Source organism: Lingula anatina, chromosome 4, assembly GCF_051362555.1.
Source record: "Lingula anatina isolate TDL-2025a chromosome 4, LinAna3.0, whole genome shotgun sequence".
Lineage (NCBI taxonomy): Eukaryota > Metazoa > Brachiopoda > Lingulata > Lingulida > Lingulidae > Lingula > Lingula anatina.
The window spans coordinates 684,432-960,058 of record NC_141770.1 but is presented as its reverse complement, the minus strand read 5'-3'; the positions used below and the strand labels follow the sequence as shown (position 1 = coordinate 960,058).

The 275,627-nt window shown below is 36.0% G+C and overlaps 16 protein-coding genes and 3 long non-coding RNA genes across 39 annotated transcripts in view; 10 read left to right on the top strand and 9 right to left on the bottom strand.

The window, feature by feature from the left end:
- Window positions 1-13,122: 13,122 nt before the first annotated feature.
- LOC147762011 (uncharacterized) lies at window positions 13,123-14,217 on the bottom strand. Its single transcript, XR_015333726.1, has 2 exons — window positions 14,057-14,217; window positions 13,123-13,705 (listed from the first exon to the last, which is right to left on the bottom strand). It is a non-coding gene; the product is annotated as an uncharacterized LOC147762011 (long non-coding RNA).
- Window positions 14,218-18,666: 4,449 nt separating this feature from the next.
- Window positions 18,667-23,472, top strand: LOC147762010 (uncharacterized). Its single transcript, XM_087010277.1, has 3 exons — window positions 18,667-18,743; window positions 20,005-20,593; window positions 22,196-23,472. Exons 2-3 carry the CDS (start codon window positions 20,005-20,007, stop codon window positions 22,771-22,773), a joined length of 1,167 nt encoding a protein of 388 aa, XP_086866403.1. The 5' UTR covers window positions 18,667-18,743; the 3' UTR covers window positions 22,774-23,472.
- A 6,072-nt stretch (window positions 23,473-29,544) lies between these two features.
- On the top strand, window positions 29,545-37,267 carry LOC106176796 (N-terminal EF-hand calcium-binding protein 1-like). Its single transcript, XM_087011755.1, has 12 exons — window positions 29,545-29,643; window positions 30,634-30,658; window positions 30,938-31,046; window positions 31,365-31,488; window positions 31,792-31,928; window positions 32,338-32,465; window positions 32,948-33,012; window positions 33,392-33,445; window positions 33,711-33,820; window positions 34,036-34,113; window positions 35,350-35,441; window positions 35,747-37,267. The coding sequence occupies exons 1-12, from the start codon at window positions 29,605-29,607 to the stop codon at window positions 35,767-35,769; spliced, it is 984 nt and encodes a 327-aa protein (XP_086867881.1). The 5' UTR covers window positions 29,545-29,604; the 3' UTR covers window positions 35,770-37,267.
- A 3,877-nt stretch (window positions 37,268-41,144) lies between these two features.
- Window positions 41,145-62,266, top strand: LOC106175055 (alpha-tocopherol transfer protein-like). Of its 3 annotated transcripts, none has more exons than XM_087010638.1 (8): window positions 41,145-41,439; window positions 56,584-56,759; window positions 58,104-58,275; window positions 58,558-58,619; window positions 58,936-59,129; window positions 60,140-60,250; window positions 60,474-60,579; window positions 60,848-62,266. In XM_087010638.1, exons 2-8 carry the CDS (start codon window positions 56,606-56,608, stop codon window positions 61,000-61,002), a joined length of 954 nt encoding a protein of 317 aa, XP_086866764.1. In that variant the 5' UTR covers window positions 41,145-41,439; window positions 56,584-56,605; the 3' UTR covers window positions 61,003-62,266. The 3 variants fall into 3 exon arrangements, with proteins under 3 accessions (XP_086866764.1, XP_013412324.2, XP_013412325.2); XM_013556870.3 differs by lacking the exon at window positions 41,145-41,439 and adding an exon at window positions 47,871-48,073; XM_013556871.3 differs by lacking the exon at window positions 41,145-41,439 and adding an exon at window positions 47,871-48,172.
- On the top strand, window positions 48,882-50,379 carry LOC106176819 (uncharacterized). The gene is made up of 2 exons (XM_013559352.2): window positions 48,882-49,149; window positions 50,003-50,379. Exons 1-2 carry the CDS (start codon window positions 48,962-48,964, stop codon window positions 50,226-50,228), a joined length of 414 nt encoding a protein of 137 aa, XP_013414806.1. The 5' UTR covers window positions 48,882-48,961; the 3' UTR covers window positions 50,229-50,379.
- LOC106176820 (uncharacterized) lies at window positions 54,433-55,665 on the top strand. The gene is made up of 2 exons (XM_013556873.2): window positions 54,433-54,700; window positions 55,145-55,665. Exons 1-2 carry the CDS (start codon window positions 54,540-54,542, stop codon window positions 55,296-55,298), a joined length of 315 nt encoding a protein of 104 aa, XP_013412327.2. The 5' UTR covers window positions 54,433-54,539; the 3' UTR covers window positions 55,299-55,665.
- Window positions 62,267-63,027: 761 nt separating the features above from the next.
- On the bottom strand, window positions 63,028-67,132 carry LOC106175068 (mitochondrial calcium uniporter regulator 1). The gene is made up of 7 exons (XM_013556883.3): window positions 66,968-67,132; window positions 66,108-66,269; window positions 65,708-65,811; window positions 65,160-65,261; window positions 64,692-64,805; window positions 63,997-64,111; window positions 63,028-63,559 (listed from the first exon to the last, which is right to left on the bottom strand). The coding sequence occupies exons 1-7, from the start codon at window positions 67,095-67,097 to the stop codon at window positions 63,462-63,464; spliced, it is 825 nt and encodes a 274-aa protein (XP_013412337.1). The 5' UTR covers window positions 67,098-67,132; the 3' UTR covers window positions 63,028-63,461.
- A 3,658-nt stretch (window positions 67,133-70,790) lies between these two features.
- On the top strand, window positions 70,791-166,002 carry LOC106168948 (plasmolipin-like). 7 transcript variants are annotated; one of them, XM_087010640.1, is made up of 13 exons: window positions 70,799-70,837; window positions 86,160-86,214; window positions 87,829-87,919; window positions 88,392-88,466; window positions 124,455-125,258; window positions 141,568-141,696; window positions 142,362-142,477; window positions 142,908-142,990; window positions 153,825-154,029; window positions 160,744-160,884; window positions 161,998-162,162; window positions 162,493-162,594; window positions 162,885-166,002. In XM_087010640.1, exons 10-13 carry the CDS (start codon window positions 160,789-160,791, stop codon window positions 162,987-162,989), a joined length of 468 nt encoding a protein of 155 aa, XP_086866766.1. In that variant the 5' UTR covers window positions 70,799-70,837; window positions 86,160-86,214; window positions 87,829-87,919; window positions 88,392-88,466; window positions 124,455-125,258; window positions 141,568-141,696; window positions 142,362-142,477; window positions 142,908-142,990; window positions 153,825-154,029; window positions 160,744-160,788; the 3' UTR covers window positions 162,990-166,002. The 7 variants fall into 7 exon arrangements, with proteins under 7 accessions (XP_086866767.1, XP_086866766.1, XP_086866768.1 ...); XM_087010641.1 differs by lacking the exons at window positions 87,829-87,919; window positions 141,568-141,696; window positions 142,362-142,477; window positions 142,908-142,990 and having other exon boundaries at window positions 70,791-70,837; XM_087010642.1 differs by lacking the exons at window positions 70,799-70,837; window positions 86,160-86,214; window positions 87,829-87,919; ... (1 more) ...; window positions 124,455-125,258; window positions 141,568-141,696 and having other exon boundaries at window positions 142,335-142,477.
- On the bottom strand, window positions 73,941-141,576 carry LOC106175067 (FMRFamide receptor-like). 3 transcript variants are annotated; one of them, XM_087010636.1, is made up of 3 exons: window positions 139,951-141,413; window positions 111,677-111,734; window positions 73,941-78,235 (listed from the first exon to the last, which is right to left on the bottom strand). In XM_087010636.1, the coding sequence occupies exon 3, from the start codon at window positions 78,232-78,234 to the stop codon at window positions 76,960-76,962; it is 1,275 nt and encodes a 424-aa protein (XP_086866762.1). In that variant the 5' UTR covers window position 78,235; window positions 111,677-111,734; window positions 139,951-141,413; the 3' UTR covers window positions 73,941-76,959. The 3 variants fall into 3 exon arrangements, 2 of the variants coding, with proteins under 2 accessions (XP_086866762.1, XP_086866763.1); XM_087010637.1 differs by lacking the exon at window positions 139,951-141,413 and adding an exon at window positions 123,740-123,982; XR_015333801.1 differs by lacking the exons at window positions 73,941-78,235; window positions 111,677-111,734 and adding an exon at window positions 131,646-132,508 and having other exon boundaries at window positions 139,951-141,576.
- Window positions 166,003-168,186: 2,184 nt separating the features above from the next.
- LOC106168949 (uncharacterized) lies at window positions 168,187-173,543 on the top strand. The gene is made up of 3 exons (XR_001239062.2): window positions 168,187-168,361; window positions 171,806-171,939; window positions 172,974-173,543. It is a non-coding gene; the product is annotated as an uncharacterized LOC106168949 (long non-coding RNA).
- A 1,586-nt stretch (window positions 173,544-175,129) lies between these two features.
- On the bottom strand, window positions 175,130-178,718 carry LOC106168968 (uncharacterized). The gene is made up of 4 exons (XR_001239065.2): window positions 178,445-178,718; window positions 176,365-176,519; window positions 175,883-175,936; window positions 175,130-175,252 (listed from the first exon to the last, which is right to left on the bottom strand). It is a non-coding gene; the product is annotated as an uncharacterized LOC106168968 (long non-coding RNA).
- A 1,343-nt stretch (window positions 178,719-180,061) lies between these two features.
- Window positions 180,062-192,450, bottom strand: LOC106168969 (plasmolipin). Of its 4 annotated transcripts, none has more exons than XM_087010475.1 (5): window positions 192,272-192,450; window positions 191,598-191,767; window positions 183,465-183,635; window positions 182,917-183,015; window positions 180,062-182,500 (listed from the first exon to the last, which is right to left on the bottom strand). In XM_087010475.1, exons 2-5 carry the CDS (start codon window positions 191,733-191,735, stop codon window positions 182,348-182,350), a joined length of 561 nt encoding a protein of 186 aa, XP_086866601.1. In that variant the 5' UTR covers window positions 191,736-191,767; window positions 192,272-192,450; the 3' UTR covers window positions 180,062-182,347. The 4 variants fall into 4 exon arrangements, with proteins under 4 accessions (XP_086866601.1, XP_086866600.1, XP_086866602.1 ...); XM_087010474.1 differs by having other exon boundaries at window positions 191,598-191,794; window positions 192,272-192,447; XM_087010476.1 differs by lacking the exon at window positions 192,272-192,450 and adding an exon at window positions 192,040-192,198 and having other exon boundaries at window positions 191,598-191,794.
- A 516-nt stretch (window positions 192,451-192,966) lies between these two features.
- On the bottom strand, window positions 192,967-199,539 carry LOC106172885 (uncharacterized). Its single transcript, XM_013553814.2, has 2 exons — window positions 199,461-199,539; window positions 192,967-196,406 (listed from the first exon to the last, which is right to left on the bottom strand). Exon 2 carries the CDS (start codon window positions 196,387-196,389, stop codon window positions 194,974-194,976), a length of 1,416 nt encoding a protein of 471 aa, XP_013409268.2. The 5' UTR covers window positions 196,390-196,406; window positions 199,461-199,539; the 3' UTR covers window positions 192,967-194,973.
- Window positions 199,540-205,828: 6,289 nt separating this feature from the next.
- On the top strand, window positions 205,829-210,410 carry LOC106180799 (uncharacterized). Its single transcript, XM_013564932.2, has 3 exons — window positions 205,829-207,448; window positions 207,905-208,102; window positions 208,277-210,410. The coding sequence occupies exons 1-3, from the start codon at window positions 207,351-207,353 to the stop codon at window positions 209,436-209,438; spliced, it is 1,458 nt and encodes a 485-aa protein (XP_013420386.2). The 5' UTR covers window positions 205,829-207,350; the 3' UTR covers window positions 209,439-210,410.
- Window positions 210,411-234,546: 24,136 nt separating this feature from the next.
- LOC106172894 (protein BANP) lies at window positions 234,547-242,245 on the bottom strand. Of its 3 annotated transcripts, none has more exons than XM_087010297.1 (10): window positions 242,092-242,245; window positions 240,858-240,947; window positions 240,332-240,408; window positions 239,373-239,533; window positions 238,834-239,040; window positions 238,235-238,398; window positions 237,336-237,568; window positions 236,778-236,939; window positions 235,836-236,066; window positions 234,547-235,572 (listed from the first exon to the last, which is right to left on the bottom strand). In XM_087010297.1, the coding sequence occupies exons 2-10, from the start codon at window positions 240,943-240,945 to the stop codon at window positions 235,498-235,500; spliced, it is 1,398 nt and encodes a 465-aa protein (XP_086866423.1). In that variant the 5' UTR covers window positions 240,946-240,947; window positions 242,092-242,245; the 3' UTR covers window positions 234,547-235,497. The 3 variants fall into 3 exon arrangements, with proteins under 3 accessions (XP_086866423.1, XP_086866425.1, XP_086866424.1); XM_087010299.1 differs by having other exon boundaries at window positions 234,547-235,569; XM_087010298.1 differs by lacking the exon at window positions 242,092-242,245 and adding an exon at window positions 241,897-242,085.
- A 6,420-nt stretch (window positions 242,246-248,665) lies between these two features.
- Window positions 248,666-262,741, top strand: LOC106172926 (protein O-glucosyltransferase 2). 2 transcript variants are annotated; one of them, XM_013553860.2, is made up of 11 exons: window positions 248,666-248,942; window positions 253,132-253,334; window positions 255,464-255,675; window positions 256,672-256,749; window positions 257,102-257,274; window positions 257,794-257,868; window positions 259,109-259,346; window positions 259,604-259,813; window positions 260,455-260,544; window positions 261,208-261,333; window positions 261,633-262,741. In XM_013553860.2, exons 1-11 carry the CDS (start codon window positions 248,752-248,754, stop codon window positions 261,651-261,653), a joined length of 1,617 nt encoding a protein of 538 aa, XP_013409314.2. In that variant the 5' UTR covers window positions 248,666-248,751; the 3' UTR covers window positions 261,654-262,741. The 2 variants fall into 2 exon arrangements, with proteins under 2 accessions (XP_013409314.2, XP_086866422.1); XM_087010296.1 differs by lacking the exon at window positions 257,794-257,868 and having other exon boundaries at window positions 248,668-248,942.
- LOC106172918 (uncharacterized) lies at window positions 262,543-264,791 on the bottom strand. The gene is made up of 4 exons (XM_013553848.2): window positions 264,524-264,791; window positions 263,910-264,045; window positions 263,560-263,710; window positions 262,543-263,187 (listed from the first exon to the last, which is right to left on the bottom strand). Exons 1-4 carry the CDS (start codon window positions 264,677-264,679, stop codon window positions 262,818-262,820), a joined length of 813 nt encoding a protein of 270 aa, XP_013409302.1. The 5' UTR covers window positions 264,680-264,791; the 3' UTR covers window positions 262,543-262,817.
- On the top strand, window positions 264,757-267,834 carry LOC147762009 (uncharacterized). The gene is made up of 5 exons (XM_087010301.1): window positions 264,757-265,969; window positions 266,158-266,276; window positions 266,756-266,893; window positions 267,083-267,193; window positions 267,482-267,834. The coding sequence occupies exons 2-5, from the start codon at window positions 266,181-266,183 to the stop codon at window positions 267,635-267,637; spliced, it is 501 nt and encodes a 166-aa protein (XP_086866427.1). The 5' UTR covers window positions 264,757-265,969; window positions 266,158-266,180; the 3' UTR covers window positions 267,638-267,834.
- An 81-nt stretch (window positions 267,835-267,915) lies between these two features.
- LOC106172933 (uncharacterized) overlaps window positions 267,916-275,627 on the bottom strand; it is a 9,912-nt gene continuing 2,200 nt past the window's right edge. For all 5 annotated transcript variants that reach the window (XM_013553873.2, XM_013553892.2, XM_087010292.1 and 2 more), the window contains exons 3-13: window positions 274,860-274,978; window positions 274,320-274,466; window positions 273,817-273,961; window positions 273,318-273,382; window positions 272,942-273,047; window positions 272,481-272,614; window positions 271,958-272,071; window positions 271,606-271,686; window positions 271,001-271,141; window positions 270,518-270,627; window positions 267,916-270,102 (exon numbers count right to left, since the gene is read on the bottom strand). In XM_013553873.2, coding sequence (XP_013409327.1) covers window positions 270,009-270,102; window positions 270,518-270,627; window positions 271,001-271,141; window positions 271,606-271,686; window positions 271,958-272,071; window positions 272,481-272,614; window positions 272,942-273,047; window positions 273,318-273,382; window positions 273,817-273,961; window positions 274,320-274,466; window positions 274,860-274,978 — 1,256 coding nt within the window. In that variant the 3' untranslated portion in view covers window positions 267,916-270,008. The remainder of the gene's footprint in view (window positions 270,103-270,517; window positions 270,628-271,000; window positions 271,142-271,605; window positions 271,687-271,957; window positions 272,072-272,480; window positions 272,615-272,941; window positions 273,048-273,317; window positions 273,383-273,816; window positions 273,962-274,319; window positions 274,467-274,859; window positions 274,979-275,627) is intronic.

Below are 275,627 nucleotides of genomic sequence, written 5' to 3'. Positions count from 1 at the left end.
TATTGTGGCAAAAACTACCTGTAAAATAATTACTTTAAAACACTTTATTTTTTAAATATTTTGATAAAGTTAGTTACAGTATTGATAAACAAAGCATCACGTTTTCAATAATTAATATTTTAAATTACAATCCATGTCTTGCATCACGACGACCAAACAACAACGTTGAGTCAATGACCAAAATACAACGTTCATCCAACTTCACTATGCCTGCTGGGTTGTCCGCTGTTAAAAATGATCTGTGTGAACCGGCACTCACCGTGCACCCTAAAATTGTTCCTAAGGTGCCTCCTATCAAATGAAAGTCAAATGGTCCCCAGATTATTCCGTTATTTGATCTGTTTCAGGATTTCTTCGATGACTACCACTCCAAATACTGACGCTGTCAATGACCCTTAGTCACTTCAAACGCGGCACACGCTTCGTCGTAGGCCTCTTCTGGATGTCTGTAAACTCTGTTTTGACAAGTTGAGCGGTACAGGCGAAATCTGACCTCAACGAAGAAGGCCGCGCGGTTTCAGTGTTTTACCCAGATACGGTCATGTTCCCTAATTCATTAGACAAACAGATGACGCTGTTTTGCTGTTTACAGTGGGTTCCTCGGAGGTCGTTTGGTATTCTAACCTGCTAAAACCAGTTTAGTGTTCGGCAGTTTTACCCTCATTCTGAACGGACCGGGTGTTTTTTGTTTAGTTGCAGCAGCATATCCCGAAAGACAGGATCCACTGTCATTCTGAACGGACTTGGTGGTTTTTATTTAACTGCAGCAGCATATCCAGAAAGACAGTGGGTCTAGTACCCTGACGGTAAGATTTCGATACATTGGGTGTGGTAGGTACATCAGTCTGGGCATAACTGTATAAAACTGTGCGGACCGCTCCATGTGACACGATAATCTGTCTGGCAATGTCTTTTCTCGCCATTCTTCCATAGATTAGCAAAGGATGAGCACTGATAAGAGGGTTAAAGTGTTATCCTTTGTACATAAAAATAAATTTTGAATGAATGAAAAAATGATACCAAATTAAAGTTAAGGTCTTACAATTTTATGATCCACTGTATTTTTTTTTTTTTAATTTTGAAATATCAAAAAAATTAATTTCAAAATGACCTTGTCAAATATTCATGAAAATGTGTGTTTTGGGGGAGATCTGAAATACATTACATTGCTTCATTTCCATAGCTGTAGTAAGGTGACAACTGTGGTATTTTGTAATTTGGAACATATGGTGCCAATTAAAAAAAAGGGAAATAAGTGGCCAATCATTGCCATTCATGCAAGCAAAATTCAAGACATGCGAGGGCATGCCCTATGCATGCTTTACGAAATTATACGATGCACTCATATATATATATATATATATATATATATATATATATGTGTGTGTGTGTGTGTGTGTGTGTGTGTGTGTGTGTGTGTCAACAACGATATGTTGATAACCTAAAAGTTAAAGATAAGATGAAATTAGTTTTTAGTCTCATAGTTCTCAAGTAACTCAAGATGGCCGACATGAAGCAGTAGCATGAAGACTGGTGATGTGAGAGTTAGAGAGCTTTAAAACTTAATAATACATCTATGAAGGCATAAAGACAAAAATGGTAAGCCTTAGAACTTAAACTCAAATTGTTTGAAAGGGAAACAACTAGAAAAGTATAGTTCTGAAGTTGAGGTTCAAATATTTAGCAACTTGTACTCAGTAGTCAACATGCCTTGGGGTTCACAGAAGAAAACTTTCAGCCACTAATTACCCAAACAGTATACAGGAGAAGGCAGCCAAGCGTGAAAAAAGGAAACATTCAGATGTGGCTAATGAGAGCCTGGAGGGGGCAGTAATACAATCAGATATAAAAGAAATAAAAGATGCTCTTAAAACCTCTCTCACAAAACAGGACTTGGAAAAGGTAGTAGAAAAGCTGGTAAAGAAAAATGAACTGCAAGAGATAGTAGAAAACATGATGGAAGATCTCATGGAGAAAATAAAAGACAGTGTTATCAAGCAGTGTACGATGATGATGGTTTTTTCTTTGTAGTTTAAGGCCTCTGGCCAACAATACATTACAATCTGTATAGACACACAAGACATATACAATCAAGGCTTTACATACAGAAATAAATTATGAATACACCATACATATACAGGTATCTCATTTACATATCTGGAAGGTTAACTGTTATCTACAATTTCACTTCTTAGAGTAAAGGCGTTTAATAAAAATCTAGCCAGTGAGAAAATACTCTCTTCGTTCTCGTCAGACATTATATAGTTGTAGATAATTCATCAGTATTTTTCCTATTTTGCTGACTGATAAATGGAAATAATGATTAAAATCGTGTTTTAATAACTTTTGATAATCTATTCGATGTCATTGTGACATCAGTTCATTTATTGAATTCGCCAGTGAAGCATACAAAAATACATTGCCTATTTTAAGTCATACAACAACCATTGAAAGCGATATTTTGGATCTCTATATTCTCTAATTATTTTCTTTAAAAGAGTTACATGTACACGTCCCACAAAGGCTCCCCACGTCAGTGTCTAGTCACAGCAACTGTCGCTGTTACGCTTGACCTCATCTTGCTGTTACCAGAGGTTTCAAGCCGCAAGGTATTACTTATGATAGGTTTTTAAAGTTTAATCTGAAATAAAATTCCAGGCAACGGTTAAAGCCTGTCCAGTTTGGCTCAGTTGATTCCGCGTGGCCGTTGATTCGGCGAGTAATGACCTACCAACGTATTGTCTATGTGGTTCAATTATGGCGATTTTGATGACCAAGGTAGCTGCTCATTCTCTTGGTTCAGTAAGTTATCTGCTATTAGAAGTGCTCTGTGTGAACCGACAATCTCATCGTGCAACCTAAAATTGTGCTTATCAAATGATAGTCAAGTGGTTCCAAGATTATTCCTTTATTTGATCTGGTTCAGGTTTTCATCGATGACTACCATTGGTGTTTTGGCACCAATGTGGTATCAACTCAAAATACTGACACTCTCAATGACCTAGTCACTTAAAGCCTCTCTTACAACCCGTCGTGCGTGCTTAGAGATCGTGCGTCCTCGGAGTTCTTGTCAGACGTAGCGTTGTCGTAGGATGAAAATTAAATCGCAGCGGACGAAGTAGTAACTACTTTATGAGTAGGTGTGTCGTGCTCTAAACGTGGGGCCCGCAAGTGGTCTGTACGCCTTTTTTTTGGAAGTAGGAAGAAGTAAGGAGCACGTACGGTCTGTACTTGTGTCGCACACAGTGAGTGAGATAATCGTACGTGTATTTCAAGTGAAGCGTACGTTTTCAGAAATCGTACTTACGAAGTAAGAGAAACGTAATAAGCACGGAAGTGGAACGCACGGATAATCAAAATAATATAAAAGGGAGCACCGAGTCTCTTCATCATTCACTGCTTTGGCTTCCAAAATGGCACTTCCAAGAAGGATGCGCCATCGACTTCTACAGCTGCTAATGCTAAAGGAGGCCGAAGATCGTGAATGCTTGCATTGGTTGCTCGGGATCGCCTGCACTTTTATCGTGCTGGGCAGGTGCGTCGTCTTAGTGTGACGCACTTCACAAGTATGGTAGTAGTACTCGCCACGCACTTTGGAAGTAAGATAAACGCACGGAGGAAATGCGCTCACCCCCCTTTTTGTTAACACGTACATTGAAAGCAAGCTGAACGTACGAGTCTCTTGCGTGGTAAGTACGTCTTAGTGGTAAAATACCCCGGAATTTCTGCATGCTTTTCCTGCGTTACACGCACGCCTAGCGTACTTACTCAGTACTTTGGTCTTGCGTGCTACGAGCGTGCTCCAGGCGTTATAATTGTCGCAGACAGGTCGTAGCGAAAAACTGGCCGGCCAGTTTTCGGGCTGCGTGCTTTGCGTCGTGTTTGCGTCCACCAAAAAAGTACGTTCCATGTGCGTGTATCTTACTACTTGGCCAATTTTTTGCACGCAAACCGCTCGTAGAAGCACGCACGACCGGTTGTAAGAGTAGCTTAAGAAGTGGCACACTCTTCGTCGTAGGCCTCTTCAGGCTGCCTGTAAACTCTTAAAAGGTTTTGACCAGTTTAGCGGAACAGTGAAGTCTGACCCCAATAAAGAAAGACACGCGGTATCAGTGTTCAACCCAGAAACGGTAATGGTCCCCAATTCATTAGAGAAACAGACTACGCTGCTTTGCTGTTTACAGTGGGTTCCTCAGAGGTCACCTGGTATCTTAAGCTACTGAAACCAGTTTGGTGTTCGCTAAGAGCCTTGAAAAATGCGTTTTGGTGACAATTTGCCCCTCATTCAAAATGGACTGGGTGGCTTTGGTTTAATTGCAGTAGCACATCCTGAAAGACAGTGAGTCCTGTACCCTGGTGGTAAGACGTCGATGCACTGGGCGTGGTCTCTGTGTAGGTACATCAGTCTGGGCATTACTCTATAAAACTGTGTAGACCATTCCATTTGACACAATAATCTTCTGGCAATTTGTCTGTGCTTTTCGCGCTATTCTGGCACAGCTTAACAATTTTGTAAAAGACTGCTTAATTCATTTTACGCACTGCAAAACTGACTGCTTGCATGCAACATTTCAAATTATTCTATGCGGTACTTGCTGACATATGTATACTTTTTTGACAGAACCATGCTTCGCCAAAGCCAGGCTTTGACCAGCCCAAAGGAGAACTGCCCTATTAAATCACTGCATATTACACAAGGCAACAGTGCAACAGAATTGGCAGTCAGTTAATTGGCAGCGACACACCTGACTACACATTTCTCCGGTCACATGTCTTATATGAGATCTGAATTTTTTAACTAGAACGCATTTTTACCTAGGTATACCTTTAAAACTGAAATATTCAAAATTAAATGTCAAGTCTGTATATGGAGTTGGAATATAGCAGCCTGAAAGCTAAAATCACACAACTAGAAAACAAATTGGACTACATAGAAGGCCGTTCGATGAGGAACAATGTTATTATTCATGGTATCCAGGACCCAGGGCAAGGAGCAGAAGAAACGTGGGAGGCAGTCGAAGAAAAAGCAAAAACCATTTCTAGTAGAGTCGTTAGGAATAACCCCCGAAACAATTAGCAAGATGCCAATTGAAAGGGCACATCGACTGAATAGACCAAGGGGAATCCAGCGGCCAGTAATTGTGAATTTCCTCAATTTCAAAGATCGTGAATCTGTCCTGAGAAAGGCAAAGTAAAAACTCAAAGGAAACAAACAACTCAGAGTGAAACAGGACTTCACAAAACAGGTAAAAGAGATGATATGGAAACTAGGACCATATATGGTAAAAGCTAGAGAAGGAGGGAAGAATGCCTACATCGTGCATGATAAACTAATCATAAATGGCAATAAATTTACATATGACTTTGACTCACAGAATATCTTGGAATGGAGGGGATACCAGGCCTAGGAATTCGGCCGAAGCCCAAGACCCACAAATATAGAAAAAAAATCAGGCTGAAACGATTGGACATGCAGTAAAAAAACGAAATACAGTAAACTTGCTGTCATGGAATATATCCCACATGATTTTAATCCTTATTTTCATTTATCAGTCAGCAAAATAGGAAAAAACCGATGAAAAATGATTTGGAAAAAAACAAATTCCATATTAAATGTCAAGTCTGTATACCCCTCCTGAAAACTAATTACCTGAACCAAATGATGTTTAGAATCTTGAGCAGTGTAAGATTGAGATTGAGAAGTATGACCACCCTTATCTTATCTGTGCTGGAGATTTTAACGCTAGACTACGAAATAAACAGGATTTTATAATTGATAATAGCAGTAAACATATGCCGCTAGGCGAAAACTATGACGGAGACACTGATCTGTTCCCACAGGTAACCGACTTTATAGTGTTGGAATGCGACCTATCTGATCATTTCCCCAGCATCATTTAGAGGTTCACGACCTACAGGGGTATAAATATGCATGATACCCAATAAACAAATAATTAAATATAAAGGGAAAACAAAATTTACGGAGGTTTCCCAGGAAAAGCTATTAGATGCAACTACACAAACTATGATAGAAAAGTTCCATGATATTGTAAAAGTAAACGTAAACACAGCTGTTGACATTCTGTGTGATATACTGTATGTCTTGCAAGCAGAAAATAATTTTGAAAAGGCAACCAAACTGATGGAATGGACATTGTGAAAAAAGCCAAAGTAGAAAAATATAAGCTATTGAATGTACAACATTGGTCTAAAAAAAAAAAAAAAAAAAAAAAAAAAAAAACGTGGACCATCTCCCCCAAGTTGTTAAAGAAGAATGGGACAATATCCCACAAAACAGAACGGTTACCCGTGTTGAAGGCTTGTCGCGCCATCTACAGGGGACAATTGCAGTACGCGGTAGCCGCACTCGCTATTAGGCACGTGACCTTTAACGAGCACACCCTAATGCTAATTGTGTATTTGGTGACAATTGGTGGCGTCTTTTCAATTTAATAGACATTTCTTAACATCTGTAAAAATCACAGTGAAACATTGGGTTTGAGGGGTACCTGTTATAAATTTGACTAAATGGCATAAAATTTACATATTTTCACCACTATTTTGTATTTTCTGAACCATTAATCATGTTAGAAATGGTATCTGGAATAAAAGGCACCGTTTATAACAATTTACACCTGTGATGTGATCATTTGTAAATATAAGTACATGGAAATGAGGGTGGGACAACCTTTTTTGACCAATGTTGTATTCAGGCATACAAATTTAAATGCAGATCTCCAAGCATATAAAATAAGTATAAATAAATTCAAGAAAATTTGTGAGCATGCTCAAATGCAATTTAAAATCAAGACAACGGAGGACCTGTTTAAAGACCCTAGTTCCCCAAATGAAATTTGGGATCGGCTCAAAGAGTATACTTTTTCAAAAGCAGGGGGAAATAGCATATCAGCAGACACTGTCTTTATTAGAAATAGCTAAGCACCCTATTGATCCCTAGTTCAAAAATGAAGCTAAACGGCTCATTGATAATCTGGAAACGTTTTAAAATGAAGAAATTGATAATTTAGAAGGCGAAATAAAAAATGAAGAAACAATTGCTGCAATGAAGAAAATGAAAAATAACAAATCGGGAGGACCTAATGGCTTAGTGGTCGAAATGTTAAAAAATAGTGACATCCTAGTCCCCTGTTTATGTTCATTATATAACCAAGTTATGCAAACTGGGGTATTCCCGGTAAAATGGGGACAAGCTATTAGATGCCCAGTCTATAAAAAAGGTGACAAAAATGATCCAAATAATTACAGAGGTATTTCTCGAAGTAAACGTAGTGGGGAAAATATTATCAAAAGTCCTCATTGAAGGGTAATAAAATGGGCAGAAGGTACAAGTAAGTTTTGTGAAGAACAAAGTGGGTTTAGGGAAGGCTATAGTACAACAGATAATTGCTTCACATTGCAAGCCCTAATACAGAAATATCTTACAAAACAGAGGGAAAGATGCTATTATATTTTCATCAACTTCGCTAAAGCCTTTGATTGCATTGACCATACATTATTAATATATGTCTTACTAAAAACAAGGTTAATACAAAGATAGTCAAAATAATTCAATCTATGTATAAACAATTGAAGTCAAGTATACAGATGAAAGATTGCACCATAGGCACTAAACAAGGCTGCATGTTAAGTCCATTTATGTTTTCTGTATTTCTAAATTAATTTGTATATATGTTAAGAGATGATGAAAGCTGTAAAGGCATTTTCGTAAATGAAGATGCACCAAACATCTCACATTTGCTCTTTGCAAACGATGCAGTAGAAATAAGTAACACGGTTGGTAGCTTGCAAAAACTTGTAGTACCTGTAAATGTATTTATTGTCGTTTAACGGGTCAACGATGACGTGTCTTAGGAGAAAGGTCATTAGGAGGTACAGGGGGCGCTGTATTCAAAAAGTGAACAGATCACGTGAGGAAGGGAAACGATCATTCGAAGTCGAGCTACGCTACTGTACAGACATTCCAGTTTTCCTAAGCTTGAATTTCATATTTCAAACGTCTAGTATGCCAAAGGGTAGGAAATCACAAAGGATAGAGAAAGTGTTTGAGTCAGATTCTGAACATACTGAGAAAGAAATTGAGAGGCCTGAGGTGAGCGAACCTGAGTTGATACAGTCGGAGGGTGTGGCATCAAACAAAGAGGCTAAAAACTACTCGACCGAGGAGAGCGGAGAGTTTGAAAATGAAGGGAGTGGCCAAGAAATGGCCACCAGGTGAAGTTGGCTCAAATCTTGCTGATACTTTCAATTTGTTTAAATCCTATATGGATCAAAAGTTTAAAGGATTAAAAAGAGAACTGTCCGAGAAAAATATAGCAGAAAACAAAAAATTGAGGTCATCCCATTGAATTCAAGTTCAAAGGAAACAGAAAGCAATTTGAATTTAACACTGAAGTACTTGAAAACCTTGAGATTGCAGAGAGTTACTTTAAGAAAGGGGAAGTGAAGTCTGGAAGACAGTTACTGAAAAGGTCCGTAGATCAAATTAAGAAACGTAACAAGCTTATAAGATTGGCGGACAAATCGGATGCTGGTTGGGAAGCTGTGGAAGAATATCAATCCGATGATCTTGCAGATGATAGTGAAGACGAAAAGAAAATTCGTTCAGCCCAGATAAGAGCAAATAGAAAATTGCGCCAGAAAAAACAGAAACGCAACAATGTCGGTCAACGTAGGTCTGGTGTTTATAATAGCTATTCCAATATGCCTGCTCAATATACAGCCTCAGCCAATTTTTCAGGTTCAGGGCCATTCAAAAGGCTTTTTCGAGCCAAAAGAAGTCAACCGTCCAAGTATGACCAGTGTTTTGGATGTGGGCAATACGGTCACTGGCGAGCAGAATGCTCCAAATTTAACCAGCAAAAGCAGTCATACTTTCAAAACAGCACGGAACCGAACCCAAGCTACTACAGCTACGCACAGGTCGGCAGTCAATAAGACAGATACAACTCTAAAAGATAAGTATAATAGCGACAATGTGAAAGGTAGATTGAAGAAATCGGGTTTCGTAGTGAACAATGAAAAGAGTATATGGAGACCAGTTCAAGAGATTGATTGGTTAGGTATTCATTGGAATTTGATACAGGGTACGATATCAATCACAGAAAAAAGGGTTTCAGAATTGAAAAATGATATTAGAAAACTGATGCAAAATATTAATATGACATTGGCACGTGAATTGGCTCGAATTACAGGAAAAATTATATTAATGTCAACAGTTATTGGAGATATTAGTAGATTAATGACAAGAAATATGTATCACGCAATCAATGATAGAAACAGTTGGGACGAATGCAAAAATTTTCGTTCAAATACAGAAATTCTGAATGAGTTACATTTTTGGTTGTCAAACATTCATTGTCTAAATAAAAGACATTTATTCTTAAATGAAATACCCAAAATCTTGGGATTTTCAGATGCTAGTGATTATGCATGTGGTGCCTATTTGGTACGTTGTCAATCTGACATTTGTCACAAAATGTGGTCAGATGAAGAAAAGGAGAAAAGTTCCACATGGAGGGAGTTGAAGGCAATTGCAATTGCATTACAAGCTTTTATTAAAGTTATAAAAAGAAGTAAAATAGGTTGGTACACAGATAATCAAAATGTCGTGAGGATTGTACAGGCAGGATCTATGAAACGTGATCTACAAAATTTAGCTTTACAAATATATCATTTATGTACATGTCATGAAATCAGCTTGACAGTAAACTGGATACCTAGATCAAAAAATGAAAAAGCAGATTATATCAGCAAATTGGTAGACATAGACGACTGGGAGGTAGAATCTTCTTTTTTCGAATTTTTGGATAAAAAATGGGGACCTCACACTGTAGATAGATTTGCGAATTTTGAAAATACAAAGACAAACCGTTTTAATTCAAGATTTTGGAATCCAAATACAGAGGCAACAGACGCATTTTTACAAAATTGGCAGCATGAGAATAATTGGATAGTTCCACCTGTAGGTTTGGTACAAAAGGCGATAAACCATTTATTAAATTGTAAAGCAAAAGGCACTTTAGTCGTTCCAAGTTGGAAGTCGGCTGCATTTTGGCCAATGATATTTGACAGAGATATGAAGTGGAAAATTTACATAAAAGATGTTCTTATTTTCGATAACAAGGGTATTTTTAAGAAGGGGAAAAATAAGCAATCTTACATAGGGTCGCAGAAATTTAAGGATAAAGTTTTGGCAGTCAGGATTGATGGGGAGACAGGATTTTAATACAAGAATATTTTCTAAAAAGGAAGGTTATATTTCAAAGGCGTGATGGGATGGTGTATTTTTATGAAGGTTGCCAGTCAGGATTGACACTGCAACAAACATTATACAGAATTAAAATTTATATGTAGAAGGTGTGATGGAATGACGGTGTATTTTTATGAAGGTTGCAAGTCAGGATTGACACTGCAACAAATATTACACAGAAATAAAATATATATATTTGAAAGTTTTATGGCATGTTGGTGTATTTTTATGAAGGTTGCCAGTCAGGATTGACAATGCAACAAATGTTAAAAAGAATTGAAATATATATTTGAAAGTTGTTACGGCATGAAGATGTATTTTATATAAATTGACTGTCAGGATTGACACTGCGACAAATGGTATACAAAACTGAAATTTATATTGGGAAAAAACATGATGGAATGAAGGTATAATTTAGGAAGGTTACTAGTCAGGATTGACACTGCAACAAAAGTTATACAGAGTTGAAATTTATAATTGAAAAGCGTTATGGGATGAAGGTATATTTTATAAAGGTTTATAGTCCGGATTAAAGGCCCATACGTGCTCAGATTTTAACGAAAAGTTCGCTGATTTTCCTCATTAAAATAGTTTGGTGGTGTTCAAATATACCTAACTTACATGTCTGCTCACAACAAACTCATAAATTTCTTCCCTATGATGTTTTTGAGCGCTTTTTTATACCGCTATTTGAGACTTCCTCACTTGTCAGTCAAAGATAATTTAAATATTGCGCGCGCTTTGCATCTATATCCGGAACCTGGATGTAAACACTGAGCCGTAAATACGCACGTGTTTCAATATGGCATCGACGAGATCGACATTGCTGTGTACTTAACGGTCGTTTCCTTCAAATGTACGTGGACTGCAACATTTTAACCGATATTCTTTAATGAAAAAGGTAACAGGCATTTGTGAGAGTAATTTTTGAAGCACAAAATCGCACACAATCAGTTTACGTGGTCGAGGTGACATGTGCAACTTTGAAGTAAGACTGGGGTGCGAGTGAGGTTCTTACTTCGATAGTCACGAGGCTTACTTTGCTGAATCTTCATATTGTTTACGTAGACACATCTAAGTGATAGGTTTGACTTTGTGGTTCAAAATCTGATCTTTATAAATAAAGTTGTATGTAAGCACTAAACTCAGCGATTGAAGAATACGTAAACACAACTGACCGTGTGCGGTACCTATCTCAGTTTTTACAGAACAGAGAGCCGAAGTGGCAGTGGAGAATTTGAGGAGAAGAAAGGAAACCTTCAGAGTAAGTTCGTGCTTTATCAATTCTATTTGAGTAGTTCTATTCTGTACATGATGACAGGGCCGTAGCCTGAGCAAAATGCCGGGGGGGGGGGGGGGGGGCAGTAAGCGGACACGAGGGGGCGAACCCCCCGAGGGAGAAGGGTGGGGGTGTCCCCCTCCCACGATGTGGCCAATTTTTTAAAATCTGTATGTATAATACTGCATTCTGGTGAATTTTAACTGTTATTTATTGCTCAATCAGAAGTCAGAAATTGCAATTATTTTTTTGCACCTCAAACAAAGCACAGACAAAGCTGCCCCCCTGCCCCCCCCCCCCCCCCCCCCCCCCCGGAGCCTACGGCCCTGGATGATGCAGTGTTAGCTGGCACGCTTTATAAAAAAACGAAGCTCAGTAAATAACTTTTTCTTATATCTAAATGATGAGATCAAAGACTTATCAAATGAGTAGCCCTTGTTTTATAATAAAGTGAAAGAAAGTAACTAACTATTCTCATGATTTGCTATACTTCATGATATATGTACAGGGGCGGATCCAGGATTATGTGAAAGGGGGGGGCATGGATGGAAAGCCCCCCCCCCCCCCCCCCCCGAAACCCCCTTCAATTCTGCCTCTGATGTATTTGCTTTTTCTCCAGATGGCAAAGCAAAGGGAGTGTAGGTGAGCTGTCATGAAAACCATCTAGCCAATGTGTTGAACACCAGGCTGCTAGCCAGGGGGATAACATCCTGAACCAAGCAGCAACACCCCAAACTGTTTATCTACAGGAGTCAGAGAAAATATGCTATGGTATTCAACAGTGCACAACACTCCTACCTCCTAGTTTTATGAACCTCTTACCTCAATACCTGAAATGACAAAAAGTATTTATGCTCAACAACTTTATAGCATGAAGGGGTTTGGGTTACTGGCCATTTTCTGGCTAACCTTTAACATTTTGGTGTGCTGATTTTGAATGAAGGCATCCTCAGTCTGGTCCACTTATACTGCTGAAACCTGCTGCATTTTATGATGGACCCTGTGAAGGTAAATGGACATACTGCCTATAGACAGGGGCAGGGAACAGAAAAGTATTCCTCTTTTCGGGCAGTATGTGGAGTTTTTCCAGAAACACTTGGGTGATCAGAAGTGACTCGGTTGTTAGTAATTGTTGTAAGATATACAAATGATAGTGTTTTATTCATCTTCTTTTCCTTGATAGCAACCATTTTGCAGTAAAACCTTTCAAATGGTCAATTGAAATTGAAGAAAACTAATTTGTTTCAGCAGCTGAGAATTTTGAGGAACTTCTAAGAGATGCATTTTCCTTTATTTTTAATTGTATTTTATGTATATTAGCTGAAAAAATATCATCATCATCTTTATTATTATTATAAAGAGGTATTGAAATTAAAATACTATTTTCGTGGATAAATTGCTGCTCTTGGTCTTTATTCTTATAACGAAAATTATATTACAATTGTTACGGAATGAAACTTGTGGGCCACATACCCACAGTACGTAATTTTCCATCCATGCCAAGCATGCAAAGACAAGGCTATTGAATGTTAACACAACATATTACACATTAGCAATGTTGATTAGGCAGCAATCTTTTCAACAGAGCTTCCCATTTTCGGTCAGATATTCTCCCCTACCATTACAATACCACATAACTAGCAGGTCTGCTTCTTATATTTAAATAATGTGTAATAGAGTAAACATGTAAAGAAACTGTCCTAGCAGACCACATTCTGCGCCACGACATGCACCAAAAATTGCCAGTAAGTGCAACATTTCAAATGGTACTATAAATCACACTACACTCGGTAGTATGTGAGAGAAACTAGTCTTATAAAACAATTTTTGAAACTCGTGTCCTAGTGTGCAGTGCCCAACAGCCTGTCCATTTTCAGGTCAGAACAATAGCAGTCTGACAGTACACAATGTATGTGGGAAAATAATTCTTTAAAATCTTGAAACTTTCTTGTACCAACTGCTCTGTTGCAGGTGGGGGAACAGGTGCTATGTGGTTTGAAATCCTTTCTCCAACATAGTTCGTCTCATCGCCACCCTGTCATTTATTATCTTCTTCAGTGCATTGTTTAGAATAGCTTGAACATTGGTATAAGTCTTGTGCTCTTTCTCAGGGTAAACTGACCAGCACCCACTTTTAACTATAAGCTCTGTGGTATCTGGAAATGCAATACAATATACAATGCAATTTATATTTCATAACATCATGTCACTGTGCACACAAGTAAGTTTTATGCTAGTACAATAATTAGTGCAGGTGATCAAAATTATATAAAAAGTTTATTTTACCACAGTACGTCAAAGGCTGGGGTTTTAGCTGTAAAATTTTCAAAAAAAATCCAAGCTATAATATATTTTTCTGATAACAATAAAACATTGATAAAACAATATTACAGTTATTATTCCATGATACACCATCTTAACTACCTTTCTGATTCCTTTTTGTCCTTTTTTCCTTTTTTTAGAAAAAAAATGCCTTTATTCAAATAAAATAGAAATTGTATCACCACCTTGTTGTGCCATCTATATTAGTCTGAACAGCTCCCTCCTTGTTTACATCATGGTCCAGAGCGGCTAGTCTGTTCCTTACTCTATTAATTGGAGGTGTGTTTAACTGCACCGCTTGGCACAATACATCGGGTGTTGATGGGATGACTCAAGTTCCACTATTATACTTCTGTGGAATAGAATTAAAAGAATCATGCAACATAACCCTGATAATAAAAACATTTTGACCAATGAGGAATAAAGAATAATATATATATTTTTTTAATTAATTTATTTATGTAACCACTGTTGAAATAAAAATGAAAAAATATGAATAAAATAAATAATTCAAAATGAGATGTCCAGAATAAAAAGAAATACATAAAATTTACACAGCGTATAAAGAAGACAGTTATAAATTTATTATAATTTTATTAAAAGGAAAAAAACTTACAATTCTGAATCACTGGTGTATTTGGATGTTGATGGAAAAACTGCGGTTGATGCTTCTGCCTCACTTGTGCCATATCTAATTAAAAGTAATATATATATAAATATATGCTATTCATTATAGAAAGCCTACAGACAAAAGATCTGACTATCACAGTCACACTGGCTGAGATATCAACAATGCTGTGTCCCTTTCAGGAAAAAGGGAAAGCATTTAACAGTGACTCTCACTATAATTAAGCATTATTTCATATAACACGGACTAATCAGTTGGTTTTCAAATGGTTGACTTTCACTGAGTCGTAGCACAGAGACTCACTAACACTGAAACAAAGCTGACAATGAAGCAGCTCGGGAGCAAAAGTACAGGGCATACGTATTCAGCTGGGACACTCGCAGTCTCTGAGACGGCATTTGATCTCACTCGAATTTTCCCTAAGGCTATTTGCACAAGGATCATCTGTAGAGAAAATCCATGTGTTTTTCAATCGTATTAAAACCTAAAACCTCTCAAAAAGCTAAGTTTCAACTTCCATGCACCCATTTCATGTCCCACATGATCAATATTAACTTACCGATTCAATGAGGAACAGGGCCACTGCCTCGACTGTTTTTGCATTTATCCGCTGTTTGACCTCTCTCCGCCTCCAAAATTCTTTTCCGACTGTCACCCTCTCGCTGCATCTTCTCTTATCCAACTTTTCTTCTCCTTTTCTTCGCTGAATCGGCTAACAAGTTCTTGTTTACAAACCAGTTTACGCTCCCCCTTGTCCGCCATGATAACTTTGCGGTCATGTGACACATATTTAAATGAGAGATACGTAACACTTCGAGGCGGATCCTAGCTGATTTGCATATTGGATATTCGTACGAATTTTAGAAAAAAGCACTTTTCATACCTATTTATTTACAGATCCATCGGCTTTTAGGCTTTATTTTCCATTGTCGTGGGCATTATTTGTTACGATTAATATGCTGAGGCCGTTAGTTTGAACACTTTATTGTGAAAACACTGATATTTCGGCTGAGGACGTATGTGCCTTTAACACTGCAACAATTGTTATACAGAATTGAAAAGTTCAATTGAAAAGTATGATGAGATAAAGGTGAATTATGATATAGTTTTGCTAGTCAGGATTGACGATGCAACAAATGTTATACAACATTAAATGAAATTCATATATTTGAAAGGTCTGGTGGCATGAAGGTGTGTTATTGTGAAAGTTGATAATCAGGATGGACAGTGCACAAAATGTTTATACATAATCGTATTGATTTATTTTGTTTCATGATTGTCAAATACAATATTAGCTGGTAAAAGTACAAACAAAGCTATGGTACAGGTATATAGAATTTGCCAAGTTGGCACAGCAATTAAAAAAAAAGGCAATGAAAGCATTTTTAATTGTTTACTCTTAACGATGTTTAAGAGTTAATGGATAATTCAGTCTTTTTTGTTAAAAGAGATTGTCTGGATTGGCTTTTGAAAACAGTATAATGCATGAAAAGAACATTTGAAATGTTTTTAAAATGGGCTTTTATATTAGTAAACATAAACTGGTGTGTTTTCATCAAAATACTTTATTTGTATTTACAGGTATTCCAATCTGGAGTTTGGATGGAATTAAAGGATTTCAATAATGCAACTTTACGAAGATTGGGTAAAGAGTTACCAAGTGAAAAAGTATACTTATATATTTCAAAAGTGGAAGAATTGGGCAGGGAAATTTACAGAGGTTAACATATTCCCGGCATCCACAAGTCACATTGCACTATATATGTTAAGTTTAATTCAACAAGAGAGTAAACCAGGAGCAATACAGGATGTGAAATATGCCTTAAAATGGGTTCATGATATTGCTGGAATAACACGAAATCCTTGCGATAACGCTTTGATCAGTAATATTGTGGAAGCAGCAAAAAGACTGTCATGTAACAGAACAATAAAAAAGGAAATAGTAACCAGTGACATGCTTAATAAACGTGTTAATAGATTTGCAAAACCTAACGCCAGTTTGCCCGATTTGAGAGATGTCTGTATATGTTTATTATCATTTTCAAGATTTTTAAGATATAGCGAGGTATCCTCAATTAGAAGAACAGATATTATATTCAAAAATTCATATTTTGAAGTTTTTATAGAAAAAAGCAAAACTGATATATACAGAGATGGCTCTAATGTTTTAATAGCCAGAACAGGTAAGACTTCATGCCCATATGTTTTCTTACAAAGATATCTAAGAGCCGCAGACAAAGAAGAAGATTCAGAGAAGTATATTTTCAGATCGGTCAAGTATTTAAAGAAATCAGGAAAACATGTTTTAAGGGATACTGGAAAAATTGTCGTATACACGTATGAGAGAAACGGTTTTACAAAAATTTGAAGAATTGGGTTTTGATAAAAGTAAATTTGGACTACGTAGTCTACGAGCAGGTGGCGCATCAGCTGCAGCAAATTGCGGGATAAAAGAACGATTATTCAAAAAACATGGTCGCTGGAAATCGGATAAAGCGAAAGACGGTTATATTAAAGACAATATATTGCAAAGAATGAGTGTATCTTTAAACTTGGGTATTTGATATGCATTTACATTTTGTTTGTCGATATTGTAGGACAATGTGAATCCAGAGTGGATGTGGATTAATAAATTATGTACGTATATAAGTAGATGGAATTGTATTTGTTTTTTCTTTTTTAGGATAAAGTAATGATACACAGAGGAGGCCCGTTCTTTGTGGTCGAAGCAGGCAGAGGCACATCGACTCATTCCTATTTATAAATAAATGATTTGGTGTTTGAAGATGAAGTGGTTTTATTCGTTGAGAGTTATTAGACGATAAATAATTTATATACGTTTAAGCGTAAGCGAATTAGAATATAAATGTATTTATTGTCGTTTAACGGGTCAACAATGACGTGTCTTAGGAGAAAGGTCATTAGGAGGTACAGGGGGCGCTGTATTCAAAAGGTGAACAGATCACGTGAGGAAGGGAAACGATCATTCGAAGTCGAGCTACGCTACTGTACAGACATTCCAGTTTATTCCAAATAAAAGTTTTTGTATAAAAACATTTGTATAAAGATGGGCTTTGATTATGCGTTATAAAATTATCAGATTCATGTAAGTACGAACTGTACCGGAATTGGAATTAGGCTATGCGGGAAATGTAACTGGTGACGGAGCAAAAGTTTGTATGTAATATTGTATCGTCTGCACACAGGCAGAGGCACATCGACTCAATGATTTGGTGTTTGAAGATGAAGTGGTTTTATTCGTTGAGAGTTATTAGACGATAAATAATTTATATACGTTTAAGCGTAAGCGAATTAAAATATAAAACTAGAAAACTTCTGTAAAAAATATGGCATGATGATCAACATAGATAAAACAAAAACCATCGTATTCAGACGAGGTGGTAATTTAAATAAACATGAAAAATGGTTCCTAAATAATAAGGAGGTAGAAATTGCTAGCCATTATAAGTACCTAGGGCTGATATTCTCAGCTTTTTTGTCCTGGAGCAAAGGTAAGAGTACCCTAGCACAGCAAGGAGAAAAAGCCATGAATATTCTGATATACTTTATTAGAAAATTTGACGTGCCTTTGACTCAGTCGCTATAATTCTTTGATCATGTTGTTGTACCAACTCTGTGCTGAAATTTGGGGCTTCGAGAAATGTGAACAAATAGAAATAGTTCAACATAAATTCTGTAAAAAATTATTAGGGCTGAGTTCAAGGACTTCAAATGTCGTGGTTCTCGGAGAAACTGGTAGATTACCAATGTATCCAGTTTACACTATACGATGCATTAAGTATTGGATGGAATTGATTAGGATGGAACGAGAGAGGTACCCCAGAGCTTGCAATAATATGTTGCATACCCTAGATGAACATGGAAGGATTAACTGGGTGACTAAAGTGAAACAAATAATTTACATGTATATGTATGGTTTTGGTTATGCACAGATAGCACAAAATGTGGGTGATATAAATACCTTTGTAAGCCAGTTTTTACTTAGGCTGAAGGACTTTGCTAGACAAAATTGGGTTGAAAGCATACAAAATAGCCCAAAACTTTGTGAAAACTATGCATTGTTTAAGAGTTTATCGCGAGACTCACGTCCAATGTGGTTATTTTTAACTTAGCGTTTTTTCCGGAGCTGTTTCGATAAATTTCGCAGTTAACTAGCAACACCAAGTTACCTGAGGTTTTAGATGTCGAAGCTGTAACGACAGATTTTACAAGGAGACATTTCGGTAAGTTCATCAAGGGCGGCTAAACATTAATTTGTTCATCAACTAAATTACATGCGTGATTCTTTTAGCACCGTGCGATGCCCAAACGTTTAAGAAGATCATGTAACCCTTAACTAGGGCCACATATTGCTTTCCCCTAGATATCCACAGGTATGCCCTAGCAGGGCTGATTCTAGTATAGCTAGATATCATAGTATATTTGTGAATACGTATACCTAGCGGATACCAACCATTAATCCCGTGGAAGATACACTGTGGAAGGCGATGGGTGGATGATGACCCTCTTCTAGAAATACATGGAGTGTACAGGACAAAATGAAAAGAAGAAAAATAACCTCAAGCCAGTGAAAGAGCAGTTACATATATCATCCATATTCAGTTTAAATGATATGATATTCACCTGTGTATTACACGTATGCAGTAAAAATGAAGCGTTCTGGTATGTATCTTGTCGCTAATTTTGTTCCTAGATTACATGACTGTGCAAAATATAACTAGCATCCTGGTTAAAATAGAAAATCATAGTACAAAAAATGGACACCCGGAAATCTTCATAATGAGTGCAGTAAAAGTTAATGACTAGTAAAGGAATTGTGGGTCCCTTATAATTAGTAGAGGTTAAATTTAGCCGGTGTGACAGAAATGGTAGTCCTAGGAATGGAGTTCCCATGTGATGACTGCATATTGGGGGTAGCGGTCACAAAATGGATGTTAGTCCCGTTATTGTTAACACTGGCTCTATTCAGGGTAGGCAAACCTGATATTTGCTACTTCAATTTGGATTTTATGGTTCACTTCATGTGGTTAAATGGTTGAAAGTCAGGTTTTGTCACTGCGAGTTGGTATAGTATTTGCAATTTACCTGATGCGATCGTTTTTCTTGCATTCCATACTGTAAGATAAGTGATTCCTGCTTAGTTCCCTTTCTACTGTATTTTAATGCAAAGGGAACTGGGCCTGTTCTATGAAAAATTGGAAATGCTTCCTCCATGGTATTTAACTTCCATTTAACCTCAGTCACACACCCTTTATTTTTAACCATTTTAATGAAAATCAATTCTTTCCTACATGTAGGTCCAACGACCATTTCATAACCTGATGTATAAGACAGTATACATTGAGGTGCATTTTGAAACGACGTCTTTGGTACATAAAAAGCTCAATCTTTTTTCTTTATTGTTTACCGTTAATGTATAAATTGAGTAAACAACTAGAATAACAAACATATCATTTGCTTTTTTTTTATTATTTGGATCGGTAGATGACCATGGCAACGGCAGTGGGAATGCTCTCTGAAATCCCAAGAAATGAAAAAGAAAATTATTTCCGCATGCGGCTGCTCTTAGAACGTGCAACTGACGTGCTTAGAGATGTTCTCAGGACTCAGCTACAAGCAGCTTATCCAGGACTGTTTGATCCCAGTAAAACTGACAAACTGTTTGATGTACTTGACAATCAACAAGTCAAACATTCTGTGCTTCTGTTGAAAAAGAGAAATGTAATGAACTCGAGTCAAATGAAACTCCTGTACCCCTCTGGCGACCCTTCAACAACTGTGACAACGCAGGACTTAGATATTACACTTGCAGCTGTTTTACTAAGAAACATCACCAATCTGAACCTTCATGCTAAATGGGAAAATCCACCAGTTACCGACACCTCCATAGAGGCCAACATTGGTAGAGTGAAGACCTACCGCAATCAGCTCTCGCATGGACATCGTCTTGGCATCACAAACACAGCATTTCAGGCAGAGTTTAATGATCTCAAGCACATCCTGCTGTCACTGTCACCAATATATACCAGCGATGACTACGACAAGCTTCTTATTGTGCCACTGGAGGCTAAAGGTATGTTAAAACAGCATTTGCAAAAAAAAAAAATGTTGTTCTTAATTTTAAGAAACGTATTTTACGGAGTTGAACTGTACAACATTTTAATTAGTGTTGAATGCGCTTGTACCTACTGGTCTACGGTAAGGCATTCAGGCTAACTATACTCCCCTACCAAAACGTCACCCCTAATAAAATGGGTAAAGCGCTACAGAAATCATGTTATCAACCAGTGTTATTTATTAAACTTCTAAAAATGATTTACCACAACACTTTACTACCTGTACAACAAATAAATAAGCCAGCCATACATGTAGTTAAAAAAACGCATCGTGTTTAATATTTTGCAGTTTCCTCTGGGTTGTAGGACGCACCTGACGCGTCTGTGCATGGGATTAAATACATGTAGAATAATAACGTTTGATGGCGTTCCTCATACGTTGTAAAGATATTTTATCCATCAGCTTTTCATTTCGTAGGATATCCGACAAATTCTCAACGGGGGATTGATCTAGATTGGTTGATTTCATTTTTTTTTAATTTGCTTTCTGGTGTCGTTTTGAGACATTATATTGGAAATGTTTTGATGATTGCATGTATTAAAAGGTAAATTGCTTGGAATGTATAACGTTTATTTTGCCTTTAGTGAGTTTGTATTTATAGTGTTACATGTGGTCCCAAGGGAAATTTCACCCCTTCGCCCAAAAATACTACTTCGTGCCTAGTGTGAATGTTTTACAAAATGCTTTAGGGAGGTGTTGTTTAGGTAATTTATATCAGAAAACCCACGTAGTATTGCGAAATTATAGAATGTTTAACTGTCACTTCTGCAATACGACAGACATATATAATTTCTCGAAAATGGGGAAACGGCACTCCTCTGTAGGAGACGATTTATAGCCTCGCGAAAATTACCAAAAGGTTGCAAGCGCAGTGTAGCCCGGGCTTTCTGGCGGCTTTACCCAGGTAATCTTGCCCATGTGTCTGTTTGGTTATGATGTTGCCTTATCCACCAAATGGCTCTCATGGAACAACCAAAACTTCTGGTACATGTAGTTCCTTCTGGTACCTCCCTCCTGTGTCGCCCGCTTGGTAAAGAAAGTATCCCACTAATTCATGAAATCTAGTTGCTGTTGTGGTCACGCTAGGTAGGTTAATGTTCTACTACTCACACCCCCAATTTACACGATGGTCGTTATTTAATAGTGCAATTCAATCTGCGGGTACTCTTGTAGTCATGTACAAAAATGAGGTAGGGGTGACACTTTTTGGTAAGGGAGTATATTATGCAATGCTTCCATTATTAGTATATGCATTGACAAATTAACTCAATCAGGCATACATATATTTGAATACAGTCAGGATCGAGCAATATATACCTTGATATTGAAATAAATCTTGATATTATCTGTGAACCAATTATTTTGAAATAATGACACTGATAATGTGTGGTATAAGTACAATATGATTTGGCTTTTGAATAAACGTTTATTTAAACCGTTTGATTATGTAATATTACATAAATCATTAAAAAATCTAAGTAGATGATAGGCTACCAAGGTCATTATTGCAAAAAGTTATAATCCTGTTTATTATCATATTTTAATATTTTATTTTCAGTTGCCCCGTGTCAGCTCCTCTCAGTACAGCTACCAGGAAAATTTGCTGACCTTAAAGGCCGTGAAGACTTGGTTCAACAAATACAGCGGCACATTGCAGGTGAAACCAGGCTTGTTCTTCTAACTGGGATGGGGGGCATTGGGAAGACCTCGGTGGCTATCGAGGTCGGGCATCGCGAGCAAAATGTGTTGTTCATTGATATGAGACAAGTCACCAACCTTGAATCTGTGAAGTTATCTCTAGTCCAGCACTACCACCCAACAAGTTCCCTGAAAGATTTATACAGTGACTATCAAAATGTATTCATACAATCTCTGTCTAGTTTAACTTCAGACACTGTTATAATATTTGATAACAATGATGAGGTATTGAAGTCAAATTTGCAAGAATTTCACAAATTGATCCAAGATATTTTGAATTCAACAAAGCATATCAATTTACTGTGCACCAGTCGTGAAGCATTCAGTCAAATGTCGCATCACATGGCTGTCATGACTTACCTCCCCTTGATGAGGCCCCTTCCATTGATATTCTTTGGGAAGGAAAAACCTCTAGACCCACTGATAGTGAATCAGTAGTGTTAAGTGAAATAGCAGAAAAATGTGGGGGGAATCCACTTGCACTGAAATTATTAGCAGTTCAACTCAAGAAAAAAACTGTGCAGAGAGTATTAGACAGGATAAAAAACAAAAATGTTATTGAAAGTCTTAAGGTAGCAAATCTTCCAGCTTCTCAAGAAATGATGGCATGCCTGGATATGTCTTATGAAACACTAAATACTGAAGAAAAAAGAGTATTTAGGGCTTTGCATATGTTTCCAGTCTCATTTTCTCTGGAAGAAGTTTCAGAAATGTTTGAAATAGATGAGGATGAATGTGAATCTATCCTTGACAGTCTTTCCAACAAATCCCTTCTCAGTTCAGACCTAAGTTCCTTTGATCTCCATCCCTTGTTAAGAGCTTATGCGGAGTTTCAAACAAGGAAAGATCAAAATGAAATAGCTCACATACAAGATGCATACTGCAAATATTACATGAAACAAACTCCTCTTCTGTTATCCGAATTTGATACCCTTCCGTCTAAAGAAACGCACGCAAAAGCACAAAAGATACTGCCACATCTTAGGCTTATTGCTGGTTTGCTGTCAGATCAGCTGAGCAACAACAAACCAAGCGACAAAGAAATTATATTCAAAGATTTGCTGCACATTGCCTCTGTATTTCAAAACCTTTTTTTATTCCCTGAAGCCTTTTCAATACTGAACTCATTGAAAATGTTGGTACAAGAAGGTACGTTGAGGTCTTTTGGTGGAATTGTCTATATGTACATTGGAAATGTGCTGTGTGGAATGGGAAAATACAAAGATGCCTACGACTTTTATCAAAAAAGTGTAAAAATCTTGACAAACTCACTGGATTCTAGCCACCCCGTGATGGCTTCAGTTTACGGCAAAATGGGCTATGTCCTAAAGGAAATCGGTGAGTACATTAAGGCAATATCATATTTGCAAATATGTCTTGAAGTCCAGCAAGAAAACCTTGGGTCTAACGATCCTGACATTGCCGACACATACAGTAGTATTGCTGATACACTTAGGTCCATAGGCAAGTATACAGAAGCCCTTTCAAATCAAGAAAAATGTATTGATATCTTAGAGAAAGTATTTGGTCCCAAACATCCTAATACAGCCATGAAATATGACGCACATGGCACAATCCTGAAGGAAATGGGTAGGTTTAGAGAAGCATTTACATTCCACCAGAAAAGTATTGACGTCTTAGAGTCATCATTTGGTTCTAAAAACTTTTATACTGCTTCGGCTTACAGCAATATTGGTGAGGTGTATAGAGGAATGGGGAAGTATAGAGAAGCCCTCACGTATAACAAGAAATCACTTTCAGTATTTGAAGAAATATTTGGCCCCAAACATCCTCTAACTGCCAAAACATATAACAATATTGGTAACACATTGACCGAAATGGGTAATAATCCAGAAGCATTAGCATATTATAAGAAATCACATGCAATCTTGAAAGATGTACTCGGGTCACAGCACATTGAGACTGTCAAAGCAATTACAAATATTTGTAAAATACTAACGGAAACTGGTAAGCCAGAAGATGCACTTAAATATTATTCTGAAAACCTTGACACCATGACAGAGCTCATGGGTCCAAAACACCCTGAAACATCCGCCATATACCACAGCATGGGCAACTTGTACTGTGATATGGGCAGGTATGAAGACGCAATTGCATGTTATCATAAATGTCTTGAAGGCAGGGAGGAAGTCCTTGGACCCAATCACCCGGATACTGCTAATACTTATAGCAATATGGGTCTGGCGCTTGCTCACATGGGTAAGAATAGAGAAGCACTCACGTACCATAATAAATGTCTTGGAGTTAGAGAAATAGTTCTTGGATTCAAACATCCTGACACTGTCAGTGAATACAGCAATAAAGGACATGCACTTAGTGAGTTAGGTGAACATGCAGAGGCACTTAAATACTACGAAAAAGCTCTTGACGTAAGAAGAGAGATACTTGGTGACAAACACCCTGATACTGCCCTGCTATATCGCAACATTGGCTGTGTCCTGCATGATATGGGCAAATATTCAGAGGCCCTGACATATTATGAAAAATGTCTTGAAGTCTATCATGAACATTTCGGGCCAGATCACGAAATGACGGTGACTCTTAATATTAAAGTGCACTTCATAAAATTGATAATATTAAGTAAGGTGCTTGTGAATATGAGCAAATATCTTGCCACTGAACTGATAGTTAAAGGCAAATTTAATCAAGCAAGTCGATTCTTAAATTTTATTGATTGGAAATTCAAGCTTTACAAATTTTGATAAGATTTTTCAATTTATATTGACACATAAATGGTCAGTGGGCCATTTTTTATGTGTTTATTTCCTTTTTATGTGAACAATACAAAGAGTGGGATAGGTCATATATTATAATTTTTAATCAGTGTGTGCCGTACGTCGAACTGTAATTTGACGCCGTTTCTCTATCAAAATTATGAATTAACACATGAATTTTACCTAGAAATATCCCCATTATAATAAATATATAATGAGGTAGGAAACGAACTAGCCGAACAGTACAGGTGAATAACAACGGATCATTCACGGAACGGCTCATACACGCGTCTGCTGCGTGTACAATCGGTCAGGACGGATGGTTCACCCAGAACGGGCCGTACACGGGACACCTGTATTTATTAATTTGTACCAGTACATTCCGTCTTGGGTTTAAGGATTTGCACTACCTTATTCTGTACATGTATGGATCTCATACATGAACACTCTGTTTTGCCATTCCGAGAAATAGGAAGTCATTCAATGATTTTTTTTCAATCTTCCTACCAAACAAAAGTACCAGAACAAACCCGTAGTGCGTCCACATGTCTATATCATATCTCCCAAAGACTTGTATTAACTTTCCTGTTCAAACCTGTAGTGAAGATTCTACTTATCTATATCATATGACATCACCCCGAGATTTGTCAGGACTTTCCAGTCGGTATACAGGTTTGTTATTTTTTCCTGACCTACTGCCCAATCTTCACATGAGGCCTATAGCTGTGACTTCTTAAGAATCGATTCACTTACTAAGTCAAAATTGCAATCTCATATTCATCCTCAACTATGTGGTGAAGATTTTCTTCACTTAATTACACTTCACTTAATTTAAACGGCTCAAGAACAATATTAGATTTTGTTATTCAAAATGTTATAAAGTGTATTGAAAATAGTTAACGTACTAGTAGGAATAGCTTAATTTTCGTGTGTCAGACAAAACAGATAAGTACTTATTTTCAAATGTCGGGTCGGTAATTAAAAATAAATATTTGTGTTAAACAATTAGCAAATCTCCAATCACCAAAATATAATGTCAGTATATCTATGACACACTTATGTAGAATTATTTAAATATAGATATTATGCTGGACCCCCCTCAACCCTGCACATTACTGAACCAAACAAATAACTGACCCCAGTCCCAGAGCACGCTGTAAAATGCCTAAAAAATTTCAAAACTGTATACTTGGTCAGCTGGCTGGTAGATTTTGGTTTTTATTTTATAGCTACTGACAAATGAAACTCTATTTATTTATCAAGTTGTAAGTTTTCTGCAATACTCATTTACAAATATTCTATATTCAAGATACCAGGCATAATTCAACAGCTTATTTCATTTGTTCAATTGTGTTATTGTATTGTCAAATGTGTGTTAAACATTAATCCATAATAATACATAAGAATATGTAGTTTTAGAAGACATGTTGAGATACGGCCCCAGATGGTCAGATATTCTGGTATGTTGTCTACCCTGAACTTAGAAATGTCGAGATGATACCTTATATATCTAGTGACATTGTAACTGGGTGAAACTAGTATTAAATGACATGTATATAATTATGTGAATTTATATTAAATGTATATTTATGAAACATATATGTGTACAAAATGGAAGTTAAAGGGATAATAACTCTGCGTTTCGGCCAAAAAATGAATTTTCCTGGAATAAACAACAATTTTCCCATAATAACCAATGGTTAATGAATCCATTTTCCATTCAAAGTTAGTCCCTGTTTTTTTTTTTCTAAAAAGTTTGTTTTTTTTTTGTCAAAATCTCTTAAGAGATTATATCAGAGTATAGCCATCAATGGAGGTCACGTGGTCTGAAGACAAGCTCAGATATCTGAATAATAGCTATAACTGCTGTTTTTGCTGTAAAAAGAATATCTTATTTTTCTGTGAGTTATTCAAAATGTTTTTGTTGTGAAATATAGACCTCATACGAAGAGTTATTATCCCTTTAAGATGCTGTGGTCGACAGCATCGATATATCATGAGGTAACCAATGCAGCTAATATTTATACATGTGCATCCATATACTGTAACTTGGCGAAACACATCTAAATTAAAATACAGGTACATGTACTTTATATCAGTATATGAATATATGTGTAATACATGTTTGTAAAGTTATACTAGTTAAGAGGCTGTGGTCGACATCACGAGGAAACTACATGTGATCAACGTGTTTAATATCTGCACTTGTTGAATTTGAACTGGTCAATATCTATGTATTTATTTTTAGTTTAATATCGTAACGTATTATATATATATATATATATATATATATATATATATATATATATATATATATATATATATATACTAAAGATTCATGTTGCATGGAAGTTCCAGGATTAAAAAATAAATTGGTTCAATAAAACCACACTATTTTTATTAGGTATATTTATTTATATTACACATATTTATTTACCAAAATTTTTCATATTCTTTGAAAAATCTTACGACACTTGTCAACGGTCAACAATAATAAAATAGATATTGAAGTGAGTAAATGAAAAAACCTGCATGAATTTCATAAAACTTAGTTTTTGGTTTCATTTAGTGATTTTTAAATCAAAATTGGCATTTTTTTTAACCCACATAGGCCTATGCCTTGATGTACTGATTATTGGATATAATATGGTATGACTCGCTTAAAGTGATAATAACTCTTCGTTTTGGCCAAAAAATGAATTTTCCTGGAGTAAACAACAATTTTCCCATACTTACCAATGGTTATTGTATCCATTTTTACATTCAAAGTTAGTCCCTGTTTTTTCTCAAAAAACTTTGTTTTTTTGTTATAATCTCTTAAGAGATTATAACAGAGTATAGCCATCAATGGAGGTCATGTGGTCTAAAGACAAGCTCAGATATCAGAATAATAGCTATCACTGCTGTTTTTGTGGTAAAACAGAATATATTATTTTTCTATGAGTTGTTCACAATGTTTTTATTGTGAAATATAGATTTCATACGAAGAGTTATTATCCCTTTAAGTGTTTGATGGGTCCTGATCACTTGACGGTGACCAAGCACTCCGCAACCAGGTCACTGACGTGATTTTCATCAAAGAAATTTCAAACACATTCTTTAGATACCTGTCCCATCCTTCGACAAACAATTTGCTACAAGCAAATAGTTTTCTGAAATGATCATGTTAAAATCAATAAAAAGTTTTTTTTATAAAACTTGGTTTTAAAAAGGAGTTCTTTACGTTAACGCGCTGATTGATGATACTGCATGGTTCAGTGAAAGTCTGGACGTTTTCTGTGATGAATGAAATACCTTATAATTTTCTTGACTATGAAGGCGTCATCAGTGCTTTAACCTCTGCCTGGAAAACTGGCGTAATAGGGTACCACAAGGACCTTACAGTAATAACGAATAAAATTTTGTATTTTTAAGACCGAAAAACAAATTAACGAAACTTTTTATCTGAAATTTATTTTAGGTAAAGATGCAATACCGTAATACCATTTAGCACTCATGACAATGGGAGGGAGAAGCATATAACATTGATTTTCCAATTTAGAAATGGAAATTGGTCCATGCTTTGCCCTTTCGAGAAACAAATTATCATAAACTATACACATTGCCATTCAGAAGTTTACATAGAATTTATTTCACGAATTCGATGCTCTTTAAATATAATATAAAACATGAACAATTTAATGCACTTTTTGTAATGCCCCCCCCCCCCCCCCCCCCCCCCCAAATCTAAATATTACATATTTTCTGGGATTGTCCACATGTCCAAGCTATTTGGACTTGTTTCATTCAGAACCTATGCACACAGTACTGCAGTATATCCTAACCAAAACTAAAGATGCATTTCACCTAAAAAAATTGATAACACACACACACACACACATACAGTAGGCCTGTATGAAATTTAAAATCAGAATTCACAAAGCTGTGGTGCTGACACAATCTTTCTTTATGTGACTTTAGGGCTGGAGGGTCCATACATTTTTGTAGGCCTAATAATAATAATAATAATAATAATAATAATAGGCCTAATAATCAGGGCCCAGTTTTATAAAGGACGTTTAGCACTAACCTAGCTGTGTTTAACTCTAACCAGACCTAAACAGCCTGTTAGTTAACTGACCTTTAAATAATTATTTAATCCAGTTAAACAAGGCCAGTTAACTAATTGGCTGTTTTCCGTCAGAAGACTGTATATAAAACACAATTTAACCATCTTTTAGTTAATGGGTGTTAGGAGAATTTATCTACTGGTTAGGCTTATCCACTGGTTAGTGCTAAACGTCCTTTACAAAACTGGACCCAGGTGTTTTAACATAAAATAATAAATTTATATTGAGTCCTATTGGCAGGATGTAAAGATGGAATAATACGCGTTGACATGAAATTATTTTTAAAAAGCCGCAAAAATTGCTTCAGTGTAACGCCTTCTAGCGTTAAACACACACACACACACACACACACACACACACACACTAACACTTCCGCATCCCTTTGACCCAGATACAAACCTCGCATTTTCTCGCGTGATTTCAAGATGGCGGAGAAAGAGAAGGGGATGTCGATTTTCCTCGATGTAAGTGCATTTATTTTGTTAACAGTCCATGCTGCCAGTGCAGATAAAGTTTTTATACACGCTCCTTAGATATCTGTTTGTATAGTATAGAGTCGTGTTTTCAATGCTAGTTAAATAAAAGATATTTAAGATTTTATTGGACCAATTAAGGACGATATTTTGTCAATAATGCTGTAAAGCAAGATTATGAAGAGAGGGTCCAATAAACAGCTTATAAATGCTGTGATTATATATTTTTTGTTTTTGCATAAGCTTTTCTTTAAACCATTATGCCGATTTAATGTAATTCTATTTACAGTGAGCGTATTGTTATTATTATTATTATTATTATTTTTTTATTTATTAAATTATTTTATTTAATATTAATTAAAATTCTGTGTTCACGATGTACTTGGCCAACACTTGATTTAGTTTAATCAGGAAATTTAACAATGAAAGAATAACAAATCCTACAGTTCTGGACAATATTGCAAAATATCTCCAAGCATCAAACTCCCCATTCATGCCCTGACACTGCTGAACTTCTGATTAGTTTATCATCATGGAAAGTCGTAATGAAAGCATGCTGTCAGCTGCCAGGATTCACTGTGTGTATGCAGTATAGAAACATTGATTTCCATTGAGCCACTGGTCCATTAGCGTATTATAGAAATATGACAAATGCCAAATGTGAATTGTGTGCAGGGGCCAATCACAGAGTATTTGAAGGGGGTCCACAGGGTTTTAAGGGCCCAGAAAAATGTTAGTATTTTAGAGGGCAAAGGGTGCCATTTGGTATGGTTTAGAACTATGATTCAACTAGTCAAAATTCTCATTTTAAGAGGGGGCCCTTGGTGTGATTTTTTTTCAGAAATCAAAGGGGGGGGTCAGGACTCAAAGACCTCCCCCCCCCAAAAAAAAAAAACTGTGTGTGGTAATTGCGTGTGTTCTTGAACAATCAGTTGTCGTAGCATAAAATTGAGTTTTAATCAATGATATGGTACTTTTCAGGTGTTTAGAAGAGCTGATAAAAATGGTGAGTAAAGAAATATCAGAGAGGAAGCAGCCCTTCAGCCAAGAAAAGTGATTTTGAAATTGCTTCTTTTGAACAACTTTATTTTTCATCTTGCAATGTATTGTAATTATAACAACAAGGCAGGGTTTTCATAATATTTTGAATTCAAGAATATTTGAGAGTCAGTATCAAAATATTATATATCCTCCCCTCTTTTCCCCTAATACTGCCAGTGGAAACCCTGCTTGATATGTTTTTCTAGACTCAAAATACTAATGAAAGTATGTGTAAAATTTTTAGATGATGGGGCACTGTCACTGGAGGAATTCAGGGCTTTTTTTGCTGATGGAGTGATTACAGATGAAGAGTTGGGAAACTTGTTCAGAGACATTGACACACATAAAACAAAGTAGGTTTATTTGTTAGCTCATAGAAGACCAAATCTATTTAGATTTAACATTTCAGACAAATCCCAAATCAAGGATAGAGCAGCAGATGTTTAAAACAATGCTTCTCTTTTTCCAAACATAAACCAACATCATTTACTAACTGTTTGAATGTTAATGTCTTATTTCCTATAATAAAAACAGATTGACAAGAAAAAAGAAGTGAGGTGATATACATTGATGGTATATACTGAAATATGCTAGCACAAAATAAGGAGGTGGAGTAGGAAATGAGAATAAAACAAATGAAATTCAGTAAAAGGTGTATTCTTTCCCCCCAGTAACCTGGACACTGGAGAGCTGTGTACATATTTCTCCCAACACCTGGGACCCTTCAAGGAGATGTTTGGGGCTCTGGAGGACCTCAATCACTCCATGACCAAGGCACTTAACCAGTCAGCCCAGGTAAGAGGGGGCTCCAAACTTCTTTACTTGTGTATAACTGAAATGAGACACCTTGTCAAGATGAAGAATTTTGTCAGGCTTTTGAAATTTGTCAGTATACTGTATATGTAGTGTTATGCATAGAATATACAGGACAGATGAGATTTTCTCTTTTCATGAAAAGAAAAGTGTAAAGTTATTTGGTGTGTATCTTGAAAAGGTTGGTCAGAATTCTACCTGATGTCTCTGTCCCTCTCTCTCTCCCTCTCTCTCTCTCTCTAATACAACATATACAAGCACAGTCATTTTGCTTCTCTACTGCAGCAATACCCCACGGCAAGCTTTATAGAGCAGTTTGTCAGTCGTTTCCTGATGCGAGAAATGCTGAACCAGCTAGTGGCTGTCCAGAAACCAGTGGAGACTGCCAGCGATTTCATTGACGAGAAGGCAATCAAAGAGAGGTAAGATACAACCGTGAGTTAGATTGTAAGAAAGCTGTTGTTCATAGAACTGCCAGCGATTTTATTGACGAATAGGCCATTAAAGAGATTTGAGATTAAGAACTAAGATTTTTCTAATGCATGTGTTTGTAAAACTTGCAAAAGAGGATTACAATCTGTTGAATTATTTGCAGGTAGGAAAGTGTTACTGTTCTCTGTGTGATTTAAACATAGCTTGTTGGGGGATTTATATTTTATTTAAATAATTTGGAATTTAAGGAAATATGCACTGCAGAAGTCAAACCTCTCGTGCTCATTCTAGTTCATAATGTTTTCTATATTCTGCATATTTGTGCTTAGTGTTTGGTAAATATTTTGGTATATTTTTATCCAGTGTTTGGTGAATACTCTGTATATTTTCACCCTGCAGGAGTGGCATCAGCCAAGCATCTGTCTCTGTAGATGTCCAAGGAGAAACTCCTGGTGCTGTACCTGGCTGGTTAGGCAGGAGAGCTAGAAGACAGTATAGTTCTCAGTACAGTACAGGCTCAGAGGGAGGTAAGTATTATATATAACATGTGATCATAGACAGTTAACTAGACAGGAGAGCTAGAAGACAGTATAGTTCTCAGTACAGTACAGGCTCAGAGGGAGGTAAGTATTATATATAACATGTGATCAGTAGGTTTTGAATACTTAACTGAACAGTGCCAGCTGTGGATCTGTGGTGATTATAAATTAAGTAGAGGTGAGATATCTCTTTTTTGATATCAGGCAATTTACAGGCAATTCATCATTTTTTTCTTTTTCCTTTTGAAAGCCTTGCTCTTATTTGGTTCCAGAGCTATGCCTTTTACCAGGGTTGTGATTCAAGTTTTCACTAGATATCGACAGGCATTATTATGTCTTATACTGTGTGTATATTTTATGGAAGAAGATTTTCACAGAATTGAAATCGTTATAATGTTGATCTATGGCAGAGAGTATTCCAAGGCTATGATATAGGTTTTAACTGAAAATGTCTCATTTCATTTTTTCAGGCAGTGCTCCTCTGAACATGCAGATAGAGAGACTGAGAGGATTGGTAGATCGCTTGGAGAATAGGGTATGCACTGAAAACTTATCAGAAAAAACATCAAATTATCAATAAAAGAACGGTTTTCTTTTAAATGATTAAATTTTGTGAAAGCATGAAAGAAAAAAGGTTCTTCTGTTAACAAAATGAAAGCTTTGAATTGTGTTACATTAGCCTGAGAAATATTGCTACCTCTGGTTTGTGATTCTTATTTATTCCTCTGACACATGGCCTTGTATATATTGTCAGCTGTAATATCTTTACTCTCTATCATGGTGACAGATTGATTTTTCACAGATATGTCTCTAGATAAATAGACAGTCATTTTCCTCTGTGGCTTTTCCCATTCTTCCCTATATAATCTGGTAGAGGGTAGAATATCTTCATGAGCAGAGATTCTTAACTTCAGGTGAATTTTGAAGGAATAAAGGAAGAACAGAAGGATGTCCCAGAAGAACAAATGGTAACATGGAGTGTAAAACTCAGCTAGTGGATTAATTGAAAAGCAAATAATATTTTCGTTTGCATTTGGTTAAAAGATAAGATTCAAATATGTTAATTAACATCTGATGAATTTTTTTTTCTTTTGTACCAAAAAATGTGTTTGTCATACACTAATATTACACATTTCATGCTATTCCATGAAAATTTTCCTCTCATTTTGCATGTTTTGGATGAGAACAAAAATGTTCAGAATCTTACCGAGACTGTTGAAATGATTATTTCAGATGCTGCTGGTTCACAGAAGGTTCCCTGTGTCTCCAGATCGTATGAAAGCTTTCCGAGGGAGTCTTAGGATGTACATAGAGGGCACCAACGAGGATGAGCGATGTCTAAAGTTAGTCTAAAGTGTCTAAAGTCAGTTTAAAGTGTTCTGTTTTATCTGTAAAAGGATGAGAGATGTCTAAAGTAAGTCTGAAGTGTCCATAGTCAGTTTATTAAAGAATGGTAACTTAAACTAAAAAGCTCATGTTCAAACATCTTGCATATTGTTGATGAAAGAATAGTGATTTGGGCAGAAGCTAGTTATAAAAAAATTATTTTTTATTCCAGTGTCAGTGTGCTTACCTACAGTGGCTCAGACATGTTTATTCTCTATGAGATGTGGGAGAGCAAGGAGGCATGGAAGAGGTGAGGGGGGGGTTCTATGAGATGTGGGAGAGCAAGGAGGTATGGAAGAGGTGAGGGGGGGGGGGGGGGGTAGGGGTATGGGTTTTCTATGAGATGTGGGAGAGCAAGGAGGCATGGAAAAGGTGAGGGGGGGGTTCTATGAGATGTGGGAGAGCAAGGAGGCCTGGAAGAGGTGAGGGGGGTAGAGGTATGGGTTTTCTATGAGATGTGGAAGAGCAAGGAGGCCTGGAAGAGGTGAGGGGGGGGTAGAGGTATGGGTTTTCTATGAGATGTGGAAGAGCAAGGAGGCCTGGAAGAGGTGAGGGGGGTAGAGGTATGGGTTTTCTATGAGATGTGGGAGAGCAAGGAGGCATGGAAGAGGTGAGGGGGGGTAGGGGTGTGGGTTTTCTATGAGATGTGGGAGAGCAAGGAGGCATGGAAGAGGTGAGGGGGGGTAGGGGTGTGGGTTTTCTATGAGATGTGGGATAGCAAGGAGGTATGGAAGAGGTGAGGGGGGTAGGGGTGTGGGTTTTCTATGAGATGTGGGAGAGCAAGGAGGCATGGAAGAGGTGAGGGGGGTAGGGGTGTGGGTTTTCTATGAGATGTGGGAGAGCAAGGAGGCCTGGAAGAGGTGAGGGGGGGTAGGGGTGTGGGTTTTCTATGAGATGTGGGAGAGCAAGGAGGCATGGAAGAGGTGAGGGGGGGTAGGGGTGTGGGTGGGGGTTTTCTATGAGATGCGGAAAAGGTGAGGGGGAGAGGGAAAAGAACTGTACTCGGAATTAAAGCAATTGGGGTGTGGGTGTGGGCTATGTATGAGATGTGTGAGGCCTTGAAAAGGTGATTGACAATTTGTTAGTGTTGAGACAATATGCAAGAGCAATGGTGAGACTTGAATACATACATTTGTACTAGTTTTAGAGGAAAGGATTTTGGTTTTATGATTGATTATTATAGTGAAAATATAAAACATGAATACTATTATAGTGTTGAATATAATTATAGAGAAAATATTAAACATAAATTTAGTAGTGTTTGGCAGTAGTATCCCGAGAGCAGTGGCGAAACCTGAATACATTAGTATTAAAGAAAATGATATAGGTTTTTTTATTGAAATTGTGAAGATATTAAACATGAACGCAAATTGTATTGCTGATCTTGAAGGAAAAATTGGGTTCAAGTGGTATGAAGACTTTTAACTAATATTGTTAATATGTAATATTGTTCTTATCTCAACTTTATTTCCTCCTTACATGGCAGTCACCTGACGTCATCCCTGGCCAAGAACTTCCAGCACAGCAACATTGACAACCTGCAACAACCAGAATCTTGTAACAGTATGCCTATACCTAGTGAGTGAACACCACTACCGCTCCCTCCCCCCCCTCTCTCTCTCTCTCTCTCTCTCTCTCTCTCTCTCTCATTCAGTGTGACAGCATCTTTTTAAAGCATTTTAGTTGTAATTTAACTTGTGTAGATTGTTTAACTTGTTTTTATGGGAAATTTCTTATGGAGGAGGCAGAAGGAAGGGATTATTATGGGATAAAAAATAAAGAAATATAAAGATAGCATGGTTTTAAACATAATCCTGATTTAAAGATTATGATGGTGGCTTGCAATGACCAACGTATCATGTTGATATCTCTTGATATTTTAGGTGCATGGTGGAAAAGAGACTGAAGATGTGGAGGGAAGCTAGTTCTGGGAACAGAAATAAAGAAGAACACCTTAGTACAATTGACAAAAAAAAATTGTCAGACCCCCACCCACCTTTAGTGAAGCGTGTTAAAAGTGTCTGTTCTGTCTCCCCAGCTGTGATATCTGTATGCTGTTCACTCGTCTCTTTACTGAATAGATAGACATATTTCCTTGTAGGGACCAGCTTAGTTCCCACAGATACAGAGAGAGAGATGATCTTAGAACTTAGATCTCTCAGTGTTACATGTGCTGTAAATGATGAACTATAAAATAACATTGAGAACAGTACAAAGAGCAGGCTAGTAGCTGTAGGCTAGGGGTTTGGGGGGTTCAAACAAACTGCTCTTTTTGCTGGAAAAAGGTCCCACTTGGGTAAAATTTGACCAAAGTACACAAAAGTTTCAAGGTAAAAGGTCCACTTTTTAGAAAAGAACCCCCTGGTAGATTTTGAAATTGCTGACTATGGGCCTGAAGGGTTTCTACAGTCAAAATGAAGAGGCAAAATGAATTCAGTTGATGGATCTATTTCAGTGAGTATTTCTGAGTAAGTGCATTTGGCAGAAGTGAATTAATTGGTTTACTGCCAGCTGTATACTGCCAGTGTTTTAAAAGTATTTAAAACTTCTGCCTTCCATCTCAACATGAGGCAGGTACCTTAAAGTATGCGGTCACTCTCCACTTTACAGCAGCGCCCTCTAGGAGGACTCCATGAAACAACATATAGGTGGAGCATTGTAGCCAAAAATTTGAAATCAACAAATGTTCAATTTGAATAATGTTCAGTACAAACAGATACAGTCTGCATTGTCTAGATCATAAGAGGAGGAAAGCCTGCTCTAGATAGTCTGGGAAATATTTTCCAGTGTCTTGGTGAAAGAGATTAATTTTCTGTTGGCAAATAGTATTAAAGTTATGAATTCTGGGACAGGAACTTTAAGTAATGGCAGTTGCTCAGGACACTTTTCACAGATCAAGGATGAATTTATAAAGAGTTGACTTTTCTGTAAGCAAAAGTATTAAAGTTATGAATTCTGGGGCAGGAAATTCCTCAGGAGACTATTCAAAGATCAAAGATGAATTACTGGTAGAATTTTTTTTTTAATTTTGTGTATATACAGGTCACATTTTTGTATATGTTTAGCGTATGTTGGCGTAATACAACATATTCTATCCCTTCAGAGTACAAGTACTTAAATTGTGTATTTTCTAGTTAGGAGTATATTTTTTAGAACCCGTATTATGTTTACCTAAGGAATCTGTATAGCAGCATTTCATCAGTGTCCTCTTGTGTTTGATGTTTTTTGGGGTATATAAAACTTGTCTTCCATGTCTTCACTGAACAGCTGACTACAGTGTAGTGATTGTTAAAACATCCAACAGGGAATTACAGCAATAGCTAAGAGTACGTATCTTTATAACAATATTTTTTCGTTTTTATCTGTACTAGTTATCGTATAAAAATAAACTTAAACACCCTCCAGCATTTCGTTTACTTCCTTACTTTTACCCCAATGTGACAGGAATGGTAGTCCTAGGAATGGAAGTCCAGGCTCCCATATGATAAGTATAGGTTAAGATTAGTTGGAGTATATGGGACGAATGTACGGACTACGGTTCCTAGCAGTCTACTACTACCATTCCTGTCACACCGACATGGACTAAATTCTTAATGTTGTCCATGGCCTCGGCGATGAAGAAAAAGACCTCTTCACTGTGATAACGTGTTACCAGGGTATACACTACCATAGGCCAGCTTAAGGATGGTATCTTTTTAATCATTTTTTGTTCATTTTATTGTGTACTTTTTGAAAAAATTCTGACAGTAAAGAAATGGTGAACATTGTCGTAGAAATATCCGCTGAAAGCAGTTCCTCTGTGGCCCTAACAGAGCTGGGGTCGTTGTGCGCCAGGCTCGAGAATCGAAGTACTGCATAAAGAAGAGGTCAAAATGTGCCTGTTTAAACAGTGTAATAATGCACGTCTGTGGCAGTCTCAATTAGGTATTTATTATTTCGCTCGGCCACTGTAAGGAACCTTTCTTAAAGGTCGCCAGCGCGTGAAGACAGAAAATCATTTATATCAGGTAAAATGGGGATTACTTTGACCACTTAAAAACAAAACATAAATATCAGACCACTTACATCTTGTTGTTGTTGTCAGTTTATTGCTGATAACCTGCAGTAAGTACTACTTTCATCTATTTAATGCTATGTTGTAAGGGCCTATAGTATTTTAATCCGAATGGAATACATAATACCCCAAAATGATAGATTTTAGACGCCAATAATGATTTATTTTTCAGTACATGTATATTTTGACATACAGTAATTTTAGTTTAAGTGTATAAAAACAATTTACCTGTCCACACAATGACTGTATTTAATAATATTATTGAGCGTTAATAATTAATCATGAAAGAGAAGAAATTAGCGGAGAATAGTGTCAGCATTTGGTTTTTAAAAAATAAACCTGTAAACCATGAAAAATGTGAAACTTAACAGATTGAAAAAATTGCCACTTGATTCTTGACTGGGAACATGTGACATGGACTGAGTCACGTAAGGAATAATACAAGGAATAAATAAATAAATAAATAAATAAATAAATAAATAAAGCTTGAGAGTTTGGAAAGACGAGTTGATGACGTGCAGTATGTACGTGAGGGCTGGGCAGGCCAGTAATCAATAATGTTCTTTATCTTAAGAAAAAAAATTTGCCTCGTGACGTGCGTGTGCTGCAGTACTGACATGGAAATTTGATCGAATTTTTATTCAGAGAGACCTAAAGGGCGATTTGCTGGAACGCATCCCCCTCCCAAAATCCCAACCTCCCCCTTCCCTCACCCCCCCCCCCCCTCCGCCCCCCTGCCGCCAGCCTACGTGGTGGATGTGTGTGCTTTGGCTTGGTATTTACCATGGGTTCTTTTAAGAATTCCTTCAGCATCACCTTTAAACTTTAGGCTCCCTTTTAAAGGCTTCCATGCGTGGAAAGAATATTGTCTTATGTCAGGAAAACAAACGCTTACCCTGACCACATAAAAACTATAAAACATCAATATCTCACCACTTAGATCTAGTTGCACCAGAAGATTTATAGTTGTCGTTGTCAAAGATTTATGTTTTCTTTGCCAGCAGTATATCATCAGTAACCTACAGTAAGTATGGTAAACATCAGGGTTATTTTGTAGTTTAACTTATATTTTATTGATGTCCTGTCGTTTTGATTTCAATTAATGAGAAAGAAACTGAAGTAAATATAGACTTTTGTTATTTTCCTCGACTATATTCTGTATTTAGAATTAAACTGCTCGCGAAATCATGGTAATTTTTCATATAGCAAATAACATAAGGAAAGTGAAAAAAAGATTATTAAGGCGAGTGTTAGAAAGACGAAATTCAACGAATAAACAGTAATTTAACAGAAATGACCAGAGAGTTTTAAGAGGCAGAAAATAACATGTAAGGCTGATCCTAGGATAGTCGTAAATGTGTAAACTACGCGGGCAACTGGTAATCAAATCTTCTCCGCGTCGCATTACGAATAAAAATGAGTCGTCGTTCTTTTGAGGGGTTTTAAAAGACTTTTTCCGAAATAATTTTGATCACGTTTTCATATTATATTTATTCTTTTATCCAAACCACCACCCAAGGGCGGAGAATAAATTTTTGTCAGTAGTGTAATGCTATAAGAATAAAGTGATTTTCTTTGATCAACAGCTAATATTGAAAGTGTTTCCCTACAATATTTGGATGCCTGTGTAGACCATATTAACCAGGGAATGAGGCTATGCAGGTGGATATCCTCTACGCTGTCGAATCTGATTTTTATTTCAGATTTTATATGCACCGGATGAATGTTTTAACCATCACCTCTTTCCGTTAAGCTACTGCAAATTTAAAATGCCGCAAGTCCACAAAAATTGTTTTAATTTGACAGAGAGGAATCACCGCCTCCGAAACTCATTCAGTGAAAAGTGACGCTCGCTGAAGATGTACCGGTATGACAGGAATGGTAGTCTGCTAGGAACCGTAGTTCGTTCCCCATTACTTTGTACAGGTGACTTTCGCCTCATATGCTAACCCCAATACTCCAACTAACCCTAACCTGTACTAATCATATTGGGCCGCGGGATTCGATTCCTAGGACTATCACTACTCTTTGACTACAGGGTCGCTAGTTGTCTGGTATTTGACCCTGCTAGATTGGGCGCGATCACCGAGAACGTGTTCCACGTGAGACATATTCTTTGCCAAGTTAAGTAGCAGTAGACGAGTTGACTGGGTGTCTTCCCACAGTGGGTTTTACCTTAATTTTATAAATTTTTAGAGTCTCCTGATATCAGGGGGGAAACTGCTACTTTTTTTACAAGACAAATGACATCTCGCCCTAAGCGCGTTTTACTCCACGTGTTCCATTAAAGATTCAATGAAAGCTGGTCACAGCAGTATAATACCGTCTCTATGTGAGCTGTATGCGACGAGCAGCCGAGCATGTTAGATGACGGTCACGAAGTATTTTCTCATAAGACTTTTTTCTACAGTCGCAGTACACAGGGCTAGTGTAGCTTATCAGACCGTAGCCATTGAGCTTTCAACTTATCACCCGTTTTGAGGATAAAACCTTAGACATCAAATAATATCAAAAAAGGGTGCAGGCATTGTAATTTTCAGATATTTCCATAAATAGGATGCACAAGAGGGCCACTGAATTTATTTGGTTGAGAAGACAAACTTAGAAAAAAAATCGTAACTTCAGAAGAAATGCTTGTCTGCATGCTTGGGTGATAAAATGCAGATTTTCTTCACACATATCTACAATTTATTGTTCGGAAAGAACAGCTGAAAGGCAGAATAAGGGTACATATGATACAGCGGAGCAAAAACTTGACACAGTTCCCTTTTTATAACATTACGTACACGATTAAGTGAAGGTAATAATCAAATCGAAATAGTTCTTGATTTGACATTAAATAGCTGTCAACTGTAGCAGTATAGTTATCAAATAAAGCGTGATTGATGCTCATTCTGATGTATAAAAACCCGTGCTTTGATAACGTCCCCAATGGCGTTCATCGATTCTATCGGGGGGACCCCTTTGGAGAAAAACGAACATGTTGTCAGATTAGGTCACAAGACTAATGTGAAATTACGATTAGCAGGGACAAATTAAAGAAAAACTTTTTAGATAAATAATTATGATTTACGCACAAAAATAAAAAATGCTAAAATGATTTCAGAAGACTTATACAAGTCGCTGCGGTGTATTTGATAATTATAATGTAATGTCGTTGTTAAAATAGCGCGATCCATGAGTGTTTTTCATATGTCCCTCCCTTAAATGATGGCGTACACCCGACTCAGGTAAAATCATGCTTTGTCGCCGTGCCGGGGTCAACCTGGTTTCGTAACTTTCCAATTATCAAAAAGAGTTGACAATTCTTCACCAGGAATAAGCAGATCTTTCCGTGACACTCGGTCCCGTAATTAAGACAGAGGAAGCCAACAAAGACACCAGATTCCTGATAATTGATTGTCTGGAAGATTTATTGGATATAAAGAGAAGGTTCTACACTCAGCGTGCACCTGCAGCGTCCAGCGAGTAACCAGGTCTCAGTAAACCAGGAGATAATCCCTTATCACCAGTATTGAACAGGTATGTTGTTTAGATTTATTCCGTATTGAGGATTGGTCCATGTGCATGTTTTGGCTTGGATTTCTGTGTGTGTAGTGATATAGAAACCGCTGTGGGCATCATTTGTCGTTCAAGATATTACACCAGTATATCATGTCAATCAAGCATGTACGATGTCTATATGGATAATAACTAACAATATGTGATTCGAAGTGGTCAAACGTGTAAAGTGAAACCCACACTGCAATATGGGCTCACATACCCCCACCCCCCACCCCCCAACACACACACACACACATACCACCACCACCACAGCGACGCCTCTGTCATCCCCTTCCATTATTATACATTATTAATAGCAGTATCTACTTAATCTACAGCGTCATTAGATCCTTGGAAACTCACGTGTCCAAGTGTAACGACGTACAGATATTCAAAGTTGGTTCTAGGATGCAGCTCACAGGCCCTTTATTCTCGAGTGCTATAGGCCTACTTAACTAGAACGGTCCAGTTCAGAGACAGACCAACCACTTAGTAGCCAGGGGCCGGTTGCACCAACAGGGCGTAAATTTACTCGGCTACGACTGTCGTAAACCGCAACGCCTGGCGTCCGTGCGCCAGGTTTACTCTCCCTGCTTACGCCCGTTGCACCAAGACAAAAACTGATCGTCGCAACTACGCCTGAGTAACGCTCCGTTGCGTCACTGGCCAACAATACGTGGATGGTATAATTGGGCAAATGAGGAGTTCTCAGCTGCAGTCATAATGGAATGATGACATAAATAAACACAAAAGGAGCATTTCAGTGACGGAGAAATTCATGAGCTAAATTATTCCATTTTGATTTAGAAATAAGATCGTTAAAATACGTTAACTTTGCTGTTGCCTTGGATATATAGCAATAAAATCGTAAATATATTTCGAATCAAAATATTATTATAGTGTGCTATGTATGTTAATATAGTATGCTGTTGTAAATGAGAAAAACGCGTTGGAGGCAGTACGTATTTCTATTAATGGATTTGAACACCTTCAGATTTGTAATCGAAACTATTGAGTCTGAAAATAATGCAAAAAAGCCAGCATTGCTTTCTTTTTATAATTTTACAACAGTGCCGACAATTTCATGACCTTTTTTATCTATGGTTACACCATGAGGTATCATTTAATTCAATCGATCTTGCATCTTGGAGATTGAGAAATACAAGAGACCTAATACATATTATACGAGCCTTAAAATGTTGATATTTTAAGCTTTCGTCTCTATGTTTATATACAGTAAAATATGAATGATATAAAATGTGAATAAAAAATGACTATGGTTAATTATGGTTTGTCAAAAATTGTGAAAAGAATTAAAGAAGCCGTACTGCTGAGAGCCAAGGCGTGTCGACATGAGTGGTAAGATTTAATTTGAACACATGCATATACATGTACATGGCTACACACATAATGTATTTAATAATCATATATATATATATATTATATTAAATTATAAAATTAGTTATATATATATAAAATTAGTTTTTTTTAAACCAAGCTATGCAGACGGAAGTTTTGTGTAAGAAACAAACAAATAACAACCCACATAATCTACGTTAACTACGATAATTGTCATCAAACTCTCTCTGTGCCAGCCTAGCCATAGTGCAAAACGAGCTACGACCGACTTACTCCACCTAGTTAGCAGGCGTAAATTTACGACAAAGTTAAGACCGACGTAAACACTATTCCAGTTTGGTGCAACTGGCTTTTCTCGGGCGTAGCATTTTGCGCCCGGTTTACGCCGGCGCAACTGCTACGCCTCACTTACGACCGGTTGGTGCAACCGGGCCCAGGGCCCGGTTGCACCAACCGGTCGTAAGTGAGGCGTAGCAGTTGCGCCGGCGTAAACCGGGCGCAAATCGCTACGCCCGAGTAACGCCAGTTGCATCAAACTGGAGTAGTGTTTACGTCGGTCTTAACTAAGTCGTAAATTTACGCCTGCCAGGTAGGAGGAGTAAGTCGGTCGTAGCTCGTTTTCCACTATGGCTAGGCTGGCACAGAGAGAGTTTGATGACAATTATCGTAGTTAACGTAGATTATGTGGGTTGTTATTTGTTTGTTTCTTACACAAAACTTCCGTCTGCATAGCTTGGTTTATAAAAAACTAATTATATATATAGCCATGTACATGTATATGCATGTGTTCATATTAAATCTTACCACTCATGTCGACATGCCTTGGCTCTCAGCAGTACGGTTTCTTTAATGCTTTTCACAATTTTTGACAAACCATAACTAACCATAGTCATTTTTTATTCACATTTTATATCATTCATATTTTACTGTATATAAACATAGAGACGAAAGCTTAAAATATCAACATTTTAAGGCTCATATAATATGTATTAGGTATATTGTATTTCTCAATCTCCAAGATGTAAGATCGATTGAATTAAATGATACCTCACGGTGTAACCATAGATAAAAAAGGTCATGAAATTGTGGGCTCTGTTGTAAAATTATAAAAAGAAGGCAATGCTGGCTTTTTTGCATTATTTTCAGACTCAATTGTTTCGATTACAAATGTGAAGGTGTTCAAATCCATTAAAAGAAATACGTACTGCCTCCAACGCGTTTTTCTCATTTACAACAGCATACTATAATAGCATACATATAATAATATTTTTTATAATAGCACACTATAATAATATTTTTATTTGGAATATATTTACGATTTTATTGCTATATATCCAAGGCAACAGCAAAGTTAACGTATTTTAACGTTCTTATTTCTAATTGGAATAATTTAGCTCATGAATTTCTCCGTCACTGAAATGCTCTTTTTGTGTTTACTTATGTTATCATTCCATTGTGACTGCAGCTGAGAACTCCTCATTTGCCCAATTATACCATCCACGTATTGTTGGCCAGTGACGCAACGGAGCGTTACTCGGGCGTAGTTGCGACGATCAGTTTTTGTCTTGGTGCAACGGGCGTAAGCAGGGAGAGTAAACCTGGCGCACGGACGCCAGGCGTTGCGGTTTACGACAGTCGTAGCCGAGTAAATTTACGCCCTGTTGGTGCAACCGGGCCCTGGCTACTACATGTAAGCGAGAGAGTCACCGTGGTGTAGCCCCCACTGTTAGCAACAGAAAGCAGAACTTGTGGAAAAGAACTAGTGGGGGGGGGGGTTAGCCTGTGAAAGTGGACCGGTCCAGACTGGCCCAGTAGAGTATACTGCTCAATGTGAGAAGTGCCGTAGATTTACATACATACATACATATATACATACATACAAACTGGTGTTTGTTCTACAATACTCTAGAAACAGTATCCGTATCTAAAATATGTCACTGCATTCCAGTATATAAGATAAACTAATCTATTGATCTGCATAGGAAGTAAACTTTTACTTTGATTGGGAAAAATGAGACCTTGAAATATGAACTTACAAATCTGGAGTGGCAACCTCCACCCTCCGAAATAGATTGATTTGTATATGTAATTGATTTAAAAAAAGATTGAGAAAGAAATGAGACATGTTGTAATGTTGGCATATAATCTCGAGCGACAAGACACCCCCCCCCCCCCCCCCCCCCCCAAGGCGAGCCGGCTTCACTGCCAGGTGAGGCTGGCCACGTGTTGTGAGTATTGGTGGTGGTATAATATAATATATCTACCTCACTGCACTGTGTGCTCCCTGCCGAGTGATACGGGTTATCAGTTGTATTCAGTTAGATATCATATAAAATATATATGGACCTACGCATTTAGAGAGTTGACGTGATCGACATAACTGATGTCACTTGTTATAGTGCTGATAAAAGTACGCTTCCCACTTGTCATGGGTCGCATCCTGCACCGTTTTTATAAAACTGGTTTTAAGTCTAACCCCTGGATGTATATAGAACGCTACGAAGGATAAATCGTCTGGAGCAAAGTGTGAACTTTTGTTACCACTGAATCAACTTTACCAACCGATTGTTGTAATACGCCGTTTCTTTCAGAAAATTAATCTAAAAGCATTTTTAACTTGAACGGTGCTGAACAAGGCTCAAGGCAGAGATTCACAGCGTCTAAGTCTCCGTCAAGCAGGCAGCGTTGTAATTATCAGCTACTTGAATCTACATACTAAAACTGAATATGAATGAAATAAATCAAGCAAGCAGTAACTAGCCAAAATCAGCCGTCGGCAATGTTGCTACACTTATGAAAATATCAACGTTTTGCTACCGTACATAGTATTTATTTATTTACTAACGTGACATGTGAATATATAAGTATATGAATCACTCGGCTTGAGGGCCTACAAGTCACCAAACTTAATATATATATATACATGTTTTAAATGATCGACGCCTTAATTATTATTATTATTATTATTATTATTATTATTATTATTATTGCATAGAATGAGTAGGCGTTGTGACTATTCCCCCTACTCTCTTTATGAGAACTTACCATTTATAAAAAACATCTATCTTCACAGCAACACGTGTATTAACGTATATAATACTTCCTTAGAGCATTTTGTTTTTGTTGGACATGTCTAAGCTTATATTACCTGTACTTCAAACTTATAATATTACGTATACGTGTCGTGCCTGAGGGGCTGGTGTATTGTTATAGTTGTCATCATCCGTGTCGTGAAGTTGTCACATTCGTTATTTACGTACACAGAGAAAGAGATTTGTTGCTTCTGTGTGATTAGCTAATGCATAAGGTGACTACAAATAATTTTTCTATGGCGTCAAGACTCGAATATGAACAAAATAAAATAATGTAAAGGAAAAACTCACGTGCAGAAGCGGCCTGTCGCAGATTTTGATCCCTGCATCTTCCTTTCTGGTCGATATAAAGTAACTGAAAATGAAAACAGGCAACATTTGCCTTACTTGTGAGGCTTTTTATATGTTCCGGTACTTGCACGGAGTGTAGTGAGGACGACGAAGCCCCCTCTCCGCGCGCCTCTCCATTCATAGTGTTTTAAAAAATCCTCTGCATATTTGACGTTTTTGAAGTTAACATCCCATCTGAACAAAAATAAAGAAAGAAAGAACGAACGAAAACAGAGACAAAGAAATATAAGGAAAAATAAAATATATATATACAGAGAATTAGAAAAAAAACGGAATGGTACATGTAGAAAGATAGACAGATGGAATGATAGGAAGTCGGAACGAAGAGAGATATAGAAAGAGAAATAGAAATAAAGAAAAAAATGAAATAATGACCACCGCCCGTCATCTGAATCTGGTGACACTACAATGTTTTACCACAGTTTATAGTCCTCATTAAATTCTTCTCTTGCACAGCTCAATTCATTAAGTTCAGGATGATTAATTTAAATTGAAATTCTAATGCCGTTAATGTGCCACATTCCGACATCTTCAATTATACAGAATATTTTCGAGCTATTAAAATAGTTGGGGTTGACTTGTGTCACTAAAACAACCAGACGCAGGCCAATCATTAATACGTCATCAATAATAAATAGTCTAGAGACTTAGCCGCGCCTGGAATAGGGTAACCCTCCACCAGAAGTGCTTCTAGCTGTTACAAAATTTTAGAGGCGAATAAGGTCTGATGGCTTTATTAAATAAATATCCAAGCAGCAAAACAAAAATGAAAAAGGTCAGCGATTTGTCGCCATTAGCGCGTGCGCGGCACCATTGAATACCCCCACCCCCCCATCACAATGTCGTCTAACGGGAAAATTTGGTCTGACTGTCTATCTTTCATTGGGCATTATATGGCGCTAATTATTTTCCTTATGAAACAACAAAAGATCGACGATTCTTTTAATAAGAATGTGGATGCAATTAGAACCTTCTTCAGAGCTAGGACAGTATTAATAGCACATTGAAATAAACCGGTGATACCACATTATGGCTAGTGTAGAAACATAACTGAAAAAGACACATATACATCACAGAAAATTGCTTAATATTGGGTGAAGTATGCTTGATAAAGTAGCCGCGTTTCTGCAGAAAAATAAATATAGATTTCTGATATGTAGATATCATGGTGTTTCTGTTGCAAAATAAATATAATAATTTCTTACAAATAGGTATCTCGGTGTTTTTGTTGCAAAATAAATAAAGAGATTTCTTACAGATAGATATCATGGTTTACCTGTTGCAAACTATCAGTACAGATTTCTTATAGATAGATATAATGGGGCTACACCAGGTACAAAGACAAAACTGATGAAAATAATCAGTGGAAAGATCTCTCACTAATGCTTATAATTTAAAACATCTTTCAAGATTTTTAAAATATATATGAGCCTCAAAATTTAACATAATCGTTTAAATAAACGCTTCTAAATGAGAGTTAAATTGTGGAATTGAAATTTCAAGAAAGAGGTACATGCATCAATAGATCGTCAGAAACGTTTTTATTTTTCGTCGACAATTGTCTTCTTCAGGTGTCTTTGCCCCCTGATTGCATACTAGTGGCCATTAAAGGCGATCAAGTACAAAAAATGACAGAAGATGGTGTGACTGCGACATTAAAGCCGTCAAGATAGCTGTGACCTTTAGAAGAAGTCATCGATCGTTAAGATTTTTTCGTTAAGAGTCTTCTGCTGAAATTCTTAAGACAACCCCCTAGTTTTACGTGTTGAGAAGTTGCTATTTGCTTACATGTAGCAAGTTTATTCCACCAGGTAGACAAAAATACACACGTAACCACAGAAAACATTGAACGTTTATATTTATAATTCCTTCTTTTGACCTCTCGACAAACAGTGTTAGCATTATGTAAGGTAAGGTCACGAAGACGTGTTAGAAGACACGAACACACGTTAAATGAACATTTTCAGACAGATAGTTCCAACGGTTAAAGTCATAAATATGATGTAAAAACATCAAACGTAACTTAAAGATCGCCTGCTAAGAGCGGTTTAGCAGAACTTAATGGTTTTGATAGGGGCGACGCCTTACCCGATGGAAGGTCACGGCGTCAACATTCACGAGGGTAATTTTTTTTTTTTCAAAATTGTGTCTGGTGAAATTTATGCCATTATTAAAAGAAAGATAATAATGGCTTTGTGGTGAGCGTTTCGACATCTGAGGAGGGAATGTATCAATTTATAATCCTTCAGCTTTTCTCTGCGTCTCTCTTCGACAACATGTGATAGGTAGAGAGCGCAGGAGACGTCACCCTTCTTATTAAGAGGTGTGTCCTCTAGTGATAATTTACACATTAATGGCCACACGACTTGCCGGCAATCGCCTCCATCTCGAAATCTGGCAATTTACAAATAACAATCCAACACGACACAGGACCATCTCAGAAAACAACCAGGGCTCAGAAAATAGTACACGTTACCTAATATGCATTATATGATGGGGTGAACTAAACGCAGGGGCAAATACTATTAAAGAAGCACAATACCAGCCACATAACTTTAAGTATGTCTCACGTGCGACGCTAATGACGCTTCACACGTAAAACGTAGTATAAAACCTCCCCGGCGACGCAAACCCCGTACCTCTCTTCTGAAACTCGTAGACCGTCGGAGATTTTGCCGTACGCCCTGTCGACCGCCAAGATGATGAAGCTTGTTGTCCTCGCTGTTGTTATCTGCGCCGCCGCCGCCACCTCATACAAGGGAGGCGACCGTTACTACGGCGATTACGCTCCCCGTTCTGGCTACGGATATGGTGGCTACGCCCGCAGAGGCTACAACTACGGCTACGTCCCCAAGGCCCGCGGACGCCCAGAAGATTACATCTCTAGGTAAGTGTAAAACCCGCTTTAAAATTGATAGTTTTAGAGACGTAAATCTTCTCTCTGCGCTTTTATCATATTTTTGTTTGTGCATCGCTAAATTCATGGTTTCTTTTTTTAAGTCTGTGTTTAGATGCTTTCGTATTTATTATAAAACGACATCAGGTCGTCCTTATTATTTCCTCACCATTTTCCACCACAAATGGCGCAGCATTTCAAAATGAACACAAAAGCTAGCAATCTGCCAATTTACGAAGTATTTGGAAATTTAACAGATATTAATCCGAAAGAGCAGAAAGTCTTGGAAACTTGGGAAGGCAGTCTGCGGAAGGTCTACACCAAATTTTAATTTTACACCTTGGCAGTGTTGCAGCCTGTGTCTTTTTAACTTCTTCGTCCAACAACATTTTATTTATTTATTTATTTATTTATTTATTTATTTATTTATTTCAATGGCATATTTCGTTCTGTGATGAACTAAATTCGTGTGTCAACATTTTTTTTCATTTTGAAGATTTTTGTCTTTTTCAAAGAATTAAAAAGCAAAATTAGTACTATACCTTATGTACGAAGTGTTTGATTGTTTTTATTGCTACATTCTAAAAACCCTTTTCACTTTTTGCGTCTACTTTCCCGTCAGTTAGAATGGCTTAGAGCTTCTAAATCTTTTTCATATTATTTCTGTTATTTTCTATTCATGTTTAGCAGCGCTCGCGGATACGGCTACCACCTCTCTCTCCCCCCCCTCCCCCCCGCTCTTCCTCCCACATCTCTCTCTCTCTCCCTCTCTCTCTCTCTCCTCAGTAATGCACGTTCTATTCACCATCACCGCTGATCATGTACGTTATTTCTCTCTCCTCAGCTGCAATGGCAAAGCCTTCAGCACCACTTATGAGGACTGTTGTGGTGGAGTTGTCTACGACAGACGTCACCAAGACTGCTGTGATGGCTACCTCGTCATCAACAAGCCAGACCAGTGCCCAAGCCTGAAGAACTACGGCTACGCCCACGATGCCTCCTATAACAGCTATAATGCTTATAACAGCTACGATGCCTCTTATAGCGGCCACAATGCTAAGGTCTATTAAGCTAAAATTCGGCTATTGACTAAGATATTGACTTTTAGAAATTTAGTCGGTGCGATAGCAGGATGAGATTCCTGTGTGGAAAGCGATCAGTTTGTGATGGTTTCATAAGTTGTTCGGTGATTAAGGTACTTAATAAATGACTAGAATACTGCGAGGAGTTTTTGTTGTTTTCTCCTTCGTTGTATGGATATATTTTGTTTAATTTTGGGAATACGAACTTTCCATATATATGTTTTTTTAATTAAAAATTGTTGGGGACGGAAGTGAACAAAATTCTTTTTGCAACTTAAACTTATTTGTTTGATAGGAAAAGTAATCCCCTTACTGCATATTTTGATGTGAAGTTTTTGAAAACGGTATTAAGATAAAAAAAAACGGGGCACATCTTATACATTATACTCAGTAATGTTGAATAAAATTTACTTTCAATAAATTCCGATTTTGTAAAAAAAAAAAAAAAAAAGACAACAATGTGCACTTTGCACTACATTTCGTAACACGAAAGATCACAATTCTGGTTGACAAACTTTATATACACCCGAATACAGAGTCCACTCAAACTTTGTGGCTTGCAGGGATGACAAACAAGACACTGAACGTCGAGGTTAATGAAAATTTATTTTCACACTTCATGTTTTTAAAACAATGGAAAGAAGGCACTCACTCCCACTTGTCCAAAATTACAAATGCCTCAGGGCACTAAATTCAGACACTTAACAGGCATGACTTGCATAATATGTTGACCATCTGTTCGAAATGTTAAAATCAAGGAGAACGTTTTTTATAAAAGAGAAGAGAACTTATGTAATTGTCTGCCATAATTGTACTAATGCACCGAGAAGAAGTCAACATCCAACCTCAACGGTCAACATTACTGAAATGAAAATAGCTTAACTATTACTTGTGATATGGACGAAATTTTCAATAAGTTAAATCGAATTTGGATACGGAATATTTAGAATTCAGGTAATGTTTAGATAATAAATCGCAAATAAAAAGGGTCAAGTTGAGATGGGGATTTTTAAAAAAAATTATCAAAAATCCAATCACGTCTTTAAAGTTTAATAATTGGTTACAACCGTCGCCTTTACCTTAAATTATACAGGGCATTCACCTCGCTTTATAATGGATTCTTCTCTACCGGTTAACGAGGATTCTTACCCCTAAAGATAAATATTGAACTTTTGCCTACGTAATTATAACAAGTTCATTGAACTCATATAAACCACATGATAAATCATGTAGCCGGCTAATGACCCTAGCAAAGCAATCTTCTAATGTAAAGGTGCATACAGGACAACTTGATCCGCGTACTAACAGATCCCCGGATCAAGTATGGCTGACCCACTTACAATCTTGCCGCACTAGCCCCCAATAGACACTGAAGAGATTGACTGCGGAATCAAGTGAGTCGGCTATATTTCATCCGTGGATCTATTAGTCCGCGGATCAACTTAGATTGTGAATGTGGCCTGAGCTGGTGGGGAATGTTAATTTGCAAGTTGTTTTCGTATACCAAATATCATAATGTAGCGGCTTTGATATTTTGGTAGGCAGGGGACATTTTAGTTTCGAGTCAGCGAATTTTGATTTTAATTTTGCTGTTAACAAATTACAATTTAATATTTTTTTTTAAATTATTGAATTGATGAAATAGGCAACAAAGCCAACATTTGTTAAAAGTGACTTAATACCTGTGTGCGCGCGCGCGCGCGCGTGCGTGTGTGTGTGTGTGTGTGCAAACACAGTTGCTTATTCGAGAATGTATTTGCAAATACCCCGGTATGCATTCGGATGCTTCAGTCATGTCCTAAGCAACCAAATTTAGAAACTTGCTAAAAACATACTGGTATTATTTTCTTCAACGTGTTTTGTTGTCTCATCCGTTATCTAGGTCAAACTCGCCAGGAGGACATATAACCTTTAGAGTCCGTCATAAAGAGTGCTTTATTGTGTGATATAAACAATTAAAAAGTGTCAGTTGGTCTCACAGACAGATGACAGTGGGCGGGGGTGGGGGGGGGGGGGGTGGGGGGTAGAGCGGCAGCGAACACACCAAACTATGACCATTATTTCCCGACACTATCAAGCCTTGACATCGGTCAACTTATTTAGGGTGATAGGTATCGACATTTAGAACGGTTCGAAATTGTTTCTTACATATCAAATGGTCGTTATAGATTCTCTTTAATGGGTTTCTGTATATACTTTATGATGATCATAGATAGAATCATTAATTAAGCGGAAAAGTGCTTAAAATTCAGTTTGTATGATCGATTATTCTTACTGCAAGGGTCAGAGAGTCCGATATCGGTTAAATAGGGTAGCAAAAAGTGCAGTGTGTGTGTGTGTATGTGTGTGCAAGCGCGTGCGCGTGAGTGAGAGAGAGAGTGGTATTCTGTGTGTAAGAAAGTGAATTCTTTCACAAAAATTGTCTCCGTTACTAAAAAATATCTATATTGATAATAAGACTGCATATAATCAGTATCAGGAAAAAGAGTTATGAAACTTGTTATATCACGTAGAGATATTGAGAACAGGTAATAATTCACTATTCACTTTGATGAATGCATTATTTCTTCTTTTTAGTTCTAATTAATTAACCGTAATTAATTGTGAAATGAGGGGAACGTGAATACACCCTACTATATATTTTACATAAAATGCAACCTTAAGAGGAAGATATTGTATTTCCCTGCAGTGTTTGCCAGGAGTAGAAATACAGAAGTAATTGACAATGTTTTTTTTTTTTCTTTAATACCAAACTTGACTTCCATTTTGACGAAAGGCTGCTCGTGTCATCATTACAGTCTGAACTTCAATATGAGAGTTTGTCTTCTCTGTATTCACTGAATTTTGTCGAACGCTTTTCACATAACGCTCTCTTTAACTTATTAACCCTCAAGTGACCGAGTGGGGTCATTTACGACCCCAGCCATATGATTTAATGTGCCATCTCTTTATTTTTTATTCGAATTTTCTTTCCTTGCATGAGTTTGTCAGTCTACTTATCCTACACACTTTCACAGTTTTTTTGTAGGGATCAACCAATTAGTTTGGCGTATACATCACAAACTCTTGTGGGGTCATTTATGACCCCAAAGAGAAGCATTTGTTTTTAAATATTAGTTTTTAAATTTTATTCAAATGTTTTGCCCACGCAACAGGAAAATATCACATGCATGTGCTTCATGCAACCAGCCAGTGGGCCCAAAACATAGGCACAAATAAATGGTTTGTGAAGATTGTGCTTGAAGTGTTACTAATAGTGCATCGCTGAATCTAATTTCAGTAGCTTTGTTGGAACTTGTTCTCATAACTGGGTCTCTCATTTTGACGGTTACAATTTTTGGGTATTTCGAAAATGTAAAGAATTCTGTCGCTATCATATTATACATATATTAAAAAATTGTTTGTGTGGATTTTGTTTTATACACAGATGTGGTAGTAACATACATGTAGGTTGATTGAATGTGTTCTGAGTAGTATGACTTCCTTACCAGCATAAGGGTATTCCCTACTCAGCAAGTCAGCCAATTATTCCTATTGAAGTTAGCAGGATGCTATCTCAACATAAGTCAAAATATTTTAACTCAAAGTAATTTTGTAATGTACTTTTTTCATTTAGTGTGGCAAATAAAAAGAGAAATATTTCTGCAAGTGGAAACTGACAAGGACTGTCTAAATACCGGTGTAATGTTGTTCTTAAAATCTGTGCTTGGTTATTTCATGCAATAAAAGTATTATTACCAAATACTTATTACAGATCATTATAAAATGCTTGTCTTAAATCCTGGGAGTAGTATAGGTGTGATAAACCCTCAACAGCCTTTTCTAATAAGGATCCCTGTACAGAGCACAATGGGGTCATAGATGACCCCACTTGGTCATTTCAGTCAGTAAAATAGCTTGGTCTCTTGAGGGTTAAGAAGACAAAGAAAAGAATTGTTCCCCAAAACAAGAAAAATATAAAAATCTTTATGGTTCTCCCAGCTTAATACGATACCCATTAAATAATAACATTTCCACCTACCACGAAAGAAACTCATCACAGAAAACAACCCCCATTCATAGGCAGAGAGACATTAATTCATATTTCTGAACAATGTTCGTTGGTTGTTACGGAGATAATGGGTCTTCTAGCGGTAATGGGAATGTCAAAGTGAATTCCTAAGACAACCGTTAGGTACGCTGTTTAAATTACAATCAACACGGAGAGTGCGTTATAAATACAGCAAGCGGAAGCAAGTTCGCCGCACTTTTACGCCGAAATATATTGTAGAACGTTGTGCGTCCTATTTGTACGCCAAGATGATGAAGTTGGTGGTCCTCGCTCTCCTCGTGGCGGCTGTGGCCGCTTTTAACGTTTACCGTGATAACTACGCCTATAACTACGGTTATAAGACAGCGGGATACGCCAAGGCCCCTGAGATCACGTACAACAGAGGATACCCCAGAAACTACTTCTCTGGGTATGTGGACGGGATACCTTTTCTTTTTCTATTATTTTCTTTCTTTCTTTCATTCTTTCTTTTTTTTACTTAAATATTATTTAAGAATTTGAGATCAAAATTTCAAAAGCAATTTTATCACAACAAATCAATTCTGGGTATTACTGCTCAGATTACTTGAAAACGTTCTTTTCATCGTTTAAAATTCTTTCTCTTTGAGCACAAAATTGAGTATATCAGATATTCAAAAAGCTGCCAGGATTGTTGACACTACACATTCTTCAAAAGTGCAAAACGAACAATATTCAACTTTTCACGGTGATTTCAGAAATGAAAAATGTTTTCTTGTGTAAACACCCTTTAGTCAGACAAAATAAATAATTAAATAAAAGAAAAAAACGCACTAATTCTCTTCTACTCAGTGTTTTAATTGATACAATAATACAATCATATTTCAATTAACAGCTGCAGAGGTCACGTGTACAACACACATTTCGAGGACTGTTGTGGTGGAGTAGCCGTCTATGACCGCAGGTACCAGGACTGCTGTGGCGGACGCCTGGTAGTGGACAAACCCGCCCAATGTCCAAGCCACTACGGCTACGGCAAGAAATATTAAACCGGACGTCTGACAGTTGAACGTCACGCCTGGAGACTACACGTATCTAGCGGTAGCCTAACGTAGAGCGGCGTTGACGCGTTCCGGGCCTCCACGCGTGTCATCCAAAATATTACAATGAAATAACACTGCTGCAGTTTTTAAAGACAAGCAACTGACTTTTTTATTTTTAAATTGTTATGGGTGATACTTAGGACTTCTACAAACTTTTAGTGACGTTTGAATTTTCTGAAAAAGACTTGGATTAATCTACATCACAATCAGTATTAACAGTCTTATGTATTTAGTTAATGGTAATGTCTAGTGTATGACGTGTGGCACATTATATCCTTTCTTCACCAAATAAAGTGCTACTGAAGAAACTGAATTGTTTCATTATTGTATGTCTATGGAACGCCGTTTGTACAAAAAAAAAGATGAAAGTATCATTTTGACAGGAAAACATTTTTGCGAGGTGTTTACATCACTTTGAGATCGTCACTTTCATTATTTTGACAAGAATTTTTTTTGCAAGGTGCTAACATCATTTTGTCATTATGTCATTTTTATTATTATTATTATCATTATGTTGTACCCATTGAATACATGTACTTTCTAACAGGACCACAGAAAGACTTTTCACTAAATATTCACAGATATATCCTTGACTAAATCTGTGCATATTTCGGTATTATTATAATTTTTTGACACCGAGTTAAAGAAATGGCGCCATTGCGCAGTTGGTCTCTGGTGCAGATTGCCCATAGCACATGTACCCTCCGATGTCAGAAATCTAAAACAGTTTATAAAATTAATTGTCACAGTCTACTAGCAGGCCCTGCGATCAGTGTATAGAACATGTATGGCGGAGCGGCTTAATGAACGCCACGATAACAACAGCCTATAAGTTTTGATAATGTATCAAGGTAGTTATAATATCTGCCGGGTATAATTCACGGTCTTTATCTTCACGTCCACATAGACCTCGCGCGCGCACGCGTGTACCACCCATTATTCTTTTTTCCACTCATAGACCCGTTTTACACGAATCTGCCATGGGTTAATTCGTTACCCTCTTTCTTCATCTACCTCTCTCTCTCTCCCTTTCCCTCTCCAGCCATGTTTGTACCCTCTACCAGATATTCACAGATATGTCTCTGGTAAAATTCACAACACAAATTTCTGCTGTGTCGCCTTGGAGAAAAAATCACATAATTAATCTGCAGCCCTGGTAGATGATGTATGTTTTTTTTTTATCTTTCTGAACTTGTCACACGGGATGAAACGTCTTCATTTCTTGTTGCAGAAATCACCAGCTTTGTTCCACCATGGCGGGCGAAGGCACCTATCAATGGTCACTGGATGACGACTCCCTCAAGAAAGCCGCCAAAGAACTGAACGAAGACAGCAAACAGAGAGCCTCCCAGATCGACTCTCTGAGGACCTGGGTCAAGAAACAGCCACACATAACTTCACGAACAGGTAACATTTAGTGGGCGGGGCAAGGGACCGCGCAGAGAGAGGTGACCTTTCTCAAATACAGTTTAGCTCCAGCCGCTTTCATATTCTTAAAAAGACAAGAAAGGTAACATCATCTCCCCTTCTTTCTGAACTTCCTGACCTCTGCCGAAGATATTGAAGATAAGGATCATGAAAACCATAAATTAGCCAAAAGAACAATGATATTTATTAGGTACAGATTGACCGACATGTATTAGACCTATCAAAAATGGACCTATTAGACCCTGGTAAAGATTCCTATCTGGTCTTCATGATGATGGTCATTGTTTATTATTATCATCACGAAAGCGGCGTTTGGAGGTATGACATTTTAAAGGGTTTGGCCTAGCTGTCTGACTTTCCAGTGAAACGGGACGATTAAGAAAGCGATCCCTTAGCAAAATGGAAAGTTTGCAGTAACGGGTTAACAGGAGCTTGCAAGAATTTCTTTATTGCTGCTAATTTGCAGCAAATTTGCGGAAAATTGGCAAGAAGGAATTGCACTTTGTAGCAAATTTGCTGCTAATTTGCAGCAGGCCTAATATTCTATAATATATTAATATTATGTGAATAGTCTTATTTTACCCCTCCGAACCATCAACTCTCACCTCGTCAGTAGAACACATACTGTCAGGATTTAGGTGTGATTTGAAACGTCATGGATTTTTTGGTACATCCGCGTCACGAAATAGCGCCAAAAAAGCGGCGCGATGAAAAATGCGTACGTCTGAAATAAATAAACTGTCGTGTTTAAGAGTCTACAAAAATCTTTTATCCAAATCTTCTCTATGTATCCCGCTTGCTGTTTCCAATCAACATGCCTAAATGTGTACTCGGGGTCCTCAGTATCACCGCATCCAGAACAAGTTGATCCACTGACTAACTGATCCGCGGATCAAATATGGCCGATCCAATTTAAAACAATGCCGATTCATACGCCGACTGGAGGCGGGGAGGCCATCAGCGTATTAGGCGACTAGTTTTTAAGTGGGGGTCGACCATACTTGGTCCGAGGATCAGAAAGTCCGCGGATCATATGTTCTGAATGCGACCTATGACTCTGCCATCAAAGGGCGCATTCCTAGAGATTTTAGATCGATCTATCCCCATGGGGAGTCTCACTAGATTACTGTAAGCTTTGCTGGCTTAAATGTCTGTCCGACTACTAAAAGCTGTAAGGGGGTAATTAACTTCCGTGCGCGGTCGGGTGACTGCACATTAGCGTGAACCCCCAGGGAGTTAGGTCGATCTAGTAAGATCGATCTAAATCTGTGGGAATGCCCTCTAAGTTACGTTGAGTTGTGTCTCAACTTCCCACTATTCCAGACGACGCGTTCCTGCTGCGTTTCCTCCGCACCAGTAAGTTCAGCATGTTAAGGGCCCAGCAGATGTTGGACAAGTTTTGTACGGTCAGGTCGTCACAGGAGAAGGGCGTCCCCCTGTGGTTCAAGGATTTGGACCCCGAGGACCCCAAAATATTGGAACTCTTGGATATCGGGTAGGTACGATTTCTCGTGACCTGCAGACATTGCTTACCATTATGGGTATTTTTAAGATATTGACAAAATCGGTGAGCGCTCAGGGTACACGCGGATATGACTGATGCTATAATAGCCCAAAACCAAGGTATTTTTTCAGTCTAAATGAGACAAGAGCAAATTCTCAGAAGATTATATTCCAATCATTTAACTTAGTTATCTGAAGGGAAACCGACTGGTGCACCTCAGACACTTACTTTTCATTTTTAAAATAGTGTTGTTTTTTTTAATATTTCGTCTAGGACCTGCCTCCCACTGCCAGGGAGAGACGACCAAAATAGGAAGGTTATGCTATACAGAACTGGTAAGACTGTATATATGTCCCATATCATTGTTCGAATCGTTTCATGTATATTTCTTTCTCTTTGTGCTATCTCTTTATATTTTATTAACGTCTTTTAAATATATATTATTTTTTATAAAATGGGACGTACACTTTTGTAAAAATTTATCTCTATTTCTATATCTCAGAACAAGAGAGTTGAATGTATTTGGAGAGAGAGAGAGAGAGAGAGAGAGAGAGAGAGAGAGAGAGAGAGAGAGAGGGGGAGAAGGGATCGAGAGAGAGAAAGAGTGTCCCAGTCCAGCTTTACTATTTAATTTCACACAAATCTTTCTAGGTGCTTTCGATCCAAAAGTCCACGACTTCTCTGACGTGATGAGACTGGGGTTCATCACCACAGACATCCTCCTGATGGACGAGCTGAACCAGATCCACGGTTTTGTCATCTTATTGGACTTCTCAGAGTTCGGTATGAGTCACGTGACCTGCTGGGGTCCGGATACCGTCTCTAAGGCAATGATGTGCTGGCAGGTAAGGTTGATCTTCTTCAAAGGGCTCATTTCCATTAGACTATTGGTTTACGTCTCTCGCTGCATATAGTTGGATTAACAGACTTAGGGCGCATTCCCTTAGATTTTAGATCGATCTATCCCCGTGGGGAGTCTAACTAGATTACTGTCAGATAATCCGGCTTAAATGTCCATCCCGCCTACTACAAGCTGTAAGGGGGTAATTAACTTTCGTGTCCGCTGGGCTGACAGCTATTTAGCGTGAACCCCAAGGGAGTTGGATCGATCTAATCCCTGGTAATGGGGTCTAACACATCTCCTCCTGGCGTTGAGTAAAATACAGAAAAGCTGGCGATTATACGAGTAAGTTGGAAACAGGAGTAGGCCTAAGCGTGTTAATCTGTTACACTGATTGCATTCAGCGAGAGTTCTCGCAGAGTTGGAGCGATATACGTAGAGTCTGAATAACTTTTTTCAACGAATATCGCTCAGGACACATTTGAAATGTGCGAAATATATAAATAAAAGCAGATATGATGTGAGATTGAAGAAGTTAGATGTGCCAAATGTGTTAAAATTTTTCGTAAACTTTATAACCCGTTTATTTGAATTTTTAGTTGTGTGCATTTTTATATCTTCTCACGTGTTAGTATATAAAGCAGTATCGGGAAGCAGCACTTCTCTACCAATTTGATTAATTGATTTTTTCATGCGTTTAATACTAAAATTTACTAAGAACTATATTTTCTATATATTGCTATCACATAAAGTGTGTTATAAAATGTTATATCAATTATTCTTCTACAGGATTGCTACTCCACCAGGAACAAAGCTATCACATAAAGTTTGTTATAAAATGTTATATCAATTATTCTTCTACAGGATTGCTACTCCACCAGGAACAAAGCTATGACATAAAGTGTGTTATAAAATGTTATATCAATTATTCTTCTACAGGATTGCTACCCCACCAGGAACAAAGCTATCACATAAAGTGTGTTATAAAATGTTATATCAATTATTCTTCTACAGGATTGCTACCCCACCAGGAACAAAGCAATCAATTACTACAACACGCCGACTTTGTTCAATGTTGTCTTCGAACTGTTCAAATTGGTGATGAAAGAAAAATATAAGCAACGGGTACGTCAAGTTAACGCTTTTTAGGTGGCCTTCTTTTAATCCTCAATTTGTTGTGTCCTTTTTCCTTTTAAGAAAACGCTTTGATAACCCTGCTACAGCGTACAGTATCTGGGCTAGTTAATATATTACTAATTACAGCTGCATGGGTCATGTCTATTCCGAGTTTTGACCGCAGCATAAGTTACAGACTAATGTGTGTTGATGTGTACAATTAATGTTTCAGCTTCATTTCCACTGGAGCAGCCAAGAATCGCTGCATAAACAGGTTCCTCAGCGCATGCTGCCCACATACATGGGCGGTACGGCAGGAACGCTACAAGAGATCATACGTAATTATTTCTATAAAGAATTAATTCTTAATCTTTTAAGATAAAACACAATTTAGGTATATTTTGATGTTCAAAAGTAAGGAGTGTAAATTCCATAATATTTTGAAGACCTTGATTAGTTTTTAATTTCACAGGAATCATGTTGTGATATTAGTGTGACAACTTTCTGTTCCGTATATATGAGTAAAAATTACGGACGCCTTTAGTTCACTGTTGCACGTATGTAAACCTTGTAACTCAGCCAATCTTATAATATATTACTTTTCAGAGGATTGGAAAGTCCACGTACTCAAAAATAAAGAAGAAATCTCACGTAATGCACGTTGTGCTGTGGACGAAGAAAAACGACCCGCTCCAGAAAAAGACGGCAGCGAGGGAGGCTGGGGGATTGTTGGCTCATTCCGAAAGCTCGCCTTGGATTAGAACCAGGGACCAGCATCGTCTCCAGGGACGCTCCAGTAACTTACACAGTAAAACTTACATAACAGGCTTTTTCAGTAGCAAGCAATGTATGATATGCACTAGAAAGGTGATTCTAAAGAACAAAGAATGAACCGTACACGTTTTATTTAGGCAAGAAAACAATCTTATTTACAACCTTTGTACGTTAACGGTTCAATGGACTGTAAGAGATCAGAGATCTGTCAGATTTGCGCACCAAACTTGTTGCAAGTTGGTCTTTTGATGAAGAATTTTCGTCAATGCCCGGTATAAAATGACCCTGGGGTTAAAGGCCGTTGCCTGTTCTGGAACTCATACACAAATGCTACTCCTTGCCCTTTTGGCGGTGACAAGCCTAGAAATATTGGTTATTAAATAACAGCAGATTTTTTTTCTATAGCAAGTGAGAAATGACACTTTATTGGTCTCGTTAGTTTTTAGCCTCTTGACACAGGCTTATAAGGATAAGAATCTATCAAATATGAATCAGTACCCAAAGACTTGACTTTACTACAGTTCTTTCACGGTATATGCTTGTCAGTAACTCCTTTTATGAGGCCAGTGAGACAGGAATGGTAGTCCTAGGAATGGAAGTCCGGAGTCCTACATGATAAGTACAGGTTAGGGTTAGTCGGAGTATTGAGGTTAGTATATAGAACGAATGTCACCTATTCAAAGTAATGGAGAACGAATTGCGGTTCCTAGCGGACTGTCATTCCTGTCACACTGGGTTAATAGGTAAAGCATCTGTTCATTGTGTTAGCTGTACCTCGTGGTTAGCAGTACAATCACAACATAATGTCTGATTGTGTTAGATGCGCTGAACAACACAGTCGCTCACCGATCTCTCTTTTTTTGTAAGTGAATTGCCTATAAATGTCACATACATACTTTTTATCGATATATCTTTATTTTTGTTAATTTTTCTTCAGGTTAATCTTTAAATCTTTGTTGGCGTTTTGCACTAATTTAAAGATAGTTAACCTGCCGGCAGTATCTTTATGTATTGGTGCTTTCTTTAACTGGTAGGTGATGGGATGTGGCAGCTTTGTTAAAAGCACTAAATTTTTATACGGATCACTTATTAAAGCACGTTATTTTAGATTTCTTGTTATTATTCAATGTATTCCACACTACTTTCTCTAGTGTATAAGGTACTTTACATTATTTCAAAATGTAAATACTCAACTTCTGACGCCACTTTTTGCCATGACATTTAACAATAAAATGTGTCAGAGAATATCAACCTAATTTTTATAGTTTGAATAGCAGTAAAAAGGAGCCAGGGGTTCTGAAATGGTGGAGATTGGGGGGGGGGGGGGGGGGAGAGAATCTGGGAATTAAAAATCATGAGAGGGACAGCAAAATGACCCTCTTACATACCTGGGGACCCTTTTAACCAAGTACTAAAGAATAACAGTTGATCTTTGACCTTGGACCAATCCACTTTGACACAGAACAGATGATCTTTGGACTAAGGCTCCATTCAGAATAGGGGACTAACTAGTCCCAGGGTCAAATATGGCGACCCACTACAAAGCTTGCCATCTAATATGCTAATAGATACTAAATAGATATTCCGTGGGGAAGTATTCGAGTGGGTCGGCTATATTCGACCCTTGGACTAGTTATTCCCCTATTATGAACGGGGTCTAACTGATTTGCAGACTAAGTATGGCTGACCCCACTTACAAGTAAAGCTGCCTTATGCCTTCCTTGCCTCCACACAGACTACAACTCAGCTTGATGGAGGCAGGGAGACCATCAGGGGATAAGGTGGATTTGCTTTTAAGTGGTTCAGCAATATTTAAATTGCGGATCAATTAGTCCACAGATCATCTGTTGTAATTGTGGCCTATAGCTCACTACTACTGCAAGCTGGCTTGAATTTACATGACCTCGATGTTTGGACTAAAATTGAAACCAACCAGAGATTATTTTTGTGAAGCAGGCCCCAGGGGCAATATCTCAGGGCACTCAAAAACGTTGAACAACAACAGCAAAGTATGGATTTCTTTTAAGTTTTATGTGTATGCTATATTAATAAATATCTAGTATAAGATTGGTATATGAACACTTTATAAGTCTGACAAAAACACAAAATGTAAAATGACATGGGTTAAGATCCATAAAACAAGGTTTATCCCTACATACTACTACACATTATCAGTGTATGAGTCAGGCTATATTAAAAAATATATTGAAACAATATTGCTTTAAAATAGCCTGTGAAATCCCGGTGAGAATGTCATGTGACGTCCCAGTGAGAAAGTTGTTGTGAAAGTGTACTGTTGTACACCAAAATAAGTATCTCTGGTAAGACTGTATCACATGGGTGAACACATCCTAGTGTGTGTCCTCATAAACATGTTCTGGTGAGGATGTCTTTGTGAATGAACTTCATCACATGGTGGAGCACTAGTGAATCAAATCCATCTTTTTCAATTTGCTGTCTGACTGCTCTTTGGGGTTAGAGCCCCCGAAAAAACTGTCCTTAAAGAAGCTATCACCACGCCAACTATCAACGTCATACATAAACCTGAGGAAATGAAGAAAATGTGTTGTGAGAGGCACTTGATTCCCTTAGAGGTGAACAAGAGACAAGTCTTCAGGAAAATTGCCTTTCTCAATAAAATGGCTGTGCTATACAAGGCAAATGATTTCCTTTCCATAGTGAGGAATGAATTTTTACAGTTCAATTAGAAACATGGTTTGCCCCTTGTTAAATAATAGCAAAAAATTCTCTTTACTCATACATAATGCATGATCTAAGTTTAAACTGTGTCACTTGTAAACATGATAAGAAATAAACAGCAAAGATAATGTGTTTTACCTGAAAAACAAAATCCACAAATATTTGATTGTTTTTCACGGCCTTAGCTTAACATGTTTAATAATGTAAATTTAAATGAATAATTGGCTTAAGGGGATAATATAAACAACTTATTGTATTTTAAAAAGAGCAAAATCACTTACCTAAAACATACTTATAGTAGTCACTTCTATATAACTCTATGAGCGTCTTGAGGTTGGCAACCTCTGTATCTATCCTGTTTTCTAGTCTGGACAAAGTTTTTTCATTGGTGGCATGCTGCAATTAAATTAAATAAATGAATTAATAATTTAATCTTAAACATCACCAACAAAAGTAACTAAAATATCTAAAGATATAAATCAACCTGGTTCATGAAAAATGAACTTTAAGGTCTCTGAACTCTAAACACATGCAAAACACTGTTACCATACTGTATGTATTGCTGGTCCTTTGAGTGTTCGTCACATATGAGATTGTAATTTGAATTCACTGCAGCAAAGATCAACAGTGTGAAATATCAAAACAACACCAACACATCATAAGAGACACTAGCAACCAAATGATAACTGATGACCTGTTTGATGTAATATACCAGCTGACATTCAGTTTTATATTTTTTCTTAAGAAATTACTTTTTTTAATTACTTAACCATATTTATCTCCAATATTTTAAACTATACACTAGCCCAATGACTTAAATCATTCAATTTTATATTGGTAAGTTAATACATTTTTATGGTTCAGCTAAACATGACTGTCATCATATTCATTATTAATATCGACTTAACATAGGTATTCTGCTAATAATCATAGTCAGTATTATTATATTTTTATATTATTATTGTCAAAATCTCACAGCTTCTTGTGATCTGCTCCTCTCTAAGTTAATGTCCAGTTTAACTCCACTCTGGAGCTTGGCAAACCCATCTGACATATTGTCCTTCAGCCTGTTTAACTCCAGCGTCTTTTTCTGAAATAAACCACACCAAATCAATAAAGCCAAGTTCATAGAACAGGGGCCGATCTAGAGATATTTTCTGACTGTCTTCCAAAGTATCTTTCTTCATCCATCCTCCATTTTAGATGCCAAATTAGATGCCTGTCAATGTAAACTTGAAAGAAATGCGGACCGTCTTCCAGAAGACCCAGACGACAGCCTCCCTCCACCCTTGACAAGAGTTCATATCAAACTGAGACCTTAATTGGTACTACTTCTTATAAAAAGTGTCATTTCAATACCCTTACTCAGTGTTTAAGCTCACCTTTCACAATGACCTATGACCTCTATTACCTCTGACCCTCACCTCTGACCTCTGACACTTACCTCATTTTCATTTTTCAATGTAGAGAACTCACTCTTCTCTAAAATCACCATGTCTTTCTTGACAGAACTAATTTCAGCCATGATTTGTTGTGTGGTTATTTCCTAAAATGAAACCAAAACACACACTAAGCTAGAGGTAAGTTTTCATACCTTTAAGAATTAAATATTAAAGAATTATCAGTAAAATTTAAGATTGGTTAAATAATTCTCCATATAATTGCCTACATTTTTTTCTTAAGAATGAATATAAGATTTACAAATCAAAGTAGTACAGTTTTTTATCATGCCCATAGCCAGCAATTTCAAAGGGGGTTTCTTTTTCTGAAAAAGTGGACCTTTTCACATGAAACCTTTGTGTACCTAGAAAAATTTTACCAAAAAGGGACCTTTTCCCAGCAAAAAGGGTTATTCTTTCTGAACCCCCCTGGCTACGGGCCTGTTTATATATATAATCTTTCCTTGCCTTCTCTCTTCATTCATAATATAACAAGCCATTGATTTAAAGACCTGTTAAGAAAGAAGATTAACAAGTCTTTCCAATAACTCACCAGTTGTCCTTTATACACCATAGTCTTGGTTTGCTGATCAATTTGTGCATTGAGAATCTGAATAAAGGCAGAGGACAGCCCCTCCGCTTGCTGACTGGTAAAACCTGTGGGGAAGCAAATATTACAAAAGTACAAATTAAAACTAGTATTCTCTGGAAACAGCAACACTGAGTCCAATTTAACAGCTTTCTTTGACAATATTACCACTGAAAATTATTGAGAACTATTACATAGCAATAAGCAAATTCAATATTTACAACTGGTGGTTTTTAATAGAAAACCAGAACTTTCAAATTTTTTAGAATAAATTTGCTAAAAAATCCCCATTGGAAGCTAAATTGTGTAATATATCTTTTAGTGAATAGCTCTTGAATTATCAGAAATATCTTAACAGACAAACCAGATGATTCCAGATGCTTTATCAAAGCGTGCGTGTCAAAGTTGAAAGTCCTGTGGGGGGTAAGGTCTACCAATCTAGAGTTGCCACGGATTTCCTTCTCAGGCACAGAACTGGAATCACGGCGCACAGGGAGGATCTGCGGCAGACATCTTGTAGACTGACCTGTGGGAAATATTGGTCATGAAGACACTGATGAGGACTGATGATGACCAAATGACAAGAAAGATAAGGTCAAGCATGTTTATAACAAAACAAGATGAGGACAATGGAAGACCTGCTTCCCTTTCAAGATCTACAAAGCAAGTTTAAATAATATAATTATCATTATCAATTATAATAAATGAATCCTAATTAATAACACTTACATATTACACTTTTGGCTTCCACACCTGTTTACCCCCCCCCCCCCCCCCCCCCCTCACACACACACACAGTGTCCCAGGTTTTCACAAATTTCAGACTCAAATATACACAAGTTTCTAAGTTTAGGGTGAAAGAGCAGCAATATGAAATATATGCTTGAACAAGGACTTCAGCTTTCAAACAGCATGTCAGGTTTTTTTTGGGGGACATATATAAGGATTTTTTTTAATCTGTCACCCCAATCTTGTTCCCATGAAGCCAATTAATGTTAGTTAAATCCTGCTTCATATGCCTGAGATAATACATATCTAATCCCTGTAAAATGTGCATCATGGGCCGTGAGACCAGTTACTTCAGCTGAGAATGAGCTGACGTCATTAGTGGAGCAAATTACTATTTCCTTGCGTAAGGATGCCATGGCGGAGGCAAATGGGGACACCGAGAAACGTTAAAAACTATTGTTACAAAGAGAAAATGTCGAAATTACGACTACAAACCTGTACGTTGGGTCTTTGCATAGTCTCTCTGTCTTGTATGATGTGAAAGCGAAGAAAATAACCGACGTGACGGCGTTTTTCGTAAAGCGTTCTTGCAGACCGCACAAAAGCCGAAGCTGGGCGCAGCCATCTTTAAAGAGATGCGAGTGTGTACTCGCGTAAAATTTCAATTATTTTCAAATGATATTTATTTTTAAAGGGAGCAAATAAATATAAAACATATATTTTAGTTATGTTTTAAATATAAGTAGCAAGCTGAAATAATCTAGATGGTGCGAATTTAGAGAAATTACTGATAAAACACTTGTCTCTGCACTTAGGTTAACATCATATTTTTACACGCGTTTGCAACATGAGGCTGCGACGTAGAGGTAAGCGGGAAGGTTAAAGGTATATATATTCATTTCATCCCACCACAGGTACAATCAGCTCTTTCTATTCTTCTTCAAACTTTTTACCAGCTTGCCCCCCCCCCCCCTTCTTCTTCAAACTTTTTACCAGCTTGGGTTCTCACTAAATTGCATTCTGTGTTAGCAGCTTAATTGTCTGACACGCCTCCTTGTGTAGCTAGGCCTAAGGGATACCGGCATAATTAACTTTCGTGTTCGCGGTGTAATTACGCCCCAAGCAGCTGCAGGAGGCGTGGCAGACATTGATAAACCATTGCACCCATTATCAACTAGTGTACTGGCAGTTGAGTAGGTAGAGCCACTTGGGCTCTGCCTAATATATGTTATATATTTTTCTTACACGTAATAGTCGTACTATATCACTATTTATATAATTCATACTTATTTATAATTGCATTCCTATTGTACATTTTCATCTACTCATGTAGATGCATTCAATACAATGAATAAAGCATATAAGAGTCGATTACAGTGATTGCACTTATGGAGAATATCCTGCAGAGTTGTAGTACTGTATATGATGGGTTTATGTGAAGCCCCCTATAGGTACTAGTATATCAGAATGCTCTAGAGCAGGCGCTACGTATGGTCCATCATATCCTGCAGAAGCACTGGCCCGCCTGTGACTGCAGCAACCACTGAGGTGCCTGGTATAACAACCTATACAAAAATGTTCTACGCTTAAATTTTAATACTTTGTGAAAGTATAGAACATTTGTGGTCTTCTGCATCAAACCCCATGACAATTGATCAAGGCAAAGTATGGTTTGAATTTGGCACAAAAGCGATCAGTTGTCATAGATTTCTGGCTAAAATGGGAGGACACATTTGCCCTAATATCGCTATTTAAAAAAAACTGTGATATTTCCTTTAATTTTTAGAGATAATAGCAAAATTTCAAAATTTTAACATTCTGGATAAAAAAAGACCTGTTAGAAGATAAAACTTGTGTTAAATTTATATCTGGAACATTCTAATTTTTTTGTGATATACCTACAGGGGTTGTCTTGGTACGCCCCCTTTCCCACAAACACCAAAGCAGTCTACGTAGATCAATCCAACTCTGCAGGCACATGCTACCTCTTGTTTCCAACGAATAATCACCAGCTTTTCTGTATCCTACTCAATTCCAAGACCTTACTGTCAAGTTTCATGGGTTTCTGTCTTTTCTTAGTTTTTTCTCTTTTTTTTCCTCCCCCCTCCCCCTTTTTTTACGAGTAGGTGCATTGGGGGGGGGGGGGGGGGGGGGTGATCATGGTATGTAAAATATTCTTAGCATTCACAAAATCTTCAGTTTAAAACTGACATACAATAACAATTACAGGCCCGTAGCCAGGGGGGGTTCGGGGGGTTAGAAAGAACCACCCTTTTTGCTGGGAAAAGGTCCACACTGGGTAAAATTTGATATATGTACTTGAGGAATTTATGGTAAAAGGTCCACTTTTTCAGAAAACGAACCCCCCATCTGAAATTGCTGGCTACAGGCCTGAATTACTAAAGTCGTATTCCCAGAGCGATCAGTAGAAATCAGTTTGGCTGTGAAGTCATTAGAAAGATGTCAGACCTCTTGTGACATACAGTCTCTATAGCTGAGAGTGATTTGTGTTTCTCTTTGGGTTTTAACTTAAGACGGGACCGTTTTGCATACTCTGGTTTCAGGGGTTGTCTTGGTCATGTGGATCATAGAATGAGACTTGGCCTATGAAATTGAGTATTGAGTTGAAATGCAAAAACTAAGGCTGTGGTATGATCTCACTGGGGTATTATCTTAGCTTTTCTATGTAAACTGAGAGCTGGAGAGAAAGAAAGAAAGAAGGAAAGAAGGAAAGAAAAAAGGAAAGAATGAAAAATATGATATTTAAAAATAAGAAAAAAACTGACAGCTGGGGGGAAGATAGGAAGGGAATATGAAGAAGGAAAGAAAGAATGAAATTTGATATAAAAATATTGGTTGTAAGAAGAAAAAGAAAGAAAAGAAAAAATAAGTAAAAGACAGAAAGAAGGATGGAAGCATAAAAAAAAAAAGATAAAAAGGCTGTTTGCATACTCTGGTTTGCATACTACTACTTAGACCAAAAAAAAAAAAAAAAGACAAAAAGTAAAGAAAAGGATGGAAGAAAGGAAAAAAGATTAAAAGAAAGACAGAAATCAGCAATTAAAATAAATAAAATGCCCAGATACTTCATTATTAAATTAGTCTTAAAGCAGTTATAATTAAATCTCTGTTGAAATCAGATTGTATTCGGCTGTTTTTAGGCTCCAGGGTCACATAAGTTCAGCATATTTCGCCTTGTTAAATCCATGCATATACCTCTAAATCAAGCCAAGCTGATGTATTACTCATAAACAAATGGAAAAAAAGACAAGAAGAGTTAATATTGTGCCAATTTCTTTGTCCCTGTGGAGAGCACTGCCTGCCAGGGAGTATATCTCATTTAACTGAATTAATAGGACTGTTAGGGACCATTCAGATCGAGAAGAGCCAAGTGCTAGGAAGGCCGCAACCTAAATATGGCGGACCTACATTAAAGGAAGACCACTTAATCCTGTAATGGTGTCTCCGCCTCTCACAGGCCTCCCCACTTGTCAGATCTTGATCGGTTAATTTGAACCGAGATTTAATTACTGTGCCCCTGCAGGGACGATGGGTGGGGAGGTGTGTGAGAGGCAGAGACACCATTACAGGATTAGGCGGTCTTCCTTTCATGTAGGTCCACCGTATTTAGGTCGCAGCCTTGTTAACACTCGGCTCTTCTCAATCTGAATGGTCCCTTAGGCTGCTAGTAGAGTTCAGGTTCAAGTTTAGCGTAAGGATGGTTCAACCCCCTTGAAACATGAAGACGAGGAGGGAAGAAGAAGAGATATAAATTAAAACAGTTGATTTGGATTAAAGGTACTTTAGTAGCAATGCTGTTTTGTAGTTCTTTATCACTGTAACTGAAGTGAATAGTTTAATGAATAAATGATAGGTCTAAAGACGCAATTTAATACAGAAAAAGAAAAGAAAAAAGTTACTGGGTAGAATCTAGACATACCACCGCATGCTTTGACATAATAATATTGTGAAGTGATCAGTGCAGTGGGTGTTGTTTATCATGTGGACGTGTTTTTATTGAACAACCACCCTCTGGGGAAGTGTTATATTTGTCTCAGTGGACTTATGAATACACATGCCTTCTTGATATTCTAATAGAAATCAACTCTGCTTGACAAAAGATGAAAATACTGGCTAAAAGCAGAAATCAGAGCTTCATCTTTTTTTCTTTTCTTTTCTTTTTTTGAACATTCACTGTTATTCTGATAAGAACTGAGTAACAGTGATTTTGATAAAAACAAAACAAAAAAAAATTAATGGAGCGAAAAGTTTATGCCTCAGCGAAATTGGTTTTCTTAGAATTGTCATATCTTTGCAGATGAGTTGGATGTTCCTTCCCAGCATTTATTTCAAGTCAAGAAGAAGGTAAGGTTGAGTTAATTAAGTCAAACTTTCGCACATTTATTTGCTTTTTGTGTGATAACTTATTATTCACTTGAAAAGCTCTTGTTCATCACTTCTGGAAATGTGCGTTGTCTCTCACTCTGTCTGTCTGTCACCTTCCTATGTACCCTGTAACAGGCCTCATGAATGATAATTGTTATTTTCTAGCACAAACCTTAGTTTTATTCAAATAATCTTCCATCTGGGTCTGTGGCTGTAGACACAAGCCCCTACTGGTTCTTTTAATGCAGCAGCAGTGCATTGTTAACAATCTCTGTCTCATACGGAACATACCTAATGTGTAGATAAGCAGATAAAGGGTTTGTGTAATGAAACAGTGTGCTTGTAGCAGTAATTTTACATTGGGATTGTTAATTCTTAGCTGGAGTCGTTAATTTGAGCATTTGCTTTCACAAATTTGAGGCTGGGAATAACTCCCCATTGGGTGTGTAATAAATAATTTTTAGCCAGCTTTTTTTTTGGAATCAAGTCATATATATTGTTTTACTGTACTTGTAATTTAGCAAAAGTGATGCCGTTTAGTTTTGCTATGGGACCATTCCCAGACCCTATCATACTATCTGTGGATTGATCTATCTCCGAGGGGATTCTCGCTAAATTTAATTGCCATCATTTTAAGCAGCTTTGATGTCTATAATGCCTACTGAAGCTGCTAGGGGGTAATTAATTATCATTTAGCATTTTCAGTAGGTGTGACAGACATTTAAGCTTCTTAAGTTGATTGTAATTTAGCAAGAAACCCCTCAGAAATGGATCGATCATGTTAGATCGATCTGCATATGGGAACCCAGTCTATCTTTGTGGTAAGGCCACACTTTTTTATTTTTATGGATGACATCCTGCGTGCGCACCGATTTTCGCCCATTCTCCGAAAAAAAAAATCCCCCCCCCCCTCAGCCCCCAACGAAGTCGGTTGTCGCAATCATCGTTATTGAATTTGCCAGGAAATGAGCTTTCTGCGTATGCGTATTATCGCCACGTGGAAATGTGGCCGTTTTGCCGTCAAATTCATCTCTAGGATTACTTTCAAATTACATGACAATGAAAGTCATAAAGAGAACAGGCGCCGTCATTTTGGATTGGTATTGGGCATGGAGATATCACCTTTTTACAATTGTGCGAAAGGCTGGCGGCAGCCAGCGATTATTGCCCGAAAAATTTCTGTGACATTTTGTACAAAGCAGCACATACCAAGTTTTCTGTAGTGAAAAAAGGGTCGACAAGGGCGTCGAGGTATTTGGTGGGCTGAAGGTCGGACAGGCCACCTGGCAGTTTTGCTGCTTCGTGTGAGTCGAAGTAGACAAATGGCATCGTCCGAAATGACCTTTGATAGATTTGGTAGTATTAAGCATATCTTTGCATCATATTTTAAACATTTCTGTGGAGTGTTCAAAATGCTTTAATATTCTGAGAATACAAATAAAGACACACTGTTTGTTTGATATTTGTTTTATTGATTGCTATACTAACAAATTGCATGAAATAACCTTAAATAGATTTGGTAATATGCAGCATATCTATTCATGACTTTTTTACATTTCTACGAAGTATTCACAATGCTTTAATATTTTGAGAGCATGGGTAAAGACATTGTTAGTTTGATACGTGTTTCTGTGTTAAAATTTGTGTTTGCAGCTGAGTACTGACAGCATTCCTTTATTTAAGCAGTATTTTTTTATTTATTTTTTTTTTGGACTGTTTTTTTTTTTTTTCTGCCCTCTCGCACCGATTTTGGGGTACCCAGAGGATGTCATCCATAAAAATAAAAAAGTGTGGCCTTATAATAGCAGTACTTTTATACTTTGTAGAAATTGATTATCAATACCAAAAGGAGTAAGCACGGGCACAAAACCGATCTTTTTTGCCTTGGGTAGCTAGTTTCTGGTACATGCAAGTGGAAAAGTTCACTATTGTGTTGGGGCAATTTCTATGAATAGTATTTATTAATTATGACTAGGTTTAATTTTCTGGCTCTGTTTTACTCTCGGGCTGCGTATTATTCCCTTGCGCGATAAGATAAGATGAAAATTGAGTAATTCAAATTAATTTTTTTATGTTGACTACAGTACAAAATCCTTATTCCCCTCTTATTCAGCAATTTGTTCTGTGGATGGTCAAGTTTAAATACTGTACAATTTGTTTTTAAAAATTCAAACTCTTTTATCAGAAATTTTAAGTAAACCTTTTCAGATATTTCTAGCAAAACGCCATTTCAGAAAATATTATTGTTCAGTTTTGTTCAAATTTGTTGATAAATTATCATATACTAGTTAGTCTGAAGATGTGAAATGTGCACTGAGAAATCCTGCACCCACACACTGTGTTAATATGTAGGTGTGAAATGAGAAATCAGATAATTTGATGTCATTTCTTCACACTGTGTGGATGCAGCGTTAAGTGACATTTTCCTGCTGACAAATGTGTCCCAAGATTTGTTTTGTTTTTCTGTTTTGTTTTTTTGTGACGCATGAATTTTCTGCGTGAGAAGCTGTGTGGACAGTCGGTAAGATAAGAAGCAGACAGCAAAATTGTTATCAACTTTTCATTCAGACCACTTTTCTTTTTTGCGGCAGTGTGACCTTTTACGGTTGTCTTGGAGCAAATGAGACAGAAATCTGATGATGGCAGGGAATTCATCAGAATGACTGGTGGTTAAAAGAATAAATGAAATAATCTAATGCAGCACTGGCAGCATGTTCTAGATGGACAGCATTTTTTTCTCTTTTTTTTTTTTGGGGGGGGGGTTCATTTTCATTTAAAAAATAAAAAGGGGTAACTGTAATTTTTACATTTAGGAATAAAATTACTAGTATGTTTTAACTCCTTTGTTTTAATTGATACTTTTTATTTAAAAGCATCACTGACAATGTTGGACCAATTCACAGATATTTGACATTTACTGTAGAAAAGAACGATGTGCTCTTTGATCTCTCTATCAATTATCGTGGCAGATTCAGCGAAATAAAAACCCAGTGGGAAGGCGCCACCTCATTTGGCTCTCCACACAATGGAGATTGATGACTGAACTTTTCTGTCGTAATAAAATGAAAACTCAGCAATGTAATACAGGTGTCACCATTTATTTAAAATATGAATATCAAAGCTTTGATTATGTGTTATATCCAATAAAATCATTTATTAATATAATTCAAGCATATTGTCAACACCAATGATTAGCATACAGCAGATATAGGGGATATACAAGTACTTATCACATTTTTGATATAATATTTAATATATAACAGTTTTGTAGCTAAACTATTTACTTAACAATCATAATGATATACAAACATCCAACTTACTGAAGAGTAGTATCATATAAGAACATGTCAGTGTTTATAATTGTCACTTTTTCGGTATCATTTTTCACATTCTTCTCTTATAAAGTTATACATTTGTATTTATATATACATATGTACAGGATGTTTAAAACCTTTAAATAAAATTGCACAAATTGTTTAAGAAAACATAGACAAGTCTATGACCAGCAATCATTCAATTTTTTTTTCCAAACCACTGTGATTAAGATTTATGCCTAAGCATATAAGTATCTGAATTGCTTTAATGAATATGTTGAGTTTAAAGATTGGTCAGATACCTATTATTAAACCAAGTAAATTAACAGTATGTCTTTTGAGTCAACTAATAGTTTCCCACTTAAAAACAAAAAGAGAATTATTTTCTGTTATTTACTTCTGTTATTCTGAGTGCCTGTTTAGCCTATTGCTCAGTACATAAAACAAAGTGGGAAATTTTTGTTACCAGAAATATTCCATTATAGTGAATCTCAAACCCATTTTTAATACTAACACTTTTCCCTTGAAAATGGTCTTTCACCTTAGCAGTTGTGTTTCATTAAATGCTAGAAGTAATTCTCTGTAGCTTCTACTGTTAAAGGATGGAAGTCATTTATTCTAACCCAGAGCTTTGATCTCTATTGTGGCTTAGAAGATAACAAATGTGTCATTTGTAAGGTGAATTGGATTCTGAGCTACAGAATAAAAGTACAGATAAACCCATTGTTTTCTGAATTATCTGCTGTGTGAAAAAGGGCATCAATCTAAAACTGTGTCTTCCTCCTCTGGTACATAGACTTGTTTATAGAAACAAGAAACCTACATCGTGTGTCAAAAGTTTTAAAGATATTGCATTAAAATCTGAGATATTTAAAAAAAAAGTGTTTTTAATCACGCCCAAAATGTCATGATTCTACCTTTCTCAGTTTTGGCACACCCAAAAATTAAAATTTTAGCTTTAAAAAAGTGCCGTGCCAGCCTATATGACTTCTGACAAGTGCCAGTGTCTGTCAGTTTTGACACCTGTCATTGTATTTTTGATTTGATGATAATATTAAAAATGTTTCACTTAAACACAAGTCTTGAAATTTTCAGGGTTGACCAGTAATAATGTTTCAAAAGTCTGTGCAAATCCTTAATGCAAAACCTTGATAACTATTGATGTTATTGAACTCTGAAATAAGTAGATTACTGGTAGATGTCTTTTTTTTAGCCACCTGATATATATATCAGAGTGCGTGAAGTTAGGTGACATATATAATTGATTTGGGTAACTTAAATTGCAAAGAGAGAAATATGCTGTGGAGGTTGTAAATTTACGGAAGAATGATTTTAAGAGGTCTTTGCTTATAAATTTAACAGACAGGTGTTTTAATGTTATTTAAATATCTTTATCAATCTAATGAATTGTCATGCGCTCAAACAGCATCTGGCAAGATTTGGTTCTCTGTTCAAATTAGCATGGGGTAACACATCTTTTATTTCTAATGTTTTGATTCTATTCATTGCCAGTCTGTTAATTCAATTGCATTCAGCCAGAGTGAGTGCACAGTAGCTAGTTTGATCAATTCATTGTGAAGTTGCACCCTGTTGAGGACATCAGTGAGGAATTTTTAAGATGAATTTTGTTATTAGGGACTATAAGTCTAACTCAGATTTGTCTTTTAAGTTTTAAAAAACTTGGCAGTGACAGCTAAGTGGCAGCCCATGGTAGGCAGTTAGTAATTTGTTTCCTCATTATTTTTCTGGTTTGAACAAATTCTGCCCCTACATGCAGCCGTCTTCACTGGGGAGACAAAAGAATGGCTTACATTATTTTTTGGCAAAATTCTGCCATTAGACCTGAAAATTGCAATGGTTGAAGGCGTGTTGGTAGACAAACCCAGTGTGAAGTCATCAGTTACATGTTTCAACAGACATCTTTTTGGAAAAAATGAATTGGCATGAAAATGGGTTACAAGCACACGCCTTTTTATATTCCAATCATTGACAACATGCAAACATACAATATGGCTATCGTTATAAAGGAAATCAAACCATTTGCTAAGAACAGGTAATTTCAGATAACAGAAATTAGGTTATTTACACATCTGCTGTCAGTTTTGATTAAAATATTGTAGAAACTTCATATATATATATTATTAATTAATATTATATACAGTATGGTATAAAACAATGAAGGTCAACTGTTATGCAGGACAACACCACATCGTCATGGCTCTGTGACTTCCTGTTGTCCGAAGTCTAGAAGCAAGTTCACAACATGGTGGTCTTGTGAATCATTGTACGTATACGTTGATTCTTTCCTTCACAGCTCATAAGTTTGTTTATTTGTCTTCTGTTTTTCACCTTTTCCAGATTTTCTTTTTTGCATCAGTATTTCATTTGTGCTCTTTTCTCTAATCTGCATTAATGATCTGTTTTTATTATTGTCTTTATGTCTTCTGATATTATATACATAATATATTATCTTTTGCAATCATTTTTCATGTTTTTTTTTACAAACTAGACTTAGTAAAATCCTATCCCATATTTTGCTATCAACTTCTTGCTGAGAAAAATTCAAGTTTTTCAGCATAGTGTTGCATCTTTATTCTACATTTTGAAGAATATTAGGGAAAGTATCATTTTTTCTTCATCATCATCTGCATGACATGTACGCCTCTTTGTCACTGGTCTCACTTTATTTATCTATTTGTAATCAAATACACCACTGTCACAGTGTTAAGTACAATTACAAGAAGATGTTATTTACATTATTTATGTGACCAGCGAGTGGTGCCACATTTAGGCATAAGGATGTTGCTGATTGGTGCGGGTTTGGTGCAGACGGTGCATCTCCATTTCACTCATGTCTGTGGTATCAGCAACAATCTTAGACGGACAGTTTGTGTACTTGGTGCTGCTCCAGACCATGCTCTCTCTGCCGTTACGAATTTGTGTAAAATTGGAGAAAAATGTTTTTGATCTCCGACACAAAATTCGCTTGACTTGATGCCGAAACTTCTGGCCTGTTGCGCAGTATAGGAAAAAGTTTATCGAGTGATTAAGATACATGAGAAGTTTTGCACTTGTATGGATGACCTCTCTGCGACCTTTTTCGTCAATGTCTTGTTCACTATAGGACTGAAAAAAGGCCTTCGCAATCATAAAGACATTTATAGGTAGTGTTGTAAGTACAAATGTGAAGGACACAGTTAGAAGCATTATGGTCAGTTTTATGCTTGACTCTTGGGTAGTCCTCCGACGCTCCTTCAGACTTGTATTTTGAAGCTCTTCACGACTGCGGCGCGCATGAATCACCTGACGAATTATAATACAGTTCATGATTAGAATTGTCCCAAATGGTAGAAAGGAGTAAATCACTGCGTCCACCCACGGCCATATTTCTGTGATCAAGTGTTTATACTGGGGGCCGCCATCACACTTAGGTATGTCCGACTCTGAGGTGGACAACTCAACTGTCCAAAAGAAATGAAGATTAATGGTCAGCAGCAGCATGAAGAGTGCGCCCATGACAATCTTTGCTCTTGGTATATTGCACAGTTCGCTGGCTTTCAGAGGATGGCAGACGACAATGTAGCGTTCCACAGTCACGGCAATGATAAGCCATACGGAGAAATCACTGGCCGAGTAACCAATCACGGCCACCAGTTTGCACGACCAATCAGCATAATGCTGAACATCCATGCCCGTTAGTTGCCATATCCACAGGCGGAATAAACCAAAATACAAAACAACAGTGTCAGCCAATGAAAGAGCAGCTAAATAGAAGTAAGTCGACAGCGTCATCATCGCTTTCTGGCGCAGTACGATAAATGAGAAGATATTCCCAAAAGTCCCAATGACTACTAAAATGATAGGGATATACAGTAACAGAGACTTCTGGATCTTTTCGTAGATGTCTGACTCCTGAGGGCAGTTCTTCCTCAAGTATGTGTTGATCATGGTCAGCAAACTCTCCTCGGATATGTTCAGCTGGATCTTGAGGGTCTGTTTCTCCTGCGAGGTCAGCGATGCAAACCGGTTGCAGGAGACCGTGGGATTGGTGACATTAGGCATCCTGGAAAAAAAAACAAAGGTGTGATATTTTGTTTTAAATTATCTCTTTTTACTTTGACTGATGAAGTGAGGGTGGCTTTTGGTTTATCACCATTTCAAAACCGTGCCATTCTGAAAAAGAACTGAATTATGACTTAACTTATGGTTGTTAAAGGTAGGAGTATTTGGAGTTGTAGGTCTTCATGCTCAAGTTGGGGCTTGAAAGTTATAAATTGTGAACCAATTTTTATTTCACTTTTAATGATATCATTTTTTTTCATTTTGCTGTGGCTCATTCCTTACAAATATACCATTATTTATTTGCTGTCTGTTAAACCAATGTACATGTAATGCTAGCCCAACCAATCTAGTACAATATTTACCGCTGCCATATAGTACTTGCAATACAAATCTTTTGGAAAAAAAAAAGAAATGTGCTTTCTCTGGATGCTACATGTAACTTATACAGGTAAAATGGTTCTGATCAATAACACTGTGCTATATTGTTAAAAATAGTTAAAACTTTTTCAGAATATATTGTCTAAATTTCAAAACTGTAGGTGCTAATTGTGTGCTGCAGCCTAGCAATGGCAGTAGATGAACTTTGTCTGGTGTAAAACTCTGTAGTATTTTCTTAGTTTAAAACAAGACCTTGTACTGTGATCTTTTTCTTGTCCTTGACCCCAGCATAATAATAATAATAATAATAATAATAATAATAATGTTTATTTATTTATTTATTTATTTATTTATTTATTTATTTATAGTCTAAAATCCATAAAATGTTCAGTAGACTTTACATGGGTAAATGATTAGAATAAGATGAATTAAGTCAATAAATAAATAGCATATGACCTCTGTAAAGTCTTCAAACTGTTTCCATTTGAATTGCAAAAAAAAAAAAAAAAAAGACATGCAATCTAAAGCAGGATTACTTCAGAAAAAATAATCCATTTGATAGATATTTAACTTTATGCTGACCTTTTCCTCAGTAGCCACGTCACCTAGGGTACGAGGTTTGTGTGATAATAATGGCAAGAAGCTGATTACTGGTGTCTTGTTTATTAGCTGAAACTACATCTTTTTTATTGCGGGTGATATTTGGATGAGTTCCCAGTTGTCTGTGTATTAGGCTGAGCATGAGGGACTTCTGTGCACCAAAGTACACAGTCCTTTGAGAAGACTTTATCAATTCTGGATTACTTGAGTCTGATATCAAGTATTTGCCCCAAGAGAACACTGGAGTAGGAGAGCAATAGTTCAATCAAGTTGGTGTTTTTTTTATATCAGGTCATTTGAGTGTATCGGCCAATATATGCTCAAATAATTTCCTTTTTTTTCACTAGGCAAAATAATTTACAGTTAGAAGTTATTTATATGCAGGATTGTACTTATTTATGGTTTTCATCTATGAAAAAAATCTACTTTGTTTGGTAAGGAAAAATACCCTAAAATCTAAATTTCTCAAGGTGTCCCAGTAAACTTTATCAATTTCATTTTCAACTGGGAATTTTTATCACCAAATACACTGGCCCTGAAAAGTTGCCAAATTCTGTTCTCAACCAACACAATTACATCTACTCTGCTGTCACATCTAACACATTTTACCTATATATTACATACAACTAATAAGAAAAGCTAATTCATATTGCTTAATGAGAAGAAGGCTGTGATTGTGACATTTTTCAAACTAAACTGCTAATGATCCTCCCAACATGGTCAGGATATATCTCTTGTATTTGACTTGAGACTTCAACATCTCTGTTGACTTCATAATAAGACTCCAGTCAGACTGTACTAAGTACCGGTATATATATACTGTATGTCAGGTGCACTGGTGTGTGTGTAGGGGTGTGGGCGTATGTTTACCTCGTAGAAGATCTTCATCATCTTTAATGAGTAAATATTTATCATTAGGCCATCATTCCTCTTAGCTTGGATTTGACCACCTTTGAGAATTTGAAGAAACTTGAAGTGTTGTTATTGTTATGGACTCAAATGTTTGGACATCACCAAAATATATCTGTTTAAGCCAAACAGGTAAAATGTGCATTCTGCTGTTGTTAAGCAAATGTTGGCTTTAATTACCCATGTTTATTTTATCCTGATATCATAAAAATCAAAAATTGATTGAATATCAATCGTGTTATACTGTACGCACGCACGCACGCACACACACACACACACACACACACACACCATGATCTATAACACATTATTTGGTGCATCGTTTTAAAATAAGTCGGTCTCATCATTGGGAATGATATGGAAAACAGTTGAAAATGCTGTCAAAAGTTGTTTTTGGGTACATTAATTTCAGCTTATTACCATACTGCCCATATATCAGATATTAAACAATTGACGCAGAAATTTAATGATATCATTCTATATGCTGCATTGCACAATTATACATCTATGAGATGGACTGATTATAATCTTACACAACACGCACTATTTAGCTCTGTATATTTCTTTAGCTTGAGAGACCACTTGAAGTGCATCATTACATTACTGTTATGTCTTGTTTGTTCAAGCACTTCAACATCCACACTCTGAATAATCATTTCCCTTTCTGTCCACATTGGAAAGAAATGTTGGCAAAGCTTGTTTTCATAACTGAAGACTAAAAACATTTTCTCTTCTTGAAGGAGAAACCTTTTGGTATTTGTGGCACTACATGGAGAAATATTAGCAAGATGGGACTGACATGGTGTGTCGATACTACCAAACATCTGTCAAAATTTACAACTCATGGTATCCAAATGGGCGGGTAGAAAATCCCAGATGGGACAGATTTAACCAACTTAGTCCTACTCCCAATTTTCTTGCTCTTTCAAAGCCAATCTACGAGGAAGACATGTTGTTGTGTTTATCTGTCTCATTTAGCTGAAAGAAGGCATTGGGGGTTTCCAATTAAAGACATTGCCAACTAGACTAAGGCACTGGCAGTATATTGGTATATCACTACGCTCTATGTTGAACTCTACGGGGACATACCTGAGCTAAAAGATATTGTAATCATGGTAATATCCCAAAGCTACAAGTAATTTTGGATATTTCTCATGCTTATCCTGAAATTAATCTGGCAGTTGGCTTTTAATATAGAGTGGGAGGAACAGGTTTTACAACTGATTTGAATGTTTCAGGGACCTTGAGTTTTAAGACAAATCAGGGTTTTATACATTTTTACTATCTCTCCCTAGAAGAGGTGGGTTGGGGGGTTGAGGGGGGGGGTATTCAGTGTAGTTCTCTGAGCATCTCCACATTGCCAGCTGAAATCTGGATCACCTCCAGGAGTAATTACATTGATCAATACGTAGAATGGACACATCAGATACGCCTGAAAACCAATTAATTTTGCTATTTGTACAACCAGTAATTAGCTATTATCTTATTGGCCCAGTATTGATGTAAGGGTTGTTATGCTCAGTCAGTTAGTAAATCAAGGTTTTCCATTGTAATCTTTTGTCTTGTTCAGACTTATTTCAGCATCAGAATAGCTTTTAGACTATTAATCCTGGGAGAAAACACTCGCAATGCTGAAGTTACCAATTGTATTTATGAATATTGGGGATTTCTTTTTATCATGATTTTCTTTGTTTTCTGGTGACATGCTATAATATAGCAGCCAAAAGGTTATAATGATACGTAAATGACACAACTAAATTTATATAATGAACTATAACAATTTATATACTAGTAATGCAATCACATATTTTGAATGATTTAACTTTTGCAAACCTGCTCAGCATCTGTCACTTTAAGTTAAAAAAAACAGGTATAGTTGTATTTGTTGACTGTGATTTGTTTATTTCCAAGAGTTGGTTTGTCCTAAAATTAATTCTAGTAACCAAAGTCTAATTAACCAATTTTACATTTTTTTTTATCAATCACAGTGATTAATTAATTTATTTATTTTTGAAAAATTCTGTAACAGTTAAGATCTGCATGTTTAAAAAATAATTCAAAAGAAAAAAAGATACTGAAAGAGGATGTCCCTTTCAAACATCTGGAAGTTGCGCTGAAATAATTCATTTTTTTTTTCTTAAAAGCACTAACTTCATCTTTCAAAAGAATATAAAAAAGTAACATGTTCTGTTTGCAATATTTTCATTTACTAGTTTTGCAGAACCAATAAATTTATTCTTTATAGATAATCTTATGAAGCCTGGGTTTTGTGATGGATTCTAAACTGACTAATGATCGAAGCCTGCCAGATGTTTCCAAGAAAAGAAAAAAACAGTTCGATACAACCAAATGTAATCACTGTTTATCCTTATAAATAAGTAAGTAATAGAATGAGACAAAATAATGATTCTTTACTGGTAATCTTTTTCTAGCTGACAACAGTTTAAAAAAAGATCTAATCTTAATCCAGAAGAGTTTGAGATATTTTGAGTCAAACTGTAATCTCAGCAAGTCTTTCATCTTCTTCAACATATCTTGCAAACACTTCTTCAAAATTAGAAAGAAAAAAATCACAAAAAGAAAACTAATACTTACAAGTCAAGACTTAACCCAGGCAAGGTAATGTTCATGGCTCTCTGGTCTGAGGGTGGAAAAAATGCCATTTTCTTATCAAATCCTGTTCCTGTACTGAAGAAGTTCAAGAGAGTTCTTTTTGGTCACTTTGTTCAATAAGAAAATCCATTCATTTCAAAGTTAACCATCGCTACCACCAACAGTAAGGAAGCAAATCCCAAGGACCCTGCCTTTGTAGTTTTGAGAAGAAACTCTGTGAAAAAAAACCTTTTAACAGTTCCTTTCAAAGAATCCAAGAACTACAAGCTTGGCACGTTCCCACAAGAAAATCCAAGAACAACTAACTGGATTTCAATCCAATAGTAAAAATCCTGCTTAACAGATGTGCTAAGAATCTCCCAAGTCGCATTAAGAATCTTTAAGAATGAGGATAACTATAATTGCGTTCAGTCCATAAGCTGAATGAATCAATGAGTGAGGCAGTCACAGCGGAAGGCTGGTCTTATAAAGTGGTAATTAGCATAGACCACTCCTCAACACACTGACTGGCTGCCGTACTGACTGGATGGTGAGCTAGCTTGGCTCTAGTGCTGTAGAGGAGGTGGAGATTGTTAGAAAATATAACGGATAAAATACGTTATTCGTCTGTTCAGACAAAAGTGAGAAAAAATCCCGAACCGGTTCATATCTTGCTGACCTATACAGACAATCAAATATGCATACCTTGGGGTGGGAGTGGGTTTGGGGGTGGGGGTGGAGGTTTGTTGGGAGTGGAGCAGGAACCTGCGTCTCACATTGTCATGGTTACCAATTTTTCCATATCAGATGCACAGTTTTAGCAAGCAATACTGCAGCATTTACAGTTGGTGATAAATGTTTCTATATTTGCCCTAAGTCTAGTGATTAAATTATTGTGGAGAATTCTTAAAGCAAATACAAGAGTGTACTGTAGAGGAGTTTTAATTTCAATAGTTTTAATTTTAATAGTTTCAAGCTTTTAACCTTATCCATTTTTTCTTTTTACGTTTTACTTGCCTTAACATGACATTGTGTAGAACTTCTCAGTGTAATTGCTGCCACTTGCTGTATGATGATAGATGGTGTAGGATGCGTCTGGTCAGTAATGACTCTCCTCTATGGATTTAAAATTGTAGAATTTCCCAGTGTGATTGATGACAATTCTGTAACGCTTAAATGGAACTTTGGCAAATTCATCAGCAATGACACTCTTTTTACAAATTGAGATTATTTTGAAGAAATTCCCCAAATTATTGCCAGCATTTTCTATCTCAGGGGGAGGTGGAGAATTTATTGAACTGAATTAGATTTTCTGAGGAGAAGGTTTGGAGGAATATTTGTTTTCACTTCAGGCATTTCACCATGGTGATATACTCAGTGGGGGATTTAAAGGGAAGGGGGTCAGGGGGGTTGGAACCCCCCCTTCAATTTCTGAAAAAAATCACACCAAAGGTTCCCTTTTCAAATTAGACCTTTGACTAGCTGATTCAAAGTTCTTAAAGGTTCTGTACCAAATGGCACCATTTGCCCTCTAAAACACCAACGAGGGGTGGAGGGTTGGCTTCGCATCCACGCCCCCATTCAAATAATTCTGGATCTGCCCCTGATACTCGTACTAGTTATCATAAAATATATGTTACACTGAAAGTTAAGTTATAGAAATCAGTATTCCCTTCATTGAAGTGAGATAAAGTTGTCATCCCTTGTTCTTATTTCACATCTTCTGTGGACAACCATTAATTCACATTATTGACGGGAGTTACACAACTCATTGGGGTGTTTATTGGTACATATTGGAATCGGTGGGTTATGTGAATGACGTCTCTTACACAAATTGGAAGGTCTTCAAGCAAATGAAGAAGCTTAATTGGCATATATAGAGAGTGATGCTTTGGAAATACTTCTTAATCCTGTAAAACCCGTGAATAAAAAATATTTTTTGAGAAAAAAAATTAGAACATCTATAGCATTTTCAGTGTTGTACAGTAGAAGCTAACATTACACTTTCATGCCTTTGAAGCCTATCATGTGTAGTAATTTTTATTACATGTAGTTGGCAGGAAAATTATGGTTTCACAAAAATGATAGCATAATGTGCTACTTATTAGATTGGTGCAGCTGCATTATTTAATTAAGGGAGATCATAATGATATTGGGCAGATATGGAGCAATTTTTAAAAAAAGAGAAATAAAAAATATCTAGGCAGTTAAGCTGTCATATGGCCGGACATAAAAAGTATGGATGTTGGCCAGGTTGATTGTGAACCAGAATCTGCCCATACTCCAATATAACAACAATCTTGCTTGGTCTGTGAGATGATGTGACCAAATCCGTCACTTGTCTACAGATGATGGGTGGTACAGCTGCAGAGTATGAAAGGGCTTCTGTCTCCTGAGGGTTTACAATTACTGTCCAAAATGTTGCGATTGCCTCAGTCTAGAGCTAATGAAAGCATAATTCTGTTTTATTAGAATTTTTTTTTTCATCAATTAAGTTTTAATATAGCATAATGCTTTTAAGCATTATGCTATATTACAACTTAATTGATGAAAAAAAATTCTAATAAAACATAATATTAAAATTGGTGGTGATTATGCTGTTAAAACAGCATAATCACCACCAATTTTAATAGTACTGTATTTCTGTCATGTTGGACAAGCAGTAACTGTATATATCTAACAGAGGACTTCAGACTTCAGGATGGGGGGTTAAAATTACCACACGGGGGCTGATCCAAATATATTTTCTGACAGTCTTTCAAATTATCTTTGCTGAACCATGCACCATTTTTGACTTCCAACAGAAAGAATTAGATGCCCATCAAAGTAAATTAAACAAGTACTTAAAAAAGTCTGACTATCTTCTTTCTAGAAGCCCCGGAAGATTGCCCCTGCCCCTGCTGCATATTGCTATACTTGGCCTCTGTGTCACCAAAAAAAAAAAAAAAAAAATTGAAGTCAGGTTCCCTGGCTAGATTACCAAGATTATATGGTCACATGGGCATGTCTTACCCTATCAGGAGCAGTGTAACAGCACTCTAAAGGAAATCCTAGTCAACTAAGCCAGGAAACTGACTTGTGTTTTTATTTATTTATTTTTTTGTGAAAATGGGGCCAGTTAACAGGCAATTAACGTTTGCAACATGTATAATGAATATACAATGAAAGTATTTTTTTGGTGAAAGTTTAATGAAAATTATTGGTTCAGTATATAAGATAAGATATAACATGATAACTCTGTTTTTAATGATAGTTTGTCAGTTATCAGGGGAAATTTCTTTCTCTATAGCATGTTCTTTTGATTGCAAATAAAGGCAATTTTAAACAACCTTAGGTCAGGAAGTTGTTATGTAGTTTATAAAAGATATTGTTTTTGTTCAGTTTCATTCATAATTGCAGTTTGATAACCTTCATTTTGAATGATTAACTCAATCTGTTTTTTCCAGGTTATGTAAGAGATGTCGTACTGACCTTGACAGATTATTAACTAGCTTGATAAAGGTAAAAAGTTTGCTTCTAATATTCAATAGAAGTTTATTCTAATTTGAAAGCTTGTGACAGAGAGTGCATTCGGAACAGCCGACTAACAGATCTTTGGATCAAATACGGTGACTCACAAAAAAGCTTGCCAGGTAATTCCTGATTAGACACTGAATAGATTCTCCACAGGAATTACGCAGCAAGTATTCAAGTGGGTCAGCCATATTTGATCCGTGGATCTGTTAGTCTACCATTCTGCGTGCACCCTAAGCTTTGGGGTATATGTTTCCAATTTTTGCTACCGATAATCCAATAAGACAATCATTTCAATGTTAGTTTGGTTACAAACACCCTGGAAAATACCCTTCCTACGCCCAGCTAGTCCACCCAGTATATGTGCCTGGATACCAGCAGCCATTGTGAACAAGATCAGCAATTTCTTTTTGCATTATCACATCAAGTCAATTCTATTTTGATAAGATTCCCAGAAAAAAAAAACATTGTGTTTCTTCCATCATTTAGGTCTTAAATGGATGCAAGAAAACAAATGGGGTCAAGTCATTAAACGGTTTGTCAGAAATTTAAAATTGCTATATTTGATGTATCTGTTCAGCAGATATGTCAACTTGAGAAGGGTTTTGTTTGTAGAATGGCGTCAACTTCGGGGTCATTCCCAGGAACAGCGGAAGAATGAGAAAACTATTGATATTCAGCGATAGGCATCAAGAAATGGATTATCTGCCTTCTGCATATCACCACTGTGACAGGGGATGCAAATTCCATTTTATGTATCTGTCATGAGCTTGCTGGGGTCTGCTTTATCAAGTTAATCATAAAAAACAAGTTGGATACTTGTACATTGTACTGATAGCTGTTGGGATCTCTGTGGAGATAATATTCTGAGTGACTGGGGGTCAAGCTTGTTTGCTTTTCAATTTTTTTACCAGCACATTTAGTTTGAAGGAATTTCACTGAAACAGGCAAAGTTAAAAAAGGATACTTGTATCATTATGATTAATGGACTGTTTTATAATCTTAAAACAAGGACCCTGTCTTGGCTTTTGAAATTAAATGTCACAGATATTGAAAGTTATTTGAAGCTGATGTAAAAATCAGATGAAGAGATAATAAAAATAGTTAGAGCCATAATGATAGTTAAAATGCTGTTGAAACTTCAATGATAATTTAAACAAATAAAAAGTTAAATTGAAAGTACAGATATTACGTACAGATAAGCTACATGTACATGTAATAGGTAGAATGTGATGTGGACTTAACTTCAGCAATGTTTGTCAACTTTAGACTTTGGTAAACATGTCGTGGTACTTTTATCAATCTGCACTTCATCTTGCCATGGAGATCATATTGGAATTCATTTTTTTATGTTGATAAAAAAGAATATATTCAGAAATATGACTTACAGTGCTTGTTAGAGCTTTGAAGAACATCTAAATTTTAGAAATTTTACCATCTCCTGTTTGCCACAGGTCTCAGAGAGAACTAAAACTCACCGTCTTGTGTCCTTTCATTCTTAAACTGGTCTTCTGCTGTGACATGAATACAATACAATATCCAAAAAGCAATAATACTTTTAATAGCCACTTACATAACCCTTGAAATGTCCAATTTTTGCAGGTGTGAAGATGCAAGAAATTAGTCAAATTGAACACTTTCCACGTCCTGTTGGTGCCAAGAAAGGCAGTGAGAGGAAATTGCCAGTCTAAAAGTAACTGGATACGAGTTTGTCATTTCAGAGAAAACAGAAGAGAAATCATTTCATAACAGTTACACTAATGCTGAACTGTATATTAATTGCAGAACAGTAATCAACAATGAATAATTTTTTTTCTTGGGGGGAGGGGAGTACCTTGACAAGCAGACAAATCCATTGTTGCAACACACAAATGTACATAAAAACGTCCTTTTAAATTTACTTAGATACAATTAACATACAGGATATGCTGTGGGCAGTATTTTACAAAGAGTGTGCCAAAAATGTGAATGATGATACTAGTATTTGGGCTATTTCACAAAAAGTAAGAAATTGACAATTATTTTTTTATATTTCAGTTGAATTTTGCAGAATTATTCCATGTAAAAGTTGAATAAAACTATCAGTGTTCTTTCTTTAATTGTTGATAAAATTATTCAGTTGAAAAATTTGTTTTTGACTTTCTATATATATATCTTTGAAATAGATCCAGTTGACAAGAGAGAGGGTCAGATGAGAAGAAGCTTTGGAGAGAAAAAAAGAGTAAAACAAGTTCAAAAAGGTGGGTTCCGTTCATTATTACTTCTTCATGTTGTAAATAATTTCTGTTTTCACATGCTTTCCTTAATTATGGTAGCCTAGTTCTGTTTATATCCTAGAACTGTTTGGAGTTTAAAATTGGTATGCAAAGTTATGGTACCCATCAGGCATCTGGGGGGGGGGGGGGGGGGGGGGGGGGGGGAGATGCTCATGTTGGTTATTAATTTTCATGAATTCTTTAGTATCATTGACCTCCTTAATTATCTGTATTCTACCAGTACTTCAACAAAAATGTTCAGTTTATACAATATTTGTTAAAACTTTTTCTTCAACCCTGCCCCCTTTCAAATCTAATTAATTTTTTTCATCCATTAATTAAAAAACCTTTTTTTCTACCTTTGAGAAATCTGATTACCAATACTAGATCAAATATGGCTACTTAGCACTCATTTCCTCTCTCGCCACAGTTCCAGGAAAAACTTCATACGCCATTAAATTGTTTCTGGCTGTCCTAGATAAAGTTCACACCAGGGCCCATGTAGAACTGGAGTGGACTTAGTGATGTCAATTGACGGCCATGTTTTACAGGGTACCCCGATTAAATTACGTAAAATTTGTGAGGTCACACTTATATCATCAATATCAAGACTATGGCCTCGCATGCACCAAAGCTTGTTACCCATCAGCAATGCATATTTTAAATGAGCACAGTTGATTTTATTTATTTTTCATTTTATCTTATTATTATCACCAGTCTGATCATATAAATTTTCATTTCAAACCCGAGTGTATAAGTATAAATATGACAATAGATTATAATTATCATTACTATTTATTAATTAACACATTTGAAATGCCTCTTTCACTTAATTTTCAAAATGTTAAATTTGTAAGTATATTCATCATTGATTGTAACCTACAGTATTTTTATCTTCTGATTATGCCTTAATTAGTACTCAATCTTTTCAATAGCCTAAGGGCAAAATTATGGATTTTACAGATACTGTAATTTTTAAGTCATAATTTCTTGAAATAGGAGCATTCCATTTGAATCGTGAAAAAATTAAAAAGCAGACTACCCTATACCTCGAATATACATATGCATTAAAAGTACCATAAATGCAAAACAGAAATATTATATTTATGTTTCTAAAATTATGTATCTGAAAGAATTATCATGTTTGCCCATTGAAAAGACCAAGTCATTACTGTAAACCCAGTATTTCCTGTTTGAACTCTCTTTCAACTCCGCCTGAACTAAAAAGATCCCTCAATATTCCAAGAAATTAATTAGTGGACACTCTTTAAATATCCTCCTTTCCCAGAAGATAGCCTCACACATCATCTAGGCAGGAAACAATTACTAGTAATTGTACATGTAGGACTGTAAGGGGGCATTGCCAATGAGACAATTGATCTATGTAAAACACTCAGCTTCCTGGGGACTTAAATTAAGTGCAGTCGGATTAACAGATTAACACGCCTATTGTTTCCAATATACTTGTATTATCACCAGCTTTTCTGTATTTTACTGATCGTCTATTGTTTCCAACATACTTGTATTATCACCAGCTTTTCTGTATTTTACTGATCACCTATTGTTTCCAACATACTTGTATTATCACCAGCTTTTCTGTATTTTACTGATCACCTATTGTTTCCAACATACTTGTATTATCACCAGCTTTTCTGTATTTTACTGATCACCTATTGTTTCCAACATACTTGTATTATCACCAGCTTTTCTGTATTTTACTGATCGCCTATTGTTTCCAACATACATGTATTATCACCAGCTTTTCTGTATTTTACTGATCGTCTATTGTTTCCAACATACTTGTATTATCACCAGCTTTTCTGTATTTTACTGATCGTCTATTGTTTCCAACATACTTGTATTATCACCAGCTTTTCTGTATTTTACTGATCGTCAAGGGAAGGCGTATGTATATAAATCTACATATACATATATTAATTGCATATTTAGGGAGAGTCTCCCTGGAGTTGGATCAATCTGCAACAGTAAAATTGGGAATGAGCCCTGAGAATATTGTCCAACATTAACAAGTGCAGTCAGGATTGTGTCCATGAGGTGATTAAAAAAAAAATTTGTCCTGAAGATAAGATCAACACTACATGTGACTTCCATCTACATACTACACTGTGCCGAATGTATGACTTTGATTTCTGTATCAGACATGAGCTTTTTCTGCAGAAACGGGGAACTCTGGGTTTTTTAATTCACGCTAAGGTGGCCCCCAGACCCCCAGCCAGTTAGGTGTTGGGTCCCATGATAAATGTTCAGAGTTTTTTTTTTAAACCTAGGTTCATGTCTGTTTTATTCACATGGTACTAAATTAGTTAAGTACCCGGTACTGTTTAAGATGGTTTTCAGACTTCTGGAGATTAATTGTCTAGATGTTTGCTAACTTACTAGTACAAAGATTTATAATGGTCGAATGTGATTTTGGTTTAGATAAAAAAAACAGGAACCACTTTGAATTCAATCATTAAAAGATATTGTTCATGTTTAAATGTTGATGTTTATCACTTATTTACTTGAATCACACACATACACACATGCACACACACATACTTACACATGCACGCACACACACATTTCCTTATGTTTGATTTATTATTAATTCCGTGTTAACAATAGATATTCCTTGAAATGACTGCAGAGGCTTAACCCAGCCAGTCAATAGCTCAGCAGTGTGGGTTAGGCAATTTTACCATTGATTCTTAATTCTCTGATGATTAATGATAATCAGGACATAATCATTATCTGCTTTCACTTAGTTTTGCAGTGCCCAAAGGTTAATGACAGGGCTCTACCCTGGGGTCCATTTCCCTGCTGCCATTTACATGTAATATAAACTAGCCTCTTTATGCATAACGAGGGTTAGAAAAAGACCAGTTTTGTTCTCAATTGTCACGGTGTTCCCATTACATTGTCAACAGTGGTTGATGGATGGTCACTTCTCTTAGCACCTTTGGTTTGGATGACATAGGATGGCTTATACTGCTTATAATTGGATTTTGTAGTTTTCTTGTAGAATGGGTCATGTATGATTAAACAATTAAGTTGATTACTACTGATTATATTTAATCTAGATGGATAATGAGTGATTATGATTGTAGTGTTGGTATTGTTGGTTGTTGTGGTTGATATGGTTGAGTTGTTCTTGATTGGGATGGTTGTGTTGGTTGTTGTTGTTGTTGGTTATGATTGTGGTAATGATAATTATTATTGTTAACCCTATGAAAATCCATTTTTGGCCAGAATGAACAGCTGTCATCCCTTTTATCATGATGGGTGGATGATGGATGATGTTGGTAATGGTGGTTGTGGTTGATATGGTTATGTTGTTGTTAGTTGGTTGTGGTGGTACTTGTTGGTTGTGGTTGATACGGTTATGTTGTTGTTGGTTTTGGTTGATATGGTTATGTTGTTGTTGGTTGTGGTTGATATGGTTATGTTGTTGTTAGTTGGTTGTGGTGGTACTTGTTGGTTGTGGTTGATACGGTTATGTTGTTGTTGGTTTTGGTTGATATGGTTATGTTGTTGTTGGTTGTGGTTGTTATGGTTATGTTGTTGTTGGTTGTGATGATATGGTTGTAGTGATGATAATGAAGTAACTGTGTTGGTGGTATTAAAGAGACACAGGTAGCCAGACATCAACTGCAGGATATTCGGACTAAATAGATTTTCACCACTGACAAGGTGGTTATGTTTTCCTTCATGTTAGTTTGTGGGTTGGTTTGTCTTTGCACAGTATTACGCAAAAACTGATGAGATTTTCAGCATAGATCACAAATGGGTTAGGGAAGAAATGATTAGATTTTGGTGATAATGCATTAGGGTTAATTAATCAATTGATTTATTATGCCCAGATTTTGATAAAATTTTCAGGAAAGGTCACTATGGAAGAAATGATTAGAATTTGATGCTGATTAATTTACTAATTAATTAAATTAATTTATTGATTGAGGAATCATTTGCAGATTTTGATAAATTTTTTTGGATAGGTCACAAATGAGCAAAGGAAGAAATCTTAAGATTTAGAGATGATTGATAAATAAAATAATGGTTTATTATTAGTTAATTATTTGTCTTCGCAAAGTGCTTTTCTAGTTTTCAAATGGGTTGGAAAAAGTTCATGACAAGGCAATGTCCAGGGGATGCCTATGTGTTATGTGATTCTTAACGTTAAAAAAAATCAAAGGGAATTTAAAGGTTAATGTGCAAATGCAATTTCTTTGATTAATGTTTTTCCTGTTATGCTTCACAATATTATTCTTAATGTGTCTGTTGGGAGCTAATAGGTTTTAGGTATCTCTCTCTCTCTCTCTCTCTCTCTCTTTTCCCCTTCTCTCTCTCTCTCTCTCTATCTCTCTCTCTCTCTCTCTCTCTCGCTTTTCCCCTCCTCTCTATCTCTCTCAAATACATATTCTGTGGTCAACAACCTCTCATTATTTTCCAGACGCCTCTTCCGTCTTCCACCTAAATGAGCGCAGTGTCAGAATTTAATTATTTCTTGTGTCTATGATATCTGTGCTGTGTATGTCAGTGACAGAGGTGTGGGTAGTAAGCTGTGAAGTCCTCAGAGGTTCTTATGGCTAGTAACACTATAAATCTGCAGATTTGGAGCTCTTTAAGATGATATAAAGTGATAGCTGCTGGGGAAGACGAGGAAGCAGTGAACAGGGTGTTATATATACAATTGTGAAGCTTACTACTGGTCCATCTGACTAAGACTTAAAAAGCAAAAATGAAAATCACTTACAAGTCAAGACATTTTACCATTTTATACAATACAAAAATAAGCTGGTTAATGAAAGAATTTGTTAATTCTGTAAAAGTGATATAAAAGGGAAGTGACTAAAAATCCTTTTTTTATCGCACTGGTTTTGGAAAGAAAATAAAAAGATGTGGATTTTACAAGAAGTTTGTCTTCAAATTATTGTTACAGTAGAAATATATATATATTTTTTACATATATGGTAGGAAATGAAAAAAACTAGCAAATTTTTACGACCGCAATATGAGCTTCACTGAGCCAAGAACGATTATACGCATTAAAAAAAAATTGTAAACGCAATGGGTTAGATATTCTGCTGTTACCTGGTACATGTGACGCTCTAATAGATAAATGAATATTAAACAATGGTGGATACTGGTAACAAAGGACTCAGGTGTGGTGTGACGCCAGTGCTTACGTGATGTGCGTGCAGAGAAGAGACACCACAGATCCATTCTTTTGTTTTTTGACACCAGGCATGGTGTAAGAAATCTTGGTAACATTCATGTAGGGAAATCGTAGGCTGGGAGCCACTTCTACTCATGTAACAAGAAAATGTTGAACAAACAGAATCATTATAGAGGCAGAAGAACTAGTATTATATTAGTACCAGCAGGTAAAATACCGGCTGGGACATTGACTGAATGACAGCAATTAGTTTCCAGAGACTTATTATTATAATAATAATTATTATTATTATTTATTATTATTATTATTGGTACTATGTCAGATGTGGGAAGGGGAGGAGAAGAAAGAATGCACCAAATGCTCTCTTGTTACAGTTCAACCACCTTCTTCAACTGCACTGTTCATTGTGATTGTCATGTCATTTGTAATTTCAACTTCAGAAGCTCCTTGTCTTCCTTGTCTGGGAGATATTTTGATTAGATGAGAGCATTAACATTTATAACCAAGTTCTGACAGGTTCTGTCAGCAGCAGTTTTATCAGCTTTGTACTCAGAAGCCTTTTTGAAATCTGTCCCGTGTACTTTTGATCCAAGAGGCCGTATTTCTAGTCACTTTGTTGCAGTTTAACTTAAACCAGGCTGCCTGTATCCCAGCAGACCATGTAATCATGTCTCACCACAGAAAGCCGATCTAATCCCTCTGTTATCCCTCTGGCCTGGTTTTAATGAATTACTCTGTCTAGTAATTAGGTTTGTGGGATATGGTTGAAAATCCTAACCATGAATACATAGGAGAGCAATGGTTCTAAGATGGGCTGTCACACATTAATTCATATAGGAACTGATTCCTATTTCAATCAAGAGTGACAAAAATATAGGCTGCATGAATTAATCTCCTTAGCTCTTTTTGAGACATTTTTTTAGATGACTGTCTTATTAGATTAAATTTTATTTGTATTTTTTATTTATTTATTTATGATGATAATTATTATAATTATTGTTATTATTATTATATTTTTTTGTTATTATATCGTTTCCACTGGTATTTTCCTCAGATTTTGAAGTATACCGGAACCTATAGCAAATCTTGTGTCAATCTATCCCCATGTACTGTAATGTCTATTCCTCTGGCCATTTGATTGCTGGTTTACGCTTCATTTGAAACTATATCAGGTCACTGTCTTCAGGCATTTTGATTAGTTCAAAGTATTGGATTGCTGGACATGACTGATGGGTGGTTCTTGGAAAATTTGTTTCATTAAAAAATGACCTGTCTTCAAAAAGCTTGGTTGAACTGATATCTCAGAAAGTGACCCAGGGACATGTTGTTTGTAATTGGTTGGTGGTTTAAGTATTTTTTTGTCTTAAATCTTCCTAATTTTAGTGCACAGAGATTCTGTTTTGGGCATGTAAATGAAAACCTCTGCTCAAAATGTCAGGTGCAATGAAAGCGTGCATGTTTGAAGTCAATACAAAAATTAAGATCATATTATAGTCATTAGATATTTTGGGGTTTTGGGTTTGGAACTTTATAGACTTATAGTTGGTTGAAGATGCAAGGAATGGTTGTCATTTGAACATTTTTCACATCATAATCTGGTATTTAGTCCCATTGAATTGCACGGACATTTGCCAAAATTTTTAATAACTCTTAGCTTAAAGAACTGACAGACACTTTCAAATATTTTGCAGTCTTATCAGTGACCTAAGATTGCTTTGTAAATTTGCCAAATTAATCTAAAAGAAAATTGAATGATTCAGAGTCTCTTCATATAACATTCAGATAAAATAATAAGGCCACCTGTCTTCTCTATTGATCAGTGTTGTGGCAGCTAGACATTCAGACAAAGGGCACCTGTCTTTTCTGTTGACCAGTGTTAACGTTGTGACGGACATTCAGATAAAGGCCGCCTGTCTTCTCTATTGACCAGTGTTGTCAGAGGCAGATTTAAGCTGTCTTCTGGGTCTTCTGGAAGACGGTCAGATTTTCAAGTTAACATTGTCCGGTATCTAATTTTTTTCTGTCAGAAGATGGAGGATGGATCAACAAAGATAATTTGGAAGACTGTCAGAAAATATCTCTGGATCTGTCCCCCTGGTTGTGAAGCGCAGGACTCTAAGGTGACCACGTCATTTGAGATTGACAGGACTCGGGATGACACAATTGTCTGGACAAGTATCAGGATGTGGAGCCCTCTGTTTCCTTGGTGAATTACGTCTGGGAATGGAAATCTTTCATATCACTGTTGCAATTCTTTTGAAATTTTCAGAAAATGTGACAAAAATTATGAATGACTTTTTTATGTACAGACACAGATGTGTCTGTACATATTGCCATCACCTGCGTCTGTCGTCGCCGATGCCGATGGTGATGCCGATGGTGATGCCGATGCCGATGCCGTGCACTTTCCTTGTAAACACGATAAGTGGAGGGCAGTTTTACTTTTTGGCTTTATATTTAAAGAGCTGGTGAATATTCATAAAACGCAGGTCAAGTTCGAAAATCAGCATGATCGGGCCATTATTGTAGAATTTATGCTGTTTTTTCACTTTTCAGCATATTTTTTACATTTCCTCAGATTCAATTCTTAGGCATGTTAACAGTCTCACTATTAAACTTATAAGATACGTAAAAGTTTTTGTTTGACATTTCCTGCATCTTTACAGCATTGTTAGTTGATTTTGTAAAAATGATGGTAAACTTGTTATCGTGTATTGTGTAATAAAGTTTCAAAAATGGAAATAAACTCATATCATTGCAGTTTGTCAGATTCAATCATTCACTATGTTCAGAATCTCAGAATGGAAGAAATTGGACATTTAACACTGCTTTATTGATATTTTTCCCATCTCATCAATTTTCTTAGTTGATCATATAAAAATGGCAGTAAACTGTTAATTTTGTTTTATGTTAAAAATTGTTAAAAATGGAAAAAAAAAAACATTTCAGAACAGTGCTGTCTTGTTTACATTTTGGCATTTTCAAGTTGTGACTTTGAAGTTCCATGGGCCTGAAGACCTTTGCTAGTCACATTTTCTGAATATCCATGATACTAATATTTTATTATTAAAAATTGATGGTCATTATGCTGTTAAACATTATGTAATATTGCATCAAAATTTGAAAAAAACCTATTTTGGGCACTGCTCCCATGATGACCATTTAAGAAAAACCATGTCACTTACTGTTCTCAAACAGTACAGTAAATATGTACAGATGTGTCAAAAATGTGGTGGTACATATTGCCATCACCTGCGTCTGTCTTCGCCGTCAGCGCCGTCACCGCCGTCACCGGCGCCTTGCACTTTCATTGTAAACACGATAAGTGGAAGGCAGTTTTACTTTTGGGCTTTATATTTACACAGCTGATGAATATTCATAAAACGCAGGTCAAGTTCGAAAATCAGCATGATCGGGCCATTATTGTAGTAGTCATGCCTTTTTTCACTTTTCAGCATATTTCACATATTGGCATTTTCAAGGTGTGACTTTGAAGTTCTACATGCTTGAAGACCCATGCTAGTCACATTTTCTGAAAATCCATGATACATATATTTTATTATTAAAAATTGACGGTCATTATGCTGTTAACCAATATGTAATATTGCATCAGAATAGAAGAAAACAATTATGGGTGCTGCTGCCATGATGACCATTATGGGAAAACCATGTTACTTATGATTGCCAAATGTTCAAAAAAGAAATGCAGGACTAAAATGCAGCCTGGGTTGGAAAAGTAGTCTAATTGGCTTCTTTTTCTGGAAGTTATACATTTTCAGAGTGTGAACTTGAACTCCCATGGGCCTGAAGCCTTATGCTTGTTACACGATTTACTTACATTGGTATTACCTGTTGAGCATAATTAAAATTTGATGTTGAATTTGCAGTTTAACATAATGTACTTTTGCATCAGAATTGACAGTAGCCTATTTTGTGCATAGTTATTTCCTGCTTTTTGTCTGTACATTTGACAGCTTTGCTGCCTTGTTGTATATTTGACAATAACAACTTTATCATAAACTGAGCACATTTTGATTAGCTTGCAGTGCCCCAGTGGGTGGGGGGAGGCTCTGTCCCATCTTGGCTTTGCAGAATAAACAGATTTACATTTCCTGTCTACAGTCATGAAGAAAGGACAATAAAGATTCTAGAACATCAACTTAATATCGGACATATGCTGCTGGCAAAATCAATGAAAATGTTAATATTGTGAACTGTGGTCTGTCACTTGTAAAAAAACAACTTAAAGCCCATAGTAGAATGGACATATTGTTGTAGGTTAGTTTAAGAAAGCAATAAAAATGTAAACAACAATATTCCAGTATGTGTGTGTGTGTGTGTGTGTGTGTGTATGAGTATGTATGTGTGTACGTGTGCATGTGTGTGAGTGTGAGTGTGAGTGTGTGTGTGCATGTGTGTGTGTGTATCTGTTTGTGTGTGTATGTGTGTGCCTGCTGACATATTATATATTTCCAGACTTATGAATACATGATAAACTTGAGGCAGTACCATGGTATTTAGTACGCAATTATGCCTTAACTTTAAGTCCCATAAATTTCACATTTCACTGAGCAAGTATCGTGAAGAATATCACAGTTGAGTGAAAACATTGTCAACATCCATATTAAAAACAACCCAGCAGTAATCCACCCTTATCTTAATGTCTTATTAATTATTCTGCTGCTACCAGGATGTGTGGGTCAGTACGTGTGCATGTATGGGTAGATAGGACAGGCAGATTGTTCGTAAAACACTGACTCTAAGACCCCATTTCCATAGATTTTTAGATCGATCTATCCCTGTGGGGAGTCTCACTAGATTACTGTCAGCTTGGTCGGCTTAAGCGTCTGTCTCGCCTACTAAAAGCTGGAAGGGGGTAATTAACTATGGTGCCCGCTCGGCTGACTGCAATTTAGCGTGAACCCCCAGGGAGTTAGGTCGATCTAAATCTTTATCTCTAGATCGATCTAAATCTCTGGGAAAGCACCCTAATGCAGCATTAACCAGTAGTTAACCTTTGTAATTAGCCCCTCTAAAGAACTGACAGGAATAATTATCAGACAGATGGAGATATAGTTGGTACTACCATTGTCTTTTAGGCTCTGTGATTGGTCTCATTCCATAATGATAAGTCTGGGGATTCCTAATCTGGTTGAAATGCAATCAAGTTGGTGCACCCACAGCAAAACTCCCATACAGCTTCTGATTGATCAAATTCAATCAATTCAATTCAATATATTTAAGTTGATAATTTAAAAATATGTCTGTCCCTCTAGTATTGGCTATGCCATTCAGCCCCCTGGCGCTTAGAGACTAATAGACTATAAAAAACTACTAGATTCAGGCCCTCAGCCTGGGGGGGGGGGAGGAGGGGGGTTCAAGAGGTTGGAACTGTCCTTTTGCTGGGAAAATGTCCACTCTGGGCAAAATTTGATCTACAGTAATGGCTTGATCCTTTCAACCAGGAAAATTACTAGTATCAATTTTTCAGGTGCAGCATGTTGGAATCATTAAAAATAAATTTCCATGTAGTATTTGGTGTTTTTACCGTATAGAATGGAACTATTAGGTAGTCTGCTTTTCAGTTGTGATGCTTTTCCTCAAAAGGAATGTTCTAATTTTAAGAATTTATTACTTGAAGAACTTATTAAAATTCACAATTTCCCTGGTTTAAAAGGATTAAACCATTACACTGCAGTAATTAAGCAAAGGTTTCATGGCAAAAAGTCCACTTTTTCAGAAAAAGAAAAACCACTCCCTTTGAAATTATTCCTTGCTACGGGCGTGAGAATGAATTGAAATAGTCTGAAGTCTCTAGGTAATAGAAAAAAACTTAGAACAAATAATGCTAAAATGTTCACTTTTATGATTGGACTTAGTCCCTAGTAAATTCCAACATCTAAATTTTTTACTAGTTAAAAACCTAGTCACTTGTCTTGCCGCAGTCTCTACTATATCTGGGTATAATTGCTGATACAGATGATGCTGATCTTGTTCCTCAACAATAGTTATCAAAATTAATCTCCCAAATATCCTAGCTCTCACGAAACTTGCTGCCGGTGAATTCAAGTTGGACCAATTAATTTAGAAAAAAAAGCGCTCTCTGCACAGTGATGCGTATGGTCAGCTAGGAACTGAAATTGATTTTTTTCTTCAAACACAAGGTTTATCCATCTTAATTAGTGTCGTCTGCTCACATTAGAACCAAGTAAATGTCACATTAGACTTGGACTTAATTGTTTTCTTTTGGAAAGGTATTAAGTTAATAACATGCAGGTAGTCACATGCACTGCGCATTGAAAATAACAATTTCTTAGATGAAAATAATTTAAAAGACTTTAACTTGATTGGGGATGTTTTGCTTTTATTTTTCAGAAGTTTATTGTGACTGAACAATATAGTATGTTTGCAATTGCCCACCTAATACACCAAACTTACTCCTAAAATAATGTGATCAATGACACATCAGTGTCTATATGTAGATGAACGGCCATTCACTTCCTTTCAAGTTCAACATTTATAAATCAAGATTCAGTATTGTAGTAAGGAACAGGTTTTATCAAAAATTATGATCATATCAGTTGGTTTTCAGTTTAAGGCAAAAACATTAACATTTTTAACAGAAGACAAATCAATTGGTACCCCCCCCCCCTTTTATAGAAAGAAACTTTGGCTAACATGTTACACCAAAAATAAATTAATCTTTTCAAAGGGAAAAATGATCAATCCTTCAGAATCATTCAAAATTATATTCTGTGTCAGCATTGTATGCAAAAAACTATAGGTACCCTGCATTTCAGTTTTGTTACAATCACTCAAAAGGAATATTCTTATTTTCAGAATTTATGACTTAGAATAAATACAGGATATGTAAAATTTAAATTTTCTCATTGAAAAGATCTGAGTCATTACAGTACTTTATTTCAACAAGTTACTGTATAACAATGAATTATTTATACATGTATGGCTGTTTATACTGGACCAGAGCAGAAAGGTTCTGTCTGCAAGAACTGAATTAAAGCATTACTTTTATCTATAAGGATTAACTTTTTTGTGCAACTGGACCCGAAGGATTTATCATGTCTGAAATAATTCTAAGTTCTGTGTTTAAATAAACACTGTCTTCTCTCATGCTGTGTTCTAACTCCTACGCAGATTGTTTTAGCTACCACGCAGATTGTTATAAACACAGATACCGTATTTAACTTGCAAATGAACCAATGTTACCAGCTATAAAACAAAAACCAAGGGGAGTTAGACCAGCAGTGTTTGTACAATGTTGTAAGATTATTTGTTGTTACAGATGGAAACTGTGTATTCTTTACCGAGTGTAACCTTTATACGCAAGATTTTTGTGTTCAATTTAAATTGCAAATCTAATTTTTCATGGTGGCTTTCTAACTTTTAAGCCGCCCCCAAACTCCCAGTCATAACACCCCTGAGCATCTTTTTCCCTTTTTTCCTTTCAACCCAAAATCATGTCAGTACTTGAATAAAAAGAAGAAAGGAAAAAAAACATCAATATTCATGCTAGAAAAAACCACACATCAATTACTGTAGGTCTAAATTCATCCTGGAAAATTGACCGCAAATAACTTTGTCGCAATCATTCTGATATGATCTGATAAGAATGGCAACTGACATGCATCAATCATCGCATACAATCTGCATGACGCGCTCATTAAACCCACATGAAAAAAGCAAATTGGAATTGGAGGGGTAGAGGGGGGGATAACTGTAAGTGCATCAGAATATAGAAAAGAATTGATGACAAAAATGAATAATTCAATAAATTTTATGTTGTTCAATTAAGTTTTACACCAGTTTTAGAGCTCTGTATTTTATGTTCATATTAGATTTCCCCTAAGGTCATCTGGCCAGACATGCCAGCCTTCAGATATGTTTTGTGGAAGTTCACAGCACTGGACACTGATCAGCGGACAGAATTACTTTCATCAACTTCATTTTCATTTCCATTAACATCCAAGATTGGGTATGGATTTCAAGATGCTCTATAATCAGTATTACATAACTGATAATATCTCAACTTTTGTGCAATGTAATATCTCAAGTTTTGTGCAATGTGTTTAAAGCCATTACAAGATCATTTGCCCGCAATGCAAAATTGCCCCCAGAAATCTCAGATTAGAAAGAAGTGATCTGTTCAGGAAGACGAGACAGGGTATTAAGAGATGTAATGGACTATAATTGTTGTTAACAATGACCATTATCTTGATAGCTTTATTTTTGGTGATGTGCACTTCCTGACTGTTCCACGCATGTATGTCACTAAGACCCCATTTCCAGAGATTAGATCGATCTACTTTAGATCGACCTAACTCCCTGGGGGTTCACGCTAAATAGCTGTCAGCCGGGCAGACACGAAAGTTATATAATTACCCTCTTACAGCTTGTAGTAGGCGGGACGGACATTTAAGCCGGATTATCTGACAGTAATCTAGTGAGACTCCCCGCGGGGATAGATCGCTCTAAAAGCTCTGGGAATACAGCCTTACACACACCTTTACACCCATTCACACCACCCTGAGCTTCAGAGCTGACTTGACACTAACCTTTTCACTGTAGCCTATCTCCATCGTGTCAAGTAACCTCTGACGAAAATAGTTTGACCTAGTTTATATAAGCCAATCGAATCCATGTTTCAAAATTTTTCACCAAAGTTTGGTGAAAACGCTGATTGGTTGATCGTCAATCGGCAATCCTCGGCTGATTCCGCAAGCTTCATACTAACAACATAGTTATTGTCGAGTGCGGAGACATCCGAGTAGTTCCGAGTGGTTCCGAGTGCATAACCGTACACAAAGAAAGCATGGAGTATATCGGAATTGAAACCAGAGCAGTATGATGCCCTGCATCATTATCTACTGAGGGATGATGTATTTTGCGTGCTGCCCACAGGTTACGGCAAGTCCCTGATATTCAGCCTTATCTTTGATTGGTCCGGATTTGAACAAAGCGCGCTTTGATTCGTTCGCGTTCATTGGCTAGATCGTTCAATGAGTCATTGAGTGCGGGCTTTAAATTTGATTGGCGGGCGGCGGGAGCACTCGAATCTGGTCAGAGGTTACTTGACACGATGGAGATAGGCTACAGTGAAAAGGTTAGTGTCAAGTCAGCTCTGAAGCTCAGGGTGATTCACACACACACATATCCCCATAATCATTATCACCAGCTCTCATTACCACCTCTTTTTTTGTATGTTTTTGTATCTGTCTGTTAGCAACATTATGGAAAAAGTTATGGACAGATTTTGTTGACATTTTCAGGAAAGCTCACAAATGGGTTAACTACATTTTGATGATGTTACATTAATTAATTCTATTTCGTTTCTATACAAATGAGGTCATACGAGATTCCCGTTTTATGCGAGAGCATATGCGCACTTGCGCACATCTCCACTTCCGGTTTTTTGTCGAGCAAGCACGGCACGTGGAAAAATTGTGGCACAAAAATTTTCAAGAATATTCTAATATTATGGCTGAAAAGGTCGAAAGTAGACCAAAAGTTAAGAAAAATACGCATGGCCACAAGAAATCTTCCGACGGGAAGTCGAAAGAAAGTGGTGACTCAGGTTTGGTTTCTCTGATTGTTAGTTATATATTATTTATTTATATTATGCATTATATATTATACATTATTTACCAGTCACACGTACACTGTACCAGTACCTCAGATCTATAAATATTGGTGGCTGGAGCAGAGACAAGAGGCTCCAAAGCCACAGATCAAGAAACCTTACAGATCTATTTGGAAAGTCTATTAACTTTGTATTATAGGCCAACTATTGGCAATATATTAAACCCACTGGTATGTCAAAAGTACAAATGTTATTAGTTGAATTTAATTAGTTAAAAGTGGGTTATCAGTGGTAAGTTGGACAAACAATAACGAGTTAAACTGTTTGGGATGGTCCTAATACTGCAGCTTTGAAGTTATACTAATGTAAAGGATAAGCTGAGTTTAACAACTTGAGATGACCAGTGCATTTGATGACCATAAAGAGTGACCGTTCGATTCATGCATCATAATGACAATATCCTGTAGAATTGGAATAGACATGATTTGTTATCTAATTTAAACTCTATGAAGTTATAGTGATGATCAGTAAAAGTGAATTAGTACTATTATATTATTGTAGCAATGGTCATTTGTTTTGTGTCCATGTCATTTATAAAATGAACATGTAATAATTGTAGCAAGAGGTTATTTATCATAGGAGCACAGTGCCTCTTGTAGCCATGGCAGAAGTTTTGATAAATTATACAAAAGATAATAATAATAATAATGATAATAATAATAATAATAATAATAATAAAAGAATATAAAAATGAATTGAGTATACAAATTAATATAGAAGACAAACTGAATACGTTTTCAACCAGTTTAAATTTCAAATTTTCACACTAACCATCACCAGGCTGTAACTGGAAAACACTGATTTTTTTTGTGTGTGTGTGTTTGTGTGTGTCAAGCTGTATTTTTGTTTAAGATCAAATTTGCTGGGTATTATTAATAAGGCAACTTCCTTTTATAAATCAGTGTGATTGGATTATGTGTTATTTATTGATTTAGTTATTTGTTTGTTTTTTAAATATTTTTGCAGTTTGATGTCTGTATATTTGCCAGCTTTGCTGTCTGTTTACTAGTTTAGTGCTGTTTTTTTCCTGATCTTATGATTTTCCCACAACAGACTGATTAATCCAATCAAAATTACCAATATATGTTTATTTTTTTTCCCCAAACACATACAATTTTCTCCATTTTGCTCCTGTTGAAAAGACACAGTAGCTCATTACTGTTTGAGAAAAAACATGACATGTGTCTTTTATATATGTGTGTTATTAAATGAAAGGTTTGTTATAAAAGGACATTTTGTGAAGTGAAATTGAAATTATTTCTGTATGACTGTGTATATATCAGTCAGAAGCATTGAATATTTTGAAAATATTTTAAAAGATAAATATCCAGTTGTGCAAAATGTGTTTCAATAATTAGGTAATCATTGACAAAGCTAGTTAGAAACCGCAATGGAACTGCATGTTCAGTAAGATAAAATAAATGATAGGACTGTAATTATGAAGGCTCTTCCAGTGTAATGACAAAATAGAAAATAACTCGAGAATAAAGAAAGCTGGTGGCATGTGGGGAGATGACAGATTCATACCACAAAATAGGGAATTAAACTACTTAATGCTTGTCCGCACCTTGGTTCTGCCCCAGGGTATTGTGATTAAATACTGCCCTATTACTTCCAGCTTTACAGGGGGAAATAAAAACTTATTCCCACTTGAGAAAAAAACCAAATCTTGGCACTGGTTGATCCTAAATAAAAGCTCCCCGAGGTTAAATGTTGATATCTTGTTGGTTTTTTTAAAAATCCCTTGAGAAGATTTGCGGCTTATCAGATCTAATTGAAAGTTGGTATAATAAAAGTGAACATGTGTATTTTGAGAGCCACTGTGCTGGGAAGCAATTTTAGCAGTGATAGATATGGGAGCCTCAAAACTGGCGCAGGGAGAAAAAAATCAATACCAATTACCCCAGTTGATATCTTTGAACTGCAGCTCTCTCGACATTAAAGCATTTGCTGCGAGATTACGCCACAAAGTTTGATCAAACTGCACTCTTCAGTTTTAAAAATCCATATTTTGTTATACAAATTAGGGCTGCTGAATTGTTTCCATAAGATTGCCTATTAACATTGAACTTCAAATTAACAAACTACAGGGTATCTTGGTAAAAATGTTATTAGTGTTTGTTGATTTTAATCGCTTGACAGAAGAAAATGTACACTCTGCCAGCCTGCTAACTTTGATTGAATACAGGTTTATTTTACAAACTTTAGACAAAAGTCTTTATGGACAGATTCTTTCAAGGTCTATAAACACTTCCAATTTGACGAACTGCATGCCTGCAGTTAAATTTCACTGTGCCTGTGGCATTTTTTTTTATCTAGATATAGTGAGGTTATTTTCCTCAAAGTTAGTCTCTTATAGCCACCACTTTTAAATCAATATATCAAACCATTGCTAAGATGTACAGTAGTTGCTATCCAGTGGGTAGTGATTGCAGCATTGTAGTAGCATCCTCCTTTAGGTATCAGTTTAAAGAGATGAGACTTTGCAAAAGTCATGTATATGACCTTTGTAAGTATTTATTGGCACTGCCCCCCCCCCCCCCGCCAAAAATAAAAAAAGAATGTTATCCAGCCCCTTTGATAAGTTCCGTAAGAGTTTGCAAACAAATTGTCACATTTATTATGGAACCTAATGTCAATATGCCAAGTTTTCTAGAAATTAGTCCGGGCGGCGTATGGACAGTATTGACACCCTGTCCATACTGCTTCATTCATTTATCTCACATTCTGGGAAGAGTTCAAGTTTTCTGTCCAGAATCATCAACATGTTTCCAATGGAGTCTGTCAGTTGATTTGATTTGATAGAAATAAATGGTGGCAGATTGTTGTGTGTCCTGACTGGTGAGGTGGTAGAATATGTCTATAGGTTGAAAGGAATGAAGTACTGTTGCTGATGGTGAGAGTGTGTATGTGTGTGGGAGAGAGAGAGGGGGAGAGAGAGAGAGAGGGAGGGGAAAAAGAGAGGGGGGGGGAAGGGGAATCAGCAGAATTATAGAAGTGACAGTTGATAGAGAGTGAAATTTCTTCAAACATTATGACCTTCATCATCATCTCAACAATTATTAATAATTTTATATTGTGTTAGGTGTGACTGCTGCAATACAACCAGTCACAATCCAGCTTAACATTAGGTGAATGCCATGTTTCCAGTCCAGTTGTGATGACATAACTAAGTACATGGTTTTCCACCAGACCTTGTTATAATGGTTTCTAACCACATTAAGCCCTTCCAATCTCTCTATTGTCCCACTTACCTCCACTGTAATTAAGACTTGCCATTTGCTGTTACACTTAATTCCTATGGTAATTGCTTAGATGTGTACTAAGTTAAAGCATCATAACTTGACTGGAAACACATCCCCATGAAAGTTATTATGGCCAGTGACCCATATAACATTGCAATTACACTTTTCCATTTCATTGTCCCAAAGACCTAGATTTCTGAACTTTTATTGATGGCAAGGACAATGCAGAATTATCCACGACTTTTCATATCCTGCTGTTTCACTTTGTGCTCACAGAATGAAATGCGGTTAAGTTTTCTGCCTCAGTTTGTGGTCAAGGAAACTTGTTATGTGAGAGGCGAGGCATCATTTTATTCAGTTGTTTAGGTGAAGGCTAGCTAGGTTAGCTGAGGTAGGTGCTGCCTAATTTCTTGAGGTTGATGTGTGAAGATCCTGAACTCAGATGACAGAGAAGTGTCGCTAGGGTATATTAATAAATAACATGGCATTTATCTTGCTACTGACAAATATTGTCTTTGCTTAAAGACAACCACTAAGGGTGCATTCCCAGAGATTTAGATCGATCCAGAAATTTAGATTTAGATCGACCTAATTCCCTTGGGGTTCACACTAAATTGCAGTCTGTTGAGGGCACCATAGTTAATTACCCTCCTTACAGCTTTAAGTAGGCGGGACAGACACTTAAGCCGGCTAAGCTGACAGTAATCTAGTGAGACTCCCCACAGGGATAGATCGATCTAAAATCTATGGGAATGGGGTCTAAGATATAAGTATATGAAATTAGTTTATTGGAATATACTGGCGAACTATGAAACATTATATTGACCTTTATTGACTTGATTATATGTAATTATTTGATTGTCTTTTTCATTTTAGGATGTATTTTTATTATTTTATTTTATTTTATTTTGTTTTGCTTAATTTTTTGTGAGACAGAAAAAAATAATGACTAGACTTACAGTACATCTGGATGTGTCAATATTGTTTGAATCATTTCTAATCTAATTATGTTAGCTGCCTTTACTTCTACCTAAACAACATCTGATATTGAGAAGTAGCACCAATGTGAGAGATAGTGTATGTATGTATGTGTGGAGAATGCTTGAATCTGGAGGGTTGGCAACTCAGATATATCTCATCATCTGCAGAACTTGGCAGGAATTAATTGTTTCCTGCAAATCGTAAGTAATTGATTGAGTCTCAGTACCAAGTGTTCCACCCACACACACTTAGTTTTAGGGCGCATTCCCATAGATTTTAGATCGATCTATCCCCGCGGGGAGTCTCACTAGATTACTGTCAGATAATCTGGCTTAAATGTCCGTCCCGCCTACTACACGCTGTAAGAGGATTAACTTCTGTGCGCGGTTGGCTGACTGCAATTTAGCGTGAACCCCCAGGGAGTTAGGTCGATCTAGTAAGATGGATATAAATCTCTGGGAATGCCCTCTTAGACCCTATTCCCAGATCGATCTAGCAGGATCAACCCATCTCTGAAAGGATTCTTAAGCTGCTAAATGATAGTTTATTATCCACAAACAGGTTCAGTAGGTGTACTTGACATCAGAGTCACTGAAGCTGAATGTAATTTAGCGAGAAACCCCTCAGAGATGGGTCAATCCTGCTAGATCGATCTAGGTATTGGAACGGGGTCTAATTCTTTCATACCAAAGGGCAGATGTATAAAACTTCTGGTACTTAGCCTTTCTGTCATATTCTTTTATATTAAAAGTTTGTGTTCAGCAGAGAAGCAGATTTTTCATCTCTATGCAGAGAATAGGGATTTAGAAATTCACTATATGTTTTTTATAAGTCTGTTTTTATCCCTGTGTGAGTTAATGAAAAACATCTCCTTACCAAAGTGAAATTGTTTATACATGAACTGAGCTGATTCAGTTTTTGAACTTCTCTTGACCTTAAGATTAATGAAGAATTTATCAAATTCTAAGCCAGTTTACTTCCTTTTCCCAAGACAGCTAAAAGTGGAGTCAGAGTACACCACTGGTCAAGCCATTTCTCACAGCTAGGTCAGTGGGTCTGTAGATGGACAATATTGGTCTCACTTATTAGACTGACCTCTGACACCTCTTGACAAGTCTTGAACCAAGTGGGCTCAGATTTTAATAACTTTTATCAAAAATTTTAGAATAGACTTCTGTGTCCCCTTTTCATATATGTTACAGTATTTTAAGTCATAAGATGATAGTTGGAGGTGCAAATGCCAGTCCATGTAGCAGAACTCCGAGGAACAAAACAAATGTTATTTTTTAGCTAATGTATAATCTTCATGCCAGCAATTTCAAAGTGCATGGTGGGCAGATGGGGGGGTACTTGTGCTGAAAAAGTGGACCTTTTAAATACCCCCTTAGTTGATAAACTTGATAAATTGTTTGGATCAAACCATTATTTGGATCAGATTTTTTCAGACCTAATGGCGATTATTTAAACCCCCTCAACCTCCAGACCTACAGAATATATATTCTCTAAATATCTTTTAGTTTTATCGAAATCATTTGTATCATGTCTGACAGTAACCTGCTGTTATTAAGTTGATTTAAACAAACTTTACCTTAGAGATTTTTCTCAATGCGCCCTGGGGAGTGAGTTTGAAGTGAGAAAATTTCCAGTAATATATATTTCCAGAAATATTTTCAATTAAAGAAGGGAAAATGATCAACTGCTACTCAGAATGCCCTGAGAAAACAATTTATATTTTGGTCAATCTATTGCTAGCTTCATAGTATTTATAGAAACTGTGTCTTATTTTTCTTGAAGTAATTATTTTCTAGGCTGGTAGCCAGATGTAGAACAGTGAAGAAGCAAATTTAGCTGTTCCTACAAATCTGTTCCACAGGGCCCAGTTCACTGCTGTATATATAATTGATTATCAAAAAGAAAAATGTACAGGGGGGCTTTGGAGAAAGACATGCTGGATGTTATGCAGAGTTTGTGAATCAGCCATCAGATGTTAGAAGAAAATGATCACTATGATTCTGACACATTTTTGAACATCTATACTAGTAACAGTATACTGGGGGAGAAAATGAAATGAAGAAATAAAAACTATCAGGGTTAAGGTTGAGCACATATGCCGTAGACCTGTAGAAAACATGTATACCAAATGGCATGGGATTCCACAGAATAATGTTATCAACTAAAAGGTAACAGATCGATATAATACACAGGTGATAATAATTGAAGTGGTTGTGAAGAAAATTATCACGTTGATGATTCTGACTTATCTCAACACATTGATCATAACAGTTTTTTATATTTTAAATTTTTCTTTTATAATTTTGAATTATGACTATATAGCTTGGGGTTCCCTACAGCTGACACAATGTGTAGTTGTGTCTAACTCTTGACATGATAGGATGCTACCTCTTCTCCTTACAAACCAAAGTGAGAAAAAAACATAGAAAAAAAAATCTGATATGGGTCATAAAAGAAGATCAAAGACTCTGGAGAGATGCCTTTTCTTGTCTGTTTCAAACTGATTGTGCATTCACATCTTTTCTTACAAGATCCTAATGAACTTCAAAGTAAACCACACCGAAGCCATTTAGGAAAGAGACTGAGTACAATAAGTGCTCTTCTCAATATCCTAGAATCAAGCACTTCCCCAGGAAGGTTTCCCAGGAATTGATGACGGAGAATTTCCTGGAGAAAGCTGCAGGATGCGGCGGAAGTTCTATGGGATATCCCACAGTGAGGAGAACTGATAACCTTGTGTAAGAATCTTAATGTGGAATCGATTTCATATTTTCTAAATGAGGTATTAATTGGATGAAAAAGGAATTTGTCTGGAGCCAGTGGGTGACGTTGCTCATTTTCTTCAGTTTTTTTATGAGGCAACAAATGAAAGTTGTTTGTGGAATCTCACAGTCTTATATGTGTCTCTTTCTTTATTCATCCTTCCAAATATCATGTCTTCATTATTCTTCTGTCTCTTTTTTTTCTCTGCACTCCCACCCTCAATCGAGCTCCCCCTCCCATCTCTAAGTATAATTCTTAAATGTTTGTCTGTCAGTGATTGGTAAGCTTTAGATTAAATCTTTGGCTTGTGAAATCTCCCCCCCCCCCCTCTCTCTCTCTCTTGTCTCAATTTTAATCATTTAGTCACATTTTCTCAATTGTATGGCCAGCAGAGCCTTCACCTACAGGTAAATCCTGTCTAACAGTAATTGCTACAGAACTGCTTTCACGTTGGTAAATGATTCCCCTATGTCATCTCTGCTCCTTGAAGCTGATGAAATGCCGAATATCCCAGATTAGACAAGAAGATGAAAGCTCTAATATACACTGAAAATGAAATCAGCTATCCATTTTGTCCGCTGGGTAAACCTGACAGAATAATTCTTTTTGAAGCACTGCTTGCCTCATTTCCCTCAGTGGGTATTGACTTTCTATAGCCTGCACAAACATACTGCTTTACTTCTAGATAACCCTTCACAATCCACTTTTCTCTTCAGATTTCTTTTTCATACAAGTGGCTGCAATGTTTAGCCAATTTAAATCCTATCAACGATTTCCCAGAAATGCTGTAAAAGTCATAGAATTTTTCTGTCAGGGGTGCCTCAAAATTTGTGATTTGACACTCTGAGAAATACAGGAATATTCATGTATTTTGTGTCTCAATTCATACAGCACTTTCACAGTTGTATCCTGCATATTTAAAGACAATATTACATTTTTTGTTTTGAGAAGTGAAGTTAGGTATAAGAGCCATACATTTTATAGTCTATGAACACAGTATTTCTATCATTTTTCATGGAATCAGTGCATGGTTTTCGTGGCTGATATTAAGATAAATTTTCTGCAAAAGAGGGAACTTGCTGAAAGTTTTTGTAGACAAATTAGTTTATGTTGATTAACCTTACATTAACTGTACTAGATCTAATAAAATCAAATTATTTATAACAAGTTAATTGTCATTTAGCACGTCTTTTTTAGTTTATTTCAATATGCTTCCATTCCTTTTTTTTTTTCAAGGAAACTCCTCATGTGTTCACGCTTGTATAATTTGTACAATTTCTTCTGAAATTTTACACTGAAACCATAATATACTGTAATAAAAAATGTACAATGACAAAAATTTCAAAATATTATTCCATACCTGAACTTTTACTCTTTGGCTTCACTTCTGTAATAATCTTCTCTTCTTTTTCATAGATCTGAAAGAAAAGATCAGTGACTGAAGTATATATAATGTTGCCCAGTTTACCAATGGGAGTTGTACTAGTATGTGATAATTAATATGTGTAACATATGGTAAGTGCGTCTTGCATGATGACAATTCCATGAAACTTCTATAACAGCTTGTAGTTAGTACAGATTGAAACCTGTGAATTGTTCTGTTTAATAAATATGTCTTGAATTTGAACATACAAGTCCAGCATGTCGTGTATGTGCACAAACGTTAGATAGTAGTATAAGTCCTCTTGGCTCGCGGTGTACAGTGCATGTCACTGTAATTTTCACCAAGTGCACAAAGTGATTTACTTTGAATAAAGATTTCAAAATGATTTTGTGGGGGTTAATTTATCAATGATTTGATGAAAAATTAGCCATAACTTCAGCGACAGCAGACTCTATCTGGGGATTACAGGCCTGTTATGAATGTATCTATATTTTCTAATGACTCGACTGAGAAAAATGATTATTTTCCAAGCACAGCAATGGATTCACACAAGCTGCCCCTGAGGGATGAGTTCTCTGGGCAGGTGAAAAAATCCTATTCTGCACTTGAGGGGAAAAATTAAAATTCCCTTGTTGTTTGATTACTAAAAAACATCATTAAAAATATAGAAAAGAAGTAACTTTAATTGGTTTTTATACATGTAATGGCATAAAAGATCTCCGCAATTGTTTCCCTGCATTTTAATTCCAAGAGTAACAGTTGGACCTTTTTTAATAAAATAATAAAAAAAAAGAAAATACATGTACAGTACCATATTGTATAACAGAAAAGTTGGATATTCAGTATACAGTTGTACTATAAAACAATACTTGATATGTCAAAGAAAAACTGTATATGTCAGTGCATATAAAATACCCCTTCCACAACATAAAGTTTAGGATAATTTCCATTTGAAGGACTGAGGAACTGAAAGCCCTTAGAAATCTGTCAGTAACAAATTTGATTCGGGTGGCACTTAATATGCAGATGTTTGTAATCTCAGGGAAGGTTCAAGTTCAATGTGGTAGTTGTGACAAGCTAGGTTGAGATTGTGCTGGATATCTCTAAGGTAGTGTTTAAAACTCTAGCTGATTGTGTTAGGTGTGACAGTGCCATTGTGTTAGGTGGGATTATCTTCATTGCTTTCGATCTTCTCCATGCATGGTTACCATAACATTAGAGATATTTTTCTGTCTGTTGCCAGCAACCAGCACACCCACTGCTCAGGAATAAAAAAGGGGACTTCAGGAATACGTGTGATGTGGTTAGCTCAGTCAGACATGTCTTGCAGAGAAGGGTTGTAACGAGCAGCCCGGGTGACCTACTGTAGTTGCCATGACATAGCATTATACACTGGGTCAGGTTCACTAAGTTTACATGTGTCACAGCTTGTTGTCCATGTTGTGTCGTCGGCACACCTGGTGCGTTCACACATTTGTTCTTAACACGTGGTGCACGCACAAAATGCAACATTTTACACCAAGAGTACTCGATCATACCAGATGTGAAGTCCTTATGAGGTAAATTGAACAGATATTTTCACGCATACACTCACTTACACAGAGTCATTTATGCAAATGCATGAAGCCATATGTTCACTGAAGGACCCTGGTGGCCGTACGCCATGTTTTGTCCTTCTAAGGTAAACATGGCAGACTGGTGTATACTAAGTACTGTAATTATCACACAAATGAATACATGTATTCTTACCAATGCACTGCTCCACTCAATACATGAGAAAATCATATTTTATGACTTTGATTAAAGCTTATTTGCCAATTTTGATTAAAACAAATTTAAAAATCACTCTGTTGGAAGACAGATGGCTAACATTGCAAACTAAACCACACTACAGCAGAGTAACATAGTCCGCAGATCAAATATGGCGGCATAACTTGAATGGCCATCCCACTTGTTGTTTATACCCCCCCCTTTGGGGAATCTATTCAGTGTCTATTGGGGGATTAGATGGTAAACTTTTAGGTGGATAGCCATATTCTGAATGCGGCCTAAGAATTCAAATTGGAATTCATGGCTGTCAGTTTATATTGGCGAGAGGCCCTGTTTATATTATAATTGATGCTTTTGACTTTAGTTTTGTCTAAATTGCAAGAAAAGTTACTTCAAATTCAGAAAAAGTTATTTCTGTTACCTAATACATCCGGTCAGATTAGTTTGATTAGATACTAAAACAACTTTTATAATTATTTCACATGTTGAAAAGCTTCGTTATTCGCAGTAATTGCTGAACATATTACCTTGATCGTTACTAACCAGACATAATCACAAAACAAATCGTGATTAAAACTACGATTATGAAATATGGTAGGAAGTGACTTTTTAATGATCATGCGGAAGAGATGATGGTATGGGTAAAAAAGGGTTGAACTTTGATGGAGTATAGTTTTCTTCACTTATTCATTTCTGTCAAAACTGAATTGATTTTAGTTACTCACAGTTTTTTTTTTTTTTTTTTTTTTTTCCTTGACATAAATACGGAGCTTTGTTAGTATCATATTAACTTTTTTCTATTTTCATTTAAGTTTTATTTTATGGAATTTTCACTGCGGTGAAAATAATTTACACCGCGGTAGAAAATAATTTACACCGCAGTGGAAAATAATTTTCACCGCAGTGGTAATTCCTGGCCATCTCGGCCCGGGTGATGAATAGGTAATGAGAACCTTACATTTGCCAGATGCCGTCACGGTTCATGCTATTGTTACATACACACAAGGCTGGTGTATCTGTTCGTGGGGCCACTGCCATTAACTTAGGTTTCCCGTCTATATTTACCACCTATATAATTAAAGTCCCGCTTGCAGTTTTATGCAGAGGGAATCCCATTGTTATTACTAAATACTTAACGTTATTTTTGGACAATGTATTTTTAAATATTTGTGTGATGTGTTTGCCCATAGATCTTATCTTAATAGATGTAATCTCGGTTTCTTCAGAGAGGTTTCTTTCTACCAATATTCCTAATAATACGCAAGTTATTATAATGGGAAAAGCGACGTACAACATTGCAGCATTTCGGTGACTTTTAAACTATTCGAATACTGCCCGCTTCCTCCACATTCCTGGGACGATTGGCACATAGACTGGTTAAACCGCGTGCATGTGCATGTGAGTGTCTTTATCAACTTACTTCCCAGACATCTGGTAAATTTTGGATTCGTTCAACCTACATGTGTGCATCACCCGGGTCGAGATGGCCAGGAATTACCACCGCGGTGAAAATTATTTTCCACCGCGGTGAAAATTAATTCCCACCGCGGTGGAAATTATTTTCTACCGCGGTGTAAATTATTTTCACCGCGGTGAAAATTCCATAAAATAAAACTTAAATGAAAATAAAAAAAGTTAATATGATACTAACAAAGCTAACAAGCAAAACATAAATGAAAATCCTTATTTTGGGTGAAATTGCAAATGAAGCCTTTTCCCTCTTTGAACCTTAAATTTGATTTGAGCCTCTGCAGGAGGTCACATGATATGTCACATAATATGTGAGCAGACGACAGGTGCCTAATGTTTTAAACAAAAGTGTTCACTGGGAGCATGTCTGGTTGTTTTAGTTTGTTTGCTCATGGAAAGGATATTTATTTTTAGAGTTATTGGATTAAAACTAAACAACCTGTTACTTAGCTTGCCATCTTTCAACAACTAGATCAGATGAATTATTGGATGTAATTTGTATATAAATTCTTTTTTATATACTGATTTGAAAAATCTGTAAATATATTCTACAAAAATATGAATGGTGTTTCAACAATTAAGAGTGAATATAAACTTCATAACTGATCTCCAGAATCTGGCTAACAAGACCCCCCCCCCCCTTCTCTCTCTCTCTCCCTCTTTCTCTCTCTCTCTCTGTAATGTATGTATAGAGAAAGACCTGCTTAATAAGACTGACTAAGTGAAACGTTATAAAGAAACAAAATGGTTTGATATTGGACAATTTTATGGTTTTTATTTTTATATGTTTTTATGTTTATATTTTCCCAGTAGCTATCTGGCCCTAATATCTTATCCGCCTGACCTCTTTATTATGTACAGACACAGATGTGTCTGTACATATTGCCATCACCTGCGTCTGTCGTCGCCGATGGCGATGCCGTCGCCGTGCACTTTCCTTGTAAACACGATAAGTGGAAGGCAGTTTTACTTTTTGGCTTTATATTTACAGAGCTGATGAATATTCATAAAACGCAGGTCAAGTTCGAAAATCAGCATGATCGGGCCATTATTGTAGAAGTTATGCTGTTTTTTCACTTTTCAGCATATATGCAACCTTGTAAACACATTTAAAGGAAAACCGTTAGGCCTGTTGTCATGAAACTCACAGGAGTAATCAATCTTACTAAAACACAGGTCAAGTTCGAAAATCAGCATGATCGGGCCACTATTTTAGTAGTTATGCGCTTTTTTCATTGTTCAGCATATATGCAACACTGTAAACACAATATAAGAAAAACAGAAAGCCCAATTGTCATTAAACTCACAGGAGTGGTCAGTCTTACTAAAACGCAGGTTGAGTTCGAAAATCAGCATAATCGGGGCATTATTTTAGAAGTTATGCTGTTTTTTTCACATTTCTTCAGATTTCCTCAGATTTAATTCTTAGGCATGTTAATAGCCTTATTATTTAAGTAATAAGATACGTAAAAGTGTTTGTTTGACATTTCCTGCATCTTTACAACATTGTTAGTTGATTATGTAAAAATGATGGTAAACTTGTTATCGTGTATTGTGTAATGAAGTGTCAAAAATGGAAATAAACTCATATCATTGCAGTTTGTCAGATTCAATCATTCACTATGTTCAGAATCTCAGAATGGAAGAAATTGGACATTTAACACTGTTCTATTGATATATTTCACATCTCATCAATTTTCTTTGTTGATCTTTTAAAAATGGCAGTAACCTATTAATTTTGTTTTATGTTAAAAAAGTGTTAAAAATGGAAATAAACCCATTTCAGAACAGTGCAGTCTTGTTTACATTTTGGCATCTTTAAGGCGTGACTTTGAAGTTCCATCGGCCTAAAAACCTTTGTTAGTCACGTTTACTATTTGTCCATGATACTAATATTTTATTATTAAAAATTGATGATCATTATGCTGTTAAGCATTATGTAATATTGCATCAAAATTTGAAAAAAACCTATTTTGAGCACTGCTCCCATGATGACCATTTAAGAAAAACCATGTCACTTACTGTTCTCAAACAGTACAGTTAATATGTACAGATGTGTCTGTACATATTGCCATCACCTGCGTCTGTCGTTGCCGTCGTTGCTGTCACTGTCGCTGTCGCCGGCGCCATGCACTTTCATTGTAAACACGATAAGTGGAAGGCAGTTTTACTTTTTGGCTGTATATTTACAGAGCTGATGAATATTCATAAAATGCAGGTCAAGTTCGAAAATCAGCATGATCGGGCCATTAATGTAGAAGTTATGCTGTTTTTTCACTTTTCAGCATATATGCAACACTGTAAACACATTTCAAGGAAAACCGATGAGCTTTTTGTCATGAAACTCACAGGAGTAATTGATCTTACTATAACGCAGGTCAAGTTCGAAAATCGGCATGATCAGGCCACTATTTTAGTAGTTATGCTTTTTTTTTCACTTTTCAGCATATATGCAACACTGTAAACACAATATAAGAAAAACAGATAGGCCAATTGTCATTAAACTCACAGGATTGGACATTCCTGCTAAAACGCAGGTTGAGTTCAAAAATCAGCATAATCGGGCCACTATTTTAAAGAAATGCAGTTTTTTTCACATTTCCTCAGATTTAATTCTTAGGCATGTAAACAGTTTCATTATTGAACTAATAAGATACGTAAAAGTGTTTGTTTGGCATTTCCTGCAATTTTACAACATTATTAGTTGATTATGTAAAAATGATGGTAAACTTGTTATCGTGTATTGTGTAATAAAGTTTCAAAAATGGAAATAAACTCATATCATTGCAGTTTGTCAGATTCAATCATTCACTATGTTCAGAATCTCAGAATGGAAGAGATTGGACATTTAACACTGCTCTGTTGATATTTTTCCCATCTCATCAATTTTCTTAGTTGATCATATAAAAACGGCAGAAAACTGTTAATTTTGTTTTATGTTAAAAATTGTTAAAAATGAAAAAAAAAAAACATTTCAGCACAGTGCTGTCTCGTTAACATTTTGGCATTTTCAAGTTGTGACTTTGAAGTTCCATGGGCCTGAAGACCTTTGCTAGTCACATTTTCTGAATATCCATAATACTAATATTTTATTATTAAAGTTGATGGTCATTATGCTGTTAAACATAATGTAATATTGCATCAAAATTTGAAAAAAAAAAACTATTTTGGGCACTGCTCCCATGATGACCATTTAAGAAAAACCATGTCATTTACTGTTCTCAAACTTACAGGAAAGAAACATGGGACTAAAATACAGCTTCAGTAGGAAATACAGTCTGTTTGGTAATTCTTACTGCCAGTTAAATAGTTCTTTTGTGAAAATTTAATTTTTCACATATTGGCATTTTCAAGGTGTGACTTTGAAGTTCCACGGGCTTGAAGACCCATGCTAGTCACATTTTCTGAAAATCCATGATACGTATATTTTATTATTAAAAATTGACGATCATTATGCTGTTAACCATTATGTAATATTGCATCAGAATAGAAGAAAACACAATTTTGGGTGCTGCTGCCATGATGACCATTATGGGAAAACCATGTTACTTATGATTGCCAAACTTTCAAAAAAGAAATACAGGACTAAAATGCAGTCTGAGTTGGAAAAGCAGTCTAAGTGACTTCTTTTTCTGGAAGTTATACATTTTCAAAGTGTAAACTTGTCACATATTTTAATTACATTGATATTACCTGTTGAGGATAATTTAAATTTGATGTTGAATTTGCAGTTTAACATAATGTATTTTTGCATCAGAATTGACAGTAGCCTATTTTGTGCATAGTTATTTCCTGTTTTTTGTCTGTACATTTGACAGCTTTGCTGCCTTGTTTTTCTTTTTACATCTTGCTGTACAGTACAGTTATTATCTTGATAACAAATGTACATTTTGGACAAAAAAAAAAGAATTTCCTAGATGAAACAACAATTTTCCCATGCTAACCAATGGTTAATGAATCTGTTCCAACATTCAAAGTTAGTCCTTGGATATTTCTTTTTTTTTTTCAGAGTAGGAGATATGTTGATTGTTTTCAACATAATTTTCATTAATGAAAAGATTTTTCCTTTTCAATCTCATTAACATCCAAGAACATTTGCAATCTGTGACACAAGTAGTTGTAAACAAAGCCCTACATGTTCGTATAGCACTCGTTAACTTGTACTTTTATCTTGTCACAACTGTGTAAGTACCCAGAATGAAGTGTTTACTACTTGTAGGAAAGCCACCAGTACAAGAGTTGCCATAATAGATAGTTTCTCAGGAAAACAGCTTGATTTTGATCCTTACCACTACACGCAGGCTGAGGAATGTGGAAACTGGGCAGAAACAAGACGTGGTTCTAAGAAGTTCCAGTGCATACTTACGGTGTGTGTTGGAATGAAGGATACACTGGAGAGATGATTGGGTCTGGGTTGATATTTAAGCCAAAAATGAGCCGATATTTGTAACCTGAAGTCAAGTGGAGGGCAGACATTGTAGATCAAGTAAAAAAGGTGTTCATTCTTAGAATTACACATGGGGTAAATTTGAGCAACTGTCTAAAGTAGTCTTTTTTAGACCACTTGAAATGTTCTCATAAGGTTTTGGCAAACTGTGAATGAAGTTTTTCGGTTTCTTGCAAAAAGCGTTTCTGTTTGTGAAGGATTTTTGTCAGTTTGAAATGAATGGTGTCTGAAATATTGGACAATTTTTTTTCTTGGTGAGAGAGATTTTTGCCAAATCTAGTTCAGTTATAAAAATGATGTGATTTTTTTCTTCAGTCAACACAGCTGATGAAATTCTCTGTCTAGTTCAGTTTTATTTGCAAGAGATATGAACACAGTATATTACCTATACACACATATTACGTGTACACTTAACCTCTACATAAGTTTGTGTCCCTAATCATTGTTTTAAGTAAAATATTCAACAAAAGGTCGCTGCAATATGTTAATATACCAGCACAGTTGCTTGGAAAACATACTGTGGACCCACCAGATTAATTGGAGACAGACTAATTATAGATTGGAAAGAAGCAAAATGATTTGATAAGAAGTTGCAGGCCCGTAGCCAGCAATTTCAAAAGGGGGGTTCTTTTTCTGAAAAAGTGGACCTTTTTCCATAAAAACTTTATGTACCTAGATCAAATTTTACCCAGAGTGGACCTTTTCCCAGCAAAAGGGGCAGTTCTTTCGAACCCCTCGAACCCCCCTGGCTACGAGCCTGAGTTTAGTGCAGTAAATGTGAAGATAGATTTCTTTAATTCCATCAATTTATTTTTGTCAGTCTGCTCAACACCAAATTGTAATCATTTCAGTTTTGTGCCCCGCAGTAAGTAAACCTGCAACAGTGGTCTTTTTCTTGTGCATTATTACCAAGTAGCATATTCTGTATATAACTCAATGCTTATACTGAAGCAGACGGGAACAAAACCTTAACATAAATCAAAAGAATTAATGTTTTTTAACTCCATTTAGAGGCAGTTATGGCATAACCAGATGAAATTTATCAATTTTTGAAAAAATTTATGTGTTATTTTTATAGCTAGCTAGGGGGTCTAGTAAGATTTTACTGTGAAAATAATGCAATCAGGGAATATTCCTGATGTCCTCAATTTTTAATTGTATTTACCAACTACGACTTTTTGAGTCCCAAACTCAAAAATACCCATTAAATAAAGGTTTCAAAAAGTCCGAATAAGATTGAAAGTTAAGTTTATAAGTATCTTTGGCTTCATTCAGTTGACTAAATACTCTACAGGTGAAATATGGCAACCCACTAAAAAAGCTTGCCGTCTAACCCGCTAATTACAGGGGCGGATTTAGGCCTTAGTCTTCTGGGTCTTCTGGAAGACGGTCAGATTTTCAAGTTTACATTGAAGGGTATCTATTTTTTTCTGTTGGAAGACGGTCAAAAATTGAGGATGGGTCAATAAAGATAACTTGGAAGACTGTCAGAAAATATCTCTGGATCCACCCCTGAATTATACACACTGAAAGAATTCCCCGTGGGGAAGTATTCCCTGTGGGTCGGCCATATTTGACCCTCAGACTAGTTAGTCCACTGTTCTGAATACGGCCTTTAACAGTGTACTTTAACCAAACAGTGCAGCTGTAAAACAAGAAGCAGATCACACTGTTGACAGAACTCTACAAGGCACAGTTTGCACCTGCTGAGACAGAATGTAACTTCGCAGCAGAACCATGTTGGCATAGTTTGTTTTGATTGGAGGACAGATCTGGGTGGTGATACACTGTGAAGTAATGGTCCCTCTGTCTAGAACCATGCTGTTCTTGTCAATTTCTTAGAATTTCTTTTCTCTTTATTTTGCTGTGTACCCTGGAGTCTTATTATTGGCAGTATATCATCAAATGGCAGGGTATTATTTTGAAAAAGAGAACCTCTTCACCGTGTTCACATAGAACCAAGTTGAAATTAAGATTTCTAAACTCCTTGCAGTTTGTAGTTTTTTTAGTTCACTAGCTGTTTTATCACCAATTGAGGGCATGGAGAGAGCGTATGGCATTACAAATTGGCTTTTCCAGACATCATTGTTTTAACTTCATTGGCTAGTAATGTCAGTCAGTTTAACAGTGTTACATCTGTGAAAACTGGAGGACAGTGGACACCTTGCTCAGAAATTTTGGGGGACAAACTTCTCACTAGTCCCCCCCCCCCCCCCCCCAAAAAAAAAAAAAAAAAAAAAGAATTAAGCTCTCAATGACACTTCCTAATTTTTAATAGTGGGTAATAACATGCTTAAAATCAAATTTGATGGGACATGCGAGGATTTAAATTTTTTTAAAAATCTGTTGGTTTTTAGTCAAATGTTTTTACTAAATACACCAAATTGACAAAAAAAAGTCATTTATTTGGAAACTTATCATAAAACTTATTTTAAAACTTTTAATATTGACTTTTTCCGTCAAGTTTATTCAATAAAATAATAAAATGTTATTCATATGCATCTGACATTTTGCCATGACTTGATGTAAAAAAATTAACTTTAAACAAAGTTTCGATGGACATTTTGTTTTTAGTTTTGTGCCATTAGCAGCAGGATGCCTCAGAATGAGAGACACATTGTTTTCAATGCAGGAATGTTGCAATGGCGCAGGCCAGATGTAACACTGGTTTGGAAGAGCTGTATTACATGTAAATGACAGTGTATATTTTACAATAGGAAAATGAGAATCAGGTACGGGCAGTTAACTTAATGCTGGCACTGATATGACAAAAGGCGCTCATAAAAAAGAACTGCATCACACTTTGTTTGACCAAATGTCAACAAAATTTTGAAATAAATGTAGTCAACAATGCATCTAAGTGCTGCAAATTGTGTCATTTGTTGCTGTGATGAATTCAGACTATATTAACACACAATTCCCATGCTAATGCCTACAACCATTCAGCTTTAATTGGTTAACAAATGCTGTTGGTAAAATCTGTCTGGCAGGAGGCAATGGTGTCTGGCTGCCTTAGACCCCATTTCCAGAGATTAGATCGCTCTACTTTAGATCGACCTAACTTCCTGGGGGTTCACGCTAAATAGCTGTCAGCTGGGCGGACACGAAAGTTAATTACCCCCTTACAGCTTGTAGTAGGCGGGATGGACATTTAAGCCGAATTATCTGACAGTAATCTAGTGAGACTCCCCGCGGGGATAGATCGATCTAAAATCTCTGGGAATACAGCCATAGTCTTAGATATGTCTTTAAGCATTGTCTCCAGCTTGGTGGAACTTCATCTTGCAGGTTTATATCAGTATATCTATTAGAAAATTATCCCTGGGTGTGTTCTAAGTAGAACAGCCCTGAGCCGAGCAAAATGTCACTTTCCATGAGTAATCTTAGCAATAATGACGTACACGTACCAGGCACTGATACAACAGTATTGAAACCAATCAATTCTCAGCTTTTATTTGAGCATTGTTAGATCTGATAATGAGCAGTAATTCATTCTATGATTTAGAAGTCTTCAAAAGCAATCTTAAAGTTCAAATCAGAATTTTTTATGTATTGCAGTTTCAGAACAATTAATAAATGTTGTGTTTAAAATTAATATTTGTGTGACATTCAAGTAATTAAAAGAAATTTAATATGAGATACGGACATGATTTTTTTTTTTTTTTTTTTTTTTGTGTGTGTGTGTGTGTGTGTGTGTTTACCAAGCGCTACTGGTATATGCCTGGTTTTAAGGCCACAGCCAATTTTCCTTCTTTTTTTCACACAATCCAACCTAAAGTGAGTGTAAACTTGCCAAGGTAGTGACTAGAACTGCAGAATTTGTGTATATCTGTGTATAGAGAACAGAACATGAAGGTTGGAGGGTCGGCCATTAGAAATCAATTCATGCTGTCTTCAGATTAGATACTCCCATTTCCTGCAGTTATTGAAATCTATTTATAATTGTACAGTCTTCACTTGCAGCCTGGGTCAGGTCTGATGATTTTTCAACAAGTTTTCTTTTTTTTTGTGTGCAAGTTGGCACAAAAGTATCAAATTTTGCAGCCTGTATTGCTTTGATTAGTTAATGTAACTGTCTATTTCTGGACGGGTAATTAAAACAATCATAATTGTATTTACATCTGAAATATGCCAGAAAAATTAAACAGTTTGTTGAACTGTAAGTATTTAAAATTTTTTGGTGGCAGGAAGAAGAGTTGTCTTGGGCCTCAGTCTTGAATAGATCCTACTGGAATTTAGAATCATTTAGAAAAAAAATTGTAATCAACCACTTATGGTGTACTCTGGATGATTTAAATGCATACAAAAAAAAAAAAAAAAAAAAAAAAAAACAGACATGCAAATGTACCTACCGATACAAAGTCACGATGTTGCTGACACTTCAAAAATCTTCTATCAGAAATATTTTTTAACTTCTATAATCAATTTCCTCTTCTAATTGAAGAAGTCCTAATACTTCACATTCTTTTGCAGTTTTCCAAACCTCGTCTCTGCCAGACTGTGTGTAAAGTTTATATTCTCAGTGTTTATCTGCAACAGATATTTAGCCATCATTCTGCATGTTTAACTCCACCTAGCTCTATGTTAATACAGATCGGGTCTGTTTTCTGGTATTTATACTGCATATTCTAACCAATCACCAAGCATTGCTATCAAGCTCATTGGACAACTTACTCTTAACTTTTAGGTCTTATTAACTACAGTTAGGTCTGACTGTGTTAATTGTGAAATGTGACAGTTGCATGACACAAATTTATTTCAGAGAAAATGTTTGTCAGAATTCAAGTTTGTGTGTGCATGTAGATCTTTCTACTTGGACAATTTCTTGGTTATTATCATTTTTGTCAAATTTTTGTCAAATTTTTCCTATCAGCATTTTGTTTTTTGGCAGTTGTATTTAAAGCTTCATGTAGATATAGAACAAAGAAGGATTTTTTTAAAACAAAAAGGGGGAAACTTGCAGAAGTTTAAATGATTTAAGTGTGCAGATTCCATATATAGAATTAACAGATTTATAAATTTACCAACTCACCATGGTAAGACATACTTCCTATGGTCTGATTCCAGGGTTAAGAGCAAGGACAGGAGCCATTGGCAAAGACGTTACCATGGCAGTGACAGTACCATGACGGAGATGGTACCATGATAAGGACGGTACCATGACAGAGACGTTACCATGGCAGTGACGGTACCATGACGGAGATGGTACCATGATAAGGACCATACCATGACGGAGATGGTACCATGACAAGGACGGTACCATGACGGAGATGGTACCATGATAAGGACGGTACCATGGCAGAGATGGTATCATGATAAGAATGGTACCATGATGGAGATGGTACCATGATAAGGACGGTACCATGGCGGAGATGGTACCATGATAAGAACTGTACCATGGCGGAGATGGTACCATGATAAGAACTGTACCATGACGAAGATGGTACCATGATAAGGACGGTACCATTTACAGGGATGGTACCATTGGCACAGATGGCATCATTGACAGAAATGGAACCATTGGTAGGGACATTACCATTGCAGGGATGGTAACATTGCAGAAATGATATTATTGGCAAGGTCGGTACCAAGGCAAGGGATGGCACCTTGGTAGAGTCAGTCCGTGGCAGGTTCCATAGTATATGACATATTGACCAACTCTCAGATGTTAACCTAACCTTACACTACCCCAGACAGGAGAATGTACCAAGATCCCAGACAACACACTGTACTAAGAATGAGATCAAAATGCAGCACAAAGCCACAGGTTTTTCCCTTGTTACCAGACACTTAAAACAGGATGAAATGTGAAGAATTTATACACTAAACTCTGACCTGAGTGACCTCAAACTGGGCCATTTCCTCCCCAAGGTGAGTTTTCATGTTAGTGAATTGATCATCAGTGTCCTGCCTGATCTTCGTTTCAGTTAAATTCAAGGTGTTTTCAAGTGTGAATGTTGATGTCAAATGAGGCGTTGCAGATCTTTCAACTGCCTGCTGAGAGTTTGCTGTAGAAATTATATAAATTAGTATGATGATGACTGGTAAGGAATCTCACTAGTGCATGTCTCTCATGTGGAATGTTTCAGTCAAACTGGGTGTATCCAAGTTTACATTAGAGATGTTTTAAGTCCACTAAGAGTGCACTCCATGAATAATAACACTAGAAATCTGCCTAATGAATTAAAAAGTGTTTCTGTCAGGAAATTCAAAAGGGAATGTCACACTTTACAGGAAATTTAAGAAAAAATTCAGCACTGTTTATTTTGCTGCCAAAATGAGTTAGTATTTAAGCTAGCCAGTGGGCATCTGACTGTGAAACTGCCCGTATTCATAACTGTACAGTTCAAGTAAATATTAGGAAATGATCATCAGGAGTAATGTGCCCAAGGTGTCCCACCTTTCCTGTTCATCAGTACCTGGTATTGGTGGTATTGGATCTTTGTCTTTGAAGACAGATATGCATCATAGCCTTATTTGTAACAATAATTGTCCTTGAAAGTAACAACTAATTTAGAGTGCCTGAGAATGCAATTTCCTTAATAACACTTAACCATGGTATATGCTTATTGTAATGCAAACTTGTGATATTTACATACGTGAACAGAGTTCATGGCATATTTTAAGAAAAGGTGAAAGCTACATGTAGGTCATACTGGTATTTTCTGTAGTTATTGAATTGTACAATTATACAAAAATATCCATGCACATGGGGAGATCATTCTTCTTCCTGCATTATAAAAAAATCAATTCTTTGGGATAAAAACTGGTCCCAAATGAACTACATTTATAAAGTACATCCATATAACATCTGACAATAAACTGTTAACATTGTATGCTTTTAATTTGAATTAAATTGCTTTTTACACACTGAAAGATATCAGTATGCCATTTGTTTTTAATGGTATGCGCCACTTATGATTGAATTTCTGTAATTGTTAGTACAGTAATTGGGGAAAATGACTGCCATTTCATATCAGACAGAAATGAAATATGGGTGGAGTTAAAAAAGTGATATAGAAAGTAGGAAGATAAATATGTTGAATGTCATTGTAATTTGAAAAAAAAACTTTTGATGGAGCTATACAGGATGTTCTCTTGGTGTAATCCATGGAGTATTTTTATAGTTCATTGAACAAAAATAATGTACGGAAAAAGCCATCAGGAAAGTGTTATGAAAGCTGACAACTTTATATAACAATCTCAGTGCTTAGAAAAATATGAAGAATATAAATGTTAAAGGTCATTTTAACCTTACGGATTATTATTGTAAATTCCCACAAATTTCGTGTTTCATGCTGTTTTGTCAATAATAAAAAAATCGATTTTCTGACATGAGTTAAGCTCACATTGAATAATCTTTTTTTCCAAAACTGCTCAGAAAACATCTTAAGCATAAACACTTTTTTATTCATTTTGTATAAATTTACTGATTGTTTGGTGCTTTTTATATGTTGTAAATTTCATTAATGGTTACACTTTTCTTTCAACCCTTCCACAGTTCAAATCATCAAAGAGTTTTTAGTTGATTTGGTCATTTCACAACAAATATATATAATTTCTGATAGAGATGAGAAGGTGTCTTGTCAAATATGGTTGGTTGCGAAGATGAAGTAAACAACTTTGATGCCTGTCTTCGACCAAAACACTCCACTTGACCTAACGGGGATAGTGGCCTGAACATCTGATAAACATGTCTGAAAAGGGAATGAAAAATAAAAAAAAAGAGTCAACCTCAAGTGGGTAATTAAACCCAGCCCGTCTGATGATGTTTTAATAAGGAAAAAAACGTATCATTGGTGTAACTTGATTAAGTTTTCAAGAGGCAGATGTCAGTCTTCACTCAGAGAGGTTGTTCATCAGTCATCAGGCTCTTCAGATGCGCCATTAACCTGTCTTCATGTTACATATTTTTCAGAGATCTCACTCATTTGTTGAGTGCCGTCTGCTTGGTTGATTGCCAATATGGCCACTGTTGGTGGAGCTTCAGTCCCATTCACTCACGTTACTTCTACACATTTCATTTAATGTGACTACGTGGCTAAAGAAACTATAAATTAAATAATGTCAAACTGAATCCACAGCATACTGAGGCCTGTAGCCAGGGGGGTGGGTGGTCAAAAGAATTCCTCTTTTTGCTGGGGAAAAGGTCTCCTCTGCGTACAATTTTATCTAGATACATGAAGGTACATGTATTGTGGTTATAGGTCCAACTTTTTCAGGAAAAAGAACTCCCCCTTTTGAAATTGCTGGCTACAGGCCTGACAGTGTTCAGTAATCAACTTTTGGTTTCTTTTAATCATTAATATTTTCACCCAGTGAGGCCTCACAAAAAAAGTCAAAGTTGATCTAAGCGTGGCCTGGGAAACGCACTATCACATACTAGTACCGATGTAAAACAATTTGCCTCAGTTTGGGTTAGAAGTGGGAGTACACACATCACAATTAAAAGGAGTTCAGTCATGTGGAAAATGCACAATGTATAGCAACCAAAAAAGGACAGGAAGGAAATGATAGGTTTCCAGTTGGTTCTACATTTATTTGATAGGAAATTAAAAGAATGAGGTATATTTTATACCTGCCTGTCACTTTTCTGTTATCTGTTCATTTGTGCTGTCTTTTCGTATGTCAGTTTAATGTCCTTCCCTCTTATCTTTCTGATACTAGTAGATAATCTTCATGTTATTCCAGCCATTCTGTTTTTATTCATCATCCGATGAGTTATATTTATTTGTTCATTTATGGACTTATCTATTTATCAATTGATTTTGTTTAATTTGTTAATTATTATTTGTTTAATTTTTTCCAGTTATTCTGCTGCCATTTACCTTTATCTCATTCACTTGCTCACTTTTTAATGAGGTTGACTTTCTCAAGAAAAAAAAGAAAAGAAAAAAGTTAATGAAAACCTATTGAATTCCTCTAATGGTACTTAAACCTGTGCTCTGAATCCCTGTGATGTGTTAACTGTTACCTCCATTGCCTCTAGCTATACACATGTACTTCTGCTGAGAAGTAGGAGATTTAGTGTTTTTTAAGCTGAGAAAGCCTCCACTTCTTTCTTGTTTCTCAAACTCTTGTCTGTTTTAATTAGATGAAACCATTGAACACAGAGACAAGCGACTGGAAAAGGGGGAATGCAATTTTTTTTTCATTCCGAAAGGCTTCTAGGTATTAAGTTTTTTTTTTTTTTTTTTTTAATTTGGTGTTTGAAGACACCCTTGCACATTTTTGGTTCCTGGCAACTCTCTTCAAGCTCTCTATGTGGTGTGTGGGTACATGTCTTTAACAAATAGCAGTCTTTATTAAACTGAACATTTTACCCCATGAGTTGTGTGGTCAGAATTGTCAAGAATCTATGACTCTTTCAGGTGAAATTCTTTGTAGATTCCTGTCAGGTGACTGCATCTCCTTGTGCACAAAATATCTTCCTTAAGTCGTGTTTCTACTGAAGATGGTGCAGCTAAACTTGGTACAACTACAACTTTACCCAGTGGGCCGTCAGGTAATACAGGGCCCTTATCTTGTTTATCAAAAGCTCTATGGTAGCTCAGGACAGACCCCAAATTAAAGGACTGGCAGGCATAACAGCAAAGAGATTGAGACTGCCACCTTAAGTAAGCAAAAATTATACACAATAATGTTATTTTGGTAGCACAAGACATACCCCAATTGAAAGTGGTGGATGGTGGGACAGCAAAGAAATTGGGGTTGGTGCCTTTGGTGAGATATATTTAATTGTAATCAGACAGAACACTAAGCTGGGTCGGTCCATGATGAGTGGAAATGCGTCTCCTGATGTCTGTTGTCTGGTCAGGTGAGATCAGGTGTGTTATTAAACTGTTGCCATGATTTAAAATGAAAAAATTAAAATATTAAATATTAAATAAAACTACTGGGCAACTATACATTGTACATTTGTTCATTTTTTATTTCATTAATGTTTTTGTAATTTATAAGTTTTAAAGTTTTAAAATGAAGTCTGTTTCAGTTCTTTAAATGTATCTGTTTCTGACAAGTTAAATATATTTGTTTTTGTTTTTTTTTAAATAAGTATTGAGCCAAAGTTGTGAACATGGGGGAAATGATTTAGAAATGTTCACGATGTTGTAGATAATTTCACAATGCAGCAACTTAAAGCTTTCCCAACCTTTTCCTCTGTCATAATAGATAATTAAACTGTTTTTCAGCCCATGTTCTCAGCCTGAACTTAGAAAACTATTCAGATTTATACCTGTGTCTTCAATTAAGACTTGTGCATTTATCTGTTAAGAAATTACACTAAAATTGAAATCTGTGTTTAGTTTGACATTTGGCCCTGCAGGTTCCTAATAGGTCTAGATCACATTAACTGTGCTGGTTGGCATTCTGGGCTCTAACATACATCCCGCACAACTGTTCACTGTCTCATTCTATTCTCGTTCCATCCTGGCGAAGATGTTCAACAGCGAGTTTGGTGATCTGTGATATTTAACCCGCTGAGGTGAAATAAGTCAGAGTTGTTTAACCTTTAAGTTCGTCTGTCAAATCTAAGGATAGTGCATTATTTATATATTTATTTAAGGTAATAAGAAATATTGACAAAAATATATCAGTATTACCTAAGACTGTTACTTCCTTTTGAAGTGTTTTAACAAGAAAAAAATTGTTAAACCTCAGAAATTAAGTAGCTGCCTGCTTGTACCCCATACTGTTTTACATTGTGAAATGCTGAAAAGTTGAAATGTTTTATGTATTTATTTATTTATTTATAATTAAAACCATTCTGACCTCAGCCTATATTTCTTCAGAGATGGGCAATATTGAAATATAATTCTATAAATGTTGTTAGGAAAGAGTGAAGAGAGAGAGGCTGAGGAGGTTGTGGTGGTTCAGACTACTATTCAGGCCTTATAAATGGATCAGGTGTTTATAAGTCCTGACTATTTGAAATACTTTGCTTAACATCATGTCATATCTACCTGAACATGCTGACAGCACTTACATGTACCCCAACATTCTGTTCATGTGGCACCTTAAATTAAATTTGAGGAAAGATTACAATACCAAGTGCCTGTCAAGCGGGGCTGGGGGGGGGGGGGGGAGGCTGGGGGGGGGGGGTAAACACAGAACTGCACTACATTTTACACCACTTTCTATTTCTATATTTATACTTGTAGTAATTACCATTTGTTCTTGAAATTCTAACCAGTTCAACTGTGACTAACTTCAACTAATACTTATTAAGATGGAAATTCCCCCCTCCCTTCCATTTTCACTTCTTAAACTTGACCTTGTTTCTGAAAGGTTCCGTATGATCCTGAAAAGACCACATGCTGCTCATTATATGAGTTTACCTGTGAGTTTTTTACCACCCTCCCTGCTTCCATTAAAGTTATGCTCGGGTGGCCGTCATTATTTCATCAAAGGCAAACAGAAACCATAAACACACTGTTATATCCCCCACCAGCCGCTGATTAGTTTTTTTACGACAACGTGTTTAAAAGTATTAAAGATGAGGAGCATTTTTCATCATGACTCCTGACCTATGAAAACCTATTAGTTTTTCAGTGATGCGTAAAAATTAGCTGCAGGAAATGAGACACGGAGCTTTGAATGAAGCAGAAAACGGAAATGCTGCAAAGTGTTGTTTATACAAGCCATGTGTTGGTTTATGATCATACAAATATTTGAATAACTGGCATATCTTTTCACGGTAATTTTCATGGCATATATTTGATTTTTCTAAAGGATAAATTTTAGAATGGTATTATTTGGTGCACTTACCTCTGGTTAATTTTTAAAGATATTTTATTCTGAACTTTGACCAAACACTGTAAATGATTTTTCCAACAATTTGGGTTATTTAAAGAGTATATCTCTGTGTTGTTAAATAACCCCCTAGCAGCTTGAGTAGGCATTTCAAACTTCATGCAATTTAATGAGAATCCCTGCAGAGTTAGATGGATCCAGTTAGTACAATGAGTTTATGGGAACAATCTCACAGAAGCTTTATATTTAGTAGTTTAAAACTCATTGAAATTCAATTAATCCACCCCTATGTCTTGAACTTCTGGAACCATTGTTGTTGTTGTCATGGAAACTTGAGGCACATACATGTAGGATGTGAGCATGTGTCTTCCCACTAGTTTGCTGGGCTAATTTATTTAATGGATATTTGACCAGCACCTGGTCAGTTCTTTCTTTAGTACCACTTTCAATCTGGGTTGTTATATTGATTGGCAGTAAATGCCAAGTGGTCAAACTGTTGTGGACATAATTGATTGGTTTCATGTCCTGTTGAGGTCATGTGGGGATAGTAAGGGTGTGTTCAGACAAGACCTAAGTAATCCGTCCCGCAGTTGATTCAAATGGATCCCCTAGTCCCTGATCTGGACTGTCTGATTTGGCAGGAGTGATGATAATCAAGTATGTTGCTCTTTAATCAAAAATAAATCACACAGACAACTTCCAGTTTGATCATAATTAATTAGCCATGTTGAGTGAGGTTCTTTATTGGGCAGACATTTGGACTGAAAGAGGTGCCTTAAAATACCTAGTGTAGACACACCCCTGATGTTTTCTGGCAGGTGTTCACATATTTGCAATGTCTTAAACATAAATAATTAAATTAAATGATTGAAACCTGCTAGCTCTTATATATGCAGTCTATAAATTTAATACAAAAGATACATGTACAGGTACATCTCTCCTTGTCTGTAATAACGTCACTTGTAGGACCTTTGTCCCAGACATCTGTGTTCTGTGTACAATAGACAGGTACATCATTGATTAAATAAACCCTAAACCACATCTTTACAGTCCTGGCACAGGGATGTGATCCACCAGTACTGTTACTGTAACTTGTGTTTAAATACCTCATTCTCAATGGCAGGCGCCTGTTTATTTGTCAGCCATACTGGCAGCTTCCACAGAGAGTAGTGGCCTTTCAGCACTTAATGTTACTGTAGTGTCATGTCACTTAGAATAGAGCCAGTTCAGTGTTCATTTACTTATTTCTGTTTACAGATAGAACACTTCCCCACTGAGCAGACTGTAACAACATTTCTGTCCTGGAGAGTGCTTCAAGTTATCCACTTTCTCTGTCTTCTATCAGTATACAGGTGACCATTCCTTTAAAACTTGGTGTATATAGAAAAATAATAAATGATAATAATCAAATAATTAGGATTATTATAATTATTATTATCATTATTATAATTATTATTATCATTATTATTTTTATTATTATTATTGAACAAATTAAATTGTACTTTAATTCTGTTGATAAAAATGATAATTGATTAAAATTCTTCACCTTGATTTATGCTTGGAAAAGCAAGCCTTAGTTCCTGTAAACATATTATCATGTTCTACATCTGCCTACAGACAACATTAACTTGGTAATTGTTTATAATTAAACACTTAAAGTTTTAAGACTGAAACACAAAGTACATGCAAACTACAGGTCAGAAGTGCACAAAAAATCCATAAGTGATCAGAGTTGGCAGGAATTCATAAATATTTAAACTAGGTTGGCTCTTTTAATTTCCAACAGATTTTTAATAAAATGATCTAAAAACCAGTCGTCTCAGAGTCATATTGAAAGAAACTGAACCAAACCTTGTGCATTAAAATTCTGCATCTTTTTTTATTTCTCCAATGTAAAATGGTCTCCCTTGGTCAATAAGCTTTATCTGTTTGTAAAATCTTAATTAAAGTAACAGGTAGTGGTCAGATTGATATGGGCAGTATGTGTAATTTCTTCTGATGTGACACATTATAGATAAATATAAGTATTTGCAAAAGGAGGATGAGAAGCCACAAAGCAACGGTGACCCTAGTTGTAAAATGTCTGTATGTGTCTTTGCCATCTTTAGCAGTTGATAGATTCTCAACTTCCACCACTCATGTCTGCCATCCTTTTTCCCTTCTTTTGAAGTATCACACCCCAAAGCTTTGGATTGTTACAAACAATCAATAGTAATTTGTAAAATTATTCTGACTTCTCACATCAGACCCTAACTACACCAGTCACACAGCTTTATTCTATTATTTTTTATAGGTCAGCTTCCTCTGCACAAAGACAATTTATCCTTTCATGCAATTTCGTGGGGTATGACAAGAAGAAAAAAAATACTGTTTTGTCATATGAAATTTGAAAAAAAAAAGATAGATCATATCTACACCTATAGCTCTCAAAATATATTTGATGATTACACTCACAAAAAAGTGAAGAAAAATGAAAAAGTTCTTAAAGGTAAGTTTGGTTCCTAGCAGAAAGCTAGTATGAATATTGAGAAAAAAGAGAGTTCAAATTTCATGAGGGATTACCGTACCACATTATAGATTGAAGTGGTCCTCATTGTTAGACAATACACTCTGAATCTCTCCACAGTTTTAATGCATTGGGACACCCTGTGAAGACACTTGAAAAGAAAGTGGAAGACACTGTTTCATTTTACCAATTCACTACATAGTTCTTGTACTGTAACAGTTTCCTATTAATTTACTGTGGTTTCTTTGGGAGAGGTCACACTAGGCATAAGTGGACCGAATCTGATTTGATCCAAATGATGTAGGAGGGCCTGATTGCAATCAAGGAAACATCACAGTGCCGAGTCAAGCAGCTCACTGGAGTACTGCTGTGTATATGCCAGTATGATTACAATTACAATCCTGGAAATAAAGACATACTGTACTGCACTGATTATGATTAGGTCACTGCCTATCCAATCCCTCTTTTTGCCCATCACCAAAGAGATCATCAATATTTTCTATTGTGAGGTTATTGTAATCAAATAACTTGGTGATGGGCCTTATGTACTAAGATAAATTGACTTATCTTGACTGTAAACACACCAGGTAAGTTAATCCCAGTGTGAACACGCCCCAGCCTTGTTATCATTGCCCAGTCCTGCTATGTTTCCACTATTTTCCACTGATTGGATTGAAGAACACACTGGGGTAAGGTCACGGAACATCTTGTCGAGGTTCTGACCGCAGTTACAAAGACTTTGTTACATGGTCTGTTTCAATTACCTTTGGTAAGAGGTGCTACTCAGAGTGACATTTAAAAGCAAAATGGCAAAGGGAGTCATTATTCTAGACTTTTTTCTTTTTAAGAGCTTTCTGTGAAATCCTTTTTTTTTATAGGATTGGACCTTTTAAAATCTTGGATAGATTGGGGAAGACAGAGAGTTCTAGCTAATACCAAGTTGGGAGATTTTCAGTTTAAATATCAGTTTAAAATGTCCTTTTTTTTTCAGTCCAAAAAAGTTCCACTTAAAAAATACATTTACCTTTAACATATATCCTTGCCAGCTCCTTTCTATATGTACAGTTAATTAATATGCTATAAGGTCAATTACCATACATTTTTTTTGAGACAGTTCATTGAGTTTTTTAGGAAAAATCAACTACTGGCTACCAGCCAGCCATTATTATATTTCGCTATTCAGTTCCGTACTCAATAAAACTGAAGACAAAACATCCTAGTATTCTAGAACAATTTTTTACCACTTAACTCAAGCCAAGTGGCTGGTTTAACAGGAGTTCCTAACTAGCTTGCATTTCACTTTGTGTACCAATACAAATAAATTGAGCAATAACAGGACATCTGCCACTCAAAATAGTTGTAACATGGCTTTCAGATATCAGTACAGGCTACTTAAAAGGAAATAGGAGGATTGAAGATGACAAAAAAAAAGTGTCCTGAAAGTTTAGTGGGAGAGGAATTACTTGACTTCCAATAAAACTTGGCATTTATACATATGTTTATGTATCTTTCAATGAAGAACGGTATAGTTAGAAATAAAACTGTTTTGTATAGTATTAACTTTACAGGACTTGAAAGGGCAGTTAGTGTATAAATTTTCTTCCAAAGAAAAGCACTCTTTCTGTATGTATATGTCGTTGTTTAAAACACTTTTTGTTGCTATGGTATTTTGCTGTTCTTTCAATGTAAATATCCTGAAGAAATCCACGGGGAATTACAGGATTAATGGGCATTATGAATCTGTTCTACATACTGCTTTAGAGGTTGTACAGATATTTCTTTTTTTTTTCTGAATACTTGCTGATAGTTGGTGATCTTTAGTTTTCTTGAGCATGGTGTAGGTGAAGCTTTGTGTATGTATATGTTATGTGTATACTATACATGTATTATACTTTGTGATATGATGGTGTAAGGAATTGTGTCAGACTGTATTTGAAATAGATGACTAGAGAAATGGCCAAAGACAGCTATTGACAGAGCAGAATATCAAGAATGTTCTTGAGAATTTGAATAAAGTACAGGGCGATTTATCTGCTGAAAACAATGATTGAGTATAAATTAAGGAGGAATGGCATCTCTTCAATTTAACCGTAGAAAGTCATTTTGTTTCTTGTTCTTGTAAAGTACTTGTGGGAACAGCTTTTCTGGCTCTGTCGTATGAGTTAATATTTGTCTTGATTCTGAGCTTGTAAATTCTTGGTAATAATCCTCAGAACCCACTGACAAAAATCCTCACAGAAAGAGTGATAAAATAACCTGTGGAGTGAATTATAGTTATGTAGTGAATTACTCTTCAGATTTAAGTAATAATTTCAATATAAAAGATTTATCAGAAAAAAAGATTTTTATTGGTCCTCAAAGATTGAAGGACAAACACAGTTGATAAGTAATAAGAGGTACATTTTGTTGGTACCCCCTCCCCCCCCCCCCCAAAAAAAAAAAAGAAAGAAAAGAAAGAAAGAAAGGATTTGAAGTGTGCTTTTTGTTTAAAATATGGGTAAAGGTATGTTGTTTGAAATTTGAGACCATATCCAAAAATGTCAGTGGTTATTTATGAGTTCTGTTTGTTTTTATTGACAAAACAGATTTTGAAGATTTCTTGGATCTACTGGGTAGGTAGAAGTACTTTCCCAACCACTCAGTCAAAACATTTTTTTCCCTTCATCTCTGCAAAATGGCTTGTTCCAAAGCTTTTTGAGAAGCAGCATATGCTTTAAAAAAAGTTTAACCTTTCATTTCATCAGAACACTTAAAGAGATAGTAAGTATTAAAGCAAGGTTCACACCAAGAGAGATTTAGATTGGTGAGTGGTCTAAAACTCACCATCATACTACAGTAATCTGGTTATCTGATGTTAAAAGGTAAGACTGCTTCCAGTCTCTGTTTGTCCCTGTCTGAATTAGACTTCAGGAAGGAAAGCTTTTACCCGAATTGAGGCAATTAAGCAGAATGTTAATTGATTATGGCATTTCTAATTTTGTACGAGTTCAAACTCTAGTCTTGCCAGGAACTTGTCCTCCATGTGTTCCACTGATGGTAAAGATGGAATGTTTTCCTTCATTTAAACCCAGTATTACTGATGAACTTCTAAGAAGAAGAAAAGTTATTTATGTGGATGTGTGGTCCATGCCATTAAGAGTCAGTAATTGTCTAGTGGTTTTGACTGACCGTTTCATCTGCTCTCTCTCCAATAAAACTACCGAGAAAATAGGGTGGTCTTCTTTCCCTCACGTCTGTGTATCATCTAAAACCCTTCTAGAAGGCGGAGAAAGGTAGGAATGTACAAAGAGGGTTACTCTCGGTCACACAAAAGAGGTGGTTCTGGGCAAACTTGTGGCTTCATAAATAATAAAATCAACATCTTGTGTGCTTGACCACCGTGGGGGGAAGAGATTCATCACTTGAGAAATGTTTTCATAGTGTTGCCAGAATAGCAAGTTATAAATCAAGGTATTTAATAAGTTGATGCAGTGGGGTAATCTTTTAAACCTATTCACTTCCCTGGCTACTATATTTTCTTTTTCTTCAATTTTTCCATAAGAAAGAAAATAGATGAAGAGTTTTACTTTACACGAGATGTGCTTGATGGACTTAGCAAATTTCATACTGAAACAGTCATTACTGTATTTTATCATAATACATGTGAAATATATGAACATACAAGTGCCTTGGTTTTGTGAGCTTTAGGAGTGGTGTCATCTCTACCCTTTAGATATTCTGGGGGGGGGGGGGGTGCCTATGGTGTCTGAGTGAGAGAGAGAGGAGAGAGATTCCAATTGTCTTGATCACTTATTTCAATATTTATTTATTTATCTATTTATTTATTTATTTATTTATTTATTTATTTATTTATTTATTTATTTATAGATTCATTTTAGGTAGCAAAACTTTTTTTTTTCAGGCTGCCTATGGTGTGTGAGTGAGAGAGAGAGAGAGAGAGGAGAGAGATTTCAATTGTCTCGATCACTTATTTCAATATTTATTTATTTATTTATTTATTTATAGATTCATTTTAGGTAGCAAAACATTTTTTCAGGTTCAACCAACAAAGCAATGTACTAAGAAATCCATTAATTAATGCATTTCAGATCAGGGAAATTACTGTACCCTGTGCTAGTCACAATCATCCCGGCACCACCAGTTATCAGACCTATACTTCAGTCCACATTAATACCAATTATCATGTTGACTGTACATTTATCTCTTTGCTGTCTGTAATTATAGACTGGGTTATTAATGGAGAAAACTGCACATTTCATGGAGAAATAAAAACGACAAAGCTGTCAGGATTTTCTTATCGTGACGTGCACATTGGAAGGCAGCGTGGAGATGAAGAAAAAATGTGTAATTGGCGTGATACTGGTGTATTGTGTCATTTCAAAGTGAAAAAACATTGCAGTAAGTGCAGATATTTAAAATGTACTTTTGAATTAAAATTCTATCCCCCCCCCCCCCTTTTTTGAGGGGGGGGGGACGAGTTTGGTAGGGGTGGGGTGGGGATGGGGTATTAATAGATCTAAATCCTTAAAATACCTCTAACCAGATTTTCTCTCCAAAACGCTAGTTAACTACTGTAATATTTTCGAAAGCAAACCTGAAAAAATAAATGCAATTTTTAGCATTATTCTGTAATGACTATGAATAATATACACTACAGTTGGCAATGAAAGCTAAAAAAAAAATATTCTCTCACTTCCAACTGGATCCAAGTGATAAAGTTTAAGAGCGGCTTGGTAGATCTGTGATTTTGAGAGGCACTACAATTTGATAATTGAAAAAGCTTTTCTTTTCCTTGGTTGGCACATTATGCATTGCTTAATATTTAACTTTCAAACGAAATTTTATATAATTTTTAATAAGATTTTTTTTTTCATTTATGTTTTGCTGGTCTTTCTTTAATTGGTATGCACAGTTTATTAAAAGATACATTGACATTGAGATCGCAGTATTTTTTATATTTATGTAACAGTACAAGAAAATAATGATGCTAATAGCCTTGAATTTTGAAGTAATAAGGTTTGTTTAAGCAAAAAAAAAAAAAACTCCTTTGCTGATTCAAAGCAACATAATGATCATACTGGATAAACTTTTCACCTATCTTTGCAAAGATTAAAAGGCAGGTCATGATATTTTCTTACCTGGAAGAAATTATTTTCTTATGAGGTTAGTTAATGGTGATATTTGACTATTAATCAGCTGATGGGTGAAAGTATTCTGGTACTTAGCAGAGAAGCTAATCATAAACAGGAATTAGTGTTTTTTACTGTTTTCTTTTCACTTTTTTCTTGTTCATTTTTTCTTTTAGATTTTGCAAATGAGAGAGAAGTGATACACTCAGCTGCCTAGAATCAGATATGTTTGCTGTGTAATGTAATCACGCTATTAGACCATTTGGATTAATCTGAAAAGTAACAGAAACAAATATTTACTGGTAACTTGTTTTTGCTTGATTGGTAAACCTTGCCTTTTTTCTGTGAAATGCTTATTTTTCTTTGATGTTTTCTTAGCAAAAGCAGAGCGAGAGAGAGAGAGAGAGAGAGAGAGAGAGAGAGAGAGAGAGAGAGATGGATACTTGAAGGTGAAGATTTAGAGAAAAAGGGCTTCTGTGTAAAATAAAGGGAGGGATGTGGAAAAGGCCTGCTATATATCCAGTCTATAACTCTAGATGTTTTATTCAAGGAGACTCTTAAGCTCTCTAACTACATCTGATATTGATAAAACAATTCACTTGAAATTTTAACACTGGCGTGCAGTGTTTGAAATGTTATTGTTGTTTTACTTTCTTCATCAAATGAATAAATGAATTATCTTAAACACAACTTTAATACTCACATTTCTTTTACAATAAGACACAACCACCAGTTCTTACAATTTAAAAAAAAATCTTCAGATTCTATTAACCATGTTTCAATGTAAGAATTAAAAAGTCCTGCACGCTAACATTAATTTTTGTTTGTAGAGATTGATAGAAAATAGGAACATGTCACATCACAAGTAGTACTTGGGTCACAAATTAAGAACAGTCTCACATGCTGCAGGTTCTTTAGGCATACCAAAATGTCATACACATGTTTATTTTTCTTTGATATTTTCCTCCCATAATGTGTGTAAAAAATTCTAAAAACATCTTATCCCTTTATATATATATATAAAGAGCCTATGAAATCGCATGTCATTCTTTAAGTTCAGTTATATAAGATATCAGATAGATGATATCATGATATTCTGTTTTTCATTTAGTTTTCTTTTTTTTTCATCTGAAACATTGAAAAAAATTATTTATCTTTTTTGACAAAATCTACCTACCTATTCAACCTTCAGCACTCCTTTCCTCTTCTTTTTCCAAGTCTTCTACGTCTTCCAGCTCCGACTCCTGAATAAGTTCCAAGCTTCAGTCAGATACTAGCTGTCAACCTGTGAGAAGTTTGTCGGTGATCTCCAGTTATAAAGAGTTCCCCTGGCAATCTTGGTGCATGCTCAGAAAGTGATCCTCATGCTCTGTGACGGCCCACACCTGAATACGATCTCCTCGCGTCTGTTAACTACCTGCCTCTCGCTCACACACTGGCACCAGCTCAGCAGAACTGACAATTAAGTAGCTAGCGAGATTGAGGGAGAGCTTTGAAATGTAGCGGGATGGTTTCCACACTCTGGCAACTGGCTCATCAAAACTAGCTACTTGTACTTGTTTTATGTGAGGAAGGGAAATCTTTACCACAGAGAAACTTGGCTGGTTTGATCTAATTAGTCCATGCAGCCAGTGATCAGTGTTGGTAAAAGTACATTGCACAGGCTCAGGTCACTGTTGTAGAGAGCTTTGACATGTGTCTTTCCTTGGCTGGCATCCCAAACTAGTTCATCAAAGCTAAGAGGATCAGGACAGCTCTGACAGCTCTGGTCCAAGTTGATCCAAGTCCTGTCAGTTGCTGCCTGGCTGCTTTCTGTACTGCAGTACCCTGCCTATGGCTATGGTAGACTCTGTAGAGAGAGTTTGGATGTGCTTGGGTGTCTTCTAAATACCTTCACCGTAGAACTTGATGAAATTCACTTATCTGTTCTTATTAAGAGAGAAATTTATGATACAGGGCTGGAACACAGGATTCTGATCTGAAATAATTGTCCTAAGTTATATTCTGAGTTGGTGATCAGGTAAATGTTGCTTTATCAGAGGGAGGCGAGAGGCATGTCCTAACAGCGTGTCTTAACAGTGTATCTTAAGGAGAAAGCTTTCATCCTGGTGTCACTGTAGTCTGGTTTGGAGACTTTCACTCTAGACTGTGACAGTTGATGTCTTGGTGCAGGTTTTCATTAAGTTCTTAAAGCCGTTAAATTCTATTGCAGTTCTTCAATCCAAGCTACATTGCAGTTGTGATAGTCCATAAAATGTACAGATTAGGTGACCCAGTGGCTCTATAGTTTGTGTTAAATCTTGCAGAGAAAGATACAAACACACATGTTGCTTGTGTAAGACAAAAAGTCCATCAATATGCAGACATTAATTCAATCAACAAATACATAGCTCTTTTTCTCTTTTTTGTAGATGAATGTTCCAGCGTCAGTTAGCTTTCATTCCTCCCTCAGCATGCAGACTGCTAGATAAAAATCTAGTTTTGTCTTTTTATATAAATGTCTCAATTCTATGATAATTAATCCCCACATGTGGTAGCCACATTGCCTGGTTCACACTGGGCCTGCACTTCTTGGGTCTGAACCGGTCTTTTCAACTGTGGGAAGGGGGGGGGGGTAACATTTGATTTTCCTACTTTTAGAAGAGTACCTCCAAGTAAATCATTTATAAAAAAAATGCTGGATTTTAAAAATGTAACCAAAATTAAGAAGATTTGTTGGAATTACTAGTAATTTATTACTTTTATTTTTAATTTAATTCTTATATTTATTTATTTTTTTTATTTTTTTTTGTAGTATTCTGGGTTCCCAAACGTGGTGAAATGTACTTCATCTCAGGCTGTTCTCAGTCCAATCACAGAGGGTGAATGTCTGTTAACTTGCCCTGGATGTGCTGTGGAATCACCAGCTTGATTGCAATTACGGGTACGGTATTCAGATTTAAACTACACATATTTAGGTGCATTGTGAACACAGCTTCACTGTAATACATGTGCATGTATGTTGACTGGGTTAGTATTGGTTGCCCTGGCTGACTTAATTGACCAATCAAAAAGTCAAACTGCCGGCTACCTTCGCTGATACTGTTTTTCTCTTCTTTTTTTCCAAACAAAATGCATGAAACTTCCTAATAGTAAAAGTGCCAATAATAAATATAAATTGCTTTTTTTATTAAGTCTTTTAAGTAAAATGCTGATGACGATAATTTTTACAGTATAGTTTATTTTTAATTCTTTATCCTAACTAATGCTGATATTCAGAAATGAAGTACTTACATATACTCTTTTTTTATTACATGTGATACTGGCACAAGGTTTCATTTGAATGAATTGTGAACATTTTAATGCTTTTGACTTCGTGCTGAATGTAAATTAACTTCATCATTTTCATTTATATAAGTTGCTGCAAATAAACCAGCTTTTATGATCATTCCTTGAATATTTCTTTTATTTGTTAATATTTTTCATAATTTTAGTGGTGGAGTTCATATACAAATAATTTTTGTGGAGTGAAAAGATGAACATACATTGCATACAGACAGAAGCATGGCTTGCTTTGTGTATGGTAGAAATTTCTTCATCTAACTCCAGAACCATCAGGAAGTTATGATTTATAGATCAGAGGACTACTAACGACAGATTGATATTTTGTCAGTAACAACGTGCCCCCTGCTGAAAGTTCAGTATGATCAAGTAGCATCCCTGAGGTAATTGCAAAATATATGTAACATGTTTTGGCTCTTTTAGTCAATTTTCAAGGTTGCACGTTTTCACCTTGATTCTGAAGATTATTGATTGCTAAAGACAGTGGCATGTTTTTCAAAATCTTTCAGCTTGATTGATCACGATAATTCACATAAAGTGTTTGAAGGTAAAATTGCCCACCAGATGTGTTGCTTAACATGGCAGTATCTGTTCAGTTGGTGCAAAACCTTCAGGATTGTCAATTAAATGCTTTTTTTTCATAACTTGATTACAAATCCAAGTTTATTTTGAAAATGCATCAAAGATTACCATGTTATTCTGTCAGTATCAAGGTTTTAGTGTATAAAAGGGAAATGATTTTGAAAAATTGAAAAAATAACTTCGATTAATTTTTTTCTGTATAAAATTAATTAGGGCAAGTTTCTCTCTCAGTTTGCTAGGCTGGTGATGTTATTGGCAAGTTGGAGAAGACTTGAAGACTCCGGGAGAAACAATTCCAGTTGGACATTTGATAGGTAGAATATAGTTACTAGTAGATGCCTTTTGTTAAAAAAAGATGGGAGTTAAATTTATTTCAATAAAAAGTCAGTGTTTCAGTATGTGCTGGCTTGATGATCAGGGTTTTAACATTGTATGTGACATGGAGACAACGTTTGATAGCTCAAAATCCAGGCAAGGGAAGAACAGTATATTGAATACACATTATTATAGAAAAAAACTTTTGATCTCTTACCTAAACTTTGTCAGGTGTCAAGGTTGACAGGAGAATCCTGCAGTTTAGGGTAGCCCTGTAGACCGTTATAAATATATCCTCCACCAGAGGGAGCTGACAGTCCAGTCTGCTGACAAACAAACTACGCAGTTAATTCTGCTTCTTCTCTTTTTCTTTGTTCTTGAACAATTTTTCAGGCACTACTAAGATGGTCTTGGGTAGGATATAATGTATCTCTGATAACCTTGCCAAATCCTAGTTATAGACAGAGTATATATACAGCTGACATTTTCACGGTTCAGCTGTTCCACCGGCTTATGATATTTTGGTGCATGCAGTTTTATTTTTTCATGATTTTTCTTTTCACAAATGTTCCTCTCGTTTGGTAAAAATAGTTATTTGTATTCAACATGTACTTTCAACTTGAAGTGCTGTTTTTCTTTATTTTTCCTTTAGCTAGGAGGTGAATTTATAAAAATGTTATTACATGTAAACTCCTTGTCTAAAGTACACAATAAAATCCAGTTATACTACTTTACTTCCAAGGTCTCCTAGATTAGCACTATATAGTAATGAGTAATGCATTTGATAATGGTTTTTGATTTGCCACAAGAATGGTCGTTAACGGTGATAATGCAGATTTTGTTGATATAAAAAAGAGAGGGCACCTCCTGCTATTGTTTTCATTTTTATTATTTTAAACTGGGTGGATTGCAATCAGCTGAGTGCACTCATTGTTCTGGGGCAGCATGTCACTGAAGATTGTGTGACTATTCTCATTTATTATTTTACTTGGGAATTCTGTGCATTTAGATTTTTACCTAATGGAATAAATGAACAATCAATGGCTTAGAGTTAATATAACACTGTGAGATACGGCAGGATAGCAAGATCTGTTTGTGTGTGTGTGTGTGTGGGGGGGGGGGGACTTTGTTAATTTTTTTAAAAGCATGCAAAATGTGGTCAGACACAAGTAGATAGGCAATACAGGTAGAGACTGCAGTCTAAGGTAGATAAACTGCCTTGTTATTTGGGCCAGAATTTAAATATTCCTCCAAAATGTAAATACCTCACAGGGTTCTTGGCATGATGTTAATTCCTACATGTAATAACAGAAGGAAATGGCTTTTATGGCATTTGGACACAAAACCAGGTATTTGGTGTCCTGTCTGAAATGTTTCTGTTGGACTGGTGCATATCCTAGGGTGCGGAGCGTAGATGTTTGTGTAAACGCGGCAGTAAAGACCTGAATGGATTTAACGTCACATGGTCCTGTGTCATCAGCATGGGGGGAAAGACATCATGGACTGTTTAGAACATTTTGAAAGCTCTCCTGTTGAGATAATTTCATCTTCTTCCGTAGTTCTCCAGAGTGGCCTAATGACTTTATTTTTTAAGGATAATTTTATGACATCAGACTTTTATTCACCTCCCTCTCTAAAACCACAGAGTAGATGTCTGGGATTGTTGCCATGGTGATGCACACATTAGTTTTACTCATTTTTGCCTGCTTTGGGGAGTTCGTGAAGTGAAATTTCCAAAAATTTGACAGCCTAAGCATCATTTCAGTCTGTAGGCTTTTCCTGCTTATTTAGCTTTAATGCCCAATTTCATGATGTAAGATTATTCAATTTAGTAGATTATCAGTGTGGAGAAATAATTCTGACTCCTTGTTCTCTCATCTGTGAAAATTACATATTATCTCTGACGTCATAGGAAGTGATTTTGGAGATGTTCAATGATCTACAATTACATGATTTTCCCATTACCATTATTACTGAGTAGAGAGATTACAAGGTTTTCAATAAATACTTCTTTGGCCATTGGTAGTTTATTGGCATTCTTTTTTATACAGAGTGACTGAATTCACTTGAGCATTGCGTAGGCAAATGATCAAAGAAAAAGGGGGCTTTTTTTTTTACCTGTGAAAGAAAAATGCAGAGCAGATTGGCGAGATTGAAGCACCACATTAAGTCACTGGTCAGGTAAAAAAATCAGAAGACACCCTCACAAGGAGATGGCTGTCAGTTGACATTGATAAGCCTGGTGATGGATTATATTATAAATATAATATTTGGTACTTTGCATTTTGGAACAGAATTTTGATTGCATTTAATAGTTTGACACAAGCTCATAATTGCTTTTTTGTGTGGAATATTTTGTAAGGAGTAATGGCTTAAAAGGAGTAAAAATGATTCAGTTTAAGGAAATTCTTTCTCATTAACTCCCATTCTCCAGCATCATACATATAATAAAAATTAATCTTAAAAAGCCACTGCCACCCACCATTTTAAAGAAAATTTGAAAAAAAAGTTGTATGAATGAGAATGCATTTGTTGTGTTAAAGAACCTAGGTCAAGTTTAGACTCTCAGTGGTGAGAAGCTGCTATAAATATCCCTTGAACTGATGGCATTGCAATTAATTACTCAGAAAATGTTTGAGTTTTAAGGAATGGAAAAGGTCAAGATGACCTTAGTTTCAATAAATGGCCAACTTTGCCACTCTTGGAAAAATAGATATGTTTGGTCTTCCTAAGGATTGATATTACTAATAACCTGGACTTGAGATGAATTCTGCTGTGATTTGGAACTCAACAAATGTCAGTGTTGTTAGACACTGAACTGAATTTAGAGAGAAGATAAGCTCTTAACCCTTTGAAAAATGTATAAATGTTTAGGATTGACATTAACAAAGATTCTCTGCAATTGTTACTAATACATTTATTTCATTTTTTTTTTTTTCTAATTGATGATTTGAGAATTCCCCTTTGCAAAGACAGTAGACAGAGTATTGACATGATTGCCTATATAGAAGTGGTTGTATCATTTGCAAATACTTTAAGAATTTCAGTTAATTAGTTTTGAAAAATAATCTACCCCTTTATATCAAGTAAAGAATTATCATTATCGTCATCATAAAGCAGTCAAGCAGTAGAGAGCAGTTTGAAGTGGAAATCTGAAAATGTCAAGGTAATTTAGCAACTAAAATTGATTTTTTAAATGAATCAAGATGCACTGTTTTTTGTCCTTATTTCCCCAAGTTATGATACCAGACAAAGACAAGAAGATGAGGCAATTACAAGAAATGGTCCTTTATATAAAGCCCACCATTGTTAGTATGTAAATTAATTGTTGGAAAATTCCACAAGCATTATTAGACTAATATGCTACATGTACTTTCGTAAGTCAAGATATGCAGGACACAATTACTGATCTTTACAAGAAATACATGTACCATTTTTTCTACAGTTATGGCTTAATACATGTAGCCATATGATTATGGGAATCACCATCTGTTTCCAGTGTACTCATATATGTATATAATCACCAACTTTTCTGTATTGTACTTATATATGCTGTTGGTTGGGGGAGGGGGGGAGGGGATAGAGCTACGAAGTTTCAGTGTGTGTGTGAGAGAGAGAGAGAGAGAGAGAGTGTGTGTGTGTGTGTGTGTGTGTGTGTGTGTGTGTGTGTAGAAGTTTCTACCATTTTTATTAAAACTGCAGAAATACATTTATTACTGCCTGGCAATCTTTGAAGGCATCAGTAAGTCAAATGTCAAAGTATCCACGGAAAATGTAGGACATAGCAAAGGAAAGAAAACTTTTGTTTCTTTTCGTCATGCTCCAGCGATGTTTGTCAATTCTATCATCTGTGTCTCCAGTTTTGTAAATAGGGCAAAGATTCTCAGAACTCCTTGATAGCGCTGACATTTTGAGCTCAGGAAATAAGTGAAAGTAAAGAATTGCCCTTTTCAGGACAAAAGGAACTGCTTTGTTAAGATTTTTTCTTTGTGGTTTCAAGGAACTGGGATGAGGTAGTATGTATATGATAGGATATGACATCTGTGCTGTTTTTCAGCAAGGAGGCCACTTTATTATTGTACAGGAGCACTCTTTTGACCGTAAATACAAAAGGTTCCGTCAGAATAGGTTATGTGAAAGACTATCGTAATTATTGCAATTAAATGCCATAAAAGTTTTCATCAACTGATAGGCCAGTGTTTTAGCTCCCATTTTCTCTGTTTGAACTTATTTGTGAAGACTTAAACCATTAATTAACCAGCATGTTTTATGATTTCTTGTCCACCCCTCAGAAGCTTCAACACACTACAAGATGCAAAACTGTCAATTCCAAAAACACTTCTGTGTAAATGTCATTTTGTTTATTACTGTTGAGATACAGCAAAGGAACTGTTTATTTCTGCCACTTCCTGACTTGCCCAGAGAGAAGGTTATGACAGAGTCTGGTTCACTGGCTCTGTTGCCATGACAACCATTGTTATTGTGGAAGACTGAGAGCTTTAAGTGCATCTTTTGTTCTTTATTTTGTAAAAAAAAATACTTTTGTTTCAAGAACTTACAGGAAACTTTTAGCACTTCATTGGAAGTACTTTTATCTTTGGTTTACAAACAGTATTTTGATGGTAGTAAGATTTTTAAAGTTGAGATTAAAAATAAAAGTCAGTAAAAACTTGACATCCAAGACCTGTTGGTAAATAACAACATGCCACTCTTAGTGGGCACTTCCTTAGAAATAGAGGGGTTTCATTAAAAGTACGTGTGTCCTGAAGGCTCAAGATCATTTTGATCCTGGGTTTGAAAAGCGATGAGAAAAATAAAAAAACAAAGAGTCTCTTGCAACTCTTGATTTAAAACAGGACTATCATTAGAAGTCAGTGTTGCTTTAAAGGTATAGGGTTCTAAAGATTATTTTACCTTACTTGTTGGAATAAAAAAATAAATGTAACTGAGTTAAGTCACATTCAAAAAGCTTTTACAAATAAAAAAAAAGTAAGGAAGTACCGATAGACACCTGTCACCCCTCAATGTTTTATCCCTCTACAGTGAAGTCAGTTAACATGTTGTATGTAAAGATTTTTTTTTTAAATTCTTTTTGTTCATGTATATGACAGAGATAATGCTTGATTGCACTAGATTGATGGTTGTAAGTTTTTGCAAATTGAAAAGAAAAATCCCAGGATTATTTATCATTTGATTTTATGTCTTGTAAATTTCCCCTTAAACTATATTTTATGTATGTTTGCCCTCAGATTGTCTAAATGACAAGAAAAATTAGTAATTTGATAATGTGCTCAACAAAACTGAACAGATGATTGACCTTTTCAAAGATCCATTTTCCAGAGATCTCATTTTCAAAATTCTACTTAAACATTGCATGCTCTGATGAAGTTTCTGGAAAAATATTTAATTCCAAGGAAGTTTTAAGTTGCACAAATGTATAATGCACCTGAGATCACTAAATTCTGTCGCGTTTTATCAAATATTGCAAATGGACATTTTAAAAAAGGAGGCCACTTGATCTGTCAATGTTTGTTATTTTAGGGTAACAAACCACTAGTAATTTAATTACAGGAGCCAGCTGCGCCCTGTCTTCATGAAGTATAAGTTCTTCACTCTATCCTCAATTTATCATCTCTCTCACACACACACACACACACACTCTCTCTCTCTCACACACACACACACACACACACACACACACACATATGAAGCAAAGTGTAGACAGGTGTGGTCTTCCTGCTTTATTCCACATTGACGTAGATCAAATTAATTAATGTTGAGGAGTTCTACTTTATACCTGATGCCAATGGCAAGACAAGAAAAGGGTGTGCCCAGAACTTAGGATACAACAACTTGCTAAATTCTATATCAGTGATTCCATATTTTTGTTGTACTCTGGTTTTAAATTTTAAAGTCTACAGATACTGTTTTTATATGTCAGACAAAAGGGCACTGAATCTTTTTTGTTTATGTTCAGAGAAGGCCCTAACAAGCACCTGCTATCTTGAGTTAAGACTAAAACATTCATTGTTACAGCAGAGTTGAATGCAGCTGTCTCAGCACTCTTCCTTCAATTTTTTTTAACCTGAACATGTAGAAATTAAGCCCCCAGGAGTGACTCTTCATGAGTAGCCCCTATTGACCGTGGCTGACCAGACCCTGAAGAAGTATTAAGTGCACTTTGCTGTGTACACATTAAACTTTGACAGTGATGGATCAGACGGTACTGCTAACCTGGGTGGCTAGCAGAGAACAGCTGAAAGATGTCTTCTTTCTGATGGTAAACTGATCAAAACCTTTGCATCTAGATTGACACATACCTGACAGAGAGGATAACATGTACTAGTTCTAAGAAGGAAGTACAGCTCTTGACAGAAGGGATTTTGTGAATAAGTATATAGTTATGAAATGAAATAAAATATAGAAGTAGACCTGATGTGTGAAATCCCAGGGTTGTTGATAAGAACAGGTGAGGCAGATCTACAGGTAGTTTGTACTCTTGTCACTTTTCAGTGTTTATGGTTGTATGTACAGTGTAGCTGTCAGGAATCTTGTCCCAGTGGAATGGAATTGGCTCTTCCTATTTCCTACAATCTTCGTCTGCAGGAAATTACATTTTGCGCCTTTGTGGTATAACTTGATTGGAAAAGGCTGTTTTCTAGTTTCATTTTATAACATTGTGATCATAACTTTTTAGGTAGGATTAACAAAGACCAAATTTGGTTATTTTATAAAGATTTCTATGAATATGATATTGGAAAAAATATGTCAGTATTTTCACCCAACCCTATGTTATAAGAAAAAAGTTAAATGCCGAAACTGGGCTTAATCAGAAACCAAAGTCCAACAGACCATGACGGAGAATGTTGAAGTGGGTACAGGAAGCTTCTTCTGTCCTGAGAGAGTTCTGTCTGGTGAAGAGTTGTTAATTGTGTTAGGTGAGACATTGTCACAACTACCACATCTGATGTCTGCTCCTCTCTAGCACATTCTGTGAGGCACTCTTTGAAAATAAAACTCATCTGGTGCACTGCGGTATGTACTTTACAGATTAACATTCATTAACCAGGATTTTTTTATCTGTGACACATTGAACGTAAGATTTACACACAATATTGAGACAAAATTTTTTACAAGGAACGTTTTCAGGATTTTCAGTTTGTACAACTTTCACACATGTGAATTGAGACAAAATGTTGAAACAGATGTTTTGTGTTCAGTCAATAATTTCTTGACCTGATAGCTGGCTAGAGTAGAGATAGCTGGCTAGAGTATAGAGATAGCTGGCTAGAGTGGAGATAGCTGGCTGGAGTAGAGATAGCTGGTTAGAGTAGAGATAGCTGGCTAGAGTAGAGATAGCTAGCTAGAGTAGAATGCTTCCTCATGTGTTCATTATGTTTCACCTGCCAGGGTTGATGATAAGGTTTGTGGTAACTGCAATCAGTTCTTGAAACCAAGAGGAATATGCTATGCAACTCTGTGGTAGAGGGCTCAAAATTCTTAGAGATTTTTTATTAATTCATAACTTCTTTACCTCTTTGTGCTGAACAATATGGATAAATTTCAACCTCCAAAACTTTTTTGAGAATTTGGCTGTTTGAAATAAACTCACCACTCATTTTTTAAAGTATTTACTGTCCTCCTTCCCCCAAAAGAAAAACATCTAAATGTTTGTTGACCCCCCCCCCCCCAAACATACATACACAAGAAAGTAGATCTATACAATTACCCTGAAATATTCTGAGGTTTTGTCGCCAGTGTCAGGTGTGTGAACTCAGACTGAGGCAATAGTAGAGGTAGGCAGACGAGTTGTTGTATAGAATGTCAGAGAAGTTAAAAATAACCCACAGTGGCCTTTCCTCTCCACCTCCTGAAGGGGATTGCCATTTTTAGCAGTCAGGAGAGTCATGAGGAACCCCACGTACAGGAATTACCTCACATTTGTCTGTGTGATATTGAATATAAATATAGTTTATTATTTGTCCTCTTCATGCACAAGGATAGATTTTTTATTTTGTTTTTTAAGAATATTTTTTTCAGTTTTGTGATCACCGCTGTTGGCTAACTTAATTTGTTCTGTTGTAGTTTGAAAATTAAAGCAACTGTCTAGCAACAAGAGTTGAATGCATATATTTCAGAAGTACTTAAATCATTTGAAATGAAAAAATAAATGTTTAAGTGGCAATAGTCTTAGACTATAAGCCTGTCGATCATCCTTAAAGTAAATATTTAGAACAGTCAAGCTATAATAAACTGATTCAGAAGTACTTTTATATAGTTAATGAAGTCCAATATATCATGGCAGGTGATTGCTTTTTTTTAGATCAAAGTGTGTATTATTTAAACTTAATGTTATTGTGCAATCTGGACTTATTTAATTCAGGCTGTGTTATCATATGATATGCATGCTGAAGACATTTTGTTTCTTAATAATAATTATGTACCATAGTTTAGTTGTAACCTCTACATTTCTGATGTGTAGAACATATTCAGGACTACTTTGAGGAAAAGTGTTTTGAGACTAACACCGAAAAGTAGACTTTGAAATAGTTTTGATGTTATTGTACCCCGTAGATCCTGCTGGGAATTCTGATTTAATCCTGTCATTAACCTGACCTCCTGCTGTCATCATTTTGCTCAGGAATCACGTAACAGCAGGGTACAAACCTAGCATCTTTTTCCTGGATTTTATCTTAACTCTCTTTTAGGTTCAATAACTGCCAGATGGTTTTTGGTAACATGTTGAAAGCTGGGAAGTAATATTGTGGTCTAGAAGTTGGGTGTATACCAGTTATGTTGGCAGTAGTGGGCGGGAGATGATGAAACTTAATCTTCTTTAAGTTGTAATTCAATCTCGAGTTAAAAACATTGACATTTTTTCTCAGATGTGTAATAAGGCGATTAAATGTTGTCAGGTAAACTTTATGAGGCTGGAATGGAGAAAAGGGGGGCAGTGTTTCTCTTTGGCAGAGGTTAGACAGACCATAATGTCATTTAAGTTGTGAATTATGTTGAGGAGTTTTGTTGTGTAGGAGTAAGAGTTGATGGAGCAGAGATAAAGCTCAGCAGCCAAGGTTCATGTTTTTAAGGTTGAAATAGGAATGTGAGGTCATATGACTCTTTTTTTCCATGATGAGATATGAGCATGAGGAAGTCAGGTGTAATTGTAATATTGAATAAAGTCATCTAATTTTCTGTGTGCTCACAAAAAGTATGTAATGGTTTAATGTCAGTATAATGTTAAAGGGTCTTTATCATTCAAACTCGTGGTTACTATGAGTGAAAACACCCTGGGTACGAGATGTTCAAACAGTACGTAACCTTCCCTGATGAGGTGAAATTTGATAGGTTGAAATGACATGCTGTATGCCCTCAATTTAATTGCAATCATTACTCTTGCACCACAGGCGCTGTGATTTATGGCCATACATAAGTAACCAGCAAAAGTTGGCAACATACCTTTATCTTTATTTATTAAATTTTATTTATATCAGTTATGGGAACAGTATATATACGGACCTCGAGGACATCTCCTAGCTCATCTGACTCCACTGTTGTTCCTCATTTGTCCTTATTCTTGTCTTACTGTAGAATGCAGGATCTATTACTTTTTGTGAGATAACTGTGCCCTGTTAGAACAAAGTAAAAATGTGATTAATAGCCATTATTTATAGAGCCTCACCCAACCTGAATGTGTGAGGTGAAGCTCTCAGGGCACCTGTTATATTTGTCATCTTACATGTGACAGTAATGACATTGAGAAGTTGACAACATAGCATGACAGGAGCTCAGTCAAGGAAAAAAACAAGAGACTAAAGATTTCACGAATATTGTCACCAGTTGTTGTCTTTTGGAGATGTAAGCTGTCACCAGAATATTTGTCACAGCCATGTTAGTAGCGTCAGAGAGTGACAGGTGTGTTATTATCAGATGGTGACAGCTTGGACAAAACAATTCTTTGGTGTTATTTGTATAGCTGTTTCTCTGATTGAAAGTAATTTTGGATGGAGATTATTTAACCAGTATATACATGTACATGTAGCAGATCCTTTGCTGGTAGTTTATTTGGGATTTACATGTAGTGCTGATTTATCATTGATATCTTTTTTTATTATATTTCACATTAGAATAAAGATTGCGAAATTTTTATGGAATATTTCAATAAGACATCAGTACAATTTCTTTGGTTAAATAGAAAATCTGCTAACTCTCCTAGATAAGAAGGGACAGTCAACTTCCTTCATATTTAAGTGTGCCCCACACTGATGCCGGAAGAATTCATATTTCCCGGAAAAGAAGTTCAACAACCCTCTCTCTCTCTCTCTCTCTCTCTGACTTGGTTCATATTAAGGCTCCAGTGCGATGTGAAGCTATTTCCCAGACAAATACCTACTGTCAGTCTCATGCTGTAGAAAAACGTGAATAAAGATTGGAATCTTTTTCCCATAAAAGCTTAAAGGGCATCTTGGAATTGAGAGCAGTACATTAACTTCTATTCCATCTGTTTAATTAGACTGCATTTCACAGGCATGCAGGTAATGGTTATGTGAAATCAGAAAGGAATGAGTATGTATAAGGCTTTCATGAAATACTGAGAGACTTTTTTCAGGTTGAAGTAAATGTATTTCTCAGTCAATCTTCTTGAAAAAGATTTCTTAGATATGATTGTTGCTAATTAGCTGGTATCTTTACATAATTTTTTAATTCAAATGATTATATGAATGGCAATATGATTTTTATCTGACATGTCTGGTTTTAAATTTTTTGTGCAATTTAAAGTGAAATCCGTACATCTTTTCAATTTATTCACCTGGTTTACATCCTATTTTTCAGGTTTAAACAGAAGGTTACCAGTCATGACATATGACGCAGGATTCTTCACATGTGGTATGTCATGGCAGCTCATTCCGTCTGCTGCCTATTGCTGGGTTAGTTTGCCATCAGGTCGAGAGGTCAACTTTCTATCTAAACCTTGGGCGGCACATGAAACTGTATGCAAATAGCAAGACACAGATTGTACTGAAGTAAAACCAGTTAGGTGAGTGACAATTTGTTTTGATATGCTCCCATGTTTTTTGTTTTTTCTCAGTGTTTAAGAGGTGTGAAGAATGTGATTATTATATGTTTTTATTTCTAGACATACAGAATTTAGTTTACTAAGTTTACACATAAACAGCAATGGTGTAAAATAATTATCAGTAACTGTCTGTTTATTTGTAAGATGTAATACCAATAGTTTGTTTGCAATGAAGCTTCTGAAAACTTTGTGTTTGTACTTGATTTATTCATCCCTTTCTGTAAGGTGGCTGGGAAATGCTTTGCTTCACCAGCAGGAAAGTTTAGAGTTGATCTAGCTATATATATATATATATATATATATGCAAGAGTATGCATGTATTTCCTGAGAGAATCTCATACCTGACTGCTCCTGTTAATTGTTTACAAGTGTGTGCTGTACATGTATTTGTAAAGTTTGGCAACAAGTAAGATGGAAGAGGGTCAGAAATATGAACTACATCTAACTACAAAACAAGTTAGAAGCCATCAGATTCAAGTCTTTATCAATTAGTACAGTACATTATGTTTCAAGTTTGTTTGTTTTTTTTTGTAACTTACTAAATTTTATTTTTTTCAAATCTAATTGATTTATTTCTAAATGAAGTAGTGTTCATTCTCTAATTCTATTATAGCTATTATCTGCCAAATGGTTATATTATCTGCCAAAGTTCATATTACAGAAAATATACATAGCTTCTGCTAAGTTTTACTAAGAGTTACTTTGCACATTCAAGTTGCTCATTGTTGTTTAGTGTAGTTATATTTACTGTGAGAAAAAATTCTTAGTTTCTGTTACCTACTAAGCAGTTTGTGTATATGTTTGTTTGTGTGTTTAAGAGGAAGAAATACTATACCCCCCACCACCACTATGATATATAACTTCATAACTGTGATTATGATGGTAATATTTGAGCCTTTGGTTGAAAAAAAAATTGAAAAAAAAAAACCTAATGCATTGCAGAAATATATTTAAATGCAGTAAGCTTATCTTGAGGTAACTGAAACTGGTTTTGAATGAGAGAGTAAGGCTACTATATCCCATTACCTCTGGTCATGGATACAATTGCTGTTAGGCTGCCATTGACACCCAGTTGATCTGGGGACTAAAAGATCTGCAATCAGATATGGTCAACCCACTGCAAGCTGGCCCACTTAATCCCTAATAGACACTGAATAGATTCCCTGCAGGGATTATGCAGCAAGCTTTCAAGTGGGTCGGCCGTATTTGATCTGCGGATCTGTTGGTCCGCATATCAATTTTTATTGTGAATGCGGCCTTAGAGTACTGGTGAATTTAAATAACACATAACACTAGACACAGCCACCAATATGGCAGACTTAAACAGCTGTTTTTATGAGGTAAAAAGTCTGCTGCCTTTAATCTTCTTTGATTGTCAGTTCATTTACACATTACTGTCACTCAAATCATGCTGGAGCACCCTGAGGATGCCGGGGACTTCAGACGCTAGAAAGGTTCTCATGTTTCTTACAACCTTGTAAAGCATAAATGGGGAATTCAGGGTAATTAATTTTCAAAAAAAAAATTCCATTTAATTTTAAGCTTGGGACAGGTACAATCACAGCTGAGTTAGCTTGGCAGTTTTAGTGTTGTATGTAGTACATGTATTTTTTGTTTGGTTTCGTGTATTTGTTAAGAGTCATGATGTTCAGGATGTTCATAAGATTTCTCGTAAACTTTTGACTCTTGGAAATGTCTATTAATGCAATCTTTCTATCTTCTTTCATTTTTGTCAGTTCTTTATTTTCTTTTCGGAAAACTTGAGTCATGTATTTTTTCATGAATAAAAGTGTGGTTAGATATTTGATATAAATAGTCTGATAACTCTCATATATTCTGTACACTGTACAAATGTTGGCAAATGGCACATAAATGGCTGTTATATTATATTTTATGGCTTGCATGTGTAATTATATCTGTACTGTAGAGATAGGCCTTGCTTATAAGTAATATCAATGGGGTTTTAATGGGAGCACTTGTAGTAAGAAATGAGATAGGAGAAATTGAACCATTTCGCATGAAGAGAAAGACAGGAAGGCGGGGGGGGGGGTGCAAAAATTGTTCACTCACTTTGGTCAAATAAGGTCCCATGAACTGCATTCTATGCAAGGAAGATGAAAAATAAAAAGTAAAATGTCAGAGGAATGTTCCATGTCCCCACACCTCCAGTTGAAGTATACTAGTACCTATGTGTGTGATTGCTATAGTAAAGGCATATTATATTATCTTACAGGTGTGTTTACACTGGGATAGTTAAGAATGGAAAATAAAACAGTAATGAGATTTCTCTGACAAAAGTCAGATTCCAGACTTTTTGGGAACCAAAAATCTCATTTTTAGATTGATGCAGACCTCCCCCCAAACGCCACACCATATTTTCAGACTTCTTGACTAATACCCCATTCACACTACAGTTGCAAAAATGCACATTTCTATAATCCGAATTTTTCGTGAGGAATTCGATTCGGTATTGCGTTTACACACGCTAAGCGAAACCGAATTACACGTTGAAAATTTCAGGTTTAACTTCCTGTTTTGAACACTCGCACATGCGCCGCACAGGAAATCTTAAAATACCAACAAAAATTTGTGACGACAAATGCAACTCTAAAGACATTCCAGCATTCTTGAGAAGTATAAGATGGCAAAATAAGTTTGTTTCCTCATGTTGTAGTGAGTGGTGACCTCCAAATACGTTTGGTGCAATCGGTAAAGTAATAAACAAGCGTTCATAGATACCCGCACTTATCTGCACACATGCGCAGTTAGATCTGTACAGGTGTCAATTCCGGTAAGTTATCTGGATCGCTCTTAGAAATCCACCTCGCTTGCAGGATTTTGAAAATGCGCATTACAAAATACCTCTTGCGTTCACACTACTGCATTTATTCGAATTGTGACCTAATTCGCAATTTTTCCAGATAACTGAGCGTAGTGTGAACGGGGTATAAATGGCAGTCTAATCCCTGATCATCCTGAATCAGTTGTAAGGTCTAAATCATACAATGAAATTAACACCAGTTATTCATTCATTGCTTCATTTTCTTCCACCCCCTCCTCCCCCACACATGCATCTCATATTATATGAGCTGTGACAGATGAATGAATTTGTGATTATAACTCTTAGACCCCCTTCCCATACCTTTATCAATCTTGCATAATCAACCCATCTCTGAGCTAGGGGTTTCGATCTTGCTAAATTGCATTCAGCTTAAATAGCTCTGATGTCTGGCACACCTACTGAAGCCGTAAGAGGGTAATTAACTTCTGTTTAGCATCTTCAGTAGGCATGCCGAATGTAATGTAATTTGGGGAGAATCCCCTCAGAGATGGGTCGATCCTGCTAGATCCATCAAGGTATGGGAACAGGGTCCTAGGTAAATAAGTTTCTCTACATGGTTTAAGTAGCCAGAGAGGGGTTTGCCAGCACCTGTGTGTCGTCTGCTATCTGGTGCGGAGGTACATGTAGTTTGGCCCCATGTTGTTTATTATTGCACTGGAAGAATTGACCCAGCTCTGCTTCCCAGCATGCACTAAATTATTACTGTAGAGGCCAAGCTATTTGTATACCTTGTTTATGTCAATTTTCTGAGGAATTTCCAGTTGAGTTTGTATGTCAGACTTCAGAGTGTTTTAATTGGTTCTCTAAAGGGGGTCTTTGGGATTTACCTGTGGACACGAGTATGTGTGTGTGCGTGTGTGTGTGTGTGTGTGTGTGTGCATGTGTGTGGTGAAGAAGCACATTATCCTGGAATTTTGCCAATTTCCTCATTTATTCCAATGAAGGCATACCTGATATAAATTTGTCATGAAAGTAAAGATTGGATGATTGGTTTTGGAAAAATAATTGAAAAAAATGCTGCATCTTTTTTTTTTCTGTTCTGCAAATTATGAAACTTAATTATGAGAGAATCATGGTGTACACCAGTTTGTGAATTATTTATTATGTATTTCAAAGGCATTATAGGCCAGTTTTGCTTTTGCCAGAAATCATGAACTAAGTATTTATAACAGTATAAAACCCATGCATGGAATGTTTTATTTTGGCTCATGTTCCCAACTTAATTTCCCTTAAGCAAGTTATGTATAATTCTCTATCAACTAAACATTGTAGGCATTTTTTGAGAGAGGGAGCTATGAAAATTGATGAACGAAGAATGTATGGATGTTGTATGAAATTTGTAAACAGATATAAGGATAAGTTAACACTGTTTTCCCAGAGATACTTTTAAGAAATATCAGTTTTATTTATTTTTTTTTTTTTATTTATTTATTTTATTTTTTATTTTTTATACTGAGACCAGCTAACATCATAAAACAATTTAGTATACAACTGTGCACATAGAAGTTGCTGGGGGGTATTCATTATCATTAAAAACTCAGGCCTGTTGGTCATTGCCAAAGTTCAGATTCAGACATTACAGTAATTTTACAGTAATTTAGTGTTAATTGACAGGGGCACACTAAATAAATCTTGGCTCAATTCAACTGGTCGAGGGACGATGGGTGGGGAGCCGTGTGAGAGGCAGAAACACGATTACAGGACTAAGTGGTTTCCCTTTCATGTAGGTCCGCCATATTTAGGTCGCGGCCTTATTAGACCTCGGCTCTTCTCGATGTGAATGCTCCCAATGCATTCCACAATTTTGTTATTAATCTCTCTTCAAATTATGACATATATATATATATATATATATATATATATATATATATATATATATATATATGTCTTCACTTCTTCTTCTCTCTCTCTCTCTCTCTCCCTCTCCCTCTCATGTTTTCACACCTGTTCTCTAGATACTTAATATTATCAGAGAAGAGAAAGGTGAGAGTGGATTAGACAGGTTATGTCACAACTACCTGTTCCCTCCAGTATAGCCAGCTCCTCCTTAACCTGGTTTACCTGATTTACCTGGCTGAACAGTCTTATGAATATCATGACACATACACAGGATATTCTCATTACAAAACCATTGAGTCATGATTTCCTCTACGGCAGTGGGTGGGAGCTGTCACTATAGTCCTTGGTAATTTGTTTTTCCTTCATAGATTTCTGTGTCATTATATTAATGCACAATGTATATTTGGGTGTCACAGGTATAATTTTTTATACCTAGAAATGTGTACAGAAATGATAACAGGGGCGGATTCAGAGATGTTTACTGACAGTCTTCCAAATTATCTTTGTTGATTCATCCTCCAATTTTGACCGTCTTCCAACAGAAAAAATTAGATACCCGTCAATGTAAACTTGAAAATCTGACCGTCTTCCGGAAGACCCAGAAGACGGCCTAAATCCGCCCCTGGATAATGCAGGTTTGTATACATCCATACATAACTGCACACTGCCAGCACAAGCTTAGACCCCATTTCCAGAGATTAGATCGATCTACTTTAGATCAACCTAACTCCCTGGGGGGTTCACGCTAAATAGCTGTCAGCAGAGCGGACACCAAAGTTAATTACCCCCTTACAGCTTGTAGTAGGCGGGATGGACATTTAAGCCGGATTATCTAACAGTAATCTAGTGAGACTCCTCGCAGGGATAGATCGATCTAAAAGCTCTGGGAATACAGCCTTAGTCAAAGGTAATTAACCCATTTTAAGCAAGATTGAATATAATACCAATTTGTTACTCCCCCCCCCCCCCCTTTCCAACCCCATCTACTGGTAGTTTTAAAACAAATTTCACATGAATACACAGAAGAACTTTCTGAAGGCAGGAAACAGGAAATATTCTGATTCATTCAGTACATAACAGTGCATAGTGTTAAGTAAAAACTCATTTCTGTATTAAAACTATCTCTTTCTGGCCAGAGGTAATACAACATGTTGACCCTTGATGACCTAAACTGGTATTATGAAAATAACAGACATACTAGCTGCAGATGGAGGTGTACCCTCTTAAAGCAGGGTCAGGTGTTAATTTATAAAAATAACAGACATACTAAGGGCAGATGGAGGTGTACCCTCTTATAGTAGGGTCAGGTGTTAATTTATAAAAATAACTGACATACTAGGAGTATATGGAGGTGTGCCCTCTTATAGCAGGGTCAGAGACTTCAGGAAAAAAAACATTCAGTAAATATTTATATTTATGAAGAGAAAAACTCAATATATGGACAACATATTCTCTGAGTTAAGTAAAGTAAAAACAGATCATAATAGGTATCATTCACATAACTGTGGACATGTATCATTTTTCCTAATGTTACATATGGTGTATATGTCTGTGGCCTTTTTCTTCTTTTTTTCAAATATGAAATAAACCTGTATATGAGGTGATAAGCCCAGAATGTGATTTTTTCTGAATGGACGTACCATTCAAAAGCACTAGTTTCAGATAAATAGTGGATGAAGTGAGAAATGCGTTGGAGATAAATGATGGATAGGTACGTCAGGTGTATCATTTAGCAGGCGTTTCTGCTAGCCATTCATTAAAGCTGCAGACGTGGGTGGAATTATTTGCTGTAAGATAAATTTGTCTTTTTATCCATAGAGTGTTAAAACTGTTAGGAGTTGGGTGTGTTAAGGTGTTTTTGTGTATGTGTATCATATGTTTATTTCAGTTTTGTCTTACAAATATTTATTTATTTATTTATTTATTTGTTTATTTGTTATTTTATTTATTTATTTATTTATTTATTTATTTATTTATTTATTTATTTATTCCAGCTGCTGTCCTCACTCAGGGTAAGATCTCAGTAGACTGCCGCCATCATGAGCACCACGCAGACCACCACGACTACCATCATGCCGTCAGAGGACCCGGGCTACATCAGGAGTGTGCCAGGCATTCTTAAGATTGTAGAAATTGTGAGTAAATCTGATATAACTGGGATTCTTCAAGCTAATAAAACTATTCAAAATTGCTATGACTCAGAAGGCATACTTTTCTGTTAGGTTAGGCGTTTAATAATACGATCCGCAGATATTTTAGCACCAACACCCATATTAACCACATAACCCACAAATAAACCAGCACTACCAGAGCGGATGGATGTTAGTGCTATGTAACATTTTGTTAGTGCTAAATAACTGTATGGTGTGCTGGTTAATTTGTGGGTTTGGTGGTTAATATGGGCATTAGTGCTAAAAGATCTGCGGGTAGTGTTAGTAAATGCCTAATCCAATTGTAAGGCCTGAATGGGTTTTATGATTTTTCAGTATAATATAACTGAATTATGATATACCTTGATGGAAACATTTGATCTTAATTGCCTGTAAAAACTTAACTGAAATTCAGTTGGAAAAAGAAAAGCTGAGGAAAGTCTCAAAAGTGAATGAGCTATGCCAGTTAGGCTTACAGTTGTAGTTGTGGCAGATATACAGTCGTCATGTAACTGGGGATTTGGTTGTGCTGGATTGTGACAAAATTCACAACTACAGCAATGTGACTGGGAATTGATGCCACTTATTGATTTAACTTTTATAAGAAATCCTCTGTCTTGACTTAGTCATCTAGTTAAATATTTGAAAATTGATGCCATTGAAGTTAGTAATATAATTGTTATTTATCCACAAGTTCTTAGTGTACTTGTGTTCAACTGGATGATCAAAGCCCCTAAATACTCCGTACCAGTGTAGATTTAGGTGCAGATCAAATAATGGGAACATTCATCACAAGTTGACGTAATTAACAGATCAGTGGATCAAATGTGGCCAGCTCACTTGAAATCTTGCTGCATTTTCTCCTAATACACACTAAATAGATTCTCCATAGGGATTACACAGTAAGTTTTCAAGTGGGTCGGCTATATTTGATCTACGTCTCTGTTAGCGTCTGGATAGACTTGGTAGTGAATGCAACCAATGATAATTTCCAAATTGAATAAAATATGCATAATCATAATTTCACATACATACTTAATTCAAACAGAGACACAGAATTTTGATTTCTTTATTTAACTCATTATTTCATATTTTCAGATCCTGTGCCTGGTTGTGTTCATCTGTGTGATCATAGCCCCTGGATACGGCGGGTCTGGTTGGGTGTGGTTCATCGCCATCTCCGCCTTCATCACCACTCTCATCCTGCTCATCTTCCATGTCGTCGGCCTCATCAGCAGATTGCCAGGACCATGGATGTTAATTGTAAGGAAACAGAAAGGGAAGGGTGGATCACTAAGGCCCCAGATTTGGTCTTAAAGTGCAATTACAGATCACAACTGATCTGGTGTGGTCTTAAAGATTAACTAAGCAGTCTTAAATTGCTCTTAAGATGCAGTGAGTAAGATTATAATTAGACTGACTTCCCCCTTCAGTTGTAAAGTAATTATTTCCCCAGCAAGAAGATTAGGTATGAATTTCATTCATTTGATAACATCATTGAACTGATAAGACTTGAATTATTAAAGCAGTTTAAAAGAAGTGATTGAGATTCAAATTATTTTGCCAAAGTAATGTATTTTTTCTTTATTTTAGGAATTCATCTACTACATTGTGATAGCAGTATTCTTCCTGATTGCCTTCATCATAGCTGCAGTTGGTTGTAGATACGGTTATGCCTCAATCATAGCAACAGCCGTAAGTTCTTCAAAATTAGAAATGAAAACAGAAATAAATTGAATTGTTGTGTTAAAATGACAGAATGGGGCTTCAGTTTTCTTAAATCCATTGATATTAAAATGATTTTGTTACATGAAACCGTTTTCTTGGCTCCACCCAAGTAAAGAAACTTGCCAAGTTCTACAACATGATTGTAACTTGAATTTTTATCCATATGTTTTCCTTAGCAAATTCCTTTGTACATGTACAGTGTCAGTATAACTTATTGTAAAAACTGTATTTGGCTATTTGATTTTTTTCTGTTTCAGATATTTTGTTTTGCGTCCTGTGCGGTGTTTGGAGTGGATACATATTTCCAGTTTCAAGCATGGAGGACATCACAGACCACCACCATCTCCACCGGACCTGCATAGAGAAACAGGCAGGAAAACAAGATGAACTCCATCAATGACTTAGCAAATTTTATACTGCAACAATGCGCGAGATCATACAACACTCAAGTTTTTAGCTTTGATGTTTTTAAGAAGAACTAAGAACCTGTTTTAATAAGAATATAAAGCATCTCAAATGACAAAAGTTTGATGCCGTCAATAAGAATATTGAAACCTTCCAAATGTGAGACGACTCCATGGTCTTTCATCTCAGTTATTCACTATAAGGATGTAAGGATACAAAGTATCTAAAGGAAGAGGAAATGTGAATGTGATTTATGTCTTACTCTTACTGGTGCTATGCTAAGGTTTTTAGAGACTATAATCAGTTTATCCAGCAGAAATTTCAATTATTCGTAGTGTTAAGTGAGCAGTTTCCAAACGACAAGGTATGAAGCAAACAAAAACTTCTCCAAGATGTGCACAGACCAATACTATAATACTTCAGTCATTAACCTCTGGATTACATCACAGTATGACCAAGTTACTTCTGACATATTGCCATGCATTTTTTTTAGTTTAGAATAATAGGGTAATAGGTAATAGGGCAACTTGCTGTCAGCTGAGGTTGTGTTAACAATGAAGATAGGCTGACCCTTCTTTGTCCTTTCCATCTCTGAGAAAACAGAGTTCAGCAGATGTGGTACTTTTGCTTCCAGTCTTGGTCATTTTTGGACTTCATCAGCCCCCAGTGCCCTTTCTTCCTACTTTTTTCTTACCATTCAAAATGGTGGCTGTCTTCTGGGTCCTCTGGAAGACGGTCAGAATTTTTCAAGTTAACATTGAAAGGCATCTCTTAATTTTCTGTCAAAAGACAATCAAAAATGGAGGATAGATCGACAAAGATATTTTTGAAGACTGTCATAAAATATTTCTGGATCTGCCCCTGTAGAGGGAAGTTGTTTATCTTTCATGTAAATAAACCTTTTAAGCAGGCCATGTGCCAAGGGGATACTGAAGTTAGTTTCTAGTTTTCAGTTTCGTTTTTTCAAAAATTAACCAACTGTCAACCAGACACTAGTGTCATTTTTTTTCAAAATTGAACCTGGCAACTAGAAACTTGTTTCTTTTGTCAAAAAAAAATTCTGGTAGCCAAAAACTAGTGTCGTTTTTCAAAAAATGATTCTGATGCTGAAAAACCAGAAATGTTTTTGCAGTGGGAGACAAGAGTGGATGGAAGAAGAAGCATCAGGCTATTAGCGCCTATTTTTAGATTCTCTGCATGGAGCTAATTGGACATTTAAAAGTTTTCTATTTATATTATTCACATCTCAACAATTTTGTTACTTTATCATATAAAAATGAAAGTAAATGGGTTATTTTGTATTATGTAAAAAAGTGCTGAAAATGGAAATAAACTCATTTCAGAAATTTTCTCTTGTTTACATTTTGGCATTTTCAAAATGTGACTTTGAAGTTCCAGTGGACACTGCCTCAATAGTAACCATTAAAGGAAAACCATGTCACTTACTATTCTCAAACTTACAGAAAAGAAACATAGGACTAAAACACAGCTTCAGTTGGCATTTTCAAGGTGTGACTTTGAACTTCCACTGGCTTGAAGACATTTGTTAGACATATTTTCTGAATATCCATGATACTTTTATATTATTATTAAAACATGATGGTAATTATGCTATTAAGCAATTTGCATCAATACTGAAGATAACCCTATTTTGGGCACTGCTGCCATAATGACCATTACAGAAAAACCATGCAACTTATTCTTCTCAAACTTACTGAAAAGGTCCATAGGACTGAAATGCAGCTTGTGTTGGAACACTTGTCTGAATGAATTCTCTTCTGGAAGCAATTTAGTTCTTTATGAAATTTTCATTTTTCACGTATTTTCCCCATGTGGGGCTTAGAACTCCCATGGGCATGAAGCTGAATTGTAACCAAACTTTCTAAATGTTATATATGGCACATTACCGTATGGTAGATAATTAAAAATAGTTGGTGATTATCTTAATGATGTGCGAGTTTCCCTACCCCTTACCTGGACGGTGGCACTCTTGTCTCGACTGGCTCAAGTTGCTCAAAGCTCTCAGCTTCCCTGAGTATGGAGGATGAGGAGAGCTGTCCAAAGGTCGGGGCAACCAGGCCACTGTTAGGGGAGGGACGGGAATTTTGGTACACACCTTATTTGGCTTATGCAAAAAAAGAATTAGGCAGTATAATTATTATTTTTATTTATGTATTACTAATCTCTGAGTAATTCGCCCCTCCCTAAAGGTTACGAGAAAAGATCGAAATGGTAATGAATGAATCAATAGAAGAAATCAAACCAAATCCACATTCACTTTTAGCTATGCCTGGGCAGAAATGCAAATATTGTAGTCTACGCTTCTCCTCCCGCTCGAATAGGAGACGACATGAGTCAAGTGCTCATAAAAAATACCAATGTGAAGTAAGGGACTGTGAAAGAGCTTATGCCACTGAAGAAGAATTACTGAAACACAAGGCGGCCAGACACCAAGAACCCCTAGAGTTAGTTGTCAACACAGAAGAAGAGATCTCTTTACTTGACTCGAGGAAGTCACCCCAACCAACTTAGAAATGTAAAGAGCCCTCAGCAAAAGTAAGAAGACCCACGCAAGGTGGAAAAGGAATAACAATGGATATGACCCCCATACTGCCGGTGGAGGGGTGGTGTTCAAAAGATGAGGAACACCCCTACATCTCCAAACCATCCCTTCCCTCCCCCATATGAGTACAGAATGGAAATGCCAAATTGTATGCTCGTGTCAGGAAATTCAGAAGAAGAAGTAATTTACCCAGACGGCAAGAAGGAAATACATGTAGTTAGAAATTTCTAGTGTTAATTCATTTTTGATATTTGCTAGTTGATTTCTTTATTTCACTATAACTCCTAACTGACTGTGCACTTATGAACTATGAACTGAATGAACTGTGAATTGTCACCGACATTTGAGCTGAGATTCAATTTTAATTTATCATTTTTTTTTTCTAATAATAAAAGGATGTCAAGCTACCTCACCGCCTGTTGTTGATTCAGGGGGATAAAATTTAAAAGGGTGGGGGCAGTGTAACAATTGGGGTCAGTGAGGGTACGAATCCGCCATAAGAAATTATTATACGCAATGTAAACACGGGCTACGCGATCGTCTGCTATAACCTCTTTTTTTTTCTTAAGCACTATGCACTAAATCTCACCCAAAAACTTCGTTTTCCTTAGAGTCATATGTCCTAGTGTTTATCCAAACGAACTCCGTAGTAAAGTCTTTCATTTTAATCCATAATAAGGTGAAAATAGCCCAAAAAATTTTATGTCCCGCTTCCATGACTTTTGACGGTGGTGGCGGTGGTGATTATTTATAATATGATAGTTTATTTCTGCTAAGGCGTTCAATTTTTGTTTTACGCATCGAAGTGATAATTGACAAAATAAATTTATACCTCAAATAAAACAAAACTGCGTTAATGATATTTTTGTTTCTATTATGAAGATGTTAATACAAAATTTTTAGGCGCGTATTCTACAAAATTCTTGAAATGTAGGTAACATCTTTCGAAGGATTGATTCCAACCCAGCCACAAATGCTGACATCGCTTATTAAGTCACTCTAAGAACGCCACACGATTCGTCGTAGGTCTCTTCAGGAAGTGTGCGAATTTTAATTTGATTATGTCGAATGTATAGGTTGAATCTGACCTCATCGGCGAAATCCTCATGATTCCATTCTTGTGCCGCTATTAGATCCTAGTCCACTGCAGAAGTAGTCGGCGGTGCTGCTCTGTCGACAGAGGCTTCCTCAGAGGTCGTCTTGCACAGCCTAGTCGAAGTTTTGTTTCATTATCTGAAGTTTTCGTTATGAAATAATATATTAGTACAGTGCATGTATTTTTTTCTTTTCAGTTCGATTAAAATACTAGCACTTGGCCGATTTTGATAGTTTAATCTATTCAAAGGTTCTAATAATAGGTTTATTTATTCTATCAAAACATTTTACATCATATTACACTGATGTAGTTTTACATGGTTTGGATACCTATAGTAAACAGGTCAAAAATGTCAGCTGACCGTGAGCAGAGATGATGCCCGTATAGATTGTAGATAACATATACTGTTGGTGTTATTTTCATAAATGACGACTTTATTTGTATATTTGCCAGATCGAATTGCATTATTATCGCCATTGCTGTGGTGCTGAATATTAAGCACGCGCACGCACATGCACACACACACACACACACACCCACACACGAACATATACACACTAAAACAATCTGCTGAGCTACTGAATGCAACAGAGAAGATAATTTCTGTTCCCTCCAGGTGGTTTTGTAGAGCGGTTTGGTTTGTCAAACGTAGTAAAAACTTCAGATTGCAGCATGCAGTAGACCATAGACTGGGGCGCTGAAGTTAATGACTAGTGTCTAGTTTATAATTGCGTTTTTCAAAAACGAATCTGGCGACCAGAAACTAATTTCGTTTTTCAAAAAAAAAAAACGAACCTGGCAACCAGAAACTATTGTCATATTTAAAAAAAAAACGAACCTGCCAACAAGAAACTGGTGTCGTTTTTCAAAACTATTCTGAGAAACCAGAATCGCTTTTGCGGAAGAAAACAAGAGTTGATAGAGGAAGAGGTGACCGGAGACTAACACCTATTGCGACCAAGCAAACTCTACCGTGGAAGCTGGGCAAGTTCTCACTGTCCCTCCTCACCGTCTAGGGAGACCGAGACGACCGCCGATCAGTCTATACGGGGAACAGGCAGCCTTAACAGCGGACGCCGGGCAAGGTGTTACGCCGATTGGTCTTCACAGCGCACAGACCGGCCCATGGGGGTCTCGCCTTGTTGTAAGGTGGACAATTCAATAAACCTGTGAAACGTCAAGATTTTCCTTTAAAAGTGTCCATCGATCTTTCAAGAAGTAGAAAGAAAGAAAGAAATATCAATAACCTTACGGTCACGCTGAGAATCCTGTTTTATCTATCACAATCCCACCCCAGTTCGTTCATTCGACCTATGAAAGCTGAGTTACGCCATATAAACTTTGTTGGCATTTAAAATGCGTTTTTATTTTTATTTATTCATTTTTGTTGTCTGTGTGTGTGTCATTATGACTTTTTTCAAACCCTAATCCTCTTTTCGAGATGGAGATTTTTTGTGCCTGCTCATAAACCAGATTATAATTCAAACCGAAGCGTTCGCACAGAAAGTAGGTGACCTCTTTATTATGTAAATCAGGTGACCATGTTAGTGAAAGGTGTTCAGGTAGGACCAAGGTCAGTAGAAGACGGAGAAGGATGTCCCATAAGCCATATTACTGCTACTGCCACATGTAAGCCGAAAAGATGGCACTGAAACCAGCGGCAGTATCTCGTAAGTTACGTACAGATGATAGAAAATGTATTGTAGCATTTCTTAGTTTTTCATTGATGATATTTTCTCGAAACGGTGCACTCTAGGCATAATGACCACGTGGACATCTAACTGACGTGAAGGATACTTTCTCTTAGTTTTCCCTCAATGGCTTTTGGGCACCCTTTTGTAGCCCTCGTCATCAAAACAAACGGCAGCCATACTGGAGGGAGACCGGAATCGTCTGCTGCGCATGATCATGTCTACATGTACAATTTAGCATTTAATTTCTGTGTTTTCTTTGATATTAAACCGAGTAAAATGATGAATTACTGCAGGGTATATGATAGAGAGAAGATAAATAACTTAACAAGCGTTCACAGACTGCCTGCAGTGGTAACAATCCAAGGTGTAGGGACGAAAACCGTAAACGGAGGAGAGACTGAGGAGTGGCTTTGAATCAAGACTCATCGGACAAGTAAAGGATAAAACTAATTTATTTTACAGCAAAGAATGAAGACCCAGCTGTGCAGCCTTTACCATAAAAGAAAAAAAGTAGAAAACCAATGACCGAGGTGTATAAGATATGAGCGCACGTACACTGCATATTAGTAGTGCCCAAAAAGTCTTGGTGGAGAGTGTGTTGTAAAAACGTGTGGAAATACCCAGGCAGGGTTTCGACTTTCATTATGAAGACTCACTTATTGCCTTGGGTGTAATTTGTTATCAGTTATGGTGCTCTTTGGATTTTATCTGCTGTCATCTACCTCTTTAATACCTGGTTAGCATTATTGTCAATTAGTGTCAAGGCTACAGTACAATGTACACAGCTCAGCTGGGCCAATTAAATCAATTACCTGTGTCATGTGTATTTGGAAGTTAGTGGCTTGATTTTAGATTTAGTGTAGTGTTAAGAGTAAATCTGTTTTGTAAGTATATATTCTAGCTCAGGTACCATTTAATTGAATGAACTTATGAAATGAATTTGAAAAATGTTGATTCTGTGTTTTCCTACTGTATTATGATGCAAGTTACAATATGAATAAAAATAACTATTGTTACCTTTTTTTGTTAATTTACATTTAGGAAATTGATCTGAAATTTTCCCACCAAGCCACACTGAATGATTGGGTGCAAATAAATCTTGGTTATAAAAAAAAAAAAAAAAAAAAAAAAAAAAAAAAAAAAAAGGTGACAGGTACAAAAGGCAGCTAGATGGCACACAAGGTAGAAGCAGCGAAAAAATATTCTTATATCTTTGTGACCAGCTGAGGAGACAGGATCTGAACATCAGGAGAGTGAAATTCAGTGCATGACAGGAGTTATTTAATTGGATTTGTTTATTTATTTCATTGTTCATTTGTTGTTTTAAAGTTGTTATCCTGATAGCTTGCATACAACAAGGACAGGTTTTCTATTTATTTAGAATTGTGAGCAGAAGCACAAGAAGAAATGAAAACACTTTTTTCTTTCTCATATGTTTAAAGGCTAAATGGAAAAGTTTGCAAGAAATATAAAATTTTGTATGGTGCACCTCCCACAGATGGTCTGATATGCAGAAACAGATGGCTGTTGTACATGTAGGTTGTCACTGTTGTGCATTTTTAAATTGTGACCACCAGTTGTGGAATTCTCCTAAATAAAATTACAAACTGCTTAGTAACACCATCTAAGGCCTAATATGTACATACCCACACAGCACATATCAATTGTGAGTCTTCAATCAAGCATTTCTCTAGACATAGATTAAAAATATACTAAACAGGTTTCTCAAATTATGGTGGCTTGATTCGACTTAATATGCTCATGTACATGTTGCATTGCATCATTAAAAGTATGGAAATATTTTTCATGTCAGTGTTATCAACCAAAAGGAAAGGGACCCTGATAATCTGTCATTGAATTGTGCAACAATGTTTTGCATTTCATGTTTACTTTTATCCATACAAAATGTGCATTTTCCTATATTTTCAATCAAATAAAGATCAATTCATGAACTGACTTGTTGTTATGTTACATTGAATGTCATAAGTTTGAAAAATACATTGCTTCTGTGAAGGTCTGGACTAATAATAAAATGCTAACAATGTTGCTAGTGTGAATGGTTGAATTCATGGTAAAATATTGAACTCTCAAACAACAGTCATGTTACAAATACTTCCTAATGAACCAAAATGAAGCACAAGAATGCTGAAATAATTTCTGACAGCTTCATGATGTACAGTTAAATCATATCTGACAGCAATATTTCTTGTCACAACCCTGCATACTCTCTTTTTTGAGTCCGTAAGGGTTGATCCCGATAGTCAGCTCAAATTTCTCCTTATATCTATCCTTTATGTACAAAGTTGCTTCTATGAAAGGTTGAACTTATGATTACACAGTAAACTCTCTAAAGCTGTAACTTTTATTACCCAAAGAACAAGTAAAATGAAGTACAAGATAACTGAACTAGCTTCTGACAACATTCCACGATGTTGGGATACAGGGGTAGGTCAGGATTTCACGTCTTTAGACTGTCTTGAGTTTATATGGGTCGATCACGCTGATCAGCTGAAGTTTTCACATGTATATACTATTTTCCTTTTGGTGTACTTGATCACGATATGAAGATTATTTCATTTTATTTGGTTCACCTATATTTACGCTACTATTCCCCGTCGTTCTTTCCCTCCAGAATGGCCGCTGGACGAGTGTTACGGAGCAAATATGACGTCACTGTAATCGGTTAATTCAATGAAACTTCTCCCAGTAATTACATCCGTAGTAAGCGTCCACCCTGCACGTCGCTGGTTTGCTCTTTTTGTTAATTTTATATTACTATGTTGTAGTACAGTGCTCTATCTGATCATAGTGTTGTGAGGGTAATTTATGTATACTTTTGTGTCGGGTTTGATACCCGTCCTTTTTCGAACCAGAAACGTTAGATTTGAATTTCTTATTTAACAGAAATAATATCTGTATGAAAATTATCATATATCAATTTCCAAGAATAGAAATGTTTTCTATTTGTCTCTGAAAATATGTGTGGGCAAATCTGCAACTTGTCACCTCGCTGTAAACTTGAAGATATACTCTTATTAATTCTAAATTATGTTGATTTCTAGTAACCCCGTTACGTAAAATGCATATTGGAAAGTTTTAATTACATTTATCGTGTGTTCAGTCGAAAAAGAGGAAGAAATGTAAATCTACAAAAGACACTGTTAATAAAGCGTAGAATTCCTTAGAAATCCCAACATGTAGCGGCAAAATGTGCCCACGTTACTGCAGAATTGTCCACATGTACTGTAACGATTTTTAACAATTCTGAACCTGACACTGCATGCATAACATACATAAAATCTTCGACTTGTTTTATTTACAGATATTTTTTCTGTTTGTTTAATTTTAATTTATATTAATGAAGTTCACAAAATGTTATATTTCCATAATTTTAATGCTGTAAATAATTCATTTTCATAGTAAGACGTTCAGCGCAGTGTGAGATGTCACCCAGATCAGACACTTCACAGCTGGGGCGTGGAAGAAGAGGACGCAGGCTAGGTGTGGTGAAGTCGCAAGGCCGAATATTCTATTCATTGGAATAAATTTGTCTTGTGAGTAACATCTTTTCAGCAAGCAAGGCATACAAGAAGGGGAACGCGTACAGTTTATTTTGCGTAACTCGATAGTTAGACTAGTGTATAACTACCGCCTATGTCATTGGCATACGAGTAATTTTCTGGTTTTCCGGTTTTGTGAGTTTCATGCAACTTGTATGTAAGTGTTTGTCAGAAGCATGTATTTTAATACTTAAAATAATTAAAATTCGAAATTTAATGGACACTGTGTCGTTTATAATGACCGAAATGTTCTTTGTGCTAAAGACGTTTCTTACAAAATTTCCGCATTTCTTCGAGTTCAAATTACCAAGAAATAATATCCTTATATTTTCACACTGCCTTTACTACTTGTTAGTCTGGGTGGTACACTGGATTTTGGAAATATTATGATAATCTCGAGAAAAACGCCGTCAAAAGAGACATAAATTATATGAAGAAAGTTGTCATATTTTATATCATTTTTTGGTGTCCAGATTCAGCCAAATTAAACCGACTTACTGTTAATTTGACACCTGAAAAAAATTAGTATTTTCGGAACAATTCATGCAGTAAGAACATTATAAACTGGACTGTGAAAAATCTTGCTTGATTTAAAGAGAATTAGTTTCCGTGGGATGTTTTCCGGTTTTTATAATGATCTTTACATGTTGTACAAGAGTGATATTGTGCTGTTCATTATTAGATCTGTTAATCATTCACGAGAAAACTAAATTATGCACTATGTCATTTGCCGTCTATAAACTTTTTACTCAGTTCAATAATATATTCTGTTCCTTGACGGAATTCTTCGTATTAGTTTAAACCTTTACTCTGAGAAAGCTATCCAATATTAATATTGGTCGTGTTTTTCATGTCATTCTTGTAGTGATATAGATGTGGGTGAACGACATCCATTGAAATTTGTGAAATATCGGAGAAGTTTGGATCTTGAACTGCATGCCTCTTCCATTATCATTTTACCTTAACTTACTTTAAGTGGCATGGGTTGTTTAATTGTGCCATTAACGTGTGTTATTTTCTTATTTCAGAACACTGTAATTTCCTTTGCCAAGATGCTGCAAAATGCATATACGACTGATAGAAGCTGACCTAGTCTTCCGTATTTTCAAAATGATAGCTTTAAAATAAATTTTCTGCATACTCGTATGGCGCACTAAGATTGATCGTGCTTCACTTTTCTTAAAGTCAGACATCAATTATTTTTATTATCAAATAATGCCATAAGGATTGATCGATATAAATAATAAAATGAATATAATTAGATGATAAAACTTTAATTTGATTCCACTGAACCAGTCAGTTTTTTTTCCCAATTTTTGTTATGCCATAGTTTCATAATATAAACCCTATACTATAATATGAAAAGCCATAATATAATCTCAAAGTGCTTACATATCACAACTTTCAAATTTAAAGTTGCATCTTCACTAGATCGCAAGTTGAAATTCGAGTACGAATATTTATTGTGATTTACTATTGTAAAATTCGTTATGATGATATACATTGTAGAAGAAAACTTTTATTTTATCATTTGTAACTTAACTCTGACATTTGTGAACGTAAATAATTTTTGCCTGAATAAATACGCTTTTTGAAGACGTTTTCAGTTAGATTTTATAGATACAAAAGTGAAAATAATAGTAGTATTGATATACTTTGGATTTTAAGAACTCTCTATTTGGAACGTGACAGTTTGGGCGAGTCCATTCGTTGTTGATGGAAGGCAGGTCGGTCTAGTCCTTTTAATTTAGTGGGGTGGGAAGAGTCTATTTTGTTTTTGAGGGGTGACAGGTGGGGCGAGTCCATTCAATTTTAGGGGAGGCAGGTGGGAAGAGTCCATTATTTTTTAGGGGTGACAGGTGGGGCGAGTCCATTCAATTTTAGGGGAGGCAGGTGGGAAGAGTCCATTATTTTTTAGGGGTGACAGGTGGGGCGAGTCCATTCAATTTTAAGGGAGGCAGGTGGGAAGAGTCCATTATTTTTTAGGGGTGACAGGTGGGGCGAGTCCATTGTGGGGCGAGTCCATTCAATTTTAGGGGAGGCAGGTGGGAAGAGTCCATTATTTTTTAGGGGTGACAGGTGGGGCGAGTCCATTCAATTTTAGGGGAAGCAGGTTGGAAGAGTCCATTATTTTTGAGGGGTGACAGGTGGGACGAGTCCATTATATTTTCGAGGGGTGACAGGTGGGATGAGTCCATTTTGTTTTCGAGGGGTGGCAGGTGGGGCGAGCCCATTCAAATTTAAGGGGCAACAGGTGGGGAAAGTCCATTTAAATTTAAGGGGTGACAGGTTGGAAAAGTCCATTACGTTTTGAGGGATGACAGGTAGGGGTAGTCAATTACTTTATTAGGGTTGATAAGTGAGACGATTAAAGATTGTAAGAGCATTTACTGCATAGGACTACTTGGAATTCAAAATTGGTTTCCAAATACACAGAGGAATTGGAAATAATTTGAATATTATTTTGAATAGACCAGGCAAAGTACATACAAATAATTTAAAAAGAATAGCACTCAGAGGCATGTGATCAGTTCTATATAATCAAAATAAAACGTCCCAATTTCTGGAACAGCCATTTACTAAAAACATATCATTTACTAAAAAGTGGCAGACTCTTTTTCACTTGATCATTTTATTCAGATTTGTAATTAAATGGTATATACACAAGTATTTAGATAGTCAAATTGGCAGTAGCAAAAAACACAAGAATGTCCTATAAAAAACTATGAATGACATTATGAAAAGTGAAGAAATGATATTCTGGAGGATGGACAAATTTGTTCTGACGTACGTTGAAAATATCATGACATGGAACAAGATTTAGAAAAAAATTTAGAAACAAAATCAAACTTCAAAAAGCTGGTGTGCAATTACACTTTATAAATGTGTTTATAGGAAATATTTTGGTTCACCTACAGCCTTGCAGCAGACTTTAGATTTTTAAGTATTCAAATACTATCGTTTTTAAAGATACATATCGTTTTTAAAAATACAAGGTACGTTTGCAAAGCTTTTAAACCTTTTTTCTTTCAAATATTTTCATGTAATACCAGGGGCAATATTATATTAGGTAGATTAAATTTGAAACTGCTGAAATAGCTATTATATTGATATCTTCACACTCCTTTTCTATCTATTACTACTATCATTTTCATACTTTTTCATATCAAAATATAAGACAAAATCCCAGAGAAATATATTTATTAAATTCTCATAAAATAAATGCTTGAATAAGCGCAGAGTTCCTGAATGTGAACCAAAGGTAAGGCTGCCAGAGGTGCATGTTGAGCTGTACCTCGGTGGGTTTCTGAAATGAGAAAATTATTTTTAGCAATTTTTTTACTTAAACTGACGGGGTCTTAAATTGTTACTAATGAATGATATATCACATGGGATAGAGTAATTGCCTTGTCCAAAATATAGGCAAGCAGGAAATAAGTCGAGGTTGTCTTATTTTAGACATGATCCAAAATGAATGAATAATATACTTAGAGAATACTCCAAGAATGCAGACCTCCAAGTTAATGGTAAATAATGGTAAATAATAATAATAATAATAATAATAATAATAAATATATAAAAATACGTGGAAACCCAAATTCAGTAATCGTAATAATTTCTTTCCCATCTGAATATCTGTGCGTCTCAAAAATTCATCAAAATATGCAGAGGACATTTAGAAATATCTTGCTTAAAAATCAAGACAACCCATTTCATTTGGGGATCGTAATTACGCGTGCTTTTGAATGTTATCACGCCCTTGGAATTCAGGGCAGAAACCACCAGATAATTTCCCCTTGGCGAACATACTAAGAAATGTCTGCAAAACTGCATGAACAAAATAATTTAATGAAACATTTCCTAACACCATGGACAGCAGACACACTGACATAACTCCCAAAGGCACAAAGATTTACTGTTGAAAAGCTTTTCTTACCGGCAGTACTTGATCACGTGGACCCCTCTTGTTTGTAAACGGCTGTATCTGGTCCTGGAAAAAATATGCATAGTTTACACCTTAGCCTGCTAGTTGACACCAGAATGAACCCTAGCAAAACACACGAGAAATGTCAGGAACAACGCTTTACACCCAAACCCAATATAGAGATGCATTTCACGTGCTGAAGTGTCCAAAACTGAATGAATTCAAAGTTGTATTCGATTTTTTAACATATATGTGTATAGAACAAAAATCTACCACTGTCTCAATATCAATTTAATATTTAATTTTTACCATGTTTTTATATTATGTAAAGAGCTCTAAATGGAAACCAGTGGCAGATTAAGAGGGGGGGTCAGACGGGTCCTGACCCCCCCCCCCCCCCCACCACCCCTTTGGTTTCTGAAAAATATATCGCACCAATATTCCCCTCTTGAAATAAGAATTTTGAATAGCTAAATCATATTTCTAAACCGTACCAAAGGGCTCCATAACACCAAAAAATTTTCGGGGTCCTTGAGCAGGCCCCGAACCCCACTCCAAGGTGGCGATGCTGATCTCCGAATTCGACGCCTGTCGTTCCTGACCCTTCCCTTCAAATAATCCTGGATCCGCCCCTGTTAACCATAAGGTGCTGTAAATTTTTTTCAAAATCAAATATATACAACATGAAATTTGGAATGTTGTTACTTAGAAGGAAAAATACATTTTTACCATGTTTTGCAAGATATTGTCACAAGCAGTTTGTGAAAAAAATTAACATTTAACGTTAACAGCAACCAATGCGTTCAAATATTCTACTAGAGATACACTTCAGTGGGGAATGAGGGAATCCCTAAAGACATTGATTATTGGAAAATAGCATTTTTGCAATTTAATTGCAAAGTGTGTTATTATTAAACCTATGCAAAATTATATTTCAAAGTCCAAATATTTGTAACGATTTTTTGTAACTTTCTGAACATAAATAATGTTCTCATACAAGAACATTATCATTTCTGCATCTGCTGCTCGATATACCGAAGATGCTGCTGAGATAGAATTGTTAAAAAGCAGCAGGTTTTTTGACAAGAGTAAACTTAGGATCACATGACTGTTCCCTTCATCTTTATGCAAAAGTGAGATCTGTTGAACAAATTAATGCCACAAATGCATGTCATAATTAACTAATAATTACAACAAATACACATACTACTGAAAATATTGTAAATGCCAAGTTATTTTAGAAAATAAAAAATATGAAAAATTTTAATCTTTTGATAGAATTTTGACAGCTAAGCATTAAACAATTTTAAAAATGGATTGAACTGATTATGTATTATTTGTAAGATCAAAAACGTAGGACTGCTTCAGTATGATTTATTTCTCTTCTAATGGACGTGAATCACCAAACATGCAAAATTACGTGAACAGAGTTTTAAAGGTAGCCTTATTTCGTCTTTTGATGACAAGGTCAAATTGAGGTTCATTTGCGAGTTTTCCTGGACTGGAAAAACAAGTTTTTTTAGCATTATATTTGCATTAAAATAAACGTAAAGGCACAACTTGCTGTCTTGCTGAAGAATATCGCAAATAGTTTAACAAACATCACGGAGGCAAACTCTGGCGTGGGGTTCGGGTCCCGAAAATTTTTGGCATTTCAGAGGGCGAACGGTGCAATTTGGTACGGTTTAGAATTATGGCTCAGCTAGTCAAAATTCTAATTTAAGAGGGGAATATCTTTGTCAGTTTTTTTCAGAAATCGAAATGGGGGGGGGGGGGGGGGATATATATTCTTTGGCGATATAAAACAAGTTTTGTTATAAATGACTATGCGGTGTTAAATGTGCTGCCTTTTGATATTTTTACAAAAGCTTTAAAATTTGAGAGCGTTTTGATTAGACAACATTAGCCATAAATGAGAAATATCAAAATTGAATTCAAGCATTACTTGCAGATTGGCGCTAGCAATTCGTTCCCTATGCCTTGAAAATGGTTGCTTTCATGATCACTCACGCAGGAACCAGTGTAAGTATTAACTAGGTCACATACTCCATTGGATCGAAATATTACATTTTATGGTATTATTTGTGAAAACATGCCAGAATTAGAAATGGAAGTATATCACTAAACCTTTACCCTTTTCTTTAATTTTTCAAGTTTGACTTTTTTGCTGTACTATAATTATGACCCATAACACAAACATGTAAAATCCTCTCTCTAAATTCAACAGCCAAATTTAAAAGAGCCATTCAACAGAATTTCCCCCATCTCGACTATTTCGCATGTACAACTTAATTGACACTTCTAATTCTTCTGATGTAGTTTAAAATTTTGTGTATTTAACATGAGGCACAACCGCGATTTTCACTGTCATGAGGTAGGCCTACGTGATGAAATAAAGGAGGCATGGAGGACACGAAATATTACGTGGGGAAAATATTGGTGGATGGCAAAACCCAGTGTTCAACATGCAGGTGGCAAATCCAATTTTTAAATGCATCAAAGATATGTTACCAACAAATACCTAAAATCATTGTCTTAGAACGTTTCGTTGAATCGGTTAAAACTATAATATACCTTTGCTTAGTATCCTGCCCTCCTCGCGTCCACACCCTGGTCACTCAGAACTGAAGAAGAAGTGACAACTCTTCCAAGGGTTCAGTTTTAAAATGATCCTATAGGTGGGAGGCAGGAAGAGCTAGGTGACAGACCTTTCTATTTGTTAATTACCATAATTTGACAGATAAAATTTGATTAACAATACACTAAAATAGAAATGCACAGGAAGTTTTTGTTTCCCGCATATTTCAAAATACACTAGATTAAATTAATTAAATTAAGCCTCGGACCCTTTCACACCCCAAAGTAAAATGACATTTTGTAGGTCACTGGCTATCCTTATATGGTCTACTGCATGCTGCAATCTGAGCAGTTTTTGCCAAGTTTGACAAACCAAACCGTTCTATAGCGCCATCTGGAGGGGAAAAGAAATGATCTTCTCTGCTGCTATAGGTAGCTAGTGTGTGTGTGTGTGTGTGTGTGTGTGTGTGTGTGTTTAATCTTCAGCACCACAGAAATGGCGATAATAATGTAATTAATTCTGGATTATAATAATATATACAAATAAAGTACTAATCATTTATGAAAATAACAACAAGAGTATATGTTATCTACAATCTATACGGGCATCATCTCTGCTCACGGTCAGCTGTCATTTTTGATCTGTTAATTATATGAATCCAAAAACGACCATAAAATACTACACCAGTCTACCATATTGTAAAAATGTTATGATAAAATAAGTAAACCCATTATTAAAATAGAATTGAACAGATGAAAAGTATATAGATGAACTGGCTAAGGGCTTGTATTTTAACCGAATTGAAAAGAAAAAAAACGTGCATGTAGCTTACCGTACTGATATGTTTCATTATGAAAATTTCAGATAATGAAACAAAACTCCTACTAAGCTATAACAAGACGACCTCCGAGGAAGCCTCGGTCGATAGAGCAGCACCGCCAATTAATTCTGCAGTGGACTAGGATCTAATAGCGGTTTCAGGCATAACAATGGAATCATGTGGATTTCGCCGTAGTGATAAACCCCTCGGAGATGGGGATAATGATGCACAAATAGGTATACTGTAAATTGAGATGCAACAAAACAAGATGCAAAGTTAACATCAAATTTTAATTATGCACAAAAAGTAATGCGGATGTAAGTAAACTGTGTATGTAGCATAAGGCTTCAGGCCCATGAGAGTTCAAGTTCACACTTTGAAAATGCCAGAATAAGAAAAATGAAAATTTTCTCAAAAATTTGCATGAAGTAAAAAAAATATATTTATTCAATCAAGCTTGTTTTCCAATTTTAAGCTGTACGTCAGTATTAAGGATCAATCTTGTAAATTACAAAGTAACAAGTAACATGTTTTTTTTTTTCATAACGTTTGTGGTGGCAGTACGCAAAGTAGTTTTTTTTTTTTTTTTGTAAATTTTTATGCAATATTACATAATAACTAACAGCAAAATTTTGTATTTCGTAACTATTTAATATACTGAAGGCCTATGTTAAAGCCGAGTGACATTTGTTCGTTCATTGGATCGTGTTGACTTGTGCTTCTTAAAATCAACTTAGAGCTCACTTGATCGTCTGCAAAATATCACAACGAACAGAAACAAACACTTCACAAATTTATTGATATGAATAACAATTTATTTCTAGTTTCTGTTTTTACTTTCTTACTTTTTTTTACATCCTACATATAATATACATTCAGTATTCTATATAAATAATTCCTCTCCCTCTACAATTATTAGACATCACATTGCTAACATATTTATTATTTGCTCAACTATTTGATAAATCAGTCAATTAGTAGGTTGGCATAGCAACCAACCCAAGGCTTTTAACCCTTCTGTGGCAGTCATTTTGTGCTGAAAACAAATTCTTATCTGTGTACTGTGGGACTCTTCACCCTGGCAGTCTTCCCATGCCTCGTGTGAGGACAATTTTTTGAATGCAGCAATGTTGGAGTTAAAATGTGAAAATTACATATCTTTTGTGAAATCGAAATAATAACCCTTCCAATGCAGTAATGACCAATATGTTAACACATTGATTCACATAAACGTGTGATAGAGCTGCCCCAATTCATCCTGGGTCAAAACACTCTTCCCAGAATGCCTTAACGACAGAGACATATTTTTGTGTTTACAATTCTGTGCAGAAATTCAGCCATTTGGTAGTAAGGTTGCTGTAGCAACCAACCCATTTCGTCTATTTGGTGGTTAATTCTCCAGTCATAAATTCACACTTAATTTCCCTGAATATACAAAAACAACTGAAAATATATAAATGACAAGATAACATGAATATAAAAATACCCAGATACGAGAAACAATAATTACTAATTAACATAAGAATCCGATTCCAATATTCCCTATGATAAGGCCACCTATATCAAAGCATGGTGCTGTGAGAAAACTAAATTATTTCTAATTAATTCACTAGTCTTCAAAGAAGGTAAAGGATCAAGGCATTCCCAGAGCAGCAGAATGTTAAAGCATCCATCAATAAAGAGGCCAAAGAACCTGAATTTATCTTTCATTGAAAAATTATTTTGCTGTGTCTTAAAAATCATTATAACATTACTGGTTCATAATCAAATTGTTTCCATCTTGTGTGCACCAACAAAATTCAAATACACAGGAAATGTTTACACATAAAATCTAAGTCTAAATGCAAATCAATACATTCATTATGCTCAACCCTTCACTATATAACAATACACCATCCTCAAGTTGTCTTGTGCCACTAAAAACATACACCTAAGCTAGAAATAAAATCAGACCAAGACAGCCAGCAAGCGATCTGCTGTTCTCTCAATTTCACGGACAAAACTTACAGTTTGTATCTCCACAAATTTGTGTATTTTAATACCCCACATAGCTGACACCACTGACATTAAATCCTTGGCTGAACATTGTTATCTTTAATATCTAGATTAGTTATCATAATAATACTATAATACATCCCAGTTAACAAAAGCCTCTCTCTGTGCTCAATAACAGGTTACAACTTATACATCTAGTTACATCACGCAGTGTGTTCAGACACAGAGTACAGTAATGATCCATTTTTTCAATGGGGAAAAATTATCAATCTTTCAAAAGCAATTTTGGAATCAATAAAAATATATATATTTCTGCATAACATTTATGGTGATTTTACTGTGTACAAAGAAATACAAGGTAGCCTGCTTTTCAGGTTTGTTGCTACCACTCGACAGGAATGTTATAGTTTCACAAATTTATGACTTAAAAATTTACAACATCTATAGAATCACGATTTTCCCCACTGAAAGGAGTCATTACCATATGACCAGGACTGGTTGGGGTCCAAATGACATCATCAGATAGCCAAATAAATTCATAATTACCTGAGGGGTATTGTGGACTGTTCCCAGTGGAGATGGGCATGCCTAACTTAGTACTACTATTTACGGCTGGAAATACACCTTAATATCCAGCAGTGGCTTATTAAGCTGTCTAAAAAAGAAAAAATAAATAAATAAATAAATAATAATAATAATAATAATAATAAAAGCCAGCATGTGAAGGAATGACAGTCAAAGAGGAACTATCCCGCAGCAGAGGCTGCTGAATCCCCTTCAGTTAACTTGGTCACCTTGTGATGTCATTCATACTTGAACCAGTTCTGGTTTATCCAAGGACACAATAAATACACAATGGTACACGGTTCATATTAACAGTTATACCCTACAACATTTCCACCACAGTTCTGATGCTCACATACAATATAAAGTGACAGAATCCATTACCTACATCTAAGCAGCTAACAGGTATATATAACATTTACAAAGCAAATCTCCAAGGACAAAGCAGCAGGTATTATCTCATTAATGCTTGACGTGCACTTGTTCCACTCTGATGGTGCACCTTGGAGAGTTGGTCCCTTTAATATCCCACGGTTTCCGTGGTAACTGTTTCCGTGGTGTGGGTTTCCTGGTGGGTGCTGGTATGCTGGGGTTGAGGACCGCCCTCTCTCCAGGTACGGAAACGGAAAAAAGCATCCACTCCATAGACTATCATTACCACAAATGCAAAGAACTACAAAGGAAAAAAAATGCACTTCTTTTATTTATTTTGAATTTAAATTATTGTAATTGTGTACAGTAGATTATTTACAAAACTTAAATTTCCACTGTCCTAGATCCTTCACCACTTTTCGGGTTCGTTGGGTTTTATTTGTTTATTAAGTTATATATATTTTTGAATAAACACTCACCTTAAAAGTCGGAGTTGAGGTTCACACATGTCTCGTGTTTATTTGTTTGTTTCTTTATTTTAATTGTAAATATATATATATATATATTACATTTAAATGTGTAAGGAGTTCTGAATAAGACATTAAGACAGAAAGGGAATAAAAAGGGGTTGTTTATGTGTAGATAAAAACTATAATTTTCAAACCAAACTGGACTCATTAAAGGTTAAATGAGAAGTAAAACAGGCGATCTACTTACAGCAGCGGCTCCAACTGCTGACCAATAGGGGGCTCTGACTGCACACACAATGGCGGCAATTAAATACAGGACCACAAACACCGCGTAATAGATGAACAGCTGAAATAAACATAAAACATGAGAGACAGTGCCACCTTGAGTTGATGCTAAATAAAATTACCTTGAAGACATTTTGGACATATAAAGATGAAGAATAAGTTAAAGAGTCACATATTAGGAAAAAAAATGAACACATTCATTGTAAGTATTATCAAGTATGTCCTCACTTACAATATAAAAGGCTTTAATATAACCATTTGTGGGTTATTAAAGCAAATATTTCTTCTAATTTCTCTTTTTCCAAATGATAATAATATTGGGAGGTACATATATTTTCAGTGTATCTGGTAAGGGATTCAGAAATTGATACAAAGTAAAGTAATTTGTTTAAAAATCATTCAGTTTCACATGTTTGAATTACAGACATTACACACCGGACTTTGTTTTTATAAGACCAGAGATTAAGCTCCACTTGAAATAGTGAACACTGAACCTAAACCCATCCTTACAATCAAAGTCCAAGGTCCAGGCAGCCGCGGCAATATGTTCAGGAAGATGATGACAAAGATGGCGGCTGTGGTAAGAAATGCGGTCATGGAGACGAACTGCACCCAGCCTCCTCCGTATCCGACCCAACCCAAGGGAATCGAGGCACAGATGAACACGATCAAGCTCAACACCTGAAATTATCAATAATATATCATATACATACAGTGTAATAGAAAAATACATAAAACAAAATAACAAAAATATTCTTCATATGGCCTGCACGGGCAGTGTATTTCATAGAAATATACAGCAAGTAAAAGCATGAAAGCTATAAAAACACATATACCTAACCAATATGAATTTGTGTCGTTTGCACAACAAGTTAAATTTATTACATATGAAGCCAACAGTAGATAAATATTTTAAATTCCATTACAAGGTATGTGCAGAGGTAAATTTTCATAAAGCCAGGTGTAACAACTAGTAAACTGGGGCCGTATTCTCAAAACTTTGTAACTTACAACAATTTGTAACTATTTACGTGAATTTGTATCTTAGACTTACACGGTATTCTCAAAACTCACAAACTCTTGTAACTTTTCACGTAACTTTCCGGAAGTGACGTTTGGTCCATGAATAACCCGCATCGACGTATTTTACTGCCGTGCTTTGCAGCGATAAAACGCTTATCTATACATAAAACTATCTTGAAATATATTAAAAATTATTCAGAAAGATGTTTTCCAATATTTTCTTACAAGTTTTCGTCGGAAAATCCACTCATTTTGAATGTGCTTCCTCCGACATGCGAGCTCAGAAATCGGACTTGGCTCCTCTTGTGGGATTCCCCCAGCTGGGATTCCCTAAGTTTGCCGCTAGCAAAAAGCGCTTTATTTCATTAAATTTACAATGAAAACGTGTGTGAATATATCCTACAGTAAGTAGCTTATAATAAACACTCACCACATTGTTCAAATTTGATACTTGCTTGGATTTCATGCTGTCTTAGGATACCAAAGCCATACAAATAAGTTCACACAATTCCTCTCTATATATGCCATTCAGTTAGATATAAAAGTGTAATTTTTATTTTAATATATAAACTTTGTTATTAAATATGAGTGAGTATATTTGTTTTTCTATTCACGTTTGCTGTGATTTTTTTATGATGAAGAGTTAGTAAATGTTATTTTCATGGTAAGCCACAAATAATAACACAAATTAATTAACACAAATAAGTTGGCCCAATATTTCAAAAATGACATTCAATTTAATATGGACATGTTATTTTTTAATAAAACTTATAATTGTGATTAATTAATGGGTGTTGGTATAAAAGTGAAAATATTTTTCCAGTACATCTTTGTTGTTACCATAAAGAGTGAGTATTTTTTTTTCATGTCAGTATGAAATGCACATTGTACTGGTACAAATGAACATGTACCTACAGGTTGGCTAGCATAAGCAGTAAAAAAATGAAAATAAAGGATTTTGTAAATAAATAAATAAAAATATAATAATAATAATAATAATAATAATAATAATAATAATAATAATAATAATAAATTTGGTCACTGATTACTCAGTCACATTTTCAATAATTTCAGGTATTTTTTGTTTCATATCATATCTACTTATTTACACTCACTGAAAACTAAAAAAAAATATTCTTTCCTTCTGGATTTTTTCACCAACAGTTCTCATATGAGATGTAAATTCTTTACAAGTGCCTGTGTTCTTGTTTTATTTCACTGCAGCTGAGACTTACAAAACCTTGACAAAGATTCATATGTAGTGTGTGTGCATAAAACGTGTGGGTGACACAGTAAACATTCATGAAATATGAATCTGTTGCTGGGTACATCCAAAATTATTTCATTTTAGGTGTATTCAATCATTTTGAACCTTGAAATGTGCTTGAATTTAGTTTTAAACCTGGATGCATGAAGGTAGTTATTCACAGGAAGGGGAGATATTCCTTTTTGGACATTATTTAATTTCTATTTTTTTAATGTTTCATCACCAGTGTGTATAAAATTTAATTTAAATGATATATTACTTCCTCTTTTCTTTGTTATAGAAACTTATGAGTGACTTTACATTGCCCTCATTTGCATTAAAAGAGTCATTGAAAAGCAATTGAATTAGTCTCAAAATTCTTATTAAATCCTTGAATTTGTTATTAGTGTTCATGTATGAACCTTGACATTGCACACTTAAATCATAGAAAGTTACACAAACATCCATGATAACTCACAAAAATTTAAATTAAAAAGTGAAAGGCAATGATTATCCCTAAAACCGACTTAAGAAAAAAAAAGAAAAGAAAATCTGTTTTGTGACTAAAAAGTACAAGCCACGGTTAAAATATATTTCATTGTGAATTATAAGATGTTTCTATTTGTTTACTCAAATTAAACAAACCAGCTTCCTGAAAATAGAAGGAAATTCACTGTACAGTGCATGCAATTTTAGTTTCAGCCATAACAATTGTGATAAGAAATACAAAATACTTCTTTATCCAAAACAAAACCCAAAATAATTCCTTATGAGCAGTATATGATGGAAAGAGACAAAATCTTGTTTGTGGATGAATGTATGTTTGAGTGCATCATAAAGGAGAAAATACAGAAAAAAATGATATGCATTTAAACTTTCAGTTATTATTACTGTTATTATTTATGATGAAATAAATAATCATTTTATATTCATTATTATTGTAACAAGACTAAACATTTGTTTTCTATGAGGAACTTAAATAATGAAATATACTTATTTCTTTGGCAAGAAGGTTTTTTTTTATTTTAATTAAAATTATGGTAAATACTGGTTTTATTTTCCCTTATCTTAACACTGCAGCAAGTAGATGGGACTATGCAGGAATTATATTTTGCAGTATGAATCAATTTCAAAATGAAACAGTAGCAAGAAAACAGCTATAATTGTTATGATCAAATGCAACCTAAGCAAGTGTCAGTTTACTCTAAATTAGAACTTACTCTGTAACTTTGTAATAAGTACAATGTTATGTAAGGAAAGCCATAAGTGGAATACTATCCAAAATGCCAATATTTACAATCTTTTACTAACTCACACATTACTAGTAGGTCTTTTTTTGGTATTTAAAACAGTTTAAGTCATTTGTTTTTTCCATCAGTGATGATTACCTCATTATTTGAACTGGATATCCTTTATTTAAATGGATAAACCGAGCCTTTTAAATTAGTTAAAATACTGTTTAAATATCTAAAATCATTCGAAAGTAGATGATAAGACATAATCATCACTGAATGCTCCCAATCCATTATTATTTTTAAAAAACCTTCAAGATAAAGTTAATGAAACTTATGCATATTTTTAAATGCAGTCATCAGCTGATCGAGGTCACCACGTCGCCGAAAGGGGGTCAACATTTGCAACTTTTTTTCCACTTGTTTCAAATCATTTGGCAGGCTCTCGATACTTTTTGATACATGTTGTACAGCATATCATTTTAAAGCATTTGAAACGGACTTTTTAGTTATATAGAAGACATATATTTTCTCTGCCACATGTATGGAATATAGGCATAAGAATCCAAGTCAAAGAATCGACAATAAAAATGGCGATTTTCAGATACACCTCCACGACAAATTACCACAGGATATTTGTAAACAATATAATTACAGCAAACATTATACATCAGTCGAAAGCCAATTTTCTTCCGAACAAAACCACATCTATTAAACTTGGTGTTTTGGTATAATTTTGATTTATTCACTGACTAAACATGTATCTGCATCCTAAAAAAGTCGGAAGCTTCAGAAACTGAAATTCAACCGTCGTTCGATTGATTAATCTTGACTAACAACTAAAGTGTTTTATATCGCCAAAAAGCTCATTAACTTGGCTTTCTCACAACACTAGTAATTCTCTCACATTTTTTAAAAAGTATCAGTTTTCATTTTAGTTTAAAAATTCGGACACCCTGCCAAACTGCCATGTTGCCATCGCGCGATCGATAGAAACGTATTTTTCTCATCTAAATCGTTAACTTTAGGCAACTAACCTGAAATATCCGAAAGACTAACCTTTCTCGCTGATAATAAAACATCCAAGGTTAAATAATTTTACTTGCTGTCAAAAATATCCGACAATAAACACGAGCATAAAATTCCCGCAGACAACACTTTCTTCCCGACTTTTCACCAAGTGCGCATGCGTACAACTTTTTGTAGCGACTTACAACAGCTCGGAAGCAGTTGTAAATTTACGTGCATATTTACAAGAGTTTGTAACTTACAAACCTTCGAGAATACCAACTTACGTGAACGATCGGACTTACGTGAAAAGTTACAAGAATTTGTAAGTTACAACCTTTCGAGAATACGGCCCCAAGGCAGCAAAGCTGTCAAATGTACAGACAAAAAACCGGAAAAAAAAAGATGCAAAATAGGTCAATTTGTCAATTTTGATGCAATAATAAATAATGCTTATAATAGCACAGTCTGTCAACAGTGATTTTTAATCATGCACAACAGGTAACATGGTCAATAACAGGAGCAGATCCAGAGATATTTTCTGACAGTATTCCAAAGTATCTATGTTGATCCATCCTCCATTTTGATGGTCTTCCAACAGAAAATAAATAGATACCAGTCAATATAAACTTACTAACCTGACTGTCTTCCGGAAGACCCAGAAGATGGTCTCAATCCACCCCTTCAATAAGATTACAGTTTCAGGACCATGAGAGACCAAAGTCACATGATGAAAGTCTCAATATTTGAAAAATGACAACAGTGCATAAAACAATATAACATAATGTTTAAAGACATAAAAAACAACACAACTGCTTATGTGGAAATACAGAAAATGAGCAGAGCCTCAGGTGGATGGAAGTTATAAGTCACAAATGCCAGTGTTTGAGAAAAAAATTAACAAGGCAGCAATTGTTGATTATTATTGATTATTGTCCTCTTTGGCCCACTTCTGACAGTTCCTGAAAATTTCAGCAAAATTGGTCCTATCAAAAACTTATTTGCAATATAAAACAAAATTTACCTGCATAATTATCACTGCTTCCTTATTATTAATCTAGCAGAGAGCTTTACCTTTGGGAGTTTACAGGGAAATATCAACAAGTGTGCTTTATGTAATCTCATTTAATGGCCTATCAATTAGGCAAATTACTTTATAACACTGAAATTAGCTAAGTGATACCCAAGGGAAATTTACAGACTAACCCTCTCAAAGGTCTTTCAGGCCCATAAGTCACAAAATAGGAGACTACCAATTCTGATGCAATAATACATTATGTTTAACTGCACAGTCAACATTAAATTTTAATTTTGCACAACAGGTAACACCGACGAAAGTAAAAGCATAAGGCTTCAGGCCCATCAGAGTTCAAGTTTATGCTTAGAAAGTGCCAGAATGAGAAAAATGAAAATTTCACACAAAATTGCATAAAATTCAATAATAAATGATAACCCAATTGACCTGGCTTTCTAATTTGAAATACATGCCAATCCTAAAAATCGTACTTGTAAGTTAAAAATAATAATTAACATAGTTTTCTTTTCATAATGTTTGCAGTAGCAGTGCAAAAAGATTATTGTCAATTTTGATGTAACATTACATAATAAATTATAGAATAATTATCACCAATTTTTGATTATTGACTATAAATAGCATGGACATGTAGAAAATTTGATTACCATACGGCTTCATGTCCATGGGAGCTCCAAGTCCCACAATGAATATGCCAAAAAGATATATATTTCACTAAAATGTATAAATTCCAGAAAAAGAAGCCAATTAGACTGCTTTTCCAACTCGGGCTACATTTTAGTCATGTGTTTCTTTTTTGAAAGTTTGACAATCATAAGTAACACGGTTTTCTGATAATGGTCATCATGGCAGCAGCACCAAAAATTGTGTTTTCTTCTATTTTGATGGAATATTACATAATGCTTAACAGCATAATGACCATCAATTTTTAATAATAAAATATATGTGTCATGGATTTTCAGAAATTGAGACTAGTATGGGTCTTCAAGCCCATGGAGGTTCTAAGTTGCACCTTGAAATTGCCAATAAGTGAAAAATTAAATTTTCACAAAAAACTGTTAAATTGCCAGAAAAATTTACCAAACAGACTGCATTGCCTACTGAAGCTGTATGTTAGACCCACATTTCTTTCCTTTAAGTTTGAGAACAGCAAGTGACATGATTTCCCTTAAATGGTCATCATAGGAGCAGTGCCCTAAATAGGGGTTTCTTCAAATTTTGATGCAAAGTTACATAATGTTTAACAGCATAATAACCATCAAATGTTATTAATAAAATATTAGTAACATGGACATTCAGAAAACGTGACAAGCAAAGGTCTTCAGGATCATGGAACTTCAAAGTCACACCTTGAAAATGCCAACATGTGAAAATTTAAAACTGTTTAACTGCCAGAAAAATTACAAAACAGACTGCATTGCCTACTGAAGCTATATTTTAGTCCCATGTTTCTTTCCTGTAAGTTTGAGAACAGTATGGACATGATTTTCCTAAAATGGTCATCATGGGAGCAGTGCCCTAAATAGGGGTTTCTTCAAATTTTGATGCAATATTACATAATGTTTAACAGCATAATGACCATCAATTTTTAATTATAAAATATTAGTATCACGGATATTCAGAAAATGTGACTAGCAAAGGTCTTCAGGCCCATGGAACTTCAAAGTCACATCTTGAAAATGCCAAATTGTAAACAAGACAGCACTGTTCTGAAATGGGTTTATTTTCATTTTTAACACTTTTTTAACATAAAACAAAATTAACATTTTACTGCCATTTTTATATGACCAACTAAGAAAATTGATGAGATGGGAAAAGAATCAATAGAACAGTGTTAAATGTCCAATTTCCTCCATTCTGAGATTCTGAACATAGTGGATGATTGAATCTGACAAACTGCAATGATATGAGTTTATTTCCATTTTTGACACTTTATTACACAATACATGATAACAAGTTTACCATGTTTTTTACATAATCAACTAACAATGTTGTAAAGATGCAGGAAATATCAAACAAACACTTTTACGCATCTTATTAGTTCAATAATGAGACTGTTAACATGCCTAAGAAATGAACCTCAGGAAATGTGAAAAAACAGTATAACTTCTAAAATAATGGCCCGATAATGCTGATTTTCGAACTCAACCTGTGTTTTAGTAAGATTGACCACTCCTGTGAGTAAAATGACAATTGGCCATTCCGTTTTTCTTATATTGTGTTATCAGTGTTGCATTTATATTGAAAAAAGTGAAAAAACAGCATAAATTCCCTAAAAATGGCCCAATCATGCTGATTTTCGAACTCGACCTGCGTATTATGAATATTCATCAGTTCTGTAAGTTTCAAGTCAAAAGGTAAAATGGTTTTCCACTTATCGTGTTATCGGTGCTGCATATATACTGAAAAAAGTGAAAAAACAGCACAAATTCCCTATAAATGGCCCAATCATGCTGATTTTCGAACTCGACCTGCGTATTATGAATATTCATCAGTTCTGTAAGTTTCAAGTCAAAAGGTAAAATGGTTTTCCACTTATCGTGTTATCGGTGCTGCACATATGCTGAAAAAAGTGAAAAAACAGCATAAATTCCCTAAAAGTGACCCGATCATGCTGATTTTCGAACTTGACCTGCGTATTATGAATATTCATCAGTTCTGCAAGTTTCAAGTCAAAAGGTAAAATGGTTTTCCACTTATCGTGTTATCGGTAAAAGTGCACGGCAACGACGGCGACGGCGACGACAGACGCAGATGATGGCTATATGTACAGACACATCTGTGTCTGTACATAAAAATAGCACTTTCAATAAGCAGCTGAGTTGTGACTTCATTATACTTTGGTATATGGTTATATGGGTACAACTAAGTCTGGAATTTACTCTGAACTCTGAGTACTCACTTAACACCTTTTCTGACAGCAATCTGCAGCAAAATACTTCAAACTGACCATTCAATTTAAGCTGAATATTCATCAAGGCTGGGCAAGTGCACATTTATTTCAATGTGGCATTTTATGCTTTCTTAATTTTTACTTTCTTTTTTTTTTTTTTTTTTTTGTCCTTTATATTTTTTCAAGATTGATTCATTTTCAAACTTACTATTTCTACAATCTGTAGAATACCAGGAATGGACTTGAGGTATTGCATCTGGGGTCCAATGCCACTGCTGGACTCCGTGGTGGTGGTCGTAGTGGTCGTGGTCTCATACTCGTACTTGGTTGGCATATCGTCCGCCATGATTACTGGTTGTTTTGATCACAATAGTGTGCCTTCAACAGCAAGTAAAGGTGTATCATCTACATAAAAAAAGGTATGAAAGATTGCTTTTGAATGCCATGAAACTGTGATTTTTTTCTGTTGGGCAGTGACCTCAGAGATTTAACTACCATTCAAACAGTGTTAGTGAAACAATTAGTATTTCTGCCCATTACTATCAAATATATATAACTTCGAGTCATTTACTCAGTGTTATATGATTTTCTCCTGTACCCGTAAGCAAAAAAGGGAAAAAACAAACATTCAGCTCACAGAACAAACTAACTTTGTCATCTGAGTCACGATAGCGTGACGCCGGCACATTTCACATGACAATGTTCCCTGTTGTAACTTGTAACGTAATGCCGACAGCAGTTCCCCTCGTCAAGACGACAAATTTGAATTATTATCTTTCTAAATTCAGAAGGCCATCAAGAACAAAATAATTCAAATGTGAAAATATTCTGGTTTGTATAAACACGACTGAGCGATATGGATAATACACAATTCATTATTACCTGAGTTTCCAAATAATGTCTATCGAGACAGTAACGCCTTCTTGTGACTTTGAATCAATCTATGCATCTCTTGCAGTGCGATAGGTGGCGCTGAGCAAGACGGCAGCAACTTGATATATTAGCGTTCTTTAAAAATGTTGCTCTACGTTCTAACCTGGACGCATCATGTATTGTGTGTGCGACAGGGTCAAGGCGACTTTTTTCGACTGTTTACTTATTAAAAATGAGAATCTTCTGAATATTTGATTACCATAATGCATATCAGTGGCGGATTTCCGGGGAGGGGGGGGTCAGGACCCACCTGGCACCCACCCCCCCTTCTTCCATTTCTGATTAAAATTATAAACGCACCAAAAAACGTCTAGCAGAATCATAGTTCAATCCCTTAAAAAAGCCGCCACTCCCCTTCAAAATTTATGGACCCGCCCCTACATATGCTTAGTTTTGTAAAATGACTTGCAATGTTAATGTTATGTTTAATTTTGGGGGATTAATAGCAAAAATTAAGGTTACAAAAAGTTTTTAATCTATTTAATTTACTTAATAAATTTGCATGTACTTTATAATATATAGGCCTACAATGGTTGATTAAGTCCAATAAACCTATATTGTCAACTTGGACTAAATAAATTTTCACATACACAGAAAACCATGATTAGAAACTCACTGCCTTTCAATATTACAAGCACAGAAGATTAAAAAGTTAAATGCCAGTTTATTTTCAAATTTTAAAAAATTATACTATAATCAAACATTGGCATGCATATCACTACAGTTGAGCTAAGACCCCAATCCCACAGATTTTAGATCGATCTATCCTTGTGGAGAGTCTCACTAGATTACTGTCAACTAAGCTGGCTTAAGCGTCTGTCCCGTCTACTAAAAGCTGTAAGGGGGTAATTAACTACCATGCGCACTCGGCTGACATCAATTTAGCATGAACCCCCAGGGAGTTAGGACAATCTAGATGGATCGATCTAAATCTATGGGAATGCACTCTAAGACCTATTGTGTTAAAAAGCTACGACTTATTGTGTTACTGAATTATCTTCCAATTTTCATTCCAAATAAACCTAAACAATAGATGAGCAATAAATTCAACTACCCATCAACATCAAACTATTATTTCATTATCACCAGTCATCAGTTACATTAATGAAACTGTTAGTTCAATTAACCTTAGTATTCATTTATTAATTAAGAAATAATGGGGCTCTTATTTTTGATAATGCAATTTACAAAGTCAGATTTATTTTACTACAATCTTAAAAGAACCATTTTCATAAAAATTAATATTTTAATAATTCTAAAAATATCAATTGTTGAGGGTCAGACTCAATATTAGGTATGAACCTTTCCTCATTGCTGCATTTTTACAAAGTCACAATCTTAAAAATATTAATCAAATTCAATTCCATATCACTTAAACTCAGATAATATACAAAAACAAGGAAATTTTCCTTAACAAAGGATTGCAAATTAAGTAGTTAAATAAGCACCATGATATATTTGTGACAAATTGCAAGATTGTACAATATTTAAACATAAAAGCAACTGCAGAAAACTTCTCAGGCCCAACAAGTGAAATATGAATGGAAAATTTGTCTTTCGGTCAACAACAGTAGACAGAAAAAGTTGGATACAACTCATTATTATTTTAATTATTGAATTCACTAGAAATATTGCACAGGTAGTACAACTCTAAGGACTAGAACCAAAACAAGTGGAAAAATTCCCAAAATAGGATAAAAATTCAATAGTTATTTGTCATAAGCACTGAATGATAGAATTCTGTACTGTATGCTGCACATCAAACATATAAGTGCAGCAGCCATGTGGCCAGTAATATTTGTCAAAACAAAGAAAAATATGTCCAGTCCACCTCAGTGAATCTATTTATCAAAATATTTTTATCCAAGCTGCGGTAACCTTGTATTACACTGCAACATGTGATAGTAGACAATTTTTTAAATGCTGGTATCATATTTTCTACTTATTTTTTACTCAACTGAACACATAAGAAAGGTGAAAAAAATCCAGAAGTGTAAGAGGAACTCCAAATCGGTTTTTGATTGCAACTAACAGGCCGAGCGTGGAATAGGATAATACTCTGAAATACTTTTAAACTATAATTACTCAATTCAGCCATTAAAAGCATTCCCTAATACTGAGGCTGTCAGAATAAAGCTAAAATTTCCACTGCTCTCTACAACCTAGTTCACACCACTGAATATAAAATACAACTTTTAAAAATGTAAATTGCGTATATATACATACATAGTAACTCTTTACGTTCTTGGCAGCTAAAATGTTCAATAATTTAAAATAAACAAATAATACATTCATTTTATTTAATGAACAATAAGATGACTAAAGATATATAGAAATTTTGTATTCATTTTATCATATAAAAACTTTATAGAATACCTGTATAAATGAAAAGATGTTTACAGCAAGGTCAACTTTAACAAATCCACTATATACAATACAACTCCAATAAAAGTCTTACTATTCAAATTGATAATATAACGATGCCATGCTATATTTTCATATTGTTATGAGTTAAATGTATGAGTCTATGGGGAAATCTGGGGTTAAATGTGATTTTTGAAGAACAGTAAAAAGAAATCCCTTATCATCTCACTTGCTGTAAAACTAACCGTAACAAAAAAATTTCCTAAAAAAACCCATTTTAATTCGGGTCATTCCCCGTCACGATCAGTGTCCTCTTTGTCGTCATGGCATGGAGGCGCCCACAGGTAAGAGCAACCAATCAAATGCTGCCTTTCATGTTGATTCATGTCAATACCATCACCAAGGCGACCACAGAAACGACAGGTCTTTCTCACTTTTTGTGCTCGACTGCTTCCTGTCAATTTCGCAGGAGCAGTGAACTCACTGAGATCGTATTCAAACTTGGCAGCAATCTGCATGTCTTTTGTATTCCTGAATTTTTTCCAGTCAAAGTGTAAGTTGATGTGATTGGTCAGATTCTGCAGCTTGGCTACCTTATAGGTGCAGTAAGGGCACTGATGATTGGCTGGTTTTCTATGGAAGTCTTGATGCATCACAAAAAGGGAGGCTTCCTTGGTTGCAAAGGGGCACAGATCACAATGATATTTACTCAGTGGAGCAAGCATCCTTTTCTTCTTCTTCAACTCCAACTCCCTTACGGGTCTCAGGGGGCCATTTTCCTTCCCTCTTACTCCAGATTCATCCAGGCCCCTTCCCCTACACTGTCCATTCTGCATTAAAGAAGTCTTTGGATAAAGTATCTTGCCACCTTTGCCTATATAATGCACTTTCATATGCATAGCTAGAAAGTTGTAAGTCTTACAACTGTATGTACAGAAGGCACATTCAAACTGGGACGCATGCATGTGAAATTCCATATGACGACACATGTTCTTCTTGCTGCGACACTTGTATGGACACTGATCACACCTCAACACTATACGCCGAGCCTTCACGACAGGGGGTCCAAGTTCTGTGCTTTTCCCTGCCGCTACTTTAGCCCCCTCTGCTTCTAAAGCTGTGCGCTCCACTTTGATGGAAGACTGCGGTCTCACCTTGGTTCTTGATGACGAGGAGGCTCGTTGAACTCTCACAGCTTTTTCGACAAGTTTACTGGCCACTGAGGATGCTGTCACTGGCTGTACGATCTTGTGTCCCGTGTACTCGGGATGATGCTGTAAGTGATTACTCATGGAGTGCTGATGGTCAGTACTGAAAGGGCAGTAACTACAGCTCAACTTCCCCTTAAACTTCACTTTGCCCTTGCTCACTAGATGGAGCTCTATGTGCTTCCTCATAGTCTTTGTTTTAGATGAGCCCACATAACTGCAGTGCTGACACTTTTTCAGTGAGACGCCTGCACCATTGGGGCTTTCAAAATTCCTCAGACCCGTGTGACGAGCAGTATGGCGGTTAAGATTGGCCATATTACTGGTTTTAAATGGGCAGTACGGGCACGCCACGGCACCCTCGATGTCCTTGGCCTTCCGTGTGTGAAAGCTGAGATGGTGTCTAAATGTGGCCCTCCATTCTGACTGATAGGTGCAGTGAGGACAGTTGTAGATCTTCTGGGGCTTGGCTGGACGGTTGCCGTGGGAGGCCATGGCCGTCGCTATGGAAACTGAAATACAAACAGAACTTTTTCCTAAATTCTTTCCGTTAGTGTTACTAAGCAACCAGTTGTAAGTATCAACTCTAGCCAAGTACTAGGTCTGGATAAATTAACAATACATATCATGAAATTATCCTTCAACTTGAAAATGTCAAAGAAACAAATTGCACATTATAAATACTTTATCATTTACGTAATTTCTTCTAGAAGATAACAGATGACATAACTTAAATGACCACATTAACCTGATTTTAAAAGCCAAGCTGCACTCCCCATTCTCTAGATGTCATTTATTATATGTTTTGTCAATGTATTCCATTTGTTTTCAAATTATAGCATTTCAACATTCTCAAAGCATCCCAAGATATTCTGCAATGGACTCTTCTTTCCATTTTCAGAGAGCAAATTCTAATTCTGGCCAGCATATTTGTATATATCAGGGTACATGTAACAGAGAGCTATTGTCCATGATAGGGGATAAAACTGCAATGATAGTTACTCTTGTTCTGTCCACACTCAGTAAGTGTACAACAGGAGAAAATGTAAGCTGGAGATCTCATTCCATGAACCATGTACAAGACTACAGCAGTTTTCTTAACAAATCTAGCATTATTCTTGTCTGTTTACTAGTGCAGTCATTAAAACAAGGTGCCTTGTTATAAATAATAAACTGAAACCCAATGACATGAATATTTCAAAGCTGTCATACCAAGATGGTGGTAGTTACATATTCATTATTAACACGATCTCAGTGATTGCACAGCTTTTCATTTTTTTAAAATGATTTTCTCTCTCCCTCTCTCTCACACACACACACACACACACACATGCACATACAAACAAACACACACGCACACTTACACATTGCATCAAATCAGGTGTGACAAATATTAAGCAAACCTGTGTCCTTTGTTTATCATCCTAACACCCTGCCCACTACTAATTTACAAGACTAATGTTTCTGACAGAAATAAGACCCATATTCAATCAACAAATCCACATCTAACCTAATCGTTGTCATCCATGAGAAACCTACATGTGCTATGACACCATCTGGTTTGTATTCAGGCAAGCTGCTACTGGAATAACACACACTATTATTATTTAATAAGTTATTAGATATGTGTAGATGGAACTGAGACAAGTTTACACATTAATTTACATGGTTCTGAACATATTGAAGTGTGAAGAAAATGGTTTTAAGAAAAATGTTCAGTTTTCCAGGTTTTAGAAAAAAACCCTCCGAACATTTATAGTGGAACCAAATACCTTATGTAAATTTTTGGGGGTTAAATTGCTCTGGGGTCATGTTAAAAAAAAAAAGCAGAATTCAGGGGTTCTGCAGAAACAGCTAATGTCTGGTTTCAGTCGCTAGGTCAATTTACAAGTAGACCAAAGCATGCCAAAGCTTTTCTTTTTTATGTACTTTTATAAACGTACTATCACTAAAGAAAAGAAATAATACTATACAATGAGTGAAAAGTCGTGTATTTTAAACTTAAATCAGGTTGACCCTATTGTAGCAATACTGATTTCAACGTGGCATAAAACTAGAGCACGGTTATCAGCAATCCAATGTCTTGAGTATGTTCAACTCTGATGTGTATTTCATGTGAGTTTGACACACCTGTCTTAGGTAAACACAGCTCAACTAATAATGAGCAACCCTCTTCAATCTACTGCATTCTATCCGCCACGTATTAGCTACAGTCTATTTGCCATGTATCAATTCATTGTATAGTGGAAAGGTGTAAATTATGAAGAATGTTTGAATACAAACTCCTGTGATAATAGTTCAATGTGAAACAAGGTCCAACTAACATACTGTACACACACATACACTGGGATAGCACTGACACTTGCCAATTTTGCCAATTGCTAAAACTGACATAAATTGGCTAAACAAAAAAGGACTTGATTCGACTCGTTTTAGTCAAATTATAACCATTTGGATAACATATTGACAAAAAAGTGGCGATTTGGCTTAGCGATAAAAAATTGCTAGCCCTATTCCAGCACAATGTAAACTCCAGAGTGAGATCTTTCTCTGCTTTATCTTCAATTTTATTTTAAAAAAAATATATATTTTTTTGCCTATTTTGCTTATTTTGCACATAGACCAGCTAAGCCAAGAATAAATGCTGACACCCTCCCCACATACACCATCATACGTACCTTGAACCATCTTGTACCCATCTCTCACGCACACACACACATGCATGCACACATGCACACACATTCTGATATCTATGGACCCTGAAGCAAAGCTGATTTCCTAACTGGATGCCATTTTCATCGTTAACTATAGATATAGGGTAGTTACCCATACATGGAAATAAAAGTGTGTGCGCAACCTTACATTAACACACATATAAACCTAACTGGTGCCCCGCCTGACTTAATATGAAATACTGGGTCTAGCAGTGTTGATATCCACATTTAAAACACATAAATATGCCAACCACATGGTCGCTTTTCATACCATATACTAAGGTGTTATGTAATAATACACATGTAATACTAATTTCATCTCAATACTTCGGTCCAAACCCAACTCTCACATACCTAAAATACACTGATATTTTTCCTGGACACATGATGAAGACTGATTTTGCCAACCTCTGGACTAGTGTACAGATATCATGAGGACATACCGTCAGGGAACACCGTCATTGTTGAACAGGTGCCCTGCTAAACCCGATAAATACCTGGCGACGAAGGCCATTACGTCACTTTTATCTCTCAATCCTCCCCCAGAATGGTTACGTACTCATGCTAGAGATAAAACCTTACCCTAGAAGTCACTATCAGTTATGAAATAAGCAAAATGCGAAATCATAAGAGCAAAATTTTAGAGGAAGAGGGACAGGAGCATAAGATGGAGTGCAAGTGACGAGATTCAATATTCACGTTTCTTGCTGTCCCGTTTAACACCACCAGACATTATTCATATTTGGCTAATCAAATTAAGAAGAACAGTCGATCACAATATTCTATCAAATATCACTACAATATCTACCATTCTATTTATCGACCTGAGAAATAATTTCCTGGAATACTTGCCTCTTTGTTCAGCCTTTCCCGGGTAAATTACTTTCAGACCTCTAATACTGAAGAGTACATGCCACAGGGTCTTGTTAAATTGTCAGATTTCGTCCATTCAAATTTACAAAATTAGAAGTGTAATTATGTCCAATTATTGATAATATTTTTAATTTAGGCCACAGTAAACAATATACTTATTTCATATGGCCTTAATGTATCAAATGCAATAAAGTTTCTGAAGGTATTTCTTTATTCCCTGTGTTTCGATGCACAGCTTGACCTTTGTCTTGAAAGGCGCATCTCCGAAAATGGAAATACAACTGCTATACTTCCATGTTCCGAATAAGGCCATGTTTTCTGTAGCCATCACTTCAACGATCGGGGGGAGTAACACATTTTCACGTATTATTGGCAGCAATTTGAATGTTTCATTGTAGGCTACATCAAGTTCATGCACGAACACCTAGCTCTGTTTGTTTATAAACTGTGATTTTTACCGGCATGTTCATTGTTCTTGTTTCTTTTTTCTTTCTTTTTTTCAAAGCACATCTAAAAAGTTCAAAATAAAAAAAATATCATAGATCAAGATAAATGATTTTACAAAAAATCCCTTATCAACATCCAATCGCTCATTTTCGCAGTAGGGAACAATTAAATTACTGATTAAATGCACTTTGTTTTACATCAAAAGCAAAACTAATAACAGCAAAAAATCCCTGATAACACATTAAATGGACTACTGTTCAACGTAAGTCTTAAAACCGTACCAAAAGGCACCGTTCTCCCTCCAAACTTTAGAATATCAAAATTTTCGGGTCCCGAACCCCACGGCTTCCCATCCGCAGCCCCCCCCCCTTCAAACAATCTTGAATCCACCCCCTGCCACTAAAGCGTTTTCGCAATTCTTCAGGAATTTGTGCTTGCCATCAGACCATGTGGACCCTCATAGATGGCTAAATAACCTCCGTGATAATCTTTTAAGAGACTATTACAAAAAAAAAACAAAACAACTATTTTAGAAAATAACACTGGACTAACTTTAAATGTAGGAATGGATTATTAACCATCGGTAAGTATGGGAAAATCGTCGTTTACCCCAGGAAAATCCCTTTTGGCCAGTCGTTATCCCTTTAATACCCTGATCAAAAATCAGCTTGTTGCCCATTTTTCGCAAAATCATGTTTTTAGTATCTTTAGTAGCAATTATGCATTATAATAGTTGCAACCGTAATCCTTGACAAAACGATTAATGGAAAAGCACATATGTTATAAAATCACATGTTTGACTTCTCTCTCCTTCGGCGACTAAGACTGGGTTCCCATACTGGATCGACCTAACTCCCTGGGGGTTCACGCTATAGGCCTATTGCTATCAGCTCAAGAGGCTTAAATGTCTGTCACGCCTACCGAATCAGCTAGGGGTAAAGATAAATACCCCCTAACAGTTTCACTAGGCGTGACAGACGTTAAAGCCGTTTAGTTTGACAGCAATTTAGTGAGACTGCCCAGGGAGATAGAATATCCAAATATCTGTGGGAATGCATGGTCCCTTATAATGCCATTTTCAGCGTTTGATTCCCTGCTGTGTCCCATGTTTTTCTTTGTGTGTTCAACCCTGTGTTTTCCTTTAGTATGTTTAGGAATATGGGCCTTTGCCTGCCTTTAGTTTTCTCCCCACAGGAATCTTTAATTTCCAGCCAGGATGAGGTCCGCGATTTGGGCTTTTCTGATGACGTGACCGGCGAATTTGGTCAAAGACAAGCTGTGCTTACGAAAGCATTCCATAGCACTAAAAAATACAGCTTGATTTCAAATATAGGCTTTATTAGACTAAATGTTCAGAATTTATCATATTTCTTTCCAGGTTACTTTTTACTGTATGCGTATGTCTTGATCACTGTTTACTGTGTATGTCTCTGGTTATATTCACAGTTATTCTCCGTGAGCCAAAAATGCATCAGCCCTAAATGTCCACATGATAATAACTGAGGCCCTGGCAGAGGATAATGCTGATGTGTGATTCATGGAACACTTAATAATTATTTGGCACTGCCACTTGGATAATCTCGTGTAGGTCTACATGTATATCCCTGTGGAACCGCACATTATTTGTATAATGTGTACCGCACATTATTTGTTTGTTAAAAATCTACCCAGTTAATTTGCAACAGGGTCGCGCGACAAGGTTATTTTCAGTTGCACCCTGGATTACGCACGCTTGCTCCGCAAGGTGTCGCCTGTGGAGGTGAGGCAGCACAGCCCATATGGTTACTGTGGCGAAGGTGACAGGTACTTAAAAACATTTTTTCATAACTGTCATTATTCTTCATTCTATTCACAAATTTGATATTTACGGCAGTGGAAAATGTGGCACTGGCAAAAGTGGGTCTAGGTGCGTTGACAGGCCGCACAGGTGTCCCCAATTAACCACCGCCAGAGAAGAGACCCAGAGCATTAAACCTGTAGATATTGGAAATTTGGCCAAAGTTAAGCAACTGAGGCTTTATTAGACTTGGGCAGAAATCGAGAGGAATGTCCAGTGACATGCCAAACCCCTAAGTTCAAGTCTTGGCCCTTGACACAGTAACGCACCCCTTAGACTCCATTCCCAGAGATTAGATCGATCTACTTTAGATCGACCTAACTCCCTGGGGGTTCACGCTAAATAGCTGTCAGCCGAGCGGGCACGAAAGTTAATTACCCCCTTACAGCTTGTAGTAGGCGGGACGGACATTTAAGCCGGATTATCTGACAGTAATCTAGTGAGACTCCCCGAGGGGATAGATCGATCTAAAAGCTCTGGGAATACGCCCTTAGTCAAGAATCTGAACAAATCAATGTTGGGCAGGTATGCTCTATTTTCTGATTTCGTTTTCGGGATTTAATCAACTTGATTGTCAAGTTCCAGACCTTTTGTTCCCAGGCACTAGTAGCAAACTTTATCAGATAACAATCTGACACTACCACGCTGCACTAACAGCGCTGTAAACCCAGTTATCAATGCTGCCATCTTTACCTGTATCTCTCCCGGTAATTACCAGTGGTACGTTTGATATATTTCAGTAAGGAAATATGGTGTGATGCTTATACTTATTTGTAATACACTGTAGGGCCTACGTTAGCATCAACCTGTTAATAAAAACTTGAAGAAAAAGCATCGACGTATGACGTACACAATTTGATCACATTTGATCACATGTAACATGACTAAATTCCAAAACGCCAAGAAAGTGACTGTCGTAAGTACATACTTGACATTTTTAAATAAGGAATATTTCAGTTTCAAAGTTATACCTATGTAAAAAAGCGTTCTTAAAAAAATCATATCTCTTAAAAGATATTTGAATGGAGAAGTGTGTAGTCAGGTGTGTGGCTACCAATTAACTGACTTATGTGACCGTTGCACTGCTGCATTGTGTAATTTGCAGTGATTTAATTTGGTAGTGCACCTTTGGGCTGGTCAAAGCTTTGCTTTGGCGAAGCATGGTTCTGTCAAATGTCGGCAATTACTGCATAGAAGAATTTGAAATTTTGCATGCAAGCGGCCGGTTTTGCAGTGTGTAAAATGAATTAAACAGTGTTTTACAAAATTGTTAATTTCTGCCAGAATGGTGCGAAAAAGACAGACAATGCCAGACAGATTATTGTGTTACACGAAACGGTCAGCACAGTTTAAGACCTTTTTCATCTTTTGCGGAAATACGAAGTGCGCATGACAGGAACCGCGCGCCACAGGGGTCATGGTAGTCCTCTGCTGTTTTCAGCATAGCAATGCTATGTGTAGATGATGTACAAGGTGCGCATATAAAAAGGTCGTTTGAAGCGTGCACTGCTTTCTGTCAAAATAAAAAGGTGGCTGAAGCACAGAAATGCGTAAACTGTACAAATGTAGGCAAGACAACAGCTATTTGGACGGAGAATCAAGCAATTAAATGTTTTCTTTCTCAGTTTAAATACGATGCGCTGTACAACTACACTTCACCTAAGCGTCCGAGCCTTGGCTGCATTTTCAATAGTGATGACGAACTAAAGCTTCAGAGTGCTTTTAAATGCTTCCGATAATAAAGATATGTGAAAGAGACTCGTAATTTTTTTATATATAAAATCAAAATAGCCAGTACTCGTACACAGCTTTCAAGAGTGTGGACAGGTGCGTAGGCCTACGTCTTCACAATATTACATGTAGGCTATATATGCAATCTGTGGCGATATCACCTAATTTACCGGAAGTATCAATTCATTACGATTTTTATGTCTTGTTTGAAGGATGTCTTAAGAGATTTTTGAAATGATAAAATGAAAAGATTCCCTGCATTGTTTGACTCGTACCTACTGTGTATACAGGTAAAACTGACACGCAGATTGTTCGTCGGTAAACTGATTAAATCGTTTTGTACCTGATAAGGCATCAGGTGTTACTTGTTCAATTGTTCGGTAAGGGGGGCGGCCACAACTACGACCTTTCTTCTGTAATTAAAACCTTTTAATTTTTTTAAATTGTTAAATAAACTTAAAAGTGTTAAATAGGCGAGACAGGAATTCTCGACTCTTTCCCAGACGTTTATTAAAGTTTACCGTGTCTTACTCTAGTATATTTAAAAAATTTACGACAGGTAAAAAATGTCAGACTTTCGGTCTGACAAGTATGAAAATTTTGTCAAACTGAAACAAAACCGTCAGGCAAAAACACAATTATAGCAAGAGGCCAAATTATTTGATTTTTAAATGTTTTCATGCGTATTTTCATCGTTTTCAATCAAAGACAATAAAATCATTCAGATAGTGTTTTCCACACATTGCATACTTTTCAATTATCTAAGACAGTTAAATATACGTAGGCCTACTTTTATACTAAGCGCATTTGTATTACTTTACAAATACGTTGTTAGATTATTTTTATTATCCATTTTGTCTTTACCATACATGTATTATGCACGTGTAGCTTACAGAAAGGCTTTTCTGCATTTTTTTTTTTTTTTTTTTTTTTTTTTGTAAATAACAATAAATGCCCATTGAATTTTCCAATTCTCTTGACATTGTGTTCAGAAATAAATAACTTTTTATTTTGCCGATAACGCGTTCAACAAGAGCCGATGTACTTTCTTCTTCGTATGTCTCTGTTGATCTTGATAATATGAGACCCGTTTGTACAAATCAGTAATACGTATACGGGACTGGATACATAATAATTAAAATTTTATTAACGTCTCACGTTAAAAAAATAGAACCCACCATACTAAGGGTTATGAGAGATTAAAACCTGTGATAGGCCTACTACATTAAAAATGATCACTTATCAATAAAACACACACAAAAGGATATTACATACAAAACTTTTCAAACCTTCTCTTTGTTGTCACAGTACACAAAAAGTCGTGAAAGTTCTTGAATTTTTTGTAAGTAGAATCCCCGTGTAAAACTTCACAGCTATTACTTTCTTTTTCCATAATCTCATGCTTAAAGTCTTTTCTTTCTTTTTAGGCACCTATTCTTCAATTTTTTCTTCAGATCTTTATAATGTTTTTTTTTCTCGCATTGTTTACCCCCGAGTTCTATTTGCCGATAGTTCGTTATATCCGTTGATTAACCAAGCATTTCTGTTTTTTATTAAAGCTCCGTTGATCTCCTAATATTATAGTTTTTCTTCCCGCCTTCGAAATGTTCAGCGCAAACGCGGTGCCCTGCTTTTGATCCAAACCTGCTATATTTTCCTTTCTTTCTACCATATTTTTTCATTCTAACGGGTTTGTTGGAACTTATTAAACCTCATGTGTCGATCTCGCTTACTGTTATTGTAGCAGCGGGACAAAAAGCACGTAAACCCAGCCATGGTTTTTAGCACCGCTGTAAGTGTTTCGACATAGCAGGACTCCCCTACCCACAATGCAATTTCCATTTCCGGAAAAGATGAAAAAGGTCTATAGATGTACATGTGAATGCCCAGACTGATCTACCTACACAGAGGCCACTCCCAATGTATCGAAATCTTACCACCAGGTTACAAGACTCACTGTCCTTCCGGATATGCTGCTGCAACTTAACAAAAACCACCCAGTCCTTTCAGAATGAGGGGCAAATTGCCACCAGAACGTGTTTTTCAAGGCCCTTAGTGAACACCAAACTGGTTTTAGCAGATAAGGATACTAGAAGCCACTGTAAACCGCAACATATCGTGGTCTGTTTCTCCAATGAAGAAGGGAAAGTGACCGTTTCTGGGTAAAACACAGAAACAGCATTTCTTTATTGAGGTCAAATTTCACCTGTACCGCTCAACTAGTCAATATAGAGTTTACAGATATCAAAGAGATAATTTAATAATAATATGTTCATTTATCAGTCAGTAAAACAGGAAAAAACAGAAAAAAAAGATTTAGATAAATAATAGACTATATTGAATGTCAAGTTTGTAATATACTTGAGAGGTAAGTCCAAATGAGCCTTTTTTGTTCTATTTTATTTATTTATTTATTTTTGGAACCTGAATACAACTTTGTTGTTTCACCTAGCCGTGCACATGTGATAGAATAAGGGGTGACTGAAATTGTCATTTATTAATGACGAAAACTAAAAAGATACAAAGTTACAAAACTGGGGAGATAATAAACATCCCCCAAACTATATAAGTGCTAAATATAAAAATAATAAAGTAAGTTAATGAAATGTAACCAGGATTAATTATGAAAAATATGAGAAATCACAACAGCTATAGGAGCAAAAAGTTGGCGCAAATGAAAATAAAAGGCCAAAGATACAAAGTTACAAAACTGGGGAGATAATAAACATCCCCCAAACTATATAAGTGCTAAATATAAAAATAATAAAGTAAGTTAATGAAATGTAACCAGGATTAAGTATGAAAAATATGAGAAATCACAACAGCTATATGAGCAAAAAGTTGGCGCAAATGAAAATAAAAGGCTTATGAAAAATATGAGAAATCACAACAGCTATAGGAGCAAAAAGTTGGCGCAAATGGTTGGCGCAAATGAAAATAAAAGGCAAAAGGCACATTCTAAAGCCGGCCTAGGCTGAGAGCGAGCTACGCAACCCCTACCTTTTTAGGACGGGGACGTAGGTTTCCTCATTGCTCTGACAGCCCAATCATAGAGTTAATTCTTTTGGCATACGTACTGCCACATATGCCCTGCATAGTACATTTACCTAACTATAGTTTTAAAGTAATAATCTCACATGTATGATATATATCAATAAACAAATGATAACCAGATAATCTGAAATGACTAATTAATGTGCCAAACGAGTTATAGCTAACAAGCATAAATACAACCATGTTACATTGAGCCAATGCTCAAATCTGCTTCATTAGTCATGAAAAGAGAAAAAAAAATATTGGGGGGGGGGGGGGGGAGTTTGAATAAGTTTACCAAACATCACCTTTAAAATTTTACTCCTGAATAATGCACTTCTTAATGTTGTGAATTTTACGAGAAAAGTGAGGGAGAGCATTAACTGTCTCCTGAATAACTGAACTCTTATGCCTCTGATTACCAGGCCTTCCAGAGGCAAAGTGGCACTGTCCAATTAGGTGCCCCCCTTAATTATGTCACACAGGTGCCGCTTGAAAGTAAATAAGTCTAAGTGTTAAAAACACCACAAGGATGAAGGCAGGTGGTAGGGGAGGGTGGAGGATGTACAAATAACAATAAAGAAACGTAAGTAATAATACAGTGTAGCTGCTAAAACTGCGGGTAAATATATCCGCAGCTACAAAGCTGAATGACTTCTCACTGAATGCAGCTCGATGGAATGAGAGACCGTGCAGATATCCCCGCTACGCGTCGCCACAACCGCACCAGCACAGGAAATTGAACTTCCTGTTTATAGCGTGGGCAATACGATTGTGTCATCGCGATTTATGATTAGTTTTTTCTCTTTTGTACCGCAAAAATGACTACATATGATGAATGGCCGTTAAAGAAACTGAAAGAAGAACTGAGAAGAAGAAGAGCACGGGTCAGTGGCAGGAAAAAAGATTTAATAGACCGGTGAGTGAGCGTTTCGCTTTCAAGCGCTTTTCGTGTAGCACTCAATCTCATTGAATTTTGTAATTTACTGTTAGTATTACTAATAGATATACTAGTATTACTCCCGAAGCAGATATTTGAGGAGAAAGTCGAAAAGTATGCGAATTTCAGAATTTCGTTAGTTGTTTATTATTGTAGTTTGTGAGAAGACCTTTTCGTGTCGTAATTTGTTGAATTAATGGCGGAAATGTGTGCGTAGCTTTTGGGTGAGCTTGGTAAACATGCAGTCATTAATATTAAAAATAAGAAAATTATGTTCTTGATATGCATTTTTTTAAATACTGAAATCATGAATAAATTTAAATCTAAAACAATTAACATACTTGTACCCTGTATCTGTGAAATCGTCTTTATATATTTATGGAAGTTAAGTGTCCTAAAATAATAATGTTTTTGTATATTTTTATTTTATTTTAGCTTAGTTGCATATGACAGAATGTGCTTGACTGGCCAAGAGGAGTCAAAGAGGGAGTACCAAATGCTAAGACCAGATGATAAGTTGTACAAAGACGTGGCAGGTTCAGTGATCAAAACAAGCCAAGAGTTTGTTGATCAGTTCCTTCTGCCCCTAGGGACAAGTCTCAACAAACTAGCAATGGATATGTACAAGGACAGGTATGTTGTTTCAGTATTAATTTATAATCTTAAGAAATAGTCTGCTTTTTTACCTTAAGTTATCTCAGGTACAGAGGACTCTCTAAATTTTGTAATACTATTTTGGGCTAGAGATCGGAGTGGGTTGCAATCTTAGAAGAAAGAAAAATTATATTATATTATATTATATTCCAGATTCATCAGATTTATTCGGTTTTGCAAAACTGAATCATTTATTTTTGTGCGAGCTCAGTGTCGTGCAAAGATGCGTAGAGCAGTTACTTACACCATAGATATCAAGCTGGAGCAAGATGGATATTTTTTAGAAAGCCAGTGTGAGTGCAAAGCAGGGGAAGGGCCGTCAGCACACTGTAAGCATGTAAGGGCATGCATGCTAGCAATTTTGGACTGCAGCAATGGAAATAAAATGGTCTTGGAAACGACATGTACTGCAGAGTTGCAGTCTTTTCATCGCCCAAAGAAAATTCACTATGGTTCTCCCATCAAGACAGCCAATGTGCCATCCAGGTCTAACAATTCCAAATTAATATTTAACCCCATTCCAGAACAGTTCAATGAAACACCTTCGGCTGTTTACTCAAGAGTAGCCAATGCTTCCATCAACTTTGCTGCCAACACATCTGCCAATCCTGCTATCCTTCAATTATTCCCTCCTGCAAATCTCAGGGCTGTTTACTCAGACCATGATTACAATAAACTATCACCAGAAGATCAATTTCTTGAATCTGAAAACATTACCGTAATCAATGCCACTGAAATGCAGAAAGTGAAGACAGCAACTATGGGACAAAACACAAACAAAATTTGGTATTCCGAGCGCTGTAAAAGAATTACTTCTTCAAACTTTGGGAAAATTTGTAAAATGAAGAAGGCAGACCCTGGCAAAGCTGCCAAAGAACTTCAATCTGTAAAACAGTTGAATACCAAACCCATTCGCCATGGACAACGTTATGAGTTCAAAGCAGTACGTGAATATGAGAAAATTTCCGGGGTGACTGTTCAGAAAACTGGATTATGGGTTGATGCATCTCGTCCATATCTTGCTGCCTCTCCGGATGGTATTGTGAGCGTCGACAAGATATTAGAAGTGAAGTGTCCTTATTCAAGTAAAGAGCAAATCATATCCCCAGTCACAGTGCCCTACTTAGAATATGACAACAATGGCCAGTTGAAATTAAAGAAAAACCATGACTATATGTATCAGGTGCAAGGTGCAATGCACATAACAAAGACAAAAAAGTGTGACTTTGCAGTATTTACCCTCAAAGACATTAAAATAATTAGTATCACTTATGACATAGTGATGGTAGAGGAAATGTTAAAAAAAATTAGATGATTTTTTTGTTAAGCATTTCAGAAGAGTTTATTTGGAAAGGTACCTGTATCATGAAAGATATTGAAATGTGTTGTGCCTTTGTCCCCTCTAAATGTTAAGAAGCACATTAACAAAGAAAATGCTTGTATCACCAAGTACATATAATGATGCAGTTATTATTAATGCTTTCAGAATATATACAAATAATGCCAAGTTTAAAATCGTACCATTTACCTTATGTCTAAGCAGATAATATCTTAATTTCATGCACTGTATTCACGTGATAATGGAAAATGGTAGCCTTTGAAGGTTTTCAAATTCACTCCTTTGTATTGCTCTGCAGATGCACCTTGATATTCAATTATGTGTACAATAAAAGCTATGTTTGTTTGCATCTGAGAAATATTTGCATGTTTAATGAATTAAATGTTTGTAGGAAATAAACTTTTGTTCATATTATCAATCACATCTTGCAATTTACACAGGCTATGCTGTTTTGGGTACAATGCAGTTTCTGAAGTTTACAAGCATAAAACACACAAACACTATCTGTGTGCCCAATGCAGTTTCAGTGTCATTTAATGGGGTCTTCATTATATTATAAGTTTTGGCCAGACCAATCAGTCTCTCAACATGAACACGTTTACTGGCAATTTTCCTATCGTGGAGAATTTCAGTTCCTGATAACTGGTTCTTATTTCGGAAAAAAGTTGGAGTATTCACTAATACACCATAAGGAGCATAAATGTCCTGTATATCAAATCCTTTATCTGCCATCACAGAATCCCCACGCTGGCATTTGACATGGATGTTGTCTCGCTCTATTAACAAACGGTCACTTGCAGAGCCACCATAGGCAGGGGGAATGTGTGAAACCATCCCACCAGGAGTCACACCAACGATAGTCTTGATGGTGTTCTTGTTTTTGTACGTAGAAAAAGTTACTTGCTGGGCAACAGGCTTGCTGGGTTTCTTGATGGGCATTTCAACTCCATAGTGGTAGGGAACTTATCTTTGAAGTCCTGAGGCATATAAAAGTCAACAAGTTCTTTGACAGGCCAGATGTCAAGTTTTTGCCACTCAAAATACATGAAATTGACCCACGTGACAAAGATATTGCTCACACAAAATTCTGATATGCCAAATAAAAATCCAACTTCTTTGTTTGGAGAATGTAAGCGAAGTTTAACTAAAGTCAATAGTAACTGATTTTCAACTGAAATATTGATAGGTTTTCGCCACCTATAATTTAAGTGGTAGGCAGCAGGGCCTAGTGTTGATAAAACATAGACAAAATGTTCATGATTCTGCAATCCTGTGTAATAGTTTAGCATTTTATCATTGGTGCTCAGCTCCTCAATAGAAAGTTTAGGGTAGAAGGGAGTCTGTGTGGAACTGTCACCTAGGGTGGTTGGTGCACTAGTAGCTTCCAGCACAATATCTGGAGTGTCTACCTCAATAATTTCCTCTGTCACATCAACACCTTCAAATACAACTTCAGGATTGGGTTGGGGTTGCTCACCGCGATCACTACGCCTTCTTGCTCTGTTTGACCTGTTCTTGGCAGCCTGAGATTCTTCTTTCTGCCAAGAAAACAAAGATGGTACTGCCACAGGTTTCAGTTGCCTTTTACTTCTCTTTGTTCCTAATACCAAAGGAAAATTTTTAATAATAATAATAATAAGTTATTATTTTCCATTCATTAATATTTTATTGACTAGGGCAGGGGACATATGAGGTATAATCTACTTCAACTGTTATTCATTATATTATTATGATTAATTATGAAAAATATGAGAAATCACAACAGCTATAAAAGGCCATATGATGTGAGACAAGCTCACATCCCCGCCTTTATTTTCATTTGCGCCAACTTTTTGCTCCTATAGCTGTTGTGATTTCTCATATTTTTCATAATTAATCCTGGTTACATTTCATTAACTTACTTTATTATTTTTATATTTAGCACTTATATAGTTTGGGGGATGTTTATTATCTCCCCAGTTTTGTAACTTTGTATCTTTTTAGTTTTCGTCATTAATAAATGACAATTTCAGTAATATGGACTTATCTTACTTGATTTGGAGCAAAAACAGAGCTTCGTTGTGCTTGTGAACATTTGACTACATAAATATAATTCTCCCAAAATTGTCCCTTATGTATAATTAGTATATGACATGCGCTGATGTACCCTCTACCAGGGCCACATATTGATTTTTCACTAGATATTCAATGTCCACATAATAATAACCGCGGCCCTGGTAGAGGATAATGCTGATGTGTGATTCATGGAACACTTACTTGGCACTGCCACTTGAATATTGTCGTGTAGGTCTATATCCCTGTGGAACACGTGTATTGTGCATGATTTGTTTGTGTTTAAAAATACTCAGTCAACTTGCAATTTGAAGAAAAAGCAAAAAGCAGCGACGTATAACGTACACAATTTGATCACGTGCTTGTGTAACGTGACTAAATTTCACAACGTCAAGAAAGTGGCTGTTTTTTTTTTATTAACCTGAAAGCAACTTTGTAGAGAATATTTCTCCTAGCTCTGTGATAGAATAAAGGATGTGTACATGGTATCAGGCCAAACCAAAAGTTTTTCAGCAGGAATTTTTAAACGTACTTCATTCTTGCACCAGATAAGAGCTAGTTTGCATTTGTTTGTTGAAAAGTTGTTCTTAACATTCTCTTTCTTGTTTTTGTGTTGTTAGAGGCGAGAAGGATCTACGTAATGTGGATTATTATACAGTAACTAATCGTGGGTTATTTTCTTGGACAGACTTAGTATCGTCATTAGAACTACACAGAGGAAATCTTGAAACTTGAAACTTTTGTCTGAGACGCGCGTCTGTACTGGTGTGAAGTATAAATTTTCCATAGTTCCAATGCTCTTTCATAGCTTTTAATCTTCTAGATCTTCCTCTGTTACAAATAACGTCAGCGTTATTATATAAGAAGTAAGGCGACTTTTGAGACAAACAAATTTTGTGAAATGACACCATGACTGGATTATATGTAGCCCATAATAATTTCCCTTATTAAAAGCCAAATGACGATTTTGGTAAGATTGCTGGACGACATCTAAGACGTAAATATGAATTGGTTGAATGGACGTCCATATAAGCATGATAATTTCAAATTTAGTTTAGTTGCTTCTTGTACATGAACGAGCACCTGGGGTTAGCTGAGACACGGAGGTAAGCAGGACAGATTAAAAATATGAATGAGACTGAGTCGACGGTTGATTTTCCAAATATCAGGTCAAATAATACTGGGGTAGAGGGGGGATTGGATGATAATGTAGATTTCAAAGTTCATGTACATTTAGTTGGTGGGGTTTTGGCTTTCTTCGTTGCTGTGGTTGGTCTCATTTTGAACACGATGTCTTTTGTCGTGTTTCGAAATTTTAAGATCCAGAATTCATCGACCTTTTTGCTCAGTTGCTTGGCAGTTGCTGATAATATCTATCTCCTTTCACAAACTTTCTTTGTCAGCATCCCGTCCATATTCTCCTACATTGAGCTAATACCCGGGACCCTTCCCCTTATTGCGAAACATACACGAGTGCTTTGGTCACTCAACTACTGGCTCGGACTTATACCGATTTGGATGTGCGTTCTTGTTACCGTGGACCGCTACCGTCTGATTCAGTTTCACAGCTGCTGAATATATCGAGATCGTAACTGAAGTCATGGGTTGGGTGGGTAGTAGCCCTGGTCATTGGCTCTTTCATTAGCACTATACCGAAGTATTTCTCCGTTGTTTCAATTGGATTTCAGTCGTGTTCGTTGGACAAGACCTATCCATTTTGCTTCAAACCACCCGTTGTCCGTTTTCCTGAGCAAAGGATCACTTATCTTGCTTTTCACGCTCTTTTTTATTTTCTTTTTCCTTTTTCATTTATGACGATATGCAATGGACGTATAATACGCACATTGCGTGAACTATCTAAACGCCGTGTAGCGCTTTCCGTGCAAAAATTGTCCATTCACAAAGAAATGACAAAAATAGCTATTTTGATTGCCGTCTCTTCTCTAGTTTTCCATCTGGTGTATTCTTGCTCTTTTGCTATTGGCTTCTATCCGGAAGCATTGCCACAGAATATTAAAAGGAATATACCGCTATCTTTCCAAGTGGTAAACCTCTTAGCAGTGCTAAACTCTTCTGTGAATTTTTTCATTTATGGATTGTTTGGTGAAACGTTTCGACGTACTCTAAAATCAATGTGTTGCTGTAGGTGCATACACCCAGATAAAACAAACACTCAGAATTTAAGCTAAAAAGTAACGACGCTTTCTGATGAATGCTTTAATCAAGAGAAAGAAAATTACAACTTTGAATAAACCCTACTATTTACACAAGAAATTGAAGTGAAATAAAGTGAGTTATTTGAATCAAATTAAGAATGACCAAAATGTAGATCCTACTTTGAATATTTCAATCCTACTTTGAATAGTTCAAACTTTTGGGCATCCATATTAGCAATGACCTAAAATGGGGTACTCATGTGGATCATATATATAAAAAGGCTTGTGCAAGACTCTATTTCCTCCGTCAACTGAAGCGAGCTAAGCTCAGCCCTGCTGACTTAATCCAAGTTTACCAAAGTATTGTGCGCTCAATTCTAGAATATGTATGGCATCCAGGACTAACTATAGAGCAATGCAAACTTTTAGAGACTGTCCAAAGTCGTGCTTTAAAAATCATTTTCCCTGACCTACACTATGATGAAGCCCTGAACCTAGCAAATATGTGCACTTTAGTAAAACGAAGGTAAGATCTGTGCAAAACTTTCTTTTACAAAATAACTGAATCCTCTGACAAATTGAATCACGTCTTAATTGAGCATTCCAATCGTCTTTTAAGATCTAACAATAGATACAAAGTGCCAAAATTTAAGACCGACAGATTCCGCTGCTCTTTTATTCCATATGCACTTTTAAATTTCCAATAGTATTATGCTGTCTTTTATCTTAAGTACAATAATTTTAAAGTTCAGTTAGCAGTCTAAGTACAATAATTTTAAAGTTCAGTTAGCAGTCTTTTAACTCAGTTTTATTCATGCAAACTTTCATTTTATTATCATTATAATTTTTTTTTTTAACATTCTATGTACAACTTCAACCCACTGGGTTGCAATCTTAATAAATTATTATTATTATTATTATTATTATAACCGTTAACGACCTTTTAATAAAAGATAAAACACTGAGCAAGAAAAAATTTTATTTGAAGTCGTAACAATAGGTATTTGACTGGGGGAGCGATATTCAAAGAATGAAGTTGTGCAACTGATTTGAATGGAATGTTGAAATGAGCACTGAAATTTAAAGAAAACATAAAGAGGACGCGAAGTCCGTTGTCATAGGGCCTTTACAGAATTATATTTTTTTGACTGTCATTATTATGACACCTCACAAGGCTAATCGCAGGAAAAACGCGGCAATGAACAACCATTTTATTACTGATGATTTATGTTTATTAACCGTAAAGATGAGATATATTGTTCACAATAAATATTGTGTATACAGGGGAGGATCCAGGAATATTTGAAGGGGGGTCCGCGGATGCAAGGCCGACCGCCGCCGCCCCCCCCCCCCTCCTACTGGCCGGATTCGGGCCCTCAGAATGGCCAAAATATTGTTATTTTATGGGGCGAAAGGTGTCATTTGGTACGGTTTAGAACTATAATTCAGCTAGTCAACATTCTAATTTCAAGAGGGGATTATTCATATAATGTTTTTTTTTTCAAGAATCGAAGTGGGGTAGTCAGAACCCCCCTCACACCCCTCTAAATTCGCCACTTTCATATATACTGTGAAGACAATTATGTATCCTTTCATTTTGTGTAATTTATTAATTTAGGCCCGTTAATAGAAAAAGAATTTCCAGTGTATTGAAATGCAATTGTGCAGGCTTAATCCAGCATCTCTTTTCCAGTGTTTAATTAAATTAAAATTAGAACACAATTCTCCCAAAATTGTCCCTTATGTATAATTAGTATATGACATGTATCCTCTACCAGGGCCACAGATTGATTTTTCACTAGATATTCATAGATATGTCTCTGGTTAAATTCATGGTTATTCTCCGTACTCGCCTCAGCCCACATGATAATAACCGCGGCCCTGGCAGAGGATAACGCTGATGTGTGATTCATGGAATACTTACTTGGCACTGCCACTTGAATATTGTTGTGTAGGTTTATATCCCTGTAGAGCACGTATATTGTGCATTATTTGTTTGTGTTTGAAAATACCCAGTCAACTTGCAATTGAAGAAAAACCAACGACGTAAGACATACACAATTTGATCACATGCTCGTGTAACGTGACTAAATTCCACAATGTCACGAAAGTGGCTGTCATAACAAATATACTTAAGAGGCAGTTTGTTTTTTTTTTCTTTACCTGAAAGTAACTTTGTTGAAGAGATTTCTCCTAGCAAATGTTTTTTGCTATAGATAAGAGCTAGTTTGCATTTGTTTGTTGAAAATTTGTTCTTAGCATTCTCTTTCTTGTTTTTGTGTTGTTAGAGGCGATAAGATCAATGTAAAGAGGATTATTATACATCAAAAAATCATGGGTTATTTTCTCTTCTTGGAAATACTTAGCATCGTCATTAGCCTACATACAGGAAATGTCGAAACTGGAAACCTTTGTCTGAGACGCGCCCCTGTACTGTACAATTAATGTCAGCAATATAAATTATACAAACAGTAAGGCGCTTTTTGAGACGAAGAAATTCAGTTAAATGACAGCATGTCGGTAATATGTAGCACATAATAATTATCTTTATTAAAAGCCAAAATGACTATTTAGGCAAGATTGCTCGACGACACCTAAGGCGTACTGTATAATGAAGACGTTGTATGGACGTCCATATAAGCTTGATGATTTCAAATTTAGTTTAGTTGCTTCTTGTACATGAACGAGCACCTGGGGTTAGCTGAGACACAGAGGTAAGCAGGACAGGTTTAAAATATGAATGAGACTGAGTCGACGGTAGATTTTCCAAATATCAGGTCAAATAATACTGGGGTAGAGGGGGGATTGGATGACAATGTAGATTACAAAGTGCTTGTTCATTTTGTTGGTGGAGTTTTGGCTTTCTTCATAGCTGTGGTTGGTCTCATTTTGAACACGATGTCTTTTGTCGTGTTTCAGAATTTAAAGGGCAAAAATTCATCGACTTTTTTGCTCAGTTGCTTGGCAGTTGCTGATAATTTGTATCTCCTTTCACAAACTTTCTTTATCAGCATCCCGTCCATATTCTGCTACATTGAGCTAATACCAGGGACCCTTCCCTTTATTGCAAAACATACACGAGTGCTTTGGTCACTCAACAACTGGCTCGCTCTTCTACCAATTTGGATGTGCGTTCTTGTTACCGTGGACCGCTACCGTCTGATTTGCTCGTCAGTTTCACAGCTCCTGAATATCTCGAGATCGTCACTGAAGACATGGGTGGGGTGGGTAGTAGTCGTGGTCATTGGCTCTTTCATTAGCGCTATACCGAAGTATTTTTTCGTTGTTTCAGTTGGATTTCAGTCTTGTTCGTTGAACAAGAGCTATCCATTTTGCTTCAAACCACCCGTTGTCCGTTTTCCCGAGCATAAGATCTACTGGCTTGCTTTTCACGCTCTTTTTTATTTTTTCTACCCCTTTTCAATCATAACGAAATGCAATGTGGGAATAATACGCAGACTGCGTGAACTATCTAAACGCCGTGAAGAGCTTTCCGTGCAAAAATTATCCATTCACAAAGAAATGACAAAAATTGCTATTTTGATCGCCATCTCTTCACTGGTACTCCATCTAGTGTATTGTTGTTCTTTTTTTATTGGGTTCTATCCTGATATGTTGCCACAGAATGTTGAACAGAACATGCCGCTTTTTTTCCAAGTGCTTAATCTCTTAATAGTGCTAAACTCTTCTGTGAATTTTTTCATTTATGGATTGTTCGGTAAAACGTTTCGACGTACTCTAAAATCAATGTGTTGCTTTAGGTGCATACTCCCAGGTGAAACAAACACTCAGAATTTAAGCTAAAGTGTTCAAAGACGCCTTCTGATGTATCCCTTAATTAAGTGAAAGGCGGATTCGAATTAACCTGCCGATATTGAAAGTAGGACATTGAATAACCTTACTAATTTTTTAAACTTTATACATAAAATTGAAGTGAAAAAAAAGGCAGTCATTTGATTCAAATTGAAAATGCACAAAATGTAGATCCGAATGTGAATATTTCATTAACTGTTAACGACCTTTTTATATAAGATAAAACCTTGAGCAAGAAAACTTTTTATCCGAAGTCGTAACAATGAGTATTTGTCTGGGGGAACAAAATTCAAAAAATGAAGTTGTGCAACTGCTTTGAATACAATGTTGAAATGGACAGTGAACAAAGAGAACAAAGAGAATAAAGAAAAGGACAAGAAGACCGTTTACATGGGGTCTTTGTGCAATTATATTTTGCTCGCTATCAGTATTATGACATCGCAGAACGCTACTCGCATGAAAAATGCGGCAATGAACGACCATTTTATTATTAAAAAATTATTTTTTAAGCATAAAGAAAGCAGATCATTCATTTTTATTGAATTAATCAAGCATTATGATTATGATGATCATATGCTTCCTGATGAGATATATTGTTCACAATAAATATTGTGAATACCGGGGCGGAACAAGGATTATTTGAAGGGATGCAAGGCCCTTGGCGCGGGTTTTCGGGGCCTACAAAAATGCCCAAATATTGGAATTTTAGAGGGTGAACGGTGCCACTGTGAAGACAATTTTGTGTCCTGTAAATTATTGTAATTTTTTTTAGTTTAGCCCCGTTAACAGAAAAAGAATTTTCAGTATATTGAAATGCAATTGTGCAAGCTTAATCCAGCATCTCTTTTCCGGTGTTTTATTTCATTAAAATTAGAACACAATTCTCCCAAAATTGTCCCTTATGTATAATTAGTATATGACATGCACTGATGTATCCTCTACCAGGGCCACAGATTGATTTTTCACTAGATATTCATAGATATGTCTCTGGTTAAATTCATGGTTATTCTCCGTACTCGCCTCAGCCCACATAATAAAAACCGCGGCCCTGGTAGAGGATAACGCTGACTTGAATATTGTTGTGTAGGTTTATATCCCTGTAGATCACGTGTATTGTGCATTATTTGTTTGTGTTGAAAAATACCCATTTAATTTGCAATTGAGGAAAAAGGGGCGACGTAAGACATACACAATTTGATCACATGCTCGTGTAACGTGACTAAATTCCACAACGTCAAGAAATTGGCAGTTTTTTTGAACCTGCAAGCAACTTTGTTGAAAAGATTTCTCCTGTGATAGAATAAAGGATGTGCACATAGTATCAGGCCAAACCAAAAGTTTTTCAGCAGGATTTTTTAAACGTACTTCATTCTTGCACCAGATATAAGAGCTAGTTTGCATTTGTTTGTCGAAAAGTTGTTCTTAACATTCTCTCTCTTGTTGTGTTGTTAGAGGCGATAAGATCTACGTAATGTGGATTATTATACATCAGCTAATCATGAGATATTTTCATTTCTTCGACATACTAAGTATCATTATTAGCCTACACAGAGGAAATTTGGAAAATGGAAACCTTTGTCTGAGACGAGCCACTGTACTGGTGTGACGTATAAATTTTCCATAATTCCAATGCTCTAACAAAGCTTTTAATCTTCTAGCTCTTCCTGTGTTACAATTAATGTCAGCAATATAAATTATACAAACAGTAAGGCGATTTTTGAGACGAAGAAATTCAGTGAAATGACAGCATGACGGTAATATGTAGCACTTAATAATTACCTTTATTAAAAGCCAAAATGACTATTTAGGCAAGATTGCTCGACGACACCTAAGGCGTACTGTATAATGAAGACGTTGTATGGACGTCCATATAAGCTTGATGATTTCAAATTTAGTTCAGTTGCTTGTTGTTCATGAATGAGCACCTGGGGTTAGCTGAGACACAGGTTTAAATATGATATGGGTGGGGTAGGTTTAAATATGAATGAGACTGAGTCGACGGTAGATTTTCCAAATATCAGGTCAAATAATACTGGGGTAGAGGGGGGATTGGATGACAATGTAGATTACAAAGTGCTTGTTCATTTTGTTGGTGGAGTTTTGTCTTTCTTCATAGCTGTGGTTGGTCTTACTTTGAACATGACGTCTTTTGTCGTGTTTCAGAGCTAATACCAGGGACCCTTCCCTTTATTGCAAAACATTCACGAGAGCTTTGGTCACTCAACAACTGTCTCGTTCTTATACCGCTTTGGATGTGCGGATGTGCGTTCTTGTTACCGTCGACCGCTACCGTCTGATTTGCTCGTCAGTTTCACAGCTCCGGGAAACTACGTCACTGAAGACATGGGTGGGGTGGGTAGTAGCCGTGGTCATTGGCTCTTTCATTAGCGCTATACCGAAGTATTTCTTCGTCGTTTCGGGTGGATTTCAGCCGTGCTCGTTGAACAAGACCTATCCATTTTGCTTCAAACCACCGGTTGTCCGTTTTCCCGAGCATAAGATCTACTGGCTTGCTTTTCACGCTCTTTATTATTTTTTTTACCCCTTTTCAATCATAACGAAATGCAACGTGCGAATAATACGCAGACTGCGTGAACTATCTAAACGCCTTGAAGCGCTTTCAGTGCAAAAATTATCCATTCACAAAGAAATGACAAAAATTGCTATTTTGATCGCCATCTCTTCACTGGTACTCCATCTAGTGTATTGTTGTTCTTTTATTATTGGGTTCTATTCTGATATGTTGCCACAAAATGTTACACAGAACATGCCGTTTTTTTCCCAAGTGCTTACTGTCTTAGTAGTGCTAAACTCTTCTGTGAATTTTTTCATTTATGGATTGTTCGGTAAAACGTTTCGACGTACTCTAAAATCAATGTGTTGCTGTAGGTGCATACTCCCAGGTGAAACAAACACTCAGAATTTAAGCTAAAGTTTTCAAAAACGCTTTCTGATGAATGCCTTAATCAAGAGAAAGGCAGATTCGAATTTAACCACCGATATTGAAAATACGACATTGAATAACCCTACTAATTTTTGAAATTTCATACAGGAAATTGTAGTAAAAGAAAGCGAGTCATTTGATTAAAATTGAAAATGAGCAAAATGTAGATACTAATTTGCATATTTCAATAACTGTTAAAGACCTTTTAATAAAAGATAAAACATTGGGCAAGAAAACTTTTTATTTGAAGTCGTAACAATAGATATTTGTATGGGGGAACAAAATTCAAAGAATAAGTTGTGCAGCTGCTTTGAATACAATGTTGAAATGGATACTGAACAAAAAAAAAAAAAAAAAAAAAAAAAAAGGACACGAAGATCGTTTACATGGGGTCTTTGTGCAATTATTTTTTTCTAGCTGTCACTATAATGACATCGCACAACGCTACTAGCAGGAAAAATGCGGCAATGAACGACCATTTTATTATTGAAAATTTGTTTGTTATCCGTAAAGAAAGCGGATCGTTCATTTTCATTGAATTAATCAAGCATTATGATGGTGAGAGATATTGTTCACAATAAATATTGTGAATACATGGGAGGAAAAAAGATTATTTGAAGGGGGTCCGCGGATGCAAGGCCCTTGGCGCGGGTGTTCGGGGCCTGCAGAAAGGCCCAAAAATTGGAATTTTAGAGGGTGAACGGTGCCACTGTGAAGACAATTTTGTGTCCTGTATTTTTGTGTAATTTTTTATATAGGCCCGTTAACAGAAAAAGGATTTTCAGTGTATTGAAATGCAATTGTGCAGGTTTAATCCATCATCTCTTTTCCGGTGTTTTATTTTTGCACCCATGATTAAAATTAGAACACAATTCTCCCAAAATTGTCCCTTATGTATAATTAGTATATGACATGTGTTGATGTGCCCTCTACCAGGGCCACATATTGATTTTTCACTAGATATTCAATGTCCACATAATAATAACCGCGGCCCTGGTAGAGGATAATGCTGATGTGTGATTCATGGAACACTTACTTGGCACTGCCACTTAAATATTGTCGTGTAGGTCTATATCCCTGTGGAACACGCGTATCGCGCACTATTTGTTTGTGTTTTAAAATACCCAGTTAACTTGCAATTTGAAGAAAAAGCAGCGATGTATAACGTACACAATTTGATCACGTGCTTGTGTAACGTGACTAAATTTCACAACGTCAAGAAAGTGGCTGTTTTTTTTTTATTAACCTGAAAGCAACTTTGTAGAGAATATTTCTCCTAGCTCTGTGATAGAATAAAGGATGTGTACAGAGTATCAGGCCAAACCAAATTTTTTTCAACAGGAATTTTTAAACGTACTTCATTCTTGCACCAGATATAAGTTTGCATTTGTTTGTTGAAAAGTTGTTCTTAACATTTTCTTTCTTGTTTTTTTGTTGTTAGAGGCGAGAAGATCTACGTAATGTGGATTATTATACAGCAGCTAATCATGGGATATTTTCATTTCTTGGACAGACTTAGTATCATCATTAGCCTACACAGAGGAAATGTGGAAACTGGAAACCTTTGTCTGAGACGAGCCACTGTACTGGTGTGACGTATAAATTTTCCATAATTCCAATGCTCTCACGTAGCTTACAATATTCCAGCTCTTCCTCTGTTACAATTAACGTCAGCAATATAAATTATAGAAACAGTAAGGCGCTTTTTTTAGACGAAGAAATTCAGTGAAACGACAGCATGTAGCACACAATAATTACCTTAATTAAAAGCCAAAATGACTATTTAGGCATGATTGCTCGATGACACCTAAGGCGTAAATAACGAAGACGTTGTATGGACGTCCATATAAGTATGATGCTTTCAAATTTCGTTCACTTGCTTCTTGTACATGAACGAGTACCTGGGGTTAGCTGAGACACAGAGGTAAGCAGAACAGCTTTAAAATATGAATGAGACTGAGTCGACGGTAGATTTTCCAAATATCAGGTCAAATAATACTGGGGTAGAGGGGGGATTGGATGACAAAGTGCTTGTTCATTTTGTTGGTGGAGTTTTGGCTTTCTTCATAGCTGTGGTTGGTCTTGCTTTGAACATCATGTCTTTTGTCGTGTTTCGAAATTTTAAGATCCAGAAATCATCGACTTTTTTGCTCAGTTGCTTGGCAGTTGCTGATAATTTGTTTCTCCTTTCACAAACTTTTTTTGTCAGCATCCCGTCCATATTCTCCTACATAGAGCTAATACCAAGGACCCTTCCCCTTATTGCGAAACATACACGAGTGCTTTGGTCACTCAACAACTGGCTCGCTCTTATACCGATTTGGATGTGCGTTCTTGTTACCGTTGACCGCTACCGTCTGATTTGCTCGTCAGTTTCACAGCTCCTGAATATATCGAGATCATCACTGAAGTCATGGGTTGGGTGGGTAGTAGCCCTGGTCATTGGCTCCTTCATTAGCACTATACCGAAGTATTTCTCCGTTGTTTCCATTGGATTTCAGACGTGTTCGTTGAACAAGACCTATCCATTTTGCTTCAAACCACCCGTTGTCCGTTTTCCTGAGCAAAGGATCACTTATCTTGCTTTTCACGCTCTTTTTTATTTTCTTTTTCCTTTTTCATTTATGACGATATGCAATGCACGTATAATACGCACATTGCGTGAACTATCTAAACGCCGTGAAGAGCTTTCCGTGCAAAAATTGTCCATTCACAAAGAAATGACAAAAATAGCTATTTTGATCGCCGTCTCTTCTCTAGTTTTCCATCTAGTGTATTGTTGCTCTTTTATTATTGGCTTCTATCCGGAAGCATTGCCACAGAATATGAAAAGGAACATGACGCTATCGTTCCAAGTGGTAAACCTCTTAGCAGTGCTAAACTCTTCTGTGAATTTTTTCATTTATGGATTGTTCGGTAAAACGTTTCGACGTACTCTAAAATCAATGTGTTGCTGTAGGTGCATATTCCCAGGTGAAACAAACACTCAGAATTTAAGCTAAAGTGTTCAAAGACGCCTTCTTAATCAAGAGAAAGGCAGATTCGAATTAACCCACCGATATTGAAATTACAACTTTGAATAGCCCTACTAACTTTTGAATTTTTTCAACTTTGAATTTTTACAATTGAAGTAAAAGAAAGTGAATCATTTGAATCAAATTAAAAATGCACAAAATGTAGGCCCTAATTTTAATATTTCAATAACCGTTAACGACCTTTTTATAAAAGATAAAACATTAAGCAAGAAAACTTTTTATCTGAAGTCGTAACAATGAATATTTGGCTGCCGGAACAAAATTCAAAGAATAAAGTTGTGCAACTGCTTTGAATACAATGTTGAAATGGACAGTGAACAAAGAAAACAAAAAAGGACAAGAAGACCGTTTACATGGGGCCTTTGTGCAATTATATTTTCTCGCTAAAAATGCCAAAAATGTCCACATAATAATAACTGCGGCCCTGGTAGAGGATAACGCTGATGTGTGATTCATGGAACACTATTATTTGGCACTGCATCTTGGATAATCTCATTATGGCTTATATCCCGGTGGAACACGTGTATCTTGCATTATTCTGTGTTAAAAAAAAAATACCCAGTTAATTTTTAGTTATTAATGGAAACTTTCGTTTTCCTTTCCAAAACTTATAGATTGTTTCAGGACGTTTGGCCATGTAAGTATGAGGAACAAAACGGCACTACAGTCTAAGCAGTGGTATACTACATGTGCCCATAATTCTCAAGTTTACAGAAATGATTTGTGAGGCTAAAAGACAGCTTGAGTTCAAAAACCAGCCTGATAAGATTAATATTCACGAAGTTATGCTGTTTTTTCACATGTTGGCATTTTCAATGTGTGATTAAATTTTTAGACCGCCAAAGTGCCTGGGGACCCTATACTAACGATACCTTCAAAATCTCCACCTTTACCTGCGTCACATACATGTAATTAAAATTTAGCGGTGATTATACGTTTTTTGCACCAAATGCCTTGTGTACAGCTGTTCATATATGTTTGGCTGTATAGTTTACCGATTTGGGGACAATCAAAATAAGGAATGCGTACAGAGCCTCAAGCTAAAGTGTTTAAATTTTCGCAGGGATTTTAAAAATAGTTCATTCTTGCTTGTTTTTATGTTGTTAGAGGCCAGAAGGTCAACAACATGTGGATTGTTCAACATCAACTAAACATGGGCGATTTTCTTTTCTTAGAAAGACTTGACACCATTACAAAGAAGAAATGGTGGACATGTGTGGTTAGTGTTTTTCAGATAAAGTCGTCTTTATTTACTCATTTTCGTTTGTTTGTTGATTGTTTATACAATCTATCAGCTCTTGGTTACCTGCCAACAGGCATGGGCTTGAATCCAGTAGAAAACCTCCCTTACATGACTGCAACTGTTGGTTATTACATTTTGTGATGACCGGATTCATGCTCCTACTGAATTACTAGTGAACAATTACATCTAGGTTTGAGAGCCGAAACAGCGGATAATGTGAAGGCAAAGCAATGGTTGTACCAGACAAATAAATCCCATTTCTACTGGTTTCTTTTACTTCTACCAAAGAATTACCGGGAAAAAATAAAATTGCTGTATATAAAGGGGAATCGCGAGTAGGGTACAAATTTTATATCATGCTTGATATATAGGATAAGAGAGATAAAAAATCAAGTATTATGGGAAAGGCTTGGTGGCAAAAACTAGATGCTTGATGATGAAAATCAATGCAGGTGGATCATTCAGTCCGCAGGTGTGGTAGCATTAAAGATCGAAGTAATCAGGAAATATCACCAGCTTTCGCCTCACGACGCATCATGTCAATACCAGCTAAAACTGCTGAAAATATACTGACAATCAATGAAAAAGCGTCATTTATTTATCAAATAATATTTTTGTTCCTTTGGCACATTAAGAAAATAACAGTTTACGTGTGAAATATGACTCATTATCCAGTCACACAAGGTGAAATAAAGGTCAGAAAAAAATCATTAAAATGCAAGGTCAGGTAATCAAATCTCTTTGGTTCCGCCCAGCCTCCAGCATCCCCAGGGCCCGCAGTCACTCATTCAGTGTCAGACGTGGCATCATTGAACTTTTTTGTCATGTGTCACACTGGATTTGGTGACTACCTTAAATAGGCTTAATTAATCACCACGTATTGAACCTGATTAATTCACATCAATCACGGGACAGGAAAAGCACATGATTTTGTAACAGCTGGTCCCAAAATCACTGAAGCGGAAATTTTAAACATCCGAGTGGTCATCCAACTCTCTTATGACCAAACAAGTGCATTTGTACCCGTTTAAATGGTTGGAGTCGATTCTCGGTGAAAAATACAAGAAAGTTTTCTGATGCGTTTTCATTGACTGTCAGTATACTTATCAATTATGATGCGTTTCACAAATAACCGTAGTCTTTCGACTGCACCCCTTGGTCAAGGTGTGGCCGTCTTGTCAGTGTATTCACTGACAGTGCTCCCAATAACCTAATCCGTCTAAATATGCGAACTTTATTCATTGTGGGTAAATCGTTCAACTTAAAACTTTTGTCTGAGGCGTGCCCCCGTTCTTGTCTGTATATGTCATCTAGATTTCTAAGGCTGTCACATGCAGGGATTTTAATAATGCAGATCTTCTCCTGTTTTAATAACTGTCAGTTGATTATATGAGCAGTAAGGCGCTTTTTGAGACGAAGAAGTCCTGCCAATTGACAGCATGACGGGATTATGTAGCGCATCATAATTTCCCTTATGAAGATTTTGGTAAGATTGCTGGACGACACCTAAGGCGTAAATAATGAATTCGTTGTATGGACGTCCATATAAACATGATAATTTCAAATTTCGTTCACTTGCTTTTTGTACATGAACGAGCACCTGGGGTTAGCTGATACACAGAGGTAAGCAGGACAGATTTAAAATATGAATGAGACTGAGTCGACGGTAGATTTTCCAAATATCAGGTCAAATAATACTGGGGTAGAGGGGGGATTGGATGATAATGTAGATTACAAAGGGCTCGTTCATTTTGTTGGTGGAGTTTTGACTTTCTTCATAGCTGTGGTTGGTCTCATTTTGAACACGATGTCTTTTGTCGTGTTTCGAAATTTTAAGATTCAGAATTCATCGACCTTTTTGCTCAGTTGCTTGGCGGTTTCTGATAATTTGTATCTACTTTCACAAACTTTCTTTATCAGCATTCCGTCCATATTCTCCTACATTGAGCTAATACCAGGGACCCTTCCCTTTATTGCGAAACATACACGAGTGCTTTGGTCACTCAACAACTGTCTCGCTCTTATACCGATTTGGATGTGCGTTCTTGTTACCATCGACCGCTACCGTCTGATTTGCTCGTCAGTTTCACAGCTCCTGAATACCTCATCACTAAAATCATGGGTGGGATGGGTAGTTGTCCTTGTCATTGGCTCTTTCATTAGCGCTATACCGAAGTATTTCTTCGTCGTTGCATTTGGATTTCAGTCATGTTCGTTGAACAAGACCTATCCATTTTGCTTCAAACCACCCGTTGTCCGTTTTCCCGAGCATAAGATCTACTGGCTTGCTTTTCACGCTCTTTTTTATTTTTTGTACCCTTTTTCAATCATAACGAAATGCAATGTGCGAATAATACGCAGACTGCGTGAACTATCTAAACGCCGTGAAGCGCTTTCCGTGCAAAAATTATCCATTCACAAAGAAATGACAAAAATTGCTATTTTGATCGCCATCTCTTCACTGGTACTCCATCTAGTGTATTGTTGTTCTTTTATTATTGGATTATATCCAGAAGCACTGCCACAGAATATGAAAAGGAACATGCCTCTATCTTTCCAAGTGGTAAACCTCTTAGCAGTGCTAAACTCCTCTGTGAATTTTTTCATTTATGGATTGTTCGGTAAAACGTTTCAACGTACTCTAAAATCAATGTGTTGCTGTAGGTGCATACTCCCAGGTGAAACAAACACTTAGATTTTAAGCCAAAGTGTTCAAAGACGCTTCCTTGTGAATATCTTAATCAAGAGAGAGGCAGATTCTAATTAACCCACCGATATTGAAATTACAACTTTGAATAACCCTACTAACTTTTGAAATTTTATACAAGAAATTGGAGTAAAAGAAAGCGGGTCATTTGAATCAAATTGAAAATGCGCAAAATTTGGACCCTAATTTTATTATTTAATAATAACTGTTAACGATCTAACTATTAAAGTTAAAACATTGAGCAAGAAAGCTTTTAATCTGAAGTCGTGACAATAAGTATTGTCTGGCGAAACAAAATTCAAAGAATGAAGTAACTGCTTTAAATACAATTTTGAAATGGGCCCTGAACTTCAAAGAAAACAAAAAGGACACGAAGTCCGTTGTCATGGGGCCTTTGTACAATTATATTTGCTCTCTGTCAGTATTATGACATCTCAGAACGCTATTCGCAGGAAAAAATGCGGCAATGAGCGACCATTTTATTATTGATTTTTTTTTTAACCGCAAAGAAAGCGGATCGTTCATTTTTTATTAAATTAAGCAAGCATTATGATTATGATGATCATGTGCTTCCTGATGAGAGATATTGTTCACAATAAATATTGTGAATACAGGGGCGGAACAAGGATTATTTGAAGGGGGGGGGGGGGGGGTCCGCGGATGCAAGGCCCTTGGCGCGGGTGTTTGGGGCCTGCAGAAGGACCCAAAAATTGGAATTTTAGAGGGTGAACGGTGCCACTGTGAAGACAATTTTGTGTCCTGTAAATTTGCGTAATTTTTTTAATTTAGGCCCGTTAACAGAAAAATAATTTTCAGTGTATTGAAATGCAATTGTGCAGGCTTAATTCAGCATCTCTTTTCCTGTGTTTTATTTAATTCAAATTAGAACACTATTCTTGCTATTAAAGATAAAACATTGAGCTAGAAAGCTTTTAATCTGAAGTCGTGACAATAAGTATTGTCTGGCGAAACAAAATTCAAAGAATGAAATAACTGCTTTGAATACAATGTTGAAATGGGCACTGAACTTCAAAGAAAACAAAAAGGACACGAAGTCCGTTCTCATGGGCCCTTTGTTCAATTATATTTTGCTCGCTGTCAGTATAATGACATCTCAGATCGCTATTCGCAGGAAAAAATGCGGCAATGAGCGATCATTTTATGATTGAAATTTTTTTTTAACCGCAAAGAAAGCGGATCGTTCATTTTTTATTAAATTAAGCAAGCATTATGATAATGATGATCATGTGCTTCTGTTCACAATAAATATTGTGTATTTAAAGTCTTGTTTATTTAAATTAGTGTAGATAAAATACACATTATTTATTGAATAATATATTTATGAAGCACATACGCTGACAGTCAGATCTAAAGGTGTACTAAGGTGCGAAAGTCTTTCTAATATTTAAAAGAATCCAAACGGCATTATATACGTCTGTAATTAGAAACGATAAAGAACTAGATATCGGTGTTTTATTAGGTTTGGTGTTTCAGTCGTTATTATTGTTGACATTTTTGATGCAGTTTAGATTTACATACATATCATAGTAGCAATATATATTAGAACGTTCATAAAATGAATTTTAACGTTGATGATAGAATATTGCGATATTTTGAATACATTTACACAAACAAGTAGTTAAGTTTACTTAGAGTTGTTTAATATTTAATCTTTAGATATAATAAATTAAATTGCGTTATTTTTATTTGGTAAATATCAATTTGATCAAGCGTTTAAATGTTAATCGCTCAATATCAATAAAACGCGTAAGCTCTTAGAGAAAAAAACCTGTTGTTGGATTAATAAGAGAGAGATAAATGAAAGGCGTATGCCAGCAGTTTATTATCTTTTGTTGGAGATTACAAATGATGCTCTTTTATGAGTGTCTCAGAAAGTATCTTTGAACTAGGAATTTTTATTGGGCACAACATAATATAATGTTCAAAAGCAATTGACTTAAGCTTTTCAGAGACAAAGATGATAGCATGCATTACATAGAATTATATGGGATATACTAGCATCGTAAGTTTGGTGCATTTTTATCCACCAGACGTATGCTATACTTATGGTGCATAATTGTTGTAATGTGGAGATGTCCATTTAATCATTGTAACGCTTTGTGAAGTTGATGTCAGTAAAGATAGGACCAACAAATTTTATTCTTCAAAAAAAGGAACGAAATTATGCATTGACTAAGATATGAGAAAAGACACTTGTTACAGCGCCACGGGCCTAACTGCACTGTAATGTATATACGTACAAAAGGGAATTCATTCATTCATTCAAGCACCAAGAATGGGTGCCTAGCTAATAGGACCTATACCGGATCATTCTACAGAGACTCTGACACTACAATTAACAAAAGAACGCTAAAGACCGCAGAAGTCTCGAGACACAGATAAAGATTGCAGTGCTCTCGAGATACCGTCAGATATTTTCTACTGTGTCCTTTTATACACGATATGTGACTTATGTGGATGATATTTTTATCTTCCGTATTGCAACTTTGAGCCACTTGCAACCATCTGCCCTCCCAATTTTACCAAATCCCAGTGGTAACGGGCACAGCCAGATATAAACATCATGCCTGGTGACCGTCATGGCTGTTCTGACGTTTGCAAGGTGATGGACCATAGCTGCCTTTGAAGCAGTCACAGTTCAGTAATCATCATTGGAACTGATGGCGTGACACAAATTTGGTGCACGTGTCCTACGGTACGCAAACGTACCAACTTCCTGTTCCCTATCTGGCACGCTTCTACACATGTAACACTCAGTTACAGAGACAGACTTAAATGTCGACATCTGACAGAAAATGTCCACATTTTACTGAGTGCAGCAGATGTAAGAAACTCTGCTTTTAACCCATGGATTAGAACAACAAAACGTCATTATTATCCCGTGGACAGAAAAGTGGCGTCATGCTAAGACGTTTGTTTCCTCGTTTAAAAGGAAAAAGCCCGAAAAAGAGGACAGGTGGATGGGCCAATACAGCGGTGCCACGTCACACATGGCCCCACGATATAGCTAGGCCTGTTAGTCTTCAGATCTTTGGACGATCGCAGCAGCCAATTGGACTTCTAAAATGAGCGGCAATAAACTGACACAAATCAAATATCAAATGGTTGACTTGGAAATGGAAATTTTCTGTATTTTGTACGTAATACCTATGGAGAACATCAGGTGACTATACCAAGAAAGATTCAAACTGAAGTCCAAATTAATGGTCTACAGTAAATATAAAGAAACTTTAGCAGTAGAAAAATATGTTACATAAAAAAACTTCACATAAAAAACTTCATTTGAAGCCGGCAGAAAGGTCAATCTCTGCTCAGTTTAGAGCCAGAGTACTACCACAACTTATTAAAACTGGCCGGTTTGTTGACAAGATCTTGGAAGTTGACTTTGCATGCTTTGAAATGAACAAAAAGGTTAAAGGCGAGTATCATTCCTTTTTTGTGCTCAATTTATGAAAACTCCAGGAAAAATAGTACGAAATGGGAAAATGAGCGATAGGAAGCTTTTGTATAATAATTGGTTCTTGGGCGGGTAATTAATGTCTAGTCAAATTATTGTGATATTATTTCTCTTAAGTCTGTACTTATATTATAAAGGATTTATTGTTGGTTTAAATTATTGTTGATTTGGAATGTTATATTTTAAATTTATATTGTTAATAGAATTATGTAATTGTGAAGAATGCTGGACACACACACACACACACACACACACACACACACAACCATACTTATAGTAATATGTTACGAAGGTTAAGATAGTTTTAGATATTATTTAGGTATTTATTTTTTAGGTATTAGGTATTCATTTAATTATCATTATTTATTTATTGCATTCGTTTTGTATTCAGGCAAAGATACCTATGTTCATTTTACTCTTCACCTTTTAATTCTGTTGACCAGAGGCCACGGCAGAGACCTGGTTTCACATAAAAAAAACTTCGGTCAGGTTCCCTGGTTAAATACTTTTAATTACCAACGTTACATGGTCACATGCCCACATCTTACCCTATCAGAAACAGTGTTACAGTCCTCTCATGGAAATCCTAGTCAACTTAGACAGGGAACTGACTTAAGTTGATATGTGAAACTGGGGCCTGTTCAGTTGTTGTGCAAAAACCTTCATCTGGCACAGAAGAAACGTGCACAGCTGGTGAATAATAGGAAAAATATAAGTGAAAAGTCATTGAAAAAAACCCTATGTGACCTTGGTAGAGGGCTGGGCCAGTGTATGTCAATATAGAAAGAGCACAAAAGAGAGCCTGTAATTGTCTATAGAGATTTGTCAATCAAAAACTGTGCGATTTTTCTATCAATATTTTCGGACATTGGGCAGCGCCAAGAGTCTTAAGTTAGTTTTAGTTAGTTTGTGATGGTTTATTCAAGCAAGATTATTAGCAGCAGGTAGACAGTTTAATTATGATACGGATATTGTAACCGAGATAAGCTGCTCTCAGCTGACGCAAATCAACGGTAGCTGTTACAAAATTGCACGGATTTAAGCCGAGTTAAGTAACATCTAGATAGGCATGTATCAGAGAGAAGAGATAATTAAAGGTCCACCATATGGGATTTTCCTTCCAAAATTAATTTTTCTGAGAGGCAAATCAACGGTAGCTCTTACAAAATTGCACGGAGTTAAGCCGAGTTAAGTAACATCTAGATAGGCATGTATCAGAGAGTAGAGATAATTAAAGGCTTACCAAACGGGATTTTTTCCTTCCAAAATGAATTTTCCTGGTATAAAGAACAATTTTTTCCTGCATAGAATTTACTGCTAACCTGTCCCTGCACTTACATTTGAGGTTTTATTCCTTTTTAAATTTGATAATTTAGTTTCAGTCAAAGTAACATCGTGACTCGGTTTTACACAAGAAAATGGGGGGGGGGGGGGGGGGGGGGGGGGGGAGGGGGGTTGTATGGCGGCCATGTGCCGTGTATAACACAGACGTTGCAAACTGGCAATGGCTTCTAAAGGAGACTCAGATAATAATAATAACACAAGGTATACTTCAGAAAAATTTTTAGGGTTTTAAGTGTTTTATTGTCTTTTGAGTCTGAATTGGGAAATATAAGAAGCATTGCAGTCCATGAATACGACTGTGGGGGATTTCAAAGCTTGGAGAGAACCTCAAGAAATTCATTTTGGCAGGAAAATTACGTAGAGTGGCTTTTTAAGCCAGGTGTCATTGGCTACCTGTTATATTGGCTACCTGTTGTTTGCCTGAGTATCTCTCTCTGGATTTAAATGTACCGATCATAATTATATATTCTTTTAAGTTTTTGTTTCAACGATGTAGAAACCAAGAACATGTTTTATTTCTTTCTGAAACCAATGAGCATATATGAATATGATTATAGTTAGATTCATTATTGTTCAAATTTGTTTTGTTTACTTTTGATTAAACGTTGTTATGTCATTTGCACGTTCTCGTTTTTTTTTAATTACGATTTTGGGGTATCATTTCAGAAGTTTTCTTACATTTGCGTAAATTTCCATTTTTTATTTGCCAACATGATTTTGCAATAATCCATTGCTGGGACAACTTGTTTAGATGGACCCGGGACCAAGCAGCTTTGAATTACAATTACTCTTAAATCTTTTTTTTTTTTTTTTTCATTTCTTAACTTTTTTCATTTATTTTTACTCCCATTATTTGCGTTACAAAACAAATTGCGGTAACTAGCATCCAGTGCATTTCTGCCGTATGAGTTAATATCACATCGGTGCTATTTCACCTGCATCTGAACACGTGCCCGTACACGTGGACCCATTAGCGTAAAGGGATGTGTTCAAAATAAGAAATATTCAAATTTAATTTTAAATGCTTCTATATAATTACAATTAGACCGCACAAATATCAAACTAATTAAAACTAGAATAAAACCTGACTACTTAGATATTTAAATTTGAATTAAAATCCATTCCATTGGCATGCATACAACATACTCTGTTAAAATTTCTTTATCTGCCCATTTTGTATATCATTCATACTGAAATATCAAGAAAAATTGATTAATTTTTTTTTTCTTCAGATTTTTTTTTTTTTTTTTTACAAAAAGGTGACCCTGCATTAAGATTTAATGAGCCACTATGACGATTCCCGCCTGGTCATTACCTTTCATATACAAGTATTAACGTAACGGTTATGGATCTCCACACTGTGCTGCACCAGGACAGAAAAGGAAAAACAAGGCAGCAAATCTGTTAAATGCTCAGACATGAAGCAGATACATAACATAATTTAGCATCATTTCGTATCTATTGATAAAATCGGAAGTAAGCCTTTCAAGAAAATGTCCTGGGATCACATTTTTGCAATTATTATAGTGATAACTATACGGTGTTGATGGCTGTAAAGAAGAGGAAGATCTGTTTAAAACCAATATTACAGTTGATGTTACGTCATTACCTCGAGTCATCAAATCCAACCCAAGTATTCATTACCTCGAGTCACCCAATTATGTATGTATTTTTGATGCGACAGCCTTGCCTCATTTTTTTTTTTTTTTTTTTGCATTATCTTAGCGGAGAAGAACAAAAAACTAACTTAAGGATTACCCTTCACAACATTGTTGTTTGCCCTGATGGCCTTAGATTTAAATACAAGTCCAAGACACCAAAAAGCCGTTTTTAATTTTGCCACTCTCCAACATTGGCTGGTGATCTCCACTATCACAGTTGTGCCTGGTGCCATTTTCACCCCAACATACCAACAGTGTGGTTTCGGAAAAAAAAAAAAGAAAAAAAGAAAACTGCAGGATTTTAAAGAGCACAGATTTTCTGATACATGTTAAGTTTTTGTACTGGGATTTGATAAGGAGCGGTGCAACACTGAATGACAACTTCATTTAATGGAAAACAATTTGTTAAAAGGAAAAAAAATGCAACTCTGACATGTATATGAACATCTCAGAGTGCACAGATCTATAAGAAGACTTTTGTAAAACAAGGCTTGTTTCAAGTCCACCAGTTTCAGCTGCAGTTTAACTTTAGCTGCGCGCTGGCAAAAATTTAAAAAAAAAAAAAAGAAAGAAAGAAAAAAACATGCCTCGATTGCTTTTCAATAAGCAAAACCAAAACATTTTGAGAAAATTATAACAAATCCCTGAGAGTTAAAAGTATTTCTTTTACTTTTTCTTCATTCAGTGTATTTACAATGCTATTTATACAGATGCATGGTATAAAAAGAGAACTATGTTCCTGTAAAGTATGGAAAGATAATTATTAATTTTCAGACACATAATAACCCAGCTTATTAAATTCTTACAGTTTAACTGTACAATGTTCCAACACATCACGTCTACAACAGTTCACGTATTCATTCACTAACAACCTGTCTATCATTAACTCCAAGACCTGTAATATGTCTCATTTGCAATTAAATGCATCTCATTAACTGAATCCCGTTGTGGTAAAGTGGAGTGGATTGTGAGATACAGTCAAAACATCCCCTGCCAAAATTTATCTCATTTAATGTTCACTTACAGTTCTCACTATACTCTAAAGCATTTGGTGTATTTTCTTACAGTTCTTTTGTTGTTCTGTAATAATGTAACAGTTTGAGAACTGTTTTTGGAATGTCCTAAAACAGATTTAGAACAGTTTTCACTAAAAGAGAAAAAAAATTATGTTTTAGGACAGATTGAGAACCATAAGCATGCGTTAAATGAGACAAATTTTCGCAGGGGATTTGCTATTTTCCCCAAATATCTTTCAAAAGCTATGGCAATGTCATGGCACTCACTATCTTTTGTGAATTCAATGCAGTGAAGAAAACTTAATATTACGTCCATATTTCACATGAAGATATACCAGTCTCCTTCAGAGATTTGTGAGGTGTATTCTCGGCACTGTACAATGTTAAAACACCTCAAGTTCTAGATTTTCTTTGTACACTGACATAAGTCATTAATCAGTTGATCAATAATAAGTCCTCTTGCCGTGTGCTGCATCCTATATATACACAAACTGAAATATCTACACGCAGATTGTCCACCAAACTCACTGGCTGTCTTGTTCACTCAGCCACATCTCCAGAAGAAGTTCATACACCGTCCACTGTATTACGCAGAGGCCTGATGAACCTCTATCGTCACCTCCTCCTGTTGTTCCGACTCATTCTCGTCCTCACCTGACTGCTAGGGTAAAGAAAAAAATGATGTATTTAAAGTAATTGACTTTCTAATTTACATAACTGATGATAAAACTTCTCTTACAGAATTTTTTATATCTCAGTATTTTCTACAATTATGACAGTGTATGTCACCTACAAGTGTTTCCACATCTTTGTTCAAATGCTCAGTCATCTTCCACCAATTTATAAATCAATTTGTGAAAAGCTAGTCAATTAGTGAACTACAAAATAGAGTACCACGAGACCAATTGTAGTGCCTAGCCTTACCTGCATTTCCACCCGTATTCCCGCTGGGTTGATGTCTTCCTGAAGGTCATCTTGGTCCTGCTGCTGCTGTTGTTGTAACTGGTCCTGAAACGAGGTGTCGTCCTGTCCCACGTGGTCCGCGGCCTGGGTGATTTGTAACACCTCGCCACTCTCTGTAGTCACCATCTGCACTGTCTGCGTGCCAGCTAACGACACCGCCACATCTACGCCCTGAAGATCTCCATGCTTTAACTGGAAATGTGGAGAAAATGTGGGGTTTTAGAAAAACAGAAATCAGTGACGGGCAGGTCACAAAACAATCACAACTTTATTTAATTTTTTTCCTTATACATTTTATAAGAAGTATCATCAAAATAACCTTTTTCCTCTTAAACATACAACCTCATGGACTGTTGTAGCATAGTTTTCACTAGGATTAAAACATTTGGGAATCATTTGGAGTCCCACATGAGCGTGTTCTTAAGTCACTGTGAAGATGGGATAATTTTTCTCACAAGTGAGACAGAACCTCCCTCTCTATCTCTAACATTTGTACTACGAGAAACCCCTTCTCACCTGTAACTCTTGACCTTCATTCAACACCTGTATATAATCTTACCTGTAACACCTGATCTCCATTCAACACCTGTATATAATCTTACCTGTAACACCTGATCTCCATTCAACACCTGTATATAATCTTACCTGTAACACCTGATCTCCATTCAACACCTGTATATAATCTTACCTGTAACACCTGATCTCCATTCAACACCTGTATATAATCTTACCTGTAACACCTGATCTCCATTCAACACCTGTATATAATCTTACCTGTAACACCTGATCTCCATTCAACACCTGTATATAATCTTACCTGTAACACCTGATCTCCATTCAACACCTGTATATAATCTTACCTGTAACACCTGATCTCCATTCAACACCTGTATATAATCTTACCTGTAACACCTGATCTCCATTCAACACTTGTATATGATGGGCCTCCCTAAGCTGCTCGATCTGTTCTGGTGTGGCGTGGAGGATCTGGACCTCACCGTGCTGTGTGATCCCCAGCTGACTGTGTAAGGTCGCCATGGAGTGGGCCGCGTCTAAACCCTCCGGCTGCAAGAGAAAGTAAAGACATTAACACAGGGTTCATCTAAACCCTCGGACTGCAAGATAAAGTAAAGTCATTAACACAGGGTTCATCTAAACCCTCTGACTGCAAGACAAAGTAAAGTCATTAACACAGGGTCCGTCTAAACTCTCTGGCTGCAAGATAAAGTAAAGTCATTAACACAGGGTCCATCTAAACCCTCCGGCTGCAAGACAAAGTAAAGTCATTAACACAGGATTCATCTAAACCCTCGGACTGCAAGAGAAAGTAAAGGGGGGGGGGCGGGGAGGGGGGGCACAGAATGCTTGAGGTGGAAAAATTGCCCAGAAGCAAAAAGGTTTTCCAATAAATAAAAACTGTATACAAAAAGTCTGATAAACAAATTATTGCTATGCTATTACCTGATGTATTGTCAGGGCTGACTCCTGCATGGAGTCTTCCCCGTCAGAGTTGATGCCAGACATGCCTCGTAGGGTCATGCCAAGCTGTGTGGGGGACTTGCCATGGAAGGCCTTGACAGTGAGCGGCATTCCTTTCTGTTTTCTTCTGAAGGCAGTGCGACACTTGGAGTCAATGTTCAGTTTAATGCGATGCCAGTCTTGTTCTGTGATACCAAATCTGTGGATGAGGTGACCTGAAATAGACATTATGATACATGGACAGTTTATATATCATATATAGACATTATAATAAATGGACAGTATAACATATATCATAAATATATTATAAACATTACAGACATAAAACCACATAGTATAGTGAACTGACATAGGTATAATCATATTATATACATTACATTAAACAGACATGGGACATTACAATAAACATACATAAACATAATAAAAACAGACAATAAACACCCAGGATTGTGGGTACAGCCCGTCCAAATTTACCACCTATAAATTTCTACACAATTTCAGGGAGTCCAAGTATGCCTAAAGCTGTCATATTTCCAAAAAAAAATCCAGCCGCCTTTGAAAATATAGGCCGTCTGGTGTTGCTGGCAGCCGTCCAATTGCTGTTTGACAGTTCACTGGGAAAACCCTTGCCAGTATGCAACATCAATATGTTAAACATTATATTTCCCTTAGGTGTAAAGCTTTATTTAAACGACCATTACTTTCACCTGTGAGAGATGATAGGATGATCATGTTATTCAATGTTGAAAACTAAAGAACAATCATTTCTAAACATCAAATTTGTGCTAATAATACCAGTTTTTATCATTTCATATTGGAGCAGCTTGAGGAAAAAATCACAACTCTAAAGTCATATCAACAAGACAAGGCACTATGCTCACATCTAATCCCATATATCATCAGTGGATCCAGCTGTTTCTTCCCGTGTTTCCCCATACCAGACAAGTTAGATGAGGCCTGGGTCTCGCGGTCAAACAAATAGTCCAGCAGAGTCAGTGCCATCTTCTCCGCAGTGCGACAGTTGGAATGGACATGTAACAGATCGCTGGAAAAAGATGAGGAAAACAGTCACACCTGACACTAAAATAATTTCAGTCAACTATAATAACAATGAAATGATTCTAGAATAAAACAATAACAAAAAATACAGAAAAGATAGTCATAAAAGAAAATATAAGACTAAAGTTACACCCAAACTTTTATGCTCTTCATAATGTAAAAGGGCTACACTTTATTTAGTTATGCATGTTCCAGCCAGAGCACACTAAGGCCCCATTCAGAATAGGGGACTAACTAGTCCCAGGGCCAAATATGGCGACCCACTTCAAAACTTGTCGTCTTATCCACTAACAGACACTGAATAGATTCCCCATGGGGAAGTATTCAAGTGGGTCGGCCATATTTGACCCTCGGACTAGTTAGTTCCCTATTCTGAATGGGGCCTTAATGGCCTGTTTTCAAAGTCTAATTCGTGAGTTACCTGGGGGTCACAGGGACCCTGACCCTCATCTCCGGGTTACTCTCATCTCCCAGCCAGGTGCCGTCAGGGTAGTCTTCCTCTGTGTTCAGGGTGATCAGGGTAACATTGGGGCCCAGTCCTGCCACTCCCTGACCACAGTTAGAGTTATCATCATCGGAGGACGGCCGGTTCTCCTGGGGTAATCCCACTATGACTGCACCAGATTTACTGAGGAAAGAAGACATAAATACATGGGCAAGAAAACAGAATGAAAATAGCGTAGAAGTGTTCTCAATTATCTCCAAGTATTGTAAATGAACCTTATGTTTAGCCAAGCTGTAGTTACAGCACATATAGAATTCAAAAAGAAGAATTTCAAAGTCCTTTACTTTTGAAATTTGAAAACCAAGTTGAAGATAAAATATGATGTCTTAACAGTTTAGAGGTGAATAGAATTTAACTACATTCCCGGACAAAATTCCAGATCCACATCTTGTTTTGTTGACAACAGAACTCATTCTTAAGAATTATCCTCCTGATAAAAAAGGTCTAAGACTTACTTTTTACCAGGGGTGCTTGAAGCCAGAGGATTAGATGGAGTTGTCAGCAACTTGTCTACTTTGTCTTCCAGTAATTTTGTTCTCTTATCCATCCCCAGCATTTTGTTCTCGATGGCATCCAGGCGCAGGCAGATCGCCTTGTTGATGTTAAACAAGATTTGCTGAAATGTTCAGAAGAGCGGTCATTAAAAAATGTGATAAAGTGATGGAAAAATTGGAATATCTATACTGTTCTGTGTAGGAACTATGTTTTGGGAACCTATTCAGTTTTCTGTACCTCTCCATTTTAAGAGATTGACAACTTCATAGCATGGCTATTAAATTTAGGAGTTATCTTAATACTAGTAACCTCCCCACCCCTACCCAGAACATAACACAGCCAGTTAACAGGATAAGGTTTGATGGGAACAATAAGGTCAGTAAAAAGTGGGAAACAGTCAATAGTGGAGCAGTACAGATTGGTTTGAGTCATTGTGAAATACGACTACACTAATTGTGCTACAGACACTGAGGTAGAAACAGTCAATAGTGGAGCAGTACAGATTTGTTTGTGTCATTGTGAAATATGACTACACTAATTGTGCTACAGACACTGAGGTAGAAACAGTCAATAGTGGAGCAGTACAGATTGGTTTGAGTCATTGTGAAATACGACTACACTAACTGTGCTAGAGACACTGAGGTAGAAACAGTCAATAGTGGAGCAGTACAGATTGGTTTGAGTCATTGTGAAATACAACTACACTAACTGTGCTGCAGACACTGAGGTAGAAACAGTCAATAGTGGAGCAGTACAGATTGGTTTGAGTCATTGTGAAATACGACTACACTAACTGTGCTACAGACACTGAGGTACCATCTCTACTACACACAAACTGCCCAAAATCACAGCAGAAGAAGGCAATAAAAACTGGAGAGCCTTAGCTGCAGAAACGCTTTGTAAAAGCAGACCAGCCCACCTTGACAGAGAGGTCAGCATCCAAGTCACTGTCTTCTGTCCTCACTCTCTTAGTTGCTGGCTCTCCACTGCCAGACTCTGAAGTAGAAAAAGGTACGTCTCATTATATATATATACATATATAGACACACACACACACACACACACACACACCTGCCTATAGTAACTATGGGTTATTAACTGTTATAATGTTATGGTTTTACCTTTTCAATGTTAATACTGGGTGACACCCCCCCCAAAATAAAAAAAAAAAAATAAAAAAATAAAAATTTACTAAATCTTTAAAAGGTCCATCAAATTTTAAAAAATTTGCTGGACTTAAATTTCAATATGTGCATGATCATTCCCAAAAGTTTCAGTTATCTTGGTCACTTTGCATAAAACATTCAAAGTTATGTCTTTTTAAAGATATGCTCTAAATGGCCTTCATAGCATTAGAGGCACACTTGCATATGTGTTCTGTAACATATTCCTCTTTCCGGATATTCCATATCTTCTCAAATTTTTAATAATTCACATCTACTCACCTGTCCTGTCAATCCCCTGAGCTAACTGAGACACCACCTCCACCAGCTGCTGAGCTGCTAACCCATTCTCACCTGGCTCCTGGCTCATTGCTGACATAAATAAATAAAACAATGTTAATTATAAAAGAGAAAAAAAGTTAGCCACTGGTCTAAAGCAGATGTTCAAGTTGGTATCAGACAAGGAAAAAAAAAAAATTTTTTTCTTCATTCAATAGTTAAATGAAACTGATGGAAATATTTCAGTTGCTTCAGATTATTTTCTATCACAAATGGGAATTATAGGTTAATTTAGTTTGTATGGGGTTTGTATTTTATTCCAAAGCACACAATTCAGAGTCACAAGTAGACAATATCTGTTAAGATAGTTTAGTCTAGCTTGAAGGTTTTTAAAAATTGTTGAACTTTATTTAATGACTTATGACTGAAATAGAAATAATTCTGAGAAAGTGGGATGTGAAGCAAATCCAAAAGCAAATTCAAGATAAAATTAATTCAGTCAAACACTATACTCAGTATAAAATATGTAAGAATAAATGTGAAGATTTCTTCCTAAAAAAATAAAATAAAATAAAATAAAAAAGAAATAAAATAAACTGAACATATAAGTAGTCATGAAATTAGCCTTAAAAGTAGAATATAAGGAGGTCATAAAACTGTTTAACCATACTTAATTACCTCAACAAATTATTTAGTAGAACATCTTATTCTGATATGAATGAGAACTGATAATCCAGCTGATATTCAATATTTTAAAAATAAAAGTACATTTTAATTGATATCATGCTGTCATTTTACTTGCAACTTTTTACACATAGTCTAAAACGCGATTTGGAAAAGTTTGCAGAAGATGGCTTTATGCTAAAAAAAAAAAAAAAACAGTAAATGGGGCAAACAGTAAACGTTAACTTCCTCGAGTTGTGTGTATCATTTAACTTGTGTATTTGACATTGACATTTTTTTCAAAATACAGCAACTACAAAAACTTCTTTCTCTAGTCCTAACACATAAAATACATGTGACGTCTTAAATTGTTACACACCTTCGCAGCACGCTGTCACTTGGTTTTAGCAGACGAATTAGAAATAAGGTCGAGTCGGAACAAATTGCTTCTGGTTTAGAAACTCCTCCTTTGGAGCGCAAAACATGCGGCTGATACAGATGACAGTTTTATGGATATCTCGCAATTTTCCATCGTTTTAGTGACTATTTTAGGATCGTGACAACCTGAACTCACCTAAAACTCAGGCTTAACAGGATTTCGCGGTGGAAAAGTTGAAATTTTGTAGGAAATCACGTCTTCTATCTCGAGGAACGATAATGGCGTCCAGAACGGTAATCTTCGAGAACTGCGCATGACTAGCCGTTTGAATGTTATTGTCACCCTCTAAAACTGATTAATTTTGGTTACATGTTGGAGGTTTTGTGTCTTCATTTTCTCATTAGAGAATCTTAACATATCTCTAAAGCAACAGAAATAGTTCACATTTTACTTTATTACAACTTTATATCATATTCAAGTCAAACATTGGTATTCTTTTCTGTGGAAATAAGAAGCAACACTACATGGAACAGCCGAATAATTTCTTATCTGCGCAGCCGCTGTTTCTTCTTACTTCCGTAAACAAAACCATTATGCTATAGATATCTTTAGTCCATGAGCCAAATTGAAAAAAGGCCTTATTTAAGGATTTGGCTGCACCCCCCGTCAGGCAAAGGTTTTATGATTGATTCTTGTAGTTTAGAACCTGAATTTTTCATTTCTGCTTGTTTCCGGCATGAAAAAGTGTCCGTTTGTACCGGAAACAGGCCAAATCCAAGATGGCCGCCAGTAAATTCATGTGTCAACTGTAAATACAAAAATTGATTTAAAAGTTACTTAACAACTTAATATTATCAAAATTTGCACTGATCACAAGTACTTTGGCCTTCTTTGATATTTCAGGCACTTTACATTTTTCAAGATGGCGACTGAATCCAAGATGGCGGCCATTTTCCTTACTTTTTGTGAAAAAATACAAATACCTAAATTTGAAAATTTTTTTTATTAACCAAAAATTAGGAATATTTTACATGTTTTGATGTATTTGAATAAGTTGAAGTCTATATTTTTAATTTTTACCAGTTAATTTATCACAAAATTGTACATTTGAACACAGATGGCTCTAATCCAAGATGGCCACCACATAAAATGGGCTTTTTGTTTTGATATGTCAACAAGCCTTTCTCAGTATAAAACATCTCTGACTACTTAATGGAGGATTTATTGCACAGGTCATGGTATGAAATGTATGACTGAATAATTTAAATTGTTTTGAGATTTTGTTCAGGGTATAAAAATCCAAAATGGCCGCCAATTTCTGGATTCAAAACGTACATTATTTTGATTTGCATGTTAAAAAACATTAATTGAATAATAAGTAAATTAAAAACATTTATTTTTTGATAAATTTATCTGTATTGAAATTTCATTTTGCTTCTTAGAAACTTTATTCAGCCAAAAAGTGGTTAATTTTTCTTCATTTATCATGATTCCAAGTTTGCCATTGATAAAAATGAACTGCACGCTACCCGTATGGACAATACCATGCATGTTGTGAGCCTTACTTAAAAGGCTATTTCTGAGCTTTATTGTTCAAGTTATGGAATGGAATATATAACTGAATGATTCAAAATGGTTTTAAGCTTATAGTTTAGGGTTGAAAAGTCCAAAATGGCCGTCAATTTCTGGATCCAAAACATACATTATTTTGATTTGCATGTTGAAAAGCATCAAATTGAATGATGGGCAAATGATTAAAGACTATATTTTGATAAACTACAGTGTCCTTTTACTGTTTAGAATCTAATTTTTCCAAAAAGTAATTATCTAAGCTCCAATCATCAAAAAAATCCAAGATGGCCACCAACAAAAATGAATTTTAGGTAAACATGGATGAAAACACACTGTTGAGTCGTAATTTTATACATGCATATATATATATATGCCTGTGCTTAATAAGGTTGAGTGAATCTCAAATGCTTTGCCGTTTTCTTGAACAGAAATTGATGCACAACACACAAGGGACAGCAATTTTTTTCAGCAGCAACTATATAGGTTAGTAAAATGACAATTTTCAATATTGCAGACAAAATGTATGCCCAAAATGCCCTAAAAAGAGTGATGTACATCATTTACAACTTAAGGATCAATAGTTTGTTATATGGGGGGTGGGCTGTAAAATTTAATTTTCATATGATAGCACTTCTATTGTTACATTTCAAATGGACTTGGGTTACTGGTACATTGCTTGTTGAAAGTTCCCTGTCAAGCTTGACGAAAGAGCCAGGATCTCAGTCAAAAAAGGGACTTACTAGTAGTAGTGATAAGATTTCTCACATTCTGCTAGGTGTTGATCGTAAAGAAGAATCAGAATGATCCTAATCTCAAGCAACCAAAAGGTAAAATCTTTAATTTATCTGAAAAAAAGGGATGGATAACATGCAGCTGTAGCATTATTCTACATGTATAAATCCGGGAAGTAATCACTATCATAAACTAAGGGTGCTTTCCCAGAGATTTAGATCGATCTAGAGATTAAGATTTAGATTGACCTAACTCTCTGGGGGTTCACGCTAAATTGCAGTCAGCCAAGCGGGCACCATAGTTAATTACCCCCTTACAGCTTTTAGTAGGCGGGACAGACACTTAAGCCGGCCAAGCTGACAGTAATCTAGTGAGACTCCCCACAGGGATAGATCAATCTAAAAATCTATGGAAATGGGGTGTAAGACCAGCAAAGAAGTTGCAAGAAAATGTCTGGATCCCCAAGAACATCTTTTGTCTCTTTAGAGAACAGTGCTGGATAATAATACAGTCAGGGAACTCATGAAGTGGTGCTGCAAAGTGAAGTACATTGATGGTGAATGATGTATGGCACATGTAAGTGACGATGAAGGAGTTCAAGCACAACATGACAAATGATGTTTATGATACAATGTATATATAGGTGCAGGTAATTCTTACACTTCACGGATAGGTACTGCTCAATATGTTCCATTATTTCTTTTAAAATCCAACATTATTTTGTTGAGAGAAAAAATATTTGGAGATCCAAACATTGGAGAAACACAGACTAAAACAAACTTTCTTAATAAACTAATTAACAAATAGATCACCACCAAAATCTACTTACTTTTATCCTAAAAAATGACCTATCCTGAACACTTCATTTAAGTCTATCCTGAAATTTTTGAGTTAGGCTGATAACAATCTGAGAAACCATAACAAATGGACAAGCGAAGGTGAAAATGTGACCGAGAAGAGGTAATAAAGCATGCATACTAAGCTCCCGCATACATGTGTGTATATGGATCAGAGACCTGAACACAGGGCAAGAGGCTCACCCTCTTAAAACAAAGGTGTTTCCACACAACCTTTGGCATCATCAGGCAAGCCAGAGTAACTATTACAGAAGTTTTAAACAGGCATTTCTGTGCTAAAGAAGACTAAGTTGACTTGGACATGTGAACTAGATGAATGTTGCATAGCAAAATCCCAAAACAGCTGTCACCTGTACTATTTGACCAATTGGTTTTGGGTAGCAATCTCAGAGGAAGACCATGGTTGAGACTTAAGGACTGAAACTTGCAAAAGCAGCCTGTTTAACTCCACACAGTGACACACTGGCAAAGGAGTAAACATTTTCTAGAGCAAAGTAGAATAAATCTAATTGTCTCTCAAAGAAAGACTAAAGAGGTCAACAACTCGCTACAGCAAAATGAACAGACTTTGAAGCAAAATCACCATGAAATACTGACATAAACCCTGTAACACCTCCCTTGCTTGTAGATTCTAAAACAGAACTTGCTTATAAAACATGGAAAAGATGAGCCATGAGAGAATCCAACGTTAGAAGACTATGGATACCAAATTGAGACATTCATTGCTGCATAAGACTCTTAACTTGAGTGGTGACCATATTGAATATTGTAGACATGAAACTGGTTTAAAATATAAAAAAATTAAACTTCTTAATAAAGTCTTAACTTTTTAAAATTATGTATTCAAGAAATATTTGACGTAATGATTGTCCCAGCCTCATTATTTGAAAATCATTTGCAGTGGCACCCCATCTTGACTTTATTGATGTTTTTGGCCATTAGTTACTAGCAAAAGGAGACTGGAATTCAATCAATTTCATTAAATGTATAACTTTTTAGAATTAACATTTGATTTCGATTATTTTTACTTTTTTATTTACATGATGGCTTATGGTAAGAATTCACAGTTAATAGTAGTATGGTTGCCATCTTGGATATCCTGTCATATTTGAAACATTTGAAATATTTTAAATAGAGAAAGCTTCGAAATCATACCAAAATAGGAAAAAGGAGTCTGCAATATATACAGTTTTATCAAAAACATGTACGCCTTCTGTGTTCATTTTCAATGCAGTTTGATTTTTTCTCATTACGTACAGAGAATTTATGGGCAAAAAATCAGAAGGGATCATTTGTTCAATTCTGTAGCCTTCCAAAATTTTGAACTGAATTAAACAATACTGTAGATGAATTATTGCATGAAAAAGACATTCAATTTGAAATCTAGAAAGACATAAAGCTTTCGTTCATAATCAACTCACTATAATCAACTCTTTTTCATTGGTAGCCGTCATTGATTTATGGCAATCAAGTAAAATATGATTAATTTAAGGAAATATGAATGGTCAAAGTAGCAAGAAAGGCCTGGATGTTAAAGATACATTAAAGATATACGTCACAGTGGTTTTAAAATAATGTTTCTTTAATTTCTCTCTCTATATATATTATTAGTAATGAATCAGATAAGTAAGCATATTTAATGTACGTAATAGCAGCCATCTTGAATATTAATTGCAATGTAAAAATCTGAGAAAGTTTCTTTGAAATAATTCAAAGAAAAAGTTATTTAGGATAAAAAGTAATTTAAAAATGAGTTCAAAAAAGCACAGAAATACTGTGTACGCAATTTAGTAAGGCTCTCAACGTGGTATTGTCCACACAGGTAGTTGCAGTTCATTTTCAACAATGGCCAACTTGATAAATGAAGCAAAAATAATCACTTTTTGACAGAATGAAGTGTCCAAGAAGCAAAATGAGATTGCAATACAGATAAATTTATCAAAAAATAAATATCTTTAATTTGCTAATTATTCAATTTGATGTTTTTCAACATGCAAATCAAAATAATGTATGTTTTGGATCCAGAAATTGACGGCCATTTTGGACTTTTCAACCCTAAACTATAAGCTTAAAACCATTTTGAATCATTCAGTTATATATTCCATTCCATAACTTGAACAATAAAGCTCAGAAATAGCCTTTTAAGTAAGGCTCACAACATGTGGTATTGTCCATACGGGTAGCGTGCAGTTCATTTTTATCAATGGCAAACTTGGAATCATGATAAATGAAGAAAAATTAACCACTTTTTGGCTGAATAAAGTTTCTAAGAAGCAAAATGAAATTTCAATACAGATAAATTTATCAAAAAATAAATGTTTTTAATTTACTTATTATTCAATTAATGTTTTTTAACATGCAAATCAAAATAATGTACGTTTTGAATCCAGAAATTGGCGGCCATTTTGGATTTTTATACCCTGAACAAAATCTCAAAACAATTTAAATAATTCAGTCATACATTTCATACCATGACCTGTGCAATAAATCCTCCATTAAGTAGTCAGAGATGTTTTATACTGAGAAAGGCTTGTTGACATATCAAAACAAAAAGCCCATTTTATGTGGTGGACATCTTGGATTAGAGCCATCTGTGTTCAAATGTACAATTTTGTGATAAATTAACTGGTAAAAATTAAAAATATAGACTTCAACTTATTCAAATACATCAAAACATGTAAAATATTCCTAATTTTTGGTTAATAAAAAAAATTTCAAATTTAGGTATTTGTATTTTTTCACAAAAAGTAAGGAAAATGGCCGCCATCTTGGATTCAGTCGCCATCTTGAAAAATGTAAAGTGCCTGAAATATCAAAGAAGGCCAAAGTACTTGTGATCAGTGCAAATTTTGATAATATTAAGTTGTTAAGTAACTTTTTAATCAATTTTTGTATTTACAGTTGACACATGAATTTACTGGCGGCCATCTTGGATTTGGCCTGTTTCCGGTACAAACGGACACTTTTTCATGCCGGAAACAAGCAGAAATGAAAAATTCAGGTTCTAAACTACAAGAATCAATCATAAAACCTTTGCCTGACGGGGGGTGCAGCCAAATTGGATTTTTTGGCCTTTGGCTCATGGACTACTTTTACTTCTTGGAGTTTCTCGAAAACTAAAAGTACGAAAGTGAGAATGAAAAAGATTTAAGTAAAGATTAAGGATCACGCCAATATATAAAAATCGTTGCTGTGGGAAATTATTTGAAATTGTTGACTTGAAAGGGAAAAGTGTGCAGCCTGAGCATAAAAATTCCAGTTGAAAGGGATTTAAAACTTGAACTAAAGAAGCTGTAAAAAGTACCATTTTTAGAATGATATTGAGTTGTGCCAGATCTGGGAAAATCGTGTAGTATGATATTTTTATGTACACTCAGAAAATAAACAGAAATATATGTGGACACATGTAATAACTCATTGTTTTGCCGTTGATCTTAGTAAAATATGTTCAAATAAATCGTTATAAAATTAGGACAGTTGCATAGAAATCAGGACATAGAAATATTGTCATTATAATAATTATTATTAAATGTATCTCTTGCAAGGAATTAAAATACATGTAGTTACATTTGTACCCAATAGATGGCGAGAATGTGAAATGCCGGAAGTCATGACCTAATTAGTTGTCAAAGCAAGCGCACTGTACTCATGTCAGTTTCAGTGGCCAGAGTACTGTCGTGTCAGTGTCGCCATCATGATCCCACGCTTCATCAGTCTTGTGATTTTGTGCTCGTTAACTGATGTTCTCTTTCATGAGGCAAAGTCGGCAGAAATAATCGAAGTTAGTCCTAGTGAAAGCAAAATCTGGGGCCCCGGTTTAGAGGCAGAGATTGTAGTGCCCGTTCGTTATTTCTATATACAAGCCGTGGGCACTGATGGCGTGAAGTAAGTACCTCTTCATATTTCCTTATTTGTTTTTAAATTTTAAGTATCGTCAGTCTTAGAGTAAGAGTAAGTAAGATTTGCACTCGTTAACTAATTCACTTTATTGGAAGAGGATGTGCTCGAGGGAGAGAGGTTATTATTATTATTATTATTATTATTATTAAGATCCAGGTGCTACCATTCCCATGTTTTCTGGCTTCTTGTTTTGTCTCATTTACTGTACTAGCACTGTAATTTAGCGCTGTTAATTTTAGCCACTCACACTGTGTCAAAGTGAAATATATTAAAAAAAAAAAAACAAGTGCTGAATAGAATTTTTCCCCATATATATTCACATATCGCTTTTTTGCTATTTCCTTGTTTATATAAAATGTCTACCATATAAACGCTCAACGATTATTTTAAGATTTCCTCCCACTTGAATGCACTTAAATGAAATTAATAGTTATGTCTTAAGAATAAAGATAGATGTTCTTTTAAGAAGTGAGGACCTCCAACTTGATGTCTGAGACACCCACAGTGTTTGGTCAGTGCATTAATTACGTGGATGAATTTTTCCATTGTTGGTTGGGACAATAAATTATTATCGTCTTTGTCCCTTTGACGGTTTGTTGGATTCTGGTGGGAAAATCATAAGATTTAATGTTTACTGACCATAAGCCTACAAAGTTCCAAATCAATTCTCCCTACCCCTCCAACTCCCCCCCCCCCCCCCCCCAACTGCCAAAATCATAATGCATACATTTCAATTAAGATAGCATTTGTTTCACATGCTAGCTAGTACCTTATTGTAAATGAGAAGTTTGTGCATTTCTTGCTTTTTCACCTTCTTATAAAGTGCAGTTTTTAACTAAGGCTAGTAATTCCATTGAAAAATAATTGGAGCTCTTAGTTTTAAGCAACCAACAAAGAAGTTTCTTGTGGTTGTGTGGTATTATACGATAGGAATACTAGTAAGCTGTTTTACATAAAAAAATTGGTAAAATGAAAATATGTAAATAAATATTAAAATGAATGGAAATGGATTTGTAAATGTACATATGCACATTGCAAAGGTTAACAAACTTCATTTAAAGGAGTTTTTTGTGCAAAATAGAAATATTTGAATAACACACAGAACTTTGTCATGTCACAAAGCGTTTAAGGCAATATTTCACTGATGAATTAAGCATGAAGTCAGTAAATAGTAATTAATAAAATGTTTGTTCAAAATCTTAAGGTGTATTCCCAGAGATTTAGATCGATCCAGGGATTAACATTTAGGTCGACCTAACTCCCTGGGGGTTCACGCTAAATTGCAGTCAGCTGAGTGCGCACCATAGTTAATTACCCCCTTACAGCTTTCAGTAGGCAGGACAGACGCTTAAGCCGGCTAAGCTGACAGTAATCTAGTGAGACTCCCCACAGGGATAGATCGATCCAAAATCTATGAAATGGGGTCTTAGAATCTGAATAGAGAGAAATACAAATAAGTACTTGTTTGCCCTGAAATATTAATAAATAATACTATTAGAACAAAGAAACTGGCAATTTTATTGCAGTCAAACACTGGTTTGTTTATGATAATTAATTCAGTGGTAACCATGTTGCAGGAGTAATAACAAGTTGACAGCGAGGTGGAGGCGTCTAGACGCGACCATATTTTACAGATCTCAGATAAAATGGTTTTGTGGTTAGCCGCCATTTCGTTTTGAAAGACTTCAGGTGAAATATGAGAATTTGAGGCAAATTTGTGAATTGTAATGTGACTTTAATGTACTTGGACCACAAAAACCAGATGAAAGTAGTCAACAAGCCTGGATTATGTCCTTAAGTGCTCTTACTCTCTCTCTCTCTCTCTCTCTCACGGCCTGATTTCTTTTTGAAAACGCACATTTTTGATCACAATGGCCATATATTACCCTCCCCCCCCCCCCCCCCCGTCATGTCATGCATAGAAAGCTGGCCACTGATTAGTATACATTCTCAGATTGTACACATCAGTTCAACTTCAGTACTGTACATATAAAGATAACTGATGTCTGCGGTCAGTTTGACCGTTAACTTCTTAATGGCATTGTTGAGTATTATTTTTAAAGGATCACACTTGAATCAAGGAGTGAAGTACTACATAGTTTTCTCAAGCAGCACTTCTAAACATTTAATGGGGTTTCTTTGTGTTGTAAAGCACATTTTGATAAGAAAATGGGTTAATATTTTCATGTATGTGAGTGGCTTCTCTTCTGATAGTAATGTGTATATATATCTTATGTCATTTCCTTCTCTTGTGAAAATGAATGGATGGGAATGTCAGTGATTTGTCAAAGCACACTATGATATACTCCCTGGGCAGGCTTTGATGTGCCATATTTATTCAAATTTTGGAGTCAGTCTCTGCTAGAAATAGATGGTCTTCTTAAATAAGAAAACCATAAAATGTATAATATTCAGTTATATCATAGTCGAATAATGCCTAATTAACATGGGTTATTTGTTATTCAAGTATTGCTACTAAAAATTTATTCTAGCACTTTGTTTAGAATTATGTACATTTATGAAAGTTTGATCTAACCTCAAGTTTAACCTTTTCATGGAACAAATTCCTCCTTCTGGTGAATATGTGAATATTCACAACAGAACCCCCCCCCCAACACCACTTCCTCACTGTGTTTTCCCATACATCTTTAGCCATTCCCATATGAGAATGTACAGTAGCTTGTAGAAATTGAATACATTTCACAAACATCTTTTACCACATTTGCTAATTTGCCCAACCTACTGCTTTGATGATGCTTATTGCAGATAAATCAAAGATACACAGAATAAGATCCCCCCCCCCCCCCAAAAAAAAAAAAAAATGCTAAACAAATTTTCTTGGGATAAACAATGTTTTTCTCTGACTAACCAACCTTTGACTCTCCTATCTTGATACTCACCCAAAAGATTCATGGGAAAATGGAAAAGACCTTTTTCAAATGCCCTCATCATTTTAAATGCAAACTTCTGGGTTGTCTGCAATGAAAAAATGTTTGAAGATGGTGGACAGATGACAAAGTTTGTCAGGAAGTGATAAAGTAGATTATTCTTGGTGATATTAATTCATGGCATTTGTCTGTTAAAAATTGATCTAAAATTATTACTGGTCCTCAGATAAGTTCAACAAGAAGCAATTTATACATGTAATGTGAGTCTAAAATATGATTTCTCCCTTTATTATTAAACACAGCAGATGATACCAAAATGGGCAAATATTTGCATTACATACATGATATGATCTTTCTAATTAATTTTTTGGCTCCTTTTTTTTTTAAGCATTCTTAAAAGAATTTTCATGAAATGAAGTAAATTAAGTTTTGAAATATTACAAATGACATGAAATTGTGCAGCTCCAAGAAACAAGAAAATTTCAGCTTTTATGTGTTTATGCACCCTGAGCTTCAGAGCTAACTTGACACTAACCTCTTCACTGTAGCCTATCTTCATCGTGTCAAGTAACCTCTGACGAAAATAGTTTGACCTAGTTTATATGAGCCAATCAAATCCATGTTTCAAAATTTTTCACCAAAGTTTGGTGAAAACGCTGATTGGTTGACCGTCAATCGGCAATCCTCGGCTGATTCCGCAAGCTCCATACTAACAACAAAGTTATTGTCGAGTGCGGAGACATCCGAGTAGTTCCGAGTGTATTACCGTACACAAAGAAAGCAAGGCGAGTGACTACGAAAAAGAATGTGTTAAGTTATCTCTTGATTCTTTGCAAAATATGAGTAAATCGGAATTGAAACCATAGGGTCTAGCAGTTTGAGGCCCTGCATCATTATCTACTGAGAGACGACGTTATTTGCGTGCTGCCCACAGATTACGGCAAGTCCCTGATATTCAGCCTTATCTTTGATTGGTCCGGATTTGAACAAAGCGCGCTTTGACTCGTTCGCGTTCATTGGCTAGATCGTTTAATGAGTCATTGAGTGCGGGCTTTTAAATTTGATTGGCGGGCGGCGGAGGCAATCGAATCTGGTCAGAGGTTACTTGACACGATGAAGATAGGCTACAGTGAAGAGGTTAGTGTCAAGTTAGCTCTGAAGCTCAGGGTGGTGTTTATGTGACTGTATGCTCAGAATATGTATGGTCATATAAAGGAGGGTACATGAGAAACTAATATGCTTGCTCCATTATTCAGGAATAAGATCTTTTGACAAAATCTTTCCAGTTTAACAGACAGCCCAGGAGATGTGTTCAAGATCAATATTAACAGTCCCAGCGGAGCCCGTGTCCGAGGCTGGCCGCAGGTGCTGGACAGAAATGACGGGACTTTTCTGGTCCGCTACAAATTGTTCAACACAGTCAAAGATGTCCAGGTGGAGGTCACTTATAACGGGAAACATGTGGCAGACTCCCCGTATCTTTTAAAAGGTAGGTCTTTGTTGGTGATAAAATTGTGTTAATATTATAAGTTATCAGTCCAGGAGATGATATGAAAAATAAGCTGTTTGAGTAATAAAGCTATTGACAAAAGATAATTAAATTTTTTCAGAGACAGTTTAAGGAACTTTTGAAGGCATGTATACAGGCTTTTACTTGAATGTCACTTTTAAAAAAGCATGGTAAAAAGTGTTTTCTTGAAATAAAAATTAAAAAAACTTGTGACAGGTTTTGTTTTTTCATAGTATCTTTAATGCATTGAGAAGACAAGAGGAATTAATTAAGAGAGAATGTGACCATTTGAGATGGTTCCTAAGTAGAATATTAGACAAACCTGCATAACCAGTATTTCATATTTTCTTATTGTGGACATGCATTGTTTGTTGGATACTTGTAGTATTAAAAATGCAATAACATCTGAGAACAAAAAGCCTCAGCAGAAGTGAACAGACTTTGTTTGCATCAACCCAGACTCTCACACTGCTTGTACACGTATGTTGTTAATTATTTCCTGTAAAGATATTTTGATATTTTTCAAACCTGCCACAAGAATATAATACAATAATATGTTTTCATCACATGTTGATTGAATGTGAAAAATTAATCTGTTCATTGGATTCATGAATATAAACCATAGTTTAACTTTAAGTATAATCATAAATGTGTCTATATTATTGTCCCATACCCTCAGGCCTTGCCTGGGGGCTGAAGTACTCTCTCTTTATTTTCACCTTCCCATACGCTGTATCTGGAATGCCTGGCCAGGCGAATAACGCAGTCAAGTTTGTTTAATACTATGTTTTGTACAATACTGATGAATAATCACAGACATACAGTGATGCAGTACTATTAGAGTTATCTAAGAGAAATATTGGAGATTAACTATTTCAATATTAGCTGTTGATTGAAGAAAAATTACTTTTATTCTTATCATAGAGAAGTTTTGGCAAACAGTACTGCATCACAGTTGCCCAAAGACAGGGTTGATCTGTATTTTTTTTTTTTTTTTTTTTTTTTTTTTTTTGGGGGGGGGCACCTTTTTGGTGAAAAAGAGTCTGTTCTCAACCAAATCTTGATCTTTGAACAGCTTCAGTGCCATTTTTCAAATGGGGTCACCTTAGGGGGTAAAAAAAGTCCACTTTTTAAGAAAAAAGGACCTATCTCTAAAGATACTAGCTATATCTAGGTCTGTCAAATATTGAGCAATTATAGTGCAGCCTCTGGGTAGACATGAGACAGACACACTGCATACTTCCAGTGTCACATGAAGGGATCTTTCATTACATCTTGGCTGTTGTAGATAGTATCAGCTTACCTGTGGCACATGATGTAGAATGTAGTCACATCCTGATGTCATGTGTACCCTCCTCCGCCCCCTTCTCCCCCCCTGCCTCACCCCTTCCCCTTTCCAATGCTGCATTGCCTGACATAACCAACAAAGATAAGTTATGTCTTCAGATACAGTGGTTGTAGGAGTAATAATTTACTATTCGTGTGTGTGTGTGTGTGTGTGTGTGTGTGTGTGTGTGCAAAATATACATCAGAAATTGGATTCTGTCAGAGCTCTTCAAAGTGATATAAAAGTGAAATAATAATTGTTATAATAATAATGATCATTGTCAAGTTTGAAATGTTAATATCAAACAAATAATTAGTAAACAAAAAGTAATAGAAAGACAATTAGAATTGAATTTGCAATGCTTAGAAATCATTCAAAAGTCATTGGTCAGTAAAATGAGCTCTGTTGCCAACATTATAGTTATTGAAAATATATCTTACAGATTGTACACATACATAAACTTTATTTTATTTCATTGATTTCAATACATTTTGTATCAGGGGTGGAGTTTTTCTGACTATGGGCAGATTTCTGACTTTTTTTAGCCAAAAATATCATTTTTGAGATGGATACAGATCTGCAGTAAAAACCAGGGGACCCCCCACCATATTCTCAGACTTTTTCACTAAATGGCAGACTCCTTCCTGCTAGACTACTGAAAATGTATGCTTCAGTACTTTAATCATTTAAGGTTTTTCACTGCCATAAAATTAATAATACTGATATAGTATGAATTTTAATTACTCATGTTCATGAATTTATTTTAATTTATTAAATACAGGATTAATTTATCATGAAAAATGCTACTGTCCAGTTGGCAAAGTGGACAAATGGCTGACCAAGATGCAGTGTCCTAAGAGTTACCGACAGATAAAGCAGGATCTGTCCCTGTACAAGAACATTGACATGGAGAAGGTGGAAAAAGATCTCGTGTCTAGATTTAGTCAGCGTGGCAGCTTTAGCTTGTGTCACTATGTGGTCAAGAATAACAAGGTATGAGATCACATCTTATAAACTGGATGTGGTGTCTTATGTCTAGATTTAGTCAGCGTGGCAGCTTTAGCTTGTGTCACTATGTGGTCAAGAAGGTATGAGAAGGTATGAGATCACATCCCCTGCGAAAATTTGTCTCATTTAACGTTCACTTACGGTTCTCATTCTATTCTATTCTAAAGAAGAACATTTGGTGTATTTTTTACAGTTCTAATGTTGTTCTGTAATGAATGTAACACTTCGAGAAGTGTTTTTAGGAAGTCCCTCAGAATGTCCTTTAACAGACTAAGAACATTTTTTATTAAAAGAGAAAAACATGTTTTAGGTCAGATTGTACGTAAGTAAACATTAAATGAGGTCAGATTGTAAGTAAGTAAACATTAAATGAGGTCAGATTGTAAGTAAGTAAACATTAAATGAGGTCAGATTGTACGTAAGTAAACATTAAATGAGGTCAGATTGTAAGTAAGTAAACATTAAATGAGGTCAGATTGTAAGTAAGTAAACATTAAATGAGGTCAGATTGTACGTAAGTAAACATTAAATGAGGTCAGATTGTACGTAAGTAAACATTAAATGAGGTCAGATTGTACGTAAGTAAACATTAAATGAGGTCAGATTGTACGTAAGTAAACGTAAATGAGACAAATTTTCTCAGGGGACCTTATAAACTGGAAATAGGGTTGAGGCGTGTTTTCATTCAAGTTGGGATGAATCAGTCTGGCTTGGCTCATCTCAGCAGACTGGCAGATGATGACTGATAGTAGTTCACCATAAGAACCCACTTTGGGTTGGGATGACCTAACTTGACTGGAAACACGGGTAGAAATTGTAATCCACTGAGTCTTTGCATTCTGATATAAGTCAGTCCATCACATCTTAAATGGAAGTACAACCTTATATTAACTAGGTTTACATTTACATTTTTTTCATAGATAATCATGATTGTTAAGCAAGAAATGAAAGTTTTATTAACCTTAGAATATTTGTTTTTAGATCTACAGGAAAACTCACGGAGAACATGTTGGGTTCAAGATGTTCATGGATGCCATGTTGTTGTCCTTGACAAGGAAGGTAATAACATGATTTTGATTAAATATACACATTAGAATAAATAAGTCCAACTTAAATTCATTGAGCTATAACAGTGAATAGAAAGATTTCAATGAACATTAAGAATAACTGTTTTGTAATATTTTTAGATCGTTTCTGTATATAAGTCATCATATGTAGTCTGTTTACTATAATAAATAAATATTTATTACAGTAAATAATTATCCATTAGTTATATGTCTAAACAGTCTTTCCTTTTTTTGTCAAAAATGTATGACCATAACTCTAAGTTATTGGGAAATTGATGTCTAAAGAGGAAAATGCAAACATACCTGTAGTTATTTCTTTTAAGACATTAAAATGTTTTCCATAGGTGAAGCTCCCTGACATAGAATTCTTTGTCAACCTTGGTGACTGGCCTTTAGAGAAGAGAAAGACCAGTGACAACCCTCAACCTGTCTTTTCTTGGTGTGGATCAGACGACACCAGGGATATCGTCATGCCAACCTATGATGTCACGGAGTCCACATTAGAGACTCTGGGCAGGTGAGGGCTTTTTTCCCTCAGATTTCATCTTGATTTTTTACTCTTTGGTTTCTTCTTTGTTGGTGTTTATTTCATAACTGTTTATTAACAACAAAAGCTCTGTTAGAGCTCTCTTAAATGATAAGATGTTGATTTTGATTGTTTGAACAAATGTTGGTTGGGCTCTGTGCTTTTTCCTAGACCCGTAGATGTTTGATATTAGATATTAGATAGTCTTGCTTCCCTGCAAATGACAAGAGAAAATGAAAATGTTTTTTTTTTAACTTTTATTCTCAGAAGGTGATTTGTATTACATTTTATGTATTTGAATATTGACTCTTAATAATAAGACAAAGCTCTTGAATTTTGGCCAACTCTGACTAGATTTGATTTTGAAAGGAATTTTTCAATCCAATCAATTTCAATTCATCGCCATATTCATTGAATCAAGGAAAAAAAATGCAATTCTCACCACTATCATATGGAGATACGGTCCTCTCTCCCCTTGTTTTGATATGTTCCTGGTTTATATGTTTGTAGATGTGAACAAGAGAGTGGTACGTTAGAAATGCCAACATATCAAACCTCTGAGTCTGACTTAAAGAATACGTGTAGGTGAGATTATTCGACTGGCATTTATAGATGTTCCGTAAATAGGTGATAGGGCTAGAAATTCACAAACTTCAAACCAGAGTTCTTGTTCACTATGAAAAAGGGGCAGAAGGTCGGGGGGGGGGGGGGGGGGGCAGTCAGAGATTAACTGTTACTCAGGGTGTGTATGCTTTATGAACTCATTTTGGTTTGTTTTCTTCGTAATAATTGGCTGAATTTCTATCCCACAATAGGCAATTTTGTTGTGGCTTTGTCTTTCAAACAATTTCCATTTTTGACTAATAATTTATCGTATTTATGGGGAATTGAGGCATGCTTGTTTGTCTATTGTTTTTCTAATGATCATCATTTTGAAATATTAGCTTTATGGCATTATAAAATTTTCAGCACAACATTGTATCTTCCAAAGTTAGCTTTGTGTAGCCTGCTTTCATATGGGACATACATGTACCAGTACTTTCAGCTTCCATGTCTAGCTTAATTTGCACTTTATTTGCCTTGGTTTGGTACTGCTAAAGATGGCTTGATGCTTGCTTGTTTGTAAAACTCTTCTGTCACCCTGAACTTTGATGTCTGTGCGGGAGAGGTGTGTAGTCCCCCTATCTGCCAGGAATGTGGATGTTTGAATGTGGATGTTAAAAGTTTTCTAGGTTTTGATATTTTATGATTTAAGGTAGGAGTACTGTATGTATCTTTTGCACCCGTCTTATGTTGAAGTGTTTAGGAAAGGGTTTGACAAGGTACATGTTGCAGCATGACTTGTCCCCATGTTTAAAAGAAGAAGAATCATAAAACAGTAAAGTGTGGTATTTTTAAGTAAAATTTTATTATGATGTACATATTGTTCTTTTTATCGTCACCCAAGTTAATCAGCCTTATTGAACAGATTTGGTGTTTGTCATTTTTATTTTAAAACACTCAAAATATAGAGAAGTTAACCATTTTATAAGACAGGAAACATATATGGGTAAAAATATTTAGTGCAATTAATTGATAATGGTTTGAGTTTTATCTACTAGCAGACTTTTTATCTGAAGACATGACACTCGATGTCACCACTGTTCTCACATAACCTAAACACATGACAATAGATGTCACCACTGTTCTCACATAACCTAAACACAGCACAGTAGATGTCACCACTGTTCTCACATAACCTAACCACATGACAATAGATGTCACCACTGTTCTCACATAACCTAAACACATGATAATAGATGTCACCACTGTTCTGATATTTCAGGGTCAGTCTAGACCTGATGTCAGTGCAGGGAAACACGGGACCAAAGTGGGAGAACAAGACAGAGGTGGCTCTCTTCCGTGGGCGGGACAGTCGTCAGGAGAGACTGGACCTGGCTGAGATGTCCTTGAAACATCCTGACCTCATTGATGCCAAGCTGACCAATATGTTCTTCTTCAAGAAAGATGAGAGTAAACACGGTCCACTGGTCAAACATATATCCTTCTTTGACTTTTTCAAGGTGTGTGTTCTTTTTCGTCTATTTTTTCAATCTTCATCCTTTTAAAAAAAAAAACATTTAATAGAGTGAGCATAAATAAGCCTTAAAGGCAAAACTTGTTTTTAAAAATCCTAATTGATTTAGGTTCAAAAAGTGAGAAAAATTGGTACTATCACTATTATTATTTTGATATCTTCTTTAACTAAGTGTGCATGACTGTGTTGACTTACTTGATCAGTTCTCAGACCAACTCATCCTGTCTTTATTTTTTTTTAAAGTGGAAATATCAGCTGAACATTGATGGCACAGTGGCAGCGTACAGATTCCCGTACCTTCTGGCCGGGGGCTCCTTGGTATTCAAACAGGACTCCCCATATTATGAGCATTTTTACAAACAGCTGGAGCCGTACAAGCATTATGTTCCTTTCAAGAGAGATCTCAGCGATTTGATGGAGAAACTGATCTGGGCCAAAGAACACGATGAAGAGGTAAGATAGAGGGCGCTGCTGTTAGAACATGATGAACAGGTAAGATAGAGGGCGCTACTGTTAGAATGTGATGAAGAGGTAAGATAGAGGGCGCTACAGTTAGAACACAATGAAGAGGTAAGATAGAGGGCGCTACTGTTAGACCAAGGTGAAGAAGTAACAGAGTTACAGCAGTTAGGGTTTTATGCACTTGCTTGACCACCAAGAAGAAATCCAAGTAAAAACTCTGAACTAAACTAGACTGAGTCAATATTTGTGCATTAATTGATAGATTATATAAGAGTTTTTCATTATTTACCTTTTCAATATAAATCACAAGTCAAAACTTTTGATGAAGATTTTGTAAAAATTGTGGTAAGAAGTGAAACCTCCATGTATATTTGAAGTTGACTTTCAGTAAATGTGTATAGGGAAAAAATTATGAACATTTAATGCAAATTGACAACAGTCTGTTAAAAAGAAAATTACCTCATATTTTTCACATTATGAACTGAAGTGACTAATACTCTTTTTGTAATATTAAAAAGCAATTATTGGAAACATATAAAAAAAAATTAATTGTATTTTGTAAAAGGCTTTTGAAAGAACAAACAACAGTTATAAAAGGAAGTTTGAAGATTTTCATTTCATTTTGTTTGCAGGCAAAAGAAATAGCCCGAAATGGTCAGCTTTTTGTGCGAGACAATCTAATGGCGGTGGACATATTTTGTTACCATGTTGTATTATTTAAAGTAAGTACACACAGGGTCCGAGTCAGGTCATGTTCACACCTCTCTTGGAAAGACCGCATCTGAATTGGTCAGAATGATATCAGGCTTGATTGTAGTTTAACTGGTATCTGTACTGTAATTGTCTAACATAATGATATATAGAACGTAAGTCTAGAAATGAAAATCAGTTGGTGATTATGGAGTTTTACAGAATAGCTTGTTTGATTACATCTTGGGTTTTTCAGGGCCATAATACTTGAATTATGTGACTGTTGGTGTTGGTTACTAACTGGTAGGCGACTTGGCTAAGAGAGAGGGGTGAAAATGCCCATCTTTTTGAGAAAAATGTTAAATTTTATTTTCTGTGTCTGGATTGAAGCAAAGTGGGTCAATGGATTAAATGATAAATGTAGAAAGTTTTTATTAATAAACAAGACAAAGACTAGCTATATACTGTGATAACACTGGTTTCTAATTGTTTGACAGGTTTCTCATTTATGGTTTTATTTGGTTGTAAACTGGTTTTGATTTCTGGCTTTCTACATATTGTAAGCAACTGGACTTCAGCTTTTTATGATAAATGTTAAAGTGATTTGGAAGAAAAAAAGGACTAAAACCCATGTGTGAATTTGACCCTTAATGTTTAAGAATATATAGAAAAGCTTCACTCTGTCTCTTCCTCAGGAATATGCCAAACTATTAAAAAGTCCAGTAGAAGTCCGTGATGGCATGGAGCTGGTGGACCAACCCAGTGACCACGAGTCAAAGTGTGAGTGTGGGAGAAAGACAAAGAAAGCTAAGAAGGCAAAGGTAGGAGCTACTGTCTTTAGCATTCAGTTAGGTGTTACTAAGAAATAATGTTTCCATAATGGAGTTTCTATCAAAATGTAACGAAATTTCTTGCTGACTGAATTAAATTAACATTAGCATTTATGTTGATATTCATATTTTCATATTTTGTAGTTTTTCTTGAGTTTTGGTGTCAGCCATAAAATGTGTGTAATATATTTTTCTCAAACTTTCATTATTTTATTTATTTATTTTATTTTATTTTATTTTATTTTATTTTTTTACTGTCAATCAAAGAATGTTTGTTATATATTTTTCAGAACAAGAAAGATGAACTCTGATGATGGTTTGGACTTAATAGTAACAAATCATGCAATACATAAAACAGCTGTGAGATGACAAAATGCTTCCAGGAAAACTTTGAACAGTTTTCCATCGAAGATATTAGTAATTATAAGAAAGCATCAGAAATTTATACCTGTGAATTCTTTGGTACAGTTCTGATATTTTTATTGTACATTTTCTTTTATTATACAAATGGGACCAGTTTGTATTTAGAATTTGTTTGAAAAACTAAGTGAGTTAATACCTTTTTTATTAGATAATTTATTGGGGGTATTCTAAAATATAATATTGAAAAGTAATTGTCACAATTTTTCTCATTCTAATTATATTGAGATGGCTTTAATGTTTGTTTGTGCAGTTATAAGTAAGTGTTTATTGAATCAGTCTAGAATTAATAATATAATTATTTTGCATTCAATTTAAAATGTTAGAGTATAGATGACCTACGTACTGAAGTGTCCTTACATCAGTAGTTATTGCATTTAGTTTTGTGTTTGTCTTTGTGGGCATATAATATTACAATATTATCTTATATAATATATTAAATGACTTATATAATCTGTTATGGTAGATGTTAAGTTGTATTGAGTTTTATCACATTGATCATGGTACAACTTTGTGTCACTGACAATATGGTTTGTGATCGTCAGTTAAAATTTAGTTACTGTTTAAAGGTAAATATATCGTCTTTGTATTTTGTGCAATCTCAGAAGAATTGATGTTTGGCATGGTGTTTAATATTCTCATCCAGAAGTTTTAAGCATTATGGTAGGTAAACTATAAGCTGGATCTTTCCCGTCACATTTTTTTTTTTTTTTTTGGACAAATTTGGTCTAACGTTTCGATGATCTTAATTGTTTTCAGAGGATTCATTAACTCCACATATCATAGTTTATCACTTTTTTATTATCTGTCTACTGCAGTACACTTCGTCAGCTTCCAAGTCTTTAATGCTTGTGATGTGTTAAATTGTTGCAAAGATTTTTTCAGACCAGAAATTGTCCATTGAAACGGTTTCTGTTTCAGTAGTGTGTTTGTATTTTTATTGTTATTAGTCAAAGTGGACAATAAAGTAGGAAATTGAGATCTGCTTCAGACTAGCGTATAAACGGATTGTGACAAAAAAATCAAAATTAAAGACACATCCACCCCACCCCCATTTAATAACGATTGTAATTATAGACAAAGTTGTCATATTTCACAGCCAAGCCACGTGGCCGCATCAAGAACATCTTGTTGGTCATACACTTGTGCCACCAGTGCGTCTTTAAGCGGTTCTCCACGCGGCCTATAGCTGACGTCAACATGACCTCACAACAGTCGGACAGGTTCTCAAAGACCACCCTTGCGCTACAAGGCCCAGTCATCATCAGATCTCTCACTGGGCCAAATTTGGTGAGGATTTCCTCCAGTGTTTGGGGGTCGTAGCCTACGTCGTCTCTCTTGTTTTGCCAGCGAACGCTGAGGGTGGAAAGGGGAAGCTGACTCTGCGACTGGAACTGCATCGTGCGGTTTACGTGGCGTTCGAAACTGGAATCGGAGGAAAAAAAGGAAAATATTTGATGTAAAAAAAACAGTGTTCTTATTTCCACTGGAGTATGATATAAATTGACTGTGATTCCAATCGTTAGGATATTAATCATGTCCGTTCTTGACACATCATCCGGGACATCGTAGGACCGTAGAAAATCATTTCATTATGTAGTCACACTGAGTATATTCATTGCTGGACCTGATAACATGTTTTGTGACTATTTCTATTTGTGTAAATCCCTTCTCCTTAAATCCTAATTACTTATAATAGTATGGCGGGTTTGTGCCTAGCGTTTTGTTTTGGATTCTCTACATTATTTACACACACAGTTTTGACAATTCAATGTCCACGTAAAACGCGCCACTCACATATCTGGGTAGTGGAACACTTTAGGATAGACAGGTTCAGGGGAGTAGTCCAAGTTCAGACGCTGGAGATATTGTTTACGGTGATATCCGCAGCAACCCGGCACTGTTCCTAGTTCTGTCATGGTAGAGCGAGGTGGGGGTGTGGGCGACGCTGGAATGTTCACGAGAACGAGACAAGTAGTTTTCAGTAAAAAAAAAAGATAATTCCATGTTCCTATGATATGCATATATGCAACATAAAAAGGGACAAATAAAAGGAAAGTAGAGATTTATGATAAAAAGACATAGATAACCCTATAAAGGAACAAAAAAAGAAAGACTTTAAAGGGTAAATGCGCCTGTATTCAAACCTTTGACTTTGGTTTTCAACAGAGGAAGAGTCGTAGGCCACCGATGAACGTTTTCATTTATTTCCGTTTCGGGCTCGTATGGGAGCTTCATGTATGTTCCCAGTAAATTCTTGTAAACACTTTCCGCATCTTTGTCCTGAAATACACATAAATGACGCAAAGTAAATGCAGCAATTTATAATCTCAAAATACCCTTGTTAGGTGGTTTTAAAAATCGTTTTGAACTTCTTCTTTAGAATGCCCTCTGTTTGTCTGTTTTCAAAAGCACGGTATATGAACGAATTTTCTCGCCCTTCGACCATCACCTCTGACCCTGATGTGTGTGTGTGTGTGTGTGTGTGTGTGTGTGTGCCTGATAATGCGTGATCGTGATTTCGACGTTTTGCATGTTATAGTCAAGTAATGCTAGCTAATCAAAGATATCGCATTATTTCATCCAAAAATATTTCTTTCTGAATATGAAAACAAAATCAAATAGTTCTCGGAAGGATTGTGCCAGCACCAAGAAGACTAAATCGACTTTCATTTGGCATATTTCCCTTATAGTTACTCCTTAGGCTGATCTTACAAAACTTTAACAAGTAAGAATAATACCATTTATTTAAAGGACTTACATCACTGATTTGTTTGGTCTCTTTTTTGTTTCTTTGAAATAATAGTGTATTTCTTGCACGGACTTTAGCTGGCGGAAACGCGTCGACGCAAGAAATCGTCTCTCGATGCAAATTGTTCAGAATACCGTCTTGTCCCATTGCACCGGTCGTCGCCATTTTGTCCCGCGTCTCACCTCAATTTTGCTCCCACTTAGTCTTTTTTTAGTACATTTTTGATGGAAAAATAAGTGATGCGCCTAAGTTGTTTCTTACAGCGCAGCACCGTGAGAGTGATCTTCATGGAAACACGTTGTGGCGTCATGCACGGGGATGACGTCACAAACGACGTCATAATTAATAGGGATCAGTGTTAAGATCAGTGTTAAGAACTGTGAATATATTTTACTGTTTTAAAATGTTTAAAAAATGTTTTGCACACTCGTACGTCCTACCACTTTCTTGCAATTATTACTGACTTTGAAGATTGAATCATACCGATGTGGAGGGGTTAGAGTATATAACGTTTATTCACCTACTCTTTCTACATCAATATTCTACGTATATTTTCTTTCCATTATCTCTTGCGATATCCTGAAAAACCTCCCATTCTCACTCATTCTCAGAGTGAAGGTCCATTTAACATTTTCTTTATTTTATCAAAAGTAAGCGAACGGAAGAATTGTTTGTGGAACTTTAAGAGCATGAGTCTACATGTAGCAACGTAAAAAATAAAATAACAATTACTAGTTTTATATGTTCTCATCATTAATTAAAACTTAATTTCAAATTAAACTTAATTTTAAACCTTTATTACTGTCGCTCGGAGAACCATTTCACATTCTTCCAAAACATCAAGTGTATTTTACACAAGTAGAAATTCGGCAACTTGTCAGGAAGGGAGCATGGTGTCTAACGTCTAAGAAAATGTATTGAATGTTTATTTCAAATAACTCAATAAATAAATGTAGCTTGCGGCTACTTTCATGGTGTCGCCGGATTTTTAGAAAATTGAATAACCTTTGTTACGTTTTTTAACACATATCATTATTTTAGTTGTTTGATGTTTTTGGTCAAATTTTGGCCATTAATTAGATTTTCAGTTAATTTTTTATCCATTATTAGCAAGATAATATGGTGACAGGACACAGTCAATTGTTTCAAGCTGTGTTTGCGGCATGCTTTTGTTGTTTCTGTAGCTCCTGAACTAATGTCTACTTTGCCCAAAGAATATTTAACTTTTTTCTTATTAGGCAATCTCCAAAAACTAAGTATCTAAAATATTATTTTTTCGTCATATTTATAAACTTCACAAAGTCCAGTTTGCAGCTGTTAATGATAAAAAACGTTCTATTGCTACATGACATTACGTGTGACGTCATAGATGTCACGTCATAGATTGTGACGTCATGGTTTCTTGGTGACCGCACTTCCAGCAGCCAACACATCCCAGCAGCAAGTTACAATAGGGTAGGCTCTAAAATACTCTTTTTGTTTTTTACGAGTTTTGTCTTTTAACATTTATTATCTATTCATGCAGAATTATTCCTCTTCTTGTGAATATGTGTGCGATTCCTGGAAGTAAACAACGGATAGTTCTTTATTTTCGATTGTTAGGATTAAAAAATCACTAAAAAATATTTTGATAATCATTTTAGGTAGATTTAGGTACACTGGAATAATGTCGTATCCGGGAGCTGGTTCGGTTATGTCGGAATACGGGTTAAAAGAGCCCACGCCCGCAGAACTCTTTGGTATATGGAAAGAACACATCCGGGTGAGAAACACACCTTGTTTACAGTGTTACCAGTACTTACACGTGTTTTCCAAGAATGTATGGACACTTTATTACACTGGGAATACTGAAAAATGTGTTCGTGATTTCGGGACGAATGTTTTCAAAATTGAAATGACAAAATTTATTTGAATAATTTATACCTTGAGTATACCCGTTTAACTACTGGGGATGTTTAGAAAGAGATTAGATAAAAAGGCAAACGGAAAAAAAGGAGAAAATAAGTGATAATAAATGTAAGAATTTTAATTCTTGGGATGTTTCGTCGTTTGTGCTTCAAGATGAATAATCAGATACACTTTGTTGGCGCTAATAATAGTCATATTGAAATGAATCAATGCATTTTAGTTGAAAGAATGACACCCCTTTTTATTTGATTATTATATGAATTCTTCAAAAGCTGTCATGTTTTTGGACGTGATTTTGTATCTTATGAGATTAGTTTCACATTCAACCTTCAGGCCACAAAGAGGATATACAAGAACCACTTGTCTACCAAAGGAGATGGCTCAAAATGCTGGCCAGGTGTGAGAGATATCACAGCGGAGGACGCGCGCGCTCAGGGCTATAATTTAGGAATTTACAATAACAACAAAAAGGTGGGTATTCTCTTTCTTAAATATGAGCCCGGACTTGCATTCCTAGGACTAGGACATTCTTGTCACACCTGGCCTCATAGCCGGTGATAACAGTCTAGCGTCCACCTCTTAACTTTAAAACTCATACGGGTTTTATTTTAACCGCCCTGAGCGCGCCCTAAAATTACTATATTTGTTTCATCTTTCCAGAATGAGTCTCTGTCGACTTACGACCGTCTGTTTCACACGCAGCACGGCTACGACGCTAAGCTGCACCGTGACGACGTTCACACGCTGAGAGGGCTGAAGATACACGAGGAGGTAGGGGATTGATATGTGTGTGTGTGTGTCAATTTTCAAAAAAATAAAAGATAAATGAAATAAATAATTGGTTGCTGAAAATTTCAACACAATGAAATTTTATTTGTAAATGCAAAGGAGTGAAATTAGTGAATATATCAACTTAAGAAATATCGCGTCGCTTAACTAATAATATACTGTCGGTTTAGATGTATTTTCACATATAGACAACTTTAGTCAGAAAGATAATAAATAAATGCAACTTAATCTAATTTTATAATAGCAATTTCAAACTTATTTTTATTTCAGGAACAAATGAAGCCAGTTCCCACCCTGTCGTCATCCATGTATGGCCACAAGGTAGACAAGCCGCTAGAGGACGCCTCTGAACGCCAGTACGTCAGAATTGAACACGTAATGAAGGGATTTTATCGCACAGGCGGCACAGGACTGGGGGAGAATTAAATATAGGACTGCATATTGTGAACTTTTTGGGATCTTCGTGTTTATTGTATTGTTTCAATTTGTAAAGCATTGTTATTTTAGCTAAATTTCCTGCATTTTCTGTTATTCAACAACTGTAGACATGCAAATCGTACACGTGCACTCTGGTAACCTACGAACTTTCAAAATAAAATCATATGAAAGATTGATATGAAAAAGTCTCAAAATTTACATTTGATGATTTTTGTAAATAAAACAAAGGCCCTGATAAATGATCAATACAACAACAATCACATCGCTAAAATTAGCAATAATTTATTCTCAAGATTTAGAATTAAACATAATGTAAAATAAAATAATAATATGTTTGTTAAAATTATTCAACATAGTAAACACGATTGCAACCCAGTAAATCTTCAATGGATCCTGGACAAATGATAATGATTAGCAAATGAACAGGATGAAAACAAACCATACAGCACTAGGTGTTTGGTGTATTAGCCAAATTATGGAAGACACATGTTAAATAGAACAAAAATAAATAGATGAATAAATTAAACAATTAAAAAGATAAACACAAACATGCTATTTTGATTAAAACACTTACATCAGCTGTAAGGATATATTTTTTCTATCTGTCCAATTTTTTTCACATTCTTACAATTTTCATTGATTTCAATGCATAAAATTTTGACAACTTCATAAGTTTAGCTCACGTGTCTTCATTGCTCTATGAGGTGATAAACCAAAATATCACACATTAAAACATCTGGCGTAAACTGGGTCTTCTTTTGGTTTTCGAGGAAGGACTACCAACATTTCAATGACAGGGATAAAACATATCTGGCAAACAATAAGTAAATATAATCAGCAATTATAAAAAAAAATATTACACATTAATTACAAATACTACTTAAAACTTGATAATATAATAAAAAGAACACATTCTAGCCTTAGTTATCAGTATAATCCACAAAGTTAAAACAGTGACGATGATGATGATGATGATATTAAGAAGTTGCAAGATAAATAAAATGGCATTAAAGCAGCAAAGCACCATTAAAAATATTGTACAATTATAAGTACCCCAGCATAATAATATTACATATTCATAAAACATTTCATATTCAGACAAAAATCATCTGTCTGGTACTGGAGAAGACTTCAGAAACAGCAACATGCACACTTCACAAATTCTTACAACAATGTTGACTACATGAAGCAGATATTGGAACATACCAGCATCACTGAAATTACATCATCTTCAGCAAGGGGTTAATGTAATGCAAATTTGTGACAAATTTTAAACACACATTTTTTCATATGTAATGTTTTGCTATAAGCATAAATTTACTCCAATTATTGTTATATTTTTGTAAGTTTTAACTTACTGTACCTAAGCTTGCTTATCACAAACGTCTGACAGCAGTATTGCACCAAATAACAAAGTGAACATTGAAAAACTGAAGCTGTTTAACAAAGAACATGGAATTGGTGTGCCTGCCACGGAATATCAATAACCACACCATTATCACTACAGTAATCTAACAATTAGTATATTTTAGGAAAAACTTCAACTTGCACATGTCATTAAATCACTGTCTGCTCCTGTTCACATTAAAATCTCATCTCAACATTGAGTCAATAATCACAGATATTTGTATGCTAGATCATCCATCATGTGGTGTGACACCATCACATAGACTGGTCTAACTGGACTGAGTCCACAAACACCATCACATAGACTGGTCTAACTGGACTGAGTCCACAAACACCATCACATAGACTGGTCTAACTGGACTGAGTCCACAAACACCATCACATAGACTGGTCTAACTGGACTGAGTCCACAAACACCATCACATAGACTGGTCTAACTGGACTGAGTCCACAAACACCATCACATAGACTGGTCTAACTGGACTGAGTCCACAAACACCATCACATAGACTGGTCTAACTGGACTGAGTCCACAAACACCATCACATAGACTGGTCTAACTGGACTGAGTCCACAAACACCATCACATAGACTGGTCTAACTGGACTGAGTCCACAAACACCATCACATAGACTGGTCTAACTGGACTGAGTCCACAAACACCATCACATAGACTGGTCTAACTGGACTGAGTCCACAAACACCATCACATAGACTGGTCTAACTGGACTGAGTCCACAAACACCATCACATAGACTGGTCTAACTGGACTGAGTCCACAAACACCATCACATAGACTGGTCTAACTGGACTGAGTCCACAAACACCATCACATAGACTGGTCTAACTGGACTGAGTCCACAAACACCATCACATAGACTGGTCTAACTGGACTGAGTCCACAAACACCATCACATAAACTGGTCTAACTGGACTGAGTCCACAAACACCATCACATAGACTGGTCTAACTGGACTGAGTCCACAGCTCTTCTTGAGAGGCGCAAACATTTCGGACACTGATTGTTTTTTCTCTGGAGGCAATGCCTGTGAAAGAACAATACAAACCAAACTGTAGAAAAGTTATTAACTGATATCACTGCCTAATTTGAGAGGAAATCAAATATGGATCTGTACAAAAACTATTTTCAAATATTTAAATGTAAAATAATACAACTTAATGCAATTTATATCAGATGCACTTACATGCATTACATCTCACTCTTTAACAACAGCTTCATGAAAAGTTTTATCCATTCAAAACTCATTTTCTTTACTTCATAGTATTGTAACAGTTACTTTTTTGAAGATTTGTTTTAGGATATATTATATGATAAAGTATGTTGAGCTATATTTTATCATATCATATAGCACTAGTAAATTAACATAGTGATATGAAAACTTGTTATACAATATATTATATGATAAAGTATGTTGAGCAGTCAGAGTTAGACGCACTCACCTGTGTAGTACTGTTGAGCAGTTAGCACAGACTGTGGCGATGTTATCAAATGGAAACAGCACCTCGTCCTCCTTACATATCTCACAAATGAACCCCTTCACCTTGCAACGCTAGAATAAATTCAAGTTTTCAGTTATGGCTGTGCCACAGAAGATATGTTAAGCAGTGAATGTAATACCAACCAAGTCATTTCATGTTCACAAATTACAAATATTTTCTTTTTCTCTTTCTCTCTCTCTCTTATGCACACACACACACTCACACACAAAGGGCACACAATTCATACACAAACATCAAAGACACACACACCCATAAACATGGCACACATATCCACAGATGCATGCACATACACACATACAGACACACACACACACACACATACAAATGGACATACACACACATGTACACACACACACACACACAGATACAGACACACACACACATGCTATATGCACCCAGACTCACACCCCCCCCCACACCCACCTGACAGTCCACCTTGATGTGTTGTGCAAAGCTGGTGTGTATCTTAGCCAGTTGTGGCAGCAGTTTGTCCTCTGCTATATCCACCAGGTCCTGCAGGGAGTACATGTCTGAACTCTCCACAAAGTGCTGACGCTCTTGGAGCTGGATATAGAAAATATGAGACTATTTAGTGTGTGTGTGTGTGTGTGTGTGTCTTGGATGTGTGTGTGTGTGTGTGTGTTTAAATGTGGACATGCATGTATGTTTATGTGTGTGTGTTAACATGCATGCGTGTGTGTACATGTGCATGTGTGTGCATGTATATGTATGTTGATTTTTTACTAAATAAAGGGGTGCAATTCAACAATAATATTACACACTTGTTATTTGAATACTGCACATGTCAGGTGCAGCTATTGTGATTGTACAAATATATACAGCTCACTGTTAGTTGATAGTCTATTAAGTTAGTTTGATTCTAAATGCAGAATTAAAAAAAACTAGCTATGAATTTAAATGTGTTATTGATGAAAGTTCTCATTAACCTGTAGTAGTAGTCTACTTTTCAGTGTCTGTACATAAAAACTAGCTATGACAATGTGTTATTGATAAAAGTTCTCATTTACCTGTAGTAGTAGTCTACTTTTCAGTGCATCTTCACAGACAAGAAAGTACTTCTTCATGATGAGGATTTCCTCACGTAATTTCTGAAAGTATAAGTAACTTCATTTTACTGTAAATTGCTAGAAAATAACCATGGTAACTACATGAACACATCAAACTTTCATCACTTAATGTCAACTCTACGTCGTAGCATCTTTGCCTTGTTTTACATTGAATTGCTTTAAATTGATTGCAAATTTACATGTAATTTACAAATGAATTTTAAGTCTGAACATTTTCCACCTATCAAACCCCCAATCATCAAATTTCATTATTTATGTTTTATGGAGTTGACATCTTAACTTCTATATCTACCTTGACCTCATTTAGTTCTTCCACAAAACTAAACAACATGGGGTTGATGTCCTGAATACGCAGCACGGCTCTCTGTAACATCAACCGCAGATACTGCTTGGAGGAGCGACACACCTGACAAAAATTGTAAAACTTGTAGCCAATTTGTAAATATTCTCATAACTTAAAAGTACCAAGGTGAAATAACAAGTTATATTTAAGTTTTAATAGTTTTGCTACTAGAAACCCAGCAACAATGATCAAGTATTAATATTATCATCATCCCTCTCTACATTAGCGTCACTGGTATTTACTTTGGCTTCTTTTCTTTCTTTTTGGCAGAAGAGAGACAGGGAGAGAGAGATTTGGGAAAATATTCTTTTTCTTTTCTTCTTTCCATTTTTGAAGAAAAAGAGAGTGGTAGGGGAGACAGAGAAGGGAGAAGGGGGAGTTCATCTAATTAAAATCATCTGAATCAAACAAAAGAAACTAATGCAATTAGCTCTATATGTCAAGACTGTGTTGTTCTGGAAGTCAAGCCTACCTTTCTGGGTTCAAAGTCCCAGTTGTGCAGAACTCTGGCTGGAATAACAACACTGTCGTTCCAGTGACATAGAGCGCAATAAAATAAACCCGAGTAGTCACACTTCCTGGGCTCACTCTGTCCACGAGGGCCTTCTGGAACAGAACATATACTGCTGCAGGTATACAGTCAACAGAATTGTGTCACAGCACAGTCTGCAATGTGACAGTGTGGAGTTGAAATGTGTTAGTTGTGACAGTGTGGACTTGAAATGTGTTGGGTGAGCATTCCCATTTACTATCTGCCGTTTATGAAAGTTTTTTTAAAGACAAAACTTCCCTTCCTTTTAAAGCTTGAATCTGCTCTTCAGAAAGCAAATCTAGCCGGGACTGTTGTCAGTTTTTATGTACTATAACTTAAGTAACATCCTGAGCCTTACGAAATGTGAGAGAGTTCTAAGCCAAAGACTGTACATAACTTACTGTTAGTGTATGCAATCTGCACCCTGCATTCAGCACACCTATAGCCCTGAGCTGACAGTCCTCTCTCAGGGCAGATATTCAACTGATACACGGGGTTATCAGAAACCTGGGCAAATAATGAAATAATGAATTGAGTTATGGAGACATTTCTGCATTAATTCAATTCAATTCTTATTCAATTTTAAAAGTAAATAAATAAATAAATAATCAGGAATATAGTGCTCAACTTCAGGTAATCCACAGTATAATGGTCTTCCTTCATAAACACTTTGCCTTAATGTTTTAAATCTATCTTCAAAATTCAAACATAAATTAATTTGGTAAACGTGTGCATGTACTAGCTTATTTCATGAACTCACAGTAGTCAATACTTCACCTTTTGTTTTGCACACTGTCTGAGGATGAGATTAATACAGCGCTCATGACACTGGTAGCCACAACCTAGAGAGAACATCAATATTAGTTCATATTAATACACCATTCATGACACTGGTAGTCACAACCTAGAGATAACATCAATATTAGTTTATATTAATACACTGTTCATAACACTGGTAGCCACAACCTAGAGAGAACATCAATATTAGTTCATATTAATACACCATTCATGACACTGGTAGTCACAACCTAGAGAGAACATCAATATTAGTTCATATTAATACACCATTCATGACAATGGTAGCCACAACCTAGAGAGAACATCAATATTAGTTCATATTAACAGCACCACCTGCTTTTAATAACTGAAAGGAACTTTCAGACACATGGGGATACAGACGAATAAAGCCTCACTTAAATGGGCATGTAGTACACTTTAACAAAATTGTCATCAGAGACAAATCTTTGATTAATCTAACTACAGTTCTTACACTTACCTGTACACTTGTATCTGGCCTGCATCAGCCCCCAGATAACACGGTTACACCTCTCACAGTAGTTGGTCTTAGAACTGGTCTGGGTTTTATGTTTGAAGGTATGGCCAAGCACTGTCTTCACGTCTGGCTGGATGTCAGGTGTGTCCTGGGATATGTGGGGTGGGAATGGTCAAAATGAGATGGAGATGTACAGAAAACTAAATCTCAAATGTGTGTATGTGTGTGTGCGTGCGTGCGTGCGTGCGTGCATGAGTGTGTAAATTTAAGGGAGTGGTTTCATAGCTTGAGATGACAGTGTTTGCACTTCCAATTCAGAGCTGTCATAATTCAATAATTCATTGTCTTAAAGGCAAATATGAAACTCATCAAAATGTTTTCAATTATCCTCTTAGGTAACATATACATATATATATATATATATATATATATATATATATATATTTTTTTTTTTTTTTTTGGAAAGAAAAACTTCAAATAAAAATATGTGTAACATTAAAGTTCACCTGAGCCTCACTGAGTTTTAGCCTAAGCTGCACCAACTTCTTCACCAGGTTCTTTTTCTTCTCCACACTGGACGCCTTCATCACCATATCTTTGACCTGTTCTATGGTCAGCTCCAACTCCTCCAGGGTAGACAGGCCAAAGTGACCCTGGAGAAAGTGACATTAACAATTTACAAACAGACAGAGAGAAATATTAATTCATTTTTTCAAACTCCTACGGTTCATCATGTTATTCATCAAAACTACAACCTTGCCATCAATTATGGTTAATTTATGTTGCTTGCATCCAAACCTTTTGATAAATGCTTTTATCTTTAAAAAAATTAAAAGAATTTGAACATTAAAAAAATGAATTATTATAAAAATAATCGATCATTTGGGGTACATAAAAATCAGGATACACTAACTAGTATATAAAGTCAATGTGAAGCGACCTTTCAAGTGGTCCTCTGTCCCTCCCCCCTCCACATCTGTCCCCCCACCCCACCCCACCCCTATAGGCATTCCTCTCTTCATCCATGATCTATCTTGCTATCTTACCTCTGGCTGGGAGAAATGGTCTTCTGCTAGACCTAACTCAGCAAATGTGATGTCATCTTCGCTGTCTTCCTGAGACTGACGACCAGAACCAGCAGACGTAAAACTGGAGTTCACTCTCTCTGTAAAAACAGTGACACAGGGAGTGAATGTTACAAATGTAAGATCATGGACATTATTAGACATTGAGTTTTACACTCAATATCATGTGAATCAATGCATGGACTTAAAATATCTGTTTAGATATTAGGTCAAAGCCCTTGGTCACCTTGGTCTCTATCAAACAGGTGACCCTCCACCTGATGTCCTTCTGCTGAAGAAGCTAACTCGCATTGTAATGGTAAGCATATACATACATTTGGGGTAAAAAAAAATGCAATGAAAATCTTTCTAGATGTAAAGGGATTATAAGTTATAATAAATATGATACTGTAAGGAAATAGCACATTTTTCAAGATGAATAATTTGACCTATCTGGCAGTGACTTCACTCTTACAATGAAATACATCTGTTTGCTTGACATCCTTTTACTTTTTCCCCACAAAACTACAGCTTAAAATATCAATATTATATCATTTTCAATTAACATAAACAATGAATTAATGCATATTTAATTATCTACTAAGGATATATGACTGCGTTCAGATTCAAACAACATACCAGCTGGATCGTTCCAACTCTGCAGGGGATTCTCGCCTTCAGCTTAATTGTCTGCCATGCCTGCTTCAGTAGCTAGTGAATTAGTAAATGACCCCCTAGTAACTGGAGGAG

Bases quoted from the DNA above. Each gene is read 5' to 3' on its own strand.
- LOC106172918 (XM_013553848.2), bottom strand. From the start codon at position 264,679: ATGGCGACGACCGGTGCAATGGGACAAGACGGTATTCTGAACAATTTG. The intron at 263,711-263,909 runs GTTTGAATACAG...TGAACATTCCAG, and splicing joins GTTGAAAACCAAAGTCAAAG to CGTCGCCCACACCCCCACCT. The intron at 263,188-263,559 runs GTGAGTGGCGCG...CTCCGATTCCAG, and splicing joins GTGTTCCACTACCCAGATAT to TTTCGAACGCCACGTAAACC.
- LOC106175055 (XM_087010638.1), top strand. From the start codon at position 56,606: ATGGCGGGCGAAGGCACCTATCAATGGTCACTGGATGACGACTCCCTC. The intron at 58,620-58,935 runs GTAAGACTGTAT...AAATCTTTCTAG, and splicing joins GGTTATGCTATACAGAACTG to GTGCTTTCGATCCAAAAGTC. The intron at 60,580-60,847 runs GTAATTATTTCT...ATTACTTTTCAG, and splicing joins AACGCTACAAGAGATCATAC to AGGATTGGAAAGTCCACGTA.
- LOC106175068 (XM_013556883.3), bottom strand. From the start codon at position 67,097: ATGGCTGCGCCCAGCTTCGGCTTTTGTGCGGTCTGCAAGAACGCTTTA. The intron at 66,270-66,967 runs GTTTGTAGTCGT...TATTTCCCACAG, and splicing joins TGCAAAGACCCAACGTACAG to GTCAGTCTACAAGATGTCTG. The intron at 63,560-63,996 runs GTAAGTGATTTT...TCATTTCCTCAG, and splicing joins CTACTATAAGTATGTTTTAG to GTTTATGTATGACGTTGATA.
- LOC106175067 (XM_087010636.1), bottom strand. From the start codon at position 78,234: ATGCCTAATGTCACCAATCCCACGGTCTCCTGCAACCGGTTTGCATCG.
- LOC106172926 (XM_013553860.2), top strand. From the start codon at position 248,752: ATGATCCCACGCTTCATCAGTCTTGTGATTTTGTGCTCGTTAACTGAT. The intron at 255,676-256,671 runs GTATGAGATCAC...ATTTGTTTTTAG, and splicing joins ATGTGGTCAAGAATAACAAG to ATCTACAGGAAAACTCACGG. The intron at 257,869-259,108 runs GTGAGATTATTC...CTGATATTTCAG, and splicing joins GACTTAAAGAATACGTGTAG to GGTCAGTCTAGACCTGATGT.
- LOC106176819 (XM_013559352.2), top strand. From the start codon at position 48,962: ATGATGAAGCTTGTTGTCCTCGCTGTTGTTATCTGCGCCGCCGCCGCC. The intron at 49,150-50,002 runs GTAAGTGTAAAA...CTCTCTCCTCAG, and splicing joins CCAGAAGATTACATCTCTAG to CTGCAATGGCAAAGCCTTCA.
- LOC106172894 (XM_087010297.1), bottom strand. From the start codon at position 240,945: ATGAGCCAGGAGCCAGGTGAGAATGGGTTAGCAGCTCAGCAGCTGGTG. The intron at 240,409-240,857 runs GTGAGTAGATGT...TTTCTACTTCAG, and splicing joins TCAGGGGATTGACAGGACAG to AGTCTGGCAGTGGAGAGCCA. The intron at 239,534-240,331 runs GTGGGCTGGTCT...TGAACATTTCAG, and splicing joins ATGCTGACCTCTCTGTCAAG to CAAATCTTGTTTAACATCAA.
- LOC106172885 (XM_013553814.2), bottom strand. From the start codon at position 196,389: ATGGCCTCCCACGGCAACCGTCCAGCCAAGCCCCAGAAGATCTACAAC.
- LOC106176820 (XM_013556873.2), top strand. From the start codon at position 54,540: ATGATGAAGTTGGTGGTCCTCGCTCTCCTCGTGGCGGCTGTGGCCGCT. The intron at 54,701-55,144 runs GTATGTGGACGG...TTCAATTAACAG, and splicing joins CCCAGAAACTACTTCTCTGG to CTGCAGAGGTCACGTGTACA.
- LOC147762010 (XM_087010277.1), top strand. From the start codon at position 20,005: ATGACCATGGCAACGGCAGTGGGAATGCTCTCTGAAATCCCAAGAAAT. The intron at 20,594-22,195 runs GTATGTTAAAAC...TTTTATTTTCAG, and splicing joins TGTGCCACTGGAGGCTAAAG to TTGCCCCGTGTCAGCTCCTC.
- LOC147762009 (XM_087010301.1), top strand. From the start codon at position 266,181: ATGTCGTATCCGGGAGCTGGTTCGGTTATGTCGGAATACGGGTTAAAA. The intron at 266,277-266,755 runs GTGAGAAACACA...TTCAACCTTCAG, and splicing joins TATGGAAAGAACACATCCGG to GCCACAAAGAGGATATACAA. The intron at 267,194-267,481 runs GTAGGGGATTGA...TTTTTATTTCAG, and splicing joins GGCTGAAGATACACGAGGAG to GAACAAATGAAGCCAGTTCC.
- LOC106180799 (XM_013564932.2), top strand. From the start codon at position 207,351: ATGACTACATATGATGAATGGCCGTTAAAGAAACTGAAAGAAGAACTG. The intron at 207,449-207,904 runs GTGAGTGAGCGT...ATTTTATTTTAG, and splicing joins AAAAAAGATTTAATAGACCG to CTTAGTTGCATATGACAGAA. The intron at 208,103-208,276 runs GTATGTTGTTTC...ATTATATTCCAG, and splicing joins ATGGATATGTACAAGGACAG to ATTCATCAGATTTATTCGGT.
- LOC106168969 (XM_087010475.1), bottom strand. From the start codon at position 191,735: ATGGCGGACGATATGCCAACCAAGTACGAGTATGAGACCACGACCACT. The intron at 183,016-183,464 runs GTAAGGATGGGT...TGTTTATTTCAG, and splicing joins CTGGACCTTGGACTTTGATT to CTGTTCATCTATTACGCGGT. The intron at 182,501-182,916 runs GTAAGTAGATCG...TTTCCTTTGTAG, and splicing joins CAGCAGTTGGAGCCGCTGCT to TTCTTTGCATTTGTGGTAAT.
- LOC106176796 (XM_087011755.1), top strand. From the start codon at position 29,605: ATGGCGGAGAAAGAGAAGGGGATGTCGATTTTCCTCGAT. The intron at 30,659-30,937 runs GTGAGTAAAGAA...TAAAATTTTTAG, and splicing joins TAGAAGAGCTGATAAAAATG to ATGATGGGGCACTGTCACTG. The intron at 33,821-34,035 runs GTTAGTCTAAAG...TTTTTATTCCAG, and splicing joins GAGGATGAGCGATGTCTAAA to TGTCAGTGTGCTTACCTACA.
- LOC106168948 (XM_087010641.1), top strand. From the start codon at position 160,789: ATGAGCACCACGCAGACCACCACGACTACCATCATGCCGTCAGAGGAC. The intron at 160,885-161,997 runs GTGAGTAAATCT...TCATATTTTCAG, and splicing joins TTCTTAAGATTGTAGAAATT to ATCCTGTGCCTGGTTGTGTT. The intron at 162,595-162,884 runs GTAAGTTCTTCA...TTTCTGTTTCAG, and splicing joins CCTCAATCATAGCAACAGCC to ATATTTTGTTTTGCGTCCTG.